Source organism: Monodelphis domestica, chromosome 8 (genome assembly GCF_027887165.1).
Source record: "Monodelphis domestica isolate mMonDom1 chromosome 8, mMonDom1.pri, whole genome shotgun sequence".
Lineage (NCBI taxonomy): Eukaryota > Metazoa > Chordata > Mammalia > Didelphimorphia > Didelphidae > Monodelphis > Monodelphis domestica.
Window position 1 is genome coordinate 83,375,943 of NC_077234.1, and position 239,387 is coordinate 83,615,329.

Genomic DNA, 239,387 nt, shown 5'->3' on the forward strand with positions numbered 1-239,387 from the left:
CACAATGTCCTGCTCCCCTGGAGTTGAGTTCACACTTTAGCCCTGAACATCACTGATTCCTGGGAGGCTCCAGCCATCGGGAGCACTGGAATCTTTCCCTTATCTCCCAGGCTCCCTCTTCTTGGAAAGACAATTCTCTAAAGATGAAGCTAGCAGGAAATAGGAACACAAAGGGACCAGAGCCCAGGTTTGCTGCTCAGAACCCAGATCCAAAAGGCTGTAGATACCCCTGTGCCAGTCCTGAAGTTGAAGATAAAGTGGGATCTTGAATTGCCTTACAGAACAGTAAAAGCAGTGAAGTGGGTGACTATCCTACAGAAAGCTTAGCTGGAGATCCACCTAAGCTAGATTATCCCAAGATGGAGCAAGTAGGATGCACAGAATGGATAGAGAACTGAATTGAAAGTCAGGAAGACAGGTTAAAATCCTACCTAAGGCACTTCCCTCTCTTTGTGACCTGGGGTACCTTATTGGACCTTTCTGGGCCCCAGTTCTTCAGATGTAAAATTAGGGGCTTGTTTTAGATGGCTGCTGAGGTCCTTTCAACTTAAAAGGTAGGATCCTCTAAGAGAATTCATGAATGAAACTGGAAGAACATAAGATACTGTGCCCAAATGTGGTCTATCAGCTATCATCAATCATGAAACCAGATTGCTATTGAAATAATGGCAAATTTGCTCTATTTCATGCTCTTGTTTCCAGATGACATTAGGCTGACTGCACACCTAAAAAAAGCTTCCTGAATGGAATCCACAGTCGCTTATGGGAAATCAGTTTTACCACCCACACAGGAAAAACCAAGGGGATGGAGAATGCCTGTGGACCAAATGATGGCTTGCAGTTGGATGGGCCCGGGGAGTTAATCTGTCAGTATTTATGGCTTAAACAAGCACCACAGATACAGAATGAAATAAGAGAAGAGAAAAATAGATCGTATTTTGGAAGTCCTGCAACACTTTCCATGATCACAAGCTATTCCCTCATACCAAAGCCCACCATGTTAATATTCTCTTAACAATGTTATAGGGCTTCAAGTCATTAACTAACACAATCTCTGAAATCTTAACATTGTGGATGGCTCAACAGGAGATTCGGTCAATTTTAAGTAGTCTATAAAATAATTCCAATAAGAGTTCTGGTCAGGAAATAGCATAGAAGATTATTTAAAGTATATATGGGGGCAGTTGGGTGACTCAGTGAATCGAGGGCTAGACCTAGAGATGGGAGGTCCTGGATTCAAATCTGCCCTCACCAGCTGTGTGACCCTGGGCAATTCACTTAACTCCCATTGCCTAGCCTTTACTACTCTTCTGCTTTGGAACCAATATACAGTATTGATTCCAAGACTCAAGATTCAAGTAAGGATTAAAAATAAATAAATAAAATATATATGGGGCAACTGGGTGACTCAGTGAATTGAGGGCCAGATCTAGAGATGGGGGGTCCTGGGTTCAAATCTGACCTCAGACACTTCCTCGTTGTGTGACCCTGCAAGTTATTTACCACCACCTTACCACCCCCATTGCCTGGCCCTTACCACATTTTGCTTTAGACCCAATGCATAGTATTTATTTTAAGGTGGAAGGCAAGGGTTTTAAAAATAGGGTACATGTGACTTACAAAAGAAATGGCACAGATATGAATAGAAAGCTAGGCTACTGATTTATTATCCACAAAATGTGAAAAAAAGTCTGGCAGGTCTCTAGTACATTGAGTAGATCATTTATGGAGAGTTTATGGCATGATGTAGAGGCTACCCATATCCACAAGGTTGGGGATCCATCAAAAGATGAAGTGGATGAAAGATCCTTCTTCAAGTAGCCCAACTATAATTTCCACTCAATGACCCTAGTTCTTCCTGGGACCAAGAAGAACAAGTATGGCTTCTCTGTCCTGTACCAGCTTTTGAATCTCTGAAGTTGGAGGTGATGTCAGAATTCATTTGGTTCAATCTTCCCTGCTCCTCCTTGCCATGAAGATCTTTGGCTTTAGACAGTGTGCTCCCTCCTCTCGAGGCAGTCCATTCCATTTTTGGACAGCTCTAATGGTTAGAAAATCTGTCCTTCTAATATTTCCTGTGATTTGAACCTGTTGGTACTAGTTCTGCCTTCTAGAGCCAGGCAAAACCTTCATTTCAATATCTATGGACACACTTGACATTGTTAACATCTTTCCTAAAATATGGAGCCCCAGACTAAACCTAATACTCCATACATTGTATGATTAGAGCAAAGTAGTGTTAATGCTCAACTCTCATTTGATTCACTATATGAGGATTTTTTTGGGCTACCCTATTACACAATTGATTTGGAACTTGAATATAATAATCACATTTAATTAAAAAATAAATTTATATTTAATATAAAATATTGGTTTTTATAGTCATCTTTATAATTATTCTGAATTTGCATAATTATTTATTTTTACTTCAAGTGCAAACCTTTATATTTGAATGAATCTGTAAACTCTCTGATGCATTCTTTCCATTGGTGCAAATCCAAGGGTGAAAGGGAATTTGTATTCCCTTTGTCTATTTTAAGGTAATCAATCAAGAACTTACAGTACCCCTACTTAACAGTAAGTCACTAAGAAAGTTCATGCCACAAGCACTGCCCTAGGCAAAGTGAAAGGTAGTGATAGGTTCCTGAGATGTGATAGACCAGACCACAGTGAAAGGAAGAAGAAACCAGAGACAGGAAATGATGAGGCCACATTTGAACCCAGAACTTCCAGTCTCTCATTTGCTTTTTGTTTAGTGTGCTCAACTCTGGTTTTATCAAAAGAAATGTTTCAGTTATAAATTCTATTAAAAATCCATTTTTCCTGCTATAAATTTGTGACCAAATTTGCAGAAGTTATTCTTTGGGTACAAATCAGTTTCTTTTATATTGTGGCCTCTTCTTCATTGTGAGTAATCATACTAAATAAGTCACAGAGAATCACTTTGGTTTATCTCTATTGTTTGAAAGATTGTTTCTTTTACCTGGAAAATCTGGGACTTATCTACATTTCTGAAATATGAAAAATCAGTTTCTTCTCCACTGACATCCTTTGGAGCACCTACCTCACAGGGTTGTTGTAAGAACGAAAAGAGATATTGGTAAAATGCTGTGTACTGTGCTTGGCCCAAAGGAGATAATATATAGATGCTAGCTATTTTTACTATTAAGCTGTCTTTTGCCAACAAGTTCTAGTACTTCTTGGTAATTCTTTTTTTAACCTTATAGTCTATCTTAGAATAAATACTGTTGATCCCCAGGCAAAGAGCATTAAGGGCTAGGCAATGGGGTTAAGTGACTTGTCCAGAGTCACACAGCTAGGAAGTATCTAAGGAGAGTTTTAAACTCAGGACCCTCTCTCTAGGTTTGGCTCTCAATCATCCCAAGTCACCTGGCTCCCCCGAGTAATTCTTTCATGCTTTACTTACAAAAAATATTTTTTGGGGTTTTTTTTTAATGTTTTGGGGAAGCCAATCAATGACTCTTAGAATGTTCTCTTACTTTGGATATCTTGACTTTGTATGTATTTTCTTGTGCATCGTTCCATTTTTTAAGTCATCTCTCCCATTCTTTTCTGGGTGTCCACTGCTTTTTTGAAATGTTGCATTTTCTGTTATACACTATCAATTCTTCTTTCAAGTTTTTAAGAGCTCTAATTTTACTCCACAAGCTCCTCCTTTTATTAGCTGAGGGTTCTTAGCACCATCCTATTCTACTTTCTGATGTCCTAATTGCAATTATTACAGAACTGGTATTCTAGAGATCTTTTATTTTATCATCCCTCCATTACCCTCTACATTGTAATTTTCTACATTATGTTAGGACTTGGGGGAAGTTGCTTATTTCTTCTGTATGTGATTTTTATACCATACATTTCTGAGAAAGTAACAATGTAATGACTGCCTCAGATAGCAGATTTCACATTCCACATCTCCCTAGAGACAAGAGAGAGATCCGTTTTGCTATCAGGTACCTTACCCTAAGATTACATAATGTAGAATTCAATTGACTTTTTGGTTTTCTCACCTAAATCAAAAGTGATTCCATATATTTTCTTGTGGTTCTGTTTATTTCGCTTTCAAGTAATCCCACAGTTCTTTTTCATGTGTGATCTAAAACTTAATCTAGTGATTATACTAATTACTCATCTGGGTAGGGTAGTGATTTTCATTTCATTTACTTAGCCTAACCTTGAACCACAAACCTCTCCCCAATGGTTTCTTTCTGCATTTCTGTTGTTTTTACATACCTGCATTTGTACAGTATGTGTGACTCTCAGTTAATGTTCAGATAGCTTAAAAAAATGGAATGTTTTGAATAAGATGTATCATTTCCACCTGACGACTCTTTGCTCTTATGTGAATTTAGAGACATTGTGGCATCAGAACACATGCATGGCTTTATTGTAGTACAGCCCTGCTAGTCTCTATTAGTACTGACTCGGCTCTATAACTTTGGGTGTGCTTTGGGGCAGTTACCCCTAATCTCCCAGATCACAAGCCAAATGGGCCCCAGTGTTTGGGCAACACACCACCCATGAGTTCCAGGCCTCAGGCTGATGGGGGCTGGGTGTGTGTGGGGGGGGAGGGGGGGGGTGTTCAACACCCTTCCCTTCCCTAAGAACAGAGCACACTTGGCCAGACTATCTCTGGGGGGTAATAACCAATCCAGGCCAATGGGGAAGTGAGGCTATAGCAGCACCAAAGCAGCAGAAATAACTGGTCCATTTTAAATGTGTGGCTGTACCAAAGAGGGGAGGCTCTATCCACTGAATCTTAAATCTCACATCTCAAAGTAGCCAGTGGCTGGGGGTGGGACTATGGAAGGGGAGCAATTCAGTAATCAGGTGGGGCCCCATAGGAAATGGCTCAAGAAGAAAACCAAATGAAATAAAATCTTTATTTATTGGAACTCTTATTTACATACAGTAAAACTTTCCAAAGTCATGGGAAATATATCACTTAAATAGTTAGCATGTCAATCATATAAAACAGCTAGAACCAAGGTCAAATAGAAATATATACAGTATAATACATCAAGTACTTTCAACAGTTAGTTGGATCTCCTCTAATTAAAAGTTACTGTGATATACAACACAAGTAATTTTCCTAGTTAAAATGAACAGTGTCAAAAAATCATCTTACATTTATACAAAACTGATAAAAGCAGTATTTTATAAAACACTGCCCATGATTGTAATTTATAGTCCTATAATACAATGCACCCTTCTTAAAAAAAGAAAAAAAAAGACACTGCGTGAGACAGTCATGCCTGCTCCAATTAGCTCTGTCAACAATACCCAGGGTCATCACCAGACCTATTTCCCCAGTCAGGATCACAATATTCTTTTCAGCTCTCTTTTTGGGTCCTTAACCAGAGATCTAAAAGCACACTTCCTTAAAGGTATAGACATCCTGCCTTGCTAATCGGTTTTAGCCAAATCACTTTCAAATGGAAGCAGGCCCATAGGGAAGCATTTGATCGAAACATCAAAAGCCAGTGTGGCTACCCCATATAGCATTAAAAACAAGAAAAATATCCATTCCTTTTTCAAGGACATATTAGGTTCTTTTTTGTAATGGTAATAGTTTTGATACATTTAGAAGGGGAAAATACTCAAATATTCAAAAGTACTTAAGAAAGCTGTTGTTCTCTTAAGTGATGGTTACCATTTATTATCTTTACCCTTGAATACAATTTTGCAAATTGCTTTTATCAGTCTTTAACACCAGTAAAAACTATGCATTTTAATAAGATTGTTGAAAAGACTACTCTAATGTTACATATGCAGGGTTTACTTTCATTCATCACTTATACATTCATTTCTTCATAAAGTTTTCATTCAGAGAACAAAAACAAAAATTTCTTCCTGGTCCATAACTTTTCATTATTAATATTTTCAAGTCAATGACAAGGAAAGAGAGAAAAGGGGTTGGCTATTTTAGATGCTCACTTTCCAGTTATCATGTTTGAAAAATCTGTTACAAGTGGCCAAAAACAAAACAAAACCTGAGGTCTAGTATTTAAAGTAAAAGGCTTAAAATTTAATTCTGAGGCAAATTTGTTCTGTGACTTGATTAAAGTAATCTTACATTTTTACTCTCAGTTGTGAAATTGGTTTTAAAGGTAAAGGTGAATCCTGGAAGGCAACTGTTTCTGTTATTTCAAGATTTATCTTGAAAAACAAAACAAAGGTTGTATAAGCTTCTACCAAGTTCTACCAGACAGTGGTGCTTTAAAAATAGCATTCAGGGATTTTTCCATTAACACACAAAAAAGGAAAAGGCATTATGTATTAACCATATCTGCACAGTGTTAGAACTACCACATATGGTATTAAGAAAAGGACATTTTTTTTATTTTAAAGGAAAACAAATAAACAATAAAAAATAATAAACCAAGTTAAAGCATTCTAGCAAATGCTTCCGTATCAAAGGCAGAGGAAAGTAGACAGAACATATAACCATCAATATCATGACAGGAAAAATAAGTAGTAAGTCAAAGGTATAACTGTATTTAAAACCTGCCTTTCCTGAGTACATTAACAGGTTTAAATGTTTGTTGAACTGAATTGAAGTTCCAATGTACAGCAACATTCCAAATAAATAATGGATATCTGAATGTCTTGATTTAGAAAATTGTTCATAGAAAGTGAGTCTTACTGCAGAGGAAAATGACTAGACAGAAAACCATAAAAGCCATCTTCTACTCAACAGCCTCCAAATCCTTTTCTCTACGTTCTAGACTATGGCTATCTAACCTTTCAAGTTTACTAAGGCATTGAAATAGCAATTCAATTTCAAACAATATTTAAGATTCAAGAAACTGGTCCAATTTACTACTTCCTGTGGGAATCTTGACCTGAACTCACTAAATATATATCCACAGTAAAAATAAAGAGCACTATTTCTAATGGAATCACAATGTATAAAATGACAAAAGTAAAGATATATTGTGATCTTCATGGATTCTGTCACCTGCTGTATAGGAACCAAAGCAGTTTTACTGTTTGTTTTATTATATGTTTAGTAAGAGAATAAGACAATGCCCACACTTCTCACCTCTGAACAAAATCCTTCATTTTGGGTAATATATCAAAACTTAAACCACTTAAACAACTAACCTTTTTTACACATACAAAAGGGCCCACAAGTATTTTTTAAGTAAAAACAAAAAAGTGCTTATAACAATTTGTAAATCCTTGGGGAGCCTATTTATTGTTGCAAACAAGTTTTTAATCAGTTTATTATTAAACAAGTTAGTGCTAAACTTTCAAAAGAATCATTACTTCAAGTGCCTGGATATCTGAACTATATGTAACTTGAAAATATCCAGATTTTCCTTCACTACATGAAGAATGTATACTGAATAAATACTGAGGAATGTACTACCTGAAATAATTATGGCTCAACCATTCATAATGTAGGGAGGAAAATCTGGTTTCGAGGGATTTTTTAAAGTATCATTAAGACCCTCAAAATACTTCCTAAAAAAAAAAAATCTATTGTTCCTTCCTCATATTCTTTAAGTTCATTAACTATTAAATAATTACCAAAACGGGATCATGAAACAGAATTATATAGCCTGGAAAAGTAACACTTTATCCAATATCTCAGAGTACTAGGAACTGGCCTACACAGGAAGAAGGTAGAAAATTGGTTTAAAGGACGCAGATTCACTTCAGGCCACTAGAAATTCTGAAAACCTCATAGATACAACTTGGGCTGCTTTTACAGGGAAAGAAATAGTTTACTGAGTTGACTGACCTTCATAAAACAAACACTGGACTATCTTCTTCCCTTGAGAAATCAGGTGGCTTTTAGGGGATAAGGTAAGATTTAATAAGTGATCACAGACTTCCATAGCTTTGCTACACCTGATTGTCTTTTTGTGAACATGTTTCGTGGGAAGGAAAGATTAAGTGATGAGGGCATGAAAACGAGGTACAGTTAAAACATTACATTGCATGAAATTGTTATACAAGGAAAAAAAGTTGGTGCTGCAAAACGATGTATGGTGATTGTTGCAGTAATCAGTCAGCTAAAATAGCCATAAAGGCAGCACTTATAGAAGCCTGTGGACTGAATCTATATCCACCATAAATACTTAAGTAGGGGAAAGTGATAGGGATATACAAGGGATATAGTTCTTTCAGGAAGGCTGGAAACCACTTTCCGTCAAATCTTTGTGTTACAGTAATAAATCATACTGACCTATTTGACTGGCCATTAATGAAATACTTCATAAAACAAAGATGAACCCCCACACAACCCTAGGCAAATATACACATATTTTGAAATTCTGAAGATAGTTTTTGTTAGATTGTATATCAAAAATGCAAAACAAGAACTCACCAAAAATGTTTTCAAAAGATGAGGACAATACAATATGTTGGTCACCATTCAGCTCTTATGGTTAACAATTGTGTTTCATTATCCCCACCCTCTTTATTTACTGGCCTCTAACTATATATTTCACCATCAGCCCTTAGAAATACATCTGTTCCTTTCAATTCAAATGAGGAGGAAAGGTTTTATCTTCCAATGTTTCCAGACACTGTACAGCTAACTTACTCACATCACAAAAAAAGTGCAAATTAAGATGCAGATTTTTAAGTCAGGTACATCTGGCCTCTATAAGAATTGAAAGAAGATGCCTTTGCATATAGAGGTGAATGTGAAGGTCAAGAAAAGCACGGAGCATATTTTTGGTCCTCTTCTTCTGTTCCTACTTCTCTCTAGCTCACTTTAAAAAGCATGGGCATCATCTCAGCAATTGAGACCCAGTCCTGTCCAGTGGTCTGGTACCATTAGGAAATACTTGTCCATTGCTTCACAAAATCTAGTCCTATACAATTCTGGAGAGACTACTGTTGGCATTTTACCTAATAAAAAAGAGAAAGGAGGAAAAAGTTATAGAATCAAACAATTAATGGACAAACAGACTCCTGGAATACATGATGCTCATCATCCTTATAAATGAACTGTTCAAGGACACCAGGAAAGCTCAATTACCTAAAACCTATCTAGGTAGACGAAGCACTGAATTCAGGAAGGTCTAAATCCAAATCCTGCTTCTAACACTTATAAGCTATGTATCTCTGGACCAAGACATATAAATTCTCTTAGCTTCAATTTCCTCATCTATAAAATGGAGGAAATAGCATCAGCCTCACAAGTTTGTTGTGAGGATCAAATGAAAATACATACAAAGCAGTTTACAAACCTTTAACACTATATAAATGCTGGCTATTAGTACTACCATCCCTACCAAATCATCTGTAACATCACCTCAGATTCCTGATATCAGTTTACATTTTTTGAAAAAGACATTAACATTTAGTAAGTACCATTAGAAATTCAAAAGCTAAAATGTGTTAACAGTGCTTCCTGACTAAACAAGGAATATGCAATGGACGCTTTTCTATAGTAAGAAATGCCCACTTGAACTTCAAGAATAAGCCATGACAAAAAATGGGCATATATTTAATAATCCTAGGAATTGGAGAAATGAGGGCTAATCCATTTACTTTTGGGAATTTTTAAAGATGGACGCAGGGTCCTAGTATTAAAGAAAAGGAATAAGTAGATCAGTTAAGTCACCAAAGCATTTGCTAAATGCTTACTTACATGCAGGCACTGTGCTAAGGGCTGAGGAATTAATGTAACACTGTCCCTACTGTCAGGGAATATAGGGGAAACAAAAAAAGAAGTACAAAGAAATGTTTCATCACCTTGGCCTCCTAAAATTCCAGTTGATTTCACTACCATTTCAAGCTTTTTGTCCCACGTAAATGTTCTAATGTAATCTGTAAAAAGAAAAAAAAAGGTTAACAATAAAGAATTTAAAAATACAAAAAATTCCAAGTGACTTTTCTAAATCAAAAGTTTTGGGGAAAACATGAAAGGCAGAAGACTGAGAAATGAAAAAATGGAGTGAATTTATATGTCACAAAGAAGAGCAAGGCGGCGGGGGGGGGGGGGGGGGGGAGGGGCATCAATACACTGGAAGGGTAAAGAGGTTGGAGATAGGAAATACTCAATTTTTAAGTGCATTGAAATTGACTCAAAGCAGGAAAAACAATCAAATACATTGGGGCAGAGAATTGATTTTTGCCCTATAGGAAAGTAGAAGGGTGACAAACGGACTAGTGGGGAGGGAAGCAATACAAGGAAGAGAGAGGGTGTGTGTGTGGGGGGGGGGGGGGTGTTTAAAAAAAGACTGTAAAGAAAATAAGAGGGGAATAAGAAGGAAGGAGGAATACAAAGGGAAGTAAAATAAGGGTGGGAATTAGGGGGACCAATTAAAAACAAAACACTTGTATAGAAGGAAATAATGAAAGAAGAATAAGCAGGAATAGGAATAGAAATCAAAAAGCTGCAAAATACACAGCTGGTAATCATTACTCTGAATGTGAATGGAATGAACTCACCCATAAAATGCAAGCGAATGGCAGAGTGGATTAGAAACCAAAACCCTACCATATGCTGTCTACAAGAAACACATATGAGGAAGGTAGACACACATAAGGTAAAAGTAAGACCAAATCTATTGGGCATCAACTGAGAAAAAGAAGGCAGGAGTTTCAATCATATCTGACAAAGCCAAAGCAAAAATAGATCTAGTCGAAAGAGATAGGGAGGTAATTACATCCTGATAAAAAGCAGTATAGACAATGAGGAAATATCTGTACTCAACATGTATGCACCAAATGGCATAGCATCCAAATTTCTAAAGGAGAAACTAGTAGAGCTCAAGGATGAAATAAGACAGAAAAACTATACTAGTGGGAGACTTGAACCTTCCTCTATCCGAACTAGATAAATCAAACCAAAAAATAAATAAGAAAGAAGTAAGAGAAGTGAATGAAATCTTAGAAAAATTAAGAGTTAGTAGATATGTGGAGAAAAATAAATAGGGACAAAAAGGAATATACTTTCTTTTCAGTAGCACATGGTATATTCACAAAGACTGACCATGTACTAGGGCATAAAAACATGGCAAACAAGTGGAAAAGAGCAGAAATAATAAATGCAACCTTCTCAGATCACAATGCAATGAAAATAATAATCAGTGAGGGTACATGGAGAGGCAAATAAAAAATTAATACGGAAATTAAATAATGATTCTCTAAAACCAGTTAGTTAAAAAACAAATAATAGAAACAATTAATAATTTCATTGAAGAAAATGACAATGATGAGACATCCTTTCAAAATCTATGGGATGCAGCCAAAGCAGTACTCAGGGGGAAATTTATATCCCTGAGTTCATATATTAACAACTTATGGAGGGTATAGGTCAATGAATTGTCAATGAATTGGACATGCAAATTAAAAATCTAGAAAGTGAACAAATTAAAAAATCCTCAGATGAAGACTAAATTAGAGATTCTAAAAATAAAAGAAATTAATAAAATTGAAAGTCAAATAACTATTAATTTAATAAATAAGACTAGAAGCTGGTACTTTAGAAAAACAAGTAAAATAGTCAAAGTACTGGTCAATCTAATTAAAACAAAAAGAAAGAAGAAAACCAAATTAGTATCTAAGATGAAAAGGGAGGCCTCACCTCTAATGAAGAAGAAATTAAGGCAATCAATAAAAATTATTATGCCCAATTATATGCCAATAAATATGGCAATCTAGGTTATATGGATGAATATTTACAAAAATATAAATTGCTTAGACTAACAGAGGAAGAAATAGAACATCTAAACAATCCCATATCAGAAAAAGAAATTAAACAAGCCATCAAAGAACTTCCTAAGAAAAAATCCCCAGGACCAGATATATTCACAAATGAATTCTATCAAACATTTAAAGAACAATTAATCCCAATATTATACAAACTATTTGACAGGATAAACAAAGGAGTTCTACCAAATTCCTTTTACCACACAAATATGGTACTGATTCCAAAGCCAGGCAGGTCAAAAACAGAAAGAAAACTACAGACCAATCTCCTTAATGAACATAGATGCAAAAATCTTAAATTGGATACTAGCAAAAAGACTCCAGCAAGTGATCACAAGGGTTACTCATTATGACCAGGTAGGATTTATATTAGGAATGCAAGGATGATTCAATATTAGGAAGGCCATCCACATAACTGACTATATTAATAAACAAACTGAAAAAAATGTCATGATTATCTCAATAGATGCAGGAAAAGCCTTTGACAAAATACAACATTCATTCCTAATGAAAACATGAGAAAGCATAGGAATAGAAGGGCCTTGCCTAAAAATAATAAACAATATATATCTAAAATCATCAGCAAACATCATCTGCAATGGGGATAAACTAGATGCTTTCCCAATAAGATCAGGAGTGAAACAAGGATGCCCATTATCACCTCTATTATTTAACATTGTACTAGAAACACTAGCAGTAGCAATTAGAGAAGAAAAAGAAATTGAAGATATTAAAATTGGCAATGAGAAGACCAAACTATCACTCTTTGAAGATGATAGGATGGTCTCCTTAAAGAATACTAGAGAATCAACTAGAAAGCTAGTCAAAATAATCAACAACTTTAGCAAAGTTGCAGGATACAAAATAAACCCACATAAGTCATCAGTATTTCTATATATTTCCAAGGAGTGGTCATCAAAACAATATGGTACTGGCTAAGAGACAGAAAGGAGGATCAGTGGAATAGACTTGGGGTAAGTGACCTCAGCAAGACAGTCTATGATAAGTCCAAAGAATCCAGTTTTGAGGACAAAAACCCACTATTTGGTAAAATCTGCTGGGAAAATTGGAAGACCGTATCAGAGAGATTAGATTTGGATCAACATCTCAGACCCTACACCAAGATAAACTCAGAATGGGTGAATGACTCGAATATAAAAGAAACTATAAGTAAATTAGGTGAACACAGAATAGTATACATGTCAGATCTTTGGGAAAGGAAAGATTTTAAAACCAAGCAAGATAGAAAAAAATCACAAAATGTAAAATAAATAATTTTGATTCTGTTAAATTAAAATGGTCTTTGTACAAACAAAATCAATGCAACCAAAATTAGAAGGGAAGCAACAAATTGGGAATCAATCTTCATAACAAAAACCTCTGACAAAGGTCTAATTACTCAAATTTACAAAGAGCTAAATCAATAGTACAAAAAATCAAGCCATTCTCCAATTGATAAATGGTCAAGGGACATGAATAGGCAATTTTCAGTTAAAGAAATCAAAACTATTAATAAGCACTTGAAAAAGTGTTCTAAATGCAAATCAAAACAACTCTGAGGTATTACCTCACACATAGCAGACTGGCCAAAATGACAGCAATGGAAAGTAATGAATGCTGGAGGGGATGTGGCAAAATCCAGACATTAATGCATTGCTGGTGGAGTTGTGAATTGATCCACCCATTCTGGAGGGCAATTTGGAACTATGCCCAAAGGGTGATAAAAGACTGTCTGCCCTTTGATCCAGCTATAGCATTGCTGGGTTTTTACCCCAAAGAGATAAGGAAAAAGACTTGTACAAGAATATTCATAGCTGCGCTCTTTGTGGTGGCCAAAAATTGGAAAATGAGGGGATGCCCTTTAATTGGGGAATGCCTGAACAAATTGTGGTATATGTTGGTGATGGAATACTATTGTGCTCAAAGGAATAATAAATTGGAGGAATTCCATGTGAACTAGAATGACCTTTAGGAATTGATGCAGAGTGAAAGGAGCAGAAGCTGGAGAACATTGTACACAGAGACTGATACACTGTGGTACAATCGAATGTAATGGACTTCTCCATTAGTGGCAATGCAGTGATCCTGAACAACCCAGAGGGATAGGGAACTCTATCCACATTCAGAGGAAAAACTATGGGAGTAGAAACACCAAAGATAAACAACTGCTTGATTACATGGGTTGAGGGGGATATGATTGGGGATGTAGACTCTAAATGAACATCCTAGTGCAAACATCAACAACATGGAAATAGGTTCTTATCAAGGACACATGTAAAATCCAGTGGAATTGCATGTCGGGTACGGGAAAGGTGAGGAGACAACGAAGAAATTTGGGGGGGAAAAGTCAGCAAGATATTATGATTCAGTTATTAATTAATCAATAAATCAGTTCAGTGATAATCTATAGCCCCATTGGCAAAGCCTTGGCACACATGCACAGCTGGCACTGGAGCTCTTCCATTCCCCCTCTTCCCAGAGCCTGAGGACATTTTCTGCATGCCCAGCCCCTCAGTACAGCTGCCCAAAGGAAAACAGGCACTTTCTCCCTCAACTCTCTCCTGTAATGGGAGGAGCAGACAGCTTGAATTTGCCCTCTGCATACTCAAACTCAAAAGGTTCACCAACATCTATAGTATTCCATTTCAATTTTTATTATATTAATAAAAGCAAACTTCATATTTTTACTTACCAATAATTCCAACTACTAGTTCATTGCTGGTATCATCTCGTCCTACCAGTAAAGAATAATCTATAATGAGATGGCTTGATAGAAAATGGGAGTCACTATGGATAGAGGCTCTCAGCACAGCTTTGCAATGAGAACGGATATACAGAGGGTTATCGCGAACCATCTTTAATAGATTTTCATCCAGTAGAACAACATCACAGCTCTCTTTCCCCGTGTCTGTTTTCACATTTCGGTTCCTAAGAGAGCCCTTCAGATCAAAAACCTGATTAAAAAAGAAGAATTCTAGTTCACTAAAAAGCTTTGAAGTTGATATTTAATCATATCTTGTAGCAACTGTCAAGTAATATCATAAAAATGTGAGAAACATGGCATAGTATAGACAGTTAGACCTGGGTCCAAGTTCTGACTATGACACATAATGGCTATGTAACCCTGGGCAAGTCAAAAAAGTTGCATATTTATGATAAAAGAAGGAGTTTCCACATCAAGAGTTTCTTATAGGGGGCAGATAGGTAGTACAGTGGATAAAGCACCAAGTCTGGAGTGTTGGAAAGCCCTTAGTTCAAATCTGGCCTCAGATACTTCCTAGCTATGTGACCCATGACAAGTCATTTAAATTCAAATGGTTACTCCTAACCTTACAGAGCATCAATTCTAAGACACACAGTAAATGGATTAAAAAAAAGTGAAACATCTCCATATATTTAGTACTAAATAACTTTGTAATGACACCTAAAATATGTGATCAATTTCCTGGTCATGAATTATATTAAATTGTAGGACTTTTTCTCAACCATGTGATATTTCCTTGGAGGTTTAGAAGTTCAAAAGTTTCTCTATTAAATTATCATAAATAGATATCACACACATACAAAGTGTAAAATTGACCAGTTGTCTTCTTACTGGGCTGCTTCACATAAAAATTTTATTACCATTTACTATATTTAGGTTGCTGTAGAAAGGTACAAAGCAGACTGTTTTATATAATCCAAAATACTTTACCTGAGCCATCTTTCTCCCATAGAAAAGATTCTCCATGACCAAGAGATCCAGCTTCTTCTCAGTATTATTCTGGGAGTTCTTATAACCAATTCGGTAAACCCCAAGAATTTTGGCCAATGCTGTGGGTCTCTAATCAAGAAAGAATCATTCAAAGGAACACACAATCAAAAGAAATAGAAAAGTGGATAAATTTTAGTGCTATAACAGCCCCCAAATTGTGCTCAAGTATAACTGACAAGTTAAATAGCCTAAGAACTCAAGATTATATAATGTATTATATGAATTATAGTAATAATAATAAAATGCTAGGTTGTTTAAATATAGCAATTTGATCCTATCTGAATGCGTTGAGAAATTTTTCAAAGCAAGAATTATATTTTTTCAAAGGAAGAAAGATAACGAATAGTCCACGTGCTGCATTAATGTCTGCACAATGTTAAAAAGTCTATATAACAAGGCTTCTGGCACATCAAGTAGAAACTTTGTGGAAGATATAAAGGAGAATGTAGAATCACAAAGGATGAGAAGGCATGGATGGAATTCAATTTGAACTGGAGGAAATAGAGGAAATATCAATGAGATCCAGGATTCATGTATTTAAGGAAAAAAGGAGCTGCTAACATTTATATACTATTTGAGAGTTTACCTTTTCTTTTGTAATATGCAATGAATGAATGAAAAAGATTTAGTAAACTCTTGTTTTATTTATTTATTTATGTGTGTGTGTGTGTGTATACACACACCAAGCAGTATTCAGGTGATACAAATACAAAAAAGCAAAATTGTGCATATTTTCAAAGAGCATTTATTCTAGGACATAGAATCTAGGTATAGGAGAATAGACTGCCCCACTCCATGCAAGAAGGGCAGATGACAAGATGGTGGCCTGGGTGGGTTGAAAGCTATACTGCCTCATTTGATCCACATACTCACCCCCTGAAGCAAATAAGCAGAAAAACTGTTAGCCCCATTTTACAGGTGAGAACTTGAAGCCCAGAGGTGTAGGGAACTGGACATATCTGATGTCACACTATCAGTAAGTGATGGATTTGAGCACAACTTATCCAGGACAGAATTGAGATTTTTCATCTCTAGAAATGTGTCCCTTTTGATTTAAGGCTCCAAATGTTGGGGATGGGGGAGGGAGGGGCGGGCAATGGGGAAAATGGGGAAACCATAGAGAAATATTCAAACGAAGTCTGTTTTGGTCCTACCTTTTGCTGAACAGCATTGGTAATATAAGTGAAGTAATGCGGTGCAAAGTCAAGGAAAGACTGGACCTCCAGGCGAGGCATCTGCTTCAGAATGAATCTGTCATCTGAAAAGTTTCAATTTCAAATGTTCACAAAGACTCTCTCTCTCTCTCTCTCTCTCTCTCTCTCTCTCTCTCTCTCTCTCTCTCTCTCTCTCTCTCTCTCTCTCTCTCTCTCTCTCTCAGACCATTTATATAAGCCAGATCACCCAGAGGTAAGGGTCCCATCTGCTAAAATACTGATCCCATGTGAATGTATAAGGATGTGTGAACATATATACATACACTATTCCTATATTTACATAAAATTTCTCTGAACTCAACTGTTATCTAAAATATACTGAGAAAATTTATAATCAGAATACTATTTTTTAAACTAGAGGCCTAGAAAGAATATTAAAATGATATATGAAAACCTATATTTAACTAAGAGGTCTTAGTGGATAAAAGGCTAGTCTTAAAGAGTCAAATCAAAGTTTTCTCCTAGTTGTATATCTAAATATAATAAACTCTATCTACCAAGTAAATGGCTAACTTACCTTCAGTCACATAAAATGCAGCCCCTGATTTTCCACCCCTGGCTTGCCAGGGCAAAGAGTGAGAAAGGGAACGGATAAAATCTTCTTCAGTGCTCCCCAAGATTACTTCACGCATCTTATGAAACTCTCCAGCATAATAGAGTCGGCAGTAGAACTTGGCATTAGCATCAGAAAATTCTATGAACAAACACAAAAGAGGGAAGAAAACTTCATAAAACAAAAACAAGACATTTGCTTTCAAAAACCACAACAAATTGGTTTTTTTTCCCATAGCCCTAAGCAAAATGACATTTTCAATGTTAAGACCATTCTCCAGAGCACTACCATAGTTCCGTCCAGAAAATGTTCAGAAAAAATAACACTTTATGAATGGCAAGTCACATATGTTCAAATAAATTAAGAAAAAAGCAAAGTCAAGAACCAATTGCCCTTTTTTTTTCAATGGTTCTTGGGTCTTATTTTAAAACCCACATACATTGTACAATTTGATCTGGACTCCTAACGATTTCTTAAGGCAAGAGACTATGGATTTAAATTACTGATGTAAAATCTAGATACAAATCCTACCATATATAATGTTCCTGCCTATAGTTTCCTTTTTAAAAAGTTTCATGCCAGCTTGCACACACTCAGATACCTATTTTATCACCACATTTTGAAGCTAGAAGCCCTAGAAGAGATGCCAATTTGTACAAATACAATTCCTTTCCTCAAAAGTAACCCTAAACAATTCTATACTTACGAAGCTCCACATGAGGATTTGCAAGTGGTTTTTTTGGGGTCTCTCCTCCATCTATTTCATCTAAAAAATTAAAATATTTTAGGAATGAATAAGATAATTTTCATATTAGATGCTAATTAATTTTCAGAATTAAACAATACAAAAACAAAATATGGTTTTCAACCTTAGAAACAACTTACTCTTCTCAGCTTTTATTTAAAGAAACAAACCAATTGAAATTATTTAAGTTCAATTAAATTTCTAGCTAAAATACAAATTCTATCCAACTTGCAATGAAGTAGAGGTCAGTCTTTCTCATAAGATTCCCTTGTGGGGCCAGTGAGGTGGCTCAGTGGGTTGAAAGACAGGAGGTCCTGGGTTAAAATCTGGACTCAAAAAACTTCCTAGCTCTGTGACCCTGGACAAGTCACTTAACCCCCATTGCCTACCCCTCACTGCTGTAAATCTTGAAATCTCTCAGACTTGTGAATGTTAAAAATTTCCCCATCAGGGAATTCTTAATTGGAACAAATTCCCTACTAAGAAATATTCCCCATTTTGATATGAGAACTCGCCAGGATCAGAAATGGGAGGACCTCTACTCCAACCATACTTAAGACTGCTTTAGGGGAAAAAACTCCTTGCTAAACAAAGAAAGTACTTGGATCCATGCTTATGGTGGGGCAAGAAGTTCTTTGAGCCAGGCCTGTTTTTAGAATTGATACAATGGGATGCTAGGTACCTAAAAGGGTCGGGCAATTTTTCTCTTAGATGAGATTAGTTGACTCAGCTGTGTTTTCTCTCCTTCAGACTTACTGAGGATCTTGGTCGACACAGCAGCATTTTTTCTGATTCAGACTTACTGAGATTGGTCGACTTAGCAAGAATTTAGATGGGCAGTCCTTTGGAAAGCATCTACAGTGATTGGTAGATGTAGGGACTTAGGGGAGGTGACATGGGAGAAAAACCCCTATATAAGAAAAAGCAGAATCTCTTGAGGGGATATCCTTTTGGAGAAATCCTTTTGGAGGATCTCTGATGAGGATCGCTTGGGAGCTCTCTCTGGTGAAGTCAGCTGAGATGGAGCTGGCCTGATGTCACTAGAATCCTTGTTTAGTCAGACCTTGTGGTGAGTGTTAAAAGACTGACTGACTGATTTCTCTCTTAAGACTCAGGTCTAGGCCATGTTGGCTTGAGGCCCTTCATACTTATTCCTTTCTTATTCTCTCTCTCTTTGATTACTCATTGTATTGTTAATTAAAATCTCTACAAAACCCAATTGACTTGGGTATTTGAATAATTGGGAATATTTCCCTGGCGACCACCTTATATTTGATTTAAAAACCAAGACACTGTAGTGAAACATATTTTCTGCGGTCAAATTTACTCACCCTCCTGTATATCTATCACAATTTATATCTTCCACCATTTTAACTCACTACAGTTTAAGACCTCAACCATTTTAAATCTCACACTGCTCTTCTGCCTTAGAACCTATCCATAGTATTGATTGTGAGACAGATGGCAATGGTTTAAATTAATTTAAAAAATGTTTACTCTAAAATATATAATTTCTTCTCCCACGCACAAAAAGTTCTCATGATGTCTCCTCATATTTTGGAATCTGTAGGTTCCTCCAAAGTTTGGCTTATGCTACCCCTTAAGGAAGTCTTTCCTGATACTCCTTGTTCTAACTGTTCTCCTCAGGATCCTATGAAATTATCCTGTCTATATTTTCTAACTGTTTATCTGTGCATGTAATCCTTCCCTATTGTAAAATATAAACTTGAGGTAAGGACTGTTTTATTTCTCTCTATATCTTCCACTTCCAATATAATGCACAGCACACAGCAGGCACTTAGTAAACTTCTGCTGAATTGAATTGACTGCAAATATTACTAACCATTTATAAACAGCTAATAAACAACTTTTTTGTGTGTTTTCTGATTTTTCAAAATTTAACTTTCAAAGCACAGACCAATGGCTGAAGGATGTCATATTTTTTTATTGTATATGCCACAAGCAACCCATAATATGATAGCTGAATAGTCAATTTAAATTTTAGGTTTTTTAAAATGGCAACAAATTTATTCTTAAGATGTCTGGTTTTTTTTTATTCTAGTCCTGTACCCAAAATATATTCAATAGGTAAGGCAGGGGGAAAAAATCAAAAGGGAAAAAATATTCTAAATTGTCCTATGAATTCCTGAGCAAGAAAGGTATGAGAAGACAAATGTAAAATTTTTTAATAATATTTTCCCCCCAATCACATTTAAATACAACTTTTTAACATTTAAGTTTTTTGAGTCCCAAAATCTCTCTCCTTCCCACCATCCCTTAATTACTCCTTCTTACCCCCTCCCTCTCCCTGAGATTGTAAGCAATCTGATATAGATTTTCCATGTGCAGTCATGTAAAACATTTTCTCATATTATTCATTTGGTGGAGAAGTGTGAATCTTATCAAGTAAACAACATTACTTCAAGATTGTGGCGAAGCTTAGTTTTTAGGTACATTATAAATTTAAAGCCTTACCATGAGAGTAAGCCCATAATTCTCATCCTACAAGTAAAACAAAATAACTAAATGGAAAAACCTTTAAATTTATGATAAGTTACATTTTGCCACTTTGACACACCTTGAGTTTCGATTCCCTGGTTCTCTACCCCTTCTTTGCCCATCTGTCCAACCTGGTAGTAAGCACTATCTGCACCACGTAAAGTCTCCTTCTTTTGGGAAGACAAGTCAGGACTCTTCCCTCCAGCACCTCGGAAGAAAGACAACACTCCCGAAGCCTTTTTGGCTAAAAACAAAAGAAGTGAATGTTATTTTCCAAATACACTTATTAACTGAACTTGAAATGTCTGAATTAATTCTCTGGATGGCAAGAGCCACTATACAAAGAAGTCTGATTTTACTGAAACTCTCAAATTCATGTTTTGTGGGGGTTTTGATACACCTCGTTGACCTGGTAAGTCAGTTAGCTGTGCCCTCCAAAGTTCTTTTCATTGGTTTAGAGGTATGAAAAAAAAGAAGCTACTTCAGGCCACAAGACCCATAAAATGCTGTCAATAGCAATTCCCAAGAACCAACACAGTGAAAACACTTAATTTATGTCATCCAGTAAGTATATAAAGGTTAAGCCAGAACTATAAATAATACAATTGACAAATAGTTTTTAAAACTCCTAAAGGAATTGAGTTGATTTAATTATAAAGTATGAATCTTAATATTATCAGTGATCTTTTATAAAGCCTTTTCTTTCTGAAAAGTGGTAAAAATCAGGGTTTGTTTCTATCATGTGTTTAGTATTCAAGGCACAAATACAAATGGGTCTCATTTTTATTCTAGCACTAGCTATTGCTGGTTGTGAGCTTTGTGATATGCTTGCTGTTAATATGTGATTTCATTATCATTTGTTCTTTAGAAATCCATACAAATTAAAAACTTTGTGAAGAGTTCATAGTTATACAAGAAAAAAAAAATCGTTGCAAACAGTATGATGACAAAATTTTTTACATAAGTGAAAACAGGTTCTTTAAATTCCATAGCTTTAGGAGATTTTGGCAGTATTGTATGACTAAGCTTTAAAATCACTTTTCAAAAAAGGAAGGAGGTATAAGACTGGGAAATAAGAGGAATCTGTACAACTCAGATAAATCAATAAGCCTTTACTTAGCAACTACTATATGCCAGGCATTGTGCTGGGAATGAAATAGTCCTTGTTCCCCAGAAACTTCCACATCCCAGGGATAAAATGTGTGCAGATGTTAAGTATAAATTAAATAAACAGAAAATAAACCCAATATAATTGGAAAAAAATATATAATTTTTTAAAATCTCTGCAGAAACTAAAAAAAAAAGAAAATGCAACAGATTAGGGAAGAAGAATACAAGCATAGGGGGTGAGGAAGATGAGGAAAAGGTTTTATGTAGTAGGGAATATCTGAGCTGAGTTTTGAAGGAGACAAGGGAAACTAAGAGGCAGAGATGAGGAGGAAATGAGACAGAGCACCACATGTGAGGAAAGGCAAGATGATCAGTTTGGCAAGAACAAGATAAACTCGAGATTAAGAACCTAGATAATTAGAAAGAAGAAAGGTGGTGCAGTTTCACTATTAGGAAAGGAAGTTTTGGTGATGGCATGCAAAGATAATGAGTTCCATTTGGGACACATTGAGCTTAAGGTGTCTGTAGTATTGTAAAGGATTAGCTTTGCAAAAAGCAAGAAGCAAGTAGATCCCTCAGGGCAGGGACTGGGTCAACATTCCTAGAGGACCTAGAAGGAGAGAGGCAGTTGGGACTGACTGTTGTCTTTCTGGAAGAAGACAGAGAGGGAGTGGAGTTGGCTCTCTCTGAAGGAAAAGATTTTGAAGTTGCCAGGAAATTGGACCATCTTGAAGGAGTGGTTGAATGAGAGATTACCTCACACTGGTGGACAGCGTGTGGATTAATCATCATTCCCCTTCCAATCCTTTGTGGACCTACAGAGCTGTCACTGGGATTTCTGCTTTATCAAAGAAAGGACTCCTGTGTTGTGAGATTTCTTTGGGCCCTTTTGTCCTTGCCTCTAACAATCTTTCCTTAACTTTAACTTATTAGTTAGTTTAGTATAATTATATTAAGTTTAGGATTTTAATATCTGGTGTGGGTTAGAAGTAAGTTAGTTGGGGGCAGCAGGGTAGCTCAGTGGATTGAAAGCCAGGTATAGAGATGGGAGGTCCTAGGTTCAAGTCTGGCCTCAGACACTTCCCATCGTGGTCGCCAAAACTGTAACAGTTAAAAATTTAGGGAAGACTTGGGCAGATAGAAATTAGTTTCTCTCTGCAAGGAGTATTATATTTTTATGAGGTTTATTAAAGGTTAAGGATTAAAAAAAATATAGAATAAGAAAGCACATGTCTAGGCCAGAGAGGCCTAGACAAGATAACCTCACATCATGAAAGAGACGCGTCTACTCCAAAACCAAAGTCCAAAAGAGACTGAGCCTATTCACAACCAGGTTTAAATACCCCATCTCGCTCTTGGCCCAGGTGAGAATTCAGTGAGATTAGAGGGCATTCTGGGGAAGTGGAGCAAGGATTTCTGGGGATTGAGGTCCTGGATTCGAGTCTATTTTTACATGTGTGACCCTGGGCAACTCACTTACCCTCCATTGCCTAGCCCTTACCACTCTTCTGCCTTGGAACCAATATATAGCATTGATTCCAAGATGGAAGGTAAGGATTTTTTTTAAAAAGTAAGTTAGTCCCTGATTCCCTTCCCTTCCTTTCTCCCTTTAGTTAAACAAACCTTTTAATTTATTTATATAGCTAGTTTGAACCCTTCTTTTAACCCACCCTATTATAAATAGACATCCAAAGTGAGGGGTCCAACAGGTAACTGGTGAGGGGAGACTGGAGCTTAGGGAAGACATACAGATCTGTTAGTCATCTGCACAGACAAACAATATGCTCTTGGAAGCAGTCATCAAATAAATGTAAAGGGAAAATAAAAGAGGGTCCAAGACAGAAAACTGGATCACAGTGAGAATTTAGCAAGTATACAAGGACAAAAAACCAGACAAAGAAGACTAAGAAGGAATAATTATACAGGGAGAAATAAGAGAGAGTAATGTCACAAAAGTGGGAATAGCCAGGACAGCTTGGTATCAAAAGATTAAAAAAAAAAGATTAAAAAAAATTTTTTATCTTTTAACATCAGATTTGGAGATAACCAATAACTTTGGGGGAAAAAAAATTCCAGTTTAGTAATAAGGTTGGAGAAGCCAGATTGCAAAGGGCTAAAAAAAGAATGAGAGGTAAGGAGGGAGAAGCAAAGAATGTGTATATAATTAGCTTTTTTCTAGAACTCTGGGAGAAAAGGAGATAAGCAACTCTGATGACAGCTTGAGGGGATAGCAAGGTGAGTGAATGTTTTATAGGACAGGGAAGAAGACCTCATTTGTAGGCAGCAGAAAAGGAAGATTGAGAGATGGAGAGGGTGAAGGATATGTCACTGTATTGGAAGAAATGGGAAGGGATAGGATCCAAGACACATGAAGAGATGTTGACAAGAAACTGGGATCTTTAAAGGAGAGAGCAGAGGATTAAAACAAGGGGTTTTATGATAGTCATGGAGAAGAGGAAGTTCATGAAAAATAGCTTCTATTTTCTTAGGTTCATGAAAAATTACTTTTAATAGAGACTATAAGTTGAAAGTTCCATATTAGCAAAGGTAGATCCTCTCTAAACAGCATATAGCCCAGGCGTAGCTATTTAAAGTTATAATTTAACTATTTGCATTTTGATAATGGGAACAAAGATGTTCAAGTTAGAAGGATATATATATAGATAGATATGTATAGATATATAGATATATAGTTTGACCCTCTTATTTTACAGAAAAAAGACATTAAGTGCAGAGAAGTTAAGGGTTTGTCAAAGGTCACAAAGGTAATAAGCAGGAGCAGCTGGGTTCAAGCCCAAGTATTTGATACCAATCTACTCTCTATACACTATGCTAGGCTACAATAACTTACAGGACAATGACAAACCGTGCAAAAAAAAAAAGATGCTATGTAAAAATTTCAAGGGCAGCTAAGTTACTCAGTGTATAAAGAACCAGGCCTAGAAACAGAAGACACTGCATAGACCTTACCACTCTTTTGCCTTGGAACTGATACTCAGGATCAGTTCTAAAAGAGAAGGTAAGGGTTTTTTTTTTTTTAATAGAGTAAAATTTCAAAGCTAAAAACCAAAAGAAGTAAGTTGTTTTTTGATGTCATTTCTTTTTCACCAACACCCACCAACACACACCTTACTGCACTCAGAATAATGATCTAAAGCCAGCTATCAGTACTAACAAGTACCACAGCTGAACAATCTTACGTGGCTGAGGTTCAGCTTCCACTGGTCGACTTGCTGGTCCCCCAGCATCAGGTAATCTGACTGGGCTGCTAGTCTTGGGTCTGCTGTCCAAATTACTGAATTATCAAGGAGAAACAGGTTTTATGCATTTATTTATACATTTAATTTATGGCTTACAGAAATAGAAAACACTTTTTTTTTATTAACAAAAAGGGAAAATAAAGCAAAATTAAATAATAAGTGGTTTGCTCCTCAGACCCAATTTTTAATCTCAGAATCAAGAACTTTTTTCTTGGATAATGTTTGTTTGTTTTTTTAAACCCTTACTTTCTGTCTTGGAATCAACACAGTATATTGGTTCCAAGGCAGAAGAGTGGTAAGGACTAGGCAATGGGGGTTAAGTGACTTGCCCAGGATCACACAGCTAGGAAGTGTCTGAGGCCAGATTTGAACCTAGGATAGGACCTCCAGTCTCTAGGCCTGGCTCTCAATCCACTGAGCTACCCAGCTGCCCCCCTTGGCTAACATTTTAGTTATAACCATGAAAACCCTAGTTGGACACTTCATTCTGGCCCACAGTGGCCAAAGATTGTTAAAGAGATTCCAGTGGATCAAAAGTTCTGACATGTTCTACTATGCTTGAAACAGCCTGATAACTGTATCTGATATCCAAGGCCCAACCCAGCTAAGTTGGGATATCTCCAGAAAATGGGCCACTGAATTATTTTGGACACACAATCATTTTTCAAGGAAGGCAGGCCTTGGGGGAACTCTGGAGAGGTGGCAAACTTGAGGATCTGGTGAAATGTTAAATGTTGCAAGGATTTTTCAGCAGTGGGAAGGAAATAAAGTGATAAGCAACCAATTTTTTAAAAAATAATAATATTGCTCAAGACATAAAGATTGGAATTCAGTTAAAATTTTACCTCACACTGTTTCAGGGACTAGTTTCCCTTCCTCATATTCTTCCTGAATGAACTAAGTTCATTCAGTGAATCTTGAGTTAATGAGAAAAACAAAATCTTTCACCTCAATTAGGTAAACTGTATTAAGTAAATCTAATTTATTAAAATTAGTGATTAGGTAGGTATAACCTAGGATGGCTTAAAGAAATTCTCAGCTTAGGGGGAAATAAATTAGGTTTGCCTTTTAGTAACCTTATCACAGAAATAAATTATTTCCTATTTTAAAATATGCTATTATTAAGTGAAATTAAATCTTTTATTTTTTTGAGGTATCAAATGAATTTTAATGATACCAGCAATACTGAGTCTGAGTGTTTCAGTGGATGAACCTAGGACCAAAGAATCATGTTCCCAAAAAGTTCCTCAAATTCTTACAGAAAATATCTTTTTTTCTATTTTTTATATTCTGTACTTTTCTATGTTCATACACCAAGAAATAAATTACTATAGCATGATAAAACATTTAACAAGTGCTTTATTTTTAAATTAAAAGTGGGAGTTTCAAAATCCTGCAGACAAAATAATTATACAATTATTGGTAAAAATTCACTATACCATGCTCCAAGAGGTTATTTGGAATCATTTGTTATATTTGAATTTTGTTTTATCAAATAATGGTCAAAATAAGTGAGATCATATCTATAACTTCAAAACTATTATAATAGTCACAAAAATAAAAAGCAGTGCTATTTTTAGAAAAAAATTACAAGAGAATTACAATCTATAAAGTATCTATGAATTACACAAACCTGCTTGCTTGCAGCACTTCCTCAGTGGTATTCCGTAGAGACACTTTAGATAATTCATCTAAGGCATTTTTGTACTCCTTACAACTTAAAGAAAGAAATTTTAAAATATTCAGAATATTTAGAATCACAACAGAGAATGGAAGAGCTAGAAGGTATCTTGAGAATTCTCTAATGCAATCTCTCTATTAATTTCATTTGGCTCTCCAGTTTTATTAAACTTATCCATTTTCAGAGAACTAAAACAATAAAGAAAAGCAACCCATTATTGATAAAGAAATGATGGTAATTAATTGAAAGTTCAAGGGGCAGTTAGGTAGCTTAGTAGATTAAGAGACATGTAAATCTTGAAATTTCTCAGACTTGTGAATGTTAAAAATTTCCACATTGAGGAATCCTCCATTGGAACAAATTCCCTACTGGAAACATTCCCCATTTTGATGTGAGAACTCGCCAGGATCAGAAATGGGAGGACCTCTACTCCACCAGTACTTAAGACTGCTTTAGGGGAGAAAACTCCTTGCTGAACAGTTAAAGTACTTGGACCCATGCTTATAATAAGGCAAGGAGTTCTTTGAGCCATGCCTGTTTTTTTAGAATTGATACAATGGGATGCTAGGTACCTAAAAGGGTCCGGCAAGTTTTCTCTTAATGACATTAGTCGACTCAGCTGTGTTTTCTCTGGTTCAGACTTACTGAGGGGATTAGTCGACACAGCAGCATTTTCTCTGGTTCAGATTTAATGAGGAGGTTAGTCGACTTAGCAGGAATTCAGATGGGCTGTCTTTTAGAAAACATCTACGGTGATTGGTAGATGGAAGAACTTAGGGGAGGTGACATAGGAAAAAACCTCCTATATAAGAAAAGGAATCTCTTGAGCAAGGGATCCTTGGAGGCTTGGAGAGGCTTGGAGATCCTTGGATCCTTGGAGATAGATCCTAGAAGACAATCCTTTTGGAGAAAGCTCTTATGAGGATCGCTTGGGAAGAATCTCTTGAGAGAGGCTCTGGAGAAGGGAAGCTCTTGGAGGACAATCTCTAAGGAGGTCTCGACGGAGCTCCTCTGAGGGGACTCTGTCCCTCTGGAGGCTCTGGAGAGAGGCCCTTTGAAACAGTCTATGGCTGGATCTCTCTTTGAGGAGGACTCTGGCTGGAACTCTCTCTGGTGAAATCAGCTGAGATAGAGCTGGCCTGGTGTCCCTAGAATCCTTGCTTAGACAGACCTTGTGGTGAGTGATAAAAAGACTAACTGACTGATCTCTCTCTCTTAAGACTCATTGGTCTTGGTCTTAAACTCGTTGGTCTTAAACCATGTTGGTTTAAGGCCCTTCATACTTATTTCCTTTTTCTCTCTTTCTCTCTTTCTTTGATTACTCATTGTATTATTAATTAAATTCTCTATAAAACCCAGTTGACTTGGGCATATTGAATAATTGGGAATATTTCCCTGGCAACCACCTTATATTTGATTTAAAAACCAAGACACTGTAGTGAAACATATTTTCTGCGGTCACAATTTACTCACCCTCTCTTATATCTAGCATAATTTGTATCTTCCACCATTTTAACTCACTACAGTTTACAACATCAACCATTTTAAATATAACAGTTTATACCCTTAACTCTTTTAACTACTTACAATTTATGACCCACAACTATTTTAATTATTACAGTTTACAAGCTTCACCAATTTTAAATCTTACAGACATGCCTACCAATGGGAGATCCTGAGCTCAAATATGACCTCAGACATTTCCTAGCTATGTGACCCTGGGCAAGTCACTTAACTCCCATTGCCTAGCCCTTTTGCTCTTCTGCCTGGGAACCAAAACACAATATTGATTCAAAGATGGAAGATAAGGATTTTTTTTTTAAGTTCATCTTGTTGCCTAAAGAAATCTTAAGCCTGAGGAAAAGGTAATCTTTCATATAATTATCCATAACTTCCTCTACCTCCATAAGAATAACTGATTACAAATGCTTAGTCATTAACCTTCAAAGTGAAGAATATATTTCTATATTCATACCCTCAAAAACAGATTTAAGATACAATTCATTTTTAAGTAATTAAAGCATTGCTTTAAAGTAATATCTAACCTGGAAAACCTGTTCCTTGGAAGGCCAAAGGATATTATTTGCTCAGCAATTTTTTTTTTAGATTTCTTGTCTATTAATGTTTAAAGGCTCATCAGTGCTTATAAGAATACTACCTTCCAAAAGGCAAATGCCTTCCCACTGAAAAACAATTTAAAATTAAAAAGTCAATTTTGGCTCCGTCATAGCAATAATGTTGTCAAAATAAACTTAATCCTGCCACTCTCCTGACAGGATTCCTATTTTTAGAAGTCTTGGAATGACTAATGATAGGACTTAAGATGAGAACCATAGACTTGCTTTTATCTATTTCCTATAATTGGTTAAGTTATGGCTTTATGTTTCTAAAACTTAGTTCATAGTTCAGCTGCTCTGTAATGGGTTAAGTTTAGAATCCTGCTAACCACTGATCTTTTCCTGAACAAGAAATGTTTGTGGAAAGGGAAAGTCTGGCATCTTTGGCCACCAACCCATCTTTTAAGAATGTCTGTTTTGCTATACAAAAGTCTGGGCTGCTACCTGGCACATGAACTCCAACAACTGAGCTCTTCTCAGTTCTACTAAAAAGGATAGGTGGTACACTGCTAGCCTCAACTACCAAACTTCTAACCCATCATGTCGCTCCTTGCACCTCAATTCTGTAACCAATCATTTTTTGTACTCTATTGTCATTTACCTAGTTCTGTATTCCATTTTTCCTTCCCCTATGTGCTAAAACAAGGGTTGGGTACTCGGTGTAGAAGTAACTGTGGGTGTCGTGATGTGTTCATCATCCAATTAAAGACACAATTTATAGAACCTAACTCCTCAGGATTTATTTATTCTGAATCTCAGGTCAACAATATTTAATATTAACAATTGAAAAATAAATGTCTAGACATAATATATAAATGAAAAACCAAAAAGTGCCTCAAAAGCATTAAAAATTGCTAATCTTTTTGAAAGGCAGGAAAATACCAAGGGCTACTTATTGCCAATGAGACATATCTTGGAACAAAATATGCACTAGGCCAAAAAACTCAACTTGCTAAGTGAGGCTGCTAGGAAAGCACAGGGTAGGGGAAATCGAGAAACAATTAATTGTATGGCATATTATAACTTTAAGAAAGGGGTTTTGAAATGTCTCATTATCAGAAGGCATCTATGGCATAAGGTGATAAGGAAGTAGATAATACAAAGTATGAGAGGGATGGATCTCTAATTAGCTTGGTTAGTCATCACTAGGTTAAAAAATTATCCTAGACTCCATATCTAGAGGATTGATAGCAATTGCCAGATTACTTTTAAAAATATATTTCAATTATATGAATACATCCTAAAAAGCTTAAGTTTACTTATTTATAATTAATGATATTGCTTTTAGATTTTAAAATCAGAGGTTCTTAACTTTTGGGAGGTCATGGACCTTTTCCAAAAAATGTTTTTAAATGCATAAAATACACAGGAATATAAATGGAAACAATTACACTGAAATACTATTATCAAAACATTTTTTAAAAAACAAGTTCAAGGTAAAAACTACAGCTATAAGTATAAGTGAATGATTTTAAGAATAATACCTGAAAAATCAAATACCTGAGAGCAAAAGCAATAATGGAGCTGGGTTCCTTCTCACAGACTGCAATGGGTACACGTTCATGTTCATACATTAAATAGTGTTTATCTGGATCACTAAACAGAAAAAAAGGTAAAAATAATAGAGGAACAATAATAAAGAGTATTTGCATAAACAATAAATAAATATTTGGCTACATAAATTTTTCAATCATGATCTTGTTTCAAAACACCAAATATGTAACTTGTCAAAAGTACCTAAGTAACTGTAACTTACCTAAACACTACTAACTACAAATGGAATCTTCTGGTGAGCTACTACAAATTCAACTAACTTTTTTAAAGTGGTGAGATAGGCATGGATCAAGAAATGCTGAAACAGTCATTTCCCCAACAAAAATAAGCCCTTTGCCACATGCGTTAGTGTTTGTATCAATGAAGATGGACAATAAAACATATATTCCCCACACGATTTGTTTTATGGTAAACTTGAAAAAAAGCTCTAATATCAGAAATGCAAAATATTATATGCCTAAAACAATCCAGTATTTATGTGCTAGAAAGCATATTACAAAGAAGGTAATCAGAAACAAAAAGATAAGGTGATTCAATTTAAGCCAAAAGTTGTGGTGTTATATGAGGGCAACTAGATGGCTCAATGGATTGAGAGCCATGAGGCCTCTAGACAAAAGGTCCTAGGTTCTGGACTCAGACATTTCCTAGGAGTGCAATCCTGAGTAAGTCACTTAACTACCAATGCCTAGCTCCTACTGCTCCTTCTGCCTTAGAACCAATACTTGGTATTGAAGATGAAAGGTAAAGGTTTAAAAAGAAAAAAAGTTGTTATACAACAAAGAAAAAGGAAAGAAAAAATAGCAAAGCATCCTACAAAAATGTTATTACCTTCTCTAGCAAGAAAAAATTTTGTTAGATGCAATGTAGAAAAAGAAATATTAATAGGTATTTCTTTTTAGTTGCATATACGCATGGTACCAGGACCCAATGTTGGATTCTCACACAGAGTCCATCAGTTTCACACAGAAAATACTTTGTTAGACTGTCAATATTAAAGTTTTTATCTAGGCCAGCAATTATACAAAGGCAGAGAGACTAGGCAAAAGTACAAATGGCTCAAGGAAAACAAGTGTTCCAATGAAAGACACTTCCACTAATGGTATCAGCAGCCTCATATTCATATATGAAGTACAACACTTAAGAACACATGCAATACCTAGGTAATCAGCATTTTAAGCAGAAGCAGCTATATAATCAATAAAGGTTGTATAGTGCAGTGAAAAGAGTCAGCCTTGGAGTCAGAGACCTGGATTCAAGTTTAGCCTTTGGTACCTACTGCCTGTATGAGCCAGTCATTTAACCTCTTATTGCCAAAGGCAACTCTCTAAGACTCTTAGAAGCTGGATAGCTGATAACCTACACTGGGAGAGGAAGTTTCTTCATCAGGAGGAATTCTTAGACCAATAAAATCATATGTCAGAAACAACCCAACTTCAAAAATTGTACTATAAGATTTAAATTAATATTCAATAACTCCCAAGTAGTATATTTTATAAGATTTATTAATAATCACTTGAAGTAGAAGAAATAAAAAGACAAAAGTAAAAGCCTGACTAAAGAAAAGTTTTCCTAGCCATGTTCACAGGGAAAAAGAGAGGAACTAGGTCACACACAAACTTTATCTCCAAAATGTAAGGGAGTAACATGAGAAGGAACATGGGAAGCTGTGATTTAGAGTCCTGGGGTTCAAATTCTAATTTTGTAGCACCAATATATCAAAATACAGATACCTTATAATTTGCCACTATTTTCTCAATTCTTAAAATGCACATTACCCAAAGTAAAAACACCTATCTTAATTACTTAAAGGAAGAAGTTACAATTTTTTTCTTTGGTATCTCTAGGGCCTAGGACAGTCAGTTAAGTGGAATTAGTTAAATATTATTACTTGTTGTATCTAAGTAATAATACGCCACCAAAAATTAAATTCCAGTTGTATACATTTCATCATATACACTCAATTCTCAACTACACTAATAATCCTTACAGGAAATACAAATGTACTGGCATGGTAATATAGTATTTTTATTTAAAAAGTAGCAAATATCAAAGTAAATATTTTTAAAGTTCATTTGTCCATATACTGAAAAAAGTTTTCAAGTTTTTCAGAACCAATCATTCAAGCAATAAGTGTAAACCAGCCCAACTAGCCAACTCCAAAAACAATGTACAAATGATAATGCTATCTCAGGGGAATAAATGTTCTCTTATCACAAACTAATACAATCAATCAGATGTATGGTAATCTAAATTAAATATACTATATGAGAGTAATACTTCTGGGGAAAGGATATGAACATTTTAAAATAAAACAAACCATAGACTAATAAAAAAATCCTTATTATAAGGAATCTGAATTGGAGTAATACTCACAAAGGAAAAGGGATAGGATTATAGCTATTTCCTGGAAGCAAATTTGCAAATATAGCCTTCATTGTTGATTTTTCCTTCACTTGGCTATCTGAAGATCCCAACAAATGTCCATCAAATACATCTGAAATGAAAAAGAATACGCCATGTATATCTAGTATTCTACAGGCACATATGAAATGTATAGTCCCAATCTTGGATTTCTTCATAAATTGTCTTCTATGTTGTATATATCAATAAATAAAGTTGAATGGTATAGCTTGAAATAATCCATGATTTGAGAAAGAAAAAGGATAAGGCATCATATCATACAAAATTATTTAACTCTACCTTCTGAGCTACTAGTGGTATCTGCTTCAGAAGCCCCTCCCATCAGCTGCTCAGACAGGACTTCAGGAGGAGTAGGCAGCTGGAGATGTGTGGAATTTGTGGAACTCTGACTTGATAAGGTTGTTAAGAATCGATCTTCTGAAGAAAAGTAAAAACAAATTTTGACAAGCTTTTTCAACATCTCAATTTTTATTATTGGTGTCTGGGTTCTAAATCTCTGATGATTCTATTTTTATCTGGTGTTTTTAAATGGAAAACAAGTTTCTTTGAATCTGAGATTATTTTAAACTAAAAGCAAAAAATACCATTTATAGATTTTCCTGATAATGCGAGCTTCCATTTTTAATTAACTCACTGAAGATCATAGTTCATTCATTACAAAACTCCTAATCTAATGTGCTCTTGAATGCTCTCACTGCCTTCCAAAATGCAACTTTCCTTTACTCTAAATAATGCAATAAAAAATACAAAAATGATTATTTTCTAACAAAAAATAACCTCAAAAAATTTTTATAAAAATCTCACATAATCATAACTAAGATGTACTGCTCCAAATCCAGACATTTTCTTTGAAAACTGATTTCTAAATAATACCATTTCAAAGGCTTAATTAAGCTAATAAAAATTTTAGTTACCAAAAAAATGAACCAAATTTGCAGTTTACACTGAAACCTGAGTCTACTCTATAACTAGAAGTTAAATAAACTGCAATTTACTCTTCTGATTCCCTATTTGTAATGCTTTAATCTTCCTGCAGCTAATATATGATTCTTCAAAGCTAATAGTGTAATGAATGTTCTAGAAATGAAACACACAATCACTGATTTCAGAAGTAAGATAAGAATTATAATGACTATTTTAAAAGCCCTTGTTTTCTAAGAATTAAATGAGGAAGGTAACAGAAGACCTTCAGGTTAAAAGACAAACCTTTTTCTCCATTCTGAAGACCAGGAGAAATATTGCGTGGAGATGCATCCATTGCACTTATCTGTAGAGAAGCAGAATACTTATTCTTAAGAGGAACATTCAAGATCCATGACACATATCTAACAGCTCTTTATAATTTATCCATCCCATCCCACAATAACTTTCCACAATCTTTATCTTTAATGGCTATGAAGATCTTTTGTTTCCTAAGGACCACATGCAGAAATGTGAAGCAGTTATCAACACTGCACTTTTTACAAATTATTTGCTGAGAATTATATATTAAGTCTGTCTCAATGGATGGAGAGCCAGGCCTGGAAACAGGAGGTCCTGGATTCAAATTTTCCCTCAGACACTTCCTAGTTGTGTGACCCTGGGCAAGTCACTTAACCTCAACGGCCCTTTCTTACTGCTTATGATTCTCAATGAACATTCAAATTAAATTTCTTTTGTCTAGGCTGAAGGTTATGCTTTCTGTCTCAATTATATATTAAATTGTCCCAGAAGCATTATCTCCATAACATGGAGCCGGAAGGACAGCAAACTTATCCAGTATCATTCTGCTAAGTCATTTATGACTTCAAGACATTCTAAATAACATTGTATGGGACCATGTACATTTCTACTTATTCCTCTGCATGTCTAAAGTGTACTATTGTGTAAACCAGTGGTTCTCAACCTCTCAATTTGTAGCAATGAGAATACATAATGCATATCAGGTATTTACATTTCTAATCATAACTGTAGCAAATTTACAGTTTTGAAGTAGCCAACAAAATAATTTTTTGGTTTGGGGTCGCTGCAACATGAGGAACTGTATTGCAGGGTCATGGCATTAGAAAGGTTGAGAACCACTGGTGTAAACAATAATACAGTAAACACTATACTATAAAGTTCAAGGAAATAAAGAATTCACACCTAACACCCAAGAGCACTGATCAAAATCCCTAAAGAAATATCTAAAAAAAAAAAAAGGATCAGCTGGGTGGTTCAGTGGTTTGAGAGCCAAGCCTGTAGATAGGTGGTCCTGGGACTCAGATACTTCCTAGCTGGGTGAACTTAAGTAAGTCAGTGAACAGTGAACCTCAATGATAGAAAATAAGGGAAAAGGAGGAAAGGAGAGGGAGCAGGAAAACAGAAAGATCCCTAATAAAAACACGATATTTGGTACTACAGTAAATATTCCACAAAAATCACTTGCAGTTTGGAATGCTACAACTTACTTTGGGCAAATATGCCCAAAAAGGTTCCTGTAGATCTGGATATTAAAACTCTATTGAATACAGGAGGAAAAACTGGGTATCCATTTTGTCCCTAATACTTCCTGTGTGATGACAAAGGAGTCACTGACCTTAACTAAGCATCAGATTTGTCATAAATGAAACAGAGAGAACAACAATACCTGACTTGAGGTGGCTGTAAGGATAAAAATGAAATGCTGTCTGTGAAATACTTTGCAAACTTTTTACCATCTCACATTCTTCTCACAACAATCTGTGAGGCAGATACAATTATTCTCTCTCTTTTACAGATGAGGAAACTGGGTCTGAGAGATCTGAGAGAAGCTAAGTGACTTGCCCAAGGCCATACAGCAGTGTCTGAGGAAGGATGCTATAAATATTAACAAATTAATGTGCATTCACTGGCCCACTCAGGTCCCTCTGAGAACAAGTGCTCTTTTTTTTTAAACTCTTACCTTCCATCTAAGAATCAATATTTGTATATTGGTTCCAAGGCAAAAGAGTGGAAAGGACTAGGCAATGAGGGTTAAGTGACTTGCCCAAGGTCACACAGATAGGAAGTGTCTGAGGTCAAATTGGAATCTAGGACCTTTGGCCTCTGGGCCTGGCTCTCAATCAACTGATCTACCCCGCTGCCTCCAATAAGTGCTCATTTTAACAATGTTCATGGAACAAACCACAAAACACCAATCTTCATAAAATAAAATAGAATTCTATTAGAGGTAATCTTATTAAAATATATATTTGTTAATAGTGTGGTTTGGATAATATTTCTTGAAATGGCCAAACCTTATATACTATAAAAACTCTACAAAATCGGTCTAATTTATTATTGGGTCAGTCATTTTTCAACATCAATATGTTAAAGATATTCCTTAATACTTAAGAATACTTAATTCCCTAATACTTCTTTATTAAATATACATTACCATGGTAATATATACTGAATATATGTGTGTCAAAAACTAAACACATAAAGTCAAATTTCATTACCTTATTATCTTCTCCTTGTCTCATTCTTCCAGGGCTTGGGGGAACCGAGGGGCGCTTCCTCCCTTTTTCCTGTTGAAAAAGATCCTGCAATCTACAGTAAAAAGAACAAAAAGCAAGATAGTTTTATTTGTCCAAAATACACTCAATCAGGCCTACAAATATTTGTTGACATCTTTGAAATGCAGTCGGGTGAAACATAATAAAGCTTGAAAGTCTTATATACATGAATTAAATTGTTCTCCCACTTCTGATCTGTAAAATTGAGATTTGAACTCTGGACTTCAATCCCCACAAGTCCTTGCTCCACTTCCCCAAAATGCTTTGTAATCTCACGGAATTCTGAGGTGGGCAAGATCGAGAAGGTACTTAAGATGATTGCAAAGGCTTTTGAGCTCTCTTTCTCTCTTTTTGGACTTCCGTTTTGGAGCAGACGTGGCTCTTTCCATAATGTAGGTGAGGTCTTGTCTAGGCCTCTGGCCTAGGCACGTTTTCCTTATCCTGTATTTTCTTTAATCCTTAATCCTTAATAAACCTCTAAAAAATATAATACTCCTTGCAGAGAGAAACTAATTTCTACCTGCCTCAGTCTCCCATAAATTTTAATCTTTACAATCAGTTTCCCTAAATTTTAACTGCTACAATCACCCTGTCATTCCAGAGGCTGGCCTATGAAAGACTCCAACTGGATAATGAAATAATCATTTCAAGGAAAATTACTATTTTTAAAAGTAAATATTGCATTCCAGAAATTTTAACACATAAAATGGAGTTATTATTTAAGCTTTAATTTAATCTTCAAGGCCAATGCCATAAAAAAATAAAATATATTTACTTTATTAAAACAGCTAAGAAAGGATTACTATTTTAAGTTTTTTTTTTTAATTTATCGGCACTATTCAACTTTTAATGATGACATAATTAAGAAGATTCTTTTAAAACTCGAGAGGTAAAAGGACAGTTGGGTAGCTCAGTGGATTGAGAACCAGGCCTAGAGACGGGAGGTCCTAGGTTCAAATCTGGCCTCAGACACTTTCCAGCTGTGTGACCCTGGGCAAGTCATTTAACTCCCATTGCCTGGCCCTTACCTCTTTTCTACCTTGGAGCCAATACACAGTATTGTCTCCAAGACGGAAGGTAAGTAAGGATTTAAAAAAAAAAACAACTCGAGAGGTAAGTATAACACTTTACAATTCAAGAGACAGGTAACCAAATTTTTTAAATTATATAATGTCATAGTACAAGAAGATCTGAAAATAAGCAAAAGTAACAGTGATTAAGCACTATGTGAAAATGGTATTATTATTATTTTTTTATTATTATTACCTGTTATTCCAGGCTTGTAGCATTTCACAGAGACTTTGTTTCTTGGCAATTAGAGACTCAAAGACTGACTGCAGTTGTTGAGGGGTTTCTATTGAGGAGGTCATCAGTCTTGCTTGCATCTTCTCAATCCAATTCTTGAACTCACCTTCCTCCATCTATAGAGACAGTAAATCTTTTGAGTATCTTGAGTCTTTCCAAATAAACATTAGCAGAATTATTATTATAAAATAAGTTTATTTACTTCTGAAAAACTGTTACCTCTTTTTGTGCAAAGATGTCCTCCATCTTTTCCTCTCTCGTTTTGCTAAATGTATCAGTTTTCAAAGAGGCAAGCCGTTCATCAACAGCAAGATATACCTGTGACACTCTAGCAAAAAGAACAAAGTCTAAAGCATTTTATGACCTAAATTTAACTTTCCATTCCCACAGAAAGATTAAAAAATAATTTTAGTTAAATAACTATAGTATTTAAATTTAAGAAGAAACCAGTAAAATTTGGTTTTATAGCACAACTATTCATGAAATCTGGCATTTTACTTATTTTAATGATATTTTATTATTTTATGATGATCTGTACAAGATTTGATAGATTCAAAAGCTAAAATAAAAACTCATGAACACCATGAAATTATACCCAACTATAAGAACAAAATTCAAAACAATGATAGAACCTGTCCCTAGTCAACCTCTCTCTCTTCTATAATGCTTCTTACTTGCAACAAAAGACAAAGAAATTAAAATGAGTAATCACATTTAGCATTTTTAAGCACTAAACCACTCTCAGATAAAACAATAAGCATTCTCTCCTTAACAATCTGCTTATTGACTGCACATAGCTCTGAGAAGCAGCATGGAGTAGTGGAGCAAGTACCACCTCAATCCAGACTATATTTGTGACCCCTGAAAAGTCACTTAATCTCTCCATGCTCTAAGACATAATTTACAAAAAAAAGGTGATGGCCTAAATTGATAGAGGAAGTTTCTTCATGTCGGAGTTCCCTATATCAATGAAATTATAGGTCCAGTCTCTAGAACTCAGTTCTATTTTAGTCCTATTTGTGGCTGCAATAATTTAAAAGTTCTGTGTATTCCAACTTTTTGCACAAAAAGCTAACTTGAGAAAACCTGAAAAAAAAACATTGTTTCCTTTTAAAAAAAACTAAAATTTGACCAATTTTCTGATTATCATTGTGAACTAAAAAATATTTCTAATTTTCAATAACAAGGACAGCAACATTGTCTATAGTCTAGGTTTCCAGAGCAAATGGCATTAAAGAACACAGAAAACCCTAATAAAGAGGCCCCCCAAAAAAACTTACTTTTGAAAGAAGTCCTTAAGATCCTGAAGAATGGACAGTTTTAATGGGGCCTGCCGTTTGATATATATTTTGGGAAATGGAACACATACTTCAAGAAGCCGAATGGGAGAATAACTAAAAGAAAAAACAACTTAACATGTTATCATACATTGAATTACTTCTCCATACTTGCTAGCATTGTTCTGGAAGCTATGGTATTTTTTTTTTTGGTGCACTCTTAAGTGGTATCTTCAGCTAAATTCTGTGAGACATAATGGAAAATAACTTTGTAAGGATGACAATAAGAATCTAGCAGATAATTGAGCTTTTACAAAAATGAAATCCCAAAACATCTCTGTAAGGCATAGCACGATGCCCTCACATACCATGCATCTTAGCACATTGTTAGCCCTTAATAAATATCTGTGAAATTGAGCTGAGGTTCTTCTTATCTTTTGCAAAAGTTACTTCTATAGAAAAGCAGCAGCCTTATATGATAGAAAACATAGAAAATATGATAGAAAAAAATACAGCTAGATGCTTTGTGATGGAAGACCTGCAATCAAATCTTACCTGAGATTTAAAGGCTGTTTAATCCTCAATCACAGCCCTAGGCAATTCTACATGACTAAGTTTTAAAGTTAGTGCCAGTCTGAATTGGTAGAGATAATGAAGTCATTTCCTCTACCAATGAAATCACAGGTAGAGTCCAAAAGTTTTTATGGAAATATTCTCTTAGGATGAGCAGAAGAGTTCAGAGACGGAGACCAAACCTCAATTAATTTTATCTTCATGGTCCCCTATATTTCTCCTTGCAAGTCTTTCCTACCTTCTAATATTGTCATTCTCTTCCCTATTTACTTTCTTCTTCCTTTGCAGGAGCTCCCAAGAAAAAAAATGTACTTTTTCCCTGTCTACATCTCTACTTCCTAGTGTTATATGTATCCCAATCATTTCTCTTCTATCAAAACCACTAGCCAGTGTCTTGATCTTAGCCACTATGGCAAGAAAGCCATTCCACAAATGAATTCATACTAACCTGTTCATTGATTTCCAATTTCCAACCCTGGAATTCTCTATCAACTTTCTCTGCTGCTCCTCACACACTAAGCACAGATGAAACAGGTCACCCAATCATGCTAAATAAATCTATTACAAATCTGTTATCCATTCTCCATTGGATCCTCAGTACTGCATACCAATATTTTCTCTGATTGGGTCTGCTCTTGTGAAAAGTGAATCAAACTCTCCTTGTCTATCAATCAGCAACTTTTAAGTTAATCAATCAAAAACTTAAGTACCCCTACTTAGTACCTTACCAGTCATGAGTTCACAAGTCATTTGCTAGAGTGGGTGACAACTCCAGAGGCCCCTCTCTACCACGCCCACTCCCCCATGTTATAAGGAAGAGAGGATTTGAGAAGATGAGGTGGGTCTACAGAGAGATGCAGATGCAGGAAAAAGAATCCAGAATGTGGGAGAAAAAGAGAGTGAGACAGTTAACTGAGGTTGGAGCTGGGTCTTTCTCTGGTTTGACCAGGAGGAACTGGCTGTTTCTACCTTGTTTTTCCCATCCCACCTGCTTACTTGCTGGCTTGTTGTCATCTACTGAGCTTCCTGGTGTGATCCTGAACCATTTGGGCCATCTGTATGTAAGATTAGGTCTGGGGTCCTCCTGGATCCAGGACCCCTCCCTGGGCCCTGGCCTACCAAACTCACCAACCCTATTACCATCAAGGGGGGAGGGGTTGGGGTTAATGTAGATTTATCTTTATTAGGGTCTGGGGTCTTTAGACAGATAGGTAAGGATTAGGTTAGTTCAAAATCTGTGAAGCCTCTTGGTGACGAGACATTTAGAACTGGGGGAGGTTAAGGTAGCTGTTATTAGTTTAGGATTATCCAAATCCCCATTTCACCCTTCCTTGTCATCATAAATCCAACATCCATCCCTGTTATATAGTGGTCTGTGTTTCTTACCTCAGGACAGGCTCTGCCTAGACTGGGTCTGTTAACCTGTCAGCCCAGTCAAACTACTGACACTAGTTCTGTTGACCTCAAATCAGTTATATCTTCTGATACTAGCCTATCTAAACCATCTAATCCCATCCCCAAACCACCTGCCATTACAGTTTGGCTGAGCCAGAGGATTTGAACCTGAGTTGCTTTGGAGAAAGGCTGTCAGTATTTCTCACCAACGTTTGAGAGGGAACTTTGAAATGACAGGTTATAGAATTTCTCCTGGAGCTATCAGTCAAGGGGGCAGCTAGGAGCTGTCCTTTTAGCACTCCAGTCACAAAGACTTGTTAGAGGACTGTCAATCAAAACAAGTAGCTGCTGTCCAGTGCTGAAGCCAAGTAAGCTCTTTAGTAGAGGCTTGCTTTTTCAAAGTGGCTTCAATTTTTTCAGAACCATTCTTATATAATGTGTTGTTCCCACATTTTTTTTGTATGACTGCTAACAGGTTTCAAGGAATAATGGAAGTTGTCTATGGTTATTTGCTGATGATACTATATATATTATTGATTGTTATTCCAGAATTTGTGTATGGATTGTTAAATTGGGATATGATAAGACCGGTGATGAAATAGAAAATACAAAGGGTATCCTCTTACTTACCAGTAGTAGTGTTGGGTTTTGCTACAGTATATAAATTTAAATGAATTTTTACTGCGGTTTTCTATAAGATCAAGATGGTTTTTACAATGGTATTCAAGAACTCTGAGATGAAACAGATATTGTTATTATTACAACAAAAGAGTGATAATATGGGAAAATATTATGCTACTGTTAATGAAAAAGGTATTGGTAATGGTCAACATGCAGAAGGAAATGCTTAAGTTCTAAAGAATCCCTCTAGGCTAGAAAGGGAAACTGAAGCACTGGCTATAACACCTGCTTCCTTGTTTCCTTTTAGAGATCTGCCTTTTGTTACTACAGACAGGGGGATTATTCATCTGAAATCCCATAAGAAATTCTCCTCAGTTGAATTAGATTCCATAAAAAGGAGAGCCCCTAGAAATTCTGATGAACACAGTAAGGTAACATGCAAGTTCAAAAGGATGATTAAGATCTTTGACCCTGACTTGTGGATTTTTCTCTTTTGTTGGAAGAACTTCTAACTAGAAGAGAGAGGGAAAAGTTCATAGAATAAACCCGGAATAATCCTGATCTAACACCATGGCCAAAGAATTCTGAGGAACTTGACTTGAATTCAGTGATGAAGGCAAATGCTAAGAGACCTGAGAGTGGGTCAAAATTTGAATGCATTAAGCAGGATACTGGGGAATCACCTGCAGCATTTCTGGAAAAAGTTATGGAAGCTGCTGAATTGCAATTGGGTCTCAGTGTGTTGTCTGAAGATACAATTGCAAATATAAAAAGGTTGTTTGTTAAGAATCCCTGTGCTAGAGTGAGAAATAAACAACTGTCTGGATTAGGAGACAATGAGTCTGGAGGAATTAAAGAAAAAAACTTGTTATGTGGTTGCAGCTGACAAAGATAAGAGTTCAGAAAGGATAGTGTTATAGAAGATATGAAAAAACAATTACAAGAAGCAAATAAAAAGGATAAAGACAGTGAGATCAAAGAAATTAAAGCAGTAGTGGCATTGAGATCAGTGCACCTTAAATATCAATACAGACCTAGGGAAAGTAGATCTGAAGCTCCTCAGTGTTTTTTGTATAATCTTATGGGTCACTTTGTAAGGGATTGTCGCTATAGGAGACAATTCGAGACAAATAGAGGAAATGGTTTTAATAATGGATGGAGAAAGAATTCAAATGGGTGGAATAATTATTTTAATAATATGAACAGATTTCAAGAACAGGTTAATGTAGATGGGTGTACTAATGCTTGTTGCCAAGCATTATGCAAGACTGGATAAAGTCTGGAGCTAGGCCAAAGTATAGCCAGGTAGTCCAGAAGGAAGATCAGAACAAAGGTGCATGTTCATTATGAAAGTGTACGGAGGGTTCTCAAGTGTAGGGTGAATCAATACAAAATGGATTTAAGGTTAATGGTACTGGAGGTACTCAGGATAATGTTAGTGAATCTGTAAATAATGTAATTGAAACAAAAGGAAATGTAATTAATGTAAATGATTGTGGGGGAAAGAAAACTGTGATGTAATAATAGTTGAAAATTCTAAGGATTGTGTAATAATGGAAAATAATGGAGAATATAAAATGGAGGAAGAAAATATGATTGTAAATGTGAACAATGGAACTGATGTAGAAGTTAAGGGGACCAATGAGAGTAGAGTTAAATCTGATGAAGGTGATGAAGAGGCAAAATCCTGGCAAAATCATGCAATTCAAGCAGATATCTATTTAGATGGATAGGAGATGACTGAGCTTTGCACTGATGCTGAAGGGAAGGGGGGTTGCACTATGTCCAAATGAACAAGTTCCAAAAAGCTGCAGGGCCATAGTTGATAAAGGTCCTGGAAGAACTGCAAGGCCACAGTCGAGACAGATATCCTAGGAAAACTGTAAGACTCTCTACCCAAGGCCACAGCATTGAATCCTCCCTTTAAACTACTCTCTATAAATATGCACTCTTGGGTTTGCCCCAGGACAGTTCTTTTGGGGAACTGTCCTAGCGCTAGTAAATAAACCTCTCCCTACTGCCTGTTGCATTGTCTCTGCATGTTCCTTTGTGGGGTACTTCCACTCGGACCCTAACATATGGGGGCTCGCCAGGATTGTAGTAGGACCCCTCTAGGAAACACCAGGACAAAGGGAAGACTCTCCCAGCTCTTGTGCTGAAACCCTGAAGGTGAGTTGATTGATTGATGAGTGACTGTGAGAGTGATTGTGTAAGAGGAGACGTGGGCACCGGATTGGCATATGACTTAGTGGACAAATATTTACCGTGTCCCCCAGGTTGTAGGGGGCCGTCCTATGTTAAGCCACCAGGTCACTCTGCCTGACCAGGTAGAGGTAACAGCCCACCTCCTCACCTGTTTCTGAGTGAGGACCGGTCAGTATCGCATTTCCTACCTCCCAAGAGGGAGCAGGTCGAGAAAACCAGGAAGCGACTCAGCTAAAGGGAGGAAAAGGGTTTCACAAAGAGCTGAGAAGCCAAGAGGCGGAACTTGGGGAGGTTGGAGTCCTTCCTGCCTCCGGAGAGGCCGAGGTTCAAGTCCCCGGCGGGGTAGTCTAGTCTCCAGGTAGGGGTCTCAGGGTGGATGCACTCGAGGCCCCGCAAGCACAAGGACACTGGGCCTTTTTGGTAAGGCACCAGGACGGGCGGGGAGGAGCCTTGAGCAAGCTCCCTCCCCACTCCAAACATTGTTCTGATCAACTAAAAGCATTTTTTGTCTATCTTTTTGTCTGTCTGTTATGTGTGTGACTGTCTTTGGGTTATCCGCCATACTCACAAGCAAGGGTATGAAGATGGGTCAGAATCAAACTACCCCCCTAGATCTTGTCCTGAGCCACTACCCCGACTTTAAAACTCAGGCACAGAATCTGGGAGTCTCAGTTAAAAAAGGAAAGTACAAATCCTTTGCAATTCATAATGGCCAACCTTCGGGAGTGGGTGGCCCCAGGGAGGGACATGGGAGAAGGACCCTGATCAAATGCTTATTGAGCACAAAAACTCATGGTTAGAGGTTTGTTTTGTTAAACCTTGCAATGCATAATGGTTTCAGTGAATTTGAAAATTGTCTAAATGTAATTGATAGCCAGTCTGACACAGTTGATATGGACAGAAATTGTACTGGCTACTTTATAGATGCAAAAGTCATTCAGGAAAAGTTATGTTGTTGAGAAGAACTTATTCTAGAATTTGAAATTGGGAATCCTTCAAATCAGATTGTTTAATGTATATGCTGTCAGAATTAGCAGCAAGAACTCATATGACATGAGTTTTTTGTTTTTGTTTTTGCAGTGGTTAATCTGTGCAGGAGGATTAATAATGCAAGTGTTAATAATTTTGGTATTTTGCAAAAGAGAATTTCTAAAACGGTGCTGTCTTTGACTAAGGTTATGTGTATTGTTTTTGGGAAAATAAAAAAAGAAGGAAATCTGAACAATGTAGAGAAAGGAATTTGTGATCCAGAGGTGGACATGTATTCAGATACAAATTCCCAGAAAGTAATGAAGTAAATGCAAATTATGTGTGCATTCATACTATAGAGAGAATTAAATTTTACACCTAAATAGGTGTATGCAAACTGTATGTCCTTAACAAGACTACCTTGACAAGCCCTTCTTGATTTTAGGGCTTGTCATGGGGATTACATACACTTCAGTATCGTACCTTTCCTCTACTTACAGTAATGGCAAAGAGGAGGAGCCAGAAGCAATAAGAGTACTGAATACAGTTACTAGTTGATACTATAAATTCTAGTGTGGAATAGATGCAACAAAGTATAAATTAGAATAATGTTGATGGACTTTAATTAGGAATGTAGCAATGTTTTGAGCTTTAGACAGGTTTGAGAGAAGTACAGGTAAACGCTCTGCACCTCAGTTTGGTTGCACTGAAACATTGCTAAAGGACTTGATCGGAGTTATTTGGAAGTGTGGAGTTCAAACTGAAATCTACTGAGAGTAAATTATTTTGAAGGTAGTTTGATACATTCAAACTTTTAAAGTTATAGTAAGCTCACTGATTAAAGACGGATGTGATAAGGTTGCTAAGTAATAAACTCTAAACCAAGTGAAGCAGCCTTGGGATACAGGCAGTTGTTAACCCCTTCCTTGCACACAGAGAGGAGAAAGGAGTGCTTGTAATTATTCCACACTGATACTTACGGACTGAAATAGGGATCTAAAAAGGTAAAATGGGCTTTAGCAGTATAGCCTAAAGAGGGGGTGTTCCATCCTTATCTATCTTTCTGTCATAAGAGGTTTCAAGGGAAAATGATAATGGGTTTAAGTGCTTAAACTTACCTAAAATGGGTTTTTGTTTAAAATTATCAAATGGCTTTCATCTCATCAAATGGTTTTCCTCCCAGTGGACTAAATTTATTATTACCTTTAACTTCTTGGTCTCAACAATAGATAATCAGCCTGCTTGTCAAACAGCTTGTTTTAAGGTTTACAGTACTTACAAGGTTTCATATCTCTAAATTTGGAATAGATTCTGTAACACTAAATGCTTTCTGAGATTGTTTTTAGAAATGTTCTGTGAGTTGCTTTTGTTTGGATATAAACAAAAGTTCATTATTAACCTAACTCTACCATAGGTTTTGTTCAATATTCCATGGTTACCTCAGTTTACCAATTTGTTCTATGAACTGTAATTTATAATGAATGTTCCCTATCTTAAAGATGGTTCCATGATGTAATCCTTTAAATCAGAATTCCTTTGGGTTACCGATCAACAACTGAAGTGATACCAGGGGGATGGTTGTTTGCCTTATGATGGTAAAAGAACATCAGAGAAAATGGGGAGGTATGTTGGGTTTGAATTCGGAAGAAAGAGGGACTTTGCTCTAAAATCCATGAAAGCCTGAGTATGCCAGTTTGTGAAGGAAGAATGGAAATTGTGTTCTGCTTTTTAAGCAGAGGGTTTTGAAGGAATAGAGAGGGAGAAGGTGAAAGAAAACAGACATATGTTCTACTCTCATAATTGGATCTTTAAGTTAGGGATAATTTCTAGAATTGATGTATGTAGTTTTGTAAAATCACAAATAATTCTGGAATTTCTCTGAAAGTTCCTTGGGGAGATTCCTGACTAATCTTGTCTTAGTTCCTTCAGATGGCTTAAGGCCAGGAGTTCCTGTTCAGGTTTTGTGGCTAAAGTGCCAAAATACATGAGAATAATTGAGTGATCAACCTTATGGCTTGTTTGGGGATATGGAGATTTTTTTCTGGACTGCTAATAAGCAGTATTTCTCTCAGCTGAAATGGATGAGACTTGTCTTTTACTGCAAACAAAGGCTTCTGGGATTTAATGGTGACAAAGTACACCAAGGACAGTGAATGTCCTGGAATGGTTAAAGAGGCATTTCCTGGGCTCGCCTAGGAATAGGACCTTTTCTGACCATCTAGGCTGTTGATTACCTGCATGTGAAGCCACTCACTGGGTCCTTTGGGACCTGAGGACATATTTCCCTTCTTAACAATATCCCATGATCAGCACATAATGCAAATTGTGGTACTAAACTTTCCATTTCCTCAAACAACCCTAATAATTGAACATTCTCAAATTGTTAGGAACATACTTTGAGAAGTAGGTGAAGTTTATTCATAGATGGCTTGTATTTGCAGCCCTGATTTACCGCAGTTGAAGTTTGGTTCTTGAGCTTGGGAATATAGCTCAAAGGTTTCTTGAATTTCCCCAGCCTCTGGGATACGGAAATTCATCTGTAAAATATTGTTACTCCAGTGATTATAGATGTTATAGTTAATGTGTACTTTGCAAAAGGATATTCTTTAACAGAAACATCACATATCAGCTCTGCAAACAACTCAGGAATCCGATTTCCCAAAGGGATCTGTTCCTGTCAGAAGATGATTTCTGAAGATGAAGTCTGTTGGCTAAGATACCCAAATGCAAATGTGTAATGCCAATTACTGTTGTACTAATGTTCTGTTTCTATCTGCTGATCTAGTACATCTTAGGGGCCAGCTCTTCCCCTTGTGACCTGTCTGCCAATCGGGGGAAGCAGTGGCTGGACACCCTTCAGATCTCCAAGCAGGTCTCCACTGACCTGGGACCCTGGAATTCACTGAGGACAAGCCCCTAAAGACCCTGTGTCTGCAGCCTTTCCCTCCCTGTTCAAGTTTTGGCTACTCCCCTGTGGATTATGTCTTCATATACATTTATAACCTTGGCAACCGTTCCTGCCTGAAAGCCCTGAACATTGCCTATAGCCAATCCCTCTCTCCTGACCATAGGCAGGGACAGCTCTACACCCATTCTCAGCTATGAAGAAGCTACAGAAGACTTGAACCTTCACCCTTTTTCCCTTAGATACTTGGAGAGGGGAGGTGATAGGATGGTAGGGGGCACTGAACCAGGTAGGGCCTGAGATTCTGGCCCTCCTGGAGGCTGTGTGGTTCCCCTATGGATGGCTGGGCCTGCCAGATGGCAGGATTCACTTACCAGAAGCAGTGGAGAGACAGCTAGCAAAAAGAATGCATGACACCACACATAGGAGAGGCACAAAACTGAGTGATATACTGGACAGAGACTTTTTCTTTCATACTATGCACAGAATCTGCAAAGACATCACTTAGAGATGTGAAACATGTGCGCGGGTTAATCAAAAGGGGGTACTGAAGGAACCAGGGGGCACTAGGTGAAGAAGGAGGGAGCCAAGAAAACAGTGGGAAGTAGACTTGACAGAAATACAGAAATCAAGCCAGGGAAAAATGGGTACAGGTGCCTTTTAGTCCTGGTAAACACCTTTTCAGGTTGGGTAGAAGCCTATCCAACAAAATATGAAACTGCCTCAGTGGTAGTTAAACTTCCCCTAACCTCACCGCCAGACCACCATATTATGGCATTCCCCTGTCAGGTGCTTATTGGGCCTGCACCTCCTCAGGTCTGACCCCTTGTGTTTCCTCCGGGACCTTGTCCCAGGACCCCAAGCTTTGTGTCCTAGTCACCGTTCTGTCCCAAGTACTATACCATTCGGGGACAGAGCTGCTGGACTATTGGGAACATCAACGAATTGGCTGCCAGAAATGGGAACCTATCTATGCACTGACCCTAGCCATGCTCTTTGGCTTGGCAGGGATCAGCACAGGTATAGCCTCCCTCTTTCAAACAGCAGACCTGAGGCACCTACACACTGCTGTAGAGGCGGACCTCAGGCATACAGAAAAATCACTAGACACCCTTGAGAAATCGCTATCCTCCCCTTCAGAAATCGTCCTCCAGAACCGAGGGGCCTTGATCTTTTGTTCCTCAAGGAGGGAGGCCTCTGTGTCACCCTCAAGGAAGAGTGCTGCGTATATACGGACCACATGGGGATAGTCAGGGATGCAGTAGCCCGAGAACGCGAATGTACTCACACCCAACCTTGGTACCAGCAAGTGTTTGCAAAATCCCCCTGACTCACCACCCTCATCTTCACTATAGCCGGACCGGTATTAATTCTCTTCACTTTTCGAACTTGTATAGCCCACCAACTGGTCTACTTTGTGAAGGACCAGGTCTACACCGTCCAGCTCATGGTCCTCAGGCAGCAGTATCAGGCCCTGACAGCCCCCCACCCCTCTATGGCTATGCTAATGCCCTGTCCCCTGGAGGTCTCCGCTCACCCCTGAATGAGTATCAAAAAACAAAACAAAAAAAAAAACTGGGGATTTGACCCAGCCATAGCACTGCTGGGTCTGTACCCCAAAGAGATAATGGACACAAAGACTTGTACAAAAATATTCATAGCTGCGCTCTTTGTGGTGGCCCAAAACTGGAAAACGAGGGGATGCCCATCAATTGGGGAATGGCTGAACAAACTGTGGTATATGTTGGTGATGGAATACTATTGTGCTCAAAGGAATAATAAAGTGGAGAAGTTCCATGGAGACTGGAACAACCTCCAGGAAGTGATGCAGAGCGAGAGGAGCAGAACCAGGAGAACATTGTACACAGAGACTAATACACTGTGGTATAATCGAACGTAATGGACTTCTCCATTAGGGGCGGTGTAATGTCCCTGAACAACTTTCAGGGATCCAGGAGAAAAAAAAAACACCATTCATAAGCAAAGGATAAACTATGGGAGTGGAAACACCGAGAAAAAGCAACTGCCTGAATACAGAGGTTGAGGGGTGACAGAGGATAGACTTTAAATGAACACTCTAATGCAAATACTATCAACAAAGCAATGGGTTCAAATCAAGAAAACATCTAATGCCCAGTGGACTTACGCGTCGGCTATGGGGGGTGGGGGGGAGGAAAAGAAAATGATCTATGTCTTTAACGAATAATGCTTGGAAATGATCAAATAAAATATATTTAAAAAAAAAAAAAAAAACTGGGGAATGAAGGGAAGGGGGGGTTGCACTATGTCCAAATGAACAAGTTCCAAAAAGCTGCAGGGCCATAGTTGATAAAGGTCCTGGAAGAACTGCAAGGCCACAGTCGAGACAGATATCCTAGGAAAACTGTAAGACTCTCTACCCAAGGTCACAGCTGTTGAATCCTCCTCCCTTTAAGCTACTCTCTATAAATATGCACTCTTGGGTTTGCCCCAGGACAGTTCTTTTGGGGAACTGTCCTAGCACTAGTAAATAAACCTCTCCCTACTGCCTGTTGCATTGTCTCTGCATGTTCCTTTGTGGGGTACTTCCACTCGGACCCTAACAATGCCACTGTGTTAGCTCCAGTGTTGGAAACATTCCAACCACCAAATAGAACAGAACCACGTGTGTCTGTGACTATTGGAGACCAGATCTATGACCTTCTAGTTGATACTGGTGCAAGCAAATCAGTGTTACAAACTCCTCCTGAAAATTGTAGAGCTGTTGGTACAATGGAAATAGTGGGAACTACAGGAAGACCACAAAGAGTAGCCATATTGCAACCAAAGATGGTTTCCTAGGGTCCATTAAGTGTAGATCATGCTTTTTTTGTATGCCAGGTTGCCCAATGAATCTCTTAGGAAGGGATTTGTTGTGTAAACTGAGGGAAATGTTCTACTGTACTACTGGTGAAATTTCATTACAACTTCCAGAAGAATCTTTGAAAGCCTTTCCATTGCTTTTCTTAGATTTGATGAGTACAGAGGGTGAATCAGGTTCAGTTTATCCAATGCCTGATGACATCCCCAAGGATCTCTGGTCAAAGTGTTCTACAGATGTGGGATTTTTAAAATCTGCTACTCCAGTCAGGGTGAGGACTAAGGGAGGACCAGTTGTATATCTCAATATCCCTTGACTAAAGAAGCAATTGGGGAAATAAGATCAATTATAGAATCCCTAATCCAACAAGGGATCATAATACCTTGTTGTGGGTAAGCTAGCTGTTTTTTCTTAGGCAACAATTAGCTGGCCCTCAGGGCTTCACTTGGGGTAAAGCTTCCAACCCCACCCCTGGCTCCTTGCCCCAGAGGGGAATCAACCCTCCCCCACAAGCTTCCATCTTGCAGCCCAGAATTTCTTTTTATTAAGGCCTTTCCAAACCTCAAGTGTCTCTACTAGGGAGACCCACTTTCAAAACTAATTCTAGTCCTTTGGCCCTGTAAAAGGGAATTCGTTGTTCTCTTTGAGTTTATACTTGTGAAAGGGAATCCTTTATTCTCTTTGCTTAGTTTGAGCTAACACTTTGGTTAATAATAACTTCAAGTATCTTACTAGATTGTGAAGACAGGAAGGATTAACCTCAACACAAGCTTGAACTAGTTGGAGGAGCTTGCAAACCACTTAGTGAATTCATACCCTACTTAGTGCTAGATAAGAAGCCAGCAAGATACTTGAAAGAGCTCCACCCCTTTTTAGACTCAATCAGTCAGAAACTTGTTCTTTTAAGAATTCTTGAGAATTCACACCCTCAGAAACTCACAACCTCAGAAACTTACAACCACTCAGTAACTTGTAAGAGTTCACACCCTCAGAAATTGTGAACCCCCTGGGCAATGCTAGGCAATTTTGGAAACCGTGACTGTCCCCCTTGAAGAGGGGCAGAGACAAGGAGTCACCATAAAAGCAAACCCTGAACTCAGTCTGGGGAGACGGTCTTGTATTAGATTGTCTGGAGAGATTGTCTTCTGGAGATAGTCTTCTAATTGGGAGAGCCTTTGAGGGAGCTTGCTGGAGACTGTGGGTTGGATCATGGGCTTGGAGCTCGGCTTCAACTTAGACTCCGGCTCCTAGACTACTTTGTTGAAAGGCTGACTATTTTCCTAATTTCCTAACAGACTACCTACCATCCTAGAGGAGACCATGTGGTTACTCACCACCAGCCTTCCTGGTTAAGAACTTTTAGGTTGATATCCTCCTCACATTTCTCTTCTTTATTATTCTCTCTCTATTTGTAAATAAATTTTCTGACTCAAGATATTAATAAATATTTGTGACTACATAATTCCATAAAATTATTGTCCAATCATTAAATTTAACTCAGAGAAGCAGCTTTCTGCCCATGTGCTGAAAACACATGGGTCTCTGGCAGTTAACCTGGGGGATAGGTGAGAGTGAAGAAAGTTTTAACACCCCTCTCAGCCTGAGGTTAGTTGATTAAGGACATGCCTGTATTTACACCAAATTTTCTTCTATGAAGTCCCTAAAAAGACCTGACTCTAACTCCTAGCCATTAACTACTAGGGTAGCGCTATCTACTTTTTCATTAACTTAAATTTGCTGATTGATAAACAAAAAGTCTGATTCACTCTTCACACTCTCAAGCCACCTTCACCACTCCCATCACCCTCCCAGTGAATAGAAAACCTGGCCATTCATCATAAACTCCCTCCTTTTAATTTCATATTTGGCATCACTTCATTAACATTTCCTATTATCTCCTTTGCTCCAGTCTCAGATAAAAATGGCCCTTTTTTATCAGTGCTATCCCCTCCACTTGTACCCTTCATCCCAACACCTCCTACCTCCTCTAGCAGTTTGCTTGCTTCCATTATCAACCCTTCTCTTCAAATCTGCAGCCTCTCTTCACTAGCTCTTTGGGTACTGCCTGCAAACATACCTTAAATTACACAATTCTTGAAAAAGTCTTTTACCTGACCCTTCTGGGATCCTATATTTCGCCTTCCCTTCTATTCCTGGAATACTCTTCTCATTGACCAATTCTAGAAAAAGCTGTCTACCCTCAATGCTCCCAATTTCTCATCTTCCACTCACTTCCTTATCTTTTGCATCCTTGCTCCATCCCCATCACTGAAATAAAATTGCTCCCTTAACGATCACCAATGGCCTTTCTCAGTGCTCATTCTTGATCTCACTAACATTCGACATAGCTTGCCAATACCACCACTCCCTTTCCCCCCTTTGGGTTTTCAAAGTAATCTATTGTGATTCTATTACTAGTTGGAAAAGTAATCAGAGGCCTTAGAGGGCCATCATTATCCATAGCCTGCATCCTATAAAGAAGGCTGCCCCAAGGTTCTGTCCAAGGTCCCTTGTCTTCTTTCTATTCACTCAGTGACTTAATCAGCTCTCTGAGATTCAATTTTCATTGATTTATTGATGACTCCCAAATCTATATTTCTAGTAGTTATATCCTGAGCTCATCTTGCATCTTCAAATGCCTGTTAGACATCTGTACTTGGAAGACACCCAAATATTTCACATTCAACAAGTCCAATACTACCAATGCTACTACACCAACCATTCTTCCTACTCTCCTATATCTTTTGAGGAACCCACATTGCTTCCAGTCAAAATTACCCTCATCCCCTCACTTTCACTGATTAATAATGTGTCATGGCTTATCAATTCTCCCTTCCCAACATCTGTCACCCATCTGCCTCTTTTACTCTGTTCAGACTATTACCCCCTGTTCAGACCCTCATTGTCTCTCACCAGGACTACTGTACCAGGCTTGTCCCTTATCTCCCTACCTCATCTCTCAAGTCTCCTATCCAACTTCTACATGGTAATATTTGGGCATGTCAGTATTCTGTTCAAGACATTTCAGCAGGTATGAGATCAAATACAAACTCCAGTTTTGAAACAAATACTTCATAATATGATCCCAGATAATCATTCCAGGATAAAGTTACATTACTCCCCCTCACTGTCAAATTGGGCACTCATTGTTCCCCATACTCGGGCACTGGCCTTTGCACAAGCTGTTCCATATTCCTAGAAAATATGTTTGGAATAAGGCCTTTGAAAAAACACATAAGAAACATGAAGGCAACTTTTCTCATATTAAAATCCATTCTGGTTTCTTCCCAATACAACAGGAATGCTAGATAAAATCAAGAGAGTTTAGAATACAACATCAGCTTTGAAATTAGTTCTCTAAAGTCTTACCTGAAGGAAGCCACCATTTGGTTATAGGAAAAATACTGATGATAATCATGGTGGATAGAATGACCACATGGTTCAACATTGGCTCTCCGAGTATACTGATGTCCATAAAATCTAAGTTCAAGGTATTTTGCAAATGACATTGACCAGGAATCATTGGAAAGTGCAACAACTGGTGTTACCTGAAAATTAGAATATGCTTAGATTGGTTGAAATTTTAAAACAAAGCACATAGGGCATTTTGGATATAAAAATCAGATTTCTTTATGTACACACCCCAATCGATCCATTAGTTATAACTGCTTCAATATTTCTCTGACAAAATAAGTTAAATATTTAGGAGACAACTGGTCTAATGAACTGTAAAAGTTCACAACTGAGAATCAAGGGAAATTAAGTCTTTCACATACAACTGCTTGCATCAGAAGGAAATAAAGGAACACTTTCATTTATGGAAGAAAGAAACTGATGTTATCTCTTATTTTGTGTCAGTTATAGCCACCAGTTTCAAGTGCTCCCCTATCTACATTTTGTTGAGACTGGCAAGGAAGGCTTTGGAATCCTACAGATTGATTGAAAGAGAGGCAGTTTGGACAGCACAGGAATGGGAAAGCAAAGACAATGGGAAAGAACTGTTGGCTGGATGGCATTCTGAAGAGCCCGAGGATCCTCTGTCCCAGGACTGAAAGCTAAAAGATTCAGTTTCTGAGTGGCTGAAGGGTCCACCCTGAAGCCATGAGAGAAGGCCCAGATTTCCTGCCTTTTAATTCCTGAAGCTGTTTTCTAACAAAAAAAAACCCTTCTACTGTTTCCTCCACCTGCTACCAAGAGCTCTATTACTGAAGAGGTAATGGAAAAAGACTCTCACAAAACCTGAGCCCAGCCCTCTTGGTTCCTCTTGGTCTCTCCTTGCCTTCCTTGAACTATTTTAAGACTTGATCTTTAGAATATACTAGCATAGAGATCATAAAGAGAGCAGTCAATTGGGGAAAGGGCTGAGGCCTTGTGGCCTCTGGCTTCATCCTCTTGATTCAGCTGCTATGAGTTACTCATGAATTGGACTAATGAATTGATACTTTGGGGTAATGTATTATAGTACAAATAACATAGCATTTATTCACATACAAACACAAATATATTTACTACTATGGAATTGCAGAAGAATATTCAAAGAGGAGGTGAGAAGAGAAAGAAAGATCCAAAGTAGGGGTAAGTATGTGGTATACAACAGTAAAATAACTCTTATATAACAGTAACACTAACATTACACTAGCAAAACAACATGACAGCAAAAGTAACAACATAAAACATAAACACAAAACATAAACATGGTTAGGTTACATTGAATCACTACTTAAATGAGTGAAACAATGTATAGTTAGGGTACTAACAGTGTTATGATCAGCTATAGATATTTAGTTACTAACAAAATGTAATTACATACTTAAATTTAGTTTAGATATAGAAATTTAGTTAGGCTGATGTAGCATCCCAAGCATATTTACATCTATGAAATATAAATGATTGTATGATTACTGTGTCTTCAGACACAAGGTTATACTCTGAAGGTTTGTGAATGTAATCTTGACTTGGCCATGGGGTCTGATGCCTAAGACAAACTGATTAACATCTTGGCTCAGAGTACCTGGGAAAGAGTGGGTTGAAGTCTACACGCCCTAAAAGGTGTTCCCTCTATGTTGCCACCCAATCTTAATTTTCTACACTTTGTGATGTGATTGTTACGTGATTGGGAGTACCGCCCAAGCAGGACAGGATTAAATTCAGAGGCAAACCCATGAACTTCCTCTTGGGGGGTCTTCAATCTGCTCTAGCAATCTCTGTCTCTCTCTCTAAAGCCTCTCCCGAGGCTATGGCCCTTGTCGGCTTACATTCTTTGCCTTAATCTTCTCTACCTCCTATTCCATTGATCCTCATATTTTCCTCCCAAGGGAAAAATCATAGGGGTTGCCTGCCCTATTCAAACACTGATTTGTCCATTCTTCACCCTGGTTCTCCGATTCCCTACTTCTCCTCGGGTCCCTATCACAAAGGACAACCCCCTCCTTGTAGACCCGCTTATCTGGCTCTACAGCTGAAGTATTTTGAAGATGGGGATTAGTTAGGTAGGAATAAGAAAATCAGATACTGACTTGCACTACATCATACATTATACAACAAAAACAACATATGACATCACATATCAAACAAAATTATAAATATGTAAATATATGTAAAATAGGGTATATAATAGGACTGTAAATTAATTGTATCATAGTGTATATATGTAAAATATGTAGTATATATAAGTGTATATATGTGCACATGTATAGCATACATATGTATATATGTAAATTATGTACATAGCTCACTAATATTTATTACATGTATTTGCAAAAGTGAGTTTGTTTGGTTTGATTTTCAGTGTAAAACTTATGCAATGTTGTATTTATTGTAATTTTCAAATATTTTCTCTACGTTTAATGTTAATGTACTGCAATAGTAGTACAATTTTCTTTGTTAACTGATAAGAGTATTTTAAGTTTGATGTTTGCATGGAAGTTATGTTCATCTTTTGTTTGATGTTATTTGCTGTTTTGATTTTGCTTCTGTTTGACATTTGTACTTGTTCATTATTTAATTCCTTTTCCTTTTTCCTTGTTAAAAATTCCCTAGAAAAGGTTAGTATTAGTTAGAGTAAGACAGTTGAGTATAAGTTGTTTGTTATTTTGGGTAGATTTCTTAGTTTAGGTAATTGATAAGTATTTTAGATTGCGCACAAATACAAAAATAGTGTTTCCAACATGATTTTTGGTTCGTGCAAAAGGGGGGAATGTGATAGGAAAAGACGTTTTGCAGAAGAACTGAGTAATTCATATGTCAGTGATTGACAGGAGCACGTGACTGAGAGTCACATGGGAGCCTGAGACTGGAGATCTGGGAAACATTCTATGGCCCAATGGACTTCCATCATCTCTCCTGAAGGACCTTGGTTGGAGGTTAGGAAAAGAGGTTTCTGGCTTTCTCCTGAGACCAGCAGCTTTCAGAAAAGAAGATTAAAAGCATATGTCACCTCTGGATCTGTTTGGACAGTAATCTACTGAAGATCCTGGCCTTTGGATTGGACTCCTTGTGTGAAATTTGGCTATGGGGAAAATTACTGTTTAGCTTATAAAGATAGTTTTAGATAGTTTATAGACATTAGATTTTAAGATAAATCTTCTTACCCCTGTTCCTTCCTCCCCTTCCCAACCAATAAATCTGAATAATCTATATGTTCCCTCTTGTGCTTTCCTCACCAAAATTCCCAACATAACAGCTCCCAAAGGGATTCAAGTGAAACATCCACTTGATATCTCTTGAGAAAGAAGAGAGAAGGAATTCCTCTTTTCCTTTCTCTAGAGTTTATCTCATACCTTCACTCCTTGTTCACCCTAGGGAGGGAAAGAGAGGTTCTGCCATTTCCATGTCTCTCAAATGAGTTTACCTTAACTAACCCCTGTTCACCTGCTCACTTGGTCCTCACAACTCCCCACTGGTATTTTATCTTAACTAGTGAAACTAACCAATAAACCCTTTATTAAAATAGAACCCCCACCTTTTTAACAATTTGAAAAAAAATGACTTGCCAAGCATTGTTGAAAATATAAGGAAAGGGGAGAAAATAAGAAAAGGCTGGATAACTTTTTCCTGGTCTAGTCAACTACAGAAATGTTTTTAAAGCTAGTAAAAAAAAATGCTAAAGCAATACAGATACTATACTGAAACCGAAATCATAAGACACATTTGACAGTGCTCTAATTCACATCACTAATGCTTTTTTAATCCATTAAGAGTAAAATGAGTAAATAATCACAAGACCACTGATTTAAAGTAAGAGACAGAGGAAGATGAGAGGAGGGAGGGAGGGAAGGAGAGAGGGAGGGAGGGAGGAAGGAAGGAAGGAAGGATGGATAGAAAAAAGGAAGGAAGGAAGGAAGGAAGGAAGGAAGGAAGGAAGGAAGGAAGGAAGGAAGGAAGGAAGGAAGGGAGGGAGGGAGGGAGGGAAGAAGGAAGGAAGGAAGGAAGGAAGGAAGGAAGGAAGGAAGGAAGGAAGGAAGGAAGGAAGGAAGGGAGGGAGGGAGGGAGGGAAGAAGGAAGGAAGGAAGGAAGGAAGGAAGGAAGGAAGGAAGGAAGGAAGGAAGGAAGGAAGGAAGGAAGGAAGGAAGGAAGGAAGGAAGGAAGGAAGGAAGGAAGGAAGGAAGGAAGGAAGGAAGGAAGGAAGGAAGGAAGGAAGGAAGGAAGGAAGGAAGGAAGGAAGGAAGGAAGGAAGGGAGGGAGGGAGGGAGGGAGGGAGGAAGGAAGGAAGGAAGGAAGGAAGGAAGGAAGGAAGGAAGGAAGGAAGGAAGGAAGGAAGGAAGGAAAAAACACCATATTAGTCAGAACAGCCCAGGTTCCAGACCTAGTTCTGACCTCTACTAACTTTGGGAAGTTGGGCAAATTAAAACATTCCAGTTTCATTAGCTATTTTAAAAAAACAGTAACAGTAATAAAATAGTAGTAAAAATAGTAATAGTAATATCTGAACTGCCAACTAGCTACTTTCTTTACTAGGCTGTTGTAAAAATTAAAGAGGGCATGAACAAAGTGATTTTAAACATGACCTCCTAGACTCAAAGAATTTACAACATATAGAAAAGACCAATAAAACAGGAAACAACCAAGAACAATAATCAATATGTTCACTAATTATCCATGAAAAACAAAGTTGATATGACCACTCCAAGTAAAATTAGCATTTTAAAATGACTTAAAAATCAAGATAATTCTAGATGTTCAGATAGTAATCTCATACTCTCATAGGATTCAATCATTACCAACACAAATGATTCTGAAATCTTATCTACATCTAATTCCTCTCATAAACATCATACTTTCTCTCCAAATATCTGTGAGAGATCTCTACCAGAATGTCCTGCCAAGAACTGAAATCCAACATGTTCAAATTCAACTTATCTTTTCTCTCTTCTGTCTCAAAAAATCATGCAAAAAGTACTATGCTGGGTACTCTATTAGGTGGGTAGGAACACAAAACCAAAAATAAAAGAGTTTTTGTCCCCAAAAGGGCTTATATCCCATTTGAGAGATATGTATACATTTTTAATAAAAACCTGTGATCTTATTGACAATCTTGAAATCATAGAATGCGAGTGTGTGTGTGTGTGTGTGTGTGTGTGTGTGTGTGTGTGTGTGTGTGTGTTTATTAAAGATGGTCAAAATAAATGATACCAGAAACAAGACAGAGGGTATTTATGGCTGAAACAGTAAAGGTCTTAAACAAAAAATATCATTTGAGCTGAATCTGAAGGAAACTAGGATCCTAAGCGGAAGAGATGAGAAAGGAGTACATTCTGTGCATGGAGTGTAATTTGTGCAAAGGTCTTGAGTTAAAGTGATGTAGCACTGTGTGTGAGGAATAGCACAAAGGCTAGTTCAGCTGGACTGAAGATTATTATGGGGAGTATTGCATAAGAAAGGAAAGGCAGGTTGAACCAGGTATAAAAGCCTTTTATGGATAATAGACAGTCACTGGAATTTACTTAGTAGAAAAATGACAAGATCAAACCTATGCTTCACAAATTTCACTCTTGATAACTGTGAGGAAGAAACTGGAAAGAAAAAAGCCCTTGAGGCAAGGAGGCCAATTACAGAGTTATTGCTATAATACAGTCAAGTAGCAAAGAAAAACTAAACTGGGGAAACAGTTTAAATAGAAGAGAGGAGCAGATGAAGAAGTTGCACAAGAAAAATAAATAATATGTAGCAATTGATTGGATAAGGGAGGAGTCAAAGAGGACTCCAAGGTTTTATACCTACGTGACTAGAAGGACTTTGATACCCTCAAAAGAAACAAAAATTAGAAGGAAGAATGAATTTTAGAAGAAAAGTACTGAGTTCCACTCCAGTCAACCATTATTTCATCTGAGGACACCATCATCCACCCAGGCACTCAAATATGAAACCACAGACTCATTTTCTGACTCTTGACAGCTCCTGACTGTCCCCCATCCAATCCAGGTGACCAGTCTCATTTTTTCCACCTCCACAACCTCCCTCACAGGTGTCTCTTATCCATTCGAAACTACAACTCTTCTGGGTTAGTCATCATCACCATTCACTGTCCTATATTACTTTAAGAGCTTCCCACACTGGTTCCCATGCCTCCTGCCTGTCCTCTTCCCAATGCATCCTTAATGTAGCTGCCTGAATGGTCTTCCTAAGATCTGAATATCATTCCCCTCCTCAGATCTTTCAGAGATTCCTTAATAGAGCTGAATAAAACACAAATCTTAGTCTAGAAGTGATAGTCCTCAAAACTTTATTTGACATTACCTTCCATCATGAACTCTACATTTCCAGGCTAACTGAACTACCAGTTTATTCCCCAAACTGTATATTATAATTTCATATCTTCCCTGTGCCTAGAACATACTCACCTTTGTCTTTTGAAATCTTTATCTTTTAAGATTCAGTTCAGGTGTTAACCCTCCTCCGTGAAACCTTTGAACCTTAGTTTCTGGTATTCTCTCATAATCCTATCTAATGATGAAACCTGGGTTGTCCAGTCTGGCTCCCCCAATTTCAGTTCTAGCTATCACTGTACCACTAGGTTACTCTTCCTTCTTCCCTGCTCCAAATTAATCCCCTTATGTTCTTTGGCAAATAATTTCATTTTACTGGTCCTACAGATAATAGGGTCTTCTCCCTTAGGTATAATACTGGTTCTGTCTCAAATGACGAATAAGGTTGAGCCCCAAAAAGTTCTGGGCCCTTTAATTGGAGCACAGATTACACATCCCACCCCCATGTGCTGCCCACTCTGGGCAGGGAGACCACACAATGAAACTGTCCCTGCTTGCTGCTTTATTCTCTCCTTGTGAGGAGCAATACAAGCCTAGTAATCTGTGTCAATGTTCTTCATCTGAATTCTCCAGCACTACAATCACTGGAGTATTTTGATTTCTCTCTTCCTCCTTTCAGTCTCTATCTTATACTAATTTCTATATGTGCTGAATGCTTGTAAATAAGCTGCTTGAGGTGAAGAATGACTTCATTTGTGCCTTTGCATTCCTAAAGTCTATTAGCATAGTGTCTTACATATAGTATATACCTAAGAAATAATTGATGTTAATTTAATTCAGCTACAGAAAACACTAAACAAGCATTATTTAACTGGCTTGTTTTAGGGCTACTGAAATCTTCAGGCATCTGATCGATTCTAAAAGTATAATATTCAAAATAAATATAAAAACAAATTATAACACTTGAGTAAAGGACATCTGTAAAATAAAATTAGCAAGACATATATAATTACACCCAAATATTACATATGATGTTGCTTAAAGACAATAACAAAAAATGAGACAAACCAAACAGGTATATGAATGTTCAGAAACATTCATGCACAATGCTAAATTAGAATTTTACCTGTTTGCAGATTCTACACCAGGAATAAGTAAGAATTGTATGTTGGTAACCAGGTACTGGAGAATCCAATTCTTTCAGTATGATCTGGACACAGCCTTGCCCATGCACAAATCGACGAATATGATGTACCATGGGAGTATCACAAAACATGCTGGGACAATGGTAAGAAGGCCTTTAACAAATAAATGAAATTATTTTCATAGGTCATGAAATGAAAAACTTTCCCAGAATGCATATAACAAACATTAGATCAAATAAGCTTAGCAACAATGATTGGCTTCACTATGAATCTGAATAATAAACAAACTTAATGCACTTATGATATTTAAATGAAACAATGAAGGAATTTAGGATAGTAGATTTAGATTTCTAAATGTATAGAAAACTCAGGGAAAAGTAAATTCCCCTTTAGATTACACCAAGACTTTAGATAGTCTAAGAAAAACAAAAAGTCAACACAGGCCAAAAGCAAACTAAAGTCTTTTAAATCCATTCTTTAAAGATATTCTGGATTCTGAGATGTGGTTTTTCACACCTTCAGGCAAAGAGGTGTTATGATGTAGTACAGTGGTTCCCAAAAATTTCAAGTCTGAGAGAGGATTCCTTCTTAGCAAAAAACCATGAAAGACTCTTATAATAGTCGTTTTACTACTGGTATCCACTGATAGAGAAAAGGTATGATGACAAAAAGTTACTACAAATTCAGTAATGCTTCTAAACAAATCTATATTCTGTAAATCATAACAGCATCTATAAAAATGTGAAAAACAGTCATGTGCATGAGACATAATTTATTCATATAACTTATAAAGTATGTTTATTTATTATGTTGTTACCAAAAATACTTTGTTGGAAATAAAGATCAAAATGTCAATCTTTATGGCACATATAGATTTCCAAATATCTTATGGTAACTTGCCCCACCCCAACTCATTTCCTTTGTCCACAGATTTACAATAAAAATGAAATGAAACAAAGCAAACAAACAAAAAAATCACTAGACCTGTAGTCAGAAGACCTGGGTTTAGTCCTAGTTAGGTTATTTATTAGTTCTTTAACAAAGGCCTCTTTGTATCCTCACCTAGAAAAGTGAGGATACTGAACACTTTGCTTTAATCATTACTTAAACAAGCAATTTCCAAGTAAATTTTGAAAATGGTATGATTAATAGATGATACTGATTTGTACTTAACAGAACAAGTCAACTTCTATATACTACATGTACAAAATCAAGTCAGAAAATATCCTGACACAGATGACACTCAGAAGTCTGTCCTTCAAAATCTGCATCCCACCCCCCCCCCTTCAGAATAGAAGAAAAAAGTATGTAGAATGGGAAAAATAATTCTTACCTGAAACAATACCTCTCCAAAAATATTCCCAACGTGAGGTCATTCTTCCCATAAAATTCCATGGTTACAATCCTACAGGAAGAAATGTTAGAAGTTATATTATGTCAGAAGCACATTAGAAGAATCAGTGTCGTCCAGAAATTTCAGATGTATTGTAAAATCTGAGTATTCATTAGGGGTAGAGAGTATTCCAAAAGTCTTAGCACACCTTAAAACTTCACAAAGACTTTTGGTACACTCTGTATTTATGATATAGCATTAATAGAAGCAATATCTTTTATTTCATAAAAGGCCCTTCTCTGGAAAAACTAACTCAAACCAGATAAATCTATGGCATCTCAGCCCACTCCTAACAGTTCTAAATTTCGAGAAATAAATGAAATACTGATTATCAGCAGATAGTAAACCTGATTGAATTGGCTTAAGATATTTTTTGCCAATGTAAAAGGTTCCATCAAAAAGACATTAAGTATTTTCTCATATTATAGAACTCCTGATTACTACTTTGGATTTAGAGTGGGAAGGCTAGGATTTAGAATCATGGCTCATCTTACAATCAGTGTGATCCTAGAGAAATCATTTTAATAATCAATAGTCAGTAAACATTTATTGGATGCCTACTATTCTCCAGGTCCTGTGCTAAGCACCAGGGTTACAAAAAAAGGCATATGTCAGTTCCTACACTCAACAAGCTCATAACCTAATAGACTTAATTTCTCTTTTTCTATTCTTCTCTTCTCAGTTTCTTCATCTGTAAAATAAAAAGGTTCCACTAAATAATTTCTGAGATCTCTTCCACTTCTAAATTGACTCTGGGCATTTTCCCTATGCCTAGAACACTCTCCCTCCTCCACTCTGACCTCCTCTTTGGCTTCCTTTAAGTCCCAGCTAAAATCCCACCTTCTACTAGAAGCCTTTCCCTAACCTCTTAATTCCAATGCTTTTTCTCTATTAATTCTTTCCTATTTATCCTGTATATAGCTTGCTTTGTATATATTTGTTTGTGTGTTGTCTCCCCAATTAGACTAAGGGCTTCTCAAAGGCGGGGCTCTCTTTTGCCTCTCTTTGTAGCCCCAACCCACTTAGTCAGAAATGAAAACATCTCAAATCAACTTTTAGACTTGTACCAAATCAGATGGGAAAATGTTGTTCTTTTGATACTTCCCACACTACCAAAGGCTAGATTAGGATACTCAGAATTCCTTGTCAGAGTCTGTTTGTTTTCACATTTCTTAAATATCTAATTTTACTTTAAAAATTTAAAAAAAAAAAAGATTTTCAAGTACAGAAGCATTCATCCAATTCTTTTCAATGACACACAAATTCTTAAAACTAAAAATAATTCCTAATGTCTATAGCTAACATTGACAACTGATCTGGAAAAACAATATATTCACTGTAACATATAACAAAATCTAATAAATGCTATTCATACACCCAAGGAAAAGTGACTCATAAATGCACACAACAGTATAGAAAAAAAATCTTACCAAGGACTAACACATGCACTGGGAGCATTGCTGGATTGGGCAGAAGAGCTACTAAAAAGCACACAAAGCCTTTGATGGTTGACAGCACTCAGACAGTCCACCTAAAAAATGAAGAGACAGCATAGTAACTAATCATCAATTTAAAGAAAAGATTCATTAATATGAGATATACTGAAACCCAATTTTGATAATTCACTGTCATAGAGGTGATTCTGTATTGTTGAAGACTTGAACATAGGGAATAAGAACAAACTCTAGTAAGTCTTAAATCCAACTGAAAAAGCTCCTAAGTATTGACCAGTGATGCAATATCTCTTTTTTCCAATAATTAGCCTAGGTCTAGAAAAGTTCATCAACACGTTGACAAGCTGACAAACTCTTCAATACCACAGCCACTTCTGAAGATCACCTATGCTGAATTAGGGGAGGAGTTATAATCAGCTTCAATAGAAAAAGTACCCAAACCAAGTTTTGAATCACTTTGAAATGTATTTATTTGCATATATGTACATATTTTGGTATCTGTTTTTCCCAGACTTTTGATTTCATATACTCTATAGACAGGCACTAAATGACACAAATACAATATTTTCATAGTATAGAATACTTTGTGACATAGGCTTTCCAGTCACTTTCCCAGTCCAACTCTGTGACTTTGTTAATTCCTAAATTTTCACTTCCCAAATTCTCAATATCATCTCACTCATATAAACAAAATGGTTAAATATTAGTTATCTTTCATTCAGTATTTAGTAAACACCTAACAGATGTAAGCACTGTACATTATTATTTGATACAATAATATATGACAAGAGCCCTCCTCTCCAAAAACTCGCAATGTAATGAAAGGACACAGAAACAGGCATAACAGAAGTAACTACAGTACAAAGGAAAAGAAAATCCAGACAAAGTACAATGAAATATCTGAGGAAGAAAAGATCACTTTCATTCACCTGAGAAGGTCAGTGAAAGCTCCACACAGAAGGAGCCAAAACAGGGACGTGTAAGGAGAGATTGCAACAGAAAGAAATGGCAGGGATGAGAGGGAATTCATTCTAGATATGGATCAGCATAGCAAGAGCAACCTAAAAAGTGTAGAGTATCATAATTAACACAGCAACTGGACAAAGGACCAGTTAGAATAGAAAGAAAATGACGTTTTAGAAAAATCAAGTGTGTGAACTGGGCTTTATCAGGTAAAGACAAAATGTAAGTTATTCTAGGTTCATCTCAGAAGCCCATTACAATATGAACACAAGCATGAAAACTGCAGAGGAAAGGACATGAATGGTGGACAGAGAGCAATCTAGCAAAATACAGACTGGTATAATACAAGAAGGATGGAAAGACAGGCTGAAATTAAATGTAGAAGATCTTAAATGAAAACATCAGGAATTTACATTTTATTCAGTAGGTAAAAAAGAGATATTATGGGTTTTTGAACAGAGGTCTATCATCATCTGAGGAGTGTGTTTAGGTACACTACACAAAAGTGTGAAAGATGGCTAGGAAAGGGGACAGATTAAAGGCAACTTAATGGAGTATGGCAATACAATAGGTAAGAAAAAATTAGGGTCTGAACAAGAATATTTGGGGTAGAAATGGAGAGAAAAGGAAATAATGAATGCTAGAGGTACTGCATAACTAGAAGCATTGGGATTTCACAAATAACTGGATGTAATGGAAATAGGTTTTAAATAATGATACATGTATAACCCACATCTATCCAAGCATTTTAAGACATATTTATGATAAAGATTAAACTTGTTTTACTTAGTCATACAGGTATATAAAGTTAAAAAAAAAACCTAACAGTTATGCACAAAAGTTATAGAGGTAAATTTCAGTTCATTAATCTGGAGACAACTTTTCAATAATAGATAAATAAGGATTTAGTTAGTTTATTATAGATAGTTATACGACTATAGTAAGAGTTAAGGAGCCGTAGTGTAGCTCAGGTGAATTCCTGAGACCCAGAAGAATTTTGTTTTTTCGATGAAAGTGGTGGGTGGAATTTATTTAGCTTTCTTAGTGTTAAGGAACCTTTTATATATCTTTATTATCCTCAAACCTTTAGTATATAAATAAAAATTGTAATTTTTATAAGAAGGAGCTCCAGATCAGTTTGTGCACTGAGCCTTAAGGAACATCTAACAAAGTATATACAACAGTATCTTCCTTATTATCATATTTATTATCATTTATTATTACACTTCACATTCACTTAGTTAGCAAAGATGGCAGATGGTTAAAAGTCAATACTAGATGGCCTGTGGAAGGCGATACTAATGCATATACTCCAAGAAAGTCTGTGTGTGTGTGTGTCTGTGTGTGAGTGAGAGAGACAGAGAGACAGAGAGGAGAGAGAAGAGAGAGAAAGGAGGGAGAAAGTATTAAAAATACCAAAATATTTATAGTGGCATTTTCTATAGTGGCAAAGAACTGATACCCATCAACTGGAAAATGACTAAACAAACTGAAGTACATAAATGTAATGGAATATTACTGTGCTTTAAGAAATTATAAGAGGAATCTCACCTAAGAATGGCTGCCTTAAGAGAAGCAGGCAGCCTAGTTCCTACACACCTAGTCCAATGAAAAACTAAAATAACACTAGACCAAATAGTAATCAACCCCAGAATGCAAAACAAAAGGGAAAGGGTCTCTCCAGCAAAACCAAGGCCAATGTAGATAGTATGACTTTAGACTGGTCAAAGCCATTTTAAGCATTTAGAGCTCTAAATTAAATGAGAAAAGAGAACTTGTAGGCAAAGTCCCACAACGGTGGGAAAACCAGCCTATACATACTTGGACCTCTTAAGTGACTGTGAACAAGAACAATCAGTTCAAGTGCTGCAGTACAAGGATGGTTTACCTAAGTTCCTAAGCAGGGACACAGGTGAGATGGAGGTTAGCACAGAAATCCCAGAAAACTCAAGGAGAGACCAAGCAAAGTCAATTAGCACACCTAGAATTGTCACAAGGCACAAAGTTCCTTGTAGACCCAGGTCTCCCAATCCTTCCTCTCCCAAAAAACAGTCAAGACAGAGTGAATAACTCTAAAATAATAGCAGAGGGGACTGTTGGGTGGCTCAGTGGATTGAGGGTCAGGTCTAAGGACAGGAGGTCCTGCGTTCAAATCCAACCTCAAGCACTTCCTAGCTTTGTGACCCTGGGCAACTCACTTAACCCCAGTTGTCCAGCCCTTACCACTATTCTGCCTTGGAACCTATAAACAGTATTGATTCTAAGATGGAAGGTAATGGTTGTATTAAAAACAACAACAACAATTTTTAGGCAACAAAAGCAGACTCAAAAGAAAAAATAAATTTCCTACAATGGCTATATGAATAGCCATGAATAACTAAAAGGTCAGAAAAAAATGAAGGCGAATAGTCTATAGAGAAAATGGTAAACCTTATCCAAATAACAGAATCTCTTAAAAAAAAAAAAGATAAAACAGAAATCATTGACTCCATAAGCCCATAAGAAATATTTGAAAAAAATCAAAAGAGTATGTGCATTTTACAGATGAGGAAACTAAGGAAAACAGGGCTAAGCTACTTGCTCTGAGTCACACAGCTAGTAAATGTCAGGGCTGGATTTGAACTCATGAAGATGAAATTTCCTGATTCCAAGCCCAGTGTTCTTTCCAATGTACCACCTATTCTGGGTTTTATACTGCTGGCCTGGGAATTAGGAAGAGACCTAAGTTCAAATCCTGCTTCATAGCCTTACTTAGCTGTGTGCCAGTCACTTAACCTCTCTGGTCTAAGTTTTTTCACCTATAAAATGGGCATAATATTAGCAACTACTTCCCAAAGCTATTGTAAGGATTAAATGAGATAATACATATAAAATACTTTTAAGAATCTAAACGTACTATACAAATGCTAGTTATTAGCAATATTATTATTGATGATGATAATGGTAAGAGGAAAGGAATAATTATATTATTTATTAAACACCCACTATGTGCTAAGTTATTAATATCAGCTTTGCTACTTCTGCTGCTGTCATTGCAGTTGTGTCCAACTCTTTATGAATCCATTTGGGGTTTTCTAGGCAAAGACGTTCAATCCATTTAATCATCACACAATTAATTTATGTGTCAAGATACAAATCCAGGTCTTCCTAAATTTGAGCCCATTTTTCTGGTCAGAAAACATTAGGCCTGGAATCAGGAAGACGTTTTGAGTTCAAATCTGATGTAAGACACTTATTAGCAATGTGACCTAAGGCAAGTCACTTAACCCTGCTGGCCTCAGTTTCCTTATCTATAAAATAAGCTGGGGAAAAAAATGGCAAACCAATCTAGTATCTCTGCCCAAAAAAAAAAAAAAACAAATGGGATCACAAAGAATCAGACATAATTGAAAACAACCAAACAACAAGAGAGCACACATACTATGTGCCAGGCACTGGGCTAAATATTTTACTAGTTGTTATCTCATTTAATCCTCACAACAACCCTGAGACCCTGAGAGATAGGTGCTATTATTATTATTCCCATTTACAGATGAGAAAACTAAAGCAAGCAGAGGTTAAATGATTTGCTCAACATCATAAGACAGTAAGTGTCATGGGTAGGACAACTTCCAAAAAAATTTTTTACTGATCTAGAAAAAACCATAACAAAGTTCATTTGGAAGATCAAAGGATCAAGGATATCCAGGGAAATCATGAAAAAGAAAATACAAAGGAAGGGGGCCTTGCAGTCCCAGATCTCAAACTCTACTATAAAGCAGCAGTCATCAAAACAATTTGGTACTGGCTAAGAGACAGAAAGGAGGATCAGTGGAATAGACTCGGGGTAAGTGACCTCAGCAAGACAGTATATGACAAACCCAAAGATCCCAGCTTTTGGGACAAAAATCCACTATCTGATAAAAACTGCTGGGAAAATTGGAGGACAGTGTGGGAAAGATTAGGTCTAGATCAACACCTCACATCCTACACCAAGATAAATTCAAAATGGGTGAATGACTTGAACATCAAAAAGGAAACTATAAGAAAATTAAGCGAACACAAAATATTATACATGTCAGACCTTTGGGAAGGGAGAGGCTTTAAAACCAAGCAAGACTTAGAAAGAGTCACAAAATGCAAAATAAATAATCTGGAATACATCAAATTAAAAAGTTTTTGTACAAACAAAACCAATGTAACTAAAATCAGAAGGGAAGCAACAAATTGGGAAACAATCTTCATAAAAACCTCTGACAAAGGTTTAATTAATCAAATTTACAAAGAGCTACATCAATTGTACAAAAAATCAAGCCATTCTCCAATTGATAAATGGGCAAGGGACATGAACAGGCAGTTCTCAGCCAAAGAAATCAAAACTATTAATAAGCACTTGAAAAAGTGTTCTAGCCACACAACTAAAACTAGACTTGAACAATTGGAAAAACATTAACTGCTCATGGATAGGACGAGCCAATATAATAAAAATGACCATCCTACCCAAACTTATTTATCTATTTAGTGCCATACCCATTGAACTACCAAAATACTTCTTCACTGATTTAGAAAAAACCATAACAAAGTTCATTTGGAAGAACAAAAGATCAAGGATATCCAGGGAAATAATGAAAAAAAAAACATATATGATGGGGGCCTTGCAGTCCCAGACCTCAAGCTATATTACAAAGCAGCAGTCATCAAAACAATTTGGTACTGGCTAAGAAACAGAAAGGAAGATCAGTGGAATAGACTGGGGGAAAACGACCTCAGCAAGACAGTATACGATAAACCCAAAGATCCCAGCTTTTGGGACAAAAATCCACTATTTGATAAAAACTGCTGGGAAAATTGGAAGACAGTGTGGGAGAGACTAGGAATAGATCAACACCTCACACCCTACACCAAGATAAATTCAAAATGGGTGAGTGACTTAAACATAAAGAAGGAAACCATAAGTAAATTGGGTAAACACAGAATAGTATACATGTCAGACCTTTGGGAGGGGAAAGGCTTTAAAACCAAGCAAGATATAGAAAGAATCACAAAATGTAAAATAAATAATTTTGACTACATCAAACTAAAAAGCTTTTGTACAAACAAAACCAATATAACTAAAATCAGAAGGGAAACAACAAATTGGGAAAAAATCTTCATAGAAACCTCTGACAAAGGTTTAATTACTCATATTTATAATGAGCTAAATCAATTGTACAAAAAATCAAGCCATTCTCCAATTGATAAATGGGCAAGGGAAATGGATAGGCAGTTCTCAGATAAAGAAATCAAAACTATTAACAAGCACATGAAGAAGTGTTCTACATCTCTTATAATCAGAGAGATGCAAATCAAAACAACTCTGAGGTATCACCTCACACCTAGCAGATTGGCTAACATGACAGCAAAGGAAAGTAATGAATGCTGGAGGGGATGTGGCAAAGTAGGGACATTAATTCATTGCTGGTGGAGTTGTGAACTGATCCAACCATTCTGGAGGGCAATTTGGAACTATGCCCAAAGGGTGACAAAAGAATATCTACCCTTTGACCCAGCCATAGCACTGCTGGGTCTGTACCCCAAAGAGATAATGGACACAAAGACTTGTACAAAAATATTCATAGCTGCGCTCTTTGTGGTGGCCCAAAACTGGAAAACGAGGGGATGCCCATCAATTGGGGAATGGCTGAACAAACTGTGGTATATGTTGGTGATGGAATACTATTGTGCTCAAAGGAATAATAAAGTGGAGAAGTTCCATGGAGACTGGAACAACCTCCAGGAAGTGATGCAGAGCGAGAGGAGCAGAACCAGGAGAACATTGTACACAGAGACTAATACACTGTGGTATAATCGAACGTAATGGACTTCTCCATTAGGGGCGGTGTAATGTCCCTGAACAACTTTCAGGGATCCAGGAGAAAAAAAACACCATTCATAAGCAAAGGATAAACTATGGGAGTGGAAACACCGAGAAAAAGCAACTGCCTGAATACAGAGGTTGAGGGGACATGACAGAGGACAGACTTTAAATGAACACTCTAATGCAAATACTATCAACAAAGCAATGGGTTCAAATCAAGAAAACATCTAATGCCCAGTGGACTTACGCGTCGGCTATGGGGGGTGGGGGGGAGGAAAAGAAAATGATCTATGTCTTTAACGAATAATGCTTGGAAATGATCAAATAAAATATATTTAAAAAAAAAAAAAGAAGCGAGCAGAAAAATAATTTGTATATTGTAACAACAATAGTGTATGATGATTAACAGCAAATGACTTAACAATTATCAACAAGGCAGGGATCCAGGACAATTCCAGAACAAAAACTGATATCCACTGCCATAGAAAGAACAGAGTCTGAATGCAGATTGAAACCTACCATCCACTTCCTTCATGAATTTTTCTCTACTGTAAGCAATATGCATATCCTTTCAAAATATGATGAAAATAGAAATATGTATAAGATGATAATATATGTGGAACTTATGTTACCTGCCTTCTTGGGGATGGGGAAAGGGTGAGAGATATAGAGAGAACATGGATTGCAAAGTATTAGAAAACAAATACTTAAAAATTGTATTGACATGCAATGTGGAAAAAATAAAAAATTATTATAATAAAAAAAAGAAAGAAAAGAAAAAGTGTTCTACATCTCTTATAATCAGAGAGATGCAAATCAAAACAACTCTGAGGTATCACCTCACACCTAGCAGATTGGCTAACATGATAGCAAAGGAAAGTAATGAATGCTGGAGGGGATGTGGCAAAGTAGGGACACTAATTCATTGCTGGTGGAGTTGTGAATTGATCCAACCATTCTGGAGAGCAATTTGGAACTATGCCCAAAGGGTGATAAAAGACTGTCTGCCCTTTGATCCAGCTATAGCACTGCTGGGTTTGTACCCCAAAGAGACAATAAGTAAAAAGACTTGTTCAAGAATATTTATAGCTGCGCTCTTTGTGGTGGCCAAAAATTGGAAAATGAGGGGATGCCCTTCAATTGGGTAATGGCTGAACAAATTGTGGTATATGTTGGTGATGGAATACTAATAAAGTAGAGGAATTCCATGGAGACTGGAACAACCTCCAAGAAGTGATGCAGAGCGAAAGGAGCAGAACCAGGAAAACATTATACACAGAGACTGATACACTGTGGTACAACTGAAGGTAATGGACTTCTCCACTAGTGTCAATGAAATGTCCCTGAACAATCTGCAGGGATCTAAAAAACACTATCCACAAGCAGAGGATAAACTATGGGAGTAAAAACACTGAAGAAAAGCAACTGCTTGACTACAGGGGGGAAGGGAATATGACTGAGGAGAGACTCTAAATGAACACTCTAATGCAAATACCAACAACATGGAAATAGGTTCGAACCAAGAACACTTGTGATACCCAGTGGAATCGTGTGTCGGCTATGGGAGAGGTGGTGTGTAAAAAATAGACTCGAATACAGGACTACAATCCCCATGAGCCTTTGCTCCACTTCCCCAGAATGCCTTGTAATCTCACCTGGGCTGAGATCGAGAAGGTATTTAAGCTGATTCAAAGGCTTTTGAGCTCTCTTGGCTCTTTTTGGACTTCCGTTTTGGAGCAGGCGGTCTCTTGCATGATGTGAGGTTATTTTGTCTAGGCCTCTGGCCTAGGCACATGTTTCTTACTTGTATATTCTTTAATCTTTAACCTTTAATAAACCTCTAAAAAATATAATACTTCTTGCAGAGAGAAACTAATTTCTACCTGCCTCAGTCTCCCCATATTCCTAAATTTTAATCTTTACAGGTGGGAAGGGGGTGGGGGGGAGGAAAAGAAAATGATCTTTGTTTCCAATGAATAATGTTTGGAAATGTCCAAATAAAATAATGTTTAAGTGAAAAAATAATAATAATAAATGTTGGGGGGGGTGATGGCAAAATTGGGTCATTAATACATTGCTGGAGTTGTGAATTAATCCAACCACTCTGGGTGGCAATTTGGAACTATGCCCAAAGGGTGCTAAAAGACTGACTGCCATTTGATCCAGTAATAGCACTGCTGGGTTTGTACCCCAAAGAGATAATACGAAAAAAAAGACTTGTACAAGAATATTTATAGCTATACGCTTTGTGGTGGCAAAAAATTGGAAAACGAGAGGATGCCCTCCAGTTGGAGAATGGCTGAATAAATTGTGGTATCTGATGGTGATGGAATATCATTGTGCTGAAAGGAATAATGAACTGGAAGAATTCCATGTGAACAGGAAAGACCTGCAGAAATTGATGCAGAGCAACAGGACCAGAACCAGGAGAACCTTATACAAAGAGACTGATATACTCTGGCACAACCGAATGGAAGAGACTTCTCTACTAGCAGCAATGCAATGATCCAGGACAATTCTGAGGGACTTTTGAGAAAGAATTCTATCAACATTCAGAAGAACTGTGGGAGCAGAAACACAGAAGAAAAACAACTGCTTGATCACATGGCTCAGTGGGGATATGATTGGGGATGTAGACTCTAAATCAGCGGTTCTTAACCTATGGGTCGCAACCCCGGCGGGGGTCGAACGACCAAAACACAGGGGTCGCCTAAAGCCATCGGAAAATACATATTTCCGATGGCTTTAGCTGCTGAGAAATCACACTACTTTACAGCAAGATCTCAGAAAGAACAGGGACCCTGCTGCCCACACATTGTACTAATATTAGTTACCTATCAGCAGCCCTCCCCCTATGAGGGGCGATGGATTTACCCTGTTGCCTGGAGACCAGACTCAAACAGAGACCCAGAGAGAGCACCCGGGCACTGGCTCCAGAGGGGTTAAGAACGGGTCCTGGAGCAGATAACTACTGGAGCGGATAACGGAGCCGAGTAACCCCAACAAAGTGAAGCCTCACTGGAGGGAGACGACAGGAAGAAGAAGGCAGCATCTGCGGACTCCCTCCCCAGGCAGGACTTACCTCCCACCCCAGCACTCAGGCTGCCTCCGGCTGGATTAATATTTCTCAACATATAATTAAATGCTTTTGTGATTAATCACTATGTTTAAATTATGTTTGATTTGTAGCAATGAGAATACACAATGCATATCAGGTATTTACATTCCGAATCATAACTGTAGCAAAATTACAGTTTTGAAGTAGCCACCAAAATAATTTTTTGGTTTGGGGTCACCGCAACATGAGGAACTGTATTACGGGGTCATGGCATTAGAAAGGTTAAGAACCACTGCTCAGGTCGTCTTGATACCAGGCTCAGCACTCTATCCACTGGATCACCTGTCTTACCCTTAAGTTTATTATAAATTACCGAATTCTACATTAAGAGCACCGTATCAATTTTCCCGTGTGGCCTGGCTGCTTTACTACTTCATTTGTTTGTATTATTTAAATAAGCAGCATTGGAGCTGACATGCTTAAGTTAAATAAGTATAAAATTAGAAGCAAAACATTTTATTAGTTTACATAGTCTGATATAAGGAAATCTAAAATGTCAGATTTACCACAAAGAGTTCTCACCTACCTTTGTGGACCACACAGCATCACTGTGACTCAGGACTCTATCCTCATCTCCATCAGTTTTGCTTCCAGATCTTCCACCAGAACTATCTGATGTTTCTTTTGACTGAACAAAAGGGTCTGCATTTTTCTGCTGTATCCGTCCTCCTCTGGCCCGGTAATCTGCCAGCATTCTCCCCAAGGTCTGACTCTCACCCAAATGTTCTGTAATTCTGGTGCTCACTAGCTCATGGGAAGGTAATACTTGGATAGACTTTGCCTGAACACTTCCATTCATGCCTTGAAGTCCAGAAAGATCTCTTAGAAGTTGTTTCTTCCTTCTGCTCTCTAGTTCTTTTAACTCCTTATTGAGTAGAGGAGACAAATAAACTTGCTCTGGAAAATAGTCTCGTGTAGGGCACTTCATGCCTTTTTCAGTTAGAAGGAAGGGTTCTCGGAAAATGATTACTGGAGAGATACAAAGGATAACATCTTTGAGTTCTTGTTTAAAGGCTAAAGAATAAGTCTTGAGCCTATCTTCAGAAGATGTCACTTCTTCAGCTACATAAAATCCTGTGTCATCCTGGAGAGGATCTCTGAATACTCTCATCTGAATTTTGGGCTCCTGGACCTTATCTCTTTGTGGCAAAACCTCTGACTCATTACCAAAAGCATCATCTTGGTCTTCAATGTGGATAGGCAACAATGACTCTGGTACCGAGGGAAAGAAAGTGGGTATAACTGATGGTCCAGGCATTATGAAATGCTCCTGATGTTTCAAAGAGGCACTATCCTGCTCCTGATAAGTTTTCTCAAACAGAGTCCTTGATTCCAACTGGTTAGTATCATCAGAAGATAAAGACTCAGATATTATAGGCAATTTGTCAGGAAGAAAGTCAGCCTCCCTAGGAAGGGGGCTTCCACTGAACTGATCTTGCTGACTACCATCATTTCCCTGCTCTTCAATCAAAGATTGAAAGGAACTATTTTTTGTTAATGTTGGTGGCATAGCAAATTCATCCATAAGAAAAGAGATTTCCAGTTGAGAATGGTAAGCCACACAAATCATGAATACAAGGATTTCCTTCACTCGAGCTAGCTCATAATCAGAGCCTCCTCTCAGTTTGATGGTACAGCCCAAATGCTGTGGACAGCCTTCAAAGAACATTAGCGTTTTTGTTTGATCTGTAAGTCATAAAAAAAGTTTGAAAAGGTTAGATATCATATAGGAAAAATATACTATAGTATTCAGTATAGCAGCATCAACTAAAAAAAAAATATCCCTAAATGAGGAAAAGCTTTTAAAATTACTATAGCTAGAGAAGCCCATGTTTACTAACTTTTATATAAATCTCATGTTTACTACTTTAACTTTGTTACAATGGTTGTTTTACTTGCTTCCCATACCTTCTGAATTTTTAGTGAAATATACTAACAAGAAACTCACCATTAGGTAGCTGAAATATTTGCATGTAAAATTTGTGACAGGTTCCTAAGTGCGGCTTGGTAAGCAACTGATCCATTGACATCACTAAGTCACCTTGGGTCATTCGACTTATTCGATCTAAAACTTGCTAGAAAACCAAAAAATACATGATCACAAACAAGGAGAAAAATACTAAAGCCTTATTAAAGATATTATGGAAAAGCAAAAAAAGTTCAGTCAGGGACACTTCAGTAGCAAAAGAACAATCTTCATTATCAATTTACTTAATTTATAAAATAACCACTCATTACAGCTAAGTAATTATAGGAATAGGATTTCTTGGTGTTTCTACTTTACAATCACATACTAATTTATTCCACAAAAAAACTAAATCAACACCAAGAGCATTCATACAAAGAGCTACATACAAAAGAAATTACCCAGAATTTTTCCGTAGATGATTGGTCTACGTTCTCCATTTTAACTCCCTAAAGATGGTATTTCTTATTTAGTCTATAATTTCAAATACAGTAACTCAGATAGTTAATTGTCTATATACAGAGAATGTTCGTTAATATTACTGAATCATTTTAACACCCATTACCAAGACTTCTTAAATTACTCAGATGAACATTTTAAGGTAAAAATTATTCTTTAGTCTCTAAGTCTCAGTTTGAAGAAGACATAAAAAAAGAGGAAGGGGAAAAGCAAAATTTTTTTTCTGAAAATAAGCATTTCTTTTCTGTGGTAGCTTTTTTGTCCCCCAATTTTCTCACTTCCCTTTTCCAATCAACATGAATGATAAAGAGATGAACAAAAAGTAACTGAGAGATCTTACATCACAATTTTATTAATCAACAACAATAATTTTTAAATCATATCTACATTTTTATGAAATAGTACTACTCACCGGTTTTACATTAATAACTAAAGTAATACCATGTTCCAGCAACATATCCTGGGCAATTCGAGACACCGTTTTTTCAACCAGAACCAAAGTAGGTCGAACATCAACTATCCGCTGTACATAATTCTTCAAGAATTCTCTTTCCTGATTAATGTAATAAATAACAAATATGTCACTCATAATGCAGAATATAACTTTTGAAATTAGTAGGATTAGCAATAAAATATGATCATTAATGTTAATCTCAACAAAATAAGCCTGTTCATCCATTAGTATCTCCTCTAATATTTTACAAATGATTAAATTTAAACATTTGCCTCAACTTCTTTTTTATCTAACATCACAAATGTGTTAGTAAGCTCTAAAGGAATTTTAAAGGAAGATAGCTCTTCCAAGGCCTTTATGAGGGAAGCTATTTATTAAGGATTAAATTAAAAAGCACATACTATGTGAATACAAGTAAAAAGAATGAAACAAGTCCTATTCACAAGGAATACTCATTTTGCAACAAGTACAATCATACATTGGTAAATTTGTTTAATTTACATATGTACCTCCTACTAATTTTTTTCTCAAATATTACAATTCCCAAGTATCATCTGTTAACTATTATCATAACTATATTCTATCAGTGGGGAATCTGACAAATTAGACAAAACCACATAGCAATTAAAAAAACTACTAGGGAAAAGAAACCAGGAATCTTGAATTCCACTTCTTTGGAAACATGCTGTTTGGTTATATTCATTTCAAAACAACTTGAGGAAAAATTTCTATAAAAATAATTCATAATAAACTTTACAATAAACTACAGTCTTTGTCTCACTTGCCAGTTATTATAACTGAAATGACTAAGATAACTGACAGGGCAGCTAGGAGACACATGAATATTACACTGAGCCTGGAGTCAGGAAGATATGAGCTCAAATCCAGCCTCAGACACTTACTACCTATGTAGGCACTTAACCTTGCTTGATCCCAATTTCATATTTGTAAAACAAGCAGAAGGAATGGAAAACTATTCCAATACCATTCAAATGAAATCATGAAGAGTCGGACACAACTATAATGACCAAACAACAAAAAAATAAAATAAAATGATAACTTTTGCCCTACATGTACCTCTGTAAGAAATTCTAACCTGTAGAACAATTGGATCAATGCATGTAAATTTGGTTTCTTCTCTGTAAAGATACTCAATGGAACACTTCAATAAAAGGATCTTGGGATTTTTAATACAAGAATTCATCTAGGAAGGAAAACAAAACAGAAAATTAATCATTTGAAGCATTTAAATGCTTGCATGGATAATACAATGTTTTTCAATTTTACTCTGATTGTGTAGGCTCTGTACAAAACATTATTCTCTTATAATAAGTCTGCTAATTATTAAATCTTCTATACTTATAAAGAACATGATACTAAGTATTATAATATTCTCATGGTAATTTCATTTTGCCTTGGAAGTAATTCCACAGACTGAATACTCCTAGGGCACCGAAATTCAATCTGAACAACAGGACAGAAGTGGGGAACCCTCCTTCTGGACTCAAATCAAAAGGTACGCCCCCCCCCCAAAAGCCGGAATCCGAGAATACTCAGGGCTAAGGGGAAGGCAGAGCGAAGGTCCCAGGACCCCTCCCCCACAACCCAGAGGGCTGAGCCCCCAGCAGCAGCGGGAACCTCTGAGCGGGCAAAGGTGCTGGTTTGCAGGGTCTACCTTAGGAGCAGCAGGGCACCGGGCTCCGAGCATCCAGCTTGGACAGCTGGGAGGAAGCCAGGGAGAAATGGGCCTTAGCTGGATCCCTCCATCAGGCTCCAGTCTCACCCTTGCCTCGAGCACATCCAGACCAATCCAGTTGAACTAATCCCATCAGAAATCCTCAGAGTTTAGGGAGGCGGGTAAAGGCACTTGCGGACAGCAGAGAAGCAGCTGGAGAGAACTGGAGAGAGCCTGGGCAGCCCAGCCTTCCAGGAGTTTTCAGAGCCTCAGTGCTTCATACCACATACAGCCCAACCCAATTGAACTCAATCCAATCAAAAGCCTCCAGAGGACAGGGAAGCTAACATTCCTCCCCTAGAGACTGTACCAAGAGATCTGACAAAGCTCCAAGAGGGGAGACTGACAGCCCCAAAACCAAAACAAAATGAGAAGAGCAAGAGCACAACCAAATACGGGGAGCAAAGAAGGGATAAACTCGAGCAAACAACAGAAAAAGAAGAAAGAAATTACAATAGACAGCTTCTGCACAGGTAATGAACAAAGAGCGAATGAAACAGGGGGAGGACCCAGCAAAGAAAAAATCAGAAACCCCAGCGAATTGGATACAGGCTTTGGAAGAACTCAAAAAGCAATTCAAAACACAATTAAGACAGGCTGAAGACAATTGGGAAAACAACTTAAAAACTAAGATAAGTCATCTGGAAACAGAAAATAGTGTCTTGAAAGCCAAAATCAACCAGCTGGAAAATGACGCAAAGGAGATGAAAGATGAGGTGAAGAAGATGAAAGATGACCTCCAAAGAAAATCCGACCAAAAGGAAAAGGACGACCAAAAAACTAAGGATAAAATCCAGTCTTTAAGAACCAGAATACAACAACTTGAATCAAGCGACCTCACAAGGCAGCAAGACACTATAAAACAAAACCAAAAGAATGAAAAAATTGAGGAAAATATGAAGCATCTATTCACAAAACCTCTGTTTAGAAAACTGTTCAAGGAGAGACAATTTAAGAATTATTGGCCTACCAGAAGACCAAGACAAAAGAAAAAGCCTGGACATTATATTACAGGAAATTATTAAAGAAAACTGCCCCGAAATCCTTGAACAAGAGGGAAAAGTGGAGATTGATAGAATCCACAGATCACCTCCTGTACTTAATCCCCAACTGATAACACCCAGGAATGTTATAGCCAAATTCAAGAACTATCAGACCAAAGAAAAGATATTACAAACTGCCAAGAAGAAGTCATTCAGATACCAAGGAACCACAGTGAGGATAACTCAGGATCTGGCTGCATCCACACTGAAAAAAAGAAAGGCATGGAATACGATATTCCAGAAAGCAAGGGAACTAGGTCTACAACCAAGAATCAACTACCCAGCAAAACTGACTATATTCTTACAGGGGAAAGTATGGTCATTCAACAAAATAGAAGAATTTCAAGAATTCTTAAAGACCAGACCTGAACAGAAAATTTGATGTCCAAGCACAGAACTCAAGAGAATCATCAAAAGGTAATTAAAAAAAGAGGGGAAAAAAGAAAAACAAAAAAAAATTTTTTAAGACACTCAATAAGTTAAAATGATATGTATCCCTATAAGAAAAGAGGCCATTGGTAACTCTTAAAAACTTGTTATTACCTGGGCAGCAAAAAGAAGTATACTTAGAGGGAACAGCAACAAACTGTATAGAATGAAAGGACAAGACATAAATAAGTATATAGATATATGCATGCAAAAATACATACGCATGAGTATGCATATATATATATATACATATATATATATATATATATATAACTAGAGCTTAAAATAGGTTAATATTAAAAGAAATGGGAAAAGAAACAAATGGGGGTAAATTTATATATCATAAAGAAGCTCATGGTGGGAGGGGGAAGAACATCAATACACTGGAAGGGTAAAGAGGTCAGAGACAGGAAATACTCAACTTTTACGTGCTTTGAAAGTGACTCAAAGAGGGAAAAACAATCCAATCCATTGGGGGCAGAGAATAGATTTGCACCCTATAGGGGAATAGAAGGGTAGCAAACGGTCTAGTGGGGAGGGAAGCATTACAAGAGAGGGAGGGAGCGGGGGGTTAATTTTAGAAAGACTACAGGGAAAATAAGGGGGGGTGATAAATAGGGTGGGGGGATAGAAAGGGAAGTAAAATAAGGGTGGGAACAAGGGGGACTGTTCAAAAGCAAACATTGGTGTAGAAGGAAATAGTGAAAGAAGAAAAGGCAGGTAAAGGAGCAGAAATCAAAATGCTGGGAAATACACAGCTAGTAATCATAACTCTGAATGTGAATGGAATGAACTTACCCATAAAACGCAAGCGAATAGCAGAGTGGATTAGAGTCCAAAACCCTACCATATGCTGTCTACAAGAAACACATATGAGAAAGGTAGATATACATAGGGTGAAAGTAAGAGGGTGGAGCCAAATCTATTGGGCATCAACTGACAAAAAGAAGGCAGGAATCGCAATCATGATATCTGACAAAGCCAAAGTAAAAACAAATCTAGTTAAAAGAGATAGGGAAGGTAATTACATCCTGATAAAAGGCAGTATAGACAGTGAGGAAATATCTGTACTCAACATGTATGCCCCAAATGGCATAGCATCCAAGTTTCTAAAGGAGAAACTAGAGGAACTCAAAGACGAAATAAATAGAAAAACTATACTAGTGGGAGATCTGAACCTTCCTCTATCCGAACTAGATAAATCAAACCAAAAAATAAATAAGAAAGAGGTAAGAGAAGTGAATGAAATCTTAGAAAAATTAGAGTTAGTAGACATGTGGAGAAAAATAAATAGGGACAAAAAGGAATACACCTTCTTTTCAGCAGCACATGGTACATTCACAAAAACTGACCATGTATTAGGGCATAAAAACATTGCATACAAGTGCAAAAGAGCAAAATTAATAAATGCAACTTTCTCAGATCACAATGCAATGAAAATAATAATTAGTAAGGGAACATGGAGAGGTAAATCGAAAATTAATTGGAAATTAAACAATATGATTCTCCAAAACCAGTTAGTTAAAGAACAAATCATAGAAACAATTAATAACTTCATTGAAGAAAATGACAATGATGAGACATCCTTTCAAAACCTATGGGATGCAGCCAAAGCAGTACTCAGGGGGAAATTTATATCCTTGAGTTCCTATATTAACAAATTAAAAAGGGCAGAGGTCAATTAATTGGGCATGCAAATTAAAAAATTAGAAAGTGAACAAATTAAAAACCTCAGATGAAGATTAAATTAGAGATCCTAAAACTCAAAGGAGAAATTAATAAAATTGAAAGTCAAAGCACTATTGATTTAATAAATAAGACTAGAAGCTGGGACTTTGAAAAAACAAATAAAATAGACAAAGTACTAGTCAAATTAAAAAAAGGAAAGAAATAAACCAAATTGACAGTATCCAAGATGAAAAAGGAGACCTCACCTCTAATGAAGAGGAAATTAAGGCAATCATTAAAAACTACTATGCCCAATTATATGGCAATAAATATGGCAATCTAGGTGATATGGATGAATACTTACAAAAATAAATTGCCTAGACTAAAAGAGGAAGAAATAAATTACCTTAACAACCCCATTTCAGAAAAAGAAATTGAACAAGCCATCAAAGAACTCCCTAAGAAAAAATCCCCAGGTTCAGATGGATTCACAAATGAATTCTATCAAACATTCAAAGAATAATGAATCCCAATATTAAACAAACTATTTGACAGAACAGGCCAAGAAGGAGTTCTACCAAATTCATTCTACGACACAAACATGGTACTGATCCCAAAGCCAGGCAGGTCAAAAACAGAGAAAGAAAACTACAGACCAATCTCCCTAATGAATATAGACACAAAAATCCTAAATAGGATACTAGCAAAAAGACTCCAGCAAGTCATCACGAGGGTCATCCACTATGACCAGGCAGGATTCATACCAGGAATGCAAGGATGGTTCAATATTAGGACAACCATCCACATAATTGACCATATTAACAAGCAAACTGACAAAAATCACATGATTATCTCAATAGATGCAGAAAAAGCCTTTGATAAAATACAACACCCATTCCTATTGAAAACACTAGAAAGTATAGGGATAGAAGGGCCTTTCCTAAAAATAATAAACAGTATATATCTAAAACCATCAGCAAACATCATCTGCAATGCGGATAAACCAGAATCCTTTCCAATAAAATCAGGCGTAAAACAAGGATGCCCATTATCACCTCTATTATTTAACATTGTACTAGAAACACTAGCAGTAGCAATTAGAGAAGAAAAAGAAATTGAAGGGATTAAAATTGGCAATGAGGAGACCAAGCTATCACTCTTTGCGGATGATATGATGGTATACTTAAGGAATCCTAGAGAATCAACCAAAAAGCTAATCGAAATAATCAACAACTTTAGCAAAGTTGCAGGATACAAAATAAACACGCATAAGTCATCAGCATTTCTATATATCTCTAACCCATTTCAGCAGCAAGAATTAGAAAGCGAAATACCATTCAAAATCACCCTAGACAATATAAAATACTTGGGAATCTATCTGCTGATACAAACACAGGAACTATATGAACACAACTACAAAACACTTTCCACACAGCTAAAACTAGATCTAAACAATTGGAAAAACATTGATTGCTCATGGGTGGGATGAGCTAACATAATAAAAATGATAATCCTACCCAAATTAATTTACTTATTTAGTGCCATACCCATTGAACTACCAAAAAACTTCTTTACTGAATTAGAAAAAACGATAACTAAGTTCATTTGGAAGAACAAAAGATCAAGGATATCCAGGGAAATAATGAAAAAAAATGCAAAGGAAGGAGGGCTTGCAGTCCCAGATCTCAAACTCTACTATAAAGCAGTGGTTATCAAAGCAATTTGGTACTGGCGAAGAGATAGAAAGGAGGATCAGTGGAATAGACTTGGCGTAAATGATCTCAGCAAGACAGTTTATGACAAACCGAAAGACCCCAGCTTTTGGGACAAAAATCTATTATTTGATAAAAACTGCTGGGAAAATTGGAAGACAGTGTGGGAGAGATTAGGTTTGGATCAACACCTCACACCCTACACCAAGATAAATTCAGAATGGGTGAATGACTTGAACATAAAGAAGGAAACTATAAGTAAATTAGGTGAACACAGAATAGTATACCTGTTAGACCTTAGGGAAGGGAAAGATTTTTAAACCAAGCAAGACTTAGAAAGAGTCACAAAATGTAAAATAAATAATTTTGACTATATCAAATTTAAAAGTTTTTGTACAAACAAAACCAATGTAACTAAAATCAGAAGGGTAGCAACAAATTGGGAAACAATCTTCATAAAAACCTCTGACAAAGGTTTAATTAATCAAATTTACAAAGAGCTACATCAATTGTACAAAAAATCAAGCCATTCTCCAATTGATAAATGGGCAAGGGATATGAACAGGCAGTTCTCAGCCAAAGAAATCAAAACTATTAATAAGCACTTGAAAAAGTGTTCTACATCTCTTATAATCAGAGAGATGCAAATCAAAACAACTCTGAGGTATCACCTCACACCTAGCAGATTGGCTAACATAACAGCTATGGAAAGTAATGAATGCTGGAGGGGATGCGGCAAAGTAGGGACACTAATTCATTGCCAGTGGAGTTGTGAATTAATCCAACCATTCTGGAGGGCAATTTGGAACTATGCCCAAGGGGCGATAAAAGACTGTCTGCCCTTTAATCCAGCCATAGCACTGCTGGGTTTGTACCCCAAAGAGATAATAAGGAAAAAGACATGTACAAGAATATTTATAGCTGCACTCTTTGTGGTGGCCAAAAATTGGAAAATGAGGGGATGCCCTTCAATTGGGGAATGGCTAAACAAATTGTGGTATATGTTGGTGATGGAATACTATTGTGCTAAAAGGAATAATAAAGTGGAGGAATTCCATGGAGACTGGAACAACCTCCAGGAAGTGATGCAGAGCAAAAGGAGCAGAACCAGGAAAACATTGTACACAGAGATTGATACACTGTGGTACAATAGAAGGTAATGGACTTCTCCATTAGTGGCAATGCAGTGATCCTGAACAATCTGCAGGGATCTAAAAAACACTATCCACAAGCAGAAGATAAACTGTGGGAGTAAAAATACCGATGAAAAGCAACTGCTTGACTACAGGGGTGGAGGGGATATGACTGAGGAGAGACTCCAAATGAACACTCTAATGCAAATACCAACAACATGGAAATGGGTTTGAATCAAGAACACATGTGATACCCAGTGGAATCGTGTGTCGGCTATGGGAGAGGTGGTGGGAGGGTGGGAAGGGAAGAAAAGAAAATGATCTTTGTTTCCAATGAATAATGTTTGGAAATGACCAAATAAAAAAAAATTTAAAAAAAAAAGAATGAAGGGATAGATAGATGGATAGATAGATAGATAGATAGATAAATCAAGATATATTCTAAAAGTTGTACTATTCCTAGACCTTAAAGAAATATTCTTTTATATTTTCTTTCAATTTTCAGTCATAAATGAACATTTCAGTTAAATGTCACCTTACTACAAGTTAAAAAGAAAAAATTTAAATAGTTTTTAAACATTTCTAGCATAATGAGTTTTGAGCATTTATTACACTAACAAGCATAGGAAGAAAAGATGAAACCTCTGAGTGCTTCCTTGAAACAAAGTTTCATATAACACAACTATGGATTAATGGGAAACTACTGCTCAAATTCAAAGAACAGTTAGCAAATTCATGAGTGAGCAATTACCTGGCTTTATCCTTCCATAGGGGATGTGAAATTTTTAGCTTAGGTGAACCATAAATGTAAAAAACTGAGTTTGCATCTCTGTCCTCAAATATGTGATTTATGAAATTCAGACACCTTTATAAGTATGCTAAACTCAATTCAATAGTAAATTATGATTTTAATAAAGCAGATTGTTCTTTTTTATATACATATAAATTATTCTTCTTAAAAGAAACAAAAATCCTAACAAAGACAGGCGTGAATACAGGGTCAGAGTTTCTGAATTTGTTAATCATTCATCCTACTAGAACTGGGCAGTTTTTTGTTTTAACAGATGTGAAGTTTTTCAGCTAACAAATACCTGAAAAAACTGGTCAGTATTATCATTAGTTAATGATTTTTAAAATTACTTCCTAAATTTTCTGCTAGGGTTACAATACCTTTTTATGTGCAATATTCTTGGTACACACAAAGCCATTGACAACCATAGAATCAAACTTCTTTCCACCTGGAATCTAATAAATAGTAAGAATTGTCATTTTTTAAAGAAGCAAAATATTTTCTATTTCAGTCAGATATAACAGATATTATAGAGATTACTTTCTTTTGTGCTTTAAATTTTACTGTATGAATAAAAAAGAAAAACACCTCCTATAATGCAAATCTTTCAAATTAAATGACTAAGGGCATTATTAGAATGTATGAAAATGAGATTAACTCCACCCTACTTATTCTTTAGATTTTTAGCCACCAGGAAAGTATACACCCCCACTTAAGGATTAAGGTGTGGAGGGGGAAGATCTATGACCCACGTGTGCTAGCAAGTGACAAATCAGAAACAACTGACTACACCTTGGGCAGTCCAAAGTCAAGTTTAAGCCACCATTCATGTATGTAAAGGTGGAAGGAAGGCACAGGAAGTGATGCAAAGAATGGCCTTTAAATTTGGTAGCCACTTCCTGTGAGGTCTTCATCTTTGAACTTGACCTTGGAGGAGCTCAGGTGTGAGATCTCAGACTGCTTCCCTTTGGACTGACAAGTGGTGAGTGAAAGACTGACTCCCTTTCCTTGGCTTTCTGGAGACACTAGCCTCTGGAGAGGCCCCTCATCTTGGAGGAGGCCTCATGGCTGGAATTCTTGTTAAATTAATCCTCTTGCCCCCCCCCCCCCCTTGCTGGGGCCTCTAAATCCCTGCCTGGTTCAAACTAGGTTAGAGCACACACACATATATATTTCCTTACCTTCTTCTCTCTATTTGTAAATAAACTACCATAAAAGCCATTCTGACTTGAGTAAATTTATTGGTATTTAGTAATTAAATTCCTGGCAACCAAACTCAAATATTCAGTCCAACCATAATTTTTACCCCTTACAAATGGCTCTCTCATTTTACTACTTTTAATCAGTGAAGAATTAGGGACACTTTGGAACTCAGGAACCAATCAAATAAAACTAACTTTAATATTTTTAAGCACTTTTGTTAAAGGTTTAAATTAAATATCCTGAATCAAAACTAGATTCAACATTATTTATACCAACAGTAATCATGCCACTGCCTTCTATCGCAGTAATGAAAGGATATTTTGGAAGAGGTTTAAGTATGATTGCCAAAGATCCCCCAAATCATCTCTCACCCCTTTCTTTCAGTTCCTCTTCATTTCTGAACCCTGGGCACCATAACATTTCTAGGAACCAGAGCAAAAGCAATGTAAAGTCCCAGTTCCCTTTTTCAGTCTCCCATTCTATTGATACTGTCCTTGTACCTGCAATTCTTACAGTGCCCTCCTAATTATGAAAAAAATGTTAGTCAATAAAGCTCACTTTTTTGATGTGAACAAACTGACGGATATCCATGTCATCATCTCTATTTTTTACATCAGGTCGGACAGTCTGAACCACCTGACAGATCACTGGCACAATGATATCTCTCCAGGATGGTGATAATGAGTCATTATAGAGTAGTTGTTGGAGTAATGCCATCATGTGGTTATGATTAGCTGAACTATAGAAATGGGGGAGAAAAAGGGAAGAGAATTAATGGTAGTTTCTACTTCTATAAGTAACATTTAAGATGCAATAAATAATGTAGAAAGAATAAAGAAAATGTATTATATGAGTTGCTCTAAATCAGTTGATTCTTTTTAAGTACATCAAGTTCTAGGACAGCTAAGTAGCACAGTGGCTAGAGCTCCAGGCCTGGAGCCAGGAAGACCTGGATTCAAAGGTATTTCCTAGCTGTGTGATTCTGGGTAAGTCCCTTAAATCCAAATACCTAGCCCTTACCGCTTTTCTGACTTAGAATCAATTCCAAAACAGAAGGGAAGAGTTTAAAAAAATTAAATACATCAGGTTCTTCTTTATATCACTTGTAGATAAATGGAAGTCTATAGCAAACTTCAAAAAGAAAATTTCTTTTAACTAGTTGGTGAGATACTTCACCATAGGGAATAGCTATCTCAATTACACAATTTTGTGCTATTCTGTTTAAGGAATTTTATGTAATCACCTAAGAGTCTTCATTTAAGACATTTAACAGCTCATTAAAGGAAATGAAAATAAAACTAGCTTATTAACTTACAGTAATCTCTCCATGGCTTGTTTCTCCCCATTTTCTTCCCTCAAGAGATCCAGGTTGCTATGATGCCAACCCAAAGGTGTGAAAAGCAGCTCCTTGGATTTCTCTTCAACCCTTCGGTTAAATAGGGATTCTATAGAAAACAAAATAGTTATTGCTTCATAATTACATCTTTCTTTATGAATTCACATTTTTAGAAACTTTTTTAATGTATGCACCTGAATATTAGGTAAAAAATGATCAAGTACAAAACAAAAACAAAATCAGAAATGAGCTTTTGACAAGTGTCTCCATATAGTAGTTCAAGCCACATTCTTGAAATATTCTTCTGAAAAGCAGATACAATTGTGGATCATGGTCCATGTGACTTTACAGAACTCTTTATTTGTCCAAAAAAAAGCTGAAAAAGAGGAATTCCCTCCTTCTGATGAATTAAAGTTTTGAAGAAAACAGAAATCTAAATGCTGACAAAACTCCATAAGGCAATGGTGTGGGTGTTGAACTTTAAAGAGAGAAAAAAAATCTAATATAAATGCTATAAAATCAAATAACAAAATTTTTTTTTTGCTTAGTCTTTTTAGAAACTAGTGCTTTTAAAAGTTCTTTTTCAATAGTCTGCAACATTTTTGGTAGGTTTAACACAAAGAAAGGAAAAAAATGAGAATTCAAATAGGATAAATAGCTATTAATAAGCCAAGATTTTTCTTTTCTTTTTAAAAAGTATACTCAATCTCTCCCTTGTGGCATGGTTTTGTTATGAAAGACAGAATTATCAAATGATAGTAAAAATGTAATGAAATTCAGTATTAATTCTGGGCATATAAGTAGAGTCAAGTTAGAGGCAAAGGAAAAGTTTCCAAACTATGCCCCATAGGGGGGGAAAAAAAAAACACCTTGTAATATCTGAGATGAGGGGGGTGTCTTTCTACATCTTGATAATTTGGACTTCCAAAAGATTGAAACTATACAGCTAGTATTCTTTGTGCTAGCATGTCCTTTTGCTCTCTTGCCTGAAATCCTTAAGGCTACAAAAAAAAATAAAGAGGTAAGGTAAATTTTAATCTCATGTACAAGATTCCTGGCCCCCAGTTAAAAGGCTTATTATCCCAGCTCCATCCTCTCCATTCATGACCATGAAGTTTACATCTTGGTTAGGGTGAGGTAAGAAGGTAAGGAGGTGGCTGCTTTGGATCTGTACCTCCATATAGCCCAATAAAGTCATTCTTTCAGTACTACTTTCCTCTCTATGACAATATCAAACTGGGTCAAATATGTCCATTGGTTCTAGAGTGGCCAACCCTTGAAAAAGCTTTAATATTAAATTCATCAAAAAAAAAAACCCTATACATCTCAGAATTAGCAAAATAACATTTCTTGATTAAAAGCTTTAAAAAAAAACTATTATTCAAATTAGACTGTCTTTCCCCCAAAACAAATCAAAGCATATACCTAGTACTGTTCTGGAAGCACTTTAAATCATTCTATATACCTGCAAGTAGCTTCCTTTACTTCTCATTCATTAATTTACCTTTAATGAAGGCGTCACTTATTGAGATTTGCTGTCCTCCATTATCAGGAATCAAATACTCTAAATAGCAGGGAGAAAGCAAAGAGAGAAGGAAAAGTGAGAGATGACTAATATGCTGGCACAATTATACATGACACACCCACTCCATATAAAGAAGACATTAGTCATAGAACGTAAGATCCTTTGGGGAGGGACTATTTCACTTTTTGTCTCTCAGACTGAAATATAACGGGCACTTAACGCAGTAAATACTTACTGATTTTGCTGACAGTTTCAATCATTAAAGTTCTTCCCGATGTGAATCAAAACTTTCTACTCTATGAACTTTCATACATGGTCACTAGTTCACTGTCACACAGTCATGAAATCTTCATTCTTAAAGCATAATTTCTAAAACCCTGTTCACTGCTCTCTTCTGAAGATGCTCTACTTCACTGTTGTCAAACTCAAATAGAAGAGAGGGGTCACTAAACTATACACGAGGATCCCTACAGACCAAATTCTGACTTGGAAAACCACATATTAATGTCATCTATGTTTTGTTGTATTTTAATTAATGTTGTTTTTACTCTAACATTCAGAAGTGTTGTCCACCACTGAATTAGGATTGGCATCTCTACTCAACAAAAATCCATGTTAAAATATGCTACATAGAGCTGACCATGATTATCTCCCAGACATGGTCTAATAAAAGCAGAAAGTCTTAAGTCACAAAATCAAAAAGTTTCAGAGTTAGAAAGGCCCTCAAAGGTCATCTAGATTAACCTTTAACAACATCTTTGATAAGTCAACTTAAAGACCAGAAGTGCCAATGTATATAGTTAGGTGGCATAGGTGGCTAAAATACAAGGAACTGGAATCAGGAAGACCTGAGTTCAAATCCAGCCTCAGATATGTCTAACAATATGACCTTTTTTCACTTCAACTTCTGTTTGACTCAATTTTCCTATCTGTAAAATGGAATAATACCATCTATATCCCAGAGTTATGAGGACCAAACTAGATATAAATTGTAAAGCACTTAGCACAATACTTGACACATGGTAAGCACTATTTTGTTAGCTATTGCATTTTTGTTATTTATCCTCTACCTCCCAACTGTAAAGGGTGAATATCATGGTTGAGACTGAAAAAATCTAAATTTAAATGGTCACCAAGGGAAATCCCAAATAATAAAATACCCAAGTCAGCTGCCAAGTTTTTATGGTGATTTAATTACAACAGGAGGAAGAAAATATTAGAGCGAGAGAGAGGGAGAGAAGGTAAAAGAGGGAGAGGAGGAAAGGAGTTTAACTCAGAACCACTGGAGCTCAGGCTGAGCCAAAGTGGGCGTTAAGGCCTTGGAGAGCCAAGGTTGAGAAAGGGGTCAGTCCTTATCACTCATGTGACCAGTCTAAAGGAAAGCTGTCTGCAGGGCTCCTCCAAACTCAAGCTCCAGGACGGAACTGCACTCTAGCCCTCTCCACAGGAAGTCACGAGAACTCCAGAGGCTGTTCTCTACCTCATTTCATGAGTCTCACATGTGCCAATGGTGGCTCAAGCTTGACTTAGGACTGTCCAGAGGTCTGTCCTTTTTTTGCACATGTCTGTTGAAGGCCATCTCCTCAGATAATTAAATCTTGAGTTTAATGCAGACCTTTCAAAATCTTGTTACACTGAGTAGGGTGGAGAATGTGGGTTTCCAAGACCTGATTCTGTTATTCCAAGTATCTCCATTGTTATTGAAGACTGCCCATTCTACTTTTTGATAGGCCTAATTATCTAAGAGTTTTCTTCCTTACATCAGCTTAAATTTCAACTAATGCCCTTTCAACTAATCCTGCCTCAAACCTTTATTAGCTTTTCCCATTGGGCAACCACTTAATATCTCTGCATCAGTTTCCCCATCTGTAAAATAGGGATTACAAAAACAAGTATTTCACAGGAGCACTATAAGAATTAGTGAAAGTATTACATGTAAAGTAAATGTAGCTATAACCATAATTATTATTTTTTAGATCTAAATTGGGAAATTCCCTGTGCATCCATATTGAACTCTTCTGGATAACTTTTTTCCTTCTCCTTTTAATTATTTTTCTTTGTGTTCTCTGAATATCATCCTTGATGGCTTCAAACACTACTGATTTTCCTGTGTACCCTTTGAAATCTGTTATTCCAAAGTCTGGGGAATATGTCTCACTATCCATAACCTTGCTCTCCTCTAACAACAAATTCAAAGACTAAATGGTCAATTCCCTTTAAGAGTCTTATCCTTTCCACACCAAAAAACAGATTCTCCCTGTTGGTAAGAAAGAGTTCCCAGAATAAAATTTTCCCTTGTTGTTTGCTCCACATTTTGGAAGATGAATTATCATTCACTAAGAAAATCAAGGCATTCTTTATTAGCTGTTCATCTTTTGGTAAAAAGCACTTCTAAAAATGCCTGGATAACTCATTCAAGGTCACCTATTCTTCTGTCTAGGTGGTCTATAGTATACACAATGGCGATATCGACTGTTTCTGCTACTATAATCTTTATCCAAATGCTCTCCATTATGGCTCCTCCCTCTGGATCCTGGATTTCTTCATGAGTTTAATATTCTTAATATAAAATGCCACCTGACCCCACTGTCTCCCTTTCCCCTATTCTGTTTCTTTTGAATAAAGAATATCCTTCTGAAGGTTCCAATATTAACCCACAAGACTGAGATCCATGAAGTCAAATTTACCTCCTGGCATTAAGATTTTATAAATTCATCTATCATTTTAGTCCACAGTTAATAAATCAAGAAAACTTGGGGACAGCTAGATGGCTCAGAGGGTTTTGAGCCAAGCTCAGAGACGGGAGGTGCTGGGTTCAAATCTGGCCTCAAACCCTTCCTAGCTGTGACTCTTGGTAAGTCCCCTAACCCTTACCGTTTTTCTGCAAAAGAGGAAAGGGGGGAGAAAGAGGGAGAGAGAGAGAGAGAGAGAGAGAGAGAGAGAGAGAGAGAGAGAGGGAGGGAGGGAGGGGGGAAGGGAGAGAGAGAGAGAGAGAGAGAGAGAGAGAGAGAGAGAGAGAGAGAGAAATAAAAGGAAATCCACCTTCCACTTTCTGACATTGCCTTACTAACCAAATATTTATTTCCCAAAAGTGCTTTTCATTCTTTTGAATCCCTTTCCTTCAATAGAAAATAGTGATGATGAAAATACAATCTATGGTCTTTAATATTCAGAAATTTTTAATATGCTTTCTGGGCTCCTAAATAGCAATATCTTTTGTACTCACCTGAATCACCAGAAATGGGTTAGTAGTCCTCCTTGAAAACTCTTGGAGTTTATCTGCCATGGCTCAGACTTCTCTATTACTATTAACAAGCCAAAAAATAGCTGCCACTGAAGCCCTCGAGTAGGGTAACCAATCATTACTACTCTCCTCTTCTTCTAACCCTTAGAGATGAGCTCACAATTATATGGCTCTATTTTACCATTTCCTGAAAGACAAATAGATGCTGCTTCTTCTGAGCACCTGGGTCCTTATTCAGAAAGAGCCTAACATTTCTTAGTTCCTTCCCTTCTCCAAATAACATTCTTCTACTGTCCAATTTCCTGAAACAAGTCAGTATTCACTTCCACCTCATTAAATTCCTTTTTTTCCTTTATTTTTATACTGATCTTTGTTATCCATCTTTTCTCAAGGACTACTTAAATATCTCTAATACCTTGTTCTAAAAATCTAAAAACTTAAAAACAGTACCCTCCCACAATCCAAGGTTCAGATATTCTATTTTTCAAAAAATAAGTCTCCAAGAGACAACTGGATAATCTAAGCCCCCTATATCAGTACAATATCCTAGTCCTATGAGAATATCACAATTAAGAAAGTATTATACACTATACACATCTTCAGCAATGTTAGAGAAGTCCAATGTAAGCCCCTAGCACCAAATGATATCACTTCCATGTTTTCCATGTTTTCAGTCATGTCTGACTCTTTGTGACTCCCTTTGGAGATTTCCTGGCAAAGATATTGGAGTGGAGTATTTACCATTTCCTTCTCCAACTCATTTTACATTTTACATTTCAGGAAATTGAGGCAAAAAGAGTTGAGTGATTTACCCAAAGTCATACAGCTAGTAAATATATGAATGAAGCTGGATTTGAAATCAGGAAGATGAGTCTTCCTGACTCCAGACCCAGCACTCTATTCACTGTACTACCTAGCAGCCCTCATTTTTTTTTATATTCACCTAAATTCTTTCCAACATGTTTCTACCCTGGGATTTCACTGATACATACACAAAAATATCTTCCAGACACACAGAGCTACTTACCTGCTCTTATTACATATTTTTCTCATAAGCAATACACACTTTCATTCCTTTATTTCAGTTATCTTACTTTGTTTATACCCCTAAGTCTGAAATTTTTGTATTCTTCAGGTTATTTTTTTTCATGTAGATGTATAAAGCTCTAGTGGTTAACAAATATTTTGGATTGTAAGTAGGGAATGGCAACAATATGGAAGACTAATTTATAAACAAAAAAGGAAGGCTGAAATCAATTCCAGTAGAGTTAACAATGAATTTAAAAAAACATTAGTGGTGCATTACCTTGTATAATTGGAATCTGAACTCCAAAACTACAAGTCCCAGCAACCCACTCTCCCTCTCATGTTACGTGCTGAAATAGGCAGGATATAAATTTTGTGTAGCAATGCCTCTCATGCTATCTTCTTGTGATCTCAGACAGCTGTGGATGTGGGCTTTTTGAGAGCCCAGAGAACGTACTCACGTGGGTTTATTTTTGTTAAGATAATTGGATTTTTATACTTCTATTTCCTTTTTATTCCTTCTACTTCAAGTGATTATTAATAAACTTTATAAAATTAATATTTGGAGTGGTGGACATTAATTTAAATCTTACAACTTTAAAATACTAAATGGGCTGACTTCTAAAAGTCAATTTATTTTATTATTTTCAACAGAACTTATTATACTTCAAATAAGTTAATGTTTAATAATATCTAATAGGTTAAATTTCATCATCATTAAGTATTAAGCTTCCAATGTGCAAGAGTAGTATAAGTGTTATATAACCACTTAGATTTAATCCTTTTACTAAATAGCTTCATTTAAAATATGGTCATTTCCATGCTTGGACAAGTAAAACAAAATATTTTCTCCAAAAAAATGATAATTTATGAATTTTCCCCTTCTTAATTTGGGAAGAAAATTTCTTAAAAATAAATGGCAATACCAAAAAAAGCACAAAACAATTTATGTAAACTGATACAAAGAAAAAACAATGTATACAATGACTATAATAATGTAAATAGATTAACAAAAAAGAAAAAAACTAAAAGAATGTTGTGAAATTATAATAACTAAGTTTATTATAAAAAACCTAAGAATACACCTCCCCCTGCTCCTTTAAAGAGATGAGGGTCTATGGGTATAGAATAATGCATGTAATAGCAGACTTTCTTGATAAGTTTCGTTTTCCTGAATTTTTTTCTTTTTACCCACTTTTTATTCTTTATCATAAGAGATGGATCTCAGATAAGATATAGAGATATGGAAGAAAATGTAGATAATAGTAAACAAAAGATATCAATAAAAATATAATTTTGAAAAAATAAAGAATTAATGAACATCTTAAAATATAAGGAAAAATTTCTGCTGTTTTTTAAGAAAACTAATTTGAAGAATTCCACTGGATTTGTCAGGCATTATATTGCAGGTTATTTGTATAAGCCAATAACTCTGAAAAAATTCTAACTATTTTTAATGGAGAAAACAAGAAAAGAATAGAGCAGAACATCCACATTAGAACTGCAAAGAAATACCACCTTGGAAGTTGCACATTATGCTGAAGTAAGAGCTACAGGACAAATCTCCTTTGAAAAGCCATGGGCTTAAACTGGACCGGGGGTGGGGGGTGGGAGGGGGGGGTGTTAACTTAAAAAAACGGAAAAGAGGGGGTGGAAAAAGACCCACACCAAATACCCTCAGTCATAAGGGGAGGAGGGCACAGGAGGAAATATTGAAATGAAATCTCATGGCCAAAGTCTCCATCCTGTGTTCTGATTTCAGATGGTGACTACCTCCTACCTTTTTGGTCAGCAGGGTGAGGGGGCACATGTGGGTACTTGGAGGGCTTCTTGATATGGAAGTTCACGTTGTCCAGCTCCACGTTCAGGCTGATAGAAGCGGCTGAGTCACTGTCCATTGTGGACTGGAAGCTGCTGACTGATGTACGCTTGCTAGGACTGGCAGAATCTTTTAGTATTGGGGAAGGGGAAAGAAATATAGGGAGGAGAGGGGAGTAAAAAAATTGGCATCATCAGGGTATTGGGGAAAGGAGAAAAATTGTTTTTAATATACAAGCCCAATGTGCAATACCAAAATGGATACAGTATTTTCATGTATTTTTGAGGAAACATAGAATATTTCAGCAAAATTTTGAATAAGCTAATTATAAAATCATTTTTAAAAACAAAGAGGAATGAATATTGGAAGTTCTGCAGAAAAAAAGCCAAGACTGGTATCAAAATAAGGAGATGAGCAAGCTTATACTATGTTATTATTAGCACAAAATTATCTTTAAGTTGTTGGAAACTAAAGACTAAGGAAAATATAATATTCTCTGATAACCTGTAAAGATAATAATTCAAGAAAATACTGTATCAACAGCAAGGGCTACTACCAGATGTTTCTATTTAGTTTGATCCACAAAGCCTAGAATTATTCCAGTTAAACAAACCATCCAGGGAATGCTTCTTCAAAAGCAAAAATATTTAAATTTTCAACTCACTTGCTAAGTTCTCTTCTCCTTCTTCAGCAATTTGTTCCGTGTCACTGTCATCAAACTTAATATCTTTAAACCAAGATGGTTCAGAATGTCCCTCTACAGAGTTCACTGAGTCACTGTCTGGAGAAGGTGTTTCAGAAAATTCTGTGCTCTACAAGAATCAAAACAGTTTCCAAACAATTTACTTTCAATGTCAACAATTGTAAAGATGTCTTACGGCATTTCTGCTGCATTCCTAATTAAAGTCATAAAGTTGAGAGAAAATTTTAGATTCAGTTTGAACAAATTTCATGTTCTTGATTTTTCAGAATTAAAAGCCTATAAGCATATTGAGAAAACTTTTCATTCCCTATCTAACATAAATGGAATTAAAATCTCTTATTAGCTGAAATATTTGGAAAATAGGGTTTTGTGGCCACCTCAATTTTTTTGGCAAATATTCAGAACACAGTTTTGTTTCCATACAAAGATGAAAGTCTTTGTAAAAATGTATTAGGGGGGCAGCTGGGTAGCTCAGTGGATTGAGAGCCAGTCCTAGGGACGGGAGGTTCTAGGTTCAAATCTGGCCTCAGACACTTCCCAGCTGTGTGACCCTGGGCAAGTCACTTGACCCCCATTGCCTACCCTTACCACTCTTCTGCCTTGGAGCCAATACACAGTATTGACTCCAAGATGGAAGGTAAGGGTTAAAATAAAAAAAATAAAAAATAAATGTATTAGTCTGCTTTCCCTCAGACAATGCAGTAACCATGTTACTGATCTCTAACTTCACCATTAGTAGACTAATGTCACTGATTGGCATTAGGGCTGATCATAACTTCTTAACAGCTTAGCAGGTAATTTTCAAGAGTTGTGGTAGCTAAAAAGTTCAACATCCTGTAACCAATCTAGCAATGAGCTTCTCTGAAATCAGCCAAAATCATGTTCTGACAAAAGACACATAGTCCATCAGTAGAAGTATACGTTAAGCCTTTCTAGCTTACAAGAACAGTCAAAGCTTGTGCTCTGCCGGTATCAGGAACCCAGGGTCACCTTCACTCCATTATGAGGTTTTGAAGAGCATTAGTGGAAGATAAGCACAATATTTTATTGCCAATTCAATCCTTGGTCATAGGGTAATAGGGTTAGGGTTGGAAGGGGCCTTTCAGAAGCAATCTATTCTACTCTTTCATTTTACACATGATATACAGTGAGATCCATCAAAGATAAGTGAAAATCACCCAAGGCTAAACAAGGAATAAGCCTCATAGGCACTTGAGCTCACACTTGAGATCAAGTCCTCTCATTCTTAATAATAATATTAATAATATATACAAATATATATGTATATATAGAGAGGGAGAGAGAATATATACAATAATAATATCAAAATTGTGATTATATAGGAAAGAAGGGAATTTAGAGGATTGCTCTGAATCTTTAAACTTTAATATTTTATACATATACATTTATTATTTTCTGCTACCCCAAATCAAATATTTCCTGCCACATTTCAGTTAGTTGAATTCTTGCTATATATGCACCTTATTTTTACATACCCCTATTATACTGTGGAGATAATTTTAGGGATGTTAACTTAAAAATCTAAATTAACTGGTGGCCAGGGAAAAATACCAAATAAAATACCCACCAGTCTGGAAATTTATGGTAATTTTAATTAATATAGAGGGAAGGATTTTTAAGAAGAGGGAAGAAGGTAATAGGATTTCTCCCGCCTGACCTGTGCCAGGGGGAATGATTTCCGCCGCTAGGTCTCTGAAGGAGATTAGAGACTTCTAAGAGGATAAAGTTTGGAAAGTAAAGGAGGAAAAATTCAGGTAGAAACTCACCACCGAACCAGACAATAGCTGGAGCCACGCCAAGATGACGAAAGACCCAGCACGCTGCCACCAGCCACCTCTCTGCCATCAGAGGTACCGGAGAGAGGAAGTGACGCGAAATATATAGACCTTTTACTCTTGTGTCCCCTCCTCTCAATTTTCACGTCTACCAATCACAGAGGCTTTTCTCCAAGACTGCCCATTCTTTAGTTCTCATCTTCTTTGATGAGATTACATCTTTTGAGTTACTTAACAGTTCTTTGTTAAGTTCACCTTTTGTTAGTTACTTAACCTTTTTGTGATTAATTTAACCTATATAGTTACTTAACACCTTTTTGTATTAAGATCCAAAAATAAATTTGGCTTAAAGTTCTAGTTTCACTATAAAGTAAGAACTAAATACCTTCATTGTTCAATCAGGAGATTACAACTTTATCTTCACCATAAAGTAAGATCTAAGTAGGGTGGAGTAATTTAAAGTTCACAATACTTAAGACAGATAATAGATAAACTGATACATATAAATTCTCTTCATTTCCCTTGATGAAAAATAAAATCCCATTGCCAGAGCTGAAACATTAATGCAATTTTACTACTACTGCAATGCTTACTAATACACTTAAGGAGTTAAAAATCTATTTTAGCAACATGGGATTTTTTAATAGTTTTCTCTCACAAATTAATGTTTCACATTCTTACAAGCAAAGTCGAAATGAAATTAAGTGAAAATAATAAGAACAAGTTATCTTTGCAATCCAACAATTTCTTCCTCTTTTTATGGGAAAGGAGCCTTTCAGGGCTCAAGAACAATACTTTTTAATAACAAGTCCTAGTGTATCAACTTATCTGGAAGTCATATTAAAAAAGAAAACATCTCAAAAGATCCAAGCTCTAATTTTTAAACCCTATTAGCCTTACAAGAAGGATTATCCATTTACCTGTAATGGTTTATATAAGGCATATTCATCCCTGAAGATCTGATCATGGTGACTGACACAGTCTAACCAACGTCCATCAACCATTGCTTGTCCAATTGCTATGGCTTGAGCTCTGATTAAAGACAGGCAAAAATGAATGCTTTTAAAAACTAAGCTACACAAACTCATTTTTTAAAGGCTAGAGCAGAGTTTGAAATTAAGAACAATGACTAAGTGACAGGTAACATAAGTATAATATATGTAATGTATAATACAAGTACCTTGGAGCAGAATATAAAGGTTAGCTCACCATATCACTATGGATGTAACGAGAACAATTTTTAATAACAATATCTGTGGTTCCTTAACTACTTTAAGGAACTACCATGCTCTCTACCCTCAAGCAGTTATGAATCTCATTTGAAAGACAACATTATTAGGATTCCTAGGTCAGTTTTGACTTGCTTCCTGAAGAGGAGAAAAAAATATAGGGGAGAGAGATGGACAGGAGAGAGAAAGAAGAATAAAGATTGCACTGTCATCTGCAACTGTATGGCAGAAGAAATGTTAAGTCATATATGAAGTCAAGGAGTAATATGCCTATTTTAGCTAACTAGACAATTCTCAATTCATCAGGGATGCATTTGACTGTCCTTCCTACTTCTAGCTACTTAATAGCAAGGTATGTTTCCTCTTCTCTCTTTCAATTAAAGGTAAAAGTGACAATGAACAATGAAATGTTTAACTTGCTATCAAAAAAAAGTTTACCAAAAGTCTAATTGTATGTAGTATAATGCAAGGCAGTACCTATCTATCCATAAACTTGGTACCTATTCTTTCAGTCAACTTTGCTCCTTGTTTATATATCTAATGAAAAGTTAAGAAGAAATAGAAGACAAACACTGGCTTAAAATAAGGTTTAGATTATATGCAGATTGTATTTCTCTATATAGCCTGTCAAGCATTAGCTAACAATCAAAAATAACAAATATTTTACATTTCTAAATGATATCCTAAAGATTTCATATTTTATAAAATTATGCTACAGTAACATTCTGACCAAAGATATTCTCAAAATAACCTAGAAATCTTAAGATAAAAGTTTCATGAGCTCAATTTCTCTCCGAACCCAAATATCATCTTTGTAGAGAATCGTCCAATAGAAATCTAGAATAATACTTCTTTCATAATGCTCTTTCGTAATCAAGGAAATATTCATTGTGAAGGCATTGGAATAGAATGGTTTCTCAAAAATTTTTTGCCTTTAAATTTTCTAACAATCTCTTAAGGCATCAACTGCTATTTTTATACTTATTTCTTTCTCCATTATCAATATAAACTTCAGAATACCCTGATCCATGTCATATTTGCTAATCCTCTTCTGGTACTATCTAAAACATGTAGGCCAAAGAACATTCACTTAAACTATTTTTTATTCTGCTCCTGTCTCCAAATATACATTTCACCTTACTTAGTACAGACATCTGTGATATAAACAAATAAAAATACTTCCAAAGGTCTGAATACCTTGTGGTTACATGTCCATTTCTGATCAACCAATTGACCAATTCCTTTCCTACAATGCAGTTGGGGTGAGTCCTCAGCCAATAGCGGTGATCCTGGAACTCCATTCCAGTACTATGATGGCAGATTTTCTTCCACAAGTCCTTTAACTGAACAGAATCCTGAAAAAACCATTTGCAACTGCTTAGTGTATCACAAAGTACCAATTCATTAGCTGCCAAACAATTTACATACAAAAAGGGGATGGTACAAATCTTCAAATAATTTTCTAGGCCTACAAAAGCCAAATTCAAGTTGGAATTACACAGCATTTAACTAAATAACTAAAGCCTTAATAACAAAAAAGTACACAAGTGAAGTACTCTCTTTCTTGGACCAATGAACTAACCAGCTTTTTCCCAGTGGATCTATGATCTATACACCGGATCTATGATGAACGTAAAATATTTTTACAGTTACTGACAAATTAAAGCAATTCACCAAATCGAGAGCCTTTTCCCAGTAGTCATCATTCATTGAAATTCTCTCCTTCCCTGGTTATATCATCCTAATTCTTCTAATATTCCAATAGCTTCTTTTTCTCCTTTGCTTTGTTCCTCTTTCCCTGATCCAAAACTAAAAGCATTCACTGAAAGCATGTTCCTCATTCTCTAAATATATTTTCCCAGGAGATCTTATCTATTATCAGTGCTTCCTATCACTTCTGGATGAGAGAGTTCCAAAAATACATATTCAGATCTGACTCATTTTCCAAAACTGGACATTTCTGCTTTATACACCTGATACCCCCCAAAAGTCAGCAAATCTAAAACAGAAAGCATTTCTCTTCCAACCCTGAAACTGCTCTGTCTATGGCTGATCTGGGAAGTACAAGTTCAGTTGAGATAAAAAAGTTTTATCATCAAGTCTTTGATCTTGTCCGTAGGATTAAAAAAAAAAATTTAGCCCTGACAGCTGGCAAGAACAAACTGACTAAGGCAGAGAGGTCTTGTGGCCTGCATCAGGCAAGAAGATAGACAAATTGAAAAAAAAAATTTAGTAAAAAATAAGCCAGATCTTTCAGGTAATCAATACATAGAAATTTCCATTAAAAAATTAATAAATGGTTTACTACTTTTTTTTTTTTAAACCCTTACCTTCCGTCTTGGAGTCAATACTGTGTATTGGCTCCAAGGCAGAAAAATGGTTTACTACTTTAAAAGTATTTCCACATGCACTAAACAGTTATGCAAATTTAAAACTAAACTCTAGTAACTAAAATTCAAGAGATTTCTATGCAACCTAAGAACCTATAATAGATAATAGAACCTATAAAGACCTATAATAGACTATAAAAGAACCTATAATAATAATATAATAATAAGAACCTATAATAGTAAACCTATAATGTTTACTTCTAGAAGAAAGGAACTGAGAAGAGAACTAGGCAAAAAATGAGTACTGAAATAACACAAATTCTTTATTAGGCCAAGGAAAAGTATAAACTAATGATTACTTTTCATTTTTCATTTCTGCTAATTGAATTCTTTTGCACTTATAAGAATGAAGCATAAAAGAATAATCAAAGCCATTAGTAGGTCAAAAATAACTGAGCTGCTACCAGAAGAATTTTGCGTTCATCCTCACTGGTCTCTGTTTTCACATACGTTCGATTAGCCTGAGGACTGACAGATGTCTCGTAGGAGGGAACCATTGGAGAACCAGAACGATCCAATGACAGGTTAGTAATACTGGCTGATCTGAAAATAAAAACATGAATATGAAGTCTCAATTCACAAATATTTTTCACCAATGAACTTGTTTAAATTTAAGGTTCACTGACATTTTGTACGTGCAGCTGTGAATTGGTCCAATCATTCTGTAAAGCAATTTTAGAATTAAGCCCAAAAATGTGATTGAAATACCTATATCCTTTGATTCAGAAATCCTATTGCTAGGCCTCAAGGAGGCAAAAGACAAAGAAAGGAACTATAAAAATAGATACATAGGTCAGTGTGTACAGCATGTACACACATATGCATACACATGCATGTGTACTTCACCATACACATATATTCTTTGTTACCCTAAGAGTTGATCTACATACATCTCTATTTATATATATATGTATAAATATCTCAGCACTTTTTGTGATAGCAAAAAACAAAAACACATCAACTGAGGAACAGCTAAACAAAAGTGATGGATGAAAATAATAGATTATCATTGCACTTTAAGAAATGATAACGAGGAAAAATTCAAAGCAGTATAGAAACTTACAAGAACTGGTACAGTGAAGTAAGCAAAAAAAAATTCTACAAAATAAACATTAAATACCAAAAAAACCAACTACAACAATTAAGCATATTGATCAAACATACTATAGGAGAAGAGTGAAAAAAGTAAACTTCCCTCCCTTCACAGCAGAGGTGGGAGCCTATGGTATTGCTATATGCAATAATCATTTTGATGAACAATTTTTTTAAGTTTTTTTTTTATTTTTATTCCTTGTTACATTAGATGGCTCAATAGATAGAAAAGGGGATCTATTTGGAAACGGGAAAGCTGAATCTAGGATAGTGTTTCTCAGTGGGGTAGGCAGAGCTCCAAGGGGGTGGGAAGGCTTAATTTTAAGTGAGGGTTTAAACCTTCAAGGGGCTCAGACTTAGTACCCTGGGGTTTTAATCACCAAGTATCTGCATCAGATGGCCTTAAAGTACCTGAAAACTTGTTTGATTACTAAATTGCTTAAGTCCACATATAATTTATAAGGCAACCAAAGATGGAGATATGTCAGACCATGATGGAAATATGTCAAAACAATTTTAAACATTCTAAAGTATCTTTACATCAATGTACTGTCAACCACAAAGTGGAAGTGAAAGAAAACTAGAGCATACAGAAAAGAGTAAGATCTGCTGTAATTTCAACAAGTAAAAGAAGAGAGAGACAGACAAAACTTGGAGAGAGGATGGAAGGGGCAAGAGCCATCAGAAAAACCACTGTTAATCAATATAAAATATCATCCATGTTTGAAACCCTCACCTTGAGGGCAGCTGGGGAGCTCAGTGGATTGAGAGCCAGGGCCAGAGACATATGGGTTCAAATCTGGCCTCAGACACTTCCTAGCTATGTGACCCTAGGCAAGTCATTTGACCCCATTGCCTAGGCTTTACCACTCTTCTACCTTAGAACCAATACACAGTATTAATTCTAAGACGGAAGGTAAGGGTTAACACACACACAGACACACACATACACACACACACAGACACACACACACACACACACACACACACACACACACACACACACACCCTTCTATCTCAGTATCAGTTCTAAGACAGAAGATCAACAAGGACTAGGCAATTGGGACTAAGTGACTTGCCCAGGGTCACACCGATGGAAGTGTCAAAGGTCAGATTTGAAACCAGGTCCTCCTGACTCCAGGCCAGGCTCTCTATCCACTTAACCCAGCTAGCATCCCCTAAACAAACTCTTTTAAACCCGAAGTTCCAGATGATGGTTCCCTTACCTGAAGTAACCCTCCAATTACCTGAAGTAACCCTCCAATACAAAAAGGCCACTTTTTTCCACTGTTGTTCTACAATTTGACCTATATTGTGTAAATCAGATGATCTTTATTCTTGAAAGACCTTTTCATCCTGTTTGAGACCTTCCCACACACTTTTAAGCAGCAAAAACTTGTGAAGGAGCCATAGCCTTCCTAAAAATGCCAACCTCCCACACACATTGCTCCCCATGGATTCAAAAATAGAAAACAGAACATTAGAATTTCCATAACTTCTTTTTTGAAAGATACAGTCCTATACTGTGCAAAACTTTTATAATACCCTATACCAACCCTACAAGGTAAACATGACTTCACAGATAAGGTCATTAGGATAAAATGTTTAAGTAATTTTTCAATTACTTAATTTATTAATGACACAGAAGGGATAAAAAGTTACTTCATGGTCTCTACTCTTAGTTTCCCCCACCTAAATAATGCCACATGTAATTTTTCCTTTTTCAAAATCTGTTTTCTAATATTACCACTTAATCATCTTCCCCATATTCATACACTGTCCACTTGGCAGAATTCTGTCACCTTAATGGTGGAATGTTTTAAGTCTTTAAAGAACCTTCTATTTTACTTGAGTTGCAATGGGACAGAATTCTATGATTCTATACGAGAGTCATGATCTCATAAAGATCAACAACAAAAATATATGTCCAACTTTCAGATGTCAATTTTATTAAAATGTATTTCTTCATCACAAGAGAAAGTTCAATTTGTAGGAGTGGGTTGAAATAATTGTGATGCAGACAAAAAAGATATTTTTTAAATAAAGTGTATCAAAAGAGCAGTTTTATAGCTAATATCCTTAAAGATCACCTTAAAGCCAACTCATCTGATCTATGAATCCCTAAAATTTGCTTCACAAAATCTATGAAGTTGTAAAGGATAATTTTAGCATTGTGACCTAAACTATATTAATTATTGGTCACTATGGATATCCTAAATGAAAAAATACCCAAGTCAGCTGGAAATTTATGGTAATTTAATTAACATAGTGGAAAGAAATTAAGAAGAAGGGAGAAGGAAAGGGTGTAGTATTTCTCCTGCCTGGCTTGTGCCAGGGGGAAGATTAGAGACTCTAGGAAGGTAAGGTTTTGGAGAGTAAAGGAGGAAGTAATCAGCCTGAACTCCAAGAGGGCTCAGCCAAGATGCCTGTACCTGAACATTAGTTCAAGGGCAAACTCACCACCAAAACCCAGACAAATAGCTGCCACCACGCCAAGATGTCGGAATGCTTGGCACACTGTCAGCCAGAGACGCCTCTCCGGGGAAAGAGCAAAGAGAGGAAGTGACGTGCCCTATATAGCCAGTTTTACGTCACTTTCCTGCATCTCATCTGTACCAATGTTAGCTTAGCTTGACTTAGGACAGCCCAAGGGTCTGTCAGCTATTTCTCCACATGTCTGTTGAAGGCCATCTTCTTAGATACTTAAACCTTGAGTATGGGTGCAGATATTCCTGACCTGACCTTGTTAAATTAAGTAGGGTGGAGCAATGTAGAGTTCCCAAGACCTGATTCTGTTAGACCAAGTATCTCTATTGTAACAAATCAGGAAATAGCTAAATCAAATCTTAATAAAGTATGGTCTGAGTAGAGTGGAATAGTTTTAAAATTCACAAAGTTCTCCTATATACTTGAACATATACTTGGATTCTTGTTTCAATTTGTCACTGAATTAAGTCTACTGTGCTTCTTCCACTAATAATGATCAAACACATCCAAGTTGGGAGTAATCTATGTGGGATAGAGATCTATATTTCTTTATAGTTATATGTACCAAAAATCTCACCTCAGTCTCCAAATCTCACCTTTCCTTCCTCTCTGGTCACTTCCTCCACAAATGACTCCCCTCCAAGCTAAAGCCACCAGAAACAATATCCTGGAGGAACTTCTGCCCAGGGCCCTCCTCTCTACTACCTCTCCAAAAACTTCACATTACCTCTGTACCCTCCTCCATTCAATTCTGAAACCATAATCAAATCAACACTATACTTGGGGTTGTAAAAATAGACATGAATCCAGGACTTCAATCCCCAGAAGTCCTTGCTCCACTTCCCCAGAATGCTCTGTAATCTCACTGAATTCTCACCTGGGCCGAGAGCAAAATCATTATTTAAAGGGTCTCCGCCCACGGCAGGGGCTCTTCTCTTCCTGGCTCCACTGGCAAACAGATGTGTCTCATGATGTGAGTGAAATTTGGGTGGGCCTTATGGCCACCTAGCACGTGCTTCTCTTACTTGAATTTTCTTTAACCCTTGACCTTTAATAAACCTCATAAAAATAATACTCCTTGCAGAGAGAAACTAATTTCTACCTGCCTCAGTCTCCCCCTAAATTTTAATCTTAACAGGGTGTCAAGAGAGGCAAATAAAATGCCCCTCCCTGGCCATTAATTCTCTACATGTGGGCTTTTCTCTTAAAGAGGGTAAGCTACTTGAGTCAGGTACTGTCTTAACTTTTGTGCTAAGCCACATTCAAACACTGTAGTTAAATATTCATTTTATTGTTTTGTGGTTGTTTGGTCATTTCAGTCCTGTATATTTTATGGGATTCCATTTAGTGTTTTCTTGACAAAGTACTGGAGTGGTATGCCAAATCCTTCTCTGGGTCATTTTACAGATGAAGAAACTGAGGCAAACAAGGTTAAATAACTTGCCCAGGGTTATAAAGCTAGGAAACGTCTGAAGTCAGATTTAAAATCAGGAAGATGAGTCGTACTGACTCTAGGCTTAGCATTCTATCCACTGTACCACTACTAGCCCCTAAAGAGTCATAGATAATAATGGGAGGAAGCGGGGAAGGAAACAAATATAATATTAACCCCCTTTTTTTATTCATATTCACATTTAGACCTTTTGGATATGATCCTGAGTTAAAGTGAAGTGTGTTGGCCAAACTATTTTATGGAAGGATTAAAAACTAAACAGTAATATTCTCTTAACTGTATGGTCTATACTTTTTATTAAAATGTTTGGAGGAGTGGGGTTAAGTTGCTTGGTTATTGTAAGTTTATACTCATTTGTTAAGGAATCATTCAAGACACAAAAGTACTCTGGATGAAAAAATCAGAGACAAATGGTTCTCTTCATATTCTTTAAGTCTCCAAAGTTGGGGAAATTTTTCAAAATGATGCCTTTTACATTGCTGCTACCAGAGTATATCATAAGACAACAACTAGAACACTTTGCCTGCTAGGGTAAAAGGAAAGGGTTTTACCTGATGAAATATTTTTTAAAATAAATTTTAGTGGGTATCTTTTGTTTTTATATCATCTAGATTTCTCCCTAGAACTCTTCTCTCCCAGAAAGTCATCTTTTATAACAAATAATTTAAAAAGAAAAAAGTAAGAGAAAATTAAATTGCAACTGAACAATACTCAAAAAATTGAGATTACTTTTTTTATTTTTTTCTGCTTTAAGAGAGGGCAAAAACAGGTTAGTCAAATAAATACTAAGCATAAAACCTATGGTCATTTCTGGAAGGCATTCAATGTATCCAGACCTCAGCAGAGTATCCTAATGCTTAGCAAAATGTCTAGTGCATAGCAGGTACTTAGGAAATCCTTAATGAATAATTTTAAGTCAATTAACAACAAAAATTATTTTTATTATTAAAAGAACTAACATTTCTAGAGTTTCAAAAATTTTGGGCAAAGCACTTTTTATGTTATCTCATTTGGTCCTCAAAACAACCCTGAAAGATAGATAGGTGCTTTATTATCCCCATTTTACAGATGAGGAAACTGAGGCTAAAAGATTTAAGTGTTCTACTAAGGCTCACATACCTAAGTGTCTGAAACAAGATTTGTAACATACTTTTTCTGACTTTTAAGTCCAGGACTCTATCCATTCAACTCCCTAGCCCCAACTCCACCCTGTCAGGGTGCTAGTTCCCTGTCTAGTGAAATCCATTATTCAGAAACTGAGGGCTTACATAAACAATTCATTCCATTAAAAATGTCCATCAGTCCCCAAGTAAAAAAAAGTCCAAATGGCAGTATGTAGTCCAGGAAAGTAAAAGCAGGTCCAAGCTGCCAGAAAAACAATTCAAAGGAGTCAGTAAGGAGGTTAATTATCAGTCTCAAGAGACCCCCTACTAACTTCCTAAAGATTTTTAGCTTTCTTGACTGAAGATTCCATGGCTGAATTGTTGATCAATCCACCTAACAGCAAGCCATCTCAAACTGTCCAGAATCTTGGCATAAAACAGCCCTGGTTAGTATCATGGGAGTTAGGAGCTGGAGGGGGGTAGGGGTGTGGAGGGATGACACAGGCAAGCCAGAAAGAGAGAACTTGAGGCTGGCAAACAAAGCTGGGGACCTGATCTGCAAAATCAAGGTGAAGATTCCAAACGGAATCATTGGGAGATAATCAAGCTTCTCTATAGCCTCAATGGACATCACTTTTCTTCTCAATTCTGCAATTCAAACAAACTGGTAATTCTCTGTCTCTCCCACAGCCCACAAACAATAGTCTCCTCATCTCCATGTACTGGCCATATCACATACCTGAAATGCATTCTCTGCTCACTTCTAATTCAGTCTCTCTCTTCTTTAACCAACAGTTCGAGTACCAACTTCTTCAGGAATCCTTTCCTGATTCCCCCAACCAGTAGTGCTTTCCTTCCCAAACTGCAAGGAACTGAGTTAAATGATTTATGTAGTCATTAAATATCTATTAATTATCTGAGGTTTTTGTTTGTTTTTTTTTACTCAGAGGATGAGTCTTCCTGACTCCAGACCCAGGACTCTATCTACTATACCACTTAGCTGCTCCACTAGATTATCAGCTTAATCTGTCTATGCCTCAATTTCTTCATCTCTAAATTAAAAGTTTTGAACTTGATGGTCTCCAAAATCCCTTCCTATGATAATCATAAGGCCTCTAAGGGAAATTTTCACTAACTGGTGATCTAGCGTGACATTATCTGAAAAGAAAACATATTTTATGTGCCAATCACTAATGTTGCTAGGAAATGTACAAGTAGATTATACTTTTCTCCCCTTATGTGTCTAGTTAACTACGACTTTCTATTACTGTGATAATGAAGATTAAGTAATGAAAAGAATATTTAATCAAACTCTAATAATATTCCAAACAGATATCTTCTCCAACAAAAATAATTACCATGTGAGGAAAAAATGAGAAGGCCATAGTTGATCAGATTTTCTAGCAAGTTTTTAATGACAGCTAGCAGTCTCACCATATCCCAAATAAGTAAAACTAAGTTTAAGTCTCTAAAGTTGGTTTCTAAAATAAAAGAAAAAAAAGCCAAGAACCACAAGATAGATTTAAAGGTAAGTTTAGCACCCTGTCCAACACTTCACACAAAACCAACCACCACATAATGTATGTAAAGGTTAAAATTATGGTTGAGACTGAATGTAATAATTATATTTGGTCACCAAGGATTTTATTTATAAAATCCTAATGAAACACCCAAACTCATCTGGAAATTTTATGGTGATTTAATTGATATAGTGGAGGAGATTAAGAAGAAGGAAGAAGGAAGGGGCTAGTACTGGGTGGGAAGATTAGGAGATCTAGAAAGTAAGGTTTTGAGTGTGAAGGAGGAAAGAATCAGCCTGACCTCCAAAGGGGCTCAGCTAAGATGCCCGAACCTGAATCATCTCAAGGGCAAAATTCACCACCAACACTCCAAGATGTCGAAACGCCTAGCACACTCTCAGTCAGTCGCCTCTCCAGGGAAAGAGAGGAGAGGAAGTGACATGCCTTATATAGACGGTTTTATGTCACTTTCCTGCATCTCATCTGTACCAATGATAGCTTAGCTTGACTTAGGACAGCCCAAGGGTCTGTCAGCCAAACATGTCTGTTGCCTTTCTCTCAGATACATAATCTTTGAGTTTGGTGCAGATCTTCCTAATCTTGTTAAACTAAGAAGGGTGGAGAAAATGTGGACTTCCCAAGACCTGATTCTGTTATTCCAAGTATCTCTATTGTTATTGATCAACAAATAGCTAAATCAAATCTTCTAAAGTACAGTTTGATTAGGGTGGAGTAATTTTAAAATTCACATGTAATATATACAGAGGATGCAACAATCTTGACTTTAATTTTCTAAAAACTGCTTTTGAAAAGTGATCATGTGGTACAATAAAAAGTTAATTAGAATGAGTGTCAAGTAACTTAGGTTGTCATCCTACTTCTGTATCTAATCAGCAAAGGGGACTTAAATTTCCCCATACTGAAGTTTTCACATCTATAAAATGAAAAGATTATCTCAAAAAAGTGTTCTAAGTTCTAAGATTTTAATTAATTTGGGGGACGATAATTTAAGATGTCAAATAACCTGTCCTGAATTTCCCAAAGGAAGAAATTTAATTTTTCTGGGTACAGTCTGAAAAACTGTTTTTTGAATTATGAATATTTATCAAATAATTTTATAAATTTGAAGCAAAATCTCATTTGCTACTTACAAATAATTGCTAACAAAAAATACTATGCCTTTATGGGAGGTAAAATGAGTTTGGTATAGAGGCCCTGAAATTAAGAGTCTGGAATCCTGAGTTATATTCTATTTAAGATACTTTTTGTTAATAGAAGTGGGGGAAATTTACTTACCCTCTCGGAATTTCAGCTTTTCCATGTGTAAATAGAGATAATTTTACTTCCTAACAAGACTATTGGGAGGGAAATATTTTGCAGACCTTAAAAGATTACATAAATAGAAGTTTTTATCATTATTATTACCAGGAGGCTGAAGCAATTAATTCCACAAAAATGGACAAAAAAGTAGATACCATTTACTGAATCAGAACCTTGCCCTATGGTTCCAAGGCTATATAAAAATTGTATAATCTGCAGAGATACCACTTGCTATTTTACCTATTTCGAGCAGGAGATTTTCCAGCATCCTCTTGAACAGACACAAGTCGTGTTGAGAGAGTTGTATTTGAGGAGTCTGGGTGAATCAAACTGAAAAGAAAATAACAAAAAACTTTGTCACAAACAATGAAATTAATGAAACAGTTGTTAAAGATAATCTTCTGAGTTATAGTCCAGCTCTGAAATAGCATTCCCCAGTCCAAAAGTGTCTGAAGTGTCGAAAGATCTGCTTTTAAAATATTAAATGAGGAAATTAAATATCACAAATATCAGAACAGCAAATTATTCTGTAAATCTTGAAATTTCTCAGACTTGTGAATGTTAAAAATTTCCCCATTGGGGAATTCTCCATTGGAACAATTCCCTACTGGGAACATTCCCCATTTGGACAGTGAGAACTCTACTTGGATCAGAAATGGGAGGATCTCTACTCCACCCATACTTAGGACTGCTTTAGGGGAGAAAACTCCTTGCTGAACAATGAGAAATGCTTACACCCATACTTAAGCCATGTCTATTTTTAGAATTTATACAATAGGGTGCTAAGTACCTATAAAGATCAGGCAACTTGTGAATTTACAAGGAGCAAAGAGGTGAAAACTTATTCAGAAGTTTTTTCTGGTTCAAACTTACTAAAGGGATTAGTCGACCAAGCTGTGAATTCAGAATGGGCTTTCCTTTGGAAAATGTCTACTGTGATTGGTAGATGGAAGAACTTAGGGGAGGTAACATAGGAGAAAACCCCCTATGTAAGAAAAAGGAATCTCTTGAGAAAGGATCTCTTAAGAAGGAAAAGCTCTTGAGAGACAGGCTCTAAGGAGGGTCTCTGGCTGAGAACTCCCTTGAGGAAGACTCTGGCTGGGACAGTCTCTGGCTGAAGCTCCCTTGAGGACGACTCTGGCTGGATCAGTTCTCTAAGGAGTCTCTTCGGAGAGGCTCTTGAGGACAGTCAGAAGAATCCCTCTCTGAAGAAGGATGGCTGGCAGAACTGGTGTCTATATTCTTGCTTGGTCAGATCTTGTGGTGAGTAATTAAGGACTGACTGATCTTTCTCTTAAGGGCTTACGCCTGGGTTGGCCAAGACTGGCCAGGACCGGCTTATCCCTTTCTCATTATTCCTTCTTTTTCTCTCTTTCTTTAATTCCTCATTGTATTATTAATTAAAATCTATATAAAACCCAATTGACTTGGGTATATTTCATAATTGGGAATATTTTCCCTGGCGACCACCTTATATTTGATTTAAAACAAGACACTGTAGTGAAAACATATTTCCAGCGGCCACAACTTATTCATCCACTCTTTATATCTATCACAACTTATATCTTCCACTATTTTAATCACTACAGTTTAAGACACCCAATCATTTTAACTCTTACAGTTTATGGCATCCACTCTTTTAAATGCCACAATTCAGAAGATCTAAATATAATTAGGGTTTTCATGTGTGTGGCTTAATAGATATAATTTTAATCTATAATCATATCTTAAAACAATGAAAGTGATTATTAAAGGACTTTTCTAAAAAAAGTAATAACTAAAAAAATCTAATTTACCTATGTTTTCCATATACAATTTCCAGTGGATAAATAACATGGCATCAAGTTTTTCATATTTGTAGGTCATATATACAAAGTAGGGAAATACTGGGATTCAATTTATTCTTTCCACAAAAGAAAAGAATATATCTATTTGAAACAACAGAACAGGTGATGATTCCAATTATACAACTGCCAGATTATTTTAGTTCACTTGCCAAAATTAATTACAGTAAAATATAATTATTATAGTTGCGGTAGAAACCCAAGCTATCCTTGTAAGTAAGGAAATTAGCAATTATGATTAAGAATAATTTTATTGGAAAATATATATTTGGAAAGTGCTATTAGAAAAAGTATGTCAATTTTGGTTTTGCTTAAATCAGAATGTACAAAAACTCAATTTTAACAATCACAAATACGATTTACAAGCAGCATGCAAATATCCCTTTTCCATTCAATTTCATTTCATGAGGTACTAGTAAGGCCCACATTACCTAACTCAGCTTCTAAGGTGGCCTCTTAACTGCTTCCTATCAAATTCTGATCATTCACTCTAAACTAAAGAAATTTTGAGTCTCATGACATACTGAGAAGTTGTCAGTTCCTTTGCTAATATTCAAGTCCCTCCACAATTTGGTCTTCCAATGCTTATCTCCCTTTCTTCTTCATCATGCACTCATTTTCTGACCAAAATGTACTAGTTGCTTTTCTCCACACCCCAAATTTCTGGCATTTCATTTAAACTAGTGTTATAAAAAATAGGAAGTTATTATACTATTTCTAGCATCTTTAACACATTAATCATTCTCAATGCTTAGATCTGGCTTAAACTAAAATTCAATACATTAGCCAGTAATCATATATTTGCATGTCTCAGACAGCTACATACCTTGCTGAGTCAAGATACCGTTGAATATATTAGTTTTGAAAACTTTAACAGTTCAGTCTATTAAGAGCTTCCCTCCAGAGCAAAGGCAAGATTATAGTTGCTCTACTTCTCAGCCCTGCAGGTTGGCTATAGCTGTCATAATGAAAACTGAGTAGAAATTGAAACTGGAGGGGCTCAATATCTTCCCCAAAAGGGAACTTCCTCATGGCAACTGGACATGAAAAAGGGAGGTGAAATAAGGTTAGCTAAAGTAGTTCTTCTCTCCTCCTCCCTACTTCAGGAAAGCTTCCTGTGGGATGTGGTGGTAGAAAGATGCTGGTTTATATGACAGATTAGGAGATGGTGGAGATAAGAACATTATTGATGAAATGGAACATTAAGTACACCAAATGTGCTGGTTTGCTTCTATGCTAACCTGCTTGTTAACAAAATAAAATGTTATTAAACTTAAGACACTTAGCCAGCTGGAATGGGGCATTTTGCAAAAAGTTTTCACAAAGGTGACAAAGAATAAGATATTGTGTGCAATACTAAAATCTGATTTTTCACTCATAATTAATCCAGACTACAAATTGAAAGCTCAGAAGAGCTAAGAATTTTTTCTCATTATACTACCTTAAAAAAATAATACTTATAAATTCATTTACCTGGGGCAACTGAGTAACATAATGGCTATCAGGCTTAGAAAGGGGGTTGAACCTGGTTCTATTCTGGTTTCAGACACTTCCTAGCTGTGTGACCCTGGGCAAGTCATTTAGCTCTAATTGCCTATCCCTTACTGCTCTTCTGCCTAAGAATCAATACTTGGTATCAATTCTAAGACAGAAAGTAAAGGATTTTTTAAAAATTTCATTTGTCACTCCTTTCTTGGAGAAGAGGAAAATATCTTTCTCCTGTCTTCCCCACCAATCCTCACTTTAAGTTTATGCCTTTTTTTCTTCTTGGAAATCTTGTACCAAGATAACATTCTATAAAGAATTAAATGGGTTCATAATTTATTGAAGAATGAATCTGATTTTCTATTCCCACATAGTATACCATAATAAAGAGACTAATTCAAATATTTTCTGAACACTCAAATGTAAACTTCCTGGGCAAGCAAAAGGCAGTCTGCATCTTCATGCTTGATACACAAAGAAAAGTTATTTAATAAAGAGTCAAATGTTAATTTCTACAGTAGTCTTCAGAGTTCATTTTTTTAAACCCTTACCTTCCGTCGTAGAATCAATAATGGGTATTGGTTCTAAGGCAGAAGAGTGGTAAGGGTTAGGCAATGGGGGTCAAGTGACTTGCCCAGGGTCACACAGCTAGGAAGTGTCTGAGGCCACATTTGAACCCAGGACCTCCCATCTCTAGGCCTGGCTCTCAATCCACTGAGCCACCCAGCTGCCCCTTTCATAGTTCATTTTATATATTTTAAGATCATTAATTATTCCCATTACATTCTAAAAATTAAATGTTCTGTTTAATATTTTCAGCATTATGTTTTATGAAATTATTGTCTAAGGCCCCTCTAAAACAAAGAAAAAGTCCTTTTTTAGAGATTATTATATTTTCTTTAATCATATTAACAAGTTAGATATCAGTTATTTCTATAGTCTAAAACAACTGGCAAAAATATTTATTTGAAGGCCAATAGTTAAAATATTTTTATTATTTAGAGTATGGCCACTACTTACTAGAGGTTTGCTATTAAACTGAGAAAAGTAGTTGAAGAAAACATTAACCAGAAATTACTGCACATAGGAACCTTAATTATGGCAACTACAGAAACTGCCAGGAAAGAGATTCACCAATATCCTTTTCTATACACACACATATATAGACAAAATAAGTATTTACATAACTACTATGATTTAAGTGGGGAAATGGGGTGAGGGATTGATATCTGCCAGTTCAGAGAACAGAAAGTGGTTGGTAGTTAGAAAAAAATCAATACCATTCACTTAGGTATAAGTAAAAAAACAGTATCATTACTGAACTACCTTTATTGGTCTCCTTCAGGCAAATCAAGGCAAAAAGAAGAAAAGTAAGGACGGCTTCAGAAAATTCTTCAAAATAATATATGTATAACCCAGTGGCATTGCTTGTCAACTTCAGGAGGGGGGAAGGAAGAGGGGAGGGAAATAATTAATATGAATCATGGAACCATGGAAAATTTTTTTTAATGAAATTGAAATTTTTTTTAATTAAAAAAAAAGGAAAGAAAATTCTTCAAAAGAATTAATGTCCTAAGCCAAGGATTCTTAGCCTGGCATCCAAAACCACTGGTTTGTATATAAATTTCCAGGGAACTAAGAACTTGGGATGGGACAAAAATCATATCTATATTTCAACTGGTAAATGGTTTCCTTTGTAATCCTTTATATTTTATTTTTTGCAAGTAAAAACTTTATTATGGGAAGGGTCTATAGGCTTCGCCAAATGCAAAAGCAGCCATCTATCTTTGGGCTGTAATCCCACAACACTAAGTTTTTAAAGTACCTACCCCCATCCCTCATTGTCTCTCTCACACACACACATATCCCCCTCCCCCCCAAAAAAGGTTTTCTGTACCTTTGCCAGGCTAAATCCTCCTCCAGAAATATGTTGCGGCTCGCTTTTCTGCTACCAACAGGTGTTCGTGGCTCAATGGGATCAAGTAGAGAAACAGAGGAGGCAGAATCCGAGAGAGCATTCAAATCCTCCCCAATGGAATTACTATCTGTGGAATGAGCATAACTTAAAGCTATTTTTCGACAATAAGTGCAAGCTCGAAGATCCCCTAGAGGAAAAAATGAAAAGGATGCAATTAGAATTTTGCCTAACAGAATATTTATATTCTTAGGTTAAAAGGTGATGTCATGAATTCTACTAATTAGTAAACAGAAAGTCTCAATGAGTTAGCATATAATAAGCAGAGAAAAATTTTAAATTTTCCACTAGTTTATTACTTTACAAATGTTAAGAAACAATATTCAGGTATGGAAACTAACTTATTTCTGTCTTAATCAGTGGCCAGTTCAAAGAATGATAAAGCTTCAAAATGAAAAGAAAAGGCTACTTCATAAAGGATATGTTAAGAGGAAAAAGCAAGTCTTTAGTGGAGTAAGAATTATAACACAAAAACAATTTGACCCTAAGCTATGAGAGAAGGGGGGATGGGGGAGGGAAGGAAGAATCAAAATTAAGCTCACTGTTGTTAGGCTCTAAAAAGGGGCTTCTAGTCTAATGAATCATAAATTAAAGTGCTAGAACACAGATGGAGCTTCAGTTAGAATATAGAAACATTTCTTGTGATAAAGTTACTGGCTTATCAGGAAATATAATTATAATTAAGGGCAAAATGACCAGTCCCTAACTCAGCAAACCCAGAGGAATCTGCTTGTGCCAGCCAGCTCTCTCTGGTCCATTTGGTCTGCAAAACAGCACACATAAGATGACAAAAGAGAAAGCAGAACAGAGGAGAGAATACATGGTCGGTCTCAGTCTTTTATCAGTCCTCCACACAACAGACCAAGTAATATCACTCAAGTATAGATCTGACCAGATTCCTCTGCTCTACAAACTCCAGTGACACTACTGCCTCCAGAATAAACTTCTCTTGAGCATTCAGTCAGCCTCTCCTAGTTTCCCAGATTCCTGCATGTTCCTAACACAGACATTTACTCCATCATCCTTCCATGCTATGGTACAGACTGTCCCCCTGCTGCAGAAAAGCCTCTCTCCGTACTTCTCACTTTCAGAATCCCTTTTCTCCTTCAAAGCTCAGCTCAAGTCCCACTTTCTAGATGAGGCTAGTCCTGATTCTCCAGCTACTAGTTCCTTTCCCCAGAAATGACCTATTATTTGCTCTCTACATACTTGTATGTGTACATGTTACTTCCTCTATTTTGTATCTGTGGCCCCAAACATAGATAGAGTAGGTACTTAATAAGTGCTTTGATTCTCCAAATGTGAATCAAAAAGGAAAGGGGTTTTTTTTGTTTGTTTGGGGTATTTTTTATCCACTGTCCTCAAAAAAGCCTTGCAGAACTTGTTTTATAGTGGGTGCTAACACTTCTGTATAAAGTACAATTATAAGACTAAACTTTGCAGGGTAGATGCTATTTTCCTAATGGGACAGGTCAGTAAAGTGTGCTTGCTGAACATATCTACCTTACCTCTTTTGCTTCAGCTCACTTTGTTCTTATTGATATTCTCTCTCCAACCACTCTCAGTTCAAGTGTTAGCATGCTATATGTGTAAAGATGCTTATACGATATGTTATGGTGACATAGCACAGAGCAGGGGTTAGCGAACTATACTGCCAGTCCCTCAAACATCAGAATTCAAAGCTCACCCTTGACACTGACTCACTGTGTGACCCTAGGAAAGCCACTTAACCTCTCTGTGCTTTAAGTATTTCTCTAAAACTTAACTACTAAATCATAGACAGGCTTCAATCTGCCTTAATGGAGTGAATCCCCACACTGGCAATTCCCCATAGTGATACAATCACAGACCCTTTGCAAAGGCACAAACATTAATATTCTGAGGAAATGCATCACATACTTCCAACAAACTATTAATTCCTGAATCCTGCTACCTACTAATGCTTCATCCCCAAAATTACCCATCGAGTATAAGTTCCTCTCCCCAAAAAACACATGCTATTTCTCTTAATAAAGGTATAAATTCCTTGAAAGTAACTTACAGTCTTTTGGTCAGAAATTTTTTTATTATAAAATGTGATTCTTGCCATAGACCAAGAGATTATAAATTCTGGTATCTGAGGAAATATAGTATAGGATTTACTGAAATTTCATTAAACAGAAATATTCAAGAAAAAGATTTGTATGTTCCTACTCTTCTACCAAAAACACTATGGTGAGATCAAAGAAAAATAGTCATATCTACTGAAGTCATCACACACATTTAAGTATTTTGAGAATAATTTTTCAACTAAGTTGCTGATGATAGAAACCTGTCAATCCACATTCTGTTCCCAATCATAATTATAATGAATATGACTAAAGACTATCTTCATAATGTAAGTCCGGGTTCACAAGCTATAAAATATAATAACATAAGCAATCTCAATATTTAAACAGCAACAACAGAAAAATGATTCTTTGATTTATGTTAAAATAAAAAAAAAGAAACATAAATGGTTACATTATTCTTTAATTCAAATATTCCTAAGCACCTAACATATAGGATATACTAAAAATAAGAAATAGAAAGAGAGCTTAAGATCTCCAAAGGCAGTGATTAAAACCCACCCAGATTGAGAGTAATAATACCAAGAGTAAGTTTCATTACTTTCTATTTGGTGGTTTTAGCTTCTTTAGGGAAATAAAGCTTGAAAGTATAGAATATGAATGTGTACATTTGTTCAGTGCAATTGATCATCCAATAAAGCCCTTTTGACCCCTAATAAAATATAAATACATTAAACTTGCAAAATCCTGTTCTAACATCTAATAAATTTGCATAAGAAAAGCAGGAAAAAACTTTGTGCAAAAATATTCCACACTACTTGTCTTATTCCATTTTTGTGATTAAGTTGTTTCGGTCATGTACAACTCTTTGTAAACTCTTTTGGAGTTTTCTTGGCAATGATACTAGAATGGTTTGCCACTTCTTTCTCCAGCTCATATTAAAGATGAGGAAACTGAGATAAAGAGAATTATGTGTCTTGCCCAGGGACAAACAACCAGTAAGTGTCAGAATCCAGATTTGAACTTCCTATCTCCAGGCCTGATCCTCTATCCACCTGCCCACCTAGTTGCCCGTATCTCAAAAAGGTTCATTATTTCTATAAAACAAGCTAAAACAATTGAGTTCTCTAAATCACTTCTGTTCAAGCGCCTTCATTTGGTATATAGAAAACTATGTACCCAAAAGGTTTCTCGGGTTTCTATGTATTATGAGTCTCTTTTTTGGAGATTTTAACATTACAATAAGCTTATTTATACTACTCTGATGGCATCTACTATGTGTTACTTTGTACTGTATTTATGTTGCTAGCTTGCCTAATAAACGTTAAGTTCTTTAGTAGGAAGAGGTTATTTATCTTTTTTTCTCCCACAATAATTTAGCATCTCCTTTGTACAGTACACATTGTTGAATGAATTCTAGGGTATAGAGTGCCTCAAAATAGTAATTATAATAATAACCACAATTGTCAGAAATACAGGCTTACCTGTGTAGCCCATAAATTTTCCAGGGATTTCCTGATTACAGCAACGACTACAGAAGATCTGCCCACATAGTCGGCAATGATGTCTACGCCTAAAGGTGGTAAACTTCTCACTACAGTCATAACATTCTTTACATTGGCTATCTGGCATCCAGTACTGCTTCAGATCACTATCCTATAACATAAAAAGTGATATATTTGTGAGGCTTTTTTATCACAGAAAGTAAATTTTCAGAGCTCAATGAAGAAAATTAAGAAAAAGAAATATAATTACCATGCTAGAAATGTCACAGTTCACCCTACTTAAAACTTTACATTAGGATCCAAGTAAATAGTAGAGTCTATTACTAGGCTTGACATTACTTTAGGAAGCATGACAGTACATGTGAGGCTGCTATCTAAAGTTGCCTTCCCTGGAATTGCATTTGCAAAGATTCAAGTATGGTATCTTAACCTGGCCAGTTCCATGTAGATTATGAAAATTAGGGAGTGGGTTTTTATATACACTACTATTACTACTTTTAAAGTATTTGAATATAAGGAAGCTCAAAAAAGAAACTTCTAATCTAAAAAAATTCAGCACTGTTTAAAGCTTCTGATTAATCAGACTCATTGCATAGAACAATCAAGTGTTTTCCTCATGTAGAAAACACAAATATTGATACTAACATAAGTCGGTTTCTTTTTTACTCCTATTGTTGAAGAATTAATGTTCTAGATATTAAAGGGTAGTTTGTAACATATTAAGATACAAATTACATAATCTCTACTATTTTCTATCTTTATAATAAATCACTGGAATACTTGGCCCATTTAACTCAATTCCCTTAAACTGGTATCTAGGCAAGTGTCCATGGCAACTAAGAGCATTGTCAAAACACAGCCAAGAAAGAAGGGTATATGGTATTAATGGCACCAGAAGTCATTACCAAGTTTCTCAACCAATTTTTTGAAAATCCTATCACTGGAGTCCTTAATCTGGGGTCCAGGAACTTTTTTAAATACACAGATAACTGAACTTCAATAAAATTAGTTTCCTTTGTAACCTCAAGTATTTTATTTCAGGTACTTAAAAACATTATTCTGAGAAGCCCATAGGCTTTATAAGACAATTAAAGGGGTCCAGGACACACAAAAGCTGAAGAATTTCTGCCTTATCAGCTAAAGGCATGTGCTTAAAGCCCAGGGCAAGTTATTTAAACAAAAGAAGCCTGGTTTTCCATACATAAAATGACAAATTTGAAACAGATGGCTTCTAAGATTCTGAAGTTCTGAGGTAATCATAGATCCTTTCCAGTCAAATACAGTTATAATCTCTCTTTCTCATATTCTAGAGCTATGGCCTCTCCCTCTCAATGTAACAGCTCTAAACCTAAACTCTCTAGACTGTGGCTATGTTCTCTACAGGCTCAATGACCCTGGAATCCTACAAGCAGTTAAAAATCTACAAGAGCAGGAGTTGAGACACATGCAGAAGGAATATGAAAGACAATCTCTACCACTGAAGATCCTGGGAAAGCTAAATAATAAAAGACAATACAATATAAAAATAATAAACATTTATACTGTTTCAAACTCTAAAATATTTCATGTTGGTTACCTCTTCTAAGTCTCCTAACAACTCTATGAGGTAAGGATCAGAGATATTATCCCCTTCCTACAGATGAGGAAGCCAAGGTTCAAGAAAGTTAAATGACTTGCTCCTGGTCACATGGCTAGCCAAGCATTAAAGACAGGATCCAAAGTCAAGTTCTTCTAAATGCAAGGCTAGTACTCTATCCACTAAAATATGCTGTTGTTTATCCAAAAGCACAAATTCCAAACTATAAACTCTTAAGTAGAAAGTTGGGGGGAGAAAAAGAGAAATCAACAAAGGCTATAAATAGCCAGGGCCAATTTCATGAAGAGAGGATCACTTAAGCTGGATCTTCAAACATGTAGTTATTTTGGATAAGTAGAAAAGAGAGGCCATTCTGGTCACAAGAAAAATGAGTAAAAACCCAGAATGAGAAGCTTGATTAGATAATGAAGAGCTGGGATGAAAAACAAAAGTAAGTAATGGCATCCAGATTCACTGCTCTCACCTCTTCAACTGACACTAAGGATTTCTGGTTTGTCCCATTATCCTTAGTTCCCACCACTTCTTAGGCAAGTGAGCTAACTATTGGGATTCACTCCCAATCCAGCAGTTCTCCTATATGGGAAGAAGCTAGTTATTTGTTCTCCAAAAACAGAGTAAAGACCCAAAGATCCACCTTAGGCTAAAAGCTATACGGTCACTTTCCCTCTCACTGGACTCTCAAGAAGTCTTGAGTTGAAATCTTTCCTCAAACTCTCTTCCTAATTGGGTGACCTTGGGCAAGTCACTTATCCTGTCTCAGCCTGATGGCAATGAGTCCCAAATTACTTACAGGCCTTTAAATGGCATGCACCGTCAATCAAAAAAGGTTAAACTTTCTATTCAGATTTTTTTCTCTGGAGTAGATGCAAGTAGATGAAAAAGTATAAGGGGGCAGGTAGGTGGCTCAATGTATGGAGATCCAAGCCTAGAAACTGGAAGCCCTGGATTTAAATCTGACCTCAGATACTTCCTAGCAGGGGTGACCCTGAGCAAGTCACTCTTAACCTTCATTGCCTAGCCCTTATGGCTCTTCTGCCTTGAAACCAATGCACAGTATTGATTCTAAGGTGAAAGGTAAGGGTTTTTATTTTTTTTAATATATATATGTATATATATATGTGTGTGTGTGTTTATGTATAAACACACACACACATACAAGGATTACAAGTGTCATTACCCTATGTACATTATGGTAAAAGAAAGTCCTTGAAAAGATCCAGAAATCCCTTCAGAATCTCCAAAAAATTTCTAGCCACTGTCTTATCTTCCCAACCAAACCTGTCATTTTTCCTAATAGCAATATTCAAGATACATTGAAAACTATTTATTCACATGTAAAACTATTAATCACATTTTTCAGTTCCATTTATTTATAGTATTCCAACACACTGGATGTCATTTGTTTTTAAAGTGTTTTGATAGGTTCTATGTTTAAGTATATTTTACTTTTTTAAAAATGTGACTTGAAATTATTTTCCATTTTGAGTGGGTTTGAAAAAAAGTAAATTACTTACTTATTTCAGGTACATTATGAATTTTTTTAAATGCTTTTGTTGACTAACCTGGAAACCTAATTACTACGCATTGTCTTACTGCTATGGGAAAATGCATTACCATGCCAAGATAACTTTTTAAATTTTGGAATACAATTCTCTTTTAGGTTTGAAAGATTCCATGTCAGGGAGGAGGAAGAAAGGAGAAGAGCTAAAAAGAAAAAGACATCATTTAAGAAAACACAGGTTAATTTATATCCCTAGTGCTTAGCACAGAGCTTGACATATAGTAGGTGATTAATAATTATTGACTTATTGATTAACAGAAAAATTAAATCTCTCTTTTTTCTTGGCTCAAGAATAAGCCCACATTGGGGGCCAGCTGGATAGCTCAGTGGATTGAGAGCCAGGCCTAGAGATGGGAGGTCCTAGGTTCAAATGTGGCCTCAGACACTTCCCAGCTGTGTGACCTTGGGCAAGTCACTTAACCCCCATTGCCTAGCCCTTACCACTCTTCTGCCTTGGAGCCAATACGCAGTATTGACTCCATGATGGAAGGTAAGGGTTTAAAAAAAAAAAGAATAAACCCACATTATTTGCACTCCCAAAATTAAAATGTTATATTTACATGTAAAACAGTTGTCAGTTTCATAATTAATAAGAAAAACAGAGGATATAGGATGCCAAAGTCTCTGCCTGCTTAAAAGCAATCTTTAAGCTATGAGGAACATACAGAAAGGGAGAACACATACCATTTCTCTCTCTTATACATTCCTCCCTGTTCAATAACTCATCTAGCATACTGGTCGTATAAGGAACATATAGCATTAATTGTTGACACGGGCATAAGCATGAACTTTACTTTCAGATGATTTTTAGAGAATGTTTTCAGGGATCATGGCATTACCTAAACAGCTGCTTAATAACTGTCCCAAGCTTCTGTGAATCTTAAAAATTCTCACACCCTACTTCAGAACACTTGGTTAAGACCATTCCCCATTTTAAACAATGAAGGGACTTAGTCAGAAATGTGAGAACTCTACTCTACCCATACTTAAGCATACTTTAGGGAAAGATAAAGTTGTAAACTCTTTACTGAACAATGAAAAAGTACTTAACTCATACTTATAGTAAAGCAAAAGCCTTAAGCTAACTAAGTCTATTTTTAGATCTAATACAAAAAGATGCTAAGTACCTATGAAAGTCAAATTAATCACTAAAAGGTCAAGCAACTCACAAGGGGCAAAGAGGTGTGAACTTACTCAAAAGTTTTGGTCTACTCAGGCAGGTGTGAATTACTCAAAAGTTTAGTCTACTCAGGCGTGAATTAAGAATGGTCTGTCCTTTTGTAAACGTCTACTGTGATTGGTAGATGTGAGAACTTAGGGGAGGTGACATAGGAAAAAATTCTCTTTAAAAGGAACTCTCTCTGAGAGAACTGGGTGGCTGGCTGAAAATTCAGTTTGCCAAAGCTGAATTAGAGCTCGGACTAGTTGGAGTAGCTGGGTCTCTCTGAACACTAGAATCTTGCTTAGGACAAATCTTGTGGTGAGTGGATTAAAGACTGACTGATCTCTCTTAGGGCTCGAGCCCTGGCCGAGGCTGGCCTGGGCTGGCCTACCCCTTTTCTCATTATTTCCTCTTACTCTCTCTCTCCCTTTCATTAATTCCTTAATTTGTATTAATTAAAATCTCCATAAAAACCCAGCTGACTTGGGTATATTTCATATTCAGGAATTTTTCCCTGGCAACCACTTTATATTTGATTTAACTCAAGACAATATCTTGAAACCATATTTCCGCAGTCACAGTTTATACCAACCACTCTTATAATTGTTACACTTCTAGGCTATACCTGACTTTTCCCCTCCATGATTTCCTTGAGACGTTTCAAGACTGTGCTGAGACTTCGAAGCTGGACAGCTGTGCGAGGATCATGGCCTATAACAGCTTCTGCTTTCCTTCTGGTATCTGGAAGGGTTAAAAAAGTTGTGTTAACTTGGAAATGACTTAAGACCTTTTATCAATGCAATGAAAATCTGATGGAGCATGACAGGCACCTCCTGAGAGTGGGGAGATAATCCACAAACACAGATTTGTTTTACTTGACCCTTCTTATCACAAGTATGGTGTTTTTCCTTTTTTGCTAGGAGAGAAGGGGGATGGAGGGGTGGAATGAAGGAAGAAAAGACCAAAGTTAGAAAGGGAGAATATGTTGCCCAAAAAGAATAATAAAGTCATTGAACAATCTTTAAACGGTAAAGATCTTGGGTAAAATTTCTTTTGAGTTGTGAATTTTAAAACTATTCCACCCTAATCAGACCATTCTTTAGAAGATATGATTTAGCTATTTCCTGATCAGTAACAATGGAGATACTTGGAATAAGAGAATCCAGTCTTGGAAACTACATTTCTCCTCCCTTCTTAGTTTAACAAGATTTTGAAGGTCTGCATCAAACTCAAAAGATTTAATTATCTAAGGAATGGCCTTCAACAGACATGAGCAGAAAAAAGGACAGACCTCTGGGCTGTCCTAAGTCAAGCTAAGTCCTCATTGGTACAGATGAGACACAGAAAAGTGATGTAAAAATGTCCATATAAGGAATAACACTTCCTGTCCCTTCCTCTTTCCCTGGAGAGGCGACTGTGGCTGGCAGCGTGCTAGGCGTTCCGACATCTTGGGAGTGGTGGCAGTTATTTGTCTGGGTTTTGGGTGAGTTTTGTCCTTGACCTGATTCAGGTTCAGACATCTCAGCTGAGCCCCTTTTGGAGTTCAGGTTGATTCCTTCCTCCTTCACACTCCAAACCCTTACTTTCTAGATCTTCTAATCTTCCCACCCAGTCCTGGGGGGGTGGGGGGGGGGCCTTCACCCTTTCCTTCTCCCTTCTTCTTAATCTTCTCTACTATATCAATTAAGTCACCATTACTAAAATTTGGCAGCTGACTTGGGTATTTTATTTTTTGGGTTTTTCATTAGGATTTTTATAAATAAAATCCTTGGTGACCTAAATTAATTATACATTCAGTCTCAGCCATAATTTCACCCTTTACAGAGTCACAGGATGGCTATAACATGGTAGCAATCTGTGATTTTTTATTTAAAAGATAAGGAATATATAAAGAAGCTGCTGGAGATCTGTCATTCATCTTCAAGCTACCATCCTTAAGTCATTTGCATTTGGTCACATGCAAGTGAACTTCCCCAGAGGAAAAGGCACAAAAAGAATGTGACCTGTCCATGCTCTTAATTAAGAAAAGGGAGAGGGGGCAGCTGGGTGGCTCAGTGGATTGAGAGCCAGGCCTAGAGATGGGAGGTCCTAGGTTCAAATCTAACCTCAGACACTTCCCAGCTGTGTGACCCTGGGCAAGTCACTTGACCCCCATTGCCTAGCCCTTACCACTCTTCTGCCTTGGAGCCAATACACAGTATTGACTCCAAGATGGAAGGTAAGGGTTAAAAAAAAAAGGGAGAAAGGAGAGCCAAAACTTCCAGGTCCCCTTCCTTTCTTAGTTCTTATATCAAGCACTGATCTAATCCTTGACTGGGTAGAAAAATCAAATAAAAATGCATTAAGAGTAACAAAAGACAGAAAGTGACAAAAAGTTAAAGTGACAGAAAGAGTGACAGCAGAAACTGCATCTGTTCTGCCACTCTGAAAGAAGCAGAAGCAAGGCAGAAACAACATAACAGGAAACCCTCTAAAAGGAAAAAGTGGCCCATGTCCAGAATATCCTAATATTTCACTAGCTACCCAAAGCATCAATGCAGATCATGCATGAAGTTAAAATTAAACTAATTTCTTCTGAAGATGCTACAAATTAGGAATCACTGAAACTCAAGTAAGTAACTCAAAAGCCAATCAGGACCTATTTACTTATCATGGATTGAAATGTAATGAATATCTAGAATTGGGCTTTTTAAACATAAAACAAAATTCTATCATTAACTACCTTATAAATTTCATTCCTTCTCAACAGCCTCTAATCCCACAAAATCAAAAGAAAGATAAGTCAAAATAGAATCTGGGACAGCAATTGCTAAAAAAACATTATTTTATCATCACACAAAGGCAGCTCAAAAAAAAAAACAAACAACCTTCGTTTACCTAAGACAGTAGATGATCTCCTATGTAGCTCCTCATTGATCGGCTTTTTATAAGAGATAGGAGATCTCACAGATTGTGTCCTTGAAGAGTGTTGAGGACTGGTCCAACTTCCACTCAGAGGTTGCTGATCACCCTGTCCACCTTCTGGCCTCTCTGCAGAAGAAGAAAATTTGTCATCATTTGAAAAATCTTAGATTCAGTACTGAAAACATAAAGGGACCACAAAAAGAAAGGGGAATATGAGACAAATTAAATTACCTTTGAGACTACTTTTTAAATTTTAAATTTCTTACACATACATATTTAAGACAACTTTATACATTCTATTGATCATTAAGATTTCTACAAAACTAACTGAACTTCAAGCTTCATAAATCCTTAAAACACTGGCCATTATATATATTGACTTGACAAAATATTTCATATGACACAATCCCATATAAAGCAAAACATATTAACTAAGCTCTTTTCTAATTTTTTCCTAGAACAGAATACTTTGCTCATGTAAACAAGGGCTTTAAATATTGTCACATGTACAATCTTCCATAGTTGAATCTCAATCTAAAAGATTAAGTCAGCAATCTACCTAGTAACTTCCTGTTTTAAAAAAAAAAAACCTTTCCTTGAATTGCTACCTTTTGAACACATCTTTATTCTATCACTGCTTTAATTGGAATTTTGTGACTATTGGAAGGGCAAGGAGGAAAGAGAGGGGGAGGATGAGAGGGAGAGGGAGAAAGAAGGGGGAAGGGAGAGGAGAAAAGAAAAAGGGTGAAGAGGAGAGATGTGAGGGGAGGAGAAAGGAGAGGAAGGAAAGGGGGTGGCGGGGAATTAAGAGGAGGGGAAGGAAGGAGAGGGATGAGTCATAGAAGCAAATGCCTGAGCAAGAGGTCAGAAAATTGCATCTAGGATGAAGAAGAAAACATTAAGAATTGCTATTTTATTTTTTCTATAAGGGAATTCCTTTTAGTGCTTAGTTTTCTATTCAAAACCTCATATATCCAAGAATGTTTAAATTCTACTGCTGGAGATTTAATTGATGATTCCACCTTTTCCTTATTAACCAGTCTTTGGATTAAAGCTGCTGCTTTGTCAATATTTCAAGAGGGCATGTAAAATTAATGCTGAAGAAAAGAACTTCAAATTTTCTTCATCAGAGTTTGGGTTTGGGTTCTTTGACCTTTAAAACCAAAAAGTGTTACCTTTACTAAATCGAAAAAGATTTACAAAAGAGCTATAGGCTGATTTAAAAGGAGGTTCATCCTGATCTGGAGTCAAAGGTTTGAAGTGTGTGAGATGAGAAGGACTAGTAGGAGATCGAGGGAGATCATTAGAAGAGTCCAGTGTTGGTGATGTTTTATCATCTGTGGCCATTTCATGTGTCTAGGAGAACAAAAAGAAAATTAAAACTAAGATATCATAGAAACCCAAAAGTAAGCAAATAGTTTAATGACTAACCTTGAGAAAATTCACACACATTAAAAAGATTTCTAGTCCATATAATACTAGTCCATATGAGCATAATAAACTATGCTCATAACTAGCCTTAAGTTGAAAAGTCAGTACATGTAGCTTTTAAAATTATAAATATGTTCCTTCCAGAGCAATACCAAACAAATAGCATAACATTAAAAAATTTGGAAATAAGGCAGATGTAATAATTCTGCTCTTTAACAATAAAAGCAGGAGGAAAGAACTCATAAGGATTTATTTTTAGGAATATGAGAAAAACGTATGCTCTTATTAAAATGTATCAGAAAAATGCTTTTACCTGAGTGTATCAACCCCTTTGTAAAGGTTTCATTTTTCATTAAATAGGAATTGCACCCATGATTTCACTGGCATAGAGTAAGAAAATATCCTCTACCAGTACAGATCAACACCTTTTCAGAAATTTATAGCCTTAGAGCAGGGGTTAACCTTTTTTGTATCATGGACCTTTCTGGAAGTGTGGCAAAGCCTATGGACCCTTTCTCAGGATTTTTTTCAGTGCATTAAATACATTTGAAAATCAATAATGCTGAAATAAAATTATCAAGATTCTTTTTTTAAAAAGATCATGGAGCACCAAGAGATAAAATGACTTGGCCAGGTCACAGAATCAGTGCTATGTCAGTGGTGGAACTTCCATGCAGATGTTCAGCACCTTATCCAGTAGGCAAAGCTGCCTCATACATCTTTCAACAACATGCTTTTAAAAATATTTCTCTTAATATTACTTATTGGAGAAAGTAGTCCTCCATAAGTAATACTTCCTAGACATTTTTCACAATACAAGATCTGGTAAGGACAATAGAGATTATAGCAACCACAAAAATTTTATATATGAAGAAACTGAGACCCAGAGAGATAAACTTATTTGACTTAAATCAATTAAGCAACAGAGCTGAGACCTGGGCCAAAGTCTTCTGACTCTAAGGCCCATGTACTATACCAATTTTCCTCTTTAATATTTGGCTCAAGGACTTAAGGGTTTTCTTAATGGATTTAGGGTCATGGGGTAGGGGTGGGGGTGTAAAATTATACTAACAGTCTCAACAGTTGAGGTATACAAAGTTTCGGCTTTTCTCAATTGTTTCAAGAGTATAACAAAATACAACACTGATTTGGATATTTTTCTTTCTCTACCTGCTATTGTACACATCAAAAGTATGCCCATTAATACTTGGTTTAACATTTAACAGAGAGTTTAGCAAATAACACATTGTGCCTCAATTTCCTAATTTCTAAAATGGATTGGACTAAAGTGCTTTCCAATACTAACACTTTACTTTCAACTTTTAAAAGTACTATGTATTGTTTTATCTTTCCAACAACCCTAAGAGATGAGCAATATTCTTTGCTGCTGTTAAGTATACTCAAAGATTAAATGACCTGTCCAAAGTCATTCTGCTAGTTAATGAATGAGAGAGAGGGAACACAAGTTTTAATTCCAGCTTTGGGTTTTTCACATTAGACCTAAATCCTTTACTTGACTCTAAAGATGTCCAATTCTAACTTATTTGAACACAACTATTCCAAGCTAAGCCACTACTTGACAAAAAATAACCCTGAATTGTGAGAAAACCACTACTAGTGACTTGAAAAGAACTTTAACATTCAATAGTCTCCTTTTTTAGCAATTCACTAAAGTATTTGTGGAGTGAGAAGGTAGAACAAGGTAACCAGGTACTGTCTTTCACAAGCAGTGAGTCAAACTTGTTACAAATTTAAGAAATTCTGGATACTAAAATCAATAAGGCTTGACCCAGTTCACACATATATCTCATACACACTAATAAATTAAAGGTTGACAAAAAGTTCTTATGGAACAGTTCTTAAGGCCAGAAAATGGGATAAGGTAGGTGACTGAACTTTACTACTTCTGAAAATCGACCATCCACCAGTGGACACAAAAAAAAAGAGGATGGCAACCTTTATCACACTCTCACAGATGGTGATGCTGGTATTATTTTTACAAGATCAACCTTACTTTGGAAAGTCTATTTCCCTATATAAATGAACACTTTTATTATGTAGTTTAGGAAATAAAAATCACTACCAAAAAAATGCTGATGAAATACCCCCAAAACCATTTGAAATCGTGTTAAACAAAAGTATTTTAGGTGGCTTCCAAAAATCTCAGAAAAAAATGAGTGATTTCCAAAAGCAAAAGATTTTTTTCCCTGTTAAATGTTCTCAATTTAAAACTGCCTAATTCCTTCCTTAATAATTATTTCTTAGAAGCACTGACCTAACCACCTCACACCTAGCAGATTGGCCAATATGACAGCAAAAAAAAGTAATAAATGTTGGAGGGGATATGGCAAAATTGGGACACTAATGAATTGCTGGTGGAGTTGTGAACTGATCAACCATTATGTAAGGCAATTTGGAATTATGCCCAAAGGGCTTTGTAAGACTGCCTGCCCTTTGATCCAGCCATACCACTGGGTTTGTACTACAAAGAGATAATAGGGAAAAATACATGTACAAAAATATTCATAGCCACATTCTTTGTGGAGGCAAAAAACTAGAAAATGAGGGGATGTCCCTCAATTGGGGAATGGCTGAACAAATTGTGGTATCCGATGGTGATAGAATATTATTGTGCTGAAAGGAATAATGAACTGGAGGAATTTCATGTAAACTGGAATGACCTCCAGGAATTGATGGAGAGTGAGAGGAGCAGCAACAGAACATTGTACACAAAGACTGATACACTGTGGCACAATCAAATGTATTGGACTTCTCTACTAGCAGCAATGCAATGATCCAGGACAATGCAGAGGGACTTATGAGAAAGAGCGATATCCACATCCAGAGAAATAACTGTGGGAGTAGAAATGCAAAAGAAAAACATATAATTGATCATATGGTTCGATGGGGATATGACTGGGGATTCTGACTTTAAATGATCACTCTATTGCAAATATTAATAATATGGAAATAGGTTTTGTACAATGATACATATAAAACCCAATGGAATCACTTGTCAGCTCCAGGAGGTGGGGAGAGAGGAGAGGAAGGAAAGAACATGAATCATGTAACCATGGAAAAATATTCTAAATTAATTCATTAAAAAAAAGAAGCACTGACCTATGTACTGAAATGTCTAATACGCTATAGCACTTAATCCTTTCCCACTTCAAAAAACTTAAGAGGACACATATACAAAACTAATTAGAGCCTTAACCAGAAATTAAGTGGTATTGACCCAGCCAATATGTTTTTAGCAAATGAAACTTACAATAGGAGATAAAAGAAATTTGCTACCAGTGTTTTCTCAATACATTCCAAATAACCAAATAATAACTATTCCGGAGAATCTATCCTCTCAAGAAAGTTGGATGTTCTAAACTTTAACTTCTGAAATCATTAAAGATCTTTCACTTGTTTTTGACTGATGGGTGGGGAACCACTGAAATAGAAAAACCATTGTAAAGTTTTTTTTCCCCGTTAATAGGGGGGGGAAAAAAGAAAGAAAACTGCCAGTCACCCATTATAAAGAAGCATTGTACCCTGTAGAAACTAAAGGAATATTGAGTGCCATAAAAAAGGGTCTATTATCTCATCCTAGGCTTAGTTGGACTGTACCTTTCAACAAATAGTAGTAAACAAGAAAAACCTAAGAATTTTCTTTTAAATTATGTAGTTTGGGTGTGTTTCAGAAATTCTTTGTTTTTTCCAAGGGGAAATAAGCTTTAGAGATCTTGGAAATAAGCAAATGTATTTTTTTAACCCTTATCTTCCATCTTGGAAGACCAGCAAGTGGTAAGGAGTAGGCAAAGGGGGTTAAGTGACTTGGCCAGAGTCACACAGCCAGAAAGTGCCCTCTTATCTTTAGGCCTAGAGCTCAATCCGGAGAGCCACCTAGCTGTCCCAGAGGTTTTTTTCTAACCTCCATATACCTATAGGCTAATATCCCCATTATGCATGAATTTGGCTTGCTACAATTTTAATTACTCTGAATACATGGAATCAAGGATACTTGGAAATATTCACAAATCCATCCACATAAACCTGCCAGCCCAAGTTAATCATAATAGATTTCTTAAAGCAAAGTTTCAGTATTTCCCACACTTGCCTGAATACTTTACAAAATGAATCTTTTTCAATTGACAGATGATCCTAATTTCTATCTCCTTTCCTTAAGTCATAATGCTTTCCCTCCCCATTCCTTCATCGAACTGTTTTCAAGATAGTTAAAATCACCAATTAGAAAAGAGCCCAAGCTTCCTTTCTTTCAAAGGAAAACTTGACCGCAGTTTATCCAGCAAGCCTGGATGGGGTTTTGAAGGGGAAGTGGCTTAAAAAAAATATCCCAGGTAAACATCAGAAGCATCCCCTTTATCTGCAATCCCAAAACTTTCCTTTCAAACCCTGCTCTCTACATTGGAAACAAGGGCCAACCCCAACTCTACTCCCACCAATAAGAAGTCTCAGTGTGGGAATAAATATCCCGGAAAGAAAGCAAGGGGTATCGGATCCCTGACACTACACGGGATAGCAAGATGAGGGGAGGTCGGGATAGAAGAAGAAAGAAAACTTGCCAGAAGAAAAAAGCTGCCGGAAAGAGGCCCTCTCATCCCCAAGAACCTAGGCCAGGGTGCAGCGAGAGGAGACTAGGACCTGTCATTCTCCCTACCAATCAGCGCCCCTGCCCCTCCTTCCTTCCCCTCCGGCCGCCCGCCAGACCGGACGCGGCACATGACCCGGGTTCAGCCCGGCGTTCCTCGGCAGCCTCCTCGCGCCCTCCACCCTCGCGACCTCCCCCTCCCAAGGTCGGACCCTTTCCAACCCCCGACCTCCTCCCTCCCTCCCTCTATTCCTCCCCTCTGCCCCGGCTGCGGTCCCCGCCCCTCCCCCCGTTACCTGCGCCGCCCCTCCCCCACGTCCTTCGGACTGCCACCACCACCACCTCCGTCCCTCAATCTGACGCGAGGGGTGGAAGAGGTGCCCCCAGTAACACAGCGCTGCTGGGGGAGGGGGAAAGGAGGGGCTCACGGTAGCTACCGGCGACGGCGGCAGAAAGCGGCGCTTACATGGTTGATGCGGCTTCTCGCTTCCCTGGCCCCGCCCCCTCCGTTGGCCCCGCCTCCTCTTCCCAATCCGCTTCCTGTCCCCAGAGCACTAATCAGTCCCGCCTCTTGGGCGGTTTCGCCCTCCCTTCGCGGCCCAGACCCAACAAGAGGAGCGGAGCACAAAGGAACAGGCATCTACAATCTATCCGCAGACCAAGCAGGAGAAAGAGATGTACTGCAGGACGCATGCGCGCTCCGGTGCCGAGAGTTCCTGTAAATGTGCTGCATGAGCACCAAGAACTGTGCTTTACCATAATTGTGCGAGAACCAGAGCCCTAAATATATTTCAACATTTTTGCTGATTTTTAGGCAAATAAAGTTGTAAAAAAGCCAATGGGAGCAGTTAGATAACTCAGTGAGTTGAGATCCAGTCCTAGACATGGAGGTCCTGGGTTCAAATGTGCCTATACACACTTCCTGGCTATGTGACCCAAGCCAAATAACTTTATCCCCATAGCCTAGCCCTGTGATGGTGAACCTATGACACGAGTGACACGTGTAGCCATTTTCAATGACAGGTGGCCACATGCAGACTCAGCAAACCTCGGGCCCTGGAGCCACAGCAGACCCAAAGCTGTGGTGGTGGCTATGGCCAAGCCCAGGGCAGGAGGGCTGTTCCATCACTTGGGGAGATGGGGAGCTACCCACAGGCAGCAGCAGGGAGGAGAACCTTGTAAGGTGCTCAGGAGTGCCCACGGGCAGTTAAATAATATCAAAACCAACAAAAGAAACAAATTGACAGATGAAGTTAGTAGCCCTTGCTTGGGCTTGAAATGTACAAGTTACCAACCTAAAATTGAAGATTTAGCCAATGAAATTCACCAACAAAAAAGTCACTAATAGGCAGGTTAAAGAATTCCTCCTCTCCCTCCTCCCTCACTTATCTTCCTTCACAGCACCCCACACAAGCTAAATAATATCAAGACAAACAAAAGAAACCGACTGACAGATGAACAAAGAAGTCACCAAGCAGATAAGTTAAATAATTAGTTTTTGGTTTATTAAATACAGTTATATATTACAATTATACATTGTTTGTTATTTAAACTATAAATAGCAAGAAATTGGGGGGGGGGGGTTCTCAAAGTGAAACACCACCAGAGTTATGCTCAGTTTTTTGGCTAATTTTGACACACCAAGCTCAAAAGGTTGCCCATCACTGGCCTAGCCCTTACCAACTTTCTACCTTGGAACCACTACAAAGTATTGACTCTAAGATATAAGGGAAGGGTTAAAAAAAAAAAGATCCAGGAACCCTAGGATTTAAAAAAATGATCTTGGGCTGGTTAATAATAATAATAATAATGGTAATAGTAAATATATAAACATTTGTATAAATGCTTCTTAAGGTTTGCAAACACTTTACCTATATAAAACATAAGTTTTCTAATTTGATCATAAATCTCGTGGTAGAAAGGGCCCCAGAAGCAGTTTAATCCCACCCCTTCATTTTATGGTTGTGGAAACAGACAAGCCATGCCACTGCTATGAAGATCTGGATGGAAAACAAAGTCCTCCAGATCTAGCAGCACACTTTTCCCTTCACCAAGAGTGCCTAATAACTGAGATTTTGCGTAGCAGACATTGGTCAGGCAACTTGTCAGAACATGCCCAGTCTTGAAATAAGCATTTTTAATTTCCCTGAAATTGTCCCCCTGCAAATGGAGGGAACCTCGAGGTGACAAAATTCCATCTGCAACAAGAGATTAACTTTCATTCAATCATCATTCCTTCAATAATCAATTAACAAACATTTAATTAAACATCTATTAGATATCAAGCTTTGTGGTAGACTCTAGGGAGAAAAAAACTGAAAAATGCCAAACAACTGCCTTCGGAGAATTTACACACTCTAAGAAGAAACAAAATATACACATATACACATATATGTATATATACATCTATATCTCCTTTCATATATATATATACACATATGAGCATATGTCCTACATATATATGCATAATAAAAACCTATATATAGGGATATATAAGCCTACACATAAGCATCCATGTGTAAATTTATATATATATATATATATATGTGTGTGTGTGTGTGTGTTTGTATATAAGTTTACAGGGTATATACCTATATGAATATATAAAAGGGTACCCCATTTGGGGAAAGACAGGGACTGAATATAACAGAGCTTTGCTTTATGCATGATAAGTCATCCAATCTGGAGGCAGTTATCACACATAAGGATGGAGACTGGACTTGAGATTTCATTGATTGGGTAAGGAAACTCCCTCTAAGGCCAATTGGCATATATTGCACAACTTCTAGTCTTTAAAAGTTGTCTTGAGCACTGAGAAATTGTGTCTTCCTTAATCACAGAGTACATGTCAAAAGCCCTGGACTCCTTCTGGCTGGTAGACCAACATTCTGTCCCCTAAACCACACTGCCTCTTCGTAACATATTAAAAAGCACAAAAGGAAGAGCACCTGAATTTAAATCCTGCCTCATATACCTATTACCTGTGTGACCCTGAGTACATAAATTAACCTCTCTCTGCCTCAGTTTCCTCAACTTAAAAAAAATGGAGATAATAGTACCTACCCGCTAGAGTTGTTAGAAGGACCTAATGAGTTAACTTACATAAAGGCATTTTAAAAACCTTAATGCAATATACAAACACTAGCTTTAATACTTTTTATTTTGTTATTATTATTATTTTATAAAACTTTTTGAAAGGCAACATGACATGATAAATAGAAAGCCCACCTCAGATCCCAGAGACTTTGACCCTGGGCAAGTTACTTCTTCAGTATTCCCAAGAAACTTTTTAAAAGTCTAGATGGCAGAGCAGGTGTGTATCTGTGTCAGTGAAGGGAGCTGCCTTATGGAGAACTCCCTATACTAATGAAATTACAAGTCTGGCTTAAAATAAATACGAAGTAATTTCAAAGGGGAGACACCAACTGGGTAGGGTGGGAGGCTGGGGCAAAATCTAAGGCTGACCTTAAAGGAAGTCAGGGATTCTAAGAGGGAGAGTGAAAGGAGGCATAAAGGGTAAAGAGGAAGGTACAAGGTGTGAACTTTAGAGTGCATTGGGAATTCTACAAAGGATGGTGGAGAGAGGGTACAAAGGGTACAAAGGAGGGAAGTATCCAGTATAAGGTACAAAGAGTAAATCCTTTCTAATGTATGTGGATTGGTGGAGAATGGAGAGACTGTATGCAGAAAATAAACAGTAATATTGAAGGAATAGCAAGAAGCTGAACTATAAAGTGCCTGACTCTCTATTTTTCCTCACTCCTCCTATATAAGTAATCCCCCTCCTTTATAATTACATTCCATTGGGGAAGCTAGATGGCCTGAAATTAGGAGGAGCTGAGTTCAAATTTGAACTCATACTCTTCCTGCCTATGTGACCCTGGGCAAGTCACTTAACCCTATTTGCTTAGCCTTTGCCCTTCTGTCTTAGAGATGTTACTAAGACAGAAAGTCAGAGTTTTAAAAGTAACAGTAATAACTAAATTCCATTCACCAAGCACTTTTCATGATAAAACATATTCTCAATTATTTAATTATTAATAATATGTGATTAAATTAGATTTCTGCTTTGCTCTGCCCTGGTCACACCACATCTGAAATATTTGGTTCAGTTCTGGGCACCATATTTTTAAAAAGGAGTATTGGCATGCAAATAGGAGGATGAAGGATGTAGGGGCTTTTGAGGATTGAGAAGAGAAATCTTATGAGACACGTGATATCAATCTTCAAGTATTTGAAGGCCTGTCATGGGAAAAAAAAATGAGATTTAGTCTTTTGTGATCCAGAGAACAGGAATAAGAGCAGTGGATAATACATCTCAGAGAGGCAGATTTTTTTTAAAGCTCTTACCTTCTATCTTAGTATCAATACTAAGTATTGGTTCCAAGGCAGAAGAGTAGTAAGGGCTAGGCAATAGGGGTTAAGTGACTTGCCCAGGGTCACATAGCTAGGAAGTATATGATTCCAGATTTGAACCCAGGACCCCTGTCTCTGAGCCTGGCTCTCCATCCACTGAGCCACCCAGCTGCCCCCCAGAGAGGCAGATTTAAGGCTAAAACAAAAGGAATGTTTCCTACAACTGGAGCTGTCCAAAAGTAGAACTGACTGCACTAGGAGGTAATGAATTTCCTCTCATTAAAATTTTCAAGGAGAGGGCCAGCTGGGTGGGCCAGTCCTGGGTTCAAATTCTACCTCAGACACTTACTACCTATGTGACTCTGGGCAAGTCACTTGACCCCATTGCCTAGCCCTTACCACTCTTCTGCCTTGGAATCAATACACACTATTGATTCTAAGATGGAAGGTGAGGGCTTTAAAAAAAATTTTTTTTTTTGAGGAGAGAATAAATAAGTATTTATCAGGACTTTGTTGAGATGATTCTTGTTCAGGCTAGTTGGACAAAATGATCTCTAAAGTGTCTCCATGTCTGAGATTCTGTAATTATTTATGAGACCCTGCATTGACATACTCACCCCAGACTCACACTGACAGGTCGGAATTCTCAGAGAAGTACCACTACTACCTTGTTAAGCTCCAACTCTCTCAAAGTCCTAGGGGTGACATTGTTTTGGGGGATACATATTCCTTAATCACCAAGAAAGCTCTTAGGCCTTTCTACTACCTCCACATCAATGTAATTGTCATTTATATAAATCATCTATTCACAATGATAAAAATTAAACAGAACCATTTATTTTACAATAAAGCAAAGGTAAATATAAACATTACAGCAAAGCAAATGCAGCAATAATCCCACCAATGTCCTTGAAGGGAACAAACTCTCCCACCAATGCACTTGGTATTGGGGAAGGGGGAAGGAGTAGAATAGACATACCATTACAGAAACCTGGCAGGAAAGTGCATAAAAAGGATAAGAAAGAAAGCATGAGTGTTTAGGGATAATTCCCATCTCTCAACTACAAGTCTGGGGGTCATTGGTCCATTGAGAAACATCTCTACCCCACCAAGAAGCTTCCTACTAGGCAAATACTATTCTACTCTCATACTGATGAAGTTTTTAATAAACAAAAGAAGAAATAAATCAATTATATTCTTCCTTACCTTATATTCTTCCCAAATTATTTCTTCTTATATGAAAATATTTTTCAGCCCTTTCCAACAACCAGCTCACAAATTGAGGGGGAAGGGAAAGCAGCAGTTGGTCACATTTAAATTTCCTTGACCCTTTCCTCCTAGGAACAATATGTAGATAAGGATATTTTATATGTCTACCACAGGCATTTCCTCTTTCAACTAACCTCCCTGTTGGCTAGACATGAAAGCCCCAGTGACTGACCACCCTGTGATCATCCTGATAAAACAACAGTACTAGTAAAAAGGAGAAATGGAACAGAGGTCAGGGAGAAAATGTGGTATCCCCCTAGAGCTCAGCTTTATGAAACATTTAATTCAAAAAATTTTCCATTCAATTACAACTCATAATTACTTTTTATTTTAGTTATAAAAAGTCATTTAAATGTGGTCTGCCATTTGGGATTTGTTATATCAGTAAAGTTAATTAAAATGATGTTTATCATGAACCTGATGATATCATTTTCCTCCCCAGCTACTACTGAAATTAATATGTTGATATATATTGCACTTATTTATCTTTGTGCATGTTATTACCCAACCCCCACCCCCCAAAAGCATGTAAGTTCAATGATGGTAAAGACTTTGATTTTTTTGTGTGTGTTTTAGCTCCATCACCTAGCACAATTTCCTGGCAAGGAAGGAAGGAAGAAAGGAAGGAAGGAAGGAAGGAAGGAAGGAAGGAAGGAAGGAAGGAAGGAAGGAAGGAAGGAAGGAAGGAAGGAAGGAAGGAAGGAAGGAAGGAAGGAAGGAGGGGATAAGGGAAGAAAAGGAGGAAAGGAAGAAAAGAAAGACTGCTTTGTTGAGACTCTCCTACTGTATTAAAATATAGGAAAATGCCTCTACTGAGGTGGCAGTAACAACCTATAAAGAATTCTAGAGAAAAAGGGCACTTTCAGAATGGATAGATTCCTAGGGTAATCAGAACTGGCCATGTAGAAAGGAAAGAACACTCTGTTTTTTAAAAAATGAATGGAGAGGGTTAGCTAGGTAGCAAAGTGGATAGATAGAGTACCAAACCTTGAATTAGAAGGACCTGGGTTCAAATGTGGCCTCAGATACTTCCTAGCTGTGTAAATCTGGGCAAATCACTTAATCCCAATTACCTAGACCTTGCCACTCTTCAGTCTTAGAATTGATACTAAGACAGAAAGTAAGAGTTTGGTTTGTTGTGTCAACATGGAAATCTAGAGATCCCCAGTTTATTTAGTTTGAGTGTAGAAACCCCAGGTTTTGACCTTGTCACAGGAGAGGTTTCCCTGAGGGAAGGTCCCTCTTCACCAGACAGTGAACTTCCTGGTAGTTTGGGTGGGAACAACTAATCCCATCCAATACTGAACATCCCTTTTGTCCCAATGGTTTCTCCCCCTAGGCTAAGGTCCATGACCAAGGTGACCCAGCCCTAGGCTGAGTCTTTCCCTTTTGTGTCCATTGTGAGGCATCAGCCACTCACTATTATTCCTGTCTGGAACTCCTCATTTTCCTTTCTCGCCATTGTAAAGTCAATCAACTGTCCCTCTCCAAGCCCCCAGGTCATCTAGAGTGGTATATAGGCTCCCCAAGTTCTTTTGTTCCTCGGAGTCCATCCTGAGTCGGTGGCACTCCCAGGGGCTGGTGACCAGAGCGTCTTGACTGTGCAGTCTTGGAAAGCAGCTCTGTTGTCCTATTAGTACCGCTAACCCCTTTTCCCTTGATTAAAGAGTGATTTTTGACTATTTAACAGTTCTGTGTTTTTTCTAGTTGACAGTTGGTGTTTGGTTTTTTTTTTCCTAAATACTGAATAAAGCTTAATATTAATGAGAAATGCAAAATGAGTCTAATTCACACCCAGAATTTAGAGTTGGAAGTATCCGTGTAGAACATTTAGTCTGACCACTGATGAGGACCAGAGTTTCAAAGGTGAAATGATTTTTCAAAATCACAGTAATAATCAGTGGACATCAACCTGATTCTCATCTCATTTTATTGCCTGAACATCATACCTAATTAATTCTAATTTCTAATGAGTTATTTTCTTCATTGAAGTTTTGTATCTCTTTTTACCCAGCTGATCAATTCTGATTTTATGGAGTTATTTTTTGTTCTTCATTTTCTAAGCTGATAATGTCTTTTCATAATTTTCTTGCATATCTCTTATTTCCTTTCTCAGCTTTTCCTCTACCACTCATCTGATGTTTAAAATAAGTTTTTGTTCTTTTTTTAAAAAATCTTTAGTTCTTCTAGGAATTTTTGTTGGCCTTAAATTTCCAATCTGTAGTTTCCTTTGAGGCTTTCCTTATAGTTTTAAGTCATCGACTTTGTCTGAATTTGTGTCTTGAGCTTCCTTGTCACCACTGCAGATTTTTATGTTTGGACTTTTTTTTTATCATTTGTTCATTTTTCTTGACTTTGAATTTTATTTTAGAATTGGGCTTTGCTTACTTGCAGGGAGGAGAAATCAACAACTATCTTGGCTTCAGTCTTTTATGTCCTGCTGCTTTTGCAGTTAGTGAAAAAGCTAGGTCTGAGGGCCTATACATACATTTTTGGTGTCTCCAGAGTGGTATGATTTAGGGAGTGGTCTAGTCACTGCCTTCCTGGTCTGTGCTCTGATCCTTACCCAGAGGGATACCTGCTCCTCTCCACCTTGGAACTGTCAACAGGAACTGATTAATGGGCAAAGGAGCTCCCAAATGGCATACAAAGTCTAGCACCCAACACTACCATAGGGATGTCCTAAAATCTCTTTCTAACCATTTGTTCAGTCACATTATTGCTACAATGTGCCAGGCACTTCCTGTGCTACTGCCACAGCTGCTGCTACTGCTACAGCCAATTTCACTGTGCCATGTTCCCAGCCAGCCCTAATCCTTGTGCCCAAAGACCCCTCTCTTTTTGTACCTCTCAAATGTCAAGGGGCTGGGGGAAAAAAAGATGGATTGTGATATTTTGTTAGTTATCCTGCTTAGAATTCAGTTTGTCATACTTTTAAAAGTGGTTTAGAGAGTTGTATTGAAAGAGCTGAGAAAAAAAAAAACTACTATTAATCTAAACCCAATGACCCCACCCAGGGTCCTGAGATATTTACCCTCTTTTGTCCTCTAGATTTAAGATGGACAAAGAAATGAATCTTTATGCCTCCAGGCAGACCCCAGTCAGATGACCACCTCAACCCACCAAATGCCTGAGGGACTAACACTCTAGGTCATGTCCACACCAGGACATAGCATCTAAAGAATATGATGTCATCTGGGGGACAGCCTTTCCACCCATGCTGTCCCCATGGAGGAACAGCCTTTCCATCCATGCTGTCCTCCCAAGGAACTGCTCCTCATCTTGCTGTTCCACCTTGCTATCCTCCTGGCCACTCTCAACATTACTTTCTAAATTAATAAATTTCTCTTTTTGTTTTTAAGCTAAGTTTTGGAGTCTTGTATGCTTGCAAAAGGTATCCTTCCCGAACCCCAAGGCTATCCTTTCCCTCCCATAACAATCACCAAAATTTAAAAATGTATTAATTGTTGTTTCTTTGGCTTCTGTTTGAATTTATTCTATTGTTAACTAATAAGACACATATAAAAAAGGAAAGTGAATCTATCTATCTATATCCTTGTAAAGATAGAAAGCATCGTCCCTCCCGCATCTTCAAGGGGGTTTTGCTAGTGTAGGTAGTTTTCTGTTAAGAATAAGTACTTGTGCCCTACCAAGGAGACAAGAGATGCAGATGGTGTCAAGAGTCAAGGTGCCTCTGAGCGGCATGATCTGGAATTGCTAGCCAAGGTGCAATCTGTGCCTAAGCCACCAAGTGGAGCCCTAAACTCCAATTTAACTGAACTGAAATGGACTGAATCAGCCAGTCTCCCACCTTAAAGCAAAACCTTCTCTGGGTCTTTGTGATGCTGTGGGCAGCCCTCTCAGTCTCCTCCGAGGGCTCTGCTGAGTTCCTCTCTACTCCATCTAGGATGTAGATTCAATCCTGTATGATATTTCATAAATTTGACTCATGCCCCTGTCACCATGGAAATCTAGAAGTCCCCAGTTGGAGGATAGAGACCCCAGGTTTTGACCTTGTCACCCCAGAGGTTTCCCCCTGAGGGAAGGTCCTGCTTACTGGTCTCTTTAGACTAACAATAGATATCCAGGTAGTTTGGGTGGAAATGGCTAATCCCATCAGAGGTTAAGTATCTTTTGTTCCTATGGTTTCTCCCCCTGGGCTAAAGTCCTTTACCTTAGTGGCTCAGCCCAGGACTTTTCCTTTCTTATGATTGTAAAGTTAATCAACTGTCCCTCTCATCCTAAACCCCCAGGTTTCACCTCGAAAGGTATTTAAGCTCCCCGACTTTGTCATTCTCTTACTTTTGGCATTCCCAGGAGTCTGTGACCAGAGCGGCCGGAGTTCAACCCTCGGACTCTGAGCAGTTGTGTGTAGGTAGCACGCAGCTCTGTGTCAAGGCCGACTATTGAGTAGTTCTGTGTTTTTTCCGGTCAACAAATTCCTCCCAAAAGTTGAAGAGGTGAGACTAGAGCTGGTGATCTGGATATGGGAATATCCAGCAGGAGACAAAAGGAGCTCCAGAAATTCTTAACTTTTAAGGTCTAATTTTTCTTCCCAAAGTTTGGGTGTGGCTAATGTGTGAAATATTTTGTATCAAGTGCAGTTAATATTGGTAACGAGATGCATTTTATTCTAGATATTAACTTGGCTATTTGAGGGCTATAATTTCACTTTTGTTTTTCAAGCTGTTAATATAGCAAGGTTTTCCTGAAACACATTCGAGTTCTGGAGTAAAGAAATTTCATTTTAGGATGGCAAACTACAGGCCTGACTGGTCATTGAATTGTTGTAAATGACAAAAAATATTGGGGAAAAGGCAATGCACCCCAACATTTTTAAACTGACGAATTTCCTCTCTAGGAGTGGCTTTAGCCTTAGGCCAAAGTGGTTTGAGGCAAGGCTAAGAGAAAGGCAAACTTGGAGCCAAAAGTAAATTAGAGTAAAAAGAAAAAGGAATTGTGGAGGTATTCAGAGTTAAAGGCAATTTTAAAGCTTTTCCTTAGTAACCCTAACTTTTCTGTTTGGAGAAAAAAAATGTTATGGGTTTTAGTTTGTGAAAAAGTAAAAGGGTCGTGGACTATAACCTGATATTTGGAATTTTTAAGAGTGCAACCATTACAAATAAATGAGTTTTTGTTTTAAAAGACCAGTGAATATTGATAACTAATTTTCCTTTTTAAGTGGAGAGAACTAATGGTTGTGTGATCATTATTTCTGATCATTGGCACATGACGGCTAATAAAGAAAGGAATTTGTCACCTGGGAAACTCCTAAGAAATTTCTAGGAATGCCCTGTATTTTGCCACCCCATTTCTGGAGTGTGGGTGAAGTGATTCAAACCTATTAAAGTTTTGCCTCAAGATATTTCTTAGGAGCCAAAAGCCTGGACAAGATTTTCCTGCAGCCTAGAATCTGAAGAAGACATCCGAAGGAGCCCCCAAGATACTGAATCCGCCCAAGTATTGTTTCTCATCATTTTCGTTGACTTTAGAAATATTTCTGTACCAGACATAAAACTGGCCATTTTATTTCCCCTGAGAATTATATTTACCCTGAGCAAAGTAGAGAACCTAGAAAGGACAGAGCTATTCCCCAGAGTTAGTTGAAGTAGGAAAGCTTAAAATAGTAGCATTTTACCTGGTTAAGAGGTTTGAAAGTAACATCTGTTAATTTGAGAATTTGCAGCAAAGATTCCAGAGTGCTAGGTTGTCTCAAAGTAGTATCAGAAGTCAGGAAAGAATGATGGAGACTAAAAATAATTGTTAATAATAGAAGGTAATTTTAAATTCTGAGCGTGATTAAAGAGAATGGCCATCTAAGGGTGAACTGGATGGGAAGATCATTGGGAAAAGAAATGCTATGGAGGAAATTGGTTATTGATAAACACAAGGGTGAATGGAAGGGCTAAGTTTCTGTCAGGTTCTACAGATGACTACTGATCATTGCCAATTTATGCATGGCATTAGTATTCTAAATTATGGGAGCTTTTCTCTTTCATTTTAAGTTACTTCCCACTTTTCTCCTGTTACTAGCAAATTTTCCGATGAAGGAAGCCTCAGGAAGGCAAGGCCTAGAAAATGAATGAGTAAGCAAATTCAAAGAGGTCCCTTTTCTTAAAAGGAAAAGTTTAGGTCATGAAGAAAATCTGGCAAAACATCAGTGCCAAAAAGGGGGGGAAGCCTTGCACATAAATAATAGATTCTTAAGCAGCATTTTTAATAAAACAAGGTTCTGAAAGAACACTGAATTGCTCCCTAGTACCAGCAAAGTTTATACATTTTGGAGCTTCAAGGCAGGAAACAATGAGATTAGAGAAAGCTTTTGTGCCTAAAAATACTAAAGAAATCGCCTATAGACTAGGCCTAAATTCAAGGGTAAATGAGCCCTCATTGCCAATGAATAAATACAAAACTAATTTAGTTAAGGCCAGAACTCAGTCAAATCAGGAGAATTATTTTAGCCTTTTTATTTACAGACTTTACATTAGCTGACTCAGTTGCAACATTTTTTTTTCATGCTAGGTAATAGTTAATAGAAGTAAAAAGTCTTAAGTGTTTAAGTGCAGGGTTATGGTTGTTAAGTAGTTAAAGGTGAATGAAAACAGTTTCAAAATCCCTAGCATCTCAATCTCCCCAAAGGGGTGTGTGTGAGGTGTATGAGAGGTTTTAAAATTAAGGAAAATTAGAAGCATTTTTAATCTTGAGAATTTTTGGAGTTCATTTCAATATTGAAACTTAAATTTGACTTTTAAAATTGTTTTGAAGCTGAAATTGTCATGCAGTTTTTAAAAATAAGATTTGGGGATTTTTGTAATAGAATATCTAGTAAAGAATTTTACTTAGTGCTAGACAATATTTTAATTTTGGCCACCCAACAGGAGGAAAGGCCATTTTCAGATTTACAAGTCCTGAATAACCTGTGATGTGGATTTTTGCCTTTATACTTCTATAGTTTGTAGGGTTGCTTTTTATGATTAATTTGGCATAGTAAGTAATCATTCTGATTAAGCTTGTAGCTCATATAATTTTGTAATTGCAGAAAAGATATTAATAGGGGTCAGTGACCAGAGCGGCCATAGTTCAATCCTCGAACTCTGTGCAATTTTGTGTGCACAGAGCGTGCAGCTCTGTAGAGGCCTACTAGTGCTGAACCCCTTTTGAGTGATTTTGACTATTTAATAGTTCTGTGTTTTTTCCCAGTCAGCAGGGGTGACCCTCATAGTTTAGGAAACAGACAGATATCTTAGATACAACCCATGGTAATAAGGCATAGCCTCTCTGTTCATCTCAGAACCTAAAGGATGATCCAAGAAGGATAATCCTCAGGGGACTTTCCCTTTCATATAGCAGGGTCTTATCCAGAGTTATCAAATGTTTTAGGGTTAGTAGTCACAAGGATCCAAAGAAGCAAAGGAATTTTCCTGCTTACAATTTGGCCTGATACACTGATAATTTGGGGGATACACATCCCATGCCAAGATGGAGAAAGAAATAGCAAACTACCACTCTAGTATCTTTGCCAAGAAAATCCCAAAACAACAACCACAGAAAATGTCTGACCCAAAGGAAAACACCCTTTAGTTATATTTAAATGAATGAAATAGAAGTTAAAAAGATATTCAAAACTCACTGACCAGTATTCCCATGAAAACTTTTAAAATTAAAATCCCTTACCTGTCTTGGAATCAATACTGTGTATTGGTTCCAAGGCAGAAGAGAGGTAAGGGGGTTAAATGACTTGCCCAGGGTCACACAGCTGGGAAGTCTGAGGCCAGATTTGAACCTAGGACCTCCCATCTCTAGGCCTGGCTCTCAAGACACTGAGCCACCCAGCTGCCCCCTATTAAATATCTTTTAAAGTTATTAGGAGTAGTTGTTTAAAAAACAACCTGATGCCCTATATGATTAGCCTGGATCTATGAACATTTGCTTATTTTTCATGGTTACAACTGAAAAACTGTTAGTATTTTACAAAATGGTAGACATAACAGTGTCTACTTGCAGAATCTGAGTAAAACATGCATGCAAAGGAAAATCAAGGAAGCATATTTTTTTTAAGGAAGCCTATTTCCTTGCTATTTCTTCAAAGTCAATGGTAGAAAAGTGCTTCTTAAACCAATCCTTGAAGTTGTAAACCTTAAAATTTCTTAGACTTATAAATGTTGGAAATTTCACCATTGGGAAATTTCATACTTGGAAAATTTCTTACTGATAGTGTATTGGAATGTGAACCCCATTGGCATGGGAGGTTCCTTCTCCTCCCTTCTTAAGATTACTTTAGGACAGAAACCTTTTGCTGAACAATGGAAAGGGCTTTGACCTATGCTTAAGCACAGAACAGGAATTTCTTTGAGTCATGATTGATTTTAGAATTGATACAATAGAGATACTTGGAATGACAGAATCAGGTCTTGGAAAATACAATCTCCACCCCACTCAGTCCTAACAGGATTTAGGAAGGGCTGCAGCATAGATCAAAATTTAATTATTTGAGAATATGACCTCCAACAGACATGTGCAAAGCCACAGACTTCTGGGCGCTCCTGGGTTAAACTAGAGCCTCCATTGGCACAGGGAAAATGATGGACAGTGATTGGTAGATGTGAGAACTGAGGGGAGGGAACTTGGATGGTTTCCTTAAAGAGAGAGGGGTCTGAGGACTGGGGGTTGGTTGGAGAGTTTTGGCTCTGAGTGGTTGGAGTGTGTTCTGAGAAGCTTGCTCTGAAGGAAGCTGAAGGTGGGGGCCTCTGAGACTGTTTCTCCATTTTGGTCACGTGAGTAATAGGGACTGATCTCTTTTCTTTGCCCCAGCTATCTAAGGGCTTGGGCCCTTTGGCCCAGCCTAAACAGAAGGGGTATTTAAGCCCTATTCCCTTCTCCCCTTTCTCTCTCCCTCTCTCTTTCTATCTCTAATTCCTTTCTTCCTCCTGTTTGTAATTAAACTCTATAAAAGGTTGACGGCTGACTTGAGTTTTCATTTAGGAATTACATAGCTGAATTCCTTGGCGACCTTAAATTAATATATATCAGTCTTTTAAAGTGATTTCCTTGTCACAAAGTCAAAGGATTCAAGATAAGTGGCCACCTAGATTTTTGCCTAGCAACAGCCCGGTACAATCTTCCCCACCTCCCATCAACTTTTGACATGATATTCTACCTTCTTAGAATCATATGTCTTGTGGGGTGCAAAGGTGTACCCCTGGGGTTCAGGAAGGATACATTATGCAACACTCCAAAACTTAGCTTAAAAGTAAAGAGATTTATTAGTAATGTTGAATTTTTGGCCAGCAAGACATCGTGAGTGGAGCAGGAGGTTGCTCCCCCAATGCCTCCATTCTGGGGTTTTTATATTCTTTACAGCAGTGGGGACATGACTCTGGAGGGGGGGTTGGGGGAGGGGGGGTTAGTCCAAGGGCATGGGGATGGTTCTCATGATTTGGAGGATGAATGAGGTGTGTCTCTTTGTCCATCTCAATTCCATGGGGCAATCAAAGGAGGGTAACCCCCAAGGGCCAATGTTTTGGGTTGGGAGTGCTGAGGGCCTAATGGAGCAGAGGAATTTCCCTGATAATAGTTTACCTGAGTTTCTGGGGGTACCATGCCCATGCCATATCTGACATGTAAAACCCAGTGGAAATGCATGTTGGTTGCGGGGGGGGGGGGGGGAGGGAGGGAAAGAATATGAATCACATAACCATGGGGAAATATTCTAAATTAATTAAATTAAAAAAATTTTTTTAAAGAATCAGATCTATAAATGAGAGCTGGAAAGGATCTCAGGCTAAATAGTTGGACTAAATAGTCCAATGTCTTCATTTTGGAGATAAAGAACCTGTGGCCCAGTGAGGTTAAGAAATGGCTTACTTAACACATCAGAGGTAGGATTTAAACCCCAATCTTTTGACTCTAGAGCCAATGTACTTTACATTGTATTCAACTGCCTTTTCTTATTTTTCCCTCATTTTTTCTTGTCTTGCAAAACAGACATCCATATTGGTCATTGTTGTAAGAGCACATTCATACCTAACTAAGACCCCAAAATAAAACCGTAAACACACAGATGTGAAGAATGACTCTTTAGCAGAGTAAGCTGAAGATCCTGAGTTCCATCCTTAAAAGGAGGGTGTGATACAGTGGAGAGAAGCTTCTGGAGACAAGAGTCACTTGACTTGGGCTTGGCCCCACCTGACTGACCTGACATTATTCAGTCTGAAACTGTTAGCCTGAGATTAGTGAGATTTAAAATGGTTGAGATCTTAAACTGTAGTGATTAAAATAGTGGAAGATATAAATTGTGATAGATATAAGAGAGGGTGAGTAAATTTTACCGCAGAAATATGTTTCACTACAGTGTCTTGGGTTTTAAAATCAAATATAAGGTGGTCCCCAGGGAAATATTCCCAATTATTCAAATACCCAAGTCAATTGGGTTTTATAGAGATTTTAATTAACAATACAACGAGTAATCAAAGAAAGAGAGAGAAAGAAAGGAATAAGTATGAAGGGCCTCAAGCCAATATGGCCTAGACCTGAGTCTTAAAAGAGAAATCAGTCAGTTTTTTAACACTCACCACAAGGTCTGACTAAACAAGGATTCTAGTGACACCAGGCCAGCGTCCTTCCTCAAAGAGTCTTCCAGCCAGAGATTGTTTCAAAGGGCCTCTCTCAAGAGCCTCCAGAGCTCCTACCCCAGAGGGACAGAGCCCCTCAGAGGAGCTCCTCAAGGAGCTCTCCTTCAGAATGAGAGTCAGAAATCGAGATCTCTTGCTCCTCTCTTAGCTCTTATTTTTAAGGGCAAAATCTCCTCTGTCACCTCCCCTAAGTCCTTACATCTACCAATCACTGTAGATGTTTCTAAAGGACTGCCCATTTTGAATTCACAGCTGAGTAGTTTTAATCTCTTTAGTAAGTCAGAAAAAAATGCTGCTGTGTGGACAAATTTCATTAAGAAAAAACCTCTGAATAAGTTATCACCCTTTTAGGTTTAAGTATTTTATAAGTTGCCCCACCTATATGGGTACCTAGCATCCCATTGTATCAATTTTAAAAACAGGCATGACTCAAAGAACTTCCTGTCCTTTCCATAAGCATGGGTCAAAGCACTTTCATTGTTCAGCAAGGAGTTTTCTGTCCTAAAGCAGTCTTAAGTAGGGTGGAGTAGGGATATTCCCAAGGCAAGGAGTTTTCACATTCAAGTAGAATTCTCACTATCTGCTAGGGAATTTTTTTAAGTAGAAGATTCCCCAATGGGGAAATTTCCAACATTCATAAGTCTGAGAAATTTTAAGGTTTACAGATTCCCTTTAGGGTGGATTCTCCAGGAACAGGGAACAAGTACAAGCTTTGGGGTCTCCAATTTACAAGCTGGTCCTAAAACTTGGGGTTCATCAGATCTTACTAGGGTACAAGTTGGAGGTTTCTAGATTCCATTTTGACACTCTGAAACTTAGCTTAAAAATAAAAAAAAGAGAAATGAATTAATTTGGAAGATAATGTTGAATCTGGCCAGGAGAGCAGCATAGGTGGAAGCCTGCCTTCTAGGTGGGACAGCATGGGTGGAAGAGCTGCTCCTTGGGAGGACTGCATGAATGGAGAAGCTGTCCCTAGATGCCATCAATTCTAGGGATTTTATACTCTTTACTACAGTGGGGACATGACTCTGGAGCAAGGGGTTGGGGGAGGGGGGAGGTTTGCCCGAAAGCATGGGGGGTGGACCTCATGATTTGGAGGGCAGATGATGAAGTGTGTCTCTTTATCCATCTCAATTCAATGGGGCAATCAAAGGAAGTTGTCCCTACAGGTCAGATGTTTTGGATTGGGAGTCCTGAGGGCCTAAGGGAGCAAAGGAATTTCCCTGATAATAGTTTTGCTTGAGTTTCTGCAGGTATGATGCCCATGCTATAATGTTTAACTCAAAACTCAATACTTAGACATATGTTTAGTCTCATAGACTTGGATATTCCTTCCAACAATGCAGATTTTAACCTATCCTTTCCAAACATCTTGTGTGACACTTGTCAGTGATGTCCTTTAAATTCTCCACTTTGAGACCATCTAATTGCTGAGGGAGGCTTTCTCTTCATATAGAATTGTTTATAGCATAATTATTTGGCAGCTACATGATGAAATGTTAAATCACTGAACCAGGGGTCAGGACATCCTGAATTCAAATCTAACCTCAGATATTTAATAGCTCTGTAACCTTGGGCAAGTTGCATCTGTTTGCCTCATTAACTATTTGCCTCATATCTTTCAGGATTGTTATGTGAATCAAAAGAAATAATCTGTGAAAATAATCACTTAAAATTATTGACTTTACTTTTAAGTTTTTTTTCTTTATTACAAATGGAGCTATAAGTTTCTTGAATCTTGCTTCTGTAAGTTTTAACCAGTTTATGTAACGAAGAAAAAAATCTGAGATAAAAATAAACCATCAATATTATAGCAAAAGATTACATTTTCTGGATTTTTTTTATCTCAGACATGTCAAAGACCTACAAAAGTACTTGTTTTTCATGGGCTACAATTTTTCCACTTGTAACTTTGTCTAATCAATCTTTCTTGAAAAGTAATATTTCATTGGATAGCATTTTCAAATCACTTTTATTTCTTTGTTTTTCAAATAAATAACTAAATAGAAAAATGTGACCATATATTAGCAGTTGATCTCACCACTTTATGAAGAGGGAATGGAGGGACTATTTAAAGGCTTAGCAAAAACTATTTATAAACATGTTAATGGCAGAATTAACTAAAAAACTTTCTTGTCTTATAGACATGAATAATTACACATCTTTTTGGCATTTTAAGGTTTAAAAAATACTCTAGAGATATAATTATCCTTTAGTCAATCAATAAATATTCAGATCTTGAAATGTGGCAGGACTGTACAAGGCTCTGGGAAATCCAAATAAGTGAAACAATCTCTACTTATAATGAGCTTCTTTATACTACACTAATGAGGATAACAATAAGTACATAGAAAAATAGACATACCATAAATATAAAGTGAATGAATGAAAATATTAAGCAACTACTGCTAGTCACCTTCCATAGTGCTGGAGATAAAAAGAGAAACAAAAGATGTTTCCTGCCTTTAAGGAGCTCACAATCTAAGTAGGCTTTGGAGAGAAGAACCTAAGCTTCATTCAGAAAATAACACTTGAACTGCACCTTAAAGGAAGAGGAATTCTGAGGCAGGGAGAGTTAAGGAAGGAAGAGCATTTCAGACATAGAGGATTGCCAATGCCTCTCTGAGAAGGGAGAATGAGGTACAGAGAGATTAGTTTAGATGAACCACTGTGTCCAGGATGAAGAATAATGTCCAACAAGCCTGGAAAGATATGTTTCTTATATCATCATAGCCATCCCTAGTATCCTCTTCTTCACTCTGTGATAGAGGCTGGCACTTTCCCTAGGGTACATTCCCTTTCCCTTTTTATTTTTTTTTAAAACAACTCCCTTCCTATTTTGAAGGAGCCATCCCATAGTACAGGTGGTGTTTTTTTAGAGAGAGAAAAAAAATTAGCCCAACTGATAAATATATATTGAAAAGTCTGAAAACATGCAATAAATAGCACTTATGGACCTCCCACCTCTTCAAGGAAGTAGGTTGAACACATCCTCTTAATATCTCTTCATTTAGTCTGTGAATTTTAAAAGTCTCCATCTTGGTCTAGCACCTAAAAATTGTGCACACCCACACTACACGGGCATGTGCTAGTCAATGACAAATCAGAAATAACTAACTGCCCACCTGGGCTGTCCTAAGCCAAGCTAGAGCCAACCATTGGCACTTGTGAGACACAGGAAGTGAGGTAGGGAACAGCCTCTGGAATTTGAGAACTTCCTGTAGAGAGGAGGAGACGCCAGGTCGGGTTAGAAGCTTGAACAGAGAGGAGGCCCGCAGACAGCTTCCCTTCAGATCGGTCACAGTCAAGGACTGATTCCTTCCACCTTGGCCCTTTGGGCCTAAACTCCCTCTGCCTTGGTCAGAGGTTGAGTAGCCCCTTTCCCTTTTCTCCTCTCTCCTTCTCTCCCTCTCCTTTCCCTACTCCCATTGTGATTAAACCTCCATAAACTCCATTCTGACTTGAGTGTTTCATTTTAGGAATTTCATAAGTAAATTCCTTGGCGGCCATTGTTCAATATTATAACAATCTTAAAAGGTGAAATTTTCACTACAACAAGTCCTTAATTTTTTTTGTTGCATTCAATTTTGATCTCTTGGTGTATAGTTGTTCTTTCCAATTATTGTTGTAGTTACTGTATATGTATATTATTGGGTTTACTTCACTCTGTATTAGTTCATATATAGCTCTTTTCATGCTTCTCTGTATTCACCACAACACATCACTTCTTAAAGCACAGTAATATTTCATTACATTAATGTACCCTGATTTATTTAGATATATCTGTACCCTAGTACATGGTTAAAATTTGCAAAAGTTCCATATCATACTGAGAAAAATTTAAATTCTTTTATGGTCCCTTAATACTGTGTATTACTTCCAAGGCAGAAGAGTGATAAGGGCTAGGCAATGGGGGTTAAGTGACTTGCCCAGGGTCACACAGCTAGGAAGTGTTTGAGGCCAGATTTGAACCTAGAACTTCTCATCTCTAGGCCTGGCTCTCAATCCACTGAGCTACCCAGCTGCCCTTTACAGTCCCTTTTAAAAAGATGCCATAAATTTTAAAACTCTAGTTTTTTCGGTATTATCCCTTTTATCTTTCTCCTAGCCCACTGCCCTAAGGTCTAGGCCTTTCTTTATGTCTCAATCCCAGACACACTTGAATGGAGATAACTTCCTTTGTTAGTATTATAGTCATAAACAAAGGGCAGCTGAATTTTAAAAGAGACAGAGAGAAAGCTATCATCTACCAGAAATCAGGGATAAAACTAGGCAGCCAATCATCTTGGAGTATGGTACTAATAGCTGGGAGATATTGAAAGATACAGAAGAAGGCCTTCATCCAGTAGACCTTCCAATGAGCTTTTGGCAGAGCACAGGCAAGAATCACAGATAACAAAAAGAGATCTGGTTTTCTGTCTTCACCAGTGAAGGGAGTGAGATCAGGGATCCATGGAAGTATGTATGTGTGTGTACTTCATACATGGGAATAATGTACTTTTATGATCTCCATTTTTCAGATGAGTAAACTGAGACAGGCAGAAATTAAGTGATTTGCCCAGCATTGCAAGAATCCTGCACTGGTCACTTCTCAATCCTCTAGGAAACTTTATAAGACTTTAGTCAGGGTCAAGGATGTGCTGGTAAATGTTAACCACCAGCTCTTTCTCTCAAAAAACAAACAACCCATAACATTTTTTAAATCACTTTCTTAAATCTAAACAATAAACAAAACACTAAATCAAGCTGATTTGTAGCATTTGCTGATTTCAGAGATAAAACGGCTCACTTTGAAACTTTAGCAATGACTCACTAGGAACTGACTCCAGCACATTCCTGGTAAGAGTCCATTTGTTGACCTATAGTCTAGGGAGAATTTCCACACCTAGAAATCATCCTTCATCAATTCTTAATTAACCATGTCCATGTCCTGGAACTCCTTGGCAATCTGATAAAGTTTACAGAAAATCTTTCTCAGTATAATATTTTTTTAATGCAAAAAATAAAATGCGTAAGATTATAAGGGAAAGTAGACACGATGAAACAATCAGTATTCTAGAAAGCAAATTCACAGACCCCCTTAAATCTAGGAGGAATGTGGAACCCAGATTAAATACCCCTTTCGGCACACAGATGAATTTACAAGTCAAGACCAAAATATTTTTTAAAAAAATGTTCAGAGGCTCTCCCAGAGAAGAGTGCTTTTTGTCTCCCTTTTCCCACAGATAAATCCGCACTCTTCCAATTACTGCTAACATAGGAAACTTCCTTTCCGGAGTATTTTTTTCCCCCGTGTAACACTCTTTTTAGATCTTTTGTTTTGGCTTAATGGTTCATTGTAACTACAGTAATGCTTGGTGGAGGAGAGGAGGGAAGTGGTGAAGAAGGCTGGGGAAGAAAATAGCTGCTAATTCCCTTTTTGTGTGTTGCTTTCTCCCGGTGATCCCAACCCCCGGATTACAATCTAGGTTTTTCTAGCCCATCCAAGGCTACCCTTCGGACTAGACCCTAATTACAGTATTCCGGGCTAAAAATAAAGCTGGCAAAGTTTCTGTCCGGTGGAAGGAGATTGCTCCGAGTGGAAGGAGCCTTACCTTAGGATCTAGACTATCAAGTGACAATATTTATAGAATCAAATGTTCCTTTGAGTTAAGATACTCTAACGATTTATGGAGTTTGTTTTAGATATTAATCACTAAATATATATAGTCTAATTTGTACAAGGCACTGTGTTCTGGCCCCGAGGACCTTGTATTCTGTCGGAGGGGAGAGGGAGACCTATAAATATATAGAAAATAAGTACAGATAATTTTGAGGGAGAGGCCCTAGGAGGTGGGGGTAGAGGATGAGAAAAGGTTTAAGGAAAAAGGAAACTGAGTTCCTAGAGATAGGAGTCTGTCTTTTTGCCCCTCGGCGTATCTCTCAGTACAGTGCCAGGCATTAGACTGTTACTTAATAAATGTGGGGTGGTTTCACCCGACTGGGGATCCTACTAGGTATAGGACCCCATTTGCAAAATGAGGCTCTCAAAGGTTCTTTGCAATGTTAAATGTTGGGCGCCAGCGGGCCGATTCCTCTCCGGTTTAGCCTTTTTTCCTCCATTGGCTTCGCGATGAAAGCCCCGGTGGTCCGATTGCACTGGGCCAGCCCCTCGAGGCGGGTTGGCAAACATTCCCTCCCCTTTCCCCGCCCCAGTCCCCGCCTCGCGCGCTTCCAGACCGTAAACCGGGCACTGGCTCCGCCGCGCCCCCGGATTTGAATAAACCGGATTGGGCGGGGAGACGGGGTGGGCTGAGAGGGGCGGGCTGAGGGGGAGGGAGGGGAGAAAGCCTGGGGGGAGGGGCCGAGGGAGCTGCTTGCCAGTCTCCACCTCGACGTTTGGACGGGCGGTAGCTGAAGCTTTATCCTGCAGCCTCCGAGCTTCTTGACTCTTCGTCTCTTTCTTTCCTTGGCCCTCCTCGTCTAGACTGCGGGATCGTCCGACGGAAGGTAACGGGGCGTCAGTTGTGGCACTGGTTTCCTGCGGCTTAGAGGGTTGGATGCGATGATAGAGGGGGTTTCGCTTTGCTCTGGGCGGAGCCGGGAAGCCGACACTCTGCCATTCCGCCCCTCCCCCTCCAACTCAGCCCCCTCCCCTCCTAGCTTTATCCCTCTGCTCGCAGGCCTCTCCAGTTTAAAGGTCTTTAGGCTCTCCAGGCGAAGGGAGGGGGCGGGGCGAGTGTGTCCGGGAATCCGACCTTGATCTAGTGCTCTCCTAGCAGTTCTTCCTTGCAACTGTAAGGCAGGCAGCAAGCATTTATTTAGCGCCTACTATGTGCGAGGCACTATATCAAGTGCCTACTGTGTGAGGAATTCAAAGAAAAACTAATGATGGTCAGATGGGAGACATTTGCACGCGGGGGACGCATTCGGAGCTCACTGGACCGCTGACCAACATTCCCTCACCCGCCCCCCCCCCCCGCCCCCCAAGTGCCAGAACGCCCGCTACTTATAGATACGCACGGGGACCCGCCCGTGGACACGAGAATACACGAAGAGACAATCGTGCTCTCCAACCTTTAACTGAAAAGTGCTTCGGGAGAGCCAAAAGTGCCCTTTGCCCTCAGATGAAGCTTGACTTTAAACCATCTACAGCTAGCTGACCCACACAGCTACTTAACTCGATCTTAACGAGGGTCTTTTGAGCTGGTCTGTAATCTTCATTACTATTTCATTTTTTGGTTTTTGTGCTCCTTTTCCCCCAGAAGTGAGTGATTTTGTTTTTAATCTTGTGCTGGTGGGAGAGGGGGATTAGGGGATAAATCTGGATCTACCGGAACTAGGGTACTGACTCAGTTGCCTTATACTTGCACTTTCAAAGTTTTGCAAAGGGCTTTATCCCATTTGATCCTCCCCACTCGTATCAGAGTTCTTCCATTTTACAAATGTGGAACTTGAGGCTGGAGGGTACCATGGTCACAGAGAGGTTTGAAACCAGGGGTCTCCATTTAATCACTGATCTTCAGTTCTCCCTGCTACACCCCCAACCCGGTGATACCATTGGTGTGAAGGCTGTTACTTCAAATAATGAGATAAAGCCCTTGCCATTCCTTAGTAGAGAAGCGGTGACGAAAAAAAAAGTGGCTAATCTTCTGGCTATGAGTTCTTTAGATAATGATTGCTGAAGGGCGGGGCGGTGGTGTGGTGGAAGTAAATGAGCACCTCAGCAATCAGTTTTTTTCAGTGTATTTTTGCCACCCTGGTTGTTTTGCCTGAGAGGCGGGTAATATTAAAGAATAGAAAACTAGCCTCAAAGCCATTTTCTGATCCCTGTTGACTATTCATTGCTCATGGCCTATACCTCCATACAGAATAGGAATTGAAGAGAAGGCTGACCTGTATAGGCAGAAGAAATTTCTTCCATCAGCAGTTCCTCTTGCCAGTCAAATCACAGGTCTAGTAGTTCCTGTCTCTTTTTTGCCTAAATTTGCTTCATAAAATAGACAGTTTTTTATCTTGAAACATTGACAGTTGCACCAAGTGATTGCATAAATTGCAAATTTCCCTTTCTGAAAACAGCATGAAGGGGGGATAGCAATCATAGTGACTCTTCTCTCAAAACTACTTTGTAATTCCAGCTTGGTTTTTTTTTTGTTTGTTTTGTTTTTTAATGAAACTGCTGGGGTGTGCCACAAGATTGGAATTTATCTGCTTTAAGATTTCATGAGCTAGTTTGTGGGGTTTAGAAGAGAGGCCTTATCCAGATAGTGGGGAAGAGATATGAAACTGAGAGGAATTCTGGAAGGGACTGCTCTAATGGGATCACTTATGCCTCTAAATAGATGTAAAGTAATTTGAAGATATAAACTATTTTTAAGGAACTGGTAGGTGACTTAGAAAGTTTAGGGATGGGAGGTCCTCAAATCTGGCCTCAGATACTGGCTAGCTATGTGACCTTGGGCAAGTCACTTAACCCCAGTTGCCTAGCCCTTACCACTTTTCTGTTTTAGGATTGATATTAACCCTAGTTTTTTTTAAAAAAAAAAATAATAATTATAATAAAATAGAAAATAAAATAAAAGTACCCAAAGTTTGAGGAGAAAGTAATATAAAATATAGGGATAGAATCTAGAATACTTGCCAGATAGAGAAAGCTCCCTCTATCACTATAGATAGCTTCTCTGCAATTTATAGTCTTGATGTTTCCTAGAATGAGCATCAAGAAGTTCTCAGAGTCAATATTTTTGAGAGACAGAACTTGAAACCAGTTCTTCCTGACTGAAACCAGCTCTCTATGCTCTATACCAAATTTTAAAGAAATCTGAAATGTTTCAATCTAGCATGAATGGAATGGAGAAAGATTACTTTCTCAGAATGAGAGAGAGAGACAGACAGACAGACAGAGAGATTACTATTTTTACCGAGAAGGAAACAATGAATTTAATACCTGGATAACTGGCAATTTTACCTTATTATTAACTATATTTGGTTAAGAAAAATTGCCAAGTCACTATTGTTGTGCAATAAATATTGGGTCAAAGAACATGGTCCTTTAAATATGCTTGAGTGAGAGTGCTGATAATCTATAATTTATTTTAATTTTCAAGAAAGAACATGTAAAATGGAAAATTAATTAAAAAAATATTGCTAGTACTTATTATTAGAAGTGACTTTTAGATATAGAGGATTCTGAACAGAAGTGGACCATTGCCATCTAAGACCAACTCATAAGAAAACAAGTAAACCAGCTTTTAAGTTTAACACTTCCCCCTATTCCACCCCACCATCTTATACTGACTGTAAATCTATTTCTTCTTTGTTTAGTGGTTTATTTAATTGCATTGTTTAATTCAGTTCCTTATTTTTATCCTGGTTCCTGATCTGAATCGGGCTTTTAAGAATGTTAGGCTCTCTAACCAGTCATCTAAATACTTCCCCAGAAAACAGATGACTTGAGAAATGTATTCTGTATCTGTGGGAGTGGCAGTTGACTTTCTTTTGAAAAAAGCAACAATGGACCCAGTACTAGTTTTGAAGTCTCTTGCTCCTTGTCGGGTAATGTTAGGCAAGTCATAATTTATCTTTGGACCTTAGTTGGCTTCCTCATCTGGGAAGTGGTGAAATAGATGACCTCTAAAGACCTATCTATAAATCTGTGATTCCCAGAACCATAAAAATCTTGTTCAAAGACTTTTTTTCAGGCCTGACTATTTTAAGTGATAGTCATATACCTTTTCAACTTGATGGTGATTTTGTTTTACAGTCTATATCTATGACTTCATCTGTGTAGGAAACATCATTTACAAACATAAGCAATGTGTATATATGTATGTACGTATATGCATATGTAGATATGTAACAATCTAATAATTATTAGAGACAAGATTTGAAACCAGATCTTTACTTCAATCCCAGCACTATTTGTTTTTCTGTACTGTGCTCAACAAAATAATGTTATATTTACAATAATTTTAATTTTTTAAATGTCATTTTGAGTTGGTCTCTGATTAAAAAATACAATTTATTTTTGTCTTTTTTTATTTTGTAATGAAATTTATCTTCAAAATTGCTTATTCTTTCCTTTTTAAAGGTATATTAAAGGCAACATGTCCCAAAAAATCAATGGAGGTTCTGTGGTGGAAATGCAAGGAGATGAGATGACTCGAGTCATTTGGGACCTGATTAAGCAAAAACTAATTTTCCCATATGTGAATTTGGATCTGCACAGGTAATTAATTACTTTTTTCCTGTGAGTGACAGACTCAGAGGATGCACAACTAAATGTTTCCTGTATTAGGACAGAATTTCTCTTCTAGGATTGCTGTCTAAAATTCTGATGGAAAGTTTTATTATGTTTTTGTTTTTGCTTTTCCTGCTGGGGTAAATGTGGACAGATCTCAAGCTTCATTGGAAATGTGACCTCAGCATGAGAATGGAAAACTCCTCTGGAGAGTTCTTGGTTGCATTATAAAAATGGGGATAATAGTTCAGAAATTATATGAAAGGAAAACAATTATTAGCTCCTTCTAGAACTCTGTTAATATGTGATGTTTTTGGAAAATAAGTAGCTTTAGTTGGGATGATTTATCTCGTTTAAGAAATAATGGAAATCTTTGCTTCTTTTATTCCCATAGGGGATAATTAGACAGCAAATGAAACAATAAAGTCAAATGTATTTCATTTTAAGCCCTTACCTTCTGACTTAAAACTGATACTAAGTATTGGTTCTAAGGTGGAAGAGTGGTAAGGGGTAGGCAATTGGGGTTAAGTGTCTTGACCAGGGTCACATGGCTAGGAAGTATCTGAGGCTAGATTTGAACTCAAGTCCTCCCAACTTCAGGACTGGCTCTATTCACTGAGGTACCTAGCTGGCTCTGAAGTGTATTTTTGAAAGATATTTTGTCTTTCATTAGCAGCATTTTTGGTCACTACTGTGATTCCCAGTAAAATTTATTTTTACTTTCCTTTCTTGCCCCCTTTCTATTTTATACTATCTTGTAACTGACAGTGACAATGAGCAATGCCACATAGTCTAAGCTCCCACCTAAATCATCATGAAGAAATGAGATTAAACCCTATACTTTGCCACCTCCTGACCTCTTCTCTGAATCTGGAATGTCTTCCTGCTCACTGCCCACCCTCATACACATTTTAAATCCTTCTGCATTCTTTAAAAGATCATCCTGTCACCTATAAGAAACCTTCACTAATTTCTGTTCTTCCCTTCGCTCTGGCCCCCAATATAATGACCTCCCTGGACTTCACATAGCACTTTGTACCTGTCTTGTGTGCTTGTGTATTATGGCTATTTGATTCCCTCTCCTAGACTATAAGGACCATTAAGGCAAATTCCAGGCTTATCTAAACTTTGTATGTTCCTAGAACAGTACAGAGCAGACATTTAATAAATACTTGTGGAGCAATAGACATCTTTTTTCCCCCTCAGGGCATAGTAAAACACATTATTTCAGTCAAGTAATAATTAGTCTTAAATTTGATTTTAATCTAATCAAAAAGGCTCTTGGGGACCCATTTGATTTTCCTTTGTGTGCATGTTTTACTCAGATTCTGCAGGTGGACACTGTTATGTCTACCATTTTGTAAAATACTAATAGTTTTTTAATTGTAACCATGAAAAATAAGCAAATGCTCATAGATCCAGGCTAATCATATAGGGTATCAGGTTGTTTTTTAAACAACTACTCCTAATAGCTTTAAAAGATATTTAATAGGGGGCAGCTGGGTGGCTCAGTGGATTGAGAACCAGGCCTAGAGATGGGAGGTCCTAGGTTCAAATGTGGCCTCAGACACTTCCAGCTGTGTGACCCTGGGCAAGTCACTTGACCCCCATTGCCTAGCCCTTACCACTCTTCTGCCTTGGAACCAATGCACAGAATTGATTCCAACATGGAAAGTAAGGGTTTCAAAACAAAGCAAAAAGTCATTTAATAAATTCTCTTTCATGTGTAATTTCAGGAGGAACTCCTTAATATATTTACTACACATAAATATTTTTTCCTTTGCCTGTTGATTTTGTTTCTTCAAATAATTATTTCTTGTTGTTTATTTTTTGAAGCTGTCTCCCCTCTCTTATGTGGGCTGGAAGTATATCAGCCAGGCACCCAAGGGCCTAATCCTCCAATGATTAACAGAGGACCTTTGATTTTTCTTGTTTGTTTACTATGTAGCCAGATTGCCCTTTCTTAGGTGTCCTGGTAGCCCCCTGCTTTTTCAGGAGCTCATCCTATTGGTATTGGAGTTAGTATGGTTATCCAATGGACTTTAGGCGTATCTCATCTTGGAATTTCTGAGCTCAAGCAATCTTCCAGCTTCAGCCTTCCCTATAGCAGAGATTATAGGTGTGCTTCACCATTTTTGACTCCATAAATCTTCCAAAGAAGATTTGGCCAATATGCTGAAGGGCATTTTACCAGTAGCATTGCACTGTAGCACCGGGCTGTCTTATCAAATGATCATTTTCACTACCTTCTTTTTTGGACTACAATAACGTTTTATGCCAAGTTGACATGGAGAACAGTATGAGGCAATCATAGTGAGAAGGGAGCCGAGGGTAAGGTGGGTCAGTGTGTTCAGACTGGGAATTTTTGCCAACCTAAAGATTTTTATCAAACTTAACTTTTTTTTTTGTCATTAAAAAACTACCACCTTAGGGATCAACTGACTTCTGATTTCATACTTAAATTCTACTATCTTGCTGGAGGTTAGAGCCTCAGGTGAGACTGGATTCTATTCTAGCAAATTCTAAGGATGTTCTACATACAATGAAACCGTCTGACAGAACTTTAAATGATTTTGGTTCATATTTGAAATAGAATACATTTCATCAATTCATGAGATAAAATTGTAAATAGGTTGCTTTCAGCTCAAGAATATAAGTGGATATGTTGTTACTCTTGTCCAACATTCACCAAATCATAGATTTAGAGCTAGGAAGGACCTTGAAAGGTTCTGAAAATATTTTCCTTTGAAAAATGACTCAAAAGGGTCTCGTGTACGTAGGTGGCCAATTGAGCTATTCAAGGATAGGAGTGTGTGAGAGCTGGAATAATATGCCAGAGGCCAAAGAAATAATTGCAAAACTATTTCCTTGAAGAGAAAAGTGAATCTGTCTTCAGTACTGATTTCTTTTTTAAATTTTTTAAATTTTGAAAATTTTATTTAGTTAATTTATTTTTTAGAGATTGATATTTTATTTTACTTTTAGTTTTTCTCTTTTTGAAAATTTTATTTATTAGTCAATTTAGAACATTATTCCTTGGTTACAAGAATCATATTCTTTCCTTCCCCTCTCTCACCCCTTCCCATAGCCAATGTGCAATTCCTCTGGGTTTTATATATATCCTTGATCAGAACCTATTTCCATGTTGTTGATATTTGCACTAGGGTGATCATTTAGAGTCTACATTTCCAGCCATACCCCTTTAACCCATGTATTCAAGCAGTTGTTTTTCTTCGGCGTTTCTACTCCCACAGTTCTTCCTCTAAATGTGGATAGTGTTCTTTCTCATAAATCTTCCAAGTTGTTCAGGATCTTCAGTATTGATTTCCTTTACTTTAGGTAGCTCCCCTGTAGTTTATAATCCTCGTCCTCTCTTAAGAATTGCTTTGCCTGGCCATCTTTTGGTATTTTGAGCAGAATACCCACTCATTGGCTTTTAAATGAGAAATAAACCCAAGACTCAATGGGTGGGTATAGTACAGGCTGTGCAACTCCACATATGCAGAAGTCTTGGCAGTTACAAATCCAGTAGTAAACCTTCACAGCAGTCTCTAGAATAAAGGGAAATTACTCAAGAACTAGGGAAAAGGTCATGGGCTTTAGTTGATTGAGAGATCTGTACATCTGGCAATTGCTGCCCCATGGATAATTCTCATGACTGCCAATATGGCCTACCTTTTTCTCTACTATTTAAAAAAATTAAAATAGTATTGAAAGTATTTAATGGTTATTATATTTCAATTTTGCCTGAGATTCTTTTTACTGTCTGTATATAAATGGTAAAAAAAAGTAAATCTTTTTTAAAATTCCCTTAATTGCTTCTCATTACCACAGAGCCTAATCAAAAAAACTAGTGTTTTCTCAGTTTGTTACTGACATTACAGCCTGATAGGTGTCATACTTAGTTGGATCTAAATGCAAAGTGAATATATATCTCTTTCATTTTCTAAGTAGGAATTGCCTCCTCACAAGGAGGATCCTAAAGGATAGGTACTGTTTATGTTCATTTTTTTTCTTTTGCCTAGCTCTTAGCAATATCTTGTATTATTGTAAGTGCTTGTAGTACATGCTTGTTGAACTGAATTACCATCAATAATTCAAGGGTTCCTCTGAAATTTCTATCTTGCATCTTCTCCCCTTGCCCTTCTGTCTCAAGCTATGATTTAGGGATAGAGCATCGTGATGAAACAGATGACCAGGTCACCATTGATGCTGCAGAAGCTATTAAGAAATATAATGTGGGTATCAAGTGTGCTACCATCACCCCTGATGAGAAGAGAGTTGAAGAATTCAAATTGAAGCAAATGTGGAAATCACCCAATGGAACCATCCGAAATATCCTGGGTGGTACCGTTTTCAGGGAAGCCATCATCTGCAAAAACATCCCCCGACTTGTGAATGGGTGGGTCAAACCAATCGTTATAGGCCGTCATGCTTATGGGGATCAAGTAAGTACTTTAGTATAATCTCATTTTTGCCAAGTCTCTTTGTCTTTAGAAGCACCCACCAAAAGTACAGCATATCTGCTTATCTTTCTGTTTTATACTTTTCTGTTATATCCATCACAATTTCCTAAATACAAATGAAGGAGAAAATTGGGATCTCTTAGGTGGATTTACATTCACACTCACATAGTCTTAACTTTTCAGCCTGCTCTTCCCCAAATAGGTTTTTCCTTTCCTTTCTTCTTTTATCAAGTTAATATTAAAAAAAAAAATTTTTTTTAATGTTCTCTCCTTGAATAAATTATCCAAGAGTTTAAAAAGCTCTTTTTAAGGCATAATTTCCTACTTAGAAGTACTTTCATTGTTGTCCTTTCTGTAAGAATGGGCACATTGCCAAATTAAATAGAGGCCACATACTAAACAAAAGACGATGACAAAACCAGTTTTAGACTGATATAACATAGGTTGCTGACTTAATTAGGTTTAAAGATCAGTCAGCAAAAAAAAATATTTCTTAATGAACAATGGGCTAGGTGAAGAGCTGTGCCAAAGGGGCCTGCTTCCTGACTTTCAATCCTGGGTAAGATAGATTAGCTTCACTCTGTTCCATGACTATGGCTTGGCTTGGCTTTTTAATCCTGACCCATTATGGGAAAGGTAGGGGTGGGTTGTTGCTCACAAGTGGCATCAGACAAGATAGGTAGGGATGGAATCAGAGCAGAGTATTGCTACACGGGACAAGTTAGGCTGTATCTTTGTAGATGAAGGACATTCTTAGAACTTAATCATGAAGGAGACCAATTTACTTATTAATGGTCAGATGGCAAATGGCAGATTAAAGTCAAGGATGACTTAAAGCATGTTTTAACTTGAGCCAAGTTCTTCTGCCTCCGTTTTTCCACTGGAGAAATGTAAGAACAAATATTAGCAAAATCCATTAACTCAGGATTACTCTGTATAGGGTAGTATTTAGTTAATGTCCTTAGCAGACTGGCAATCCTCTAACACTTGATTTTTCATTATCACTGAAATTACCAAGAAAGAGGCCCCATAATAGGTTGTTTCACACCTTAATAAACAGATATGGGAGGTTTTTTATGATGCCTGACATCCATGACTTAATCCACATCACTCAGCCCTTACCACTCTTCTGCCTTGGAACCAAGATGCAATATTGATTCTAAGACAAAAGGTCAAAGTTTAAAAAAGAAATGAAAATGAAGCATGAGCAGCAACAATATCGTATCTCTTAAACAGACTGTAAGCTTCTTGAGAGCAGGGACCATATCTAATACTTCTCCATACCCTTCACAATACTGGATAGTGTTTTTTTCAGTGTAAGTGCCCAAAAAATATTGGTATCTTTGTAGTGTAGCCACCAGCGAGCTTTTGATTAGGTGATCTCTCCAGGTCTCAGTTTATCTATAAAGTGATGACATTAGACTTAAGGAACATAAAGATCCTACCCACTTTGTATTCCATTCTAATTTCTCAAAAATTGGCAAATTATAGTATTTTAATTTAGGCTTGTTGAATTAAATTCTCTCAGGCCTGTCTTCTCTTTTAAATAGTACAGAGCAACTGACTTTGTAGTCCCTGGGCCTGGAAAAGTGGAGATAAGCTATACACCTCGTGATGGGAGCAAAACAGTGACTTACTTGATCCATAATTTTGAAGGTGGGTATAATACCTCAATGGAAAGTAATGTTACTTATATATTATTTTTTAAAACTCTTACCTTATGTCTTAGTAGTAGTTCTGTAAGAATTGAATTACTATTTCTACTTGGATGTATATTTTTTAAAAGTTTATTAGAAAGGGTAGACAATCATAGTTTAAATCTCATCATTCCCCTAAACCTGACCACGAGGTGCCTAGCCTGCAAGTCTCTTCCTCTTTCCCCTTGACTCCTCTCTTCTCATGTTCTTTCTTTATTCTCTTCTCGTTTCTACCCCTTCAAGCCCAAAGCCTTGACTTTTATTGACGTACAGCACATACAGGGATGCAAATCTGGTGTAACTGTGTTATGTGAGGATGTTGATGGACAGGTCAAGCTACTCAGGAGGGGGAGGGAATGAACTTCCTTGACACAGTTCTAAGATAGAAGAACAGCAAAGGGCTAGGTCTTCGGGGTTAAATGACTTAACCAGGGTCACCCAGCTGGGAAATGTCTGAGGCCAGATTTTGAACTCACGTTCTTCTGGCTCTAGTTCTGGTGCTCTATCCAGTGTGCTACCTAGCTGCCCCATGACAATTGCTTAAAAAAAAATATTACAGTTAAGGGACTTAATCCCAATTGCCTAGCCCTTATTGCTCTTCTTCCTTGGAACTAATACTTGGTTCTTAAATGAAAGGTAATAATTTTTTAAAATTAAGGTTGGTATTGACTCTATCACTGATTATATAATGTGTGATACAATATGAATCAATATGTGATACAACTTCTATGTCCTAGATACTTACTATTCTAGGTACTAGAGATACAAGTACAAAGAATAACCAGTTCCTATTTACATTGAACTTACTTTCTTTTAAAAAATAAATTTAATCTTTTCAATCAGCAATTGAATTTTTAATCAAATTAAAATTGAATTTTATTTCATTACCTTCCCCCCATTGGAAAAGAATATAAAAGCAAAACTTTTGTTTTGTAAATATGCATAATCAAGAAATATTTTTCTGTGTTGCTCATATCCAAAAATATATGTCTCATCCTTTACTGGGAGTCCATCACCTCTCTGTCAGGAGGTAGGTAGTAGGCTTCATCATCACTCCTTTGGAATCATGGTTGGTCATTGTGTTGATCAGAGTTCTTAAGTTTTTCAAAGCTGTTAGTCTTTACAATCCTTCAATACTTATATAATATGTATAGCATAAATATAAAGTCAATAAATACAACTATAGTACATCCCCCAAATGCTATTAATCTACTGAAATTAAACAAAAAGTAATTTGAAAGGGAAGGGGAGGGCATTAGAAGTGAGTGGGGAAGGGCAAGCAGGAAAGGTTTCAGATAAAAGATGGTGCTTGAATCAAACCTTGAAAGGAGAGGAATTCTGAAGCCTAGATAAGAAGAAAGTACATTCCAAGGATGGATGATGGCTGGTGAAATGGTATAGAGGTAGAACTATAATAGGTAAGGAAGAAAAAGAAGGCCTGTTTGGGAAAATATCAAGAGTCTAAGGGGAAGGAGTAATGACCAGTAAGCTGAAAGGTAGATTGGGGCCACCTTGTATAGGGCTTTAGAAGTCAAACAGAGGCAGTAGGAAGCCACAACTGACTCGGTCCCAATTGATTCTAAAACTGGATTATCTATTCCCTCCTAACCTGTTCAGTCTTCTATCTATGGTTACTTAATAACTGACATACGCACACACATATATGATTTTTTAAAATATAATTTTTATTTTTTATATAATTTTTATTTTTACATCAGGGTCTTGGATTATAAATGCCCCAAATCAATTCCTATATATTAGGGGAAATTATTGAGCCAAAACTTGGAACTGACTCCTTTCAGTCCATAGATTTTTGCATTCTCTTTGTCTTGAGGAATGTGGCCTTTTGGTAACTAGAAAGTTCTACAATGGTATTTTATTGGCATACTTGCAAAACTTTACCTGTCATTTTGGGGAAGGACTGAGGTCTGATCGACCATTTCTTACCTAACTGATAATTAGAGATGTTTGGGGATGTTCAAGGAAGGAACTAAATAATGAATTTCCCAAAATACATACAGGTATCTGGGCCAAGAGTTTCCATTTGTCTTATGATTAGTCAAGAGAGTTATTTGACCACAGTTAAGATGTCTTAAGTCATCAAGCAATAAATTATTTTAAAATTAAGAAATGCTATCTCTCAAAAATTTAAATTACTACATTTTCATTTGAATCTCACAATAGCCTTGTAAGAGAGGAATTCCATTAAATCCATTTTGCTTAGTACACCTGAAAAAGTGAAGATTAGAGAGTATGACAGTATGTTTTCATTTCTGTGTGCAATTTCTTTGTCTACTCCAGGGTCAGTAGGACATTTCGCATAAATCTTCTCAGTTGTTTAAAATGGTGTTCTCTAAAAACTGAAATGAAAATTCTGTTTGGTATAATACTGGCTTTCTTCCTACAGTGTACTTTATAATGCGGTGCCATAGCCAGAAAGCTTTATTCAGCTCACAAGTCTGGCTGGAGAAAGCCAGTGGCCAGATCATCAAGAACTGGTATTTGGGAGGGATGGGGAGCTTTTAACAGGGCCACTAAAATAGCCAAGCCTCATTTAAACTGCTCTCATTCATTCACCTCTGCCTCTCATTCTTTCTCTCCACAGATTGTGGTGGTGTTGCTATGGGAATGTACAATCTTGACCAGTCAATCATGGATTTTGCACACAGTTCTTTCCAAATGGCGCTGACTAAAGGCTGGCCTCTGTATATGAGTACAAAAAACACTATTCTGAAGAAATACGATGGACGTTTTAAAGACATCTTTCAGAAAATATATGACACGTAATAAGTGCAATTTTATTTTTGTTTTTATAAGTCAGTGCCTTTTGCAGAGAATTTTATCTTTATATTGTATTGCCTTGGGGAAAATACAGTGACGTCGTCCACTGTCATTTAAAGATTCAACAGTAACAACATTCATCAAATGTTTATGAAGTAACTACTTGCTTGCAGTCAGGGAGTTACCAAGTTTCAATAAAACACAATCCTTGTTCTTTCTGAGCTCTGGCTGGTAGGGGATAAGAAACAAACACAGATAAATGCATTAGAGGATTGCAAAACAATGAGTTATGTGAGGTTAGGAAAAAATGGGGTTTCAATAAGGCTTTTATTGAATAATTATACTACTGAATAGAGCTTTAACGTTTGCAAAGCACTTTACAAATATTAACTCATTTGAATCCTCATAATACTCTGTGAGGCAGGTGCTTAAAATTAATTAATTAAAATTAATCCCATTTTACAGATGAGGAAACCAAGATTGTGGCTAAGTGACATGCCCAGTATCACCCAACTAGTATCTATGGAAAGATTTGAATTCAGGTCTTTTCTTATTCCAAGCCCAGGATTCTAGTTGACTTTCAAGTTGAGCTTTAAATATTGGGTAGGAGTCTAATAGAATTAAGAGTCAAGAGAGGAAGGACATACCAGGCATAAGAAAATAATGTGGCATAATAGGTCACATAAGACATAATATGTTAAAATGACATAAGAGGGTACAAGGTGTGTTTGTGAGGCAAAGAGGAGACCGCTTTGATAAAACTTGGAGCATGCAGGAGACGATAGGAAAGAAAACTGAAAGTTAGAGTGATACCAGATTATGGAGTCCTAAAATGTCAGGCAAAGAAGATTGTGTCAGGTGGTAAAGAACCACTGAAGATATTTAAACAGTAACATAATATAATTAGATCCATGCAAAGAAAAAAATGTTATTCTGGCAGCAGCATGTAAAATGAATTAGTGGGAATTCCTGCTAGGAATCTATTACAGTTGTCTAGCAGCAGGTGGTAATGAGCATGAATGCAGTGGTTAGAAAGAAGGAAGGTTGGAGAAGATATTTTTCAGAGGTAAAAATCAATAGGACTTTAATGATTGAATACAAGAAATGAGAGAAGGAAGAACCAAGTGAAATCCAAAATTTCAAAGCTGAGATTTGAATGGATTCAAGTTACTTTTATTATTAAAGCTACCTTAAAATCAAAACATCTATTTTTTTTTTAAAACCCTTACTTGCTGTCTTAGCATCACTTCCAAGACAGAAGAATGGCAAGAGCTCTAGCAATTGGAGTTAAGTGACTTGCCCTGGGTCACACAGCTAGGAAGTAACTGAGGTCATACTTGAACCTAGGACCTCCTGACTCCAGGTGTCTAATGTTTTAGCCACTGTCAAGGACCCTACCATCCTTGCCATCACCCAGTTTCACAACCTCAGTTATCCCTGAATCTCTCACTCCTTACCCCAATATCAGATTAGCTGACAACTTTTGCTGATTCAATCTCAACTTCTCGTTCCATCTGTTTCCCTTCTTTCCTTTCATATGAACATCACCCATAACTCATTCCCTTGTCACTCATCTCCTAGAAAAATCATTCAATAATCAATATTTTTAACTGGACTTTTTTTATAGCTTTTTATTTTATTTTAATTTTTTAAATTTTATTTGGCCAATTTCAAACATTATTCCTTGGTTACAAAAATCATATTCTAGTCCTCCCTCCTCTCCCCACCCCCTCCCATAGCCGACTCGCAATTCCACTGGGTATTACATGTATCCTTGATCAGAACCCATTTCCATGTTGTTGGTGTTTGCATTAGGATATTCATTTAGAGTCTACCTCCCCAGCCATATCCCTTTTTATAGCTTTTTAAAAATTTTATGCATTGTTAAAGTTCCCAGGTATCTCTTTCCCTCCCATCCCTTCCCATATGGGAGAAGGTATCATTTGACAAATCTATATATAACTCCAGCCTACTTTTCAAAGTCTTGTTGTGTATTGTTGTTCTTTCCACATTCTCCAGTCTGACCTCACTGTTTCTAGCACATAACAGTCTAACTCCAGGCTGTCTGTCTCTCATACTGGGTTCCTCTCCCTCTACACCTTTGCCTTTTAGGATTCCTAGCTGCTGTCTCTTTTGCAAGATCTATCCAGATCTTCCTACCCCACAGTAATTCGGGGATGCTAATATTCTCCAAAATTGCTTTGTGCATTATATTTGCTTTCTAGGTATATGTGTTGTTTCCCTTGATAGAAAGTAAGCTTTTCCTGGAGAGGAAGAATTATCTCATTTTTGTTTCCACATCTCCAGCACCTTGAACAATACTTAGGATGTAGCAGGCCTTAGTAAATGCATGTTAGAGGAATGAATGGATTTTTCATTCAATCTTCTAGATCACCCTATGATGGTGGCAGAATAGATTTTATTATTCCCACTTTATTGAGGAGGAAAGGGGTTATAGTGAGCTGGAATCAAGGTCTTCCCTAACTATAAAAATCAATGGAGTTCATATATAATACTTATAGAGAAACTGGGTGTGTGTTAACATTTTATAATGACTTGATGTCTTTTTCCTTTGTCATTGAGATCGGGTTTTACTAGAAACTGCTTACACAGTGATATTTTATCAATACTGTCAATACTTTCATTGCTGACATGTTGCCAAAATAGAATACCCTGGGAAAATTCAGATCATTGGGCATCATACAAGAGTAGGACTGATCTCAGGATGATCCAACTCAGAAATACTATTTAGTTTTATAACTAAAATATTAGATAGCAGTGGTAAGACATTTTTTTTTTACTTTGGAGTCTCCTTCAGTTTTCTCTCAGAGCAAGACACAGAGACCTCCCTCAGACTTGTAATTTGGTCTTCTGTGTATTGTTCTTCTCATTCCCTAGGCACTACAAATCCAAATTTGAAGCCAAGAAGATCTGGTATGAACACAGACTCATTGATGACATGGTAGCCCAAGCTTTGAAATCAGAGGGAGGCTTTGTCTGGGCCTGTAAGAACTATGATGGTGATGTGCAGTCTGACTCCATTGCACAAGGTAAGGAGCCTCTGACTAGCATGGACAAGCATAGTGCAATGGAATAAATAATTTTGGGGCGATGGAGGAATTGTGTGTTAATAGGCTCCCCAAAGAGTCATGAACTGAATGAAGGAGGAGGTGGTTCAGTCACGCTCTTTCTACCAAGCCTCCAAACAGTATTATTCCAGTTCACTGATTGGTTTTAACTGGTGGTTATATTGTTTTGGTTGGCTAGCTTGCTGCTGAGTTAGTAGCACAACCAGCTAGTGACAGGGGGCATAGACGTGGAAGCATTTCAGCCAAACACTGGTGCCTGATGGTCCACTTCATGAATAATCTCAATAGGTTCATTGGGACAAAAAAAAATTCATTTCAAGTTTAGCTTTAAGACCTAAGGGTTAAGTGGGGAAAGAACATTCATATTCACAGAAAGGCCAGCAAGCAAGCACCTCAACAGTTAAGATGTCACAAGTTTAGTACCAATAATGGAGAGCAAATCAAAGAAAACTCAAATCCGCCTTGTTTTATGGTACTAAAAGGTTGTTTTTGTTTTTCAGTTCCAGATGCTCTCAGATACTTAGAAAGAATAGAATCTTTTATGCTCTCTCTCTCTCTGTCTCTCTCTCTCACTCACTCACTCTTTAGTGCCTTCAATGTGCTTTGCTTTTAACCAGGAGATAATATAATTTTCTTTTTATCAGTTAGGCATTTATCAGTGATGCAACTAGAAAGCAAAATTCACCAAAGGTCTCTTGAAAAAAGATAAGGTACTAAAATATATTCCAGCTGGCGCTCTTCCCCTTATGTTGATCCCTGAGACCTCATTAGAGAGGCTTTCTTTATCACAGCCTCTTCCTCCCAAGGTCTGCCTCCTGCTAAACCTTCACAGGGATATATCCATAGACAGTCTATAGCCTAAACTGCTGCCACAAGATCTGGATGTTAATCTGTACCTAAAGAACTCTGCAAATTACATATTGATTCATTTTTAAAATGTAACTGTTTTATTGTATTTTTATTTATTTTGTTAAATAATTTCCAATTATATTTTAATATGGTTCAGGCTTAGGCTCAGGAATATTGTGGGATCCATTTGACCTAAAGGCTATGTATCTGACACTTCTGTAATAAGTCATAGTATAAGTCACCCTATATCCCCCATTGAGTTTTTTCTAATCACAGTAACTCTTAGTTATGGCTTGGTCCTCAATACCAGTCCATATTGAATGGCAGGAAAATTAGAAAGATCATTGGGCATCTTTTGTGAGGGGAGAAATGAGTTTGCATAAAAACATTTTATTTAATAATCAGTTGTTCTCTAGTAAAGACATACTCCATGGGCAACTAGGTGGTTCAGTGGATTGAGAGCCAGACCTAGAAATGGAAGATTCTGGGTTGAAATCTGGCCTCAGATACTGCCTAACTATGTGACCCTGGGCAAGTTACTTAACTCCAACTGCCTAGTCCTTACTGCTCTTCTGCCTTGAAGCTAATATGCAGTATTGATTTCAAGACAGAAGGTTAGGGTTTTAAAATAAAAAAGATAAAGATATATTTCCTTCAAATAGTCCTTTGAGTAGTGATTTAAGAAAGTGACTTAATAAAGATTAGTAGTGATTTAAACAGTATATGGAATAGTAAATTTAATAATGTTATAATAATAATAATCTAAGGTTCAAAATACAGCAAAAAGTTATTATTTGGGAAATAAATGTCATATAAGTTTTAGCTAACCCTCTAATTACTTATATTCAGAGAAGTTTGAGATAATTGTACCAATCACTCCCTGGTCATATACTGATAAAGAAGGAAAAAAACTGAAATAAGTAGATCCCAAGTGCTCAGGAAGGCTTGCAAATAGAAGTAATTTCACCTCCCATTGTTAGCAGTGGAATTGACTGGGTCAATAAGACTCAGAAATAGTTCATTACAATAGTCCAGCATACCATAAACCTAAGGTCATTAAGGAGGAAAACTCCCTACTGACAACCACAGAGAAAACTAGAAAGCAATTTGGCAGAAAGTTTAGACAAATATATTATGTACCATCATAAGCTCCAAGTAAATAACTAAATATTTTTAATCATGTCATTATTTTAAGAATAGAGAATAGAAAATGATACCTTTCAAAATTATGTATGGGTTTATTTCTTAAACAAGGGAGAGTGGTCGTCATAAAAGAGAACATATTTGCATAATCTAATGCATAAAAATTTAAACTTACTCAAAACAAAATGTAGCTGGAATAAGGAAGGAAGAGGCAGCTGGTTGGGAAGTCCTGCATTCAAATATGGTCTCAGACACTTCCTAGCTGTGTGACCCTGCATAAGTTGTCACAGTTTCCTAGCCCCTTACCATTCTTCTGCCTATTAATTTCGAGGCATAAGGTAAGGGTTTAAATTTTTTTTCTAATAGAATAAGGAGGGAAACTGTCAAATAAGAAAAAGTGCCTTTGGTTCAAATATCTCTGATAAAAAGCTTGATATCTATAATAAAAATTGGAAATAGACATATGTACATAAGACCAAGAGCCATAGAGTCAGAATGAAAGAGTGGAAAGGGAACTAGATTTGGAACATTGACTTGGGCCAGGTTCAATCTCTGGCACCTTTATTATTATCTTTGGTAAATAATAACTTCTCCTTGCCTGCTTTCCCATCCATAAAATGAGAAGGTTAGAATATTTGCTCTTTAAGGTTCCTTCCAGATCTAAATCTATGGTCATATGGTCCATTCTCTAACAGATGAGTGATCAAAGGGCATCAGAAAATCACTATTAACAAGAGAAATAGAAATTAAACCAACTGCTTTCATTGTTACTTTTTTACCAAATTGCTTCAGGAAGACAAATACCGATAAGTTTTCAGTGGGGCCATGAATTGGACAAATTATTCTGGTAAACAAGAATGGAATTATTTGAGAAAAGTCACTGAACTGTTTGTTCTATTTATCCCAGAGTTACCTCTCCTTGACAGATGCCCTAAGGCAGTAATGGAAAACATTTTAGAGACCTTAGAGACCAGGTATCCAAACTGCTACCCCTTTGCCCCAAAAGACACCCTTAGAGTTTATTTTGTTAAAAAAAAAATAGCCTCACACTGCTAAATAAACCAGGATTAGAGGGGTTGTAGCCTTTCTCTTTGAAGGTAATCTTTGGACCTGCCACGAACCTTTCATTTGACTTTTCAAACAACTGCATCTATTCATCCACCATCTCTGCTTAATACTAAGAGTCATGTTGGATCCTCAAAAGTAGAATCTTAGAATATAATTAATATGTTTACTTGAAGCAATAATTGCATAATTATGGCAAGTTGGGTAATATCTAAGTAAAAAGTGTGTCAGAAGCATGTGGAAGGTGAAAGTCTACAGTGCCATTAAAAAGTTGTCCCAGCAATAATACAAATTTACTTTAGAACACAACTCCAAATGATGTAATAGCTTTACATTAGAAGAAATGGTGTCTAGTAGTGCAATATGATATGCAGAGAGGAGAAGGGCTGGCTATTTCTGTGTAAAGGTATCATATACCTCATTTAAAATGTGTAGTAAAGTGTTGTGCCAATAGTAACTGCTACTTGAAATCAAAAGATGCAGGCAATAGGATCATGAATTTAAAACTGGAAGAGTCCTTAGAGATCATCTAGTCCAATGCTCATATTTATTCTTTGATTAAATTTTATTGGCTATAGTACAGTATAAAGCTAAAATTTCAGGGAAATAATTAACTGGGGGAAAAAAATCTATGTAGCAACTTTCTCTGAATAAAAGTCTTTACTTCCAAGTATCTATAGCCAAATGAAGAAATGTTCCAAATCATTAATATTAGAAAAATGCCAATTAAAGCAGTTTCTAGATTCTATCCCACACTTATCAGTGGCAATTATGACAAAAAAAAAGGAAAATGATAAATCATGGAGAAACTGTGGGTAAACAGGCACATTGATGTACTGTTGGTAGACCTGTGAATGAGTGCAACCACTCTGGAAAGCAGTTTGGAATTATATACAAAAAGTTACTAAACATTATGTGCCTTTTGGCCCAATTACACCACTACAATACCTCTACCTAGAAGCAATCAGTGCCCTTGTCTTCCAAAAAAAGAAACTGAGACCCATTGAGATGAAGTGAATTACCCAAAGTCACAGAAGGAACCAAGATAGAAGAGAACTAAAGTTAAGAGGCTTATTCCTTGGAATCACAGAGCTAGGATGTGTAAGAGTCAGGACTGCAACCAAGATTTCATGACTTCTAGTTCTCTGTCTACTATGCTATACGATCTCTTGGACATGAGGGGGAATTGGTTATATTGGCTTAAATAAAGGTATTATTAACAATGTTTTCTATCTTATAGGTCTATATTTTAATTAATTATTCTTGTTAACTAGGTTCTCAGTTTAGACAATTCTATGCCACTGAAGGAATACAATTCTTGATCATTTTAACTTTTGCTTTACTTAAATAGCTATCCCTAGTGATGGTCCCATAAGCCATAGTATGTCTATGAATATCACTAGCATGGCAAGGGCAATTATTTGTTTTGGTCTTTTTATATCCCTACCCTACCTCTCTCCCTTTCCTCCCTTCCCTTTTCTACCACAGTTTAGTGATGCTGTTTTCAGATGAACTTGACACCCAGTGCTTTATCACTTGCAGGCTATGGATCTCTGGGAATGATGACTAGCGTGCTAATCTGCCCAGATGGCAAGACAGTGGAGGCAGAGGCTGCCCATGGAACAGTAACTCGTCACTACCGCATGTACCAGAAAGGGCAAGAGACTTCCACCAATCCCATTGGTAAGATGCCCTGTGTTCTATTTTTGACCAGATCTATTTTTGGCTCTGATCTTACAACTGAAAATGGATCCTTTTTTTGTTTCTAGATTCCCTGTACAAAGTTGTCAACATATCCCTGACTTTTAAATGTTACTTTATAATCACCTTTGGATTGGTCCCAGGTCATAAGAGTTCTTTTAGCCATTGTCTTATTCTCTTGACATTAGTTCATTGTTCATGTTTCTGTGGTAACATATATGTACATGTACACAGCCATACATATATGTGCCAAAAGGATTATTAACTGTCCTGCTTCTCCTTAGTAGAAGGGAGTATGAAGGATAAGCATTTAAATGCCACATGGATATATTCTTCCATTCTAGTTTCAAGGGCAACTCTCAGAAAAGAAATTGTAGCCTAAAGAAAGGGAACAGATATGGACAATATAAAGAAGAGTGGCTAATCCCTGCTGGCTTAGTATATACCCTGAATGTCCAGCATTCCTAAATACCCCAGAGTGGAAAATGGACTGTTATTGATACCATGTTCCAGATGAACCTCTTAAAGAGAAAAGAAACCAGGGGGCAGCTTACATGGCTCAGGGGAAGATCTGGGTTCAAATGTAACCTCAGACACTTCCTAGCTGTGTGACGAATCACATAACCCTAATTGCCTAGCCATGACCATTCTTCTGCCTTGGAAATGACACTTAGTCTCAATTCTAAGACCAAAGGTAAGGGTTTTAAGAACAAAATTGAAACCTCATATAAAAATCTATTTGAAAATTTAAGTTGAATTCTTTGTGGGTTTATCTCTCTTCACAAAAGTAATAAGGCTTTTTAAAAAAAACCCTTACCTTTTGTCTTAGAATAAATATTAATTATTGGTTCCAAGGCTAAGCAATTTCCCAGAGTCACAGAGGAAAGAAACATCTGAGGCCAGATTCGAACCTAGGTCCTCCTAATTTCAGCCCTGGTACTTTATCCACTGGATTATCCAACTACCCCTCATGAACGTTTTTAAAAGTTGGCATTTAATTTTTTCTGGGAAATACTCTGGACATCCATGAATTTATACTACATCTAAGCCCTTCTATTACCAAACCTTATTCTTTTCTTACCTAGCCTCCATTTTTGCCTGGACCAGAGGGTTAGCTCACCGTGCTAAGCTGGATGACAATAAGGAGCTGGGTACATTTGCAACAATTTTGGAAGAAGTTTGTATTGAGACCATTGAATCTGGCTTCATGACCAAGGATTTAGCTGCCTGTATTAAAGGTTTACCCAAGTAAGTGGGAACTCCCCTTCTTTTCTCATTTGGAAGTGCTGCCTTGCCTGAAACAAAACTTGACCCAGAACAATAATGTTCAGTGGGATTTTACTAATTATTATATGATAGACAGGCAGGACAACTCCAAGTCCTGGTTCTCTTATCTATACCTTTGCAAATATGGATAAATCATTTAATCAGAGCCTTAGTTTTTTAATCTGTAAATTGGGGATGGGGGTAAAGGTAGTACCTCCCTCCTTGCTTCATGTGATTATTATATTGATCCACTGAGATAATGAATGTGAAAGTATTCACTAAACTGTAAGATGCTAGACAAGAGATAGAAGGACCCCAGCACATTGTGTGGACTCTCTGTGGTAGAATTATGGAAGTTCATAGATAATAGTTGCAGGGAATGAGGTGTAATCTATATTGTTGGAGGGGACACCCATCTTGATAAGCTCACAGATGCCCTGGAGTATAAGGTGTTATACTAAAAAATATACTGTGGAAGTTAATAAGGAAGCAAACATTTACAAAGTGCCTACTGTGTGTGCCAGGCATCCAGCTAAGTGCTAATGTCCAAATATGATCTGAAAGAATAATATTCCCTACTCTCAAGGATCTTGTATTCTAATGGAGGAATATAATACATAAAAAGAAGCTGAAAAATGTTGGGGTTGGATGGGAGGAATAGGGAGTGGTAGGAAGTCCCTCCTAGGGGTATGATTTAAGTCCCAAAAGTCATGAACAGGAAGGTTAGCCTGGGTTCATCTACAAAAATAGTGGGTCTAGAAGGAACTCACCAGTGAGAGAAGGGAGAGGCAGTCCTTGCCAAAGGATATACCATGATTTAGAATTCCATAGGGGTGAAAGGAGGTTTCAGGGCAGGAAGTCTCTAATCCCTGAGAAAAGTTCCAAGACAAGATGGTAGTCTATAAAGGCATGGTTTTAAAGTCCATAAAATCAAGAAAAACTGGAAAGAAAAAAAATGAGGGTGGTATTTTGTGCAATTTATTTACTTGAAAAACATCTATTTGCCAAATCCTACTTAATTATATCTGGTATCATAGGGAGAAGGACCGTAACACAATTTCATTAAGTCTCCCATTTAGCAGATGAGGAAACTGCAAGATTTTCCAAGCACCTTCAGAATAGGGTATCTCACTAAATATCGCCTTCTCATTGTCGGTCTGACATTAATGTCTATTAAGGAGTCAAATGTATATACAGTAAGTAGTAATGGCTTGCTCATGAACTATATTCACTGGCTGATAGAAATGTTCTCCCATCCTCAGGATCCATAATGATTCCTCCTCAGGAAGTTAACAGAAATATAACCACACTCCGTAACAGGTAGTGCCAGAAATTGTTTGAATACCGTGTAGGAACAACTAACCACCAAGCCCCTTTTACTTAAAAAACATGTGACTGTGACAATAATGAATTTTTGAATTCCTCTTATTCTTGCATTGAGATACAAAATAGGTTGTTTCAGAAAATACCTACTTGGTTTTCAAGGGTAAGCACAGTCCACTGCCATGTCAGGGACAATTACTTGTGATGGAAATGTAATTCCTGCAATGATTCCAGGGACAGGTGGAAAACTTCCTGATTTGTGATTTAAAGGGTGGGCAGACTTAGAGAGTAAGAGCCAAAATAGATGTGTCCCTCAGCCTCCAACATCATGATCATCTAGCTGACTTGTGGCTAGACTATTTTATTAATTTGACCTAAAGGGTAAAGAAGTTCAGATTTAAGGTAGAAATAAGTCAGTATCTGATAGTGTTACTATGGTCCTGACTAGAGAATCACAAATGGGCATCTGATCGGCTTATCTCACCTCCTCTAGGATCTTTGTCACAAAATCAGTCAATAAACATTAAGCACCTACTATGTATCTTATCAAGCATTACAATCCAAAAAAGGAAAGAAACATGAAAACAATAATGTACAAACAAGATATATACAGGCTAAATTGGATTTTTTTTCCCATTTTTTATCTTTTAATACTCTCTCTTGCTTGGTTATAAATTCTTCCCTTCTCCAAAGATCTGCCAGGTAAACTATTCTGTTTTCCCTTAATTTAGTTATGGTATCACTCTTTTTTATCTAAATAATATATCCCTTTTAACCTTCTCTTGGTATAGGGTGTAAGATATTGGTCTAACCTGAGAATTGTTTAGTGAATTTGTTCCTAGCATTTTTTCCCTCCTCCTTCAGATATGGGGTGTCATCACTCTATGACTAAGTCCTACTGAACGTTTTATACTTTGTTTTGTTTTTTCTTCATCCTTTAGTGTGCAGCGATCTGACTACCTGAATACTTTTGAGTTCATGGACAAACTTGCAGAAAACTTGAAGGCCAAACTAGCACAAGCTAAACTTTAATAACACATGTCTGCTTAACAAAGGGGCTTCCCATTGGGGTAACTAGTTTCTTTGGTTTACAATTTTTTCTGTATGACACTCAATGTTTAAAGAAAATCAATTTTGTAATTTCTCTAGACAAGTTATCTTTTCTATGAGTTTACAATCTTTTTTATAATGTGGTTACTGTAGTTACTTCCAGTTTACCTGCCACATTTAATGTGACTGGAGAACTTTTTTATATATACAAGAGCCAAGGAATTACTTTCTAACTGATTTTTTCTGGTTGTTTTTATTCTCACTGTCATTTTTCCTTGTACCCAGAAGTAGATGACCAAAATCAAGAACATTAAGTACGAAAGGAGAAACGGTAGCCATGGTACTGTGTTGTAAGATCAGTATAAATAAGACCTAATGTTCCGTCCTTCCTGGCCTTACTTGTGGACCAGGTCACTGGATGGTTCGGGTGTTAGCAGATATTGCATCATGTGAAAATAAACTTGACAAAAGTGGATTTCTGTGTGAATCAGGAGTTAAAGCATGACTGTAAGGAAGCCATGTTAAGGCTTCTTTGGCAGTTACAAAGAGCTTTTTGTTGAATTTTAGAGATGGAAACTTTTTTTAACAGTGCCCACATGAGTTAGGATTTTTGAACAATGGTGACATGCAGATTGTCCTCCTTTCCTTATGTGGTGCAATAAGGATTATGCTATCCAAAATGGCATATTTCACCCAGGTGCAATAAAACAAGCTGCTTTTTTGGACCCCTACAAGCCTGTTTATTTCTTTTGTGTAACTGTAATGTTTTAGAATTTTTGTTAAACACTAGTCTGCACCCTGGTCTTTGTCTGAACTGTAATGTAATTGGAATTAAAATTAAATTCTAATAACCATGGTCTTTGTTCTTCTGAGTCTTAAGGAGCCAAGGAATACAATTACTTATTGTCATCACAAATGTTTGACATCATAGAAATCATCATGTTGAGAATATCCCAGTAAAATTGTTTTCTCTAACTAATCCTTTGTTCCTCAGTCAGTTCTTTACTGAGTTAGGAAGGAGGGAGGCATACGAGTCCTGGGTATTCTATAGTCTGGTCTCATTTAACAAACAAGAAACTATTTATACTATTTGTAACTTGATTTGCAAAGAAATCTAGGAGACTGGCAGGATAACTGTTGCACTTTTTAAATATATCAGGTGGCTTCTGGGCTCATTAATTGCCTGCAACATCAGGGGTCACTTTGTTACTTAGATTTCCAAAGGAAGTAGGACTGATAGTAATAGTTGGGAGGAGCAGAGTAATAGTAATAGTAGGAAGAGTAAGAGGATTAGCAATAGTAGAATAAAGTAATGGCAATAGTAGGAAAAGTAACAGCAATAGTAGAGAGAGAAATAGTAGGAAGAGTAATAGCAATAATAGGAAGAATAAAGTAATGGCAATAGTAAGAAGAGTGGGAGTAATAGTAAGAGTAGAAATATTAATAGATGGGAGTAGGAATAATATTAGTAATAGAAAGAGCAGTTATAAAAGGAGTGGCCAGAGGAGAAGAAATGATAGTAGGAGTAAGAGTAAGCAAGGTTATAGCAATAGCAAAAAGAATAAGAATAGGAATAATGGAGGAGGACTTTGTCCATTGGAAGTAGCATCTGTGACCTCTCCCTGTAATTGGCTGATTCTTCCCAGAACCTCTGTTTTGAGGAGAGCCCCATCTCCACTCTCCAGGCTTGTACTCCTGACTCTCCTGGACTTTTATCTACCATGTTCCTGAACCAGGTATGTTAATCTCTTCTGCCTTCCCTTTTCAGATTCTACCCCACCCCCACCCCACCCCCCATCCTTCTGCCTTAGAATATCTACTAAGTATTGGTTCTAAGGAATAAGTGCTAGGAAACTGGTGTTGTGACTTGCCCAAGATCACACAGCCAGGAAGTGTCTGAGGCCAGATTTGAACCCAGGTACTCCTGACTCCAGGCCTGATGCTCTATCCTGTGTGCTAGTGAGCTGTCTCTGCCCCCCCCCCCCATTTTTTGTCTTCTTCCATTAGAAATGAAGCTAGAATGGATTGATTTTCTTTCTGCTTATATTTGTATGCCTTAGTACTATACTTAGGACAGTTCCTGCCCATCACATCAGAAATGAGTGATATATACTTGGCTTGACATGAGAGCTTTTCAAATATTTGAAGGAATAAACTATCTTCTTTAAGTATTCTGCTCTCTGATCTTTATAGCATCTGGACCTTATAATATACAATTTGGTATTGTATTAGATTATTTTGCATTTTTCTCTGGTTACTTCATGCATCTAAATTTGGTCTCAAAGACTCAGGAAAAGCTTAGTGATTACAGGATGATACTGAAATCTTACTTATTGGATTTGAGGGACAGCTAAGTACCTCAGTAAAATGAGAACCAGGCCTAGAGATAGTAGGTCCTGGGTTCAAATTTGCCCTTAGACACTTCCTACCTGTGTGACTGGGCAAATCATTTAACCCTGTTGCCAACCCTTTACAACTCTTTTTCTTAGGAACTAATACACAGTATTCTAAGACAGAAGAAAAGGTTTGCCACAAAAAAGAATAATCTTCATTTATCGTACTTCATACACTTGTGATTTCATTGGTACAGGAATTCCCTGCATGGCTACAGATCATGTTCCTTTATGATTTAGGAGACTGGTTTCAAGAATTATTGTGTCCAAAAAATTCATCACCTTGTGGCCAATGTAGCATTGAGACTGTAAACTTAACTAAATTTGTCCTTGAATGACAAACATGTAGTGCATCACTGGACCCATACTCAAAATCTTTCTGGTTTGGTAGGACTTGTGGGAGCTTAAGCTCCACTGGTTTATCCTTGATGAGTCCAGGGTCAAGTTCATGCCCAGTGAGTTAATGGACAGAACATTAGAAAATTTTTCTCCAACCTCTGGTCTGTGGGTCTACATGGTGACCAGCTGCTCAATATAAATATACTCTCTGGGAGGGAATATCATTGAGGGAGACACCAGGATACAGGAGAGTCCTTTGTCAAAATATAAACTCTTCCCGCCTCCCAGTGATTCTTGATGAGTGGTCCATATGCAAGTACATCTAGCATAAACTGGTTCTATTTACTGACTAAGGCATATTTCACATTACTCCCATAATCTGTTTCCTATATTCTATGACAGGAGAAGCTCTTTGGGGGAACATACTCTTGGAAGACAGGAACTTTGCTTTTGTATTTATAGACCTAGAGTATAGCACAGTGCTTTACACATAGTAGGAGCTTAAGAAATGCTTTTTCATTGATTTGTTTAGCAACTTACAAATTCATAGATTATATACTTTTTTGATTATCCTTCCAATATTAAAAAAAAAAAAACATCAAACAGCTACCCTGCAAAATACCTCTTAATAAAGACATTAAAACTGTAGAACTGGCAGAGTCCTGATTGCCAGGAGAAAGAGGGAATAGAAAATCAAGTTTTCTGGGTGCCATCATTCATTGGAGAATAATATATTCCTGCTGGCTGGTTGTAGGGACAGATAAAAGGATGACTGCATAAGATCCCAATCAATCAACCAGCATTTATTAAGCACCTACAGTGTTCTGAACATCATCCTAGATGCTAGGGATATAAAATAAGTCCCTATTGTCAAAGGACTTATTTTATGAAGATGTTCTCTTGGCGTTTTGGGGTTATAGTATTTTTAGAATGTGACCTCTAAGTCTTAGGGATTGTTTAGAAATTTTATGTAAACTTTTAAAAAGTTATGGATGGGCACAGGGAGAGAGAGAACCATGCCTGAAATTGGGAGGACCTGGGTTCAAATATAACCTGAGATACTTCCTAGGTGTATGACCCTGGTCAAGTCATTTAGCCCCAATTGCCTAGCCCCTACAGCTCTTCTGCCTTGGAATTGATACTTAGTATTAACTCTAAAACAAGTTGAATTTAAAAAAATAATAGTAGATGGTAAAACCATTTTTTAATGTTATGAACACTTTGAAATTTTAGTTAAATCTATTGATGATAATAAAATGTTGGTTTTCCCCAATATAACTATTTTTAAAAATTTAGTCTGAATATATTTAGATATATGAGGTGCCCTTATCTATCCATCCATATCTAAGAGAAGCTTCAAACAAAACAAAAAAATTAAGTTTTCATATAGAATTGAGAATTAAAGGATTTGTCTTTACTTTAAACTTTGGTTTTATTATATTGTTTAAAAGTACAAAGTGAAGAAATAATCAAACTCAAAATACCACTGGCTCAAGATCTATAATGTCAAATGACTTTTAAAATAAATTTAAAGTCTTTTAAATTCTTAAATTTTGTGACACTTGTAGCTCTTCCTCTATTTCATGTCTTTTCCTTTTGTTTCATTATTTTCTTTCTTTTGTTTACTGGAGAATGTAGAAACAGCGCATCTGTGAATGGGTCTCCACGCCTCAATTTGCTGTAGAACAGTAAAAAAGCATCATTTTTCTTCTGTTTTTTTTTCCTGGGAGAAAACTATTTTAATACAGAAAACTGTAAATGCCTTTTAGAAAGTTCTAATTCAGTGGATTTTATGGGCAAGGAAATCATTTCTGAATGACATTCTCTTTTCCTATTGGCCTTTATTTAAATTTATTTATTTACATTTTATTTTTAAATTTAATTAACATTTTAGAAGTATTGAATAAAATTAATATTAAATTAAATAAATTTATTTAAAGATCCCTATCTCAGGGTCACAAAGAGTTAAAAACACTTTTTAAAGAAAAAAAAACCCTTATCTTTCATCTTGGAATCAATACTATGTATTGGTTCCAAGGTAGAAGAATGGTAAGGGCTGGCAATGGGGGTTAAATGACTTGCCCAGGGTCACACAGCTGGGAAGTGTCTGAGGTCAAATTTGAACCTAGGACCTCCCATCTCTAGGCCTGGCTCTCAATCCACTGAGCTACCCAGCTGCCCCCTGAGTTAAACATTTCTGAAACAAGTCAATGGCAATATCTTAGCTTTCAAACTAAACCTAAAAACTTAGCTGGAAATTATTTGTCAAACTTCAGATATTTTGCCGAGATGGCCTAGATGTGGCTACCTTTTTGGTAGCATGGTGTGGTAGAAAGAGTACTAAACCTGGGTTCAATTTCTTTACTACTTACTAGCTGTGTTACCATGGGCAATCACATCCCCTTTCTGTCTCAGTTTCCTTGCCTGAAAAGTAATAGGGCTGGATTAGATTATTTCCAAGAATCCTTTTAGATCTTAATCCTAAAAATCTATGAAATAGTTTGGCCTGGATCTATGATCTCAGTGGTGTAGTTAGCACTCAGTAAGATAAATCCCTCTCAATGCATAGACTTCACTATTCCCAGCAATACAACCATCCAGAACAATTCTGAGGGCTTTTATGGCAAAGAATGCTATCTACCTCCAGAGAAAGACTGTTGGAGCCAGAATGCAGAAGAAAGTATACAATTTTTCACTTGTTTATTTGGGTTTTGGTTTTGGGGGTGTTAGTTTTATATGATTATTTACTTACAAAAATGAACAATATGAAAATGTTTTGCATGATAGTACATGCATAATCCAAATCCATTTGCTTTCCAGCTCTGGGAGGGGGAAGAGAAGGGAGGAAGGAAGATAATTTGGAGCATATAATTTCAGAAAACTTGGGTAGAAATTTATTATTACCTATAATTGGTAAATAAATTAATTATCAATGCAGATCACAACTATTCCTCAATTTAAAATCTTAACAGAGTTGCCTAGAGTATTAAGAGGGTAAGAGACTTGATTAGAAACACAAGCAGGGATATGCTGTTAAATGTTTTAATAACCAACCTTCTTCCCTGAGAAAAATTTACTCTGAATTGTTAACATTTTCTCCATCATTTTCTTAAATGTAGGCAATCAATAAAATACTATATCAAGTCCAGATTTGTGGGGTTAGCCCATTTCCAAGATGTAAATGTTCACACTAAAGGCACTCATGAACCAGGCTGACCTGGCTCCAGCATAAATCCATATAGTTTGTGGCAGCAGCAAAGCTTGACACCAGTTCCTCCCAATTTCAAGGCTTTCTCTATATATATGTCATGTGGCTTCCCATGAAATGCTATGATGGTAAATCATTCAAATTCATTGAAAAGTCCACATATTCCTGCTTGTCTGTGATAAACTGCCTTGCTAAGAAAATGATGACTAGCTGCCTTTTTTTTCCTTTTTAGTTTTAGAAAGAAATGTATTAGGTCACTTGATAAAAAAGAGTAAGGAGCAAGAAAAGTGGCGTAATGCCCTCTGGCCTAGGCCCTGAAAGCTTTCCGTTATATAGAATTTAGACAGAAGTATAAGGACATTTCCCTGAGTGGACCCACATAGACAGTAAGTAGTCCCCAGGAGAAAGGTAGTTTGATATATCTATCAGTGAGCGAAAGTCAATCTATTTGGAGAAACCCAAAACAAGACTGGGGTGGACCAAAAAAAAAAAAAGCCTAGGTTTGGAGATCCTAAACAAGAATGCTTTGTGTGGCTCTAGGACCTGGGGAACCCCCAAATTCCTGGAGAGTTAATGAGGCTAATATGACATTCTTCTTAGTGCAAGCAGTCTCTGGTCAGATTTAAACAGTATAATAAGTTTCTTGAACAATATAATAAATGGCAGATAATAATCCACAGTTTGATCATTTTGTTCCCGACAGCTTGGACCACAGAGAGATGTTTCTTTCCTCAAGAAGGAAGGTCAATGATCCTTGTTAGGGCCCCTGTTATTATCCACTAGATTTCTCAGGCTGGTGAACCTCAGCTTTCCTAAGGGGCAGCTGCCTTCCAGCTGTGGGCAACTCTGGTCTACAAGTCTTCTAGAAACTCCTGAATTTCTCCCCATAATCATTGCTTTTACCTCACAGAAGGAAACAAAATCATCATAATGGGGAGTCGATTTATGTACAGTCTCAATCTGTAGTGACATATCTGGCACTAGACAATAGTGTGGAGGGAAGAAACAGATCCCAGAGGTAATAACCATGCAGTAGAACAGTAGAAAGAACACCTTCACAGGATTATGGAAACCTGGACTGATTCGAAAAGAGGACTTCACTAGAAAAAGTGGGAACATCCAAAGGCAGGTGACAATGCCAGCCACTTTCAAAATAAGAATGACTGACAAAAGCTCAGGCATTGTAAGACTGAGATAAGCCGTGACATAAAACTTACCAATTGAGCCGCGGCTCTCGGTAGCTAATAAGATTTTCTTTCTTTCTCGATGAACGCCTCAACATGGTTCTAGAATCACTCCAGAATCCGTCTGGGTGCATATAAAGAACACATATAATCTATGAGTCACAAACTGATGGTTCCAAAACAAATGAAAACTAATTTATGTGAAGCCGTCCAGCAGCTTCCCAAAAGTTCCTGGTGGGTAAAACACTCAGAAAGGGGCTTGTTGGATACAGATGTGAGTTGTGAGATAGTAAGTCAGTCTTCCCGAGTGTAGCCTCAGCAAAGGGCTAGGAATTTGACAGAAACCAATCATTAGAAATTATATGAGTCAGCTTTTTGAGCACCCCATAAATGTTATCAAGATGAGTATATACCTGGACTCCTACATTATAGAATCAGTTAAGGAGAAGGATTGTAACTTGGTGAAAGCAAGAAGTCTGTTGATTATCCATTTTATGCCCTGTTGTTGTGTCTGCTTCTTATTTTAGCAGATGCCAAAAACACAAGACAAAGTCTCTGTCCTGACGGGGTTTGAAATCTTGTAGGAGAAATATGTGTGTGTGTGTGTGTTAAACATATTTATATACACATGACATATAAATGATGAATCCAAATGAAGTTTACAATGAAACATTTGCACACACACACACATACACACACATATATATACAACTTTATAAAGAATAAACAGTATTTATTAAATTGCCAAATAGTGTGATAGAGATAATACAGGACAGAGGAGTTCTGGGGAGACAAAAATCCACATGCATGAGATGATCCATTCCAACAGATATCCATGAAGGACAAAGGACAAGTAACTCTGTTAAATACAGTGCAGAAATAATAAGATCCATCTTTAAGGAATGATAATAAAAACCCAGCTGATGGAAGCAGGGATGAAAAGAATAAAGGATTCTAGATGGGGTTGAGGTGCAAGAGTAAAAGCTACTTGGACCCCCAAACTTTGGCCTCTAATTGCCTTGTGCTATTTTTCAGATTCCCTACTCCTCAACGGAAAACCTCATTACCTTTCTCATCTCCTCTGTGCCCACATCTAAAGAAAAGGGAGCCATCTCTCTTATCACAGCTAACTCTTCATATCCTTGAACCTAGTCTCTCCTATCTTTTTGAGGAGTTTGACCCTCATCTTCAATTTCTTTGCAGTTACTGGCTCATCCTCCACTGCCCAAAACATGCTCGGGTATCCCTTATTTTTATAAACAGAACAGAACAAAACAAACTCTCTTGATCCTGCCTTCCCTTAAGCTATCATCAAACATCTTTCTTCCCCTTCACTGTTAAACACTTAGAAATGAAAGCTGGTCTTCCTGACTCCCAACTCCAGAACTCTACCCAACATACCACCTGGCTACTTCTCCAACATCTCTTACCACCATCACGCTTTCTCTCCTGCCATATCCATTACCTAGTTCAAAGCCTCATCACCTCGCCACCTAGTTTTTATGATAGTCTCCTAATTTGGACTTTCCATCTCTAGTCTTTCTCCCTCTCCAATTTATCTTCCTTAAAGCTGCTATCATAATCTTCTTTAGGACCAGGTCTGGTACTGTGCCATCCCTACTGAAAATCCTTCATTAATTCTGTATTGTCTCTAGGATAAAATACAGAATTCTTAACCTGACATTCAAGGTACTTTGCACTCTTGCTCAGAGCTACCTTTCTTGAGCTGGCCAGACATCTTGGGTGATGTTTCACATCACATCTCATTCACAACTTCTACATCCCAGCCAAATCCAGTGATAAGCTACTCCCCAAATTCAACATTCTGCCACCAGCCTCTATAGATCTATACTCCAGACATGATAAACAGCCTATACAAAAGCATGGCAGTGGGAACAGAATGTTGGGAAAGAGGAACAGTAAGTAGTTCAGTTTGCCTGGAAAGTGGGTAAGAAAAATAAGCCAGATGGTGAAAGGTTTTCAGTATGAAATAGATGAGTTTAAATTTGATCCCAGAAGCAATAAGGAGCCACTGAAGTTTGTCAAGTGGGGAAATAACATGGTAAGTTAGATTTGTGCTTTAGGAATTCTAACTTATACTTTAGGAGGATCAATTTGATGGCTGTATGGAGAAGAAATACTGGAGAAAAGAATGACCTGAGGTTATTGCAGTAGGGCAGGTAAGTAAAGATGAGGTCCTGAAATTAAATGTTAGCTGAGTGGGTAGAGTAAAAGGGATATTTGAAAGATCCTCTAGCTTCAGATTCTTATTAGCTACATAACCTACATTTGCCTTAGTTTTCTCAACTGTAAAATGGGGGTAGTAATAGCACCTTCCTCATAGAATTTTTGTGAGAATCAAATAATATTTGTAAACCACTTAGCATACATAGTACCTGACACATAGTAGGCACTATATAAATTATTGCTATTATTGTTGTTGTTGTTATTATGGAGCTGGAATTGACAAGATGTAGGAAAAGATTGAATATGAGGGCTAAAAGATTTTTTTAAAGCTGAATATGAGAATCATATTCTTAAAATCAAACCTTAGAATAAGGTTTAAAACTTGGTTAATGGGAAGATAATATTCCTTCTCCAAACGGAAAGAGGGACATGTTTGGATGGGGAGAAATCTAGAGAAGGGGTGATTTTTAATATTGAGTTTTAGGCTCCAAGACCTCCAAATGGAGATATCCAACAGGCAATTAGTGATGTGTGACTTGAGTTGAGAAAGACATTAAGGCTGGATATCTAGAATTGACAGTTATAGACTTGGAATTGGTAATCGAACCCATGAGAATAGGTGAGGTTTCCAAGAGTATCGAAAAAAGAAGAGAAAACTTAAGGCAGAATCTTGGGAGATATAGAAGCTTAAAGGATAGGAAGAAGATGAAATACCAGTGACAGAGAGAGAAGAGCAATCAGATAGGTAGGAAGACCAAGAGACAGAGTTGCCAAGAAAACCAAGAGAGAAGAAAATATCCCCAAAAAGGAGGCGATCAGTAGCATTGAAAACTGCTACATAGTCAAGAATCATAAGGACTGAGCAAAGGTCCTTGGCAAAACCAGATTCAGAAAAGTAGGCAGTCCAGATGCCAGAGATCAAGGGGTTTGCTAAATGAATGGACAGGTGTACCAGGGCCAAAACTCTGGTTGTGACCCAACTTGTAAGTCTTCAAATGCGCTACTTTGAGCTATTGGATTATTTTGTGAAAAAAAAGATGTCAATGAAGCAACAAGGTGTTGAAAAATGTGTCCAAAGCTCCTTGGTATCATTTCTTACCTTTCCTTGGGGTTTTTTTACTCAGAGAAGAGCCTCTAGGAACAACTGCCACACTCCAATGATCTTTTGGGTCAGAAGGGGAGTCCCTCCCTTTGGTGATTTCTAGTCCAGCAGAAACCCTGGCACTGACCACATTGGGTTCCAGAATTTGGAAGGCTTCTAGAGAAGGGCAAGTCCTGACAGGCTGCTCTGGGGATAAGGTCACATAAGAATTTTCCAAAGACCTAGGACTATTCAGGACCATTTTTTTGGTGGCCCTCTGGCAGAAGTTTCTCTCTGTTTTTGAAAGGCTATTATGAAGTTCACTCTGCATCACTTGGCCAACTTCTGAGGGTTCATGCTCTCCTGAAACAGTCCCAGAAACACCTCTCCTTCCAAAATCGGATTGGTCTTTGGCTAAAAGAACATTCTCTTGCTTTGTTTTGGTCATTGATTGTGACATATGTCTGGTTGCATTACCCAGAACAGTTGATGGTGCCTGGATTTTATTCACACTATTTGGGATATTCTTCATAATCTCAACAGAGACATGATACATGTTATTTAAGCTTGACTCCACAGAGTGGGAAGCCAGTATAGGAACTGATGAATTTCCTATATGGCTTTTCAGACCTTGCTTCTTTTTACTCAGTGAATCCCCTAGGCTTGCTTCTTTATTATCTGAGGTAGAAGCTTCCATTTGACTATTCCATGAGCCTTCCTTCCCATTTTTCCCCCAGCTTCCTTTAATTTGGTGCTGAGGTTCCTGGGATTCCTGAGAATCAGTCTTCGAGTTGCATTCCAGTGGAATCATATTTTCCTCTCTGTGGTCTTTAATGTCATAAGTCTTTCTGCTTATTTTCTGCTTCAAAGGCCTAACAGTGATTTTCTGCAGTATTTCCCCACTGAGGGTTGTATTTGTACTTGGGATCTGCTGGTCCATAGTTATCACTATCTTTTCGGATTCATTCATGCTTTTGGCTCCGTAGTCATTTACTTCGCTAAGAGTAGTGTGTAAATCAGTAGACATCCGGTTTCTTATCTGTTTTGTTTCCTTATTTAGCTCATTTGAGAACATCTGCTTGTCAGTGGCCTTATTCTTTTGAGATAATCGCTGCATGTCAGATCTTCCACATGGAGACTTACAAGTTGGCTTATGACTTGAATTTGGGCTCTGGATATCTTCTTCGATCTGTTTTTCTGAAGAAGTTTTCTTTCTCTTTTCAGAGGGAGGGGTTGCTGTCTTTTCTTGTTTATTTGAACACACCTCACTGTAAAGATAAGTTTGCCTGCTTTGTCTTCTCATGCTGTCATTCGCATGGTAAAGCTGATCCTCAGGAGGTCTGCTTCTAGTGGGGAGTGGGTTTTCCTCCAAAAAGTCCACCTCTTTGGGGAACATGGATGGAATCAGTGCTGATTTACTTGATGTCTGGGCCACTGGATCCAGTGTTGTAAAACTCAGGGTCTCTTTTTGGCTATTATTGTCTGAATTTTTCATAAGTTGGATTCCAACTGTGTCTTGGGTCTCTTGTTCTGTAAATATACACGTCTCACTTTCCAGAAATGAAGCAACATCTTTCTCAGCACCACTGGTAATTTTGTTTTGACCTTTTATCGAGGTTGTGACTGGTCTATCCTGCTCATTACTCCATTGCGAATGTGGAGATTGGGTACTATTCTGAAGACCCATTACTTCCTCTGGTAGCTGTCCAGAAAGTATTGTATCCTCAGGTAGAGAGATAGCACTCTTGGAATCACAGTGGGGATTAAAAAGCCAGGACAAGGTGCAAGTTTCTTGTCCATTCATTTCTCTTACAGGACTTCCAGGGCCAGTGGTCCACCGGGAAAAACGATTCGAGCACACGTCTGTTTCAAAATTCTCAGCTCTGATCTGACAGTTTATATAAGGGGAAGAAGACCATTTCTTCCTTTGGGTGATATTTGCCAAGAATGGTGACTTGTCTTCATAGTATGGTTCCCCAATCTTGCCATCCTGTGCCACAGATAAAGCATCAGCCAATTCAGATTCCAAGATACTGATGGCATTCACCTGCTTACTTTCTATAAAAAGAAAAACAAAATACATTTCATTTACTGGAAGTAACCTTAACTGACAGAAGAGTAGTGTATCTTCTCCTTTCTCACTAAGTAGAAGCCTTTAACATATTGAACATTAATATATTTTCCTTTAGGGGGCAGGGAGTTTGGAGCTTTGATGTCATAGGTTACAGGGTACTCCCAGTGTTGACATTCCTTCTACCATTATAGAGTAATAACTTGTCTGAAGCTTATAATTCTAGTGTAGAATTATACACTAGATTAAAATCCTGCCTCTGCCTCTTATTAATTATGTAATTTTGAGTCATTTGACCTCCTTAAACCTCAGTATCCTCATCTGCAAAATGGAAAGATTGCTCTATCTCTGAGTTTCCTTCCTGTTCTAATTTTCAGTTCCTTTATTTGTATAATGAAGGAGTTGGATTCGATGGCCTCTGAGGACTTCTAGCTGTAAATCTATGATCCTTTGTCACAGAAGCAGAAGCTGAAGCTACAACTTCCTGACTCCAAGGCTGGTCCTGCTCTCTTTTCTGTGATCATTGTCTTAAAAATACAGATGTTTCACCTTTCCAGCACATGTGGCAATAGAATCCTTTATAACAAACAGATTGAATTATATCTTCCTCATGCAGAGATTAATCCAGAGTTGGACTGGCCAGTGGGAATGTGAAGATTGGGTACTCTTCAGTCCATTGCTTGCTTCTTGTTGTCTTTTCCTTTCCAGTTCAAATAGAAATCTCCCCAAAACCAATTGTTTGGATGTGTCTTCTTCTAAATTCCTTTCCATGTGTCAAATGCATTTGGTGCATTTAAAATTTTTAGAAGTGGGAGGCAGCTAGGTGGCTTGGTAGATTAAGAGCCAGGCTTAGAGATAAGAGGTCCTCGGTTCAAATTTGACCTCAGATACTTCTTAGCTGTGTGATCATGGACAAGTCATTTCACCTCCATTATCTAGTAATTACTGCTTTTCTGCCTTGGAACCAATACACAGTATTGATTCTAAGATTGAGGGTAAAGGTTTAAAAAAATTTGGAAGTGAATCAACCTTGGGACATAGGATCATAAATTTAGAGCTAGAAGGAGTATTTATACTATCTTGTTAATAATAATTGCCTGTTCTTATAAATTTGGGGCATATATTATGCCATAGATTATTGTAAACATATTGAGGAAAAAGAAGTGAGAGAACAGTAAATAAGTAAATAAAAATACACTGGATTTCAACAAGGATGCTTTGGTTTGTTTGTTACTTTTTCAATTCACTCAACCTCTATCTGAATTCAAAGGTTCCTCCAGCCCCAAGTGATATTGCATTTTGGGACTTTTTGTCTGTTGAAGGAAGAGATCTTTGAGGCCATCATCTGGCTGTTTGCTATTTTCCACATTAATGATAAGATCCTTCAGCGATAACATGGTTGCCCTGAAATAAGAAAAGCAGGTTTTACCAGATAGCCAGGAACATAATTTAAAATATGATGCACTTCATTCTGCAGTGGTTCTGGAATGCACAGAGTAAAAAAAATACTTAAATTGATTTCTCCATCACTATTAAGTAGAAACCAAGCTTTGGAATGGGACATTGAATGGAATTCAATCAGCTAAAGAATAAGACTATCATAGATATACTGAGAAAACAAAATGCAGAGCTCACAAGCTACTGTCTTTTCAATTTTCAGTATTTGTTTTAAAGTTAAAGTTGCTTATCTTATATTGCTTTGAATCCTTGGAAAACAGAAATTATTTACTTATTTACTTTAAAAACACCATGTAAATCATGACTCAAATTACAAGAAAAGCAAGTGTCTTGGTAACATATATAAAAAGTGTACTAGCCTTGAATATCAGGCTAATTTTTTTTTTAACTCTTACCTTCCCTCTTATAACCAATACTAAGTATCAGTTCCAAGGCAGAAGAGCCATAAGGGCTAGACAATTGGAGTTAAGTGACTTGTCCAGTCACACAGCTAGGAAGTATCTGAGGTCACATCTGAACTACAGGCCTAGCACTCCATCCACTGAGCTGTCTAGCTCCAAGATATGTATTATAAGAAACCACTGAAGGCATTGGACGAAGAAATTTGAGGAATATTAATTTGATAGCAATACATAGAAGGAGTTGAGGGGACAGAGAGTGGGAGCAGGAAGACCAGCTATGCTATTGCAGTAGACAATGCTCATGGTGATAAGAGATGGTAGTAGACTGATGGTAGTGAGAGTAATGGGACTAAAGGAGAGACAGAAAGGAGTAAGCTGTTAAGGAGCAATTAATGAGTTGCTATGACTAACAAGATACAGAAACAAAGGGAGGAAGAGAAGTTGATGAAGGCTCTACATTTTGAAAATGAATAAATGGAATAATGATGGTACATACTATCAATAAAAATAGGGAAATCCGGAGAGGAAGTCAGGTATGAAGGAGAGGAAAAACAGAGCCAAAGAATGAAACAGAAGAGGAGTGGTCTCAGTAAGAGTGAGGAAGAGCATCAGGACATGACAATATTACCAAAGCCAAGGGAGGAGAAACTTTTAAGTATGAGAAGATGATAGTCACCAGAATAAGATACTATAGAGAGATCAAGGAACTTTAAAACAGAAAAAAAGGCCACTGAATATGAACAGTGATGCTAACCTAAAAATATAAAGATTTGACTTTTCACACCTACCTACTTGGTGAACTGTTCCTGTGCTTGTCTGCATTATCATCAGTGATCCAATTTTCTGCACTGATTTCCTCTGAAATCTACAAAAAGCAATGAGCCAACTTAAACAAAGACAACAAAAACAGAAATGATAAAAGGATAAGCAAAAGGATGTTGGCGAACAGTAGAACATTCTCCTAGGAGATAAGAATCTCATTTAAGTTATAAACTCCAGCTACAGATCACATGCCAGGCTGTTTGCATGATATAGCAAGGGTCAGGGGAAGTGGATTGAAAAGAAAGGAACTATAACATTTTAGAAGCTAAGTTTGTTTTGTTTAATGAAATGGTTAAATATAATGAAATAAACTCTATCAAAGCCAATGAAATAAGATATTTATCACATATAAATGGTCCTGTTTTCCCAGAATTGCTAAATTGTTAGAAAGAGGCAGACATCTAGTCCAGTCCACACCAGAATAAAGATGGTTGGTAAATGTTCATCAAGGCTTTATTTGAAGACCTCCTCTACAAGGGAACTCATTACCTCCCAATGAAATCAATTCTACTTTTGGATAGTTCTAATTGTAATTTTTCTTATATTGAATACTAATTTACTCTATTGTAGTTTCCACTCACTGCTCTTCTTACTAGGACCAAATAGAACACGTTTTCATGAGAGCCCTTCAAATACTTGAAAGCAGCTATCTCCCAGCACCTCCAGGTCTTTTCTTCTCCAGCCTAAACATTCCTATCTCCTTCAATGGAAGAGAACCAAGACTTTCAAGCATCCTAATTGCTCTTCCCAAGATAGTCTCTGGCTGGCTTGTCCAAGTTCTTCCAAAAGTGCAATCCCTAGAACTGAATGCTGTATTCCAAATGTGATTTGATGAGAATAGAATCCACTGAAGGGAGTATTTTCTTATTGCTGGAAGGAATGTCTTTCTTAATGAAGCCTGAAATTCTATTAACTTTCTTTAATGATTCAATGAAACGAGCATTATTGAAATTGTTTCTTTTTTTATCTTAGAATTCCATTCTGGGGTTTTCCATTCTTCCTAGGCTAACTTTTCCTATAAATCTTTAATTATTAGACTCCTACTTGTCCTTTCTCTGAACCCTTTGAAAACTGCATTTTCCAAGTCTAGAGTACATGTTGGACTCTCAGATTTCATCTCTTTTTCAATCACAATCTAAAAAGTGGTGGACCCTTCCTGCTCATCACTCACTTACCTACCCATCCATGATTCCCATAATTTCCACACTAGCACCTAGACCTTCTCTATTAGTTCGAATCAGATCCAGAAGGAAAATGTCTGTTTTTTGGTTGCTTCACTTTTTGAAGGATAAAATTATTATTAAAGTGTTAGTAAATTATTGGCTCCTCTGCTTTTGGAAGAGAGATTCTTAACAGAGGGTAGATAATTGAAGCCTTCCAACACTACCATAGTATGCCTCTTTGTCTGACTGTTTCTGGAACTCTCTTCTGTTTGCTCCTGACTAGGTGATCTATAGTATTCTCTTTTTTTTTTCTTTTAACCCTTACCTTCTCTCTTGGAATCAACCCAAGGCAGAAGAGTGGTAAGGGCTAGGCAATGGGGTTTAAGTGACTTGTCCAAGGTCACACAACTAGGAAGTATCTGAGGTCAGACTTGAACCCAGGACCTCTTATCTCTAGGCCTGACTCTCAAACTCCTGAGCTACCTAGAAGCCCCCTATAGTATGCTCTTGACAATAACACTTTCTATTTCTGCCTCTATTGACCCTTACTGAGATGCTTTTTATGTGCTTCTTTCTGGTTCTGAGATTTCCTTGAGTATCTTCTTACTACACAATGCTACTCTAACCTCCAACTCTGTCTTCTTTTGCTTAAGCCCATCATATCTTGGTTCTACCCTACCTTTCGGGTCATGTTATAACTCATTCCTCTTCACAAACTCTAGAATTTTGAAAAATTAATCTTATTTTTCACATGTGATACTCCATCTTTCATGCCTTTGCATTTCTGCATTCATGATGGATCAATCAGAAATTAGAGATTGCCTAATCACTTATTGCTAGACAGAATTCAGGCTTTTTTGAGGGTAAGGATTATTCCATTTTTTTCATATCCTCAGTGCCTAACAATTTGGTAGACATAGTAAGTACTTAATAAATGCTTGTTGATTTTTAAATACCCTTCCAGTACCATATTCCAGGCATGGATCTTATTCCACCAAAGTCTCAGTAATACCTTTGAGGTCAAATTTGCTTCCCTGCAATAAGAGCTCTAGTTCATTTTTCTTGATACCCATACTTTCTGAGTTTGTTTATAGAAATCTGACACCATGAGATTTTGTTAATGATTTCATTCTCAGATCTTGTCCCCTGTGAACTACTGGATATCTCAAGTGCTTTCATTCTTTCTGATGGCACAAATGTTATTTAACTTGGTAAATATACATCGGCAGTTTTTTTCCATCTTCCTTTATTTTTAAAGTTCATGTCATCAGATTTGTGATTTTCCAGGAAAATACTATCTTACTTGCCCTTGCTCAGTATACTATTCCCCTAAGCCTTCCTATAATTTAGACTGTGGTTTAGAAATCCAAATTCCATTCTCAGATATCATCTTCTTAACCAAACCTCCCAAATCTGCTTTTCTCTTCTGCATTCCTTTTTCTTCAATGGGTGATGATCATGAAAATATCACCTGTGCCCCTTAAGTCTTTGGCTCCTTATCTAAGATTTCATAACATTTGGCAATACTTTTTATGTTTAATGTATTTATTAACAGATTTATTTTGTTTGAACATTTTAGACTCAAAATGGTATAAACTTATGATTTCTGAAGCAAGCTATGTTGATCTTTCTAATCCATGTAAATTTGAGAAAAGATAGTATATATCAATCACAATTCTTCCACCACCACTGAATTCCTCACTGAACCCATCTTAGGTTTTATAAACAGTGACACTTATGGAAACATGAGAATAGCATCAAGGATTCTAGTGGTGAGGAAATGAAGGGAAAGAGTGAGCAATACTTTGAATATGGATCAGTTTTAAATTAGAGATTGTCTCATAACTAATCAGTTCCCAGACAGACCTTGGGAATTTTCATGGGAACTTTCTAAGATAGATAAATATCTTTGTTAAAACTTTTGTTTTCTTTTTCTGCTTTAGTAAAATTACCTTCCCTGGAGATCAAAGGAATACAGAACAATCTGATATAATAGACAGTGTTGGGTTTGAAGTTGAGAAGTCCTGGCTTCAAATCCTACCCCTCTGGCACTTTGACAACTGGACATTTATGAAATTCCTATTATGTGCCAGATATATGAAGATAAAATAAACCAGGAAACAGTCTTTGCTTTAAAAAATCTTACATTCTACTCTATTCACAGCAGATAATTTCCAAGTACTGCATAAAGACAGAATCTGGTTGTAAAACTGAAGCTTAATTGGACAAAATTAGGAAACATTTGACATAAATTTATGAATTAAAAATAATAAAAACATAGGATCCTTACTTAACCTCTGTCTTAGACTCACTCTCCTTGACCAGATATTGGAAAGCATGGGGCTTCGGAAGGGAAAGAAGTTTTTAGGAAGATCTCAAGCAAACTCATTTGTTAACTATGCAACCCTAGGTAAGACTTAGTTTCTCAGAGCACCATGGAACTCCCTAGAATGTGTTTCTTGTCCTATCAGGGTTCCAATTCTATTTCAGGAGAGAGCTCATCCTCCTCAGAAATTACCAATTCAGATAAATCATATTCAAATTCATCATCAATTTTATTTTTATCTTCACATTTTCTCCTGTAAATGTCATCTTCTCTCTGCTCATAAAGTCATAACCCTATAGATCAGGCTCCCATAATCTCTCACCTGGATTATTGCAGTAGTCTTTACAAGCATTTAAATAGTCTTCTAAATGGTTTAATTCAGGGTCTCTCTAATAAATCCAAAATCAAATATAAATGCCTCTGTTTGGCATTTAAAGGTCTTTATAATCTGGCCTTTCCAACTTTCTAGTATTTGGACACCTTGCTCCCTTCTCCCCACTCTAAACTTCAGCCACACTGGCCTACTTATAGTTCCACCAACCCAACTTTCCATCTCCCATCTCCAGTCTTTGACACTAACTATCTCTCATAACGAGACTGGTTTGCCCTCTCACTTCAATCTCTTTTAGTTTTCCTGAATTTCTCTAAGGCTCAGCTCAGATCTCATCTTCCGAGAGTGCTTTGTCTAGTTTTCTTCCTCCCTCCTCCATTCCTCAACTGCCTTCCTCTTTATGATTACCTCCTATATATCTTGTATCTACCTTGAGGGCAGGAACTGTATTTTGGGGGGTTTTCCCCATCCTCGGTGCTTAGCACAGTTCCTTGAAACTATTAAGTGTTTCATAAATACTTACTGGCCTTAATGAATAATACCACATGACCTATTTTCTCTATCGCATCTGAGCAAAGTGGCCAAAAGAACCCAAGTATCCGTCTCTAGATTGAAAGCCTAGTTTCATGAGCAAAACAGTATGATATCAGGGACTGCTGGGTGGCTCAGAGGATAAAACGTCAGGCCTGGAAACAGGAGATCCTAGATTCAAATCTGGTCTCAAACATTTCTTACCTGTGTGACCCTGGGAAAGTCTCTTAACCCTAATTCCCTAGCCCTTACCACTCTTCTACCTATGGAATACTTCATATCTATTCTAAGACAGAAAGTGAGGGTTTTAAAATATAAATATATATGATATTTAGTAGGCTGGGCCAGTCATTGGATATCTTGGCAGTAGAGCAAAGATGAAAGGTCATAATCCTTAGTGGGAGAGGTTGAGAGAAAAGCAAATATCAAGGACTAGAATTTGTGTCAATTCCTGCAGAGTCTAAGGCATCATCAGTCCAAGGTCAGGCTTATTCTCCTAAGCTGGGACGTAGTTCAATCTTATCTGTGTGGCCCTACCTGCTTAGCCTCACCCTGCCTGCTATTCTATCACCACTTTTAGATTAAAAGGGCACTTACTCGTCATTGATCAGGCACACTCAGCACTTTCCAACAAGGACACCTCTTCCTAATGGATCAGGAATTTCAGAGGGGGATTGAACACTGGGATTTTAGATCCCCAAACTCTTGTCCTCCTTATTTCTGTCACCCTTTAAACCAGAGACTTTTAACCAAAGGCCAATGGACGTGTTTTAAAATAATATAATTTGGGGCAGCTAGGTAGAGTTCAGTGGCTAGAGTATCAGGTCTGGAGAAAAGAGGTACTAGTTTCAAATCTGGACTCAGACAGTTCTAGCTGTGTGATCCTGGGCAAGTCACTTAATTACAGTGGCCCAGCCCTTACTGCACTTCCATCTTAGAACCAATATTTAGCATCAATTTTAAGACAGAAGGTAAGGGTTAAAATTAATTAATTACTGCCTTTTGATAGATGCACTTTAATATAATTTATTTTCTTTGTGATTCTATGTATTTTATGTCTTTAAAATATTTTTCTCAAAAATGTTTTACATGATTACACATTAAAATATATATCATATTGCTTACCATTTCAGCAAAGGGGGAGACCAGAGGGTTAGAAGAAGGGAGAGAATTTGGAACTCAAAACTTTTTTTAAATGACTGTTAAAAACATTGTTTTTATATGTAATAGAGTGGGGAAATATTATTTTAAAAATTATTCTGAGAAGAGGTCTGTTGGCTTTAGCAGACTGACTGCCAAAGGTTTCCATAACACAAAAATGGTCAAGAACCCCTGGTTTAAAGACTGGGCAAGCCCCTGGTCATGGAGACTGATAACTAAGTATAACAATTGGGACAATTCAATTCGATAGACATTCATTAATTTCTACCATATATAAGATATATATGCTAGGAATACAAAGACACATGACAGGCTCACTTCTTAAGGAGCTTACAATCTAAGGAGAGTAAATATTTAAAGAACTGTGATACAGAGGATAGTCATATAAGTAGAAATGAGAAATCCAGAAATTTCAAGGAGAGATCACTTCAGCTGGAAGATTTGAAGTCAGATGACCTCAAATTGAATTGCCAATCTGCCGTATGATTTTTATGTGAATCCAAGTTCTCTGGGACTTGGATCCTCATCTATAAAATGGAGGGATTAAATTAAACAGCCTTAAAGGTCCTTTCTGGTTCTAAATTTATGACCTTTAAACCAGAGAAGGTTTCATAGAGGAGGTTGCAATTGAGCCTTGAAGGAAAAAAAAAAAGAAGGGAGAACCTTCAAAGAAAGGAGTTGGTCAGGTAGAGAAAGAGGGTCCATCTTGGGTGTGGTAATATTATAAGCAACAGTACCAAGAAACAAGAGGTTAAGAAGAGAATGGGCAAGGATATTACACATGAAAAAGATTTTCTATGTTGTAATAGAGAGATGCCCTGTATCCCCAGAAGAAAGAGACAATCTGGCCCACAGTATAATCTAATGTCTCATACAGCAGAGCACTGTATATTGGAATATATTACAAACAAGTAATGGATTTCTAAGCACAGTTCCCTTGGGTGATGCTCAGACAATAAGCACTTACCGTAAAAGGATCACTCTCTCTAATTGCACACTGGAATTTGGCACTTGTATATGCTTCCAATTCTATGAGGATTTTATTCTGCATAAAAGAAGAGAATGGATTAATCCCATTGAAAAATTACTGGTGATAAAAATTTCTTATATAAAATATAACCATATAGTAAACTCTACATTGATTTATCTTGAAAGCCAAGTCAGTGAGGGACTAGGTCAAGATCGCAACTGCCATAAGTTCAGATCTTAAAGACCAGCACTCTTAATCTTTTTGTGGTAGGGGTCTTCTCTTCCCCTACCCCCAGGGATCATTCCCAGTGTCCCTCCTGGAGACCACATAGAAGCCTGGAAGATTTCGCTTCCATCCATGTATGACTCATCTCTGAGGTACTTAAAATGGAAAATGACAAAGAGTTTTCTTGACTACAGCAGATCATGTCCTTCTTTGAGATTCTGGAACTGATCCAGGATCACAATAACATTTAAATTGACACCAAACTCTGCTTTCTCTACATTCTCTGACTCCAAAACCAGGACTCATGCCTCTATCCCTGCAGCCCTTAGTATACAGTGAGTATTCAGTGACCTAGCTGGTCTAGCTACATTGTACCCTGAAAAAGCTTCCTAAATAGTTCTATTTAATTGCCATATGAGTTCTTCTGGTGAATTTAACCACACACACACACACACACACACACAAGAAAGAAAGAAATCCATGGCATGGGTGCTCCTGACTACATTATCAAGTTTTAGATCTTCGGTTGTCATATGGATATGAAGTCATTGAAGGCAAAGGCTTAAACAGCAGCTCCAGTACCAGAGCACACAGAATTCTGGGGTCATCAGGCTGCTAAGGGGGAGTGAAGTTGCCCAAGTTGAAAAAGGAGCCTCTGGGCTATCCACACTGGGTTCAGGGCTTATGAATAACTGTGGCATTTTTAGTCAGATAGGGAGATCTGGCCTCAAAATTACATACATATATGTGTATGCATGAGTGTGTGTATAATGTTGTATACATGTAGGTGTGGAGGTATTGTGGGTGGTATGTACATACTTTATGTATTAATATGCAGTTTCTGTGTATTGTGTAAGTATATGAAGTGTATATTAACATACCTATATTACTGCATGCATATGTATACTTCAAAATGCATGTTATGGTTAAAATGATCTCAAGAGACTGATTTGGGGTAAGAATATCAGTTTATTGATTATATTGGTTTATTAATTAGTTTGGCATCATAACCAATAAAGTGACATTGGTCAATGGCCCTCTCCATGACCCTGAAGCTTAGTCACCTCACAGATCAGTAAATACACCTTTAGGAGCTCATTATTCAGCCCTACCCACCCACCCCAAACATCCCAAGACATCTCTTATTGCTAATTATGAGATAGTCCATCAAACTATCCACCCCTCCCCATCCTCACTTGATGGGGAACACTACACAGGAAAAGAACCTTCTTCCCCTGGATTTATTAACGAAATTACTTAAAGGGGACACATTCTTTGGAATTCCTAAGAACAAAAGAAATGCAAAATGCAGGAGACTGGATGGATAGAGCCTCTCACTGAGAACTCAGGAATACTCAGAAATTCTCACTGACCCTTATATATAGATGTTAATATAGTATATACAAATGTATCCATGCTTTATATATATATATATAACTATATACATTATGTGTATACATATATCATGGACATCATATGCATGTGTGAATGCCTATTTGTACATGTTATGTGTATTTTATTCATTTTTACACACATATGTGTGTATCTCTTTCTCTCTCATATATATGTATTCTTGAAGAAATGACTAGAGCACTGGGGGGATGATTTACACATATGTACAAAGAAGATGAGTCCAGGTGTTCCTGATGCTAAGGCTGACTCTCTAGTCTGATTATAGCCCTTAATTATTATTATTTCCCAAGAGAAAAGTTGGATGCCCCCATATTGTATATTGCTTAAGTTCCAGGAATCAAACAAAACACAAGGGGAAAGACTTCTTGATTTCCTACCATGTAAGAGATGGTTCTCCGGAGCCTGGCATTCTTAAACATCCATACCTCTATTTCTTTCATCAGAAGCTTCCTGTCTTCTATAAGCTTCTGACTGAGCATCTTCTCAGAACTTAGGGCAAGGGCCAAGGCTCTGTTGTTTTGTTTCAAAGACACCTTAATGATAGAAGAGTTGTCTGCAGACCAGGTGACAAACACACACAAAACCAAAATATTTTAGCAAAGGAGTTCTACTTCTTCTTCCTAGAGATTTTTTCTACTACGCTCATTTAGATAAAAAGGTCGATAGATATGGGTTAGGCCAGAATTACCCACACTAGCTAAAGCACAGTTTTCAGTCTAAACTGGAGGATGAAGAATGTTCCCAAGGGGTAGAGGAGACCATCTCCAAACAGCAGCCTTGTACCCACACATGTCCACCACTGTTATTACTCTTTCTTAGCCACCTGCCTCTTATTCACTTACCTTCCACATCATGCCCACTCTTTATATATCTACGTTATCTGTCTTCTACATATAATAGTAAAAATATGCTCTCTTGTTCAACACCAGAATAATTTTTTGGGTTAAAGATTCTCATGGCCTTTACATTATAACTACTTCGCTAGTACAGGCTAAAAATTCATGGAAATTGCTTCCATATACCTTTTAAAAATACTATTTTCAAAATCTAGCATTATATTCAGGGAACCCTTTAACCATTCAGTCTAACATAAGATCCACAAAGAGTGGTTCTGATTGACAATGAGTTCTATGAAGTGTCAACAGAATTGGCTTTATGTCTTTCATTAAGACTCACTTAAAAAAATAAAAAAACATTCCTTGCCTCTATTATCTTTCTGGCCTCCTTAAAGAATCAGCTTATCCTTCCTTCACCAACAGGTCTTTCTCAGTCTCCCCCATTATTAGTATCTTCCCTCTAAAATTATCTTTCATTTACCCTTTATAAATCATGTGTGTACATAAATATTTGCAGGTTGTCTCACTCATTAGAAAGTAAGCTTCTTGAAGGCAGGGATCCTATTTTGGTATATCCAGGGCTAGATGCCTAATAAATGTTTGTTGACTAATAAAGAATTGTGAAAAAAGAGAGGGGAAGGAGGAAAACAACTCTCTTAGTTAAATTCCTTGATTTTCTCTAGAGACCATTTTTTGGCTTATATTGAAGAAGTAGAACAAAACAGAGGAGAGTGAGGAAAATCTGGGTTCATCTCTTGCTTCTGGCATGAACTAGTTGAGTGACCATGGGAAGAAATTGGACCTTTTAGGATCTCAGGCAATTCTTTAAGACTCTAAGTTATAGACAAGTTGCTAATCTACAGATGGAGCTTCTTTCCATGCTGTGTTCCCTACATAGATGAAATAACAGATCCAGAAACCTTTTTCTAACCAAACACACACACACACACAAATAGGGAGTTGATTCATCTTAAATTCTTAGCCCAGGGGGCAGCTGGGTAGCTCAGTGGATTGAGAGCCTGGCCTAGAGACAGGAGGTCCTAGGTTCAAATCTGGCCTCAGATACTTCCCAGCTGTGTGACCCTGGGCAAGTCACTTGACCCCCATTGCCTAGCCCTTACCACTCTTCTGCCTTGGAGCCAATACACAGTATTGGCAGAAGGTAAGGGTTTAAAAAAAAAATTCTTAGGCCATACAAAAATTCATGGGATTCACAGTAGAGCATTTGCTCTTTACAAATAACTTTCTTCACACCATCAACCTTTAGGAACGTGGTCATAAATAATTTATGACTTGCTAGTGTAGATATAAAGACTAGGAGAATGAAGTAACACAGAAGGTTAAATTCACTAGCTATAGTTTAATCAAGGCATGACATTTCCAGAAGGAATGAAAGCCACAATCATTTTAAAGGAAGTTGTTTTTTATTTGGTATCATCAGAAACATGTTCTCTGAATACCCAAAGAGATAATAATAGTCTAAAGAGATTATTAACCTCAAAGATTAATCATCTGCTAGAAATTAGATTTAATTTATTTAATCAACTGGGGACCATTTTAAAAAACAAATCACTTTAATGAAATTCTTACTTTCGATAATAAGGGTACATTAACTTTCAGAAATATTAGTTTTAAAGGACAATTATTATCTTAAGTGATTAAACTTTGCTTTGCAAAGTAAGCAGTCTAGACAAAAAATTATATCTCTTTAAGGACGTGCTAATATTCACCCCCAGAGACTATACAAACACATATGGACATGCCTAATGCAACCAATAAGGTATTCCATGATCCCTCTGCTAAATTTAACTAGATGATGATGATAACTACTCCATTTATATAGAGTTTTAAGGTTTGCAAGGCACATTATAAATATTATCTCAATTGATCCTTAAAGTAACCTGGGAGTCAGGTGCTATTATTATTCCCATTTTACAAATGAGGAAACTAAGGTAGACAAAGGTGAAGTGATTTGCCCAGGGTCACACAGCTAAGTGTCAAAGACTAGATTTGAACCCACATGTTCCTGAACCCAGGTCTGGTATTCTATCCATTTCATCATCTAGCTGCCAATTAGTTGCTAGTCAGATGGTGAAATAGAATCACAGGTCATGCTAGGCGTCTAGCTTCCAATGCAAAGTTCTATTTATCCTCCTAGCCCTAAAACTTCCTCCACCAATAAGTCAACAACATGTTAACCAGCAAAGGATCAGGAGATACTATTCTAATTCTGTCCTTTCATCTTTGCCATTCTACTCCTAAGGCCTTACGTAATTTGTGCCACCTTAAAAGAAGTCAGTCTAGCCTTGCCAAAAAGGTGGCTGCTTTCATAATAAAAAATACAGCAATTCACTCAAAGAAGTCTGAACAAGGAATTTTAAGTCAGCTACATTGCTTGATAAACATACCTACTGGAATTTTGAACTTGTATTTTTTTAAACCTGTATATTTTGTCTTAGAATCAATACTAAGGGTTGGTTCCGTAGCAGAAGAGCAGTAAAACTTGAGGCAATTGAGGTTAAGGGATTTGCCCAGGGTCACACTAGGAAGTGTCTGAGGACAAATTGAACCCAGGATCTCCTGTCTCCAGACTCAGCTCTCTATCTGCCCTGAACTTGTATTTTTTTTCCCATTCTATCTACACTGCATTTATAGAATTTCCCTAAGAGACATCTAAGAAAAAGCCATCAAATCATCAGCATGTCTCATTAAAAAAAAATAAAACCCCTTACCTTCTGTGTTAGAATTGACATAATCAATTCCAAGTGTAGAAGAGTTATAAGGACTAAGCAGTTGGGGTTAAATGTCTTGCCCAGGGCCACATAGCTAGGAAGTATCTGAGGCCAAATTTGAAATATGTCTCATTTTTAACCAAAAGCAATATTTCTTGGCTTTATCACCAACTTTACTAATCAGACTTAGTCCCAAATGACTTCTTTCTGAAAGGGAAATCCACCTGTGGAACATTAAGATCTGTTGCTATGGAATTGTTTCAGCTGTGACCATGTTTAGGGTTTTCTTGGCAAAGATGGTGGAATGGTTTGCCATTTCCTTCTCCAACTCATTTTACAGATGAGGAGATTGAAGCAAACATGACTAAGTGAGTTCCCCAGGGTCACACAGCTAGTGTCTGAGGCCAGATTTGAACTTGGGAAGATGAGCCTTCCTGACTTCAGACTCCATGCTCACGCTCTTTCCACTGCACTACCCAGTTGCCCAATAATGGGCATTAATAAGAATGTTTTCTAAGTTCTTAAGGCAATTCCAAAAGAAGAATTTTAAAGAATTGTGAGCAATGGTAGTATCCTAAATTGACTCTGTTGAATGGGAATTCTACCCTAAATTCATAGATTAATATTGGAATGGGCCTCAGAGGTTAATAAGTCCAGTCCTTTCATTTGAATGGATCAATCCAAATGTGTTTGAACTTTAAAATAAAATTAAAAATCACTTTATTTGGAGAGTCAAATAAATTTTGAAAACTACAAAACTACTATATAAATGCAGTCTTTAAAGTATTTCACATGTAATAATTCTTTCTAACTTTAATGATGGAAGAACATTGGTAGCTATCATTATCTACTATATATTTTGAAAATTTTTGCTGATATCTTTTTTTTTAAACCTTGCCTTCCATCATTGAATCAGTACTATGTATTGGTTCTAAGGCAAAAGAGTGATACGGGTTAGGCAATGGGGGTTAAGTGACTTGCCCAGAGTCATACAGTTACACATGTCTGAGGCCAAATTTGAACTCAAGACTTTCTGTCTCCAGACCTGGCTTTCTTTCCACTGAGCCAACTGAAATCTTTTTGTTTCTTTCACCACTCCCCCCCCCCCCCCCACAGATCCATCCCTTAAAATAAAGAATAATAGCACTATTTAAATGAAGCAAAACTTACTTATTATTTTATTTTTTATTTTGGATGCAAGAGAAGCATTCTGTTTTGCAGTCTTCAATGATCCACGTCTTTTCTCCTTCATCCGCTCTCTAATATTACATATCTTGGAGGAAGTGTCAGCAGTCACTTGAACATCCATTATCCTTATTCTAGCAAAAACAAATGTTTAAAAACAATAGAACACAAATACGTCTTAGTTTTATTTATAGATTTTCAGGCAGCTAACAAATCTTTCAATTTCTGTCAGTTCCTGCTGTTTATCTCCAAATAATAAGCTGTCAGCTAAAGGATATTTGTTGCTCATAAATATAAAACCAGCATAAGTTATATTCTATAAAATAAGGCTGTTAGCTTTTCAGCGGAACAAGGTGGGTCATGACAAAAAGGGACGGGCATTGGGCCAAGGCTCACATTTAAGGCCATTGAAAAACAACTTTACAAACCAGAATTCCAAAACTCATCATTTATCAGCCAAAGAACCACAAGCCAGCTGTACAGCAGTTCCCAGTTGTTGTCAAATTGGCATGGGCATCGTACCCCCAAACTCAGGCAAACTGTAAGCAGGGAAATTCCTTTGTTCCCGTCTGTCCTTGTGACTCCTAACCCAAGAACATCTGATAACTTCTATAAGACCCTGAGAGAATTATCATCCTTGAACTGTCCTTTAGATTTGAGATCCACATAGAGATGCACCTCCAGGCTACACCTGGATACCATCAGGCTATATCTCAGACATCCATCTGACCCCTAAACTATGAGGGTCTTCAGGCAGACTCCGGTCAGATGACCAAAACCCCCCACCGAATGCTTGAGTGTTTACCACTCTAGAATCATACCCTCATTGTTGTAAAGATTATATAATCCCCAGAATTGATGGATTCTGGGAGCAGCCTTTCATCTTACTGTTCCACCTATACTATCCTCCTGGACATTCTCAACATTACTTTCTAAATTAATAAATTTCTCCTTTTATTTTTAAGCTAAGTTTTGGAGTCTTGCATTCTTGCAAAAGGATTCCTTCCCAAACCCCGGGGGGTTCAACTTTAGTACCCCACAACAAAATCACCTGTCTCTGGAAAGGAATGTGGTGACCAAACACATTTCTCTACAATAGGAAATAGCATTGCCTGGACCACAGGAAGTTAGAATCATCCAAATCACAGAATATCTGAGTTGGAAAACACCTTTGAGGCCATCTACCATTCCCTCCCAAATAATCCCCTCTACTATAAAATACCCAACAGGTAGTCATCTAGTTCTTGCTTGAAAATCTCTAATAAAAATATGTCCAAAGACCTCCATGAACTGATTCAGAGTGGAATAAGCAGAACCAGGAGAACATTATACACAGTAACTGCAATACAGTGGAATGATCGAATGTGATAGACTTTGCTACTAATAGCAAAACAATGATCCAGGACAACTCTGAGGGATTTGTAAAAAAGAATGCTAACCATCTCCAAAGAAAATGCTATTGTAGTAGAAATTCAGATGAAAATATATGATTTATTACTTGTTTATTTGGGCACATGTTTGGGGGTTTTGTTTTTAATAAGATTATTTACTTATAAAATGAATATGGGAATGTTTTGCATGATAATACCCACGTAACCCAGATTAAATCACTTGTCAGCTCCAGAAGGGAAGAGGGAAGAAGGGAAGGACACAATATGGATCATATAACTTTAGAAAACTTATATGGAAATTTAAGATTTTTTTTAAAATTTTAAACATTATTTTATTTGGTCATTTCCAAACATTATTCACTGGAAACAAAGATCATTTTCTTTTCCTCCCCGCCCCCTCTCCCACCACCTTTCCCTCTCCCATAGCCGATGCATGATTCCACTGGTTATCACATGTGTTCTTGACTCGAACCCATTAAGATGTCTAAAAGATCCACTTTTGGATCTCTTTAATTGTTAAAAAGTTCTGTCCTTACCTTTAGCCTTTTATTACCTCTCTTCAGCTTTTGCCCATCTGTCTCAGTTTTACCTTCAGGCCAAATAGAACAAAGCTAATCCACCTTCTAAATGCAAACTTTAAATCTTTGAACACATCTATCATTTCTCATGCATCTTCTCTAGACTGAGCATCCCCAGGTCCTTCAACTGATCCTCATTTGGCATAACCCTTAATTATACAATTCCCTTTATTCTTTCTTCTTCAACTTAACATTGTTTAATAATTTTTTTCAATCATGTTTGACCCTTCATGACTCCATTTGGGTTTTTCTTAGCATGCAAAGATATTAGAGTGGTTTGCCATTGCCTTCTCTAGTCAATTTAAAAGATGAGGTAACTGAGGCAAACAGTTGCCCAGGGTCACATAGCTAGTGTCTGAAGCCAGACTTGAACTCTGGAAGATAAGTCTCTTTCTGCCTCCAAGGACCAGCACTCTATCTGCTGCACCACCTAGCTATCCCCAGCTTAATATCATTCTTCCTACAATGTTCCTAAAGAGTACCAGATGTACTTTCCTTAAATTATTTGAGAAACAACAACCAGACTCTGCCCTTCCCCACTCCCTCCAAAAAAACCTCTTGCCAGTCTTTCCTGGTGCTTGAAATTCTACCATTAGGGATTAAAGTCTTGAGACTGAGTCCTTTAAGCTCTACCCTAACCAGCTAGCATCTAAATTGTGAATAAATTGCCAAATAGTCAGAGATAAGGGATATAAGATTAAGAAATAGAAAGGAATTTTCTTTGTATTTGTTTATTACACTTTGAGTTCTGAGTTTATCTCCTTCTTTCTCTTTTAACATTTGATATGTGGAACCAGACACACCATATTTTCATATACTAGTTCTTTTTCTGGAGGTGGATAGCATTTTTCTACATAAATCTTTATATTTGATTGAAATGTTCGTATTATTCAGAATAACTTAGTCATTTACAGTTACTCTTTAAATAATATTGCTTTTACTATGTACAATGTTCTCTAGGTTCTGCTTCTTTCACTCTGCATCATTTCATGCAAGTCTTCCATGTTTTTCTAAACAACCTGCTCATCATTTCTTACAGCATAGTAATCTTCTATCACAATCATATACCACAGTTTATTCAGTCATTCCCTAATTGATAAGCATCTCCTCAACTTCCAATTCTTTGCCACCACAAAGAGAAGTGCCATAAATATTTTAGAATACAGATTCTTTTCCTTTTTCCCCTAATTACCTTGGGAAATACATCCAATAGTGATATTGCTGGGTCAAAGAGTACACATAGTTTTATAACTCTTTGGGCATAATTCCAGATTGCTCTAAAAAAAGCAGGGTGGGGGTGATTTTCATTGGTAACTTAAAAAAAAAAAAAAACCTTACCCTCTGTATTAGAATCAATTCTGTGTATTGGTTCCAAGGCAGAAGCATGCTAAGGGTTAGGCAATAGTGTAAAGTGACTGGTCCAGGGTCACACAGTTAGGAAATTTCTGAGTTCAAATTTGAACCTAAGACCTTCTTCTCTAGGCCTGGCTCTCAATATACTGAGCCACTTTGCTGTTCATTGGCAACTTTGACAGAGTGGTACACTAAAGTCCAAGACTGATCAGTTGGTCAGTGGCCATTACATCATCACTCATAAATATATATTTAATAAAAAGAAATATATTTATTTGTTTTTTGTTTTGTTTTTCAAATCAAAGGTAACAGTCAATGACCCAAACCCTGTTATCTGTACTCAGAATCAAGTTGGTTGAACTCAGCAGAATACCTGAAACCAATCAAAGAGAGAAGTGTTTTCCTTTAACCAGTCAATCAAGAGCTGTTTCCAGTTTATACATTAATAAAAATAAATAATAATTTAATATTAGGAAATAAATAGCAGGAACTGAAAGAACCTTTCTTGGTGTTATGTACATGTAGTCTAGTATCTCTAGGCATCATTAACATTTGCAAAGTAATGATACCAAAAGGAAGAAAGAAATTATAGTTAGGAAACAGTTTAGTATTCTTTTTTTTTTTTAAATATATTTTATTTGATCATTTCCAAGCATTATTTGTTAAAGACATAGATCATTTTCTTTTCCTCCCCCCCCCCACCCCCCATAGCCGACGCGTAAGTCCACTGGGCATTAGATGTTTTCTTGATTTGAACCCATTGCTTTGTTGATAGTATTTGCATTAGAGTGTTCATTTAGAGTCTATCCTCTGTCATGTCCCCTCAACCTCTGTATTCAGGCAGTTGCTTTTTCTCGGTGTTTCCACTCCCATAGTTTATCCTTTGCTTATGAATGGTGTTTTTTTCTCCTGGATCCCTGCAAGTTGTTCAGGGACATTACACCGCCACTAATGGAGAAGTCCATTACGTTCGATTATACCACAGTGTATTAGTCTCTGTGTACAATGTTCTCCTGGTTCTGCTCCTCTCGCTCTGCATCACTTCCTGGAGGTTGTTCCAGTCTCCATGGAACTTCTCCACTTTATTATTCCTTTTAGCACAATAGTATTCCATCACCAACATATACCACAGTTTGTTCAGCCATTCCCCAATTGATGGGCATCCCCTCGTTTTCCAGTTTTGGGCCACCACAAAGAGCGCAGCTATGAATATTTTTGTACAAGTCTTTGTGTCCATTATCTCTTTGGGGTACAGACCCAGCAGTGCTATGGCTGGGTCAAAGGGTAGATATTCTTTTGTCGCCCTTTGGGCATAGTTCCAAATTGCCCTCCAAAATGGTTGGATCAGTTCACAGCAGTTTAGTACTTTCAATGGTTATAAGCTACGTCTCTGTTGCCAAGGACAATTTTTTTCACCACCAGTATTCTCTCAGCAGTTTTGTATGGCTATAAATCATGGGATGCCCCATTCTTCAAATACCCCAAATCACAGGCTACCCAAAGAGCAATGGAGAACTATGTAGTAGATCTAAGTTCATTGTAGAATGTTATCCATGATGACTTGATGGAATTAGTGACCTAAATGGCATAATCATGGATATGTCAGGCTGTAAAAGAAAGGGGCTACTCATGGAGCAAGAATGAGAGACAACAGATAGAGTATTTCACAGCCATTAAAGACCTAAAAGAAAGCTTGTAGCATGTTGGAGAAAACTCTTTTGATTCATAGAAGATAAGAGACAAGAATTACATAGGTGAGATAGACATGAAAATCACAGTTATTGCTTAAAATCACCAGCTATCTCCTACAAAAAATATGAATAAATGTTTGATTGATTAAAAAAAATTGTTGGGCTTTGTTTCCTCTATATCCCTTCCTCTGTCTCTCCCCAAAGAACCATTCCATATAACAAAGAAGGAAATAAATAAATATTAAGGAGATTTACAAATATTATTTCATTGGATCATTACAGCAACCTTGGGAGGTAAGTGCTTTTATTATTCTCATTTTACAATTGAGAAAACTTAAGTAGTTATAAAGTAACTTATCCAGGTGCGTAAGGCTGGATTTGAATTCAGGTCTTTCAGATTCCAGTCCATTTATGTAATGTTTCATACTCATAGACCTCTCCTTTCTGCAAAGGAGTCTGAGGAGTTGTCTTCTCACATCTCTTCTTTGGGATCATGCTTATTCTTTGTAATCTTGCAACATTCAATTTAAATTGTTTTGTGGTTATTGTTTCGACTTACATTGTTGTTTAATTTTTCAATTGTAGCATATAATGAATCCAGACACTGCCAATAACTATTTGTAACATACAATTTCTTCTTCTCATTTAACCGCACCAGGTCATATAATTGTCCCAAACACTCCAACCTCAGATGTGGCAACTCTAAACTTAGAGAACACATTTTTATTGTTTTCTTTGATGCAAGTTTTCTTAGCAGTGTTTTGCATGTGTGCTAAAGGCAGAACATGGGAGAATTCTGAAGTGGGTGGCTGGAAATTTAGAGATGTATACCAGGTCCACAACCTTTTTCTTTGGGGAAATTTTCCCTGAAACACTGAAGGAGCAAGAGAACAAAAGCCTGAATTTCAAGTACTCAGATTGGCAGCCATGCTCCAAAGCCTGAACAAGACATCTGTGAATGCTGGACCTTTAAGAAAATTCTTCCACTATGTCATTTTTTAAAACTGTATTCCATAGGTGTCACTATCTAATCTACCTGAGACCTTGGGCCTCCAACTCTAATATGGGCAACTATCTAAACACCTTTACAGAATGAAATTGTGGATTTTTTTGTTAAAAATATGCACATCTACCAAAAAAGTAAATCAGGGTATCCCAAAAGTCTTAGTATAAAATTTAAGCCTTAAAAAGTCTTTGAAGCTGTCTTATATTTAAAAAGGTCCCTTGCTGCAATCTATTGCACAATGCAGCCTGGGAAGCTGCCCAGATTCCTGATTTCTAATCATAGTTATATTAAACTGGGTTAGAGTTAGGAGGGAGTTTCTTTTCTGTTGTTGTTGTTGAGTCATTTTTCAGTTATGTCCAACTCTTCATGACCCCATTTGGGATTTTCTTGGCAAAAATACTGGGGTAGTTTGCCATTTTCTTCCCTCTTTATCAATACTGTCAGTATATAAATTGGTTTTTATGCTAATATGAAAGTTCTAAAGTTCTAAAGTAATACTGTGATCGCTGATTTAAAGATGTTATAACTTAAGTAAAAAATGACTTTTTGTAGAATATATAATAGAATATATAATAAAGTAGCTTTATTTACAAAGAGGTAGAGAGAGTGAAAATGGGAAAAGGTAGCTAAAAAGACAGGTTTTTTTGTTTGTTTTTTTTTTAAGAGACAGCTTTTAACAAGCCTACTAGCCCTTCTCTGGTGAAGTGGAGGCTCAACCCTAGAGGGGCTTCACCATGTCTGGTGGTGTCTTCAGCTAGAGTTCTACCAATGCAGCCTCCTCCAAAGCCAAGGCAGGAATCTCCAGAACCAATCTCTCCAGAAGCCAGTAAAGGAAGGCCAGCTACTCACCCACCCAAGACAAACTCCAAAGAAGACCAAAGGCCAAGTCCCAAGGCAAAGTCCTCCAAGACTAAAGTTCAAAGGAGAAGACTCAGGAGGAGTCCTCCAAGAAGCAGTCCAAGAATCAAGGTCCAAAGTCTCTTGGACAGGAAGTTCAGGACTGTTTATAGTCCTTTTCCACATCCCTTCCTCCACTTTACACAAACCAATTGCTGTCTTTCAATTTGCCTAGCACTGCCCAGGGGCAGGGTAGTGGCCTCTGGAGTTGTCATGCATTTTAGTAAGTGACTTGCAAACTCTCTTACTTAGTGTTAACTAGGGATGTTTAAGTTTTTGATTAATTTAAAAGTTGCTGATTGATAGACAAAGAAAGTTTGATTCACTCTTCATAACACCCAGAGTAAGTTCCTTTAAATTGTTCCTTCTTTCAAAGATTTGCCATTTCCTCCATTTTCAATCTACCATCCTACAAACAACAGCAACAACAAAAATCTTCCCTTATAACTCACTTTTGCTATCCAATAAAGCTCTTAGTAGCTTTCCCCAGTGTCCTGGAGGTCACCTGAATCAACAAAGCCTTTAAAGATATTACTTTACCTCTGCTGTTGGAGATACAAACATAAAAGGTCTTGCTTTCAATTTATTTCCACATATGTTCTATGTCACAGACCCTGAAACAAACTGACTGGATCTAATTGGCCTTTCCCTTGACAGTGATTTGCTTCTTCAGATACCTTTACCCTGATCCAGTTTCTGGTCAAGAGGCTAATGGGAATCATAGATATTTGAGGAGATATAAGTGAGAAGCTAAACAAATGACTTTTTTCATGAACAAACATGGGGGCCAAGTGACAGAGTAGATAGTGATCTGACCTTGGTTGGTTGGCTGTTGTCCTTGTTGTTGTCACTGTTGATGTCTTTTAACTAGAGCATAAATTAGATTTAAGTGAGACAGAGTTGTACAAAGTTATTGACCTTACTCTTTCTTCCAGAGTCATCAAAGCCCAGTGGCAAGACAAAAGTGAGGATGACTGGAGATAACTCAGGATGTACAGATGTTCAGGGAAGACTGCTAGAGAGGAAGGACTCACTTTGCCCCTTTCAGGGTTGCTTTTCTCCTTTTATCTGCCTATCTGCCACTCAAGTCTCACCTGTGGCTCCAAGAAACTATAGCATGCCCAGCAGCCATACCCAGTAAACCCTAGTAGGTGGACTAAACCAGGCAAAAGGTAGTCATTGGCTCTCAGACTCCTTGGTGAGTTAGGAGGTTGTCTACCCCAGGCATGTGAAGACCCCAACATCCTATCATACCCACCCACACCCAGATAAGGGACAGTTGGATGAGAACAATTTGTTCCAGTAGCCATGAAGGTGGCATAAGCAGGAACTATGGCCTGCTTAGAGCTTGGTTAGACATTGAAGAAACTTAGAGAGCTGGCCTTAAGAGCACCTTAAAAGTGAATCAAATCTCACCTCTAACATATTATGGCTGTGTGATCTCAGACAACTCATTTAACTCCTCATTTTTGCTGTAGGCAACTCTCTACAACTGTAAAATGCAGAGAAGGTGTTGACTAGTTCCCTATTGTATTGTATTGACAGGGAATTTCATCACCTAGGAGTTCTTTCAACCAGTGAAATTCAGTCCCTTTCCCCATCATGGACAAACAACACATAGGTTCTAGTTTCATATTTTATATGCCAATTTCCTGGGTCTTCATTTAACACAAAATGCTAAATTACAAGTATTTTTTTGGTCTCCCAACATCATTACTATAAGGACAATTCTACCATATCTAATATTAAAGCAAAGAGTCCCACTTCAGTGTCTGAAATGGGAACATAGGTTAGGGAGGGGATAAATGGCAAAACCTTTCTAGTTTTGTTACACATTACTCTTCTTTACATATTCCATGTTTCTTCTAAACCGAACTATTCCTATGTTCCCTAGTCTCATTCCATTTTCTGCCCCTCCTAGGCTTGGGATATGCTCCCTCTTTATCTGTGCTCATACTGCTTATCTTTTTCAAGATCCAGCCCCTACCTCTTTCAAGAAGCCTTCTCTAGCCATATTAGCTGTTTTGGTACTGTCTCCTTCCTTTAATTACTCTTTTCTTTTTCTGTGTAAGTGTATTACACAGTAGAATATAAGCTTTTCTAGTTACCTTTCTGGGTAAGTATACTACTCAGGTGTTAAAGAATATAAACTACTAAAGAAAGTTTTATTTAAGGGAGCCTGTTTGGCTTAAACCCTTTTATCCCTGGCACCCAGCCCATTGCCTGGCATACGATAAGGGGTCATAAACATTTGTGGAACTTAATTAAAGGTAGAGGTCAACAGAGGAGTTTACATTTGGTCTAATGGATATATGGAGCCATTGTTTTCATTGGTGCAAAGTCAATTACATCAACAATAGGACTGCATTTTCCTAGTAGTTTATGGTGATATGGGAAATATTAATCAGACTAGAAGTTCATGTTTAATTGCATACATGCTTTGTGTCCACAAGGTCCCAACCTACTTAGATAATTCTGGTTGATCAGAAGTTTAAAGAACTGTTCAACACTAAAACATCTGACCTAACTGGTTAGAACACTATCCGAGGCCAAAATCTTATTCAGTTATCTATTTAAATGAGCCAGTTGCTTTTCTCTTTTCCATGGGCACAAGACCAAAACCCCAAGCTTAGTTAACTATCCTTTCCTTTTAAACATATATTCTTGGTTATAAGGGAGCCAGGTGAGAGAAAGCATCCAGATTAATTATGCACTATTTGTTAAGCTTTACAAATACAAAATTAATTCAGAAGCAGCTTCTCAAGGAGCTCACAATCTAATTGGGAGAAATACAAACAACAGTGGTACAAGGAGAATACGAAGAAAACAGAGAGGTCAGTAAAAATTGATCATCTTTCCTTTGAAAATCACTCAAAGGTTTCTACGTGCAAATGAAAAAAATTAATAAGCACACAGTTTTTAAATATCATTCGAAGCTAATGCCATAGTGTTGGTAGTTCTACAGTGTCATGTCACTCACTAATAGGCTATGTAACTTTCTTTGCCTCAATTTTGACTCTAAAATGAAGACTTAATCTTGAAAGTTCCTTCCAGTTTCAAATCCTGTTTGTATGATTATAAATGATGAACTGCTTTGATTAGTGAGCCTTGAACATTCTTGACAATTTTTCTTAACATTGCCCTTAAACTATTAAAGGTAGAGCCTACTCTATTGTCTAGAAGGGAGTCTGAAAAGGTTACAGTAGCTAAACTTCTGAATTACAGTTCTAAGTTGTGCAGCAGGAAAACAAAAATTAAGAGACCGTCCCCCATCACCTCCCATTCAATACTGATTTTAGTAGAGTGACATTTCTATCTGGTCTGGTCTGGTTTATAAAGGTTTCTTTCCTTTTATTTTTTTCTTATTTCATTTCTTCATTTTTATAATATTTGTCTTTCCTCCATCTCTACATGTTAAAGCGAGCAGAATACTGGATTTAGAATCTAGAAGAATTTGGCTTCAGATCATGCCACTAATATTTAAAGCGTGACTATGAGCTGATAATTTAATTTAATCTCTCTGAGCCTAGCTTTCTTCTTCTACAAATCTTGGAGTACCTAACTTCACACTGTTGTTGAAAGGGTTAAATGAGAGTTATATCTAAAAGGACTTGGCAGAACTTAAATTATATGATATCTCTGCTGTTGTTATCTCTCATTTTCCTGTAACTAATGAATTAACCCCAAAGCATTTAAAATTTTACAATATGGCAGGGACTGAACAAAGTAAAAGGAAAACCAATCCTTGCCTTCAAGAGACTTACATTCTAATTGGGGAAACAATATGACCATAAATAACTCCAAATTAGAAACTTATAGAGTAAATGGTAAGTAACCTTTAATGTTGCTAATTAGCATTAGGTGCTAATGACTGGGGCCAGGTGCTACATCTGCAGATCTGCTCAACAAATTCCACATCCCCACTCCCCCAAGTAAACCCCCTCAGTGCCAAGCACTCCAGGTTGTGAATATAAAAGCAGGATTAGGAAGGACAGAAATGAAAACATACAATTTTCTATAAACTGCCCAGATGTTGGTTCTTAAAAGGTAAGTGAGGAGGAATGCTAAATGGTATAGGGCAGTGATGGCAAACCTTTTAGAGATGGAGTGCCATGCCTGCCCTCCCTCCCTTACACTATACAGGGGAGGGAAGAAGGGCTCCCATTGGACTGCTAGGCAGAGCGGTGGGTGAAGTGAAGAATGTCCTCAGCTAGTGTAAAGGGCAGTGACCTGAGTGCTCTGCTCCCCTTCAGCTCTGCCACCTGTGAGTCACCCACCTTACCTGCTATGCACTCCCATTGGCTGCTGGGCAGAGGGGTGGGCGATGTGAAAAAATGTGGTCAGACATGGTGGAGAGGGGGAAGGGAGCAGCTCTGCCCAAGTTCCTTTCGCTTTCTAATAATAAACTCTGGCAGGCAACAGCATGCATGCCCACAGAGAGTGCTTACCAGTAGCATAGGTTCACCATCACTGGCATAGGGTTTAGTGAATTTGGAAGACCAGAAATGGCAGTGATTTTGGAGGTTATAAGGATAGGGGTCAATGACCAGCTGCTCTTCATTCCCAGAGTCAAATCAACAAACACTGATTAATCACTAATTGTGCCAGGCACAGTGCTGAAAGCAAGGGGAATACAAAGAAAAGGTCAAAACAGTCCCAACCCTCAAGAAACTCAAACCCAAGTGGGATAGATAATATGTAAATAACTACATCCCTATAACGTATATGGAAAATCAATAAAACAATGTATCAGACCCTGATTTATATATTTATAGCCAAATTTATTTATAGTAATCTTAAAAATAAAATATATGGAGCAGAGGGCAAGAAAACTGATGAGGAAGCACTAACAGTTGGTGGGGGGGTTGGGGGATTGCAACTAACCAGGAGAAAGAAAGGCTTCCTCCAGAAGGTGGGGTTTGCAAAACAAGAGAAAAATGGCCTCGAATAACAGGATTAAGTCTTTGAAGGAATTTCCTAAGAGTTGCCAGTGTTAAGTGAAGGAAAGTGGTTGTGTAATATCCTAAAGTATGCAGAAGGGTGAGATGAAGTCAAGCCTGGGAGAAAGAGAATGGGGGTGCGGTGGGGGAGAAGTGAGGTGATTGCATTAGCTGGTCCTTGGAGATATTTAGCCGCTCCACAATTCTATCTAACCAGAAATGCCCAAGTTCCCAGAATGCTCTGTCCTCCCCTCCCACCTACTTTTGTGACAGATCATCCAGTCACAAGTAATAAATAGGCGTGTCCTGGATCTGTCAAATCACAATCTACATGAGCAGCAGAGAGAAAACAAAGCTCAAGCTTCAATAATGAGATCGAACATTTTTTTGCTATTGGTTCTTCTGGGCCTAGACAAAAAACACAAGCAAAAACCTCCTATTCCTTCTAGAAACCAATGAATAGGCAGCCTCAAAGTTGTACCCAAATCAGGCAAGAAGCTTAACTGCTTGTTTCTATTCCATGACCATCTTAAAGAAGAGAAAACAGAGCAGTACCCTCAAAATCCTAGCAGCTGGAGTTTTTTCCTTGTGGGTGGTACATGCAAGAAGGACAGTTTTATAACTGCTACTGAACCCTCTTAAGGAAAGTTTGTTTGGGAGTATGCTAGAAGGTAAGGATAAGATCAGGTTTCTTCATGCTGTATGGCAGCTTCCAAGACTGAATAATGCATGTACTTTTCTTTAGGGTAACTAATACATCATCTATCTTGGGACAAGGCAGCCCAAGCCAAAATGTCTTCCATTTTGGTGACTGTGGGGAGCAAGTGGGTTGGCTAATACTTCACTGCAAACAATGATTCAAAGCTATAGAGAAAGAACAAAAGGTGTATGGGAGAGGAATCTAGGGAAATAATGCCTATTTGGTTTTTTGCTAATGCTTTTAAAAAATGCACCTCAAAACCTGGTAATATTTGTTGGTTGGTTCCCTCTTGTGGTTAAACTAGATGTGGCAGGAGAAAACCACAGGCAAAAAAAAAGAAAAAGAAACCAAAATCCAAAGTCTAATTCTAATGTTCGAGTATGATACATGTGTTTATACAAACATATATGTATATATATGTTTCTCTGTGGTGTTAAACATGACTATTAAAGTAATTAAAATTGTCAAGTAAATATATATAACATCTTTTGTGGAATTATGACAATGATATGTATTTCTACATGGTGTTAAACATATGACCATATTAAAGTAATTTAAACTCTGTTAATTAAATTCTATTAAACACATATATAAAATCTTATGGAGTTTTGGGAATACATATGATCAGTCAACAACTTGTATTAAGTGCCTACTACCTGCCTAGCACTGGGCTAAGTGCTAAAGACACAAAGGTAAAAATGAGACAATTCCTGTCCTCAAAGAACCTAGATTCTATCAGCAAAAGAAACATATTTACAAATAGGTATTTACAAAATAGATGCAAGGTAATTTGGGGTTGTTTTGGGGGTGTGCCTAGCAAGAGTTTCAAAGAAGTCTGAGCAGGGTGGAGAGAGTGGATTTCTTGCAGTGCTAATGACAATAGTGACGTTTTCCTCCTTTCCAGATTATGTTTCAAAAAGCATGGTGTCCACTTGGAAAAACACAGAACTACTAAAGTAGTCAGGAAAAACGAAGTCTTCAATCAGGAAAGAGAAGGTCCACTACACAGAGCCAAGCTCCAAATACTACACAGTCAAAACCCTGGGGGCTCTGGCGACAATATCTCTGGGAGAAGCAACTCTCTAGAAGATTTTCCAAAGAAAATAGAACACAGGAATCTTATACATCCTTTGGGGAACTCAGGGCAGCAAACATACACTGACAGTTTGCATGCAGGCTTGGGAAAGAGGCTGTAGCCACAGGCTAGGGTATCAGGGGGTGGTCTACTACAATGGATACTAAAAGGATGGTTCCTGCACAGGTGTTGGCCTTCTTGAGAAGGAATCTCTGATATAATGGGGGAACTTCTAAGACTAAAAGGACTAACATTTAATTAGGTCTGCTAGCCCCACCTAAGCTGGGATCATCAAATACTTTAAGGTCTATTGTTCAGCCTGAAATGAGTGAGTCTAGGACTTCCTTCAGGGTGAGTTCTCAGGGGACAGGCAAAATTGGGGCCTTCAGATTTCAAGTTGACAGTGGTAAGATATAAGTTTCCCTAGGTCTCTCCTTCCTCATTATCTAAAAGGAATCAAGCTAATGAAAAAAAAAAAAGATGGACTAGACCTCAGAGAGCTGGAATCTAGTTCTGCTCTTTCCACTAACTAGCTACGCAACCTCAAATTACTTTATTTAAGCTCTATAGCCCTCTCTCAGTTTCCTCATCTGCAAAATGGGGAGAGAAGGCTGGGTTCAATGATTCCTAAATTCCCTTCTGATTTAAAAAAAAAGTTTACAAATCCAAGTCTATTCTAAGACTAGGGGTTTAAATTGAGGAGATGTCTATCAATTAGGGAATGACTAAACAAGCTGTGGTATATGATTTTGATAGAATACTACTGCACTGTAAGAAATGAGGAGCAGGTTAATTTTTTTAAAAACATGGAAAGACCTATATGAAATTATGAGGAGTGAAACAAGCAGAACCAAGAGAACATTACATACAGCCACAGAAATATTGTTTGAAGAATGACTTGTGTGTGGCCACCTCCAGAGATAAGCAAGATACTGTTTTATATATGCATATATCTTTTTTTCAAATTGATTTTTTTTAAAGAGTGCCCAATGAAGTCAACTCAGATTGAATAAAAATCCTCAGAGGTTAAAACTTATTATTGTTCTCTTGCTAAAGATCACATTTAAAGGAAGAAAAATAAAATGAATTTCTCTTCCCAGGGTCCAACATAAGCCTTGAAAAAGCACATTTTATTCACTTACCTGGGTTGCTGGCTGCCTCCTAATATGATCTGGAATCACATTCTAGCTATATAAAGGAATCTCTATCTGAGAGCATTCTGGGTAATGAAGCCTTTGTTGTCTCATTCTTCCATTTTTGTTCATTGTTTATAGATCACATCTTTCATCTGCTAGAGTCTTTTGCCAATACCAATTCCACTTTGGCATCCACAGTAAGATATAGATTAAGTCCATCCCAGTTTGGAGAGTCAGATTTTAAAAGGTTCTTACACTTACTATAGGATTTATTTCTTGGTGCTTTGTTTTTACTGTTTAAAAGTACCCATGACGTATTGGAGGGCATTCAGAACAACTCAACAAAAGTATTTTTCTATTAGAGCAGTGGTCTCCAAAGGAGAAGAGGCCTACAGTGGGCAGTAGTATGACCCCAAGGGGCCAGTGATCACCAAACAGGAATTGTGAAGATGAATCAAACTGAGTCTTGTTGGCAACACTTCTTCATCTGTTATATGCCAAATTCTTCCCCATTCTGCCCCCCTCCAAAGATATGCAAGCTCCTAACCTATCTTTTTTTTTTCCCCCTGGCAGAGACCTCTCAGAGCCTAATCTCACCCTGGGAATCCATTCCAACAGGTGCTTCAGGAAAAATTCAGGTCACTTTACACCCACCCCCCAAATAGCTACAACCTTCCTCCTCAATTACCTTGTAGCTCAAGCAGGTGTCCCTCAGCTGACTTTCTGCTCCGAGGCATTGAACTGGTGAGTTAACTCCCATTCAACAAATCCTTTTCTGTTTTTGATGGAGAAGAGTGAGTCAAGTCACTTGTAATGAGCAGGCATCTATAAACTCTCAAAGGTACGGCCATCATTCAAGTCACTGAGGCCCCCCACCATAGTACCATGTCAAGCATCCTCAATATCTGTTACCCCAGATCTACAATCAGTTGTGAAATCTCGCTGCATCTTTCTCCACAACATCTGTTCCCTTTTTTCTAATCACACATCCTTTCTTTTTCATCTCTCACCAGATTATTTAATGGTCTCCTGATTGCTCTCCCTGACTTGTCTCTCCTTAAACCAATTCATCTTCCCCTCGACTGTCAATATGATTTTTTTTTCTGTAATGCAGGTCTTATCGTGTCGATTTCCTTTTGAAAAAAACCTTCGCAACAACTTACTAACTCTAAGATGAGATATTATCACAATTATCTCATCTTTTTAACATTTCCTTTTTTGTGTAAGTTTTGTAATGTATCAAATGACATAGTAGCATATGTATGTAACTTAGGTAAGTCTACATATATGGAGGGATGTCTGAGTTGTGTTTTTTTACCTTTGGAATGCATAGTCAAAAAAGTTTGAGTCTACTGATCTAAATGTCCAATACACAAAGAGACTGTAGTTCTCTAATAGTAGATTTTGGGTGATATAGATGGGAATTCCTTACCTGTTTGACCCTGAGAAAGTCACTTAACCCCAATTGCCTAGTCTTTACTGCTCTTCTGCCTTGGAACCCATACTTAGTATTAATTCTGAGTCAGAAGGTAAGGACTTAAAAAAAAGTGTATGTATACATATTCAGTTATAGATTTACATAATTAATTCATATTTATAGTATATACTTCTATATTTTTTATTTATAGTACTTTATTCTATGTGTAATTCTGTATTTTTTGTTCCAAATTTGGGTTCTACAGAGTGAAACATTTTAATTAAAAGTATCCAGGTCCTAAAGCATCAAAACTTCAGTGTAAGAGAAACTTAAGAGCTGTTGATTAAGTCTTTTGAGATATTAATTCCATTTGGTCCTCTTTGGTATATGAAGGAGGCAGCCAGGTGGGCCAATGGATAGAGTGCCAGGCCTACAGTCAGGAAGACTCATCTTACCAAGTTTAAATCTAGTCTCAGACACTTAACAATTGTCAAGTCACTTTACCCTGTTTACCTTAATTTTCCTCATCTGTAAAATGAGTGAGAGAAGAGAAGAGACAATTCCAGTATAACTGTCAAGAAAACCCCAAATGGAGTCACAATATGTCTGATTCAAGTCAAAAATGACTGAACAGGGGGAAGCTGGGTAGCTCAGTAGATTGAGAGCCAGGCCTAGAGATGGGAGGTCCTGGGTTCAAATCTGACCTCAGACACTTCCCAGCTGTGTGACCCTGGGCAAGTCACTTGACCCCTATTGCCTAGCCCTTACCGCTCTTCTGCCTTGGAGCCAATACACAGTATTGACTGCAAGATGGAAGGTAAGGGTTTAAAAAAAATGACTGAACAGCAGTATATGAAGAGAGATGATCCTTTATATGTCTTAAGATCTTAAGGTCTTAAGCAGCGTTGGTCTATCAAAGTATAGTTGAGGTTCTGATATTTGAAAAGCACTGTGCTGGGAATAAAGGATTGTAGAGCTAGAAGAAACCTTACTGATCAACTGGTACAAACCTCTTATTTTTGTAGAGGAGGAAATGGGTCTGGGCATAACATGTGATAATTTGTTTTATGGAACTCCCAAATGTACCTTTTCCCCATGGGAACTTGGCTTTAAGGAATTCTCAAACAGATCCCCTTCAAGGTGCATTTCCCCCTGAGATAGTGGTCCCAGAGCACGTCTCTGTGTGGAATTTTGCATATGACTCTGTGTGACAGCCCTTAGAGCATTGTATTCCTTGTCCTGATTAGGACTTGTTCTTTCTAACTACTTTGGTGGTTCTGTGTTTTTCAAGGTTGACATGTCGTGGCAAGGGTAACCCAGTTCAGAGGTATCAAGTTTTCTGCCTCCAGACTCAGTGTTCTTCCACCATATTATGTGGCCTGTTCCATGTGTCAACTTTGAAAAACATGGAACCACTAAAGTAGTCAGAAAGAACAAGTCTTTAATCAGGACAAGAGACAGTGCTCAGGATTCAGCTGCCACACAGAGTCAAGCCTTAATACCACACAAACTCAAAGCTCTGGGATTTTGGGAACAATGTCTTTGGGAAAACACACCGCCAAAGATGATTTTTCAAAGAGTAATAGAACTTGGGGGTCTTTACCTTTTGGGGAACAAAAGACAGGGAAGTATGATTAGTTAGCTTTACAATGGCCACAGGGAAATGAGGAGTTCAGGGCTAGATTATCAGGGAGAGGCTAATGCTTGTAATAGAGAAGGTTTGTAGGTGGTAAAAGAAATAGGACCTAGGATAGACAGCTGATGTTTAGGGTTGGCTCAGAGAGAGGAGAGGAGGTTTAAAGAATTTCCCCCTTCAGCCTTCCCTCCTCAGATATGGCTGCTCTTACAGATTGGCTCTTGTTCCCCCTTGGCCTCCTTCACTACTAAAGCCTAAATGTTTCCTTCCCTCTTTTAGCTGTTCCACTCACACTTGATTCAAATTTGAGAAAGGATAACCACTTTAATATAAATTAATTCAATCAAGGTAATACAAAAGAATGGCTTGCAAGGAAAAGAATGGGAAAGGAAAAAGGGGGAAAGGGGGTCCCTTCTCTAACTAACCCCTTTTCCTTCCCTTCTCAAGTTGGGGGGAACTCAGACTTTGGCAGCCTGAACCCCCTGAGAGATAGTCAGGTAGGCGGACCTTGGGTTTGACCCCTTGGCCACAGTTCAGACCCAGGGCAACAGGAGCTGAGGTAAAGTCTGACAGAGACTCAAAAATGTCTTTTCTTAGGTTTTTCTTCAGTATTCTTTTCAATTGGGAAATGTTGGAGGGAAGGATCTCTAGTCACTAGCAGGAAAAAAGTGGGTAACCCTCAGGAGAAAGTTTTAACCAGCCCTCTCTCTTCAGCTTCTCCAAACTAAGAGACCAACTGCTCTTCAGAAGGAACCTTCTGGCTTCTCAAGATTCTAGCCTCCTGGGGCCCCTTCCCCAATGAAGAGAAAATTCAGCTTCGCACTTTTCCTTTAGTACCAGCCTCTGTCACATGCTTTACAATGGATACAAAAGCCCTGGGCAGGCTACCTGGGAAGAGAGGTCTCTGATACAGTGGGAGAAACTTCTAAGACAAAAATACATTTCAACTGATTAAAGTCCAACACTATGAAGAGAGAAATTGACACCAAACTTCCCCTCATCTGACCTTACTAGATTAATATCTGACAGCTTTTACTTTTCTATCATGTTTTCACACTTATATAAATCTGTGCATTTTTCAACTAGTTAGAAAGGGATCTTCAGCATATTAAAAAAAAAATCAAACCTCAAGCCAACAAATGTCATCATCAAATCTCTTGGGACACCGTTCAAGAACAAAATCCACTTGAATTATTGGTCCTCAAAAATATCAAGCACCAAAAAGTATCAGATGCCACATTAGTAAGGGCAAATCAGTTTTTAAAAAAATTGTATTTAATTAATTTAGAATATTTTTCCAGAAAGAACAAGATTCATGTTCTTTCCCTGTCTTACCCCAGATCCCCTCCCATAGCCAATGCAAATTCCTTTGGGTTTTACATATGTGAGACTGTAAATAGTAAATTTTAGGATTAAGACTGAGTATAATTTTAATTGGTCACCAGGGATTTTATTTCTAAAATCCCAATGAAGCACTCAAGTCAGAATGGAATTTTATGGTGATTTATTTACAATAGGAGGAAGAAATTAAGAGAGAGAGAGAGAGAGAGAGAGAGAGAGAGAGAGAGAGAGAGAGATAGAGAGAGAGAGAGAGAGAGAGAAAGAGAGAGAGAGAGAGAGAGAGAAAAGAGTTAGTTTAAATTGCTCTAGCTCAGGCTGAGCCATGCAGGCGTTCAAGGCCTTGACCAAGGGGGCCTCCCCAGAGAGCCAAGGGGAAAGGGGAGTCAGTCTTATCACTCACCACATGACCTTCTCAAGGAAGCAGTCTGAGGGAGCTCTTCCAGGCTCAAGGTCCAGGGTCAACTGGTGCCCAGGCCACCCCACAGGAAGTGATGTAGAGAACTCCAAAGGCAGTTCTCTACATCACTTCCTGCATCTCACATGTGCCAATGGTGGCTCAAGCTTGGCTTAGGACAGCCCAGGGGACAGTCAGTTGTTTCTGATTTGTCACTTGCTAGTACATGCCAGTGTAGTGTGGGTGTATACATTCCTGGGTGCTAGACTAAGCAAAATGGAGAAAATCTAAAAATCACAAGACAATATTTGTAAGTAAAATGCTTACTTAGTACAGTGCCAGGAACATAGTAGGTGCTTGCTAAATGCTTATTCCCTGTCTTTTCTTCCCTCCTTCCACATTCCCATTCATATTCTACATAGAAGATAGGTCTATGAAATTAGTCCTTTAAAAGAGAAACCTAATGTAAACATTATTTCCCAGTTAAGCATTTCCAGTAAGGGCAAATTCTTGATACTAACACTTGCAGTGGCTTTTGGGGTCCTGAGGAGGTAGGCTGATAACTGTCTATAAAATCTGGAAATTTTTGGAGCCTCTCCTGGTGAACCAATGGTCTTCTCAGGAAAGGTTCCTAGAATTATTCTCAGTCACTAGTTCCTTTTGAAACAGATATGGCAGAGTTCAACTGGTAGGTCCCTGTTTCTCAAGTTAGTTTATAATCCCAAAGGATTGTCATTATGTATCAGAAACTCTTAGAAAAAATGAAGGCTTGAGCAAATCTAACCAATTATGGTATTCCTTTCATTTTCTCAAGAGCATAGGGCTATAAAGCTATGCATACCCTTTGACCCAACAATACCACACTACTTGGTCTGTATTCCAAGGAGATCAGAGATAAGGGAAAAGGACCTACTTGTACCAAAATAGTTTTAGCAGCTGTTGTTGTAGCAACAAAGAATTGGAAATAGAGGAGTTGTCCATCACTTGGAGAATGGATGAACAAATTGTGATACATGGTTGTAATGGAATACTATTACACCATAAGATATGACAAAAAGGACGAGTTCACAAAAACCTAGAAAGAGTTATATGAACTGATACAAAGTGAAGTGATCAGAACCAGGAGAATAATATATACAGTAACAGAACTATTATACAATGCACAATTTTGAAGGACCATACCATCAGCTAAGCAAGTTTCCTAAATAACTATAAGGGACTTAGAATGAAAATGGTATCCACAGACAAAGAAGGAACTGTTGGAATCTGATCACAGATCAAAGTATGCCATCTTCCACTTTATTTCCTTTAGGAGATTTTTATTGTGTGTGTGATCTACATCTGCTTTCAGAACATGATCAATTTGGAAATGATAGTACATGAAAGTACTATTATAACCTATATCAAAATATTTATCACTTTGGGGTAGAGGGAAGGGAGGAGAGAGAAAATGTGAATACTAAAATGTCAGAAGACTGTGATAAATTATTTATACATGTAACTGAATAAATTAATCATGTCATGATTAAAATTCTCTGAAAACTATATATTAATTTATAATTATTTATTAGTAAAGGTGAGAGAGATCACATGATCACCTGGTTACCCTAATTCCTAGCTGCTTTGCACTCTGTACTGCATCAGCTCATCCCAAAACTGGCTTGCCTGCAAGTGGCTACCAGATAAACCAGTGCATGCCAAGTATTAAATGCTCCAGAGAAGGGAGAGTGACAATGGGTGTTCAACAAGAGAGAATGCTTCCTTTGTCCCCTCTCTTATAAAGTCCCTTTTCACCATTCCCTCTAAGTCTTTCTGGTTTGACAGGCATAATCTCAACCTGGGTCTGAGTCCTGACTTCCAAACACACAGAGACTTCTGCCAGTTTTCTTCCTTATGCCAAGATACCACATAGTCAAAAGGTGGGGCTGATACTGATCAAAAGTGGTTTTTAAAATGGAATAAAGGGGTACAATTTATATTAAATTCACATAGTCACAAGAATTAACCCCCAAATCTCAAAGTTTTATAAAGGATTTTATTAGGTCATTTGGCAAAGGAGAGAGTCAGAAAAAGAGGCGACTTCTTCCTAAATCTTTATAAAGTTACATTAGTTCAGACAAGGGTGTAAGGACATTTTCCCAATTGGCCTCATGTTGGCAGTAGATAGTTTTCAGGGAAGAGTAGTTAGACATAAATACCAGGAAGTATAAACATTCATATCTAGGAAACCTGAAACACAAGCTTTGGGTGAATCCAAAACAAGACCTTTGGGGGGTATCTAAGCATTCCCTGATGTCATCTGGCTTCCCCTAGATCAATGACAGTGAACCTTTAAGAGACAAAGTGCTGTGCCAGCCTCCCTGAGACTGAGTGCCATGTCCTGCTCCACCCAGAGACTGAGTGCCACATACCTTCCCTTACCCCAGACAGGGGAAGGAGGAAGCGCTCTCATTGGGCTGCTGGGCAGAGGGCCAGGGGGTATGAGAAATGTCCTTAGGTATTTGTGGAGAGGGGGAGGGGAGTGACCTGAGTGCTCCACTCCCTTCCAGCTCTGCTCTCCTCTAGCTATGCCATGCTGTGAGTTATGCTCCCCTCAAATCTAGCTCCTTCTCAACCCCACCATGGAAATCACCTTCACCACAGACTCAACAGGCTGCTGTCTGTGCTGTACCCTCATATTACATGTGAGCTGCCCACCTTACCCCAGACAGGAGAGAGAGGAAGTGCTCTTGTTAGGCTGCTGGGCAGAGAGGTGGTTGATGTCCTCAGGCATACATGGAGAGAGAAAGGGGAACAGCCTGGCCCTGCCTCCCTCTGGCTTTCTAGTAACCAACTCTGGTGAACTCTGTGCTGCAGTGAGGGTGGAAGGGCATGCCCATAGAGAGGTTTTTGTATGCTGTCTGTGGTCATCACAGCCCTAGATCATCTCTGACTTCTACTATAGAGTTGGGTTTGACAGTTTTCTAGCCACATATAGATAGATTCAAATAATATAATTAATAATAAAATTTTAATAAGGCACTTAAATATTTTAAACATAATATTAATAATAAAATAAAAATAATACGCTATTTTCCTCACAATAGATAAACAACTCCCTTAAGTAACTGAATTAAAGTATTGGGTTATGAGTTTATCTTCTAGAGGCTCACTGACAGAACCTTTGAGACAATTTCAGCAGCAGAAAAATAACAGGGATTATATGTACCTCATCTCCTATATGATTTTGATTTTTTAGCTGGATTTCAAAAGCTTCATTTAGAGATTTATGAAAGATAGGATTTGATAGTATATTTATGTGGCTACAACTATTAAATACCTTAAGTTTTTAAGCTAAATGGACAAGAGTTTGTTTTGTTTTATCTTGGGCAATATTACTATAATTCTAGTATAATTTATTTGTTGAATTCTCAGGAATAATTTTGAAGTATATGTTTGTAATATGGGCATTTTTATGTTAGTTTAGGAAGTATAGTAAATTCCTAATATATAATTCTGGCTAAATAATTGTGTCTTCTTAGGAGTTTGGTATACAGTCAAGTTTTGCCATCCTCAGTGATAACATTGTACCGTTTATACTATTACCTTGCATAATCTATACTGATTTGTTATTTCTGGCTCCTGTGAGTTTAAAAATGAATAATCAATAACTAAATATTATATTTTATAAAGTTTTATTAATAACAACTAAAACAAAAGAACTGCCTGACTTCAGAATTGTCATAGGTCCAAGAGAGGAAGAGGGAGGAGTTACTGCCACTTAAATACAATCAGGCAAAATGTGGGGACACGGGAAAAGTGAACTTTGGGAAATACTAAGGGACTTCTGGGGAATGAAGTCCAAAGGCTCAAAATATCCATTTATACATATCTCCCTGTAATCATATTGGGAAACCAGTTTCCCAAAAAAGATCATGGAAACATAATCAACTTAAAAATTGCAATAATTTGTAAAAGAGAACAAAACCAATGATTACTATGTTGACAAAAAGCCAATTTGGGGGCAGTCCCCTTTGTCATAAGAGTATACATTCAGAACAAAGGCATTTCAACCAAAGTTCAATTTACATCCCAAAGTTCACTCTGTATCTTCTGGTGCAGCATGTGGTCTCTGCAGGCATGTATCTTCATGGCACATTCTGGATTTTGGGAGGTAGCAAGTTTCTTATTGCTCAAATTTAAATTAAATCTCACAAAAATAACTTGGCCCCCCTGAAGTGAATAATAACAAACACAGGGATCACTCAGGGATGCATGGCTGAGTTTTGAGGTATATGAATCAATTTGCAAAAGAAAATTAAAAAAATGAAAAAATCCAAATAAAAGAGAAAAGTAACTGTGGATGAAATAGAAAATGTAAAAGTCTTATATCTAAAAAAATCTAAGTAAAGGAAAAACAAATCTTTAACAGGTACTTGAACCAGGGCCCAATTAAAATGATTTAAGCAATTATGCATTTACCCAATCAGTAGCCAGAACTACAGAAAGTTTGCCACACCATGAAAGACAGAAAAAGGACTAGATTATAGGAGTCAAGTAGTAGCTAAATTTGGGATATTTAGTAGAATGTGGGACAAGGAAGACCTGCCTTTAACACATGTTAAACAGCTGCAACCTTGAACCCCAAACAAGTTCAAGTCTTCTTGTCTTGGCTCAAAATTGCATCAGTCCCACTGGGATCTGGTCTCTTTGACCTTGTGCTCTATAGGCACTATGCAGGTGCTTTGTGTTTCTTTAGCACTGTACAATGGCTCTTCTGTATATTCCCTTCTTTGGAATAAGACAGAATCATGAAGAAAATTCCTATAATTCTTTTAAACAATCAATGGCATGATTTTTATAGTCTAAAGCTTTTTGAGTGTGCATTAATATTAGAACAAATGTATTTTAAACTTATATTACTACAAAATAATAAAAAATTAAAGAAAAATCTTCTGTTGACATGTGCTTCAAATACAAAAAGTAGAGAAAAAATAAAACTGAGACACTCTATTGCACATGCAATAAAAAAATCAAGTTTTTAAAAAAAGTTTTAAAAATCAAAAATATATAGCTTAAAATCAGTGACACTGTGTCACCCATGTGCGAGTACAAATGATTTTCAGAATAAAACAGTAAGACAGTAGATAATTCACATTCAAAGAAGTACCAAAGTCCCCAATTAATAACCCAGTTAATTACAATAGCAAATAAACCCACTATCATATTTCACATAAGTTGTTGTATGACATAAAAAAACCTATGAACTGATGGATATTTGTCACAATTTTTACAGATGCAACCTTGGCAAACATTTTTAAACAAAGTAAAACTTATTTGGGTGTAGAACATCATGAAGAAATCTAGATTGCCCTGGGGGAAGTAAATTAAAATGAGTTTTTCAGGAGCTCTTTTTTTGACTTCCTGATGAAACACCTTGTTAGGAACATTTCTTTGTTTCTCTAACTTTAATACAACATTCTTTATTATATATCTATATAACTATATATAGATATATCTATCTATATAAATAAATAAAACATCCATTCAGAAACTACTAGTTACTAAAATTATTTCTGAAGACCCCTTAGAATTATCATTCTTAGCTCATGAGATTCTCCAAAGGTTGCACACAATTTAACCAGTTTTGTTGAAATCCATCCATCATCATGTATGTGACAATTAACAAAAGCAACATGTGATCTTCAATGGATCTAGTGACAAGGGTTTTAGTCAAGATGTTCATGGACTTATACAGAGATATTTTGTTCTTCAGCAAAGGTAAAGGTATAAATTAAAGATCAATATAGGGAAAACATAGCTTAAAATGATTCAGTATAACAGAAAGATATTGATTAAATTAAAACAGATAAACTTAAAAAAAATTCAAACCTTAAAGCAATCAGTACATACAATAATATAAACCAATGAGAAGGTGCAGACAGGCAGTGCAGTAAAAAAAATCCTTTTCACCAATCCCAATAGACTTATTCCTTATTATAGGAGGCAAATAAACTCAAAATAGTTAGCAAGAAACTTCCAGATATCTTTTAAAGTTTCCTTCCCCTCCCCCAATATTCATTATCCATTTAGATTTCATTTGTCATCGGTCTGAATTTTTTCATAGAAGCACAGGGCAGAATCTCCACTCTGCATGTTGAGAGCAGTTAGTACTTTTAGAACTTTGTCAAAATATTTCAGGTTGTAGCAGATTGGCTAACATGATAGCAAAAGAAAGTAATAACTGCTAGAGGGGATGTGGCAAAGTTGGGACATTAATGCATTGCTGGTGGAGTTGTGAATTGATCCAACCATTCTGGAGAGCAATTTGGAACTATGCCCAAAGGGTGCTAAAAGACTGTCTGCCCTTTGATCCAGCTATAGCACTGCTGGGTTTGTACCCCAAAGAGATAATAAGGAAAAAGACATGTACAAGAATATTCATAGCTGCATTGTTTGTGGTGGCAAAAAAAATTGGAAAATGAGGGGATGCCCTTTAATTGGGGAATGGCTGAACAAATTGTGATATCTGCTGGTGATGGACTACTATTGTGCTCAAAGGAATAATAAAGTGAAGGAATTCCATGGGGACTGGAACGACCTCCAGGAATTGATGCAGAGTGAGACGAGCAGAACCAGGAAACATTGTACACGGAGACTGATACACTGTGGTACAACCAAATATAAGGTCTTCTCCATTAGTAGCAATGCAGTGATCCTGAATAACTTGGAAGAATCAATGAGAAAAACCACTATCCACATTCAGAGGAAACACTGTAGGAGTAAAAATACCGAAGAAAAACAACTGCTTGAATACATGGGTTGAAGGGATATGGCTGGGGATGTAGACTCTAAATCAGCGGTTCTCAACCTGTGGGTTGTGACCCTGGTGGGGGTCGAATGACCAAAACACAGGGGTCACCTAAAGCCATCAGAAAATACATATTTTCAATGGCTTTAGCTGCTGAGAAATCTCTCTACTTTACAGCAAGATCTTGGAAATGTTATATTTATTGGGAAAGATGGAGGATTGGAAAAACTGGGGGATAAAGAGAGGTTTGTAGCAGGGTATGGAGGAGTTGAGGGGAGAGAGGGAATATTGCTCAGTGAGGCAAAAGAGAGAGATGCCCCCTGCTGAGAGGAAGCAGCAGGGGTCCAATAAGGACTGTTTGTCCTGGAATGAATGAACTGAAATTCAGCTTTTCCTCTATGACCAGAAAAGATAGTCCACTTAGCTGACTGCGAATTCAAATAATATAAAGTTTAATAACCAGTTGGGATTGGAGTTTTTTCTCAGCTTCAGAATTGAGGCCAAGCCCTAGAGGCTGGCAGAAGGTTCTCCCATTCCCATCTACTCTATATCAGTCCTGCTTAGTCTAATTCAGAATCTTAGCAGTAGACAGAAAGCAAACAAGAACAGTTCTGACATTCAGAAGTAATTGGGCCTGAATCTTCGGGCTGAACCAAGAAGAGGCACACCACACCAGAACAAGCTCCTCTCTCCTCCCACACCAGCAAGCAAGTTCAACCAGGAAGGAAGGAAGTGCTAGTCACAAGACCCAACTGCCACTCCCAGTTGCCCCTTCCCCCACAAACTGTCAGTCTTATTTCCTTTCCACAGAAAGAACAGGGACCCTGCTGCCTGCACATTGTACTAATATTAGTTACCTATCAGCAGCTCTCCCCCTATGAGGGGCAATGGATTTACCCTGTTGCCTGGAGACCAGACTCAAACAGAAACCCAGAGAGAGCACCTGGGAGCTGCCTCTGGAGGGGTTAAGAACGGGTCCTGGAGCAGATAACTACTGGAGCGGATAACTGAACTGAGTAACCCCAGCAAAGTGAAGCCTCAGCTTGAGCTGGTGGGAGACAACAGGAAGAAGAAGGCAGCGTCTGCAGACCCCCTCCCCAGGCAGGACTTACCTCCCGCCCCAACATTCAGGCTGCCTCCTGTTGGATTAATATTTCTCAACATATAATTAAATTTTGTTTTTGTGATTAATCACTATGTTTAAATTATGTTTGATTTGTAGCAATGAGAATACATAATACATATCAGGTATTTATATTCTGAATCATAACTGTAGCAAAATTACAGTTCTGAAGTAGCCACCAAAATAATTTTTTGGTTTGGGGTCTCCACAACATGAAGAACTGTATTGCGGGGTCACGGCATTAGAAAAGTTGAGAACCACTGCTCTAAATGAACACCCTAGTGCAAACAACAACATGGAAATGGGTTCTGATCAAGGACACAAGTAATACCCAATGAAATTGCGCATCAGCTGTGGGAAAGGTGGGTGGAGGGGAGGGAGGGAAATATAGTGAGTATTGTAAACAAACAAAAAATAATCATCCTGTACTTAAGGCACCTAGATGGCACAAACACTTGCATTCTGTGTGACCCTGGTCAAGTCACTTAAAAAAAATATTTCAGGTTCATTTGTAGCATAAGCAGCCTAGCTTGTGGAATATTCTCGAGGAGAAAGAAATAAAGTGGGAAATCTCCAATGAAAATAAAAAAGTCTCAGGATAAGAATTAAGCACATCCAAACTGCACTTTTTAGTTCTACCAACTCAAACAATTGTTTCAGAGTTTCAAGCATATTTTGCAATAGCATTTTTCCTGAAAGATGCTGAATGAGGTTTGATTAAAGAGTAAACAGAAAGAAGCAACACTTTGAGGGAAAACAATAGTGTATTCTCCTTGGTGTTTTGGGTCAAGAGAAAGAAGGAAAAAAAAAACAGGCTTATTCCCCCAAACTGATTTTAATTCTACTGATTTGGAACTAACTGCCCTCCCTATGAAAAACCTTTAGTAACAGCCTTCTAAAGTAGGAGTCCAGGATCAGCTTTTAAAAAATCTGCTTGAAAATTAGAATGTGTGGGGTTCTTTTCTCCTCCCTGAAAAATGGCTATGGCAGGCTAGAAACACACACATGGAGTATGGAAAGGGATTGGGGCAGAAAGATTTTTATATGTCACCCTCTGTGAAAAAAAAATGGCTGGGATTGGCAGGCTCTTGTGGCGGGTCTGGTCTCAGCAACAGGAGGTTCCAAGTTGGGTGGAGAGAGATGAGGAATGCTGTCCAAGCAGATGGACAGGAGAAACAGCAGGCAGCAGCAGGAGGAAGGGCAGGGCAGGGCAGGAGTGCAGGCACACCCTACCCCCGGACCCTTGTGGTAGGTGGCGATTGGGCAAACTTACTATCTTTACTGTAAGGCTATCTGCTCAAAATTTTTTGAGAATTTGTAATCCTTTCGTGGTAAGCCAAAATATGAATTTTAAAATTAACAATCAATAACTAAACATTATATTTTACAAAGTTTTATTAATAATAACTAAAACAGAAGAACTACCTGACTTCATCCTGGTCGCAGGTCCAAGAGAGGAAGAGGGAGGAATTACAGTCACTTAAATACAATCAGGCAAAATGCAGGGATGCAGGAAGAATGAATTTTGGGAAATACTAAAGGACTTCTGGGGGATGAAGTCCAAAGGCTCAAAATTTCCATTTATACACTCTTTAACACTCCTTAAGGATAACCTTTCTGCAATTTATGTTGATGTTCAGGATTCTTATCCTGAATTGCTGTTATAAAGTACTGTAAAAATTAAATTATATCTCTAAATAATAAAAATATTATATTTTATGAGGTTTATTAAGGATCATTAGAAATCAAGGAATAAAGAAGATACAAAATAAAAACCACATGCCCATGGCTGATTAGCCCATTTAAAATCCCCTCACTTAGCTTACCACTATTCTTGCTATGCAAAAGGAAGAGAAGAGAAGAGCGTGGGAGGCATTATTGCCAGTTAAATACCAATTGTGATCTTGCCAATGTGGAGACTCAGGAGAGATTATAGGGAATTGTGGGAAATACCAGGGACTCTGGGGAATGAAGTCTAGGGTTCAAAATCTCCATTTTTACAGTACTATGTTCCCATAAATGAATCCTCATGACTTAGTTATTTCTTAGAATGTTCCTTGTCAAAGGGAATGTTCTCCACCTCCAGAGAAAGAACTGTTGGAGTCATCTTTCACATCAATATATTTACAGTTTTATTTGGGGGTCTTGGCTATATATATATTATATGTACATATATATATGTACTCTTACAGGAATGACTAATATAGAAGTGTGTTTTGTGTGACAATAAAAATTAAAAAAAAAAAAGAATGTTCTCTGTCAGCACATTATTAGTTATTTGTGTAGATATTGCCCAGGGAGAGCTTTTTAATTCCATTCTTGGATCTAAGCTATTAATGAACTACTTTTGGTTACATTTAACAAAAGCAGTGGTGTATAAATATTGGCCAGCCTTCATTATTGTTCTATGACATCATATCTTTTCCAAAAGAATTTCTGAAAGTTTTTAGCCTATTGATCATGTGCTCTAAGAACATCTGTAAATTTTTCTTTTTGATTAGGAAATGTTCATTTATCTTTCTCTAGCTGTCTTAGGTGGTTCTTCATTAATATTCTGTGATTTTGTTAAGATACTTTCTAAATCCCTTGTTCATTTTACTATTCCAAAAATATGGTTAGGCTGGTCTTTCATGAATGTTAACTGCTTTAAATACATTCATAATTCTCATCCAGATTTACTATAGGTTCCTGTATGTCTCTTAACATAAATAGTACTAACTTTCTTCTTGAGAGATTTAGGTTCAATATTTTTACCTGGAAAATACCTATTTGTAAATATCACTTTTATCTATTGATTCAATTTGACCTTTAAATTCAGGCAAAGACTTCAGTATTTTATTTTTGTTCCCTATACATTAAGAATTTTACACTTAAGTCCAAATGATATTTTTAGTATCTTGGAGAAAGATCACACAAAATGAAGAAAGTATTTAATGCATTTTTGGTGGTTATATAACATGATGTCATTCATGTACATCAAGTAATTGTTATTCATCACAGTCTCATCTTTTTCAATGGAGTTCAGATGGAAATGGTCCTGGAGTTTTGGTTTTGCATGATTATTCTTTTATAAAAATGATCAAAATATAAATGTATTTTGCATGATAATACATATATAACTCAGATCAAATTGCTTGCCCCTCTGGGAAGGGGGAAGGAAGGAAGGAAGGAAGGAAGGAAGGAAGGAAGGAAGGAAGGAAGGAAGGAAGGAAGGAAGGAAGGAAGGAAGGAAGGAAGGAAGACAAAAATTTGGATCATATAACTTGGGAAAACTTATGTGGAAATTTGTTATTACTGTAATTGGTAAAATAAAATACTTTAAAAAATTGTCCTGGAATGCTAATATCTTTTAAATTACATTAAATTAATTTCATTTCCCCCCAATTACATGTAACAACAGTTTCCAATATTTTTCTTTTATTTCTTTTTATTTCTTTTTTATATGAATCTGTGAATTTCTTTTTATAATTAATTTATTTAGTCAATTTAGAACATTATCCCTTGGTTACAAGAATCACATGATTTCTCTCCCTCCTCCAATATTTTTCAAAGAATATTGAGCCTCAGATTTTCCCAACCCCTGTGACCCATGTTGAGATGGTAAGCAGTTTTATATAGATTTTACATGTGCAAGGAAACTCAAATTAAAAAAACTAAGAAATGAAAAAAGTTTGCTTTGGTCTGGATTTACACTCTTAGTTCTTTTTCTCTGGAAGCAGATGAAATTTTTTTATCATGAGTCCTTTGGGATAGTTTTGGATCATTGTATTGCTGAGAATAGCTGGTATTTACAGAACAATGAACAACTGTGGTTGGTTGTCTTTCATTCCATCAACCAATAGTGTGTGTGTACAATCTCATTTTAGCAAACTTGCAGAAATGGTAGTGGCATACTGCATTTCCATTGTGTAAAGTACAGTATTCATCTGCAAAATCCCACAATATAGCAAAAACTCCAAAATACAGAATTAGATAAATATTTTTAAAAACCTGAGATACAGTGAAGCTGCAATAAGTGAACTACAATATAGAAAGGGATGACTGTATCTTCTATTTTTCCATTTGTTGACTTTGTTAAATTGTTTCTTAATATCTAATGGAGCCATTAGCTTCTACTTGCCTGATTGTAATTTTTTAAGATATGATTTTCTTGAGTTAGCTTTTTATCACCTTTTCCATTTGGTCAATTCTACATTTTAAAAAGGTCTTTTCCTCAGTGAATTTTTGTACCCCCTTTTCCAAAGGGTCAATTCTGCCTTACAAAATGAAATGTTCTTCTCTTTGGTGTATCTTTGTTTATCTTTTTCCATTTAGCCAATTCTGCTTTCTAATGAGTTCTTTTCACTGGATTTTTGTGCCTCTTTTACCAATTGTCCTATTCTATTTTTTAAGATATTAATTTGTTCAGTATTTTGTGTGTCTCCTTTACCAAGTCATTGACTCCTTTGT

General features: G+C 37.2%; 3 protein-coding genes across 14 annotated transcripts; 1 reads left to right on the forward strand and 2 right to left on the reverse strand.

The window, feature by feature from the left end:
• Positions 1-4,884: 4,884 nt before the first annotated feature.
• Positions 4,885-142,548, reverse strand: PIKFYVE (phosphoinositide kinase, FYVE-type zinc finger containing). Of its 10 annotated transcripts, XM_056806989.1 has the most exons (43): positions 142,476-142,548; positions 138,111-138,241; positions 127,693-127,873; positions 126,491-126,643; positions 124,239-124,354; positions 119,273-119,444; positions 115,663-115,870; positions 110,677-110,766; positions 101,866-102,004; positions 100,269-100,426; positions 98,763-98,874; positions 96,008-96,155; positions 95,305-95,472; positions 89,234-89,293; positions 87,709-87,838; positions 86,952-87,132; positions 85,571-85,645; positions 77,777-77,884; positions 76,639-76,779; positions 75,750-75,876; positions 74,328-75,487; positions 63,861-63,961; positions 62,371-62,442; positions 61,019-61,190; positions 53,558-53,736; positions 38,685-38,798; positions 37,624-37,732; positions 37,366-37,520; positions 36,043-36,133; positions 33,809-33,869; positions 32,882-33,019; positions 32,555-32,675; positions 30,128-30,223; positions 26,463-26,546; positions 24,770-24,864; positions 20,539-20,703; positions 17,922-17,981; positions 17,180-17,356; positions 16,603-16,706; positions 15,389-15,517; positions 14,387-14,648; positions 9,733-9,807; positions 4,885-8,883 (listed from the first exon to the last, which is right to left on the reverse strand). In XM_056806989.1, exons 3-43 carry the CDS (start codon positions 127,862-127,864, stop codon positions 8,768-8,770), a joined length of 6,294 nt encoding a protein of 2,097 aa, XP_056662967.1. In that variant the 5' UTR covers positions 127,865-127,873; positions 138,111-138,241; positions 142,476-142,548; the 3' UTR covers positions 4,885-8,767. The 10 variants fall into 10 exon arrangements, with proteins under 10 accessions (XP_056662967.1, XP_056662966.1, XP_007501890.2 ...); XM_056806988.1 differs by lacking the exons at positions 138,111-138,241; positions 142,476-142,548 and adding an exon at positions 133,015-133,159 and having other exon boundaries at positions 115,663-115,810; XM_007501828.3 differs by lacking the exons at positions 138,111-138,241; positions 142,476-142,548 and adding an exon at positions 133,015-133,158.
• A 12,609-nt stretch (positions 142,549-155,157) lies between these two features.
• IDH1 (isocitrate dehydrogenase (NADP(+)) 1) lies at positions 155,158-180,304 on the forward strand. 2 transcript variants are annotated; one of them, XM_001365455.5, is made up of 9 exons: positions 155,158-155,293; positions 158,874-159,011; positions 163,180-163,471; positions 165,040-165,145; positions 167,792-167,969; positions 170,866-171,017; positions 175,656-175,796; positions 176,900-177,062; positions 179,345-180,304. In XM_001365455.5, exons 2-9 carry the CDS (start codon positions 158,890-158,892, stop codon positions 179,433-179,435), a joined length of 1,245 nt encoding a protein of 414 aa, XP_001365492.1. In that variant the 5' UTR covers positions 155,158-155,293; positions 158,874-158,889; the 3' UTR covers positions 179,436-180,304. The 2 variants fall into 2 exon arrangements, with proteins under 2 accessions (XP_001365492.1, XP_056662974.1); XM_056806996.1 differs by lacking the exon at positions 155,158-155,293 and adding an exon at positions 155,878-156,050.
• On the reverse strand, positions 167,969-222,849 carry LOC103094375 (shugoshin 2-like). 2 transcript variants are annotated; one of them, XM_056806994.1, is made up of 9 exons: positions 222,244-222,849; positions 207,456-207,604; positions 203,143-203,270; positions 201,077-201,154; positions 194,564-194,640; positions 193,169-193,320; positions 189,864-191,903; positions 186,611-186,701; positions 183,599-183,863 (listed from the first exon to the last, which is right to left on the reverse strand). In XM_056806994.1, the coding sequence occupies exons 2-9, from the start codon at positions 207,592-207,594 to the stop codon at positions 183,767-183,769; spliced, it is 2,802 nt and encodes a 933-aa protein (XP_056662972.1). In that variant the 5' UTR covers positions 207,595-207,604; positions 222,244-222,849; the 3' UTR covers positions 183,599-183,766. The 2 variants fall into 2 exon arrangements, with proteins under 2 accessions (XP_056662973.1, XP_056662972.1); XM_056806995.1 differs by lacking the exons at positions 183,599-183,863; positions 186,611-186,701 and adding an exon at positions 167,969-168,195.
• Positions 222,850-239,387: the final 16,538 nt, after the last annotated feature.

Excerpts from the sequence above, each read along its gene's own strand:
- LOC103094375 (XM_056806994.1), bottom strand. The coding sequence starts at position 207,594 with ATGGATGTTCAAGTGACTGCTGACACTTCCTCCAAGATATGTAATATT. Across the intron at positions 201,155-203,142 it reads TTCTGATGAAAGAAATAGAG|AATAAAATCCTCATAGAATT; the intron begins GTATGGATGTTT and ends TCTTTTATGCAG. Across the intron at positions 186,702-189,863 it reads TAAAAAAACCCCAAGGAAAG|ACGGATTCTGGAGTGATTCT; the intron begins GTAAGAAATGAT and ends ATATGCACCCAG.
- PIKFYVE (XM_056806989.1), bottom strand. The coding sequence starts at position 127,864 with ATGGCCACAGATGATAAAACATCACCAACACTGGACTCTTCTAATGAT. Across the intron at positions 32,676-32,881 it reads TACCACTAGTAGCTCAGAAG|ATGTATTTGATGGACATTTG; the intron begins GTAGAGTTAAAT and ends TTTTCATTTCAG. Across the intron at positions 30,224-32,554 it reads AATCCTATCCCTTTTCCTTT|TGATCCAGATAAACACTATT; the intron begins GTGAGTATTACT and ends TTTTCTGTTTAG.
- IDH1 (XM_001365455.5), top strand. The coding sequence starts at position 158,890 with ATGTCCCAAAAAATCAATGGAGGTTCTGTGGTGGAAATGCAAGGAGAT. Across the intron at positions 171,018-175,655 it reads GTCTGACTCCATTGCACAAG|GCTATGGATCTCTGGGAATG; the intron begins GTAAGGAGCCTC and ends TATCACTTGCAG. Across the intron at positions 177,063-179,344 it reads TGTATTAAAGGTTTACCCAA|TGTGCAGCGATCTGACTACC; the intron begins GTAAGTGGGAAC and ends TTCATCCTTTAG.